The 235,568-nt window shown below is 39.9% G+C and overlaps 2 protein-coding genes across 8 annotated transcripts; one reads left to right on the top strand and one right to left on the bottom strand.

Moving 5' to 3' along the window:
- Positions 1 to 12,322: 12,322 nt before the first annotated feature.
- NDUFAF4 (NADH:ubiquinone oxidoreductase complex assembly factor 4) lies at positions 12,323 to 21,585 on the bottom strand. Its single transcript, XM_040983792.1, has 3 exons — positions 21,388 to 21,585; positions 20,588 to 20,691; positions 12,323 to 13,878 (listed from the first exon to the last, which is right to left on the bottom strand). The coding sequence occupies exons 1-3, from the start codon at positions 21,521 to 21,523 to the stop codon at positions 13,591 to 13,593; spliced, it is 528 nt and encodes a 175-aa protein (XP_040839726.1). The 5' UTR covers positions 21,524 to 21,585; the 3' UTR covers positions 12,323 to 13,590.
- A 24,194-nt stretch (positions 21,586 to 45,779) lies between these two features.
- KLHL32 (kelch like family member 32) lies at positions 45,780 to 231,532 on the top strand. 7 transcript variants are annotated; one of them, XM_040983793.1, is made up of 11 exons: positions 45,797 to 45,943; positions 83,177 to 83,261; positions 92,924 to 93,104; positions 134,202 to 134,309; positions 156,883 to 156,981; positions 177,173 to 177,388; positions 203,902 to 204,628; positions 218,842 to 218,900; positions 222,784 to 222,976; positions 224,601 to 224,695; positions 231,325 to 231,532. In XM_040983793.1, exons 2-11 carry the CDS (start codon positions 83,239 to 83,241, stop codon positions 231,484 to 231,486), a joined length of 1,863 nt encoding a protein of 620 aa, XP_040839727.1. In that variant the 5' UTR covers positions 45,797 to 45,943; positions 83,177 to 83,238; the 3' UTR covers positions 231,487 to 231,532. The 7 variants fall into 7 exon arrangements, with proteins under 7 accessions (XP_040839729.1, XP_040839731.1, XP_040839730.1 ...); XM_040983795.1 differs by lacking the exon at positions 231,325 to 231,532 and having other exon boundaries at positions 45,780 to 45,943; positions 222,784 to 222,980; positions 224,606 to 224,697; XM_040983794.1 differs by lacking the exon at positions 45,797 to 45,943 and having other exon boundaries at positions 83,128 to 83,261.
- Positions 231,533 to 235,568: the final 4,036 nt, after the last annotated feature.

A 235,568-nucleotide genomic window follows, 5' to 3' on the forward strand; every position in this document is an offset into this window, starting at 1 on the left:
CAGTTTTATAGGCGCTGGGGATTCTCCCCACCGCTCCCATACCCCTCCCCCCATGGTGGATTCCTCCACCTTGCTGCATAACCATAGTTCAAGTTCAGTTGAGATTCATTCCTTGCAAACACATGCCTAGCATAAAGTTCAGCGTCTTATTGTCCAGATAAGTTCAGTGGCCTCTTGGGGAGACCTTCTCTGGTCTGAAGGTAGGGCTAACAGAGTAAAGATCCGGTCATATAAAATCCCCAAGATTTCTTTATTTTTATTGGAAAGGCAGATTTAGAGAGAGAAGGATAGACATAGGGTAAGATCTTCCATCCACTGATTCACTCCCCAAGTGGGCACAATGGCCAGTGTTAAGTCGATTCTAAGCCAGGAGCCAGGAGCTTCCTCTGGGTCTCCCACATAGGTGCAGGGCCCCAAGGCTTTGGGTCATCCTCTACTGCTTTCCCAGGCCACAGGCATGGAGCTGGAAGGGATATGGAACAACTAGGATACAAATCAATGCCCATATAGGATCCTGGCATGTGAAAGGCAGGATTTTAGCCATTGAATCATTATTCCAGGCCTCCTGTAATATCCTTAGATATCCCTGCATCAAAAATTATCATTTTCCTTTTTTTACCTTTAGAATAACAGGTAAAATAATTCATATTTATCAAATCTATATTTTTCATTTTAATTTTATTTCTAATATTGCTTGCACAGTTGAGACGGATGCATGCACATGTGTGTTTCCAATTAGGATGGGAAGGGTCAAGGCAATGAGGCATGTAGTTGGGACAAACATTTCCATTTTTACTCCTGTTTTCCTAAGGGAAGAAAGGAAGAGAGCATTCCTTGCTGTTAAACTACATCAGAACATGAGGGTGGGGGACAGTCATTTGATGAAGACTTACAGATCCTAATATGGGAAAGAATATTCCTAAGTTGCTATTTCAATGTTCTTGATAGTTCTGAGATGTTGGCTTCATTGCCACCAGGGTTCAGAATATTTTTACAAAGTCTATTGGTCGATCAAGACCCCCTTAGGGCATCCCCATGCTCAGGAATATGTCTCAAAGCTTGGCTAGGAGAGGAATTCACCTGTTTTGCTTTTCATTCTCTGATGAGATACTCAGAGTCCTCTACTGGCCTGGTTGATCTGGTTGTCAGGTACCTTGTGTGCATCTGTGCATGCTGTCTACTACACAGGCATCAGCAACTGAGGAGCCCAGTCCTGACACATGTACTCTAAGATTGTACTACATATATTGTAATTTTCCCTGTGGCAAGTGTTTGAGTTCAGGTTCTAGCTGGGGAGCCTCTCAATGATTCTTATGTGCACCAGCCAGTGCAAGGTTAGGTTCAGTCCATCACCTACTTAACCAATGCACATACTAGTGGATGCAGCTGCCTAGTTAGTTCTGCCCCAACTTATATGAATTAATGGGTGCTAAAGCCTAGTCCAGTCCACCACAGGCTGGCTTCACTAACAGTTGCCACAACCACGTTGGGGCAACACCCAATACCCCCACTAATCCACCCTCCAGGCCTGGTTTTTGTGTGTGTTGATATGTGCTGCAGTCTAGCCCAGTCTGTCCCACATTTCATCTGACTCCCTTGCACTCCCATAGGTACTGTGGCTTAGCTCAGCCCAGCCATTCCCAGGTCAGGCCCACACATACACCAATGGGTGCTGCTGCATTAACCAGCCTGGTCTACCCCAAAACCCAGCTCTTATGTTCTACCCCAGAACCCAGAGCTTCTGCCCACTAGGGTAGTACCCACAGTTCCTCTACGAGGACTGCTCACAGCCCCAGATCTTGCATATACCAGGGTGTATTGTGGTCCATCCTGACATGACTCTCACCCAGTCCCTGCACTCGTCGGAGGTGCTATGGACTAGCCCAGCTGGTCAACACCCATTCTGTCTCTCCTGCATACCAGCAGGTACAGCAGCCTAATGCAGCCTGGCCAGCCCCTAGACTGGCCTACTCCTAGTCTCAGCTTACTGAATAAGTATGCTTACTGGTGAAAGCAGCTGCCAAGCAGGGGAGTTCCCAAAGTCCCCTACCAGGAGGTCTTGTGCATGTCAGTGGATGACATGGCCCACCCTGAGATGGCCCAGCCCAGTCTTGGCATTTGTCAGAGAGTGCTAAACCCTGGCTCTACCCAGCCTGCCCCCACTTCTAGCTTATGCTGTTCGGTTCTATAGCCTAGTCCAGCCAGGCCAGCCCCCAGTCTCATATTTCATGTGAACTGGCAGTGTTTGCAGCAACCCAAACTGGCACAGCCTGCATCTCATCCTGCCTTTCAAACTTGTTAGCAGGTGCAGCAGCATAGCCCAGCCTGACCCACCCCTTGGTCCTTATGTGAACTGGTGAGTGTTGTGATACAACTGGTCTGGCTCACACTCCATCCCAGCTCGGGCTCATGCCAGTATGTGCTGCAGATTGGCCCAACCTGGCCCACCCCCAAACCCAGCTCACATATCTGGCAATGAGTGCTATAGCCCACCCTGTATCTAACCTGCCCCTAGAACTGTCGGTCACTGGGGAGGTACTGTGGCCTAGCCTAACTGCTCCATATCCATTCTTGATCTGGTGGTGGGTGTTATAGCTTAGCCCAGCCTGGCCCATTCCAGACCTGGCTCTCATATGAACCAGCAGGTGCCACAGCCTATCCTGGCCTGTCCCACACCTACCCCAGGCTACACTCATGCCAACAGGTACTTCAGCCTTGCTCAACTTGGTCCTCCCACAGCCCTGGTTCTTGGTTCTTACTCTCACCAATAGGAGCTGCAACCTTACAGGGGAGTCCCCAAAGTCCCCCTACCAGGCCCATTCCCAGCCCAGGATGTTGCACATGCTGGTGAGTGCTTTAAAACAGCTTGGCACAGCCCACCCACAATTTCAGTGGCAGGTGTTGTGGTTTAGTCCAACCAGGCACAGCTCACACCCTGTGCTGGCTTTTGTGTATCCAAGGGGTACTGCAGCCAGCCCAATCCAGCATGTCTCCAAACCTGGTCCAGACAAATGCTGAGGAGTGCTGTAGCCTTACCTGGCATGGCCTGGCCCTGGTCCTGGTTCATGTTATTGTTGATTAACAAGGGAGTTCCCTAAGTTCCCCTACCAGTCCTGCTCCCAGCCCTTAATCTCAAAGGTGTTGGCATACGCTAAGGCTCTGCCTGACATAGTCTGCTTTCATTTGTGATCCTTGGATGTGCAGTTGCTACAGCCTGGCCCAGCCACACCTCCTCCTGGCTCAAGCTCAAGCTCCCACAAGTGTCAGATAAATTCTGTGGTTTAGCTTGGCTCATCCTTTCACCATCCCTAGCTATGGGTGCTGCACTCTCACAGAGATGAGCCTACAAGTCCCCTTCAGAATCTGCCCCTAGATCCAGTTCTCTAGTGGGTCCTGCATCCCAGCCTAATGTGGTCCACCCTCTGCTCTGACACTTGCATATAGATATTGTGACCTATTTTAGCTGGCATAACCCTCAACCCCAGCTTTTGCAAAAGCCAATGGCCAGTGGGCAATGTTTTCAGCCGAGCACAGGTTTCCCATATACGTATGTGCCTTTGCTTAACCCAGTCATATCCTCGGGTTTTCCCCCTCTAAACCACCTGGTCCCAGCTTCCTCATCCACCTGTGAGTGCAGTAGAAGACCAAATGGAAGTCCATGGAAGACCCCAGAAGACATCTATCCCCTGTCAAACAAGCCCTTAGCTGCTCTCACTCCAATATGTCCCAATACCCCCTTCCCCAGACCATCTGCAACACCCCTCTGGGAGCCAGGGGGAGCATGTACCAGGCCAATGCTCCTTGCCTTCCCCACATATTTTTAAAAGAAAGAAAAGAAAATAGAATAGGTAACTATACTAGCACAATAGTATTGTTAACACAAATTTGGCATTAACCAGGCTCGGAATGCCCAAATGCTTTTCTTACCTTTCGAGGATTCTTAGATGCAGTCACTACATATAGAAACTTTGCCAGCATCATCACAGATACAGGTGATATGATAGCCAAGGCCATTTTAATGAGAAAGTGAGCTTAGCCAAAAGAAATTGTATTCTGACGCTTCCTCCTTCTCAAAATAAAACCTTCCACCACAGTTTCTGTGTTCACCTCCTCTCCCCAACTACCATAACAACTGCTGTGCCAAAATTAACATACAAAATGCTGTTAAGAGAAGAGACAGCTTTTGACATCTGTGTTTAGGAGTCTCATTTAGAAAGCTGACCTTCCTTCCCTGTGCTTCTGAGATGCCTGCAGTATGAAGATCTGTTTAATCACTATTTGAAGGCCTTGATTAGCACCCTGTCACCAAGGATACCAACAGAACCATGAGTGTGCACCTCAAAGGGCAGCACTGAGTCATCAAAGATGAGGCAAAGAGCGGTCCTGATGAAGAAAGATATGCTCCAGCAATATAAGATAGTCTAGATCCCCTGAATCTTGGAAAGGATTCAGCCCGCCCCACAAAGCCAGAAGGAGAAACAGAAAATTTGGAAACAATGATCATACCCACCCACTTTTCCCTAACCCTTGATCCATCCCACTCTGGTCAATATGTTAACAACATCTTAAATTAAAAATGAATTAAAGGGCCCTGCGGCATGGCCTAGCGGCTAAAGTCCTCGCCTTGAACGCACCAGGATCCCATATGGTCGCCGGTTCTAATCCCAGCAGCTCCGCTTCCCTTCCAGCTCCCTGCTTGTGGCCTGGGAAAGCAGTTGAGGACGGCCCAAAGCCTTGGGACCCTGCACCCGCGTGGGATACCTGGAAGAAGTTCCTGGACCGGGCTTTGGATTGGCATAGCATCGGCCCTTGTGCTCACTTGGGGAGTGAATCATTGGACGGAAGATCTTCCTCTCTGTCTCTCCTCCTCTCTGTATATCTGACTTTCCAGTAAATAAATAAATCTTTCAAAAAATGAATTAAAATAAAGTAATCAAAGACATAATGCTTCTCACAAACTAGAGGTAGACACATGGAGTGAAGAGTGCAAGGCCCACCACTGACTTATATTTAGTAAAATTACTGGACATCTTCACATTTTCTGTCTCACCTCCACACCTTCACACAGGCTATCCCTCTCTATTCAACCTTCCTTCCTGGTGACTTGATCTCTGTCCCCCATAACCACTTCCTCTGTCCAGATTGACTCTGGCATATAACATCCCTTTGAGATTTCTGTCTCTGGATCTTTCAAAAAATATTTATTCTCATCTAGTAGAAAGGAAAATAGAAGGGGGAAGGAACGGAGAACAAGAGAGAGAGAGAGAGAGTTTCATATGTTGGTCTAATCCCCAGCAACAGCTGGATTTGGTGGGTCAGAAATCAATCCAGGAGAATTAAAATGGCAGGTTGGGGTAAGGACACATTTAAGCAGATGGAAAAATATTAGCCAATGTGAAGCCGAGAAGGCACATTCAGGGAAATAGGAGAGTACAGAACGATAGCAGAGGGGTACCCAGAGACTAACAGACACAGGAAAGCAATGAAAACAAGTGTGGTATTGCAGTGACTGATACGCAAGCAGAAAATAATGAGCAGGCATTTTCCCCAGTGGTTAATATCCTTGCATCCCACATCAGAGTCACTGGGTGCAGTTCCTGGCTCTGGCTCCTGACTCCTGCTCCTCATTAATGCAGACCCTGGAAAAATAGCCATGCTGGTCCATTTACCTGGGTTCCTGACAACCCCATGAAAAACTGGATTGTGTTCATGGCTCCTGTCCCAGGCCAACTCATGGCTATTGTGGGCATCTGGGAAGTGAATCAACAGAGGGGAGCTCTCTGTCTCTCTCCCTGTTTTTCTTTTTCTGCTTCTCAAATAAAAAATAATAATAACAAGATTGTTGAGGCCAGTGCAGTGGCTCAATAACCTAATCCTCCATCTGCTAGTGCTGGCATCCCATACAAACACCAGTTCTAGTTCTGTCTGCTCTACTTCTGACCCAGCTTCCTTCTTGTGGGCTGGGAAACGAGCAGAGGATTTCCTGAGTGTTTGGGCCCCTGCACCCACATAGGAAACTAGGAGAAAACTCCAAACTCCTGGCTTTAGATCAGCTCAGCTCCAGCTATTGCATGAACCAGCAGATAAAAGATCTCTTTCTCTTCCAGCTCATTATTTTCTAATGGTGAACAGGAACTCTAAGAAATTCTGCAGTATCTCCAGATCATCAGCAAAACATCCAGTGCTAATACCAGGGAGATGAAGCACCACATGGTGGATCAGGAAATAGAACTTTAATTCAGGTCTCTGTTTTGCTTAATTTTAGACACCATATCTGAACCTGCAAAATGAAAGACAAATACATATTTCAGTTGCTGGAAGTTTCAATTACCCTTAACAGAAGTGTTCAGGGTCCAATACAAAATGCACTAAGATCACATTATGTCCTCAAAAGATGATTGCACGAAGCTAAAATCTGACATGTGCTCAATTGTCATACCTCCCTGCAACAGTCACACACTTAAAAAAAAAAAAAAGGCAAGCAAAGGAAGGAAAACCCACATGAAGACAAAGGCAGAAGACCATCGAGGGAGGCCTCAGAAGAAGCCAACACTGCCAAACCTCAATCTCTCACTTGGATTTCCAACCTCCTCCCAGAACTGTTTTTGTTGTTGCTTGTGTTTTTTGTTGTTTTGTTTGCTTTCTCAAGCTGCAGCAGCTGTAGAAACAAAAAATTTTACATAAAGAAATAACTAGAAATAAATGCCAGGTGTAAAAGGGACCTTAGGTCTCTAATGAGATGTAATGCTCTGACACTTCCCCGGAGGTCATACCTTCCCCCTAAACACTCAGAAGAGCTCTTTGAGGAGAGCAGGCTCTACACAAAAGCCCCCTAGTGAGCAGTAAGCATCTCAGTGGAGTCTCAGTTCTAAACAGCTGCATCAATGCTCAGCAAGGAGAAAAAAAAAGCCAACATTTACCCACACAGGAAAATAAAAACTACACAAAAGCAAATGCTTACAATAGCCTCTCTAAAGAGATGAGTGTGTTCACAGGAAGTGAGCACCCTTCTGCTTGCAGTTAGCCAAATACACCATCCACACAAAGGGAATAGGTTGGCTGGGGACTTGAATTCTTCAGTGAGCTAATTACTTTTATATGGCTTTTCCCTTAAATGGCAGCTTTATTCTCCTTGGGATAACAACAAATTAAGGCAAATAATTTCTGTTCAAGAGAGCTGTCATCTCCCCTCCCACACCAAATCTACATTGCATTGTATTCTTTTTTTAGGATACCTATTAAATATTCCTTAGTAGTGAGTTAATTTTTATACTATCTTTGCCCCAATTAGTGAGCAAGGCCTATGGTTAACTTTTTATTCCAATTCTTATCTCAGTACCTAATTTAGAGCTCTGCACCCAATTAGTACTTTGTAACATGCAAAAACTAGAAATGAACTAAACTACCACTCAATAAATCTCTGAAGTGTTACTTTGCATTTAGTGTATAGCTATGTACTGATCTCCAATAGGATACTTGGCTGGGAAAGCTGACGTTCTCATTGAGAAAGTTTCAAGATTAAGCAGGCAAGGAACTTCTTACAATTTTTAAAAATATACATTTATTTACTTGAAAGTCCAAGTGAGAGAGGGGGCAGAGACAGAGAGATTTTCCATTCACCAGTTCACTTCCCAAATGGCTGCCATACCCAGTGCTGGGAGTCAGGAGCTTCCTCTGGGTTTCCCATGCGGGCACATGGGGCCAAGAACTTGGGCCATGCTCTGCTGCTTTCCAAAGCGTATCAGCAGGGCCTGGATCAGAGGTGGACCAGCCAGGACTAGAATCTGCATCCATATGGGATGCTAGTGCCATGAGGAGAGGGTTAGCTTGCTGCCCCATCACAATGGCCCCAAGCAACTTCTTATAACTTAACAAACTTGGATTTATTCTAGAATAACAGGGAGAGTTAAAATAAGGGAGTGGTATTTTCACATTTTGTTTTTTTAAAAAAGAGGTTTGAATCAGTAGAAATACAAAGTACTATAGACTCACTGTTGAGGCAGGAAGCAAGGTGTGGGAATTGAATCAGCAAACAGAGTAATCTCAGTTTTGCCATCTTTGTAATTAGCATTAAAACAAACAAAGCAAGCACAATAAGTCAAGGTATGAAGAAAGTAGAGAATTTTATTTCATTTAGAAATTTTTATTGCAGTATTAAAACAATATACTGAAATACACATAATGCTTCATTTTGAAATATAGTTGTACATTTGTATATACTATTTGTATATACATTTCCAGAACTTCTCCTAAACAGTAACCACAAGGTGAAAAACAGTAATTTTACAGTGAAATTCTGACAGATATCAAAGTAATCAACCTATCAAAGTTAACATTTTCAAAATGAGATGAATTAACACCAAGCATCTCCTGATGCAATGAACTTCAAAGGGCTAAGAGCCACACATTCTGACACTTCTCCCATGGAGCACTGTGAGCTGTGTTTCCAACCCTTGAACCAAGGCAGGCTCTTGACTGCCTCTCCATGAGCTCAAGCCTTAAGAAGCTGACAGCAGGACCTGGTGCAATAGCACAGTGATTAAAGTCCTCGCCTTGCACCAGGATCCCATATGGTCGCCGGTTCTAATCCCGGCAGCCCTGCTTCCCATCCAGCCCCCTGCTTGTGGCCTGGGAAAGCAGTTGAGAATGGCCCAAAGCCTTGGGACCCTGCACCTGTGTGGGAGACCTGGAAGAGCTCCTGGCTCCTGGCTTCGGATTGGCTCAGCTCCAGCCATTGCGGCTGCTTGGGAAGTGAACCATTGGATGGAAGATCTTCCTCTCTGTCTCTGCTCCTTTCTGTATGTCACCCTTTCCAATAAAAATAAATAAATCTAAAAAAAAAAAGAAGAAGAAGAAGAAGAAGCTGACAGCAGCTGCTTGCAGTGTTTGTGGGGCTCTGACCATCATGCTGCAGGAAATCTACACCACATGGACAGCTTGCCTACAGCTACTCTCATCCTCAACTGTGGCTGAATTCGGCCAACAAACAGAATCCAGCTGGTATACCATGAGGAGGGCATCCTTGATGTTCACTCTGAGCCTTCAGTTGACCCCAACCTTAACAACTACATGAGAAATCGCAAGAGAAAATTACCCAGTTGAGATTTAACAGTCTGCAGAATCATGGCAGACAATAATGAATTGTTGTGTTAAGCTATCAAGCTTTGACACAGCTTGTTCTGGAGCAAGAGGTAACTGAAGAGCACTTAGCACTGTAAAACTATAAATTCCATGAGACTTGAGACTTTGTCTCCCCTGCTGTAGCCCTAGCTTCCAGATAAGTATCTGGTACATGTATTAATGATGAATAATTAATAATATTAATATTACTAACCTGAGAAAATGATTTTAAAAGCCATTTCGTTTAAAAAGCCATGAATGCTTATATTTCTTCTGTTTAATAAATTGAGCAAGTTTTTAAAAATCATGTTACTAATCCTATATCTATATTCAGAAATGGGTCAGACATTGACCTACCTAGAAGTAAGTTTCTAACAAATTAAAACATGACGACCTAAATATTCCAAGGAACCATTAAAAGGGCTGTCTTGATGTTTCCAAATCTCTTAGATCTGACCTTTAAAACTCCTCTGTCTTGCCTTTTGCTATTCTTCTAGATGCACTAGCGACGGTTACAAAAGTAAAGAGATAACAGAGGAAGAGGAAAGGCAGGGACTCTTGCTTTTGGTGATGACATTTTGCATTTCTAGGATACAGGTAACCAGTCACTCCAGTTTTAGACCAGCACCAGAAACATGAAGGACACTATACAAATGACTGAATAAAGAACGAATAATAATAATGAACAGAGCAACTCAGAGCTGAACAAACTATGACCTTACAAAGGAGTTTCCTAAAATAATAATTTAAATAATAAATAGGGGCCCTTATGCATTTTCCTACGTGGATAATTGAAAAGAAATTGCTATATAGTCACCAACCCAAAGATACACAGAATTATAACATACATTGAAGTTAATTAAAAATAAAATTGTGCAGAAACACTGGTAACAAACATCATTGAAAAACTAAAGTCATAGGTAATTCTAAAATAAAAGTAGCGATTTTCGTTAGATAGGTCAATTAAATTACTGGATAACTTGTATTATGCTTTACTTGAAATGAAGGCAGACTTTAAAAAATGTTCTATCTCAGAGATCGAGAGCTCTCATCTCCCCCAAATGCCCCAAACTGATAAGTCTAGTTTGGGGCTGGTTTGGAGCTCAGAACTCAGTCCAAGTCTCCACATGCTTAGCAGAATTCAGTTACTCAAGCCATCACTTCTGCTCCCAGCATCCGTGCAGACAGGCATCTGGATACAGGAGCTGGAGCCAGAAACCAAACTCAGGTACTGTGCGCTGGGTGCCTAGCCACTAGGCTAAATGTGGCCTTGAAGGAAGACATCTGAAAAAAAAAATTTGGTTGTTACATAATGTCCATATTGGTAGTGGCAAAGTCAGAGTGGGCAGCAGGGACATGAATCATCTAGAGAATTAGTAGCCCAAATGCTCTGAATTTTAAGCTCCACATTTTTATAAAGACTTAGGACTTAGTAATTACTTCTGGTATTTCATCATTTCTCCTGAGAAATAATACAGCCCTATATAGTTCAGATATACTACTAGGTAGGTACTTTCTCTAACTGATTCATGAATTGGTCATTGGCAGGTCAAGCAAGAAACAGCAGGTATCAAGCAATGAGTGATGGCTATTTAAAGCCCATCTTAATAGTTCGTATTTGTCATTTTTGAATATTGTCAACTTGTATCCTACAAGATATCTTCGAGCACAATCAGACTACTTTACAAGTATGAGTAGAAAAGCTTCCTCAACACTGCCAATTATCTAGAGCTCCATTTTCCTTTTCTCAATATTATAGGTGTTTGAGGGTACTGAGCAAACTTAGAGCAGGGCAAAGTCCAAGTCTGGGCGACAAGAAAATCCCTTTGGAGAAATTATTACTGAGTGAACATGGCATGTTAAGGTGCTGACAACTTGGAGCTAATAGGATTAGATCCAGTTGCAATAATGTGTTTTGCGTTTAAGATGACCAAATCTCCTAGTTTGTTTAGGATATTCTAGTTTGTGCCTTTTGGCCCTTTTGTCTTTATGTAACTGGTGCCCCCTTCCACCCTTGTGTTTCATTTCAACTAATGAAATTACATGTAAGCACTAGCTACTTATGGTGAAACTGCCAGATCCACCCATTTTTCTGCAGAAGGCCTCTCCCAATTAGCTTGTTCTCTCAGTTCTTTGGATCCCAGTTCTTCTGATTAGTCTATAACTTTCCACCTTCCTCCTCCCTGATAATCCCTAATCTCACCTCCTAGACCTCTTCCACCTTCCATCAACTGGAAAGCTTCTTCTCCAACCTAGCCTTCTGTTTATCCTCCACTCCTACTACTTTCACAGCCAGTGCTAGCTTCAACTGCCTAGCTGAGAAACACAGTATTAACAGTTCTGGTTGCCAGTGGCCATTAAATATTTTTTAAACCCTTGAATACAGACTCCAACAACCTGGGAGTTTCCCTTCCTACAGACGTTTAAGGATTTAAACAAGTGAATCTCTGGGCACTCCTAGCCTCCACTTCCCTGCCAGCTGTTTCACTTCTCACAATCCTACAGAAAGGCAACAAAGGCCCTGAAAATAGTCTACCTGGCTTTAAATCAAAGATTCCACACTTCGAATATTATTTAACATTATTACTTAACATTAATAGGTAACATTATTTATCCTCCTATGTGTGCTGAACATAAGTAAGCAAGGAAATACACCGAGATCAGTGTAGCTAGTTGAAAACACTAGTCTTTATTACCTGGTTTACCCTTGAGGACAATTTCTGGATACATGTGTAAGCCCTGGATGAGGCTCCTGGCTTCAGATCAGCTTGTCTCTGGCACTTGCAGCCATTTGGGGAAATGAACCAATAGATAGAAGAGCTCTCTCATCTTTCCTTTTCCTCCTGTAAATTCTGCCTTTCAAATAAAAATAAATCATAACCCCCCCACCCCCTTTTGTATCAAATATATTCCAGGTATATGCACAAAATGAAACTCCATGATAAATTCCTCAGTATCCCTCACTTTTCCAAAGGAACAGCAATGCCTAGCTTCTCCTGGTGGCATAAATAACACCAATATTTCCACAGTTCACATATACTGTCCCTTTGGAGAAATGCTTTTGTTTGGCATAACAGAAAAACTCACTGGTAAGCTTCTGAAATCCTAAATTCTGGACTTGGCTATGTGATTAAACTACACAATCAGATCCTGCATCTCCATATGAGTGTATCCTGAACAACAGAAACACTTATATCACTTGGTCCTTTAGAGTCCTTTATTCTTTATCTTTACAGTAACCTTTAGATTTAAGTAGGGTAATATTACTTGCATTTTAATAGCAGAAATTCAGACTCAGAGGATTCACAATCTACTGGATTCCACAGACAGGTGAAAAACTTTGAAGTGCAACTCACACAGGGAAGTACTTAATACACGTATGTGTGTACTCTGAAGTGTGTAAATAGGTAAAGCAATTTTCCAGGTTGTTTTCAATTATCACATTTTATGCTTCCACCTGCTATTTTTATTCACTCAACTGTCATAAGATTATATTTGATCAACAAATTCTTTTAACATGGTTCCTTGGTTTAATTATTCCTTAAATTCTTCTTGTACTTCTGTGTTAAATAAAGAGGAAAATCAGTTTTTTAAACTTATTGCTTTGACTTGTCAAGGCAGAAAATCGCTAACATTTTATAAACGTTATTATTTTTTATAATTTCAGTTATTTCACACTTCAAATCAAAACACCTGGGTGCAGGTATTTAGCCTCATGGTTAAGATGCTCTCACCTCACTTGGGAGCAACTGAATTCTACCTCAGGGTCCTGCTCCTGACTCCAGCTTGCTGCCAGTGAAGATGCAGGGAGGCAGTGGTGATGGCTCAACAGCAGTGTGCATGTGGTTCTCAACCCCTGGCTCCAGCATGGTCAAGTGGACATTTGAGGAATGAGCCAGCAAAGGGAATCTCTCCCTTTCTCAAGTAAAAAAATTTCAAAAACCGTTGCTGTCTTCCTGTAGTAATAAAAACATATTTTGTTATTTTATCAGTCTCTTCTCTTTTACTGGAAAATACTGTTATTCTACCTGTCAAGTTTCCCTATCAAGAAAATGTTATTGTCAGGAAGGCTTACTTTCAATGTTCCATAATAAGATGGAATTAGTGACCCAAATTGGAAAGTGAAACTCCAAATGTTAAATGAGGGAGTCAAGACATTTCCCAAGAGGCCATATGACCAGTTTAAAAAGATGCACCTAAAATTAACTCTGACTTGTACTGTATAGATATGTAGATCAGACATGCCAACATACACTCAGAAAATACTCCTAAGTGAAAATAGATTCCAAAACAAAATACATTCCATAAGCAACACTGAGAGGTCAGCAGAGCTCAATAAACAGTATGCTTTCACAAGTCGGGAGCATTACACACCAGGCAACTTATATAATTTAATATGCTAAAAACAAGGAAACAAACAATATATGAGGATGGGAAGTACACAAAGGAAAAGCACTTTCACAGTTTTCTTCATTTTGATTGTATTGCTTTCTTGTCTTCAGGAGGAAAGATTTTTACTTCAAAAGTAACAAAATATTTGAGAAGAGAATTTACATCGTTCAGTTCTAAATGGTATTCCTGTGCTATTTTCTTAGCAGTCCAGGTCTCTGGATAAAGCTTATGATTATTGAGAAGTGTCAGTGCTTCTACAATGGAAATTTTGCCTTTAGGAATGTTCTTAATATCCATCATATCAAAGTGATGGCCTACTGGCAATCTGAATTCCTTTGGTTCTTGACGAGTTTCAGCATCTTTTACCTAGTATCAAAAAAACAGATAAAAAATTAAGGCTTTCACAATGAGAGAAAAGATTAGATAGCTACAATCGTGCTTCTCAAACTATTTACCTCCAAATACTCCATATACTTTACCAAAGTACATTTTTTCATTAAAATAAGCTAGTTTGATTATACTTTTGCTACACTGCCCTTTCATTTACTATGATCAAGAAAATCATACAGCTATAAGAAACAACTGAATGAATACCATTCCTTCCATTCACATTCATAAACAGGCTGGAGTCTCCCAAACCCAAAATTCTGAAATGCTCCAAAGTGCTAAACTTTACATGATGTCACATGAGGAAAACTGCCCGCCTGACCTCCTGGGACAGTTCTGTCAAAACAAACCAAAATGCATCCCTATGTTCATAGCAGCACAATCAGTAATTGCAAAAACATGGAAGCAACCGAAATACCCATCAACAGAAGATTGGATAAGAAAGCTTTGGTTCATCTACTCCATGGAATACTACTCAGCTATTAAAAAAAACAAAATGCAGTTCTTTGTGGCTAAATGGGCCCAACTGGAAACTATAATGCTAAGGGAAATGAGCGAATCCCAAAAGGTTAGATACCACATGTTTGCCTTGATTTAACTTGTAATTTTTGTTTGGTTGTTGGTTATTTTTTGAACCTGTCATTGACACTGTCTCAACCCAGATGTTTCGAAGAATGGAACTTGCATTATTTTTAACATATTGTTTACCCAATACTATGTCAATTAATTCCATAATGTTGTATATTGATACTGAGGTTTTGTTGGGGCTTTTAACTGACCGGATCTTTACTCTGTTAGCCCTATCTTCAGACTAGAGAAGGTCTCCCCAAGAGGCCACTGAACTTATCTGGACAATAAGACGCTGGACTTTATGCTAGATATGTGTTTGCAAGGAACGAATCTCAACTGAACTTGAACTGTGGTTATGCAACAAGGTGGAGAAATCCTCCATGGGGGAAGGGGTATGGGAGGGGTGGGGGGAATCCCCAGTGCCTATAAAACTGTATCACATAATACAATGTTAACAACAATAAAAAAAAAAAAAACAGGTGCAGTGATAATAATGTAAAATTACTTCAGGGAGGTAATCAATCACCTTCATACCTCTGTGATGCAACCACAACCTACAATACCAACTCAGTTCTTCACTTTTCAAAACTCAGTTCTCTCATTTTCCCACACCTAAGCATATCCTTCCATTCCAAACACTCCTTTATTCATACCTTCTAATTAAACACTAAAATTAACTTCTGATAATGAAAATATTATTTGACAAAATGCAATATCCTTTCTTAACTAAAAAATATCAAAAAGCTCTCAGGAGAGTCTGGCACAATAGCCTATTGGTTAAATCCTTGCTTTGCATCTGTAGGACCCCATATGGGTACCAGTTTGTATCCCACTGCTCCACTTCCCCTCCAGCTCCGTGTTTGTGGTCTGGGAAAGCAGCAGAGGACAGCCCAAAGTCCTGGGACCCTGCATCCATCTAGGAGACCTGGAAGAAGCTCCTGGATCCTGTCTCTTGGCTTTCGATTGGCTCAGCTCCAGCTACTTGGGGAGTGGGTGAGCAGATGGAAGACCTTTCTTTCTGTAAATCTGTCTTTTGCCTTTCCAATCAGAAAAAGTAAAATAAATCTTTTTTTTTTTTTTAAAAAAAAAAAAGCTCTCAGGAGAAAAATGCATCCAACAGGACGGAAGCATCTAATTGGAGACCACTATCTTTTTTTTTTTTAAATAATCAATGCTGAAAGATCAGACGCATGCTGGCTAAGGGAGAAAACAGGTAAGAATGATGTTGCTGTTACAGACAACATAATAAAAAAATTAAGCATAAATATTAAAAAAGGATAATTTCCTACAGGTAAGACAGTGCAGAAAAATAAGATATAATAATTTAGCGTGGAGGACAGTTGTCAAAGTCACAAACTTTTTCATATTCTACCTAAAAACAGTTAAAAAAAAAAAAACAGGGTGAAATAAAGATTCTACTTAGGATAATAATCTTCCCCCATCCTCAAAGACTCAACAATGAGAAGATTCTGATACTCAAGTCATACGGAAAGAATAAGTATGTGAAAAAAAATGTTGAAAAGAATGAGAGGTCATAAAAGGCATAAGACATGGTGTTGGCATTGTAGTTCAATGGGTTAAACCGACACTTGCAATGCTGGCATCCTATCTGATCAATGGTTCAAGTCCTGTTTCACCTTTGATTCAGCCCCCTGTTGATAAACCTAGGAAACCAGTATATAGTTCAAATGTTTGGGCCCCATTTATATTCATATAGTAGACTCAGACAGAGATATAGTCTCCTGGCTTCAGCCTGGCCTTTGTGGCTACATGGGGAATGAAACAGCAGGTGCAAGACCTCTCTCTGCTTTCATTACTCACTCTCTCTGTAACACTGCCTTCAAACAAGTAAACAAATTTTGAAAACAAAACAAGATATATCAAGACCCATTCTAAAGGTTTATTAATTAAATCAGCATGGCTTTAGAGAAAAAACAGAAAGAAAAAACAGTAGAATTGCTGAGTCCAAATACAAACCTGTGCAAGTATGTATAACATTAATGAGTGAAAAAATGTCTAGTTTACCAAATAAATTATATATAAAACTAGCCATTCATTTTTTTTCTATCATGTATCATCCTATTATATTCTTCCCATTTTTTTTATGTGACACAGTGTTATGGGCACTGGGATTCCCCCCACCTCTCTCCAAGGTGGATTTCTCCACCTTGCTGTGTTACCACAGTTCAAATTCAGTTGAGGTTCTTTCATTGGAAGTATTTACCAAGCATAAAGTCTAGCGTCTTATCCTAGTGGGTTCAACGATTTCTTGGTGAGACCATCTCAGGTCCAAAGGTAAAGCCAGCAAATTATCATCCCAATCAATTAAAAGCCCAAACATAACATCAACAGCCATTTACAACCTTATGGCATTAATTGACATGGTATTGATTAACAGTATGCTGATAGGAAAATGCTGATAGGAAAATCTTTACTACATCCTGTGACTTCTTCATTTAGCCATTTATTTTTAAAGACATTTTTATAGTCTCTTCTGGGACAGGCACTGTGTAAGCTAATCTCCTGCAATGCCAGCATCGCATCGGGCTGTGGTTGGGGTCTGCTGCTCCACTTCTGACTCAGCTCCCTGCTAATGGCTTAGGACGGCCTGGGAAAGCAGAGAAGGATGACTCAACGTCTTGAACTCCTGCACCCTTACGGAAGACCCCGAAGAAGTGCCTGACTCCCAACTTGAGACCAGTCCAGCTCTGGCCATTCCGGCCACTTGGGAAGTTAACCAGCAGAAGGAACATCCTTCTCCACTTTCCCTTCTCTCTTCCTCTGTAATTCCTACTCTCAAATAAAAAACAAAGAAGGTCTTTTCTACACTGCAAACACCATACTCAATGACAAATAAATATTTTAACACAAACTAGTTATAAAACGACTGAAAGAAAATAGACATTTCATGACGCTGCAGTGGATCCATACTTCCTGTAACATGAAGGACAAATAAGCTGACAGATTTTGACCAGCAACAAGCAAAAAGTCAGACAATAAATACATTATTTGTTATAAATAAGTATGCTATTGCCAATATACAGATATCACAAATCATTAACAAAACTATAGACTACTCAAAAGAAAACAAAAAGGATTAAGAAGTTTTATTTTACTTTCCTAAAGCAATTTTTGAGACTTTACCTAATGCTTCCCATGAATTTTTTTTTTAAAGATTTATTTTTATTATTTTTTCATTGGAAAGGCGGATATACAGAGAGGAGAGACAGAGAGGAAGATCTTCCGTCCGATGATTCACTCCGGGCCCGGCGCGGTGGCGCAAGTGGTTAAAGGTCCTCGCCTTGCACGCCCGGGTTCCCATGAAATTTTAATGAAAGTTTACATCTTCAAATGTATAATTTAGTATGACTTAAATGTGGCAGTATTACTCTACACCAGTTTAAAAACAAGGTGGATATCAATCCCTTTATCGTATTTTTTTTAAAGATTTATTTTTATTATGTTTTATTGGAAAGGCGGATATACAGAGAGGAGAGACAGAGAGGAAGATCTTCCATCAGATGATTCACTCCCCAAGTGAGCACAACGGTCAATGCTATGCCAATCCGAAGCCAGGAGCCTCTTCCGGGTCTCCCACGCGGGTGCAGGGTCCCAAAGCTTTGGGCCGTCCTCGACTGCTTTCCCGGGCCACAGGCAGGGAGCTGGAAGGGAAGTGGGGCCGCCGGGATAGAACTGGCGCTCATATGGGATCCCGGGCGTGCAAGGTGAGGACCTTTAACCACTTGCGCCACTGCACCGGGCCCCTTTTATCTTTTTAATATGAATATCTAGTACTGATTCTATACTCTCTTCTATAAGCAAATACAAATTTTATTTTTCTTTTATGAAAACTGCATTAACACCTGTCTGTGCAGTCAGCTGCCTATCCAGCAAAACGTACCAGAGAATTTTAAAATGGAAAAAAACAAAAACCTGGGCCCAGCGCGGTGGCGCAATGGTTAAGGTCCTCACCTTGCACGCCCAGGATCCCATATGGGCGCCGGTTCTAATCCCAGCAGCCCCGCTTCCCATCCAGCTCCCTGCCTGTGGCCCAGGGAAAGCAGTCAAGGATGGGCCAAAGCTTTGGGACCCTGCACCCACGTGGGAGATCCGGAAGAGGCTCCTGGCTTCGGATCAGCATAGCATCGGCCATTGCGCTCACTTGAGGAGTGAATCATCGGACGGAAGATCTTCCTCTCTGTCTCTCCTCTCTGTATATCCGCCTTTCCAATAAAAAAAATAATAAAAATAAATCTTTAAAAAAAAAAACCAATCTGTAAGTAGTTGTGAGTACTTTCTTGTCCTTTAAATTCTTCCTACATCTGCAACTACAAACTCACTCAGTTAGTTTTCAACGCTTCCTTCAGGTGTAAACGTCATTTCCAGGGGCCAGTGCGTTAGCCTGTTGTCTGCAGTGAGGACTGCAGGCCCCGCTGCTCTACTTGAGATCCAGCTTCCTGCTACTGTTCCTGGGGAAGCAGCAGAGGATGGCCAGAGGAAGTCGCCCAGACAGACCACTGAAGCCATGAATCAGGGAGTGAAATCAGTGTAGGAAGCTCTATCTGTAACTTTCAAATAAACAAAGTCTTAAAAAAAAAATTAGAGAAAAGCCATAAAATAGAATCGTTTTTAAAAAAAAGCCATTTTCCCTGAAACCATCCTTAATTCTCCAATATCAGATACATCCCTCTATTACAATGTACCATGCCTATACTTAGTCAGCAATTATGTACCCAGAAGTCTAGCTGCACAGTTGCTAATTAAGGCCTGTGTTCCTGTGTGAACAACTACATCTGTTTTATTTTGCACTAGAAAAAAAGCCCTGTAATCAGCACTTCGGATTCACACATGAGAGGGACATCAGGCTGATACTGCGCAGGCCAAACTGCTGACGGAAAGGCCAGCATCCCACATGAGTCCAGGTTCCAGTTGCCTCATTTCTGACCCTTCGCCCTGTTACATGCTGGGGAAAGCTGCAGAGCATGGCCCAACCACTCTGACTCTGTCACAAATATGGGAAACCCAGATGAAGCTTCAGGCTCCTGGCTTCAGCCTAGTGCAGCCCTTGACCACTGGGCTCATTTGGAGAGTACACTAGCGGACAAGCCACTTCCTGCCCTTTCCTCAAACTTTGCCTTTCAAATAAACACATAAATCTTTAACACACAAATATATTACAGGGGGCTTTGATAGGTTCCTGGAAGGCATGGTGTGGTAGCCTAGCGGCTGAAGTCCTCACCTTGCATAAAGCAGGACCCCATATGGGTGCTGGTTCGTTTCCTGCTGCTCCACTTCCCATTCAGCTCCCTGTTTGTGGACTGGGAGAGCAGCAGAGGAGCCCAAAGTCTTGGGACCCTGCACCCGAACCTCGAAGAAGCTCCTGTCTCCTGGCTTTGGATTGGCTCAACTCTGGCTATTGTGGTCACTTGGGGAGTGAAACCATGGATAGAAGATCTTTGTCTCTCCTCTCTGTAAATCTGACTTTCCAATAAATATAAATCTTTAAGGAAAAAAGAAAGGTTCCTGGAAAATATGAAGTACTTCTCAAATGTGGATTTTTCCCCCGACAAACTTTCTGAAGTTATCTCATATTGTCTGGATGGAATTATGTATTTATACATTATACAAATTTGGTATTATAGGGATTCCCCTCCCATTGTATTCTATAATCCTCTTCCTAATTTACATATCCCATGTGAATGCATCCTTAAAACAACAAAAAAACTTAACAAACCTCAAAACCAACACTGAAAAAGTTTCTGAAATTCGAATACACCTGAAGTTGTATTAGCTCGAGAAAATCAAGTTCCCCTTTTGTAATCCAATTAACTGGAAGTGCTTCATCAAATCCTACAAATTCTGCAATATCATGAAAACAATTCCCACAGAGGCATGCAAGTGATACCTCCACATGCGTTTTAAATAATCAGTGAAATCAAGGCGTGTATGCACTAATACTCTCACAGGTTTTTAACTATCCAGTCAATCAAAGGGGAGGTATCCCCAACACGGCTGTGCTTGCACTTAGTCCTACACTGTGCTCTCAACTGCACAGTTCTCTCCATTATTTCTCTGGAGCTCAAAAAGAAGCAGTTTATCAAATAAAAACGCACACTACCTGCACGGGAGTTACAGGATCTTTGGAATCAACATACACATCTTTTAGTAAGGCAAGCAGCTTGTCGTTTTTGCTAGCAATTTCTCCCTTAATTTCGGGATGATCTGTGGAAAAAGGACAGAATATTCAAAAAGTGAAAATTTCTTCAGGGCCCAAGCCAACAACACGAAACTGCCATTTGTCCTTCTTTTGAATAAACTATGTTGGGGCAGTTCGGAAACTTCTAAATCTAAGTGCAAATACCAGGTAAGCCTCAGTGGCCACCGGCGGGGGTCAGCTCGGATGGGTCAGCTCAGAGGGATTGAGTCAGAGGGGCCGGCGGGGGTCAGCTCGGAGGGGTCAGCTCGGAGGGGCGGGCGGGGGTCAGGCTCGGAGGGGTCAGCTCTGAGGGATCGGGTCAGAGGGGCCGGCGGGGGTCAGGCTCGGATGGGCGGGCGGGGGTCAGCTCGGAGAGGTCAGCTCGGACGGGCGGGCGGGGGTCAGGCTCGGAGGGGTCAGCTCTGAGGGATCGGGTCAGAGGGGCGGGCGGGGGTCAGCTCGGAGAGGTCAGCTCGGACGGGCGGGCGGGGGTCAGCTCTGAGAGATCGGGTCAGAGGGGCCGGCGGGGGTCAGCTCGGAGAGGTCTGCTCGGATGGCCCAGCATCCGCGACCCCGAGGACGTCCCAGGAGCCGGACCTCCCACCTCGGGCCGCGGCGGGGAGGATGGCGCCGATGTCCCGGCCTGACCCGCCTGGCCACGGCCCCCGAGCGTGGAAGCGCCCGGCCCACACGGGGACCCAACGTCCCCACGCGCCACTCACGTCTCAGCTGTTCTCCCAAGAGACTGTGGGTGGACGGGTGCCTGGGAGCCGGCGAAGGCTTCATCTTGCTGATTTCTCTTTCGGCTCGGTTCTCCAGGTTGAAGTTCCTGAATGCACGAAACACCTGCGCCCCCATCGCCTCAGGACATGATGCCCTCAGGTTCAGGACGCGCGTGGTGCAAACTCCGGCCGGGGCGACCTCTGGCCGCGCGGAGCGTGCGTACGTCCGGAGTCGATCGGGCCGGGAAAGCAGTGTGACCTGTGCGCAGTTCGCCCCCTGGTGGTGTGGAGGCCCTAAGCGCGTCTCGGGCTGGACGCTCTCAAAGGGGGCGTTGCTCCTGAGGATCCCGATAATCTCTGCCACTTTCTTGGCTTTTTGCTTGATGCTTTCCCAAGCCACTATATTCTTTTTCCATTAGATTTCACATCCCACTCTCATCATTCATTTGATCTAATATTATTGTTTTTGTATTTTCCTTGTCTTTCCCTTTATTTGTGTTACTAATTTATTTCTACATACTGTTAAGTGCCAAAGCTCCATTTCTCTCCAGTATTTTTCTTCTGGCTGTGTCATTCTGTGTACGTCTGGGATACCTCTGTGTAACTTAAAGAAAGTAGAGGGTTAGGGAAAATGAGTGTTAGATTCACTGTCTCTCTTTCTGTCTTACCTTCCTTCCTTCTTCCTTTCCTCTGCATTTATGTTCCAGTGGCACTACATTTATATAAGATTCTATGGAAATATTATGATTAGTCCATGTGAAAAGAAACCCACCAGGAAGCAAGTAGCACTGTTTCTGAAGTCATAATACTTCTCACAGACTATAGCAGCCAAATCTTTGCTTTGTATTCTCAGCAGTTTAATGAAATGAGGTAGGTTGGTTGTTTTTAACCAAGTTAAAGTGGAACAAGAATTGATGTGAAGGGCAGGCATCACGGCACAGCAGGTTAAGTCAGAGCATCCTATATCAGAGCCTACTACATGTCCCAGCTGTTCTACTTTCGATCCAGCTGCCTGCTAACATTCCTGGAACAACAGTGGGCCCCTGCTGCCCATGCACCATGTAAGAATCCCGGTACAATTCTTGGATAATTCATTCTCTCTGTCTCATTCACTTGCACATGCATGCTCTCACCTACCCTTCTATAACTCTGCTTTCAAATGGATGAACAAAAAAATGAATATTTATAAAAGAGAATTGAGTTAAAATAGTCAAAAAGAAGAAACAGACAAGTTTGTTTTAGGGGGACAAAAGCTGTAGTTATTAAAGATAGTGTTTAATCATAGCAAAAGTATTGCAAAGAACAGCACTTCCACCCTGGATCATCATGAAACATATTTTAAAAGACTGATTTATTTTTATTGAAAAGGCAGATTTAGGGCCCAGCGCAGTGGCGCAAGTGGTTAAAGGTCCTCGCCTTGCACGCCCAGGATCCCATATGGGCACCACTTCTAATCCCGGCAGCCCCGCTTCCCTTCCAGCTCCCTGCTTGTGGCCTGGGAAAGCAGTCGAGGACGGCCCAAAGCTTTGGGACCATGCACCCACGTGGGAGACCCGGAAGAGGCTCCTGGCTTTGGATCGGCATAGTATGGACCCGTTGCGCTCACTTGGGGAGTGAATCATCGGACGGAAGATCTTCCTCTCTGTCTCTCCTCTCTGTATATCCGCCTTTCCAATAAAAAATAAATAAATAAATAATAAAATTTAAAAGGCAGATTTAGAACGAGCAGAGGGACAGATCCTCCACTGGCTGTTCACCCTCCAGGTGGCTCCAACGGTCCAAGCTGAGCTGATCCAGGGCTGGTGCAGATCCCAAGGTTTTGGCCCATCTTCCACTGTTTTCCCAGGCCACAAACAGGGAGCTTAATGGGAAGCATAGCAACTGGGATACGAACCAAAGCCCACATGAGATCCCAATGCTAGAAAGTGGAGGATTAACCAGTTGAGCTATCAACCTGGGCCTGCCTGAAACATATTTTCTCCAGGCTGATGTTTGTGTACTTAAAGTCAATTTGCTCGGAAGAAGTTAATTAAGAACTCATCCTGAAGGTGGCAGGCTTCTCCAAGTTTTCTATCTTTGGGATTTTTGAAGTCTGTGATTCAATGCTTTTCAGTACTCTGGATGTTAGGAAATTTTTATTTGCTTCATTGTATCTATAAAGATCAGTAATTTTGGTAATGATTACACTTACTCTATGTTAAAATATTTTGAAAGTGAAATTGTTTATGGAAAATCTACCAAACTTGTGATAGCATGAGAAAATAATGTTAGAAGTTTTGGTATAGTGGGAATTATGACATGAAATAATTGTTTTTAAAATATTTTTATTGGAAAGGCAAATTTACCGAGAAAAGAGAAACAGAAAAACTTTTTATTCACTGATTCACTTCCTAAATGGCTGCAGTGGTCAGAACTGAGCCAATCCAAAGCCAGAATCTGGGGCTTTTTCCGCGTCTTCCATCTGGGAGTGCAGGGTCCCAAAGCTGTGGATCATTCTCCACTGTTTTCCCAGGCTACAAGCAAGGAGCTAAATGGGAAGTGAGCAGCCAGGACATGAACTCGTGCCTATATGGGATCCCAGTGGCACTTGAAGGTGAAGGATTAGCCACTTGAGCCATTGTACCAGGCCTGATGTGAAAGAATATCTTAGATTACCCTGTTCAGTTAGAATTTGGGCTTAAGTACTATGCAATGTGGACCAGCTGCTTTGCCGGGTCCTGTCCAGGGCTGCTGAAGAAGACATACTCCCCTGGAAAAGCACAATTAGCTGCCACTTAGGGACTCATCTCAGAAAAACCACCCAAACCATAGAGGCATAGGTCCAGCTCTTCTTGTCAAAACATAGAAATTCAGTTCACAGAAAGACTAAATTTCTGGGTGTCCCTGAGGCTGGTGGTCAGGGCTAAAATCAAAGGAAGATATAAGAAAATTGCTGCTCAGAATTAAGGTCTGTCTGAGAAGCATGATATAATTGCTGTGTGTGTCTAAATATCAACACACTAGAGTGTAAATTCCTTGAGTACATGAATTTTTGTCTGTTTTATTCAGTGTTGTATCCAACATGCTGACCAGTGCTAGTACACAGTCAGAATGTCAGATTAATCAAAGATCTTCTGAGCTGGAGTCTTGGCCCGAGATGAGTTCTCTCTGCCTAAACACCGACCCTAAAGCCAAATGGGAATCTCTGTGCAAGTTATTACATCTGGATGAAGCCCCATTCTTCATGTTGAAGCTGGGAATCATCACTGGGGCCAGTGCTATGGCACAGCAAGTTAAGCCTCTGCCTGCAATGTTGACATCCCATATGAGCACCTGCTGGAGTCCTGGCTGTTCCACTTCAGATTCAGATCCCTGCTAATGGCTAAGAAAGCAATAGAAGATGACCCAACTGTCTGGGCCTCTGCACTCACATGGGAAACCTGAAAAATAAGCTCTGGATTCCTGACATCAAAATGGCATGGCCCTAGATGCAAAATGGAAGACTTCTCTCTCTTTATTTCTCTCACTCTGTAGCTTTGCCTTTCAAATAAAACCAAAAATTTTTATAAAACTGGGATCATAAGTTTTATCTGAGGGATTTTATACAGAGCAAAAATATGCATCTCCAATACAGTGCTTACCATAAAATAAGGCAAATATTTGTATTATGTTCCACTGTCCAGAGGATCTGGGATAAATTTGAAAAAGACCATAGGTACTGTGAAACGTTGTGATACAGGTGAAGAAAATGAAAAAAGTATCTGAAATTAAAGGAAGATCCATGTATTTCAAGCATCTCATTGAAAGCCTGCTATTCTAAATTTGAGTCTTTCATTTTCTAGTTGGCATGCACTCTACGAACAGTAGCACTGTGAAGCTCGTCAAGGTTGAAATATGAGTGAGAATTATTAGCTCAGGGGCATAAAACGTCAATAACATTTGCCTGAGTTTGCCAGGAGAAATAGTCCCTACCCAATTTCCTCCTGCCTTCCCTTCAACTCTACCTTCTCAGTCTTTCTCTAGCCACACGATTACCATTGTTCTTTCCTGTGAACATATTTCAACAGCATGCTGTATTTTCCAAAGGACTAGCGACTAAATCCAAGTGACAGGTGACTCAGGGTAGTCCCAAGAGGTTTTGGAGACCAAAGCCCTACCAGCACAGCAGATTGGTAGAAGAAAGCCTAAGCTTAATTTTAATGTTTTGCATTCAGGCAGAGAGAATTTCTCCAAAGGCCTGGACTGCAGCTCAGGAGCCAGCAAATTCCAAGTGCTACTCAAATAACGTAGCAGGTGCCCAGGCTTGGCCAGCTGTGTAATAGTGCAGGATTGTACATTTGTGAAATCTAGAACAATGAGGGGTACTCAAACCAAAATTGTCTGGATGTTGTGCAAATCAAAATCACCTAGACTTTGTGCAAGTGCAGTATTCCTACTAAAAAACACTGGATCTCGTAGACTGGGGTTGTCAACTAGCAGTGCACCCAGAGCCTGTCCTGTGTGCTGTCATGACTTTTATCTCTGTATTAGTTTGTATGGTTACTAGGAAATAACCACAAAGGAATGACTTAAAACAATCTATTGTCTTACAATTGTGGAGGTCAGAAGTCCAAAATGGGTTGATGGAGATGAAATGAAGATGTCAGCCCCATGGTTTTTCTCCCATAATCTCTCAGGTTCCTCTTTACCTTTTTCACGCTCCTAACAACTTTGTGAGCTTCTCAGCTGACCACAATCACGTTACTGTCTTGTCGCATTTCTTTCCCTATGACTCTCCTGCCTTGTCTTCCTCTTGTAACGCTCTTACAGGTAGATTGGATTTATGTGGATACTTGTTCCATCTTGATATTCTTAAAGGCTTTTGAATCTGCAAAGTACCTTTTGTTGTATAAGGCCACCTGCTCACATCTTTAGGGACTGAAGGAATGGAAGTGGGCCAATGTTCTTTTTATTAAAGATTTACTTGTTTATTTATTTGAAAGGAAGAATGACCGGGAGACAGAGAGATAAAGAAAGTCAGATATTTTCCATCCAGTTGGTTCAATCCTCCAAATGCCAGCAGCAGCCAGGGCTAGGCCAGGCCAAAGCCTGCTGCCAGGAACTCCATCCAGGTCTCCCATGTGGGTGGAAGAGACTTAAGCATTTCGGTAATCATCTGCTGCATTCCTGTATCCATTAGCCAGAATCTGGGTTGGAAGTAGAGTAGCTGGGACTCAAATCAGCACTCTGATATAGAACATGAGTATCCTTAGAAGTGATTTAACTCACCATGCCACAAGCCTGTCACAAGGACCATTGTATATACATCACAGTGAAAACGATGGAGAGAATGCCCTGTGTTTTTCATTCAGCTACATGTTACTTATATTCCATTGAAATTACCTAATTATTGAAGGAATCTGACTTGGGTAGTACTACTTTTACTCTACGGGTTTGCTGGGCAGCCACCGTAAACCACTAGTAAATTTGCTACCCCTTCACCAGCTTTGTGCATTTTACAAACAGACAGTTCTTTGACTCCCAATCTCTCACTTCCTCTGGAGCATGTGTTTCTGCGAGAAGACTCAGTGAGCAAGAGTATGAATTGTCTTTGCATTTAAGGCAGCATGACTAATTTTGCTAATTATGGAATAGTAAAGACACCAGAAGTCTATCACCTTTCTTGCCTCACTCTTCTTCCCTTCTTATTATTTCCCTCTTAACATAGAATTTCATAAGTACCCACTCATTGCTTTCTAAATTTGCACTGGAAATGTCCTCCACTTCTCTGCCTATATTCATTTTTAGAAACTGGTCACTCCTTGGAAAGACAAGACGTATGTGGAAGGGTTTATCAGTCCCCTAGAATCTTAGACATGGAAGCACACCACTTTCTGAAAAGAAAGAGTAGGGGCAACAGCTACTGCAGACAGAGAAAGAGATAAAAGAGAGATGGGGAAGGAGAGAAGATAGAGGAGAGAAAGGAGAGAAGAGGAGAGGGGAAGAGAGGAAAGGAAAATAGTGGTTGGAAGAGGGGAGAAAAGGGAAGGGGAAGAGAGGGGAGGAGCTGGAGGCAGAATGGAGCATTCACATTTCTCTCCATGTAGCTTCTTTTGCAATTTGATTTTAAAATCTAGGTTTTTTTTAAAAAAATTATTTACTTTTATTTATTTGAAAGGCAGATAAGAATAGATAGATTGACATCTCTCCCCCTCCCCGACTGGTTCTCTCCCAAATGCTCAAAACAGCTTGAGCCCAGAAGTCACTCTGGGTCTCCCACATAAGAGGCAGAGACCCTACTGTATGAACCATCACCTGTTGCCTTCCAGAGAGTTCAATAGCAGGAAGGTCGAATTGGAAGATGAGTGGATACTTGTTCCCAGAATGTTCAACATGTGAGCACCTCAAGGGGAACTTAACCACTTTGCCAAACAGCATCTCACCCCATTCTAAAATGAACAACATTAAAGTAAATACTTAATAAAGAAAGTGTGTGTTTGTGGATATTGATAAATGTATTTGTTAGAAAACTAGAAATATTCAAAGCAAATGCACTTGTAAGCTCTTAAGTCAAAAACAAGAAAAAAATAACAAATACAAAAACACGAAAAAGACTGCAGATGAGATAAAAATTAAGTATTACACAGAAAGCAAGCAAAAGCGGCTGGTCCTTAGATGATAAAAAAAAAAATCCAATAAATCTGGGCCTGACGTGGCGGGTCAAGCGGCTAATCCTCCACCTCCAAGTGCCAGGATCCCATGTGGGCACTGGTTCATATCCCGGCTGCTCAACTCCCCATCCAGCTCTCTGCTTGTGATGTCGGAGAGCAGTACAGGATGGCCCAAAGACTTGGAACCCTGTAACAGAGTGGAGACCCAGAGGAGGCTCCTAGCTCCTGGCTTTGGAGCAGCTCAGCTCCAGCCATTGCAGCCACTTGCAGAGTAAAACAGCAGAGAGAAGATGTTTCTCTCAGTCTCTCCTTTTTGTAAATGCATTTCCAACGGTCAGCGTGGATTCACATATACCTTACTAGGTAGGACACAGAGATTAGAGACTCCTCACTGGGGAATGGAAAATTTCTCTGCACACCCCTCCTAAAATAGTTCTATACATCAACTGTTGACATATGCCTTGCTAGAGTTATAAGCCAGTTTAGACTATCCCAAAATCTGCCAGGTTCAGTAGAATTATGCTTCAATGCTATGGACTGCTAAATACTAAAATGAGGATAGACACAAGACAGCTGAATAGTACCCTATAGACATTTTAAGGTGTATAGAAGCTAGTTGTACATAAACTAAAATCAAAATGTCAATGAAGTAGTCACAGGATGTGGTTAAGAACTTGCATCTTATAATTTATTGGCTACTCAATACCATGACAATTAATTCCATAATGTTGTAAATTGTCGTTGATGTTAAGTAGGGCTTTTAATTGACCAGGATGATACTCTGCCAGCTCTACCTCCAGACCAGAGATGATCTCCCCAAGAAACCGTTGAATGTATCTGGACAATTAGATGCTGGACTCTTTGCTTGGTAGATGCTTGCAATGAAAGACTCTCAACTGAATTTGATCTTTAATACTGCACCAAGGTAGAGTAATCCACCATGGGGGGAGGGGAGGGTTGGGGAGAATCCCAGAGCCTATGAAACTGTGTCACATAATGCAATGTAATTAATAAAAAAAAAAATCAGCATTTCCAAAAAACCTCTTAAAAGTTCAATAATATCTGTAAGAATAAACACAGATATAAAATACCTTCTATATGATAAAAAATAATACAGAGAAACTTGTAAAAACTGAGAAGGCATTAAACAACAAAGACTAAAATGGAGAAGGGCCAAAACATTGAATGGAATGAAATGATCATGTTATGTAAGCCTGTCTCTTAGAAGAAAAAAGTGGCAAATCTTCCGGTTGGACTTGAAGAAGACTGGCCATGTTGTATGAAGATCTTTGACAGACTGTAAGGCCACCATTTGTCAAAGAACTCCAGCAGCTTTTAGAGGTGAGAGGAGCCCCGAGGTGGTGGCCAGCTAGAGCAAGTATTTCAACTCTATAACCACAAGGCAAGAAATTTTGTCAGCAACCACAGGAGCCTGTAAGATTATCTCGAACTGTAAATATTTACATAGCCCAGTCAATGCTATATAATCGATTCAATTTATTTTCTACACGTTTTCATTAAATTCAATATTCATCGCTGACAGTAAATGTAGCTGGTAAGGAATAGAGGGAAATTTCTTTACTTGATAAAGGATACATATCAGAAAATTGCAGCAAATATATTGAGTGGAGAAGTGTTAGCAACAGGCCAAATTAAGTCAGGGCTGTCTAATGTTGGACTTATTCAACATTTTAGAGGTCCTAGCTAATAAGGAAAAAAGAAAAGGAATGAACCGTCATAAATGTTATATTATTCCTTTGCAAAATTAATACCCCTGCCTTCCTAGCAAATATAAATCATTCAAAGGACTATTTTATCCAATAAATGAATTTAATGAAGTGTCTGAGTAGCCAACTATTATGTGCATCAGTTAGAAAATATAATGGCCAAAAATTGCCTTGATGATGGACACAAAACTATTATGCATCCAGGAAAAAAGCATCCAAAAGTGTACAACATCAAAGTAAGTGAACAGGAAAATTTATAAAATGATATCCACCTGCCTGCCTGTCTTCAGGTCTCACCCTTTCTGTCTGTGACTGTTTCTCTCTTTCCTTAATAGCCATGGTATATCAGGATTACTACAAGTTGTGGCACCAGAGCAATCTGCATGTACATTTTGATTCGTTTACTTCCTAATTGGATGATTTTGTGGTAAATTCAATCAAATTTCTGGTGCTCAGTTTGCTCATCTACATGGAAAGAACAATATATCTTACCTCATGGGGTTGTTATGAGGCAGCACCCATTTGAGAACGCAGGGCCCAGTGTGCAATGTTTAAAAAGTTATTAACTATTGCTATCTTACATGTCACAAATATTAATTTTACAACATATTTTAATAATACATTAGGTTGATTATTACTGTATAGCTTGAAATTTATTTTAAGGTATATGATTTCATTAATACCATATTGCAACATTTTTTAGTATTGTACCCATGTTACAGATATGTTTAAAAATGATATAGGATAAGGATACCTCCAACTGAACTGCTGAACTCAAAACCCAAACCATGAAGAGAAGTGCAGGTTCCATGATCTGACCATGGAGTGCATGGGTCAAAGCTGAGCCTCCCTTGAGGTTCAGACAGAGCAGTGGACAGCATATCCAAATGCACATGGAGGATATGGTAGACCATAGGAACCTGCAGATGATACCTAGTACCACAACAGAGGATGGAGGACAGAACAATCAATCATCCACCCCAGCCAAGTGTTGGCAATGGAAATCTGGGCAACCAGAGGCTCTAAGGTGAATTATGTCAGTTAGTAGATTCTGGAGATATTTCATCATACTTGGAATGGTGGGACTGGCAGCAATTCAGAACTGTTAAACTCTCAAAACCACTGGAGCAGGACCCTTGGAGCATGCCCCACGTCACGGACCTTGGGATGGATGGGAGGCTGTGTGGGATTTTTCCTTTTATCTCTCCTCTTACCCTAGATACAGAGACAGAATCGAAACAATGGTCTTATCCACTTTCTTGTAGTCCTTGACCCTTTGTACCCTAATCAATTATGTAAAGATTATTAAAATAAAATAATAATTAATTTTTTAAATGATACAGGATACTCTAGGAGGTATATGAATTGACCATGCCTTTTGACTTACTGGAGTGGTTTCCTGATTGCTGTTAGTCAACACCCTTGCAGGCAAAAGGGCCATTTTATCCTGATAATGTCCTCATTTGTGAGCTTCTGTCTCCATTTGTCTCTAGGAGACCACTCACAGGAAACTCTACATGCCAGAAGAGAATGGAGCAACATATTCCAGATTCTAACAGAAAAAAAAAAGTTGTTGGCCCAGAATAGCATACCCAGCAAAGCTTTCCTTTGTCTTTGAAAATGAAATAAAATTCTTCCACAGTAAAGAAAAGTTAAAAGATCATGCCTCTTCCAAAGCTGCCCTACAAATGATTGTTCTTTTCACAGAGAAAAGTAATAGCGCCCACCAAAACCAAAGGTAAATGTGAAGAATATCCCAGTAAAATAACAACAGAAGACCAAATCAATGAACAACCCACTGCTAAATGATAGGAAAAAAAAAAGATCAGCTATTGGTATTAACCCTGAATGTAATTGGCTTAAACTCATCAATCAAATGTCATAGACAGATTAAAAATGTGAAACCCATCTATTTGTTGCCTACAGGAGTCACATTTCACCAACAAAGATCAGCAGAAATTGTATCTTATGGATTTTGATGTTTTTAGCTTCATTTCTTTAAACACTTTTTTTTTCTCATTAAATTCTTTAATGATGCAGATCATACAGTTGCATCATTTTTTTCAGGAAGGTTCTTTGATTTCCTTTTTTCATTCCTTCAGTGATACATTAGTCATTCAGCAGCATGTTATTTAACTTTATGGCATTTTAAATTTCTTTTTCTTCCTGTTGTTGATTTTGTTTTGTGGCTTTTTGTTTAAGGGGATGTATAGTAACTGTGTAATGGAGACTATCATATCCAGTGGCATGCTGTTTTACTTCATGGCATTGTAAATTTCTCTTTTTCTTCCTGTTGTTGGTTTTGTTCAGTGGCTTTTCACTTGGGGGGTTTTATAGTGACTATGTAGTGGATACTGACATGTCCAGATGTGAGGATACGATTCAGTGTGCATCTCTACTTCTGGATCAAGGATGAAACTGTTGGGTGTGTCCTGATGCTGGATTCTCTGCCATTGTCCATGCCTGCAATGATGGACATATGATTGTCTATGAAGAACTATGTTGTTGTAATGATATGGGAGAATTCAGTGGGTGGAGAGAGGACCAGAGGAAGTGGTAGGGAAAATCCCAAGGCTTATGTAACTGTATCATAAAATGATAAAAATATGATAATAATAATTTTTTAAAAACAAGAAAAAATTAACAGATGCAATTATGTTGCACATTTCTCACACTGGTCATACACACAGGAGCTCCTACGCTTCCAACCACGTCTGAAATGATCAAGTCTTTCTACAGCTTTCAGCAGTATGATCTAGTAAAATAGTATATGAAGCTTCCATTTTTGTCAAGACAATTCATGCATCCCGCTAGCCACATCTTAATAAGTGGTTTTCATTTGCTTACTGTAACAAATTTTAGGTGTTTATGCAGGTAAGAATCTCATTACTTAGGGTCTTGCATTGTGGCTCAGTGGCTAAATCCTCATCTTGCATGCACCAGGATCCCATATGGACATCGGTTCATGTCCTTGGTGCTCTACTTCCTGTCCAGCTCCCTGCTTGTGGCCTGGGAAAGCAGTAGAGGATGTCCCAAAGCCTTGGGACCCTGCACCCATGTGGAAGATCTAGAAGGAGCTCCTATCTCTTGGTTTTGGATCAGCTCAGCTCCAGCTGTTGCGACCACCTGGAGAGTGAAATAGTGGATTGGTCAGGTTAATTACTTCTCCATACCTTCCTCTTTCCCACCTCTCGTAGTTCAAGAAAATACTTTAAATATATATATTTCCATTTCTTTTTAAAAAAAGATTCGTTAATTTTTATTGCCAAGTCAGATATATAGAGAGGAGGAGAGACAGAGAGGAATATCTTCCGTTCATTGATTCACTCCCCAAGAGGCTGCAATGACTGACCTGAGCCAATCTAGAGCCAGCAACCAGGAGTTATAAATCAGAGAACATCAACATTTTCTCATACAGGGATGTCCAAGGATAAATGTGGACATTTGGTCACACGTTTGCTGTCACCTATACAATGGCAAGTCAGAAAGCTTGGATTCATGCATCATCCTACGTTTCTGAGTAGTTTTGCCTACTAGACCTTCACCAAAACAGTAGAGATTGGAAAAAAAGAATCAAAGCTTGTCCCTTGCCCATCAGACTTAAACACATGGCATTAATCATCTGGGCTATGGTGATGGCTGTTTTGAATTATAGTATGTGAGAGCCTACAGATCATCTAGGATTATCAATCCATGTCTTCATGACAACTGCCCGTAATTCCTTGTCCTTACCTGCTCATTCCTCCCTCCTCTGTCCTATACCTTACTTAGCATCACATTCGGCTGCTGGCTCTAACATGCCTCTCGTTTACTTCCTGGATCAGGTCTGTTGTCAGGAAAATCAAAGCTTTTCTCTTGTGTTTTATTTCTGTTTGGAGGATGAATCTTGCTCTTCTGGTGAAAGTGATAAAACCTGAATGGACACCTCGGCGAAGAATGCAGAGATCTGATAAAGGAAGCTCTTCACGGCGATAGCGCTTGGTTCTCTGCAGCGGGAGATCATAAAGGTTAATAATGGGCAAGGTGTGACTGGTGTGTACTGTTCTTTGATTCCTGCAGAGAAACTGGTATCCCAGCCAGACCCAGAATTGCTTGAGGATGAGGATGTCAAAGAAATGCTATGTAGAGGAGAAAAACACACTTTGGCTGTTCCTAAAATTAGCTGGTCTTCTAGGGAATTTCACATGTGTGTCACCAAAGCTTATTTTTGGACCCTTTTTCAAGCTTTAATGGCCTACTTTTTATATTCAACAACTGTGTAGGTGGCTGGTTTTGATTTTGCTTTTGGACCACACTTTGCAGCTTAGCCCAGTTTATTTAGAAAGAGAAAACCCACAGCTCCCCCTCTTATCTGGGCTACTCTTTCTCTAAGGTGGACATATAGCCTTATTCCATATTGAGCAATCAGTCAGGAACAGATCCAGGAAGAATTGGGGTGACTTATCTAAGACCCCCACAGATAATTAGGTGAAGGTTCAGGGCTATCATCGTTATGTAATATTTTTCCATTCTGCACTTTCTTTCTGCATTTAATTATTTTCAATCCAGCACTTGACAGCCAACCAGAAAAGGAGACCAGCACATTTAGAGGAAAAAGTGTGTCTCTGTTGTGTAGAAGGGTTGTATTTTGGAGCCATTACAGCTAGAAATAAAATGCAACAGTAGCATCCTGCTGCAACAGCATAATTATTAACATGAAGGACAGTTTTGAAATGGAACATTGGGAGGTCTTTTCACTTTGCATTTTTCCATACTGTGATAGATAGAAAAGGAGAAGTAGCAGGGGAGGACCAGGAACTACGTGCCAAGAGTTCAGAGACAGAGAACACAGAGCCTGGTTCAAACATGAGCCAAATCGTCATTTATTGCAGCTCTGTTATAGCAAGTCGCTTTCCCTAGACCCACAATGGCAGCCTCTCACTTCGGGAGTCAACCTGACTCTTGCCTTCCTCAACACACCTTTCCCCTGTTCTCAGCACAGCATACTATGTTTCAGTTGTCTCTTGGGTGTGGCATCTGAGAAACTTCACACCTACAACCTCCCTTTTCATAACAGTCCTAGGGAAGGAGATATTGCAATTGAAGAAAAGGCAAATGGCAGTGGGCGGCGTGAGGCATGGGGGTGGGAACTGCAAGAGAAAGAGATTGAGAAAGAAAGAGAGAGAGAGAGAAAGAGAGAGAGAGAGAGAGAGAGAGAGAGAGAGAGAGAGAGAGAGACTGACTTACCCCAGAGCTTGAGTCATTCCAAAGGGCGTATCCAAATATGTGCTTAGAAGATGAAGTGAACATTGGCTAACCTTGAGAGAAAATGTAAATAATACTTTAGTTTAGTATCAGTATCCAGAGAATTCGTTTGAGCATTCTGACGGGTAACTTATTGTTTTTATATTTGCACTGACTTTTCAATCACATTGTAAGACCTGAGCAACAGTATCATTATCACTTGTCTTCCTATATCTACAGCACTTGAAATGGTGATTTTCAAACAGTGTATGCTTAAATAGCATTTATTGCTGATAATAAAATCCAAGTTTCCAATTTTTGCTTACTTTCAAGATCATTTGTATCTTAATTGAACTTACTGATTTTCTTCTTAGTATTTGCTGTATTTCTGCATATAATCCTTTAAGCCTTTTAGGAAAATCCTCCGCATTGATGGAAATATGATTTTAATCTGGCTTACCATGACATGATTAGATTTGGTGCACAGTTTGCTAATGAAATCAGAGAACCATAAAATTGGAAGGGAGACTCAAACTTTAATTCTCAAGCAGATAGTGTCCATTATCAATCATCTTGATTTTCCAGAAACTTTAGTTTTGCTAAGATAATAACTATTTATGCAATTTATATGGTTAGTTTTATGTGCATATGCATTGTTTAAGTGCTAACTGAATATGCAACATAATTATATTTAAATATCTTTTAAAACATATGACCAGTGCTTTGACATTCTGCATTAGTTGTCTAGGGATGTCATAAGAAAGTGCTGCAAATGAGCTTAAGCAGCGGATTTGATTGTCTCACCATTCTGGAGGAAAGATGTCTGAACCTAAGCAGTTCTGAAGCTGCCTCCTTCTGAGGCTGTGAGAGAGAATCTGGCCATTGCCTGCAGAGACTGCAGCAGAATACACTGATGGCTTATGAACTATCATCTTCTCACTGTATCCTTAAGCGATGGAGAGAGTAAGGGATCCTGGGGTCTCTTTGATAGGAACACAAACTCTATGCATAAAATCTATGCCCACGTCTTAAATACTTCCCAAAGATCCTATCTTCTAAAGCAGCCACTTTGTGACCAAGATTTCAACATGTGAATGGGAAGGAGACTGATATACAAGGATGCAGTCCATGGAAATGCCTCTCTCCTTGTTTCTGGAAGTTTCTGTGCAGCTCTGAAAAGTCTCTGATTTAGGGACTATAGCTGTTAGGCCAGCCCTTGTTCTCTAAGCCATGGCAGAGGGATGTGAACCCTTGCTTTACCTCAACTTTTTGTACTACATCTTTTAGCACCCAGAAACAAGCAGATAATGCAGGTACCACATCTACACTCCAGCACTTGAGTGTTTCTCGTACTCAGCCAGCAGAGGACAGCACTGTGCTCATCAATGACCAACAAACAAAGCCTTTGCCACAATACTGCTGCTCCCAGATGGAGAGATGACATCTAGTGTGCCAAGCTTCCAATAGCATGCTCCTCACAGTTATAGATGCTGTGCTGCTGCAATAGTGGACACCAAACATCCTCTTTATTTGTAGGCTTCTTTGCAGTGCTGTGAGTGAAAACCTGACTGAACGTCCCTGCCTCTGCCTCCACTAAATACCAAAAATTTAATCTTGTATGTAGGGATTATATATATATATATATATATACACATATATATGCATATACATATATTCATTCCCTAGTTACTCTTTGTGATGCTCTCTGTGGAGAAATGAGAGCACACAGGGGATCTGTGCTGTGTTTATAAAGGCGATTTCTACATTCTGAAGTGATAGCACTAAGTAATGCTGAAAATCACTGCTATGTAGCAACACAGCATTGCAGCTCTTGTTCCACCAGCCATCCTTCCCAGCACGGGCATTCCCAGACAGCCACTTCACGCCATGACAACAGCTTCACCAGAAGTCTTGTTCATGATGCACACCTCCCCGCTAGGCTGACATACTTGTCTTTCCAGACAGAGGCAGCATATTTACCTCAATCCCATTTTATGTTTACCATCAAACTGCATGCAGTTTCTTGGTTCTTCCTCCTTGATAGATGATCTTGATATTTCTTTGTGCATGTCAAAGTGATGGCACCCACCACCCGTCCTGGAGCCTGACCTGTTTTTGCTTCCTTGGTGATCTGAACCAGCTCAAATGCTTTAAACGTTTTTCTGTGGTTCTCACTGATATGAATTCTCTTGACTCATGATGATTTTCAATGAACTGTCTACCCTTTGAATTCTGTTACCCCGAAGTCTTTTTTTCCCCCTCTCTTAAAGGTTAAATATGGTCAGGGCTCCATCAATTTGGAAACAAGTGAGCAACCTTGTTGCTGTCTCCTCTGTTTTTTTTTTTTTTTTTTGTTTGTTTGTTTTGTTTTGTTTTGTTTTGCTTTTTTGCCTGGTATCTTTTCTCTCAAAGTTAAATATCTTGAAATGGTTGTTTACATGCTTTGTTTCATCTCTCTGCCTCCCATTCTGCTAAGGGTTGGCAAGTAGAACCTCTACCACTTCATTCAGCAGACTGCCAATCACCACACAAATTCCCCAGCTACGTAAGTCCAATATAAACTCTTCTGTTCATCTGATCTGGCCAGTGAAGCTACAATTGTTTCTATTGCTTGTATCCTTTTTATTGAATTGCCCTATGGCAATCAGCTATGGCTGGATTCTTTGTGGCTGCCACTCCTCCCTTTGCCCCTTGGATGCAGATTTCCTCCTGGCTTTGTCTGAGGCTCTTGTCTGTTCTCATTCAACATCTCTCCTAGTATAACATCATATTTCTGCTAGCTTCAGTTTTCATCCGTGTTTTAATAATTCCCAAATCTGTCACTCAGTTGCCTTCTAGATGCTCCTTCCCAGGTGTCCTGGAGGCCTTTCAGCTGTAACATCCTGATTTTGGGTTCCATTGTCTTCACCCAAAAACATTTTTTCCACTTGTAGTCACTGTTTTGGGGATAGTCATCACCATTTCTCCAGGTACTTAAGGCAAGAGACCTTATCACATTGTCAATTTATGATGGATTTATTGGGATGGAGCCCCAGCATTCCTTGAGAAGTATGCATACTTTGTAACTTTCAAATCAGATAAGAAATTAGTCTTGTTCAACTTGAGTGAAAAAGAAAAATACTCTGGAGAAAGTTTTTGGCTTCCTTGGGTTTCTTGTTGTTCTCCTTCCCCAAATCAGGGTAGTGAGTTCTGTTATCAGAAGACAGAGGAAGTCAGGGGAAACTTCTGGTAACAAAAAGCCAGAGAGAGAGAGGGAGAGAGAGAGAGGGAGAGAGAAGCTGATGTTCAAAGCAATCTTGGTAGTTCCTTCAGGAAAAGGACCATTTCTTTTGCTTCTAAGGATGTTTCAGAAGAATCAACAGAGCTCATTATAAAACCACCTTTAAGAAAACTTGGGAAGCTAGGGCTGCTAACAAGTTGAAGCAAGAGAAACATTTTTGTGTTGTTTTTGACAGGTTTGTGACTTAGTTTTATCTTCAGGAGAATGTGGCCATGTGAATGAATGAATGATTTTTAAATTTTTTAGTGTAGTGCTATGTAAAAATTCATACATTACTATTGTGGGACTAGAATTTTAAGTATCAGGTATATTAATATACCTTATACTGCTGTAAAATACAGTGAACTTTCTGTGAAAATTGATCCCACACAGATAGTTCTAGACTCTAGGATTTCGATGTATCATGAAGTATTCAGTTTCAATCCCTTGATCAGTGGCCTCAATACAAGAGAGAAAATTTTCAGAATAGTCCATGACATATATTTATATTCAGTGGCTTACTCATAACATTTAAAGAGAATTTACATCATAAACAAATCTTTCACTAATATTTAATTCTGACGCCTTCCGAAATATATTTTGAAGGAGTAATGGGGCAGGAGAGGAGATCATAAAAAGAAATATTGCACGAAAATTATAGGGATGGGCAGTTGGCCTAGTCATTAAGATACCAACACTGGAATAAGTTCTTGGGCTTTATGTTCACTTCCAGCTCCTTACTACAATTTCCTGCATTGCAGACCTTGTAAATAGCAGTACTGACTCAAGGAACTAGATCCCTGCCAACCATATGGGAGCTCTGCTTTGAACCCCTAGTTCCCTGCTTTCACCCGGCACAGTGGACAGTTCAGATAACTTGGTGGGTATTTCTGGAGTGAACCAGCAACTGGATTATTCTCTCTCTCTTTCCCTCCCTCTCTCCCTCCTACAAAAAAAAAACACTTTTTTTGGTTAAAAAAAAAAGAAAAAGGAAATAATCAAATTCTTCTAACAATAGCTCTGTTTATCTTAGCATCTGCTGGCCCTTTAAATAAAAATACTTCACCACTGCTTTTTGGAAACACTCCTTCCCCATTCCACATATACTGCCCTATCCTCCATCACTTCCCTTTCTCAGCACAACAATGGGCTTATCACTTGGATAGAACGGATTAGACTTAGCTGGGAATCTGGTGAGTACATAATTAGACTTTTCCTTACAAACCTTAAATTGTTTTTTTTATTTTTTAAATTATATTCTTGACAATCTTTACATAGTTAATTAGGGTAAAAATGTTCAAGGGCTATAGGGAAGTGGGTAAGACTATTATTTCCAAATCTTAAATTGTACGAGCCATCAGTGTCATTGAATAAGTATCTCGAAACTTAAGCTGTCAGAATCATACTGTTATGGGTAACCCTCATTTTTTCTTCCTTTTACTTTTACATAAAATCATCCTGTAACATAATTGATCTTAAATTTGATTCTTTCTTGAGAACAATGTATCTTTAACATCAGTGTATGAAGATATTAATTAATTAATTAATTTTCTTGAGAATCAGAGGGACTCTGATCTGTTCATCCATTTCCTTAAGTACCCAACATTACTGGGGCTGAATCTGGGAGTCGGGAACGCTATCCAGGTCTCCTATGATGGCAACAAGAAGTCAATCCTTTGGGCCATCACTGCTACATTCTACCTTCTGCAATGATAGGGAGAACTCAAGAGCCAGGGTGAATAATGAAACTCAGGCACTGAGATATGGGATAAAATGAGCTAACCAGGAGGCTGAACACCTGTTCCAGATCTTTGTTTTTAGGATGGTTTATTTAATATCCTCATGATTTGGTCCCCAAACAATGCATCTCTATTCTCTCTGTCTCTACTTCTGTTTCTTCCCTTAACCTTGGATATTACTAAGCCATCATGAGTATTTTTTTGCATGCATTTTTGCATTTTTATTTGAGATAAACTTAGGATAAATTCTTAAGGGCAAGTTGCTGAATCAAAAGTTGTTATCTGGACAATAAGACACTGAACTTTATGCTAGGCATGTGTTTGCAAGGAATGAATCTCAACTGAACTTGAACTATGGTTATGCAACAAGGTGGAGGAATCCACCATGGGGGGAGGGGTATGGGAGGGGTGGGGGGAATCCCCAGCGCCTATAAAACTGTACCACATAATACAATGTTAACAACAATAAAAAAAAAGTTGTGTGCATTAAATAATAATAATAATAAATATTAATATTAACAAGCTATCTTACAAAATGTTTGGACTTGGTCTGGCACAGTAGCTTAGTGGTTAAGGTCCTTGCCTTGCACACACTAGGATCCCATTCGGGCATTGGTTATAATCCTGGTGGCCCAGTTTCCCATCCAGTCCCCTGCTTGTGGCCTGGGAAAGCAGTCAAAGACGGCCCAAAGCCTTGGGACCCTGCACCCCTGTGGGAGACCCAGAAGAGGCTCCTGGTTCCTCGCTTCGGGTCAGCTCAGCTCCTGTTGTGGCGGCTGCCTGGGGAGTGAATCAAAGAATGGAAGATCTTCCTCTCTGTTTCTTCTCCTCTCCGAATAGCTCACTTTCTAATAAATCTTGAAAAAAAAAAAGCCCACAAAATGCTTGGACTTTTTTCTACTTTTGTTGTCATAAGTCCCTATTCATACATATTCTAACACCATACGTTGCAAAATTTTTACACCTTTGCCAGTCTGAAAATATCATATGGTAATTTATCTATAAGTTTGCCTTGTCCTAATGATTACTATGAAACTCCTCCATATTTATTTGTTCTGGCTTAGTAGGGTAATTAGAATATTTTTCCTTATGGGCAGATACTATTTCCTATTTAATATGATAAATCTTTACTAAGCTCCTATCATGTGTCTAGTTCATTACATTGAATTAGACTGGAAATAACAACATACCAGAGAATACAGCAGGAAAAAATTGCAAACATCAAGCATTTCTTGAAGATTTATTTACTTAGTTTATGTGAAATGCAGATTTATGGAGAGAAGGAAAGAGAGAGAGTTCTTCTATCTGCTGGTTCACTACTGATAGCTGAGTCAATCCGAAGCCAGGATCCAGGAGCTTCTTTCAGGTCTCTAACAGGGAAAAAAGGGTCCAAGGTCTCAAACCATCCTCCTCTGCTTTCCTGCTCTATAAGCAGGGAGCTGAATCAGAAGCACAGCAGTTAGCGCTCAAATCAGCCCCCATATTGGATGCCAGCACTGCAGGTTAAGGATTAGTTGGCTATGCCAGCACACCAGCCCTAACATCAAGTGTTTTCAAGAGAACAACTTTTGTTTGGCACAAGTGGTTTTGAGTAATACTGGCTCCTGATGAATACGACAACTTGGCTAACAATGTACCCATAGGTAATTGAATAAACTGAAGTGTTAGAGTTGCTTTCCACTTTAAAAACCAGAAAATAGCAGCTGAAATCAATTTTAATTTTGGCATAATTAATATTGATCTCTTCCCTCTGGAAGTACAGTAATTAGAAATATGGCTCAATGACTCCTGAATGTCACTACTGAACTGTGACTGAAAACCATGACACTGGCACTTAAAATGACACTTGCCTCTTCGCTTGCTATGGGAGGAGGCCGCTGTGACAGCTATTCACTACGGAGTTGAATAAGAAACTGTGACTTTGGCTTCTTTCATGATGTCATCTTAGATTAATATCTAATCTATCTGGAGACAATTTCAGCTCTGATTCTCACACGGCTGTTAAAATATAGATTGAGTAAAAGCTTATGATAGCATCAGCTGTACACTACACCCTTATATCTTGGTTCCTGGACAAGCTGATGATAGATGGGGGAAAAATATTGAAAAAGCTTATGGTACTCCCAAATGCTTCCCAAAGTGTACAAAGATACGTTTTTGCATGTAGGGGGAGAAATTCTATAATCGACCAGACTCTAAAATACTTCATAATTGAAGGAGAATTCTTCAGTGTAAAACTTTAGAGTCTCAATACTCCAGTGCAGACAGGGATCCTTTTTCCTTATTTCTCCAGCTCATCTGGCCTGGTCCCTTATTACCTTCAATTAATAGTGCTATTTTTCCAGCCACCCCGTCTCTACTTTGTTTTCTTAAATCTGCTGGAGCTGCTATGAAGAATGCTACCCAATTCCATCTGAAGAAAAAGCCGATGTTTCAGGTGAGGACACTGGAAGCTGAAACCTGAGTTTCCAGTATAAAGAGCAACAGATTGAGGGCAGCAGTATAAGGATTCACAGGTTGGGGTTCACCCTTCCAGTCATGATAAATTCCTAATCGCAGCATGGTGGCCTGGTCATTCTGCTAGAACTGCTTCTGTGCTCTCAGGATTTGCTCTCTTACTCCAGGCAGGTCCCTAGTCCGCTAGGGCTCCCATCAGGTCTCAGAGCTACTGGTATCCTTCTATTAAATCCCCAGTTACTTGAATTGGACACGGTAAGGCTTCTGTTGCCTTCCTCCAGAGAACATAGTTTTGCTTTTCCTTCTCAGCTCATCTCTCATAACATCATTGGATTGCAAAAGGGACACTGTCTAGTTTTGAAAACTGAACGTCCTACATGGGACCTGGTGCGGTAGCCTAGTGGCTAAAGTCCTCACCTTGCATGCACCAGGGTCCTATATGGGCGCCGATTCTAATCCATCCAGCTTGCTGCTGTGGCCTAGGAAAGCAGTCGAGGATGGCCCAAAGCCTCAGGACTCTGCACCTGCGTGGGAAACCCAGAAGTGGCTCTAGGCTCCTGGCTTTGGATAGACTCAGCTCCGGCAGTTGCAGCCACTGGGGAGTGAATCAACGGATGCAAGATTTTTCTCAATATATATCTGCCTTTCCAATAAAAAATTTTTTTCAAAGTCTTACATGGATTATACTGCCTAGCACATTGTAAGAGTGAAAAAAGGCAGTTTATAGGCAGCATTGCTTTAAGCTATCTTTTTAAGAGGGTGGAATACAACATATAATGCTACCTGTGAAGGGATAATGTCTAATCAATCTGTTCCTTTTCTAGTAATAGAATGAACTGGAAATACATTTGTATTGTTTTGGTGACTGCCTAACAAAATATTAGTTATTTTTAGATAAATAAAAGGCTTTTTTAAAAAGGATATCACTAGTTGGTACAGAAGGTGGGCACCTCTTAGGATGTCTGCATCCAATTTTAGGATGAGTGAGTTTTGGTCCTGAGTCCACTTGCCATCCATCTCCCTGATGAGGTACCTCCTGGGAGACAGTGATACGGCGTAAGTCCTTGGGGTCCTCCACCCCTGCGGGAGACCCGGGTTGAGCTTGGTGCCTCTGGCTTTGGCCTAGATCCATCCTGGCTGCTGTGCCCATTCAGAGAGTGAACTGGTGAATAAAAAATTTCTGGTTGTCTTTTTCTCCTGCCTTTCAAATAAAAAAATAAAGTAAGGACCCACTACTTTAAGAAAATTCAATACTCTCAGGAAAAATTGTCTTCCCTGAATTAAGCATTTAACACACAGTTTCTTATTTAGTTAATGACATCCATGTGTCAATAAGCAAGATTTATGGAGCCTCTACTAAGTGACAAACAATGTGGTAGGGGCAAGGGATGCAATGATGAATTCGAAGCATCCAGCAAGGCTGATGAGAAGGAATCCCTGGGCCCGGCGGCGTGCCCTAGTGGCTAAAATCCTCACCTTGAACGCTCCGGATCCCCTGTGGGCGCCAGTTCTAATCCCGGCAGCTCCACTTCCCATCCCAGCTCCCTGCTTGTGGCCTGGGAAAGCAGTCGAGGCCGGTCCAAAGCCTTGGGACCCTGCACCCGTGCAGGATACGCGAAGAAGTTCCTGGCTCCTGGCTTCGGATCGGCATAGCTCACTTGGGGAGTGAATCATCAGACGGAAGATCTTCCTGTCTCTCCTCTTTGTATATCTGACTTTCCAATACATAAACAAATCTTTAAAAAAAAAAAAAAAAGAAGGAGTCCCTTCCATATTCAGACTGTGAGCTGGTAGCAGGAAGAGGTCCAAACAGCCACATTCCTTGTTCTATTTAATCATATTTAACAGACAGCTTCTTGTTTACTCTAAATAAATAGGTCATCAAATCAACATAAATTTAAGATTCTAAGTGCAGCTACTTCGATGAAAAATATCACATGAACTTGAAAGAAGCATCTCATTGATTGGCTCCAGTCATTTTTTCGTATTTTAGATTCAAATTGTACTTTCATATTTGATTTTCTGTTATCAAGCCACACCCAATGAAAACGCACAGTTCAGGGAAATGTTCAGAAATGGACACTGCAGCTAACACTGGTAGTCTGTTGTTGGTCCCTCTGTTCTTTGGAGCTGTCTTGGGGATGCCTTGGATCTCAGCATCCTGAAGTGCAAAGATGGAGATCATGAGGAGGAAACACTGGAAGCCAGCCAGAAATGCCCCAAGAGCAGCAAGCAGATTGTAGGTCTAAAAGAGGAAAATGATTGCTGAACCACTGACTTGAGACTAATGGGAATGTTAAGGATACCTCAAAATAGAAGAGGGTACTGCTCATCTATTGTAGGTAAAAGGATACAAACCTGTGAGAGACAGGGCTTAATGTTCTGTGAAAAATCTGTCTTTGCAGTAGTTTAAACCCTTGGCTTCTACACAATACAGCTGATTCCAACAGCAAGTTATATTCTACTGATTCGGTTGGTATAACTCCACATGGGACCAATGTTTTTCAATTCAAAGATGAAATGCCTGTTACGAATATTGATTTGCTTAAGTATTTCACAACAGGCGTGAACCGCCAACTGTGCAAGAGCTTGCAGGAATCCTAGAATCTAACAGTGTTGCTCTGGGCCTGTTGTCTGTTTATGTGAAATGAACAGTAACCAAATATTGTTTATTTCTCAGGTTCAGGATTAGCATGTTGGTTCCCCTGTCGCTTCTTAAAATTACCGTGGATCCGTCTTCAACAGTACCATAAACTATAGAATCTTAAGACGGGTCAGTAGGAATAGCAGCGGCACCTTCAACTTTGTAAGTTAGAAGAATCAGGGTGCAGGAAGCAGACAGCCATTGAACCTTGGGAGATCCAAGTGTGGACACTGAGTCTATTTGCTAAGGCTGCTCTGCAGTCCCTGGAAAGGAGGCTGGGTGTGAGACCCCAGGGTCTCAAGCGTCGCAGCAGCGAGTGCAGCTGTGGCTGCAGGCTGCGCACGTGACCCAGCGGCCGGCAGCGCAGGTGCTGGGGAGGAAAGGGGGACTGCTCGGAGGAGCGGGACTTCCGGGGAGAGCGGGCGCGCGCGCGGGCCGCCGGCGGCGGGGGCGGGGTGGTGCGGGCAGGGGAGCGCGCGCGCCGACTCCCCGGGGAGCGGGAAAGGCGCGCTCGAGGCGCGAGGGGCGGAGCCGCCGGGTCGTCCGAACTTGACCCGAGACCAGGGTAGCTGTGTCTCCAGGTAGCAGCGGCCGCCCGGTGCCTCGCCAGCCCTCCGTGCCACCTACAGCGTGGGCGGACGCTTTCTATTTACTAGGTATCCCTGTGTCCGCCCGGGAGTCCGGGGGCGCGCAAGGGCGCGCGCTCTCCTTCTCTCTCCACTACTGCATCCCCGAACCGGCAGAGCGAAGCTACTGCAGTTTCTCTTAGCCTCAGCGTGGTGTGGGGCGAAGCAGAGCCATTGTGCATCAGGGAGAGCTCGGTGCTGGTGCTGACGCTTCGGGTGCATGATAACCCAGCAGGTCACTCACCCCAGCGGGTAAGCCAGTCTCTCATCGTAACTCGTCCGGGGTTGGTGCCTGCAGACCCAAGGGGATCTGGTACGCCAGGGGTGGGGAGCGAGACCCAGAGTTGAAATTCCAGGGGGTGGCAGCCTCTGGCAGCGTCCTCGAGCAGAAGCACTTACTTCCCTGGTTACTTCTGCTACAAACCCGAGTTGCTCCCGCTTCTTCACCTTATCCCCGGCCCTGGACGTACAGTGTTCCTTGGTTGCCAAGGAGACTGGCTTAAACATCAGGCTTGGGATGTCTATTGAAGACCTGTTTTCTTAAGAGATGCTGTTGTTTGCTTGATTTTTGCAATAAAATGTGCGCTGAGGGTCTTGGTAGTAATTTGACATTCATTAATGTATGCAGCTCTCATTAAACTTCAAGAAAAGATGTAATTGCTCCATATGGTTTTGGAAAGGATTGGTCAGGTGATTTTGTTCAATGGATTGTCTTGATTCATCACTTACTCTCATTTTGGTGATATCATGACAGCTGATTGTAATTTAAATCTCTTCTTCCTCTTGATTTCCAGTTCTAGTTAGGCATGACCGTCCTTAGGGTTAAAAGCAGAAAGCTGTGTGTGATTCCCCAAAGGAGAATGATGTGTTGTTAAGTGACCAGAATGGAAGTATCTATTTTTGCATTCCTAGCATAACAAGATAGCATCCATGACATAGATTTTTACTAACACTTCAGCATCTGTAGAATTATTATTTAAGTGCAGTTTTCTGCATCTGACTCTCCATATCTGAAAAGATTTGATGTTTTGTCAAGTCTCTCATAGACTTTTGAGAGATACGTCTACATCCATATGTTGATAGATAGATAATAACATATGTGCCATGGCTGATTGTTCCAGAACCTGAGAATTGTAAGGTTTTGTTTTTTCAAGGACCAGCTCCCTTCTTGGGACACTGATGAGGCTCTGGAAACAAGTCAAGGTTTCAGTCTCATGGGAGCACCTGATACCTGAATGTCAGCTTTCTTTTGAGACTTCAAGAGCCTTGTGGGTGAACTTATAAACCAGCACTCGAAGGCAGCAAGGCCAGTAATTACAATTTGCACCAATTTCATACCTTCACCACCGACAGAAATGACCCTGTAAAGAGCTATTAGTGTCCAACAATCCATTTTATTTTTCTTTGATATTTGGCCATCTTTGCTACCTGTTCTTAAATGAGCCAGGGACAGATATCAAATTATTGTCATTTAGTTTTTGTTTTCAAAAATACTTATTTATTTCTTTTTATTCAAAAGGAAGATTTACAGAGAGAAGGAGATACAGGGCAAAAGATCTTCCATCCCCTGCTTTACTCCCCAAGTGGCCACAACAACTGGAGCTAAGCTGATCTGAAGCCAGGAACCTGGAGCTTCGTCCTGGTCTTTCACATGGGTTCAAGGTCTCATTCTCTACTGCTTTCCCAAGCCATAGGCAAGGAGCTGGAAGGGGAGTGGAGCAGCTGGGACACAAACCAGTGTCCATATGGGATCCCAGTGAGTGCAAGCTGAGGATATTGTGCCGGACTCGTCATTTAGTTTTTTTTTTTTTTTAATTTATTTGTTTTTATTGGAAAGGCAGATATACGGAGAGGAAGAGAGACAGAGAGGAAGATCTTCCATCCAATGGTTCACTCCTCAAGTGGCTGCAAACGGCTGAAGCTGAGCCAATCCGAAACCAGGAGCCAGGAGCTTCCTCTGGATCTCCCACACAGGTGCAGGGTCCCAAGGCTTTGGACCATTCTCAACTGCTTTCCCAGGCCACAGGCAGGGAGCTGGATAGGAAGTGGGGCCACAGGGATTAGAACAGGCACCCATATGGGATCCCGGTGTGTGCAAGGCAAGGACTTTAACCACTACGCTATCGTGCTGGGCCCATCATTTAGCTTTTAAAGCTGTGTTATATGCCGTGCAATAATGTGAGGAAAGTCAATAATGCCTAAGCCAAGCATGAGATTTTCCCAACTTACAGAAGAGTGGGAGATAAATAATGATGACAACATTTTATAGTTCACCAACCACTTTTCATATGCTTCTTTTTAAATCCTTTTCACAGTCTGTGAGGTCTAGACATTACTTTCAGTTTATAGTTGAATGATTGAAGACTTAAACTTTGTGGGCAGACTTGGAGCCAGTGGATAGGGAAGCCCTTTCTGGGACCAAATCTTTTTTTCTCTCTCTCTTTCTGACATGTTTCAGGTATGTGCAGGCATGTAAGGGTTGGAGGAGACATGCGAGGGAGAGTGATGTGAAATACGGACTCTGTACTGGCAGAGTACTGTCACAGTTAAACTCCAAGCTCAGAGCGGCCCATGTTTGCCATTGTTTGCTGACTATGAAAGGCAGCAAACAATGTCTCAGCAGTTGGACTCCTATAACCTGTGTGGGACACCTGGAATGAGTTCTGGCTCCTAGCATTGGTCCCAGCACATTGCCAGCCACTTAGAGCATTTGAGGAGCGGACCACTAGATGAAAGTGCTTTCTTATCAGTAACTGTTTCTCTGCTTCTTAATTAAATTTTTTTGAGAAGGAAAAGAAAAGGGGTACCCAAAGGGACATTCAGTTTTAACATCTTGTCATAGAAAATGCCATTTGATCCTTTAAAGCATCAAGTAAGGCTCTCCCTTACTCATGTGTTCTACTAAAGCTGCTGAAATGTCAGTGGCTGTCAATAGACAAAGTGGTTGGAAAGGAATATTACTCATTTTTGGTATCTCCTCAGAGGATTCATAAAGGTGTACTTTAAGAAGAAAAAAAGAAAAAAAACGATTTGAACAGTTATTTGTAATTGTTCTCTTATTCTAACATAAGGATATTCCAGTTGTCCTTTCAGTGACTTATACTGCCCCTTAGGAAACGCCAAGCACATGTTCATCACTTTGCTGTTATAGCAAAGTCCTGCTGAGGGCTGTGGAGGCTGGTTCTGCTCTCAAAATTCAGAGCAAACAATGCTCGTGATGGTGTCACTTTTTAAGCATTTTTTATTTTTGATGATTTTTATATAGTTGATTAAGGTAATTAGGGTTAAGGGCTATAGGAAGGTGGGTTAGATCGCCATTTCCACATTCTCTTTTTTTTTTTTTCCTTCCTGTATCTGGGAGAAGCAAGGAGACAAGGAGAGAAGCCACACCCAACCTCCCAAAGGTGGTGTCACTTTTAAAGCTGCTTCTGACTCCAAATTACTTTTCATGTTGTCTTCATAATATCTCCATAAAGGGGTATCAATTTCATTTTGCAGATAAAGAATCCAAGAGTGTGCGATGTTGTACTGAACCAATGAGAAAATACTTTAAACCTCAGCTGCTTTCTCACTCATCCTTTCTTCTCTGCTTGTCACCTAATGGAGGTGCATGGTTGTGATGTTAAGACAGCTTTTTGTTAAGTGCTACAAGAGAAATATAAAAGATCACAGAAACACACAGAGAAAGAAATAAAAATACTCTCATGTGGATTGGGGTTAGTGCTAGACTGGGTCTGTTAGTGATGGCTGGGCCTGATTATATCAAATAAAGATCCTTTTACCAATTGGAAGATGAAAGTTCTGGCAGAGTTCATTGGACATGTGAGTTGGCAAGACAATGCTAATGGTTTCTAATATTGATGAGGTAACTCTGTGGTTGAAGGGAAGAAATATGATCTCCAAAATGGAGAAATTGGAACTGGGGCAGGAGGAGAGTTTGGAAGAGGACATAGGGGCGAGGGAGACCTGGGGAGGAGTTGTGGATATAGAACGAATCCGAAGAATGAGGTACTGATTCTTGTGAAGGATTGAAAATGGTGGCAGGGATGAGTCCACCGGTATGTACTCTAGGCAGAATTTAGAACACTGTGGTTAGTCATGAATTATTATAATATAGCTGTATTTTAAATTTTCAGTGGCTGGCACGTAACTTTATCTCATGATTTCAGTTTTCTGTGGGTAAAGTTTACATAGATGTTTTTTAAATTAACTGTAATGAATATATACACCACTTTTGTTAAAATGGGATAAGAGAGCCGGATGTTTGAGTAATTAAAATTGCTGGTTAATATTCCTACAGCCCATATCTTAATGTTTTGATTTGAGTCTCCAGTCATCTCTCAGTTCCAGTTTCCTACTAATGCATTGCCCCGGAAGGAGCGGGTGATGTCTCAAGCAGATAGGTCCCTGCTGCTTATGTGGGATATCTGGTCTGAGTCCCTGGTTCCTGGCTTCAGCTGTCTCAGTTCTAGATGTTGTAGGCCTTTGAGAAGTGAACCATGGAATCTTAAAGAGGTCTCATACTCTCTCTTATATAAATAAATGGGAAAAGAGATTCTGGCAAATTTGAAAGATGCAATCATTTCCTACCAGAAGAGTCAGAGATTTAGAAGGCATGAGGCTCTTGCCCCCTAAGATTTTTTTTTTAATGGGAGTTATATTTTTGATTAGTGTCAGATCACAACTGTGGGGCAGGTAGAGAGAAATGTGAACTATTTGATCACCATTTGAGTACCTGTAGTCAGAACCAGAGGGAGCCTTTGGTGATAGATAAATGTACTGTCTCCCAATCACTTCCATGTCAGATGAGGCAATTCCAGTTCCTTGGAATAGAATCCCATCTTAATTTTTGGGTCAATATCTTTGTTATTTGAGTAGAGATATTAAAGAAATGTGACAAGCAAGAAAGAGTTTTACTTGGATCAGATACTAGATCTGCAGCCAAAGGTTTGGAGAGTTATTAGAAGGATGGGCACACGATGAGATAAAACAGAAAATGTCAGAAATAGAGTCTATCACTAGGGACACATGACATAGCAGAAATTGACTGTAAGTTTGGAAGGATTTAATTGCAATCAAGAGCAGCATAAGCCTAAGTATGATGATATGCCCTCACAGACATATTAGACAAGTAATGGAAAATATTATGAAAAGGTGATATAAAGGGCCTGTCTTTCACATTAAGTAGGGATTTTGGTGACAGTGGAGCTAGACTTGACTCTGTCTCTGCTTCCTCTGGTTCTCATGATTTCAGGGTTTCTTCTAATTTGCAGAACTTTGGAAAACCTCCTGTACAATCTTGTTTGAAAGCAGTAGCTGGAACTGGTCTTGCTCACTGTGTTCCTGTCATGGCATTTCTAACCAGGCCCTCCATTCCTTGACCCTGCTTGCCAAGCTGTTTAGCTAAGAGGTGCACTTTCTTCCTTCTCATTTCACCTTCCTTTACCTTATTTCACATACACATTGCAATACATTAACGTGTTTAATTTTACTTGATTTAGACATATGATATTATAAATTTTGGTGAGATTTTTTAAAGGACTATACAAAAAAATAACAGTTTTGCAAACTTGGAGTGATTCGTTCTGCATATGGCAAAAGTGTTGAAGGCTGTAAATTTGCCTAAAACAGCTTTCTCCTTTGCAAGATTGAAATCACAGACCTGGTAAGCTGATTTTTAAAAGCAGAAGGAAAATCCTTGGCAGTTTTCATAGACTCTTGACAACCTTCCCTGTATGTTTATTTGAGGCATAATATATTTAACTTTCCATACCAAATGAGCCAGTTTCAGTTACTGAGGAGCAGGACTGCCTTTCCCACCTCTGACAGTTTAACTGGTCTAGTGTACAAGGGATTGATGGAACAAGTATCCTGCCCTGGTTGATTGCTTCAGTGGGAATATATTTGATGTTAACAGCATAGACAGTAAGTGCAGAGGAGGAGGCATTTTGCAATGGTTTATGACAAATGTTCTGGTACCTCTTTTGAAATCTTTGCTAAAAAACCTCATTATTTATGATTGTTAGTTCTACAGCTCAAAGTGCAGGGTAGCATGCTACGACCCGAAAAGCAGGAGCCTTGGTGATGGATGTCAGTACGATTTATATTGGATGTTTCTTAGTTCTAGGATTAATTGTCCAGTGACATGTTCTCTCTAGGACTCATTTTCCTCATCTATGAAATGAGAATTCTATTCCCTTATCAGAGGGTGTCTTCATCCATTTTCTGTAGCTACGGTTGATACCACAAACTGGACAATTCATAAGTAATAGTGGTTTATTTAGTTTACAGATCCACAGGCTACAAGGTCTAAGAACACAGTGCTGATGTCTGGTGAGGGCCTTTTTGCTGCATCAGAACACTGCAAAAGGCAGCATGTGGTGACATAAAGCAAGTTCACCAGCCTGGCTCTGTCCTAGAAGGCCACTAATGCAACCACAGGGGTCTCGCCTTCATGACCTGAAGCCCCATCTCTAAATCCCATCAGTGTGACTTGGGGGTTTAAATTTCCAACACATGGATTGCAAGACATACCCAAATCATTGTATAGGGCTATCCCATGATGATGAGATATTCATAGAGATACCGAGACAATTCATGGCATATAGTAAAAAGCTTAATGTTTATTCATTCCTTCCTTTGGCTCTCCTTTCCTCCCTTCCCTTGCCATCCTTGAAATGGTGGTGACATCGAATTTCATTTAATGGACTTGATAAAATATCTCATTCCAGGGTTTCATAGCCTCACAGAGGAGCTGGCACCTTCGTATTTTGGACATTTGAGAGGTGCTGAGTGCTGCTTGGGTGGGCTTGTTTCTGGGAGAGGGATGCATGCTTTCAGCTAGTGGTGTCTCTCCCTTTTGGATGCCACTGGCTCCTCGATTCTGTAGCTCATGCAGCTTCAGCCTGGCCACAGGGAAAAGGATGGAAGGCCATTTTCCTTCTGTCCAGGCAGATCTTCCCTTTAGGGGATCCATTGTGTGAAAAACACAGAGCTGCCCACTTCGTCCCTTGTGTGATTAATAATAGCATCACTGAATACCTGAAGATGTCAGATTTCTTTGCCTTACTACAAGGTCAATTGCTAGTTGCCTACATCCTTCAAGACAGCTAGGGGATTCCCTTCCTGATGAATCATGTGAATTTTATGAAAAGGTCAAAAGTTCACCAGGGTCAAAAGTAAAACTGCTGAAACTCTTTCAAGTCAGGTAAGATTATTCTCTTCCCAATGAGAGTAGTTTCCAGTAAAATCCTTCTTTTTTTCTCTGCACTTTTACCTTCCCCCTTTCCTTGATACTTCTCTGTAACCTGCCTTCAAAAGTGGCACAGTAATTTTTCTGCATCTTAAACCCCATCTGAGCTTCTGATGACACTGGAGTGTACAAAGTAAATGTGCCTTGACATTCTACAAAAATCACGCCTTCCCCTACCTCCCGGGCTTAGACAGGAGTGGGAACTGTGTGCAGCCCACCTCACTGGGCTTCTGTGGTAGGGATGAACAGAAGGTCATTGTGAATAAATTTTAGAAACTCTTACTCCTGGCTAAGTTCTACTTTCTGATTTAGTGAATTAAAAAATACCTTCTTAAACAAAGGACTATTTCTTGTGCTAAGCGAATGTATTTATTTAAGTGGTTTTAAGAAATATGTTGCAATGATCCAGTGCGATAGCGTAATGGTTAAAGTCCTTGCCTTGAATGCACCTGGATCCCATATGGCCACCGGTTCTAATCTCGGCGCTCCAGTTGCCATCCAGCTCCCTGCTTGTGACCTGGGAAAGCAGTCGAGGACGGCCCAAAGCCTTGGGACCCTGCACCCAAGTGGGAGACGTGGAAAGCCATTCCTGGCTCCTGGCTCCTGGCTCCTGGCTCCTGGCTCCTGACTCCTGGCTCCTGGCTTTGGGTCGACACAGCAAGTCCGTTGTGGCCCCGTGGGGAGTGAATCAACAGATGGAAGATCTTGCTCTCTGTCTCTCCTCCTCTCTGTACATCTGCCTTTCCAATAAAATAAATAAATCTTTAAAACAAAAAAGAAATATGTTGCAGCTGTATAATTCATGTGTTTTGGGTGGTTGTTCAATTTAAATACCTATGATAAGAAACACCAGTCAATTGTTAATGATAAATTTGCCATTGTTTGTCAGGGAACAATTAACAGAACATTCTTCATTCATTTCTTTATGACTCCAGAAAAGAAAATGATTTGTATAAGACTTATATAGTTGATAGTAAATGCAGGAGGTATAGACTCTAAGATGAAAATATGATAGCCAAGATGGTATCTTGCTAATCTGCCTCTAACTTAGAGATAAACAATGTTATGTAATCTTATTACTCAGGGAAAACCTTCTTTACATGTGATGATATTGTTTAATTTTCATTGACTTCCCAAGTGACATCTGTGGTTATTTTGAAAGTTAGGTTAATAATTGGAGTAGGTATCTGACTCAAAGAGGTTTATATCTGCAGTCTTGCTTCGACTTGCTTCTTCATCTACTCTGTCCTTGGGATAGGCAGTAGTGTGGATGTCATCAGATAACCCGGGGGGGCTCTGAGCAGATTCACTACTCTGTCTGAGCTTGATGGCCTTGAGCTGATAGGGCTGATTCGTTTCTTTGAGAATTCAAAGCCAGAAGAAACAGGACATCAAAATTTTGCTTTTTCTTCTACAAAAACATTAATTACCTGCAATCTGATTTAATTTGGACATAGCTTATCTTCTATAGCTTTAGCTCAAAGCTGTTTATCATTTCTTGGAGCTATTTAATATCACATATAACTGGTGCTCCTAATTGATTAAATGTTATTTGAAAAACTCATATACAGCCCTTAGGGTTTTCTATACCTCATTCAAATAGACTTTTTTTTTGGTTGAAATTTTCTTTTGTGAATCTCGGTGTCATCTATAGTGTTTTATGAAAAATTCCTCTTCTTTCAGAGTTGTCAACTTTTGGTTTCTGTAGGCTCTGCTAATGTTGATTATCAGACGACTGCAGCTGACTTCTTGGTGCAGCTTTGAAGCTTCCAAAGGGTAACTTCAGAGTTAATAATGCCTTTTCTTGTGCTTGTTTTGGCAGCACATATACTAAAATAATGTCTTCTATTAAAGTAGCTTGTACCTATACTTGCTTGGTCCCAGAGTAGTGGTGGAAGTCCCTCCATTACAGTTGGAGAATTTGAGGTCAAGGTATGTGTGATTGGGAAAGCAAAGTTAGGTGGAGTCAGATTCCTTAAGTCTCCAGTTTGCATGGAATCATGGAATAAAGTTCATTTCAGAATTCTGGTTTCAAGCTTCAGAATTTCTCTTGTATAAATCAGAATAATGTGAAGAATCTTGCTTTTTTCATAGTGTGCTCATGAGTTAGCAAGAACCAATCAAAAGTCTTTTGCTCCTGTTTTTGGTTGGTCATTCTAGGACCTAGCTCTGGACAATCCTGTGTTTTCCATCATTCTATAGATCAGTCCAATCTAGTCGTTTGCAAACCATTCTGTTCCTCAGACTGACCTGGAATTGTGTTTAAAGGTATAGATTTCTTGATCCTTTGTAAGTGCTGTATTAGAATCATCATTGTTGAGCCGTTCTTGTGTGAAAAACAAAAAAAAAAGAAAAACCCTTTCTTGGATTATTCTGATGATAGATCTAACTTGTGATTCACTGCATAGAGCATGATGACCTGTTCCACTATGCTTCCTAGGTCCTGGTCTTCAGGCACCTGCTGTGCCACCTAGATCTGAACCTCAGCTTTCCTGCATCCACACACAACAGAAACCAACAAGTTAAATCAGTTTGAGATCACTTGGCTCTTCAGATTCTCAGTGGACATGTAAAAAATATGGGCATTTTTTTGTTTGTTTTTACAAACTAGATGCCTTGTGTGGATAGAAATCATGATGTATGATTAACATCTTCACTGGTAGAACAGAGGCTTCCACTTAAATTTGTGTTCAGTTTTTCAAGTGGATTACTGCAGAAAGCATTCTTACAAATATTCTCATTATATTGTCTGCATAGTAGTTGGATTGATTTTAAAATGTACATTTCTTCATGAGATAAAATCACATGCTTTTAACTATATACCATTTTAGATTTAGAGCATTGTTAGTGATTTTATGGAATTATGTAAACCAGCTGAAGAATTCAATTTCTGCTGTGGATAAACTCTTACAAGTCATTGGTTAACAGATCAGTTGTGAACTACTACATAATAGTATAGGTATTTAGATGGGATTTATGAACAGAGGGGCCAGCGTTTGAAATTGTAGTTTGTTCCTAATTTTTTTTTTTTAATAATGAGCTCAAGTTACTTTGTGTAAATGTTAGGCATTTTGCAGTGATAGCTAATTTTTCAAATCCTGGTGCATAAATAAGAAGAAAAAGAAACTATCATTAGACATTTTTTGAAAGTATAAATGGATTATAGATATCTACAAACGTGATCTAGGTTGTGCTTTATTGCTTGTAATTTAAAGAACAGCCATTCTACATGGTTAAGATGCCGCTTGGGATGCTTACATGCTGAAGATGCCTAGGTTTGAGTCCTACCTCCACTTCTGATTCCAGTTTGCTGCTACTGTGCACTGGTGCATCAGTAGATGATGGTTTAAGTAATTGGATTCCTGCCATCCATGTGCGCGATCTGGATTGAGTTTCCAGATCACAGCTTTGTCGTAGCTGTTGCAGGCATGTGGAGAGTGAGCCCAGCAGATGGATCACTCTGCTGTCTGCACCTTTGTTTCTGTGTCTTTCCTCAAAGAAAAATTCACTATGAAACTGCATTTATTATCAGTTAATTTGGAGGCTGCAGCCTCATAAGGTGTTTAGCATTTGGCCATCCTGCCAAAACAATCCTTCTGGCCATCTGGCCAAATTATAGGCAGTGATTGTCCTGGGCACAGCTGCTGAATCTAATGTGTATTTCTAAGTGGATATTCTCGATAATGACCACATAGAGAAGTTCATTGGCCAAAGTGTGCCGAATAAATAAGAGAACGAAGCACACTCATACAAATTCAAGAGTGACAAAACAGAAACTCAGCATTTCACATCATGGAGTGACATTAGGTGTTACTTGAAAATCTAGCCATGAATAAAACCTTTTCTACCTTCATTTCTTCCCTGTAGCTTTCTCCTGAGGAGAAATAAATTCCATGAGAGATTAATGCCTTTCAAGATGTGTTTGAACGTGCTTCTTGAATTTAGCTCTGTCATGGGAGATGGATTTCATTAATCTATCCCATCATTTATTAGACATTTTCCCAGTTCATCTGGTTCCTTTAAGAAAATTACTCTAAGATAAGTGCCTGCTGTTTGATGTCACTGCACTTTTTACAGGTGAACTTGGACCAGAAACAAGGTAATTCTAGGCAAATTAAGTCTAATGTTGTCAGAAATACAATTAAGATGTTGTAACAAATTAACCTATTCAGCAACTATAGATAAAAAATTAAGAAGTACAATTTTAGTCAGGCATTTTAACATTTTGTCTTGCCATTTATTTCTCTAAGATAACCTCAGTTAATGAATTATTGGAAAAGAACTTACACTACAAGGAAGGTGGTTTTTTAAAAAAAGTCAAAACAATCATGTGAACTGACTTTGACACATAATTTAATAGCAAAGTTCCCCATACTTGTTTTTATTTTTTCTCCAAACTGCTTTATCTAGAGTTTCTTCGTTTTGAAGTATCAGGCCCCAAATCTCATGTTGGCTGTTGCTTCTCACATTTCACAGTAAAGCTGTTGGAAAGGCCACTGGCCTGACATTAGGAATACTCCCAGAAACTAACCCTTTCCAGTGCCCTCTTTTAATCATTTGTCACTTAAATTATGCCAGCAGATTCCCCAGTGCTCTGCTTTGCCTCTCAGCTTCTCTGCAGTGTAGCAGCCAGAATGACCCTTTTTAAGCCAGAGCGATGTTATTTCCTTACTCAAAATCCAATCAATTCACTGCAAGCGCCAGCACCCCTTGCACCTTCCATCATCCCCTTGCTTTCTGACTCCATCTCCTCGCCTTTTTCCTGCATCCTTTTTCCTTATCCATGCATTAGCCTCACTGGTTTTCTTTTCTGCCTTGGCACCTGTGCATTACACCCATGGTTCCTCCTCTCTAGATAGCTCCTCCTCCTGGTTACCTCCAGACTCCCTGCCTCACGTGATTCCAAGATTGACAGCTTAATTGGTTTCAGGAAACCATTTTCCTGCTTGACTTCTAAGTTCACATGAACTATCTCCATTTCTCAGGTTCTTTTAAGAAACATTGATTTCTAGACAGCCTTTACTATTGTTTTTGATTCCCAAACACAATAACCAAGAGAAACCCTTAAAACTTCTGCAGGTTGACAATTGAAAGTATTTCAGTAGTTTATCTGAATGTGGGTTTTTTTTTTTCATATCAGATATTCCTAAAATACCACAGTTCCAATTTTGCTTTACATTTACCAGGGTTTCTCTGGCTGCCTGTGTAGTGAAGGAAATCATAGGACAATTCCACAGTATAAAAAAAGCTCAGTATGTTGGCTTAGGCTTAGCAGCATCAAAAACAGTCTTCAGATCCATTTGGTTGTTCCTGCCAGAGAGTTCTCTGGGCTGGAGATTTTAGTATTGGTATCAAGTGCTATTAATGTTGTGTCTGACTTCTGTGATATTGTTCTGTTTCTTACGGCTCTGTCCCTCCTTGGTAGCCAATAATGTTAAATGCTGCCTTTATTCACCAGCCACCTACCTCCTCAGCCACTAAGCTTCTTTTCTTTCTTTTTTTTTAAAGATTTATTTATTTATTTTTATTACAAAGTCAGATATGCAGAGAGGAGGAGAGACAGAGAGGAAGATCTTCCATCCGATGATTCACTCCCCAAGTGATCTCAACGGCCAGTGCTGAGCCAATGCGAAGCCAGGAGCCCGGAACCTCTTCTAGGTCTCCCACATTGGTGCAGGGTCCCAAAGCTTTGGGCCGTCCTCGACTGCCTTTCCAGGCCACAAGCAGGGAGCTGGATGGGAAGTGGGGCTGCCAGGATAGAACCGTCGCCCATATGGGATCCCAGCGTGTTCAAGGCGAGGACTTTAGTCACTAGGGCACGCTGCTGGGCCCTAAGCTTCTTTTCTTTTTTCCAGCAGTAACAGCTGATACCATCACCAGATGCAATAGTTTTGGAACAAGCTAGGCCTACCGTTGAGTAGTGGGTCTTTGATCTATTAGTTGTTGTGTCTTGGGGACATTAGTCATTATTTCGTAAAGATTTATTCATTCGCCTGCATTTCAGAGTTATACATAGATATGAAGAAAGAGAGAAGTAAAGGTGGATAAAAAGAGAGCTCTTCCATCCTCTGATTTACTCTCCTAATGGCCATTATGTCCAGGCTGAGCCAAGCTGAAGCCAGAATCCCAGAGCTCTATTTGATGCTCCCACATTGGTGCTGGGGCCCATACACCCAAGCTTTTCCTTGTTTACATTCAGATTAGAAGCTGGACTGGACACAGAATAGCTGGAACTCAAACAAGAGCTTGTATGGAATGCTAGCATTGCAGGCAGTAGCCCAGCACTCTTTGCCACAATGCGAGAACAGGAACATCATTTGTTGCTTTCAATCCTAGTATCCTCCTTTCTACTATGAAGACAGTTACATCTACTCTACAGTGAAATCATGTGGTCACCACAATTATGTACAATGACTTCATTCTCTGTTGCCCAGCAGTAAGCTTTTGCTAGTTATCAGTAGGATTTTCCCAAGGTGAAGCAGAAGGCTCAGGGAGCTAATGGTTGTTCCCATTTCATTAGCAAAAGTTAGCCCTTTTTCCCATTATGAACACCCACTCCATCAATGCATGGAGATAATGGAAATATAGGCCATGCTTTTCATCACTGCTATCTCTATCTGCATTTTCAGGGACCCAATCTCGAATGCTAACCATCAGTGATGACTCTTGGACTACACCTGGTTGGCCTGTTGTGACTCCTGCTCTCATTTCAAGATAAAAATTAGGAAAGTGCTCTTTGTAGTTTGCATGCTGCTGTTGGTGGTTTTGCCGATAATACATTGCCAGTTTTCTCATTAATATTAGTCTATTCTGTCAAAAGTGCTGTCAGCACATAATTACTGAGCACCTGTGAAGTGTTGGGCACAGTGCCAGGCGCCAGTGATTCAATAGTGAGGAAAACAATCAGGTCCTCGTCATCTCAGAACTGCCACTGTAGTGGAGGAGATGGCCTTTGTTGAACCATTGCCCACAGAAGGGTAACGTAACAACAGAGATAATGCTGAAAAGGAGAGGTGCATGATGTTGTCCCATGGGGCATTCTGATCTGCTGTGGACTTGCTGAGGATGTCTTCCTTGTGAGGTGGGGTTGGGGGAGTGAAGGGATGCAAAGGGTTAACGAGGTGAAAGAGAGAAGAAAGGGAATGTGAATCAATGTAAGAGTGGCAGGAAGTTTTGTAATGGCCTTGGTGGGGCCTGAAATGCTCATGGTGGCTTCTGAATGGAAGAGAACACTAACCAGTAGAGGAATTTATACCTACTCTGAGGTATAATCAAGTGGACCAAATACAGTCAAGTGGAGTCCACTGCTCTGCTTCAGAGCAGACGCAATTGTAGCCACTTAGCCCCAGAAAGCAGGGATAGAAAAAGAGAGAATTTTACCGTGTAAGGGTAGGCATTTCAATGATTGATTATTAAGGCTTGATGGTGAACTGAGTATTGAGGGTGATAGAGAGAGAACCAGATGATTCCTTAAGCTTTGTGGGCAATGAGTTGAGGGGGTCATTTCTATAAAGTGTGTGGCTAGAAGTGTCATTCCATAAATTGCATGAATGGTGAGTTGCCTGGATGTTTATAATACTGCATGTTACTGTGGGTTTGGGACATTTGAGCTGTCTTTAAGATGTTTAAATAAAAACGTCAAGTAAGTTATTGTAGGCTGCAGGAGGGTAATTCATAGAACACTGTGGGACTCAGATGAAGTTTTTGATTGGGACTAATATGGCCTTGGGACAAAACTGGAAAATCAGGTTGACTCTCAAGGAACTATAGCAAGGATGAAGAGAGAGAGAGAGAGAGAGAGAGAGAGAATGAATTACAGCTGGAAAAGAGGACAGAGAACTACACAAGGCAGGCTCATGAATCAAATGAGAGTGTTCGGTAATGTGGAATGACACCAGTATCTAGTAGGTCCAGAACTCAAAATGATAATTGGGTTAAAAGACAATCAGGATAAAGCATGCCAGAGTGATTTGGCAACTAGAGGTACTATGCCCCAGCCTTCTTCTCTGTGCCACAACATCAATCCCAAATCCAGAAATCCCAGAGCCTATAGAATGACATCATGAAATGGCAGTCCATTGGGGCCTGCAGATAACATCTGGTACTATAGTGAAGGAAGTAGAGCAGAACAAATTGGTTAACTACTCCAGCCAAGTGTTGGTTACAAATATGTGGGTGAATAGAGACTATGGGATGGACTGTGTCAGTTAATGGACCTTGGAAGAATTTCTTCATCCTTGGAGTGACAGCATTTCAAAACTATTGAAACCACTTGAGTGAAACCATAGGAGCATGCTACACATCGGGGACCCTGGGATGACATCAGATGGCCGTTCCTCATCCTTGGGTATTGGGGCTGGTTGGGAAGCAGGGTGCAGATTTTTCTTTCATCTCCCTCCTTCCCCTAGATACAGGAAGAAGAAAGGGAAAATCTGAAAACAATGGTCTCACTCACTTTCCTCTAGTCCTTGGCCCTTCCCACCCTAATCAACTATGTAAACATAATCAAAAATAAATAAATAAATAATAGATTATGTAAAATGAACAATGAAAAGCAGAAGCAGCTTGAGTGCTGTGGTGTAACAAGTTAAGCCTCTACTTCGGATACCCACATCCCATATTGGAATTCTAGTTGAAGTTCTGTTTGTTCTGCTTCCAGTCCAGCTTCCTGTTAATGTGTTTTGGTAACAGCAAATGATGATCCAAGTACATAGGTTCTGTGCTACTCACATGGAAGACTTGGGTGGAGTTCTGGACTCCTGGTTTTGGCCTGACCCAGCACTGGCTCATGTGTAGAGTTAGGGAGTGAACTGGCAGATGGAAAACTCTTTCAAGTACATAAACATAAACAAACAGCAAAATGAAACCATGGAATGCATGATGAAAGATGAAGCATATGGGGCAAATGTTTGGCAGAATGCTTAAGATGGCATTTTGAACACCCACATCTTCTTTCAGAATTCCTAGGTTTCAATCTGAACTCAACTCCGATTTCAGCTTTCATCTAACAGGCACCCACTTGAGCAACCCAGATTGAATTCTTGACTTCTGGTTTAGGATTAGCTCATCCCTAACTGTATGGGAATTCCGGGAACAAACCAACAGATTTAAGATCACTTTCTGTCTGTCTTTTTTTTTTTTTTCTGTCTCCCTCTGTGACTCTGCTTTTCAAACAAAAATAAAAACAAAAGGCTTTTTTTTTTTTTACTCAAACATACTTTAGGATAAGAAGTGTGGTAGCAACCTGAGACAATTAACACTATACGATTACTTCAGAATTGATGTTGATTAGTCTTTTTAAGGTGTCACTTCTTCCTTAATACTTCAGTAAGTACATTTTCAAAGAGTTATTTGCAGGGTTGAAATTTAAAAAAAAAAAATAAACTTGCCTGGAAATATTTTTTAAAGACACATCTTCTAGAGTTAAAGTAATTAAATCATCCAAAACATCAACATTGTATATATTGATTAAGTTACATTTTGTTCTTTCAAAATGTTAGCTTTAGAGGCAATATCGTTTTATTTATTTATTTTTTAAAGATTTATTTTTTTTAATTTTTATTGGAAAGGCGGATATACAGAGAGGAGAGACAGAGAGGAAGATCTTCCGTCCGATGACTCACTCCTCAAGTGAGCACAACGGGCCGATACTATGCCGATCCGAAGCCAGGAGCCTCTTATGGGTCTCCCACGCGAGTGCAGGGTCCCAAAGCTTTGGGCCGTCCTCGACTGCTTTCCCAGGCCACAGGCAGGGAGCTGCATGGGAAGTAGAGCTGCCGGGATAGAACCAGCACCCATATGGGATCCCAGTCGTGCAAGGCGAGGACCCTAACCACTGCACTATCGCGCTGGGCCCAAAAGGCAATATCTTAAAAATAGTCTTCTCTATTAGAAAGAAGTAAAATGTGCATTTTTCGATTTTATGATGAAATATTGTGATTCTTGTGTTTTTACAAAGGCCCATATGTACTGAGAGGGAGGTATACCAGGAAAGGTGTTAGTGCAGTACCTAGCACACGACTTAGAAATCTGCATCCCATTATAGGTGTGCCCTGGCTCTGCTGTAGATTCTAGCTTCCTGCTTACGTGTGGCCTGGGAGGCAGCAGATGACGACTCGAGTCGGCACTTGGGTCCCTGCTACTCCCATAGATGATCTGGATTAAGTTCCTGGCTTCTGATTTCATCCTGACTCAGTCCCAGATGTTGTGGGATTTGGGAGAGTGAACCCATGGATGAGAGGTATCTCTTTCTCTGTAACTCCCACCCACTCTGTATGCATATCAAGTAAATAAAGAAAGGACTAAAACTTTGAAAAAAATTACATCATTTCTGACTTCATTCTTCACATGTTTCCTAAGTGACTTAGATTCATTTTAGCAAAGTTGGAATGCAGTTCTTAGGATTTATTCTATTATCAAAATGAGTTTTATATAAGCTAATCACCATAAAACAGTTCAGGAAAAGGCTGGATGTTCTAACCAAATTCGTGGAATCTTGGAGAGCCCCTCTTTTTAAAAAAAAAACACCAACAACATATAATCATGTATGTATTTTTTCCCTTGAAATGGATTTAGATGAATAGGGCTCATCCTTTTCCTTTCTTCTCCCTGTTTTTCTTCCCTATAGCCTCCTCTTGGTGTATCCCCAGGTTATTATAATGCCATAATCAATCATTTCACTATTACAGGCTTACTTTTTTCATATATAAATATATCATGACATTAGAAGTGTAGGAAAAGAAATAAAATAACATAGTAAAATAAATGTAGAAATATAATTTAAAATATCAGGATTTATGTTACTTTTCAAGACTAAAGATGCTGTATACATCTGTTGTTTCCCAGTATGCTAATCTCCCCAGTAGAATTTGTAGTTGTGTGTGTATGATTGTGTATCAGTTGTCATATAGCAAAGAGAACATATGATATTTGCCTTTTTGGGACTGGCTAATTTCACTAAGAATAATGGTTTACAACCGGGTCCGTTTTGTTGCAAATAACATGCCATGGAGTAAATGCACCCCATTTCCTATATCTATTTATCTGTTGATGGCATGTGGGTTGTTTCCATGTCTACTATTGTGGTTTGAGCTGTTGTAAATGTAGGGTTACAGATGCCTCTTTCAATAAGCAGATTTCATCTCATTTGAATATATTCCCAGAAGTGGGATGGGCAGGTCATATGGTAGATCTATCTTCAGTTTTCTGTGGAATTAAGAGTACTCCTCTTACAGCAACTGCTGAAAAGGTGGAAGTCTGAGAAAGAACCTTCTCAAACTTCTCTGGATCCACACAGGATTCTCTTTGGCACAAGAGTCATTTAACAATGTGTTACATTACTGTCTTTCTCTTGTTATTTGCCTTGTACTGCTCTGTGACACTTGACAAGAAGATCCCAAAGACAATTTGCAACATTTCCTACTGAAGTTGTAATTTTTATTTGTTGTGAATAGGTGACATGGGGATCTAGAGTGGTTATCACATCAGTTTGAGAATATATTAAATGGTTCAGGTCAGGCCTGGTGCAATAGCACAGTGGTTAAAGTCCTCTCCATGCACTCGCCAGGATCCCATATGATCGACGGTTCTAATTCCAGCAGTTCTGCTTTCCATCCAGCTCCCTTCCTGTGGCCTGGGAAAGCAGTCAAGGATGGCCCAAGTCCTTGGGACCCTGCACCCATGTGGGAGACCAGGAAGAGCTCCTGGCTCCTGGCTTCGCATTGGCTCAGCTCCAGTGGTTGCAGTCACTTGGGGAGTGAACCATTAGACAGAAGATCTTCCTCTCTGTCTCTCCTCTCTGTATATCTGTCTTTCCAATAAAAATAAATAAATCTTTAAAAAAATGGTTAGGTCCAATTCCAGTACAAAATGCATGTGTGTTGTGAATTTAGAAAGAGTGGCTCAGACTAATTTCAAATGATATCTATCAAATTTGTTTATAGATTCCAGGTTAGAGCCTTACTCTCAACTCTTCTGGGTACCATGGTCTGAAAGAGCTTTCTGACCAGGTTTCATTCAAGTGACCTTCCGCTTGCAGGCAAGATAGATTCTAACTACACCTGCTGTTTGTGAAGTCAGATTCCTTTGCGTTTTGTAGCCCAAGGTTAGCTGACACCACTCATCATGGTCAGCATATACGATGCTTGCTTCACTACTCTATCCTCACTGTGTTTTCCAGCCATTCCCACAGTATTGTACGAGCTGCATGCCCCAGCATGCATCATTGCCTCCCTTTCCTTACATAACCTCTTTTCCAAAGTTCCGCTCAATGACTATTTCCTCCATGAAACCATTCCTGATTGGTTCTACTATGCAATAATTTCCCTTATTTTAGAATTCCTCAACTACTCTGCTGCTTAACTGTTTAGAGTTGCCTTTGTTGTTCCCTGGTTAGTTCATACTTGCTTACTTTGAAAGTATACTGATGATGAAGTTATGCCATGAATTGTTAGAGCTGGAAAGGACTTGACCTTGAGGTAATCAGTCTTCCACCTCAGTCACTTGGTTGCCTGACTTGCTGCAAGTATCATGCGATATCTCTGTGTGCATGTATGGTGTAAATGTGTATGCTGCATGAAGAATGCTCCCCTCCTCTAGGATCCTTTTAGACTCTCTAAGAGAGAGTGAGTAAGGAGAAAGCTTAAACAGATTGAAAAGCCTTTTCAAAGGTCATTCTCATGCCGCCACTTCCCTTGCTGCTTCTGTCTCTAATCCTTTGCTGTCCCTATTGTCAATTTGATTTGGCTGAGAATCACCTGTTCATGCAAACTTACTTATGAGACATCCTGATTCATATCTAGGCAACCTGTTTTAACTAGCTCTCTTGCACACACACTGGGGCTTGGAGCTATAGCCTAATGGCTAAATCCTCACCTTGTATGTGCCAGAATCCCATACAGGCACCACTTCATCTCCTGGCTGCTCCACTTCCCCTCTAGTTGCCTGCTTGTGGCCTGGAAAAGCGGTAGAGGACAGCTGTACCTGCATGGGAGACCCAGAAAAGGCTCCTGGTTCCTGGCTTTGGATCAGCTCAGCTCCAGCTGTTGCAGCCACTTAGGAAGTAAGCCAGTAGATGGAAGATCTTTGTCTCTCCTTCTCTCTATAAATCTGCCTTCCCAATAAAAATAAGTAAATCTTTTTTTCAAAAAGCTAAACACCAAGTGCCAGAGATTTGAAGGAGGAATGATAGACAAAATGGGGAGAAAACAAAATGGTTCCCTAGGATCCCTCCACACGCATTCACACAAGATCCATGAGGTAGTATGGTTTTAACTTCTATTTCAAAGAAGAATGAAGAAAGCTTTATAATATTCTGCCAAGGAGAAATTCTCACCTACACACAAACTGGTGTCTTCTTTACCTGCTCCTCTTTTTTTCAAGATTAATCTGTCTTTCATTGGAAAGGCATATTTACTGAGAGGAGAGATAGAAAGATCTTCCCTCTATTGGTTCATTCCTCAAAGGGCTGCAATGACCAGAGCTGAGCTAATCTGAAGTCAGGAGCCAGGCGCTTTTTTAGCATCTCCCACACAGGTGCAGAGTTCCAAGGCTTCGGGCCAACCCCTACTGCTTTCCCAGGCCACAAACAGGGAAATGGATGGGAAGTGGAGTAGCCTGGACATGAACTGGTACCCATACGGGATCCCAGTGCTTGCAAGGCGAAGATTTAGCCTTTGAACCCTTACACTGAGCCACTCTTTACTGCTACTGATGACCCCCCACATGTTTAATAATTTCTCATTGACTGGAAAGAATTATCAATCAATTCACTTGGATTTCTTTACTTGCCATGGGAAAAAAAAAAGCAGAAACAAGCAGAAACCGACAGAAGAATACTGGGTGGTCCAGGAAGACAGTAGCAGGGCTGGGACTAGGACACAGGGTCCCTGAGACCTCTCCTTCGTTGGTTTCATGATCCCTTACCTTACCTCACACAATGAGGTTTTCTAAGCCTACAAGTCTACTTTTAGAATTCAAATACTTTGAGCTTCCTGCTTTCCCCCTTGCCATATGCACAGACACTTGCCCTAGCCATGTGGAAAATAGAAGAGTCCTATCTGTCAGGGGAGCGGGTGTGCAGATGCATTCTTTTTATGTTATTCCAAAGAAGTTGTTGAAGGTATGATTTATTTAGTCAGTTACTTCAGATCTTGATTCAAAAGTCATGCTCATGTTCAGAAACTTTTATTTTGTAGAAAACACTGAGAACTTTAATTCTTTCTTAGTCTGTGGTCTTGTTTTTCAGCATGTGTCTCAGATTTAATTAGCTTACTGAAAGCTAGTACAACTCCAGCATTCATTTTACTCCCAGCTGTATCCTTCCCTTGTAGCTCCTGTCCTTCAGGCTGTGGCTCATGGTTATATCAAAGATAGGAGCAGCTGGAATCAGGGGCCTGTGGTTATTAAGATACTAATTACCAATCATGTTGCCACCAGAGAATGTTAACTGCTGCATGAAGAACTGAAAATGTTTCTTATGAGGCAAGCATGCACTCATGGTGTCTGAGTAAAAAAAAAAATTATCTAGAATAGCCTAGGTGATAATAAAGTTTTCTTGTTTCTGATTTATCCTGATATTCTAAGAATGCTATGAGGATGATGAACTTCCTTGAGTTTCAATAACTGTCTTTACTAATTTATTTACAAAATAAGCTTATGTAATAGGATCTAAAGAAATGCCAAAATAAATTTTGGGGAAGCAAATTGGTTTTAGATTTATCAAGTTATTTAAAAAAATTCTTATATCAATATTCTTCTTCTCTGACTCCATCTGCCACAGTAATAGAACAGATGATGCTGGATTCTTATATTGTTTTATGCAGTTTAGCAACACATTAGTCTTTCAATAGCATGTTATTTAACTTCATGATGTGTTAAATTTCTAATTTTCTTCCTGTTATTCATTTTGTTTTGTGGCTTTTAAGAGGATTTACAGTAACTGTCTAATGGAGACTTTCATATCCAGTAGCATGTTATTTAACTTCATGGCGTGTTAAATTTCTCTTCTTTTTCCTGTTGTTGATTTTGTATTGTGGCTCTTCATTTAAGTGGATTATGGTAACTGTGTAATGGAAATTGTTATATCCAGATGTGAGGATACAATGCAGTATGCATCTCTACTTCCAGATCAAAGATGGACTCCCAATGAAACTGTTAACTATATCTTGTTAATAAGATGCTGGACTCTCTGCCATTGTCCATGCCCGCAATGAAGGACATATGACTGTGTATGAAGAACTATACTATAGTAGTAATATAGGGGAATTTGGTGGGGAAGAGGGTAGGGAACTTGGGGAGGTGGTAAAGGAAATCCCAGGGCCTATGGAACTGTATCATAAAATAATTAATAATGATAATAATAAAAGAAGTATAATAACTTTTTTTAAAAAGTACCTAAGGACTGGCGTGATGGTTCATTTGAGTAAGCCTCCACCTGTAAGTGCTGGCATCCTGTATAAACACCAGTTTGAGGTCCAGTTACCTGTTTGTGACCTGGAAAAGCAGTGGAGGATATCCCAAAGCCTTGGGACCCTATAGCCATGCAGGACACCTGGAGGGGTCTCTTGGCTTCAGATAAGCTCAGCACTGTTGTGGCCCTTTGTAGCAGTGAACCAGCATAAGGAAAATCTTTCTCTGTCACTCTTTCTCTCAGTAAATCTGCCTTTGCTAAATAAATAAATGAATGAATGAATGAAAAAATAAATCTTTGTTAAAAATGTACTCACAAATTTGTCATCCCATTTCATATCAATGCAAGTAGCGTGACAAAGTGGTAGTTTTATTCCTGTTTTAAAGGAAAAATATGTATTGGCTCAGAAAGACTGAATGATGTGCCCAAGTTACATGTATGATGTGAGGTTGGGTTAGAATGTAAGATTTGTTTATGGTTTCTCAACACTTTCAAAATCAATGAAATTGCAGAAAATTTTATAACATGCCCATGATATTCTAGGAAAGACATTAGAAAAGCTGCCTTTTTTGATGGAGTCTCCTGGATCCACTCTATATCAGTGAATGGTCACAGGAGGAAAAATATTTTCATGGACTTAATGGCAGGAATGGTCATCTCTATGAATTTACAGCTCTAAGAATATTACATGACTTTGACAATTCTCACTCTCATTGTGGATGATTAAATTGTATAATTTCTTTGCTGTTTTCAGATCATTCTGGTATTTCTATACTGATTTTATAGGTCACTTACCACAAACTGCTATCTTCCTCTGCTATCCCTTGCCATTGGCAGGGGTCTGGATTGGAAGTAGAGCATCTGGGACTTGAACCAGTGCTCATATGATGTGCCAGTACTGCATGTAGGGGATTAACATGCTAAGCCACTATGCCAGGAATCCTGAGAAAGAGAGAGAAACAAACTAATGCCTTTCCTCGTGGCTCTTATTCACTTACGGAATCATATTTCATGTTGACTTCACCCACTTGTGGGTCTTTTGTTTACTGACTAATCAGTGTCCCAGCCAGGCAGTGCTTGAGTGAATCATCACATATCTATCCAGTGGAGGAGAAGAGCAGAACATGTGGCCAGTTAACTTTGGAATCATGTGCTGCCCAAGGCTTTGTGTTTGTCTAAGCATGGTCCTGTCAATGTGGTAGATCTTCCATTCCTAGATGCTTGGCGCTGGTCTGTCTCTGTCCTTTGGCTGCTGATGTCACTCGCTACTGACCTCCAGCGAATCTTGAGAACAACAGTTGCATTTGAATGCTTCTGTTTCTGGCCAACCAATTCCTTGAATGCAGAACAACCTAGCAGAGTATGTTCTGAAAAAAACTAAATTTCTGCCAGTGGCATAAGCCATTCTAAATATTTTAATTTTATTTGGGGAAGTTTTTCCTTAGTGAGCTCATGTAACTTATCTGACTTCACTGTTATTTATGAGATTTTTTTTTAAGATTTATAATTATTTTTATTGGAAAGGCAGACCAGATTTACAGAGAGAAGGAGAGACAGAGAAAAAGATATCCCATCTGATGGTTCCCTTCCCAAATGGCCACATTGTCCGGAGCTGAGCCTCTTCAGAGCCAGGAGCTTCTTCTGAGTCTCCCATAGAGATTCAGGGTCCTGAGGCTTTGGGCCATTCTTTTCTGCTTTCCCAGGCCTTAAGTAAGGAGCTGGAAGGGAAGCAGAGTAGCTGGAACACGAACTGGCACCCATATGCAATACCAGTGCTTTCAGGGGGAGGATTAGCCAATTGAGCCATTTTGCTACCCGCCTCCCCCCCCCTTTTTTTTTGAAAAGATTTATTTATTTATCTGAAAGGCTGAATGGCAGAGAGGAGGGGGAAAGACAGAGATTTTTTTATCCACTGTTTCTCTTCCCAGAATGCTACAATAGGATGTGTCCAAGGATTTCAGCTATCTTCTATTTTTCCCAAGTGCATTAGTTGAGAACTGGGTCACATGCAGAGCAGCCAGAAGTTGAAAGCATGCTTCTATGGCATTCTGGTATCCCAGGTAGCAACTTAGCCACTGCATCACAACACTAGTTCTTTTATTGTTGCTCTTGTGATTTATTTATTTATTTATTTATTTATTTATTTATTTATTTTTAAGAAGATTTCTTTGTTTTTATTTGAAAGACAGATTTATTTTGTCCAGATCTCCATTGTGAGTGCAGAAGCCCAAGAACTTGGGACATATTCTGCTGCCCTTCAAGGCACATGAACAGGAGGCTAGATAGGAGTTGGATGTATCAAGAGTGTGAGAGAGAATAAGGTCATTTGTAGTTTTCAGTTAGGTTTTTGCCTTTCCTACTGACTCTCACTGTGTGTTTGCAGCTCTCCCTTTGCTAGCGCACTGAAAGAGCAGATTTGTTCATTTCCTGCTTTCCTAAAGGAGAATAAAGATAAAACAAAGAAAGGCTTAATTTCAATGAGGAGTAGCTGGTGAATGAAAAATCAATGTGAAAATCATGGGGACATGCATACTGTTGGTTTCAATATACCTATGAACTATGGGAGAATTTAATTCCCAACTGTCTTGGCAGTCTCATTATAAAAATGGAAGCTTGACTAGTTAGTTGATTTAAAGCACTTATAAATGTTACAGGAAGTTTAATAAAAGGACATTAGGCTGTGAAGTCCTGAGTAAATGGTAAGTGAAACATTAGCTTATTCACTCAGGTACACTGGCTAACCTTTAAGATTTTATACCAGATCGTACTCAAGGAAGGCAAATATCTAGCTGAAACCAATCAAGAAATATCTTCCATTCATTCCCATATTCAGCATAGAAAAGACTGCTACCCACACTGCACACTTTTAAGATCTCTGAGCTTTCTCTTGGTTTTGCTGCTGCCTGATTCACACATCACTCTTTGTTCACATAAACTCTTAAATTTAATTTCCCTAAACTATTTTAAGCATCAATAAGCCAGCAGCATCAATGCAATTCATTTCTTTATAGTAGGGCCAGAAAGGAATACTTCTCAGGGATTTTGTTTTTTGAAAAGCAAATTGTTTAATGAATATCATGAGCAGTGTCTGCCACTGTAGAGTGATAGGCTCACATCACAAAAGTTCCTGGTTGATTTTATACTTCTGTGATGGTTATTTGGAAGTATAAATGGGAAGATTTGGTAAGGTCAAACCATGAGAGGGGTCTTCAGAAAGTTCATGGAAAATGCATATTATGAAATACTTATTCAGGGATTTCAATTTTCTTTGGCCAAAATAAATTCACCTTTTAATTCCATTCTTTCACAATCTTGTTGAAGATCTCTGATGCAGTACATTTTTTGTTTTTTATTTTTATTCTGACTTGATGACAACTAGTATTTTCATGGATTTGATTCTCCTAGCATTTTTCCTAGTATTTTAACTGAACTCATTTAATCCTTATTAAGATTCTGTGTGGTAGGTAGTGTTGTTAAATTAACTTATAGGATGAGAAAACCAAGGGAGTGAAGGGTGCTTGTGTAAAGTCATATTGCTGGTGCTTTGAGATTTGATGCTAAATATTATTTTCAGGAAATTGTTGTAGCTAACATAGTGGAAATGGCTGAGCATAATTAAAGAGATTTTGCTCTCTGGAAAATCCCTGAGGTCTAGCCATTTTGTGTTAACACATGCAGATGGCACAATAGTTTCTGCCGAGGGGTGGAGGCTTTAGTAAGATTTTCCTGGGTGCTAATCCTCTTCTACTTATGCGTATGAGTTTAGCGACCTTTACAAATTACATTTTCTGGAAATTTGAAGTGTCCACGTAGGTGTGTTCTTTTGTGGGACAGTCCATTTTTGGTGTCATTGCGTACTATTATTTAAACCATAGGCTATACTTTGAATGTTTTCCTTCACAAAACAAGCCTGGTTGTTTTGCTTTCACTATTGGTATTTAGCAGTTTTATGCATAGGGTATAATAAACAGTAATAATATCTTGGTTAAAGAGTTCACTGTTAAAAAAACAATATTACAAAATGATAGATATTGTGCATTGGGAAAACATGCGTTGAAGAAGGTAAGGTTCTACTTCAGTCATTGTGAAATATCAAACATGATGGATATGACAGCCTTTTATGCTCTAGACCTCCTCCACACTATTCTCTCTGAGATTCATCCTCCCACTTATCGAGCTCACCCAAGCCTATTGATGGAGCCAGGAAAACAGACTCCACTCTCCTCCTCCTCTTCTGACTCATGCCAGAAAGTCATGGAGCAATTCAAAACATTTCTCAGATCACAAAACATGCAGAAGACTTTCTTGTTTCTGACTTGGAATATTCTTCAGTATTTGGCACTTGTGTAATTAGATTGGCTCCCCTTTTTCCAGGCTTTCCCTAACCGGGGGCTTCATCACATCACCACATTTGGGTCCTGGTGACCCCCATTGCAGTGCAAGTGTTTTCCTGTTTGTCTGTTCATTGGTTCTTCCTCCTGGAATGTACCTTCTTTGAGAATAGGAGGTTGTGTTTTAAGCTGTGTCTCTTCAAGGGAGTGGCATTGAATTAGTAGGAGTTAATGAATATTTTTGAATGGATGAATAGATGCATTTGAGCTGAGTCTCCATCACTCTGATTAGTCTTTTCTTGCCAGGCTCTCTGCTGTCCTTCAGGTCCATCCAAACATGTCATCCTTACTCATTCAGCCAAAGTCAGAATCTTTGGATCTGTTTTACTGCTGCCACCAAATTTTGCATAAAATTGACTGAGGCAATATTTGGTCATTCCATTTTTATCTTTTCAAAATTTAGTATTTTCCATTGGCTTCAGTTATAGCAGGGTTGCATGAAATATTGATGACATCTGTTATTTGATTTCCTAATATTTCCCAGGGGGTGAGAGTAATGATTTTACACTGCTGATAAACATTCATAGTGTAATTGACATTATACTTAAATAGTATAGGTTTTCTTTTTAAATTTCGGTTTTTATCACAGTTATTTCAGGGTATTACTTAGAACTAAGGAAAAGTATATAAATGTTTTTGCCATTTACAAAAATTTAAACATACTGACTTTAAAAATTTGCTGCTCAGATTAATATTCTGTGTTCCCTTTGATAATAGTAAAATTGTGACTTCAGAGTTTCAAGTGTTTGCGTAAGATAATGTAGTACTGTTTTAAAATTGAAGCTGCTTGTGGCCAGCATTATGGCATCGTGAGTTAAATCACTGCCTGAGATTCTAGCATCCCCTATAGGCTCCACTTCTTGTGCCAGGTGCTTCGCTTCAGATCCAGCTCCCTGCTGTTGGCCTGGGAAAAGCAGTGTAACACAGCCCAAGTGTTCAGATCATTGCATCCACTAGACTTGGAAGAAGCTCCTGGCTCCTAGCTTCAGCCTAACCCAGCACTGGCCATTGTAACCATCTGGGTTATGGATAATATCTCTGTCTCCCATCTTCTCTCTGTTTAAATTCAGACTAAATAAATTTTAAAATCTTTAAAAGATAAAATTGAGACCACTTAATCATAAGGCTGATATTAATTTTTAAATGAAGAGCAAGTTTAGATTTCTTTTTGGTCTTAACAAAAATTTCTTAGGATTATGTGCATTTTGGATAAGAGACTTAAAGTACTTTTTCAATGATAGAGGAAGGTGTTTGAGGAGGTGTCTGGAATTTGTGCATTTTTGGTAAAAAGGTCCTACCCTGTAACATGATCTGAATCATCTGTTTATTTAGAGAACCTATGATGTCAGAAGTTTGGGATTTCCTGTTGGCTTAGTCATATTCTCCATGTGTTAGCCTTCTGATTTCCTTCAATAATATAAGCCTAGCGTGCTGGCATTTTGAAAATTGAGTGGGTCATGAAAGCTTAGGGTTTCTACGTTAGGTCTATACATTTTCATTCCATTTGTTTTCCATATGCCACTCTTACCCTCTAATATGGCTGTATTCTCCTGTCTAAAAATAGTTTCATATTTTTCTGAGATTACCCAATCTGCCACAGATGGGGTTAGAATCTAGAAGTTAAGCATATATTCCCTTCATTTTTCTGTCGTCAATGATCTTGGCCAGTTTGGGCTGCTGTGACAAATAGACTGGGTGACCCAAACCACATGTGTTTGTTTTCTACAGTTCCAGAAGCCGGGAAGACCAAGAAAAAAGGGGTCAACAGACCTGAGGTCAAGTGAAGGTCTGCTTCCTCGTTAGCAGATGGGCTTATTCTCTTGTTCTCACAAGGTAGAGAGCAGAGAGGAAGCAAGTGCTCTCACACAGCTTGTATATAAGGTGACTGGTTCCAGCACGGGGGCTTCACCTGCTTGAATCAGCTCCCGAAGGTTCCATCTCCAAAACCAATCACTTTGGTTATTAGGATATTTACATATGAATCTTAGGAGAACACAAACATTCAGTTCATAGAATCAACCTCATATTTGTACTATCAGTTTTGGAATTTGCTAGCTATACATATGCTAATGCCATTGAGGTTTGTTTTATTTTTTTCTCCCCTATTATAAGATTGAAATTGACTTTGTTTGGTTTTAGTAAACTGGTTATTCTGCAACCTTCTCCTCTTCAGCTTCAAGTAATTTCATAGAATTTGTTTCTTTTGTTTTCATTGATCTGGTTGGTTTACTACTGGTGGCTTTAAATTATATTTCAATTATTTTTGTGGGATAATTTTGTCAAGATAAAATTGAAATATTTCATTCTAAATTAAAATCATGGTGTGTGTGTGTATGTGTGTGTTACAATGGGAGTAAACATTTGAATAAATAAGTGCTCATTCCTCCATCATTAACATGACTTTTGATAGCTTTCATTTCAATGTATCTTGTACCAATTAAAAAATTGAGGTTTAAAGAAATTAAGTAACTCCATGCAACCTGTACAAACAGTATTGGAATCAGATTGTAAACCTTGGTGATTTTCCTTCAGAATCTTCTGTTGTTACCAGAACACAGTACTGCATTTACAACTAGCACAGTTCTCATTTTATAGACGTATGATTCAGACGCCTATGTGTCTGTGAGTGTGTTTTACCATTCATTTGGAAGACCTTCTCCTTTATCATTCCAGCCAACATCAGTATTTCCTCTGGTAGGACAACATGATGCTTTTTCCTCTAGGAAAAAAAAAGGAGCCTATTTAATTCTTTTCTCTCTCTCTTTTTAAAGGTTTTTAAATATTTTTTGAGAGGCAGAGAGACTGAAAGATCCCACCTTATGGCTCACTGTTCAACTGTCTAAAATGACCAGGGATTGGCTGAGGCTGAAGCCAGAATAGGGAACTCAGTCTACCCATTTAATTTTACAATGCTTGGTTGTTGCAAGAATTAAATATATAGCACATGCTTCATATTTTCGTAGCCTTGATAAGCAGGCACTTGAGTTACCATGACTTGTTCCTCCTAATGCTTCTTGCAGATGTAAGAAACACATCAGGTTTTCAAGGGAAAAAGTAGTGGTATAGTAGTGTACAAATTGATTTAAGGGAAACCTCTAATTTCAGGAATTTTGAAATGAAAGTTTGTGCAACTCTCATTAGAAGCATATGGAAAATATCTTATAGTATATAAGTCTATGCTTAAGTATACAGTATATATAAGTATATAGTCTGTGGTGTATATATGTGTATAGTAGATAAATAGACTATACATAGGATCATTGGCATAATTACAAATGTGGATATTAGGCCTTTTTGTAGAGTATTCATTGTTTCAAGGCAAATACTGTTTTTAATCTTTTCATGTATCTCATTAAATCTTGTGAAGTGATTACTGGGAATATATTAAGCATTCAGTAAGTGTTGAATAAGTAGTTGATGTTTTACAATTCACTAGTAATATGATTTCTCTTTTAAAATATAATTTGGTTCAGATCAAGACTGTAGACTTGAAGATCTAAACCATTTATTTTCTAGGTGTTAGGAGTCAGTCATTACTTGGAGAAGAGCTATAGCTTATTATTTGTTTAAGAAGTCTTTGTACAGGGTTTTCTAAAGAAGTAAGATAGTTGTGTATGTATAATACGTTGATGCTTTTACCATATTTGAAATAATATGTTACTGATAATACAAATAATTTATCTACTGCCAAAAATACTAAGGATCCATATTGTGCCTCTCTAAAGTCACAGATGGATAACTTAGTTTTAAGTGGTATGAAAGCTATAAGAAATTCTTCAATAAAAATTTTTTCATGGCAACATTTTTGTAGAAGCACCTCAGGATATTATAATTGCAGGTTAGATTATTTTGACAAGACTGAGTAACTGATCCACACATTTTATGTTTCTATTCATAGAGGAGTGATGGAGCTAAAAATTCAATTAAAGCAGGAGCTGAGAAAAATGTGCTAATGTGACTAGAAGAACAGGCTTATTATATTTTCATTTGTTTCCCTTGGTCTTCAGTTGTATTCAAGTGTTTCTTGGGTATTTTAAATGTGCTCTTTCTTATACAAAGAAATGTGTGAAGTTTTGTGTAGTGCTTTTGTTTTTGAGTGGGTTAATTTCATAATACAAACTAAAGCATTGTGCTTCAATACATGCAAATAATCTCCTATCACTCTCTAATGTACTTCGTTCTAAAATAAAGTACATTGCTTTTACTGATTGGCGAGATTTAGTGAGAAACAGAGTCAAAACAGCAGGTGAGGTAGTAGAATGACCACCTTCATCATGCTATTTGGGAAACAAAATGAGCAAATCAGATGCAATGAGTAATTATACTGGGACAAGAGGCAACACCAAATTTATTGCTTTGGGTTAGAGTGAGGTGGGGGCAATTGATCCGATTTCTAATCTTGTAACTTCTGGTGAATTACTTCAGCTAAAGTTCCTTGTCAGTACAGGGAAATTTGTATCTCCCACGTTAGGTTATCATGAGAATTAAATTAGATCATTCATGTAAAGCACTGCTTAGTATAATAGCAGCCAAAGAAAGCACTTGACTCATGATAGTAGATGAGATGGTTATTATTTCAACTATTGTTGAAGTTTAACTTATAATAGCAGTTATTTAATAGAAAGACACCAAGGGTCTAAGGAGTATGTTCTGAATAATCAAGTCTTTCATATACTAAAGGGATTATAGGCTGTTTTTGAAAGAATAGGGCCATGTTGAACTTTTGGCTTTAGTTTCTCTTCAGGCTACATGTTGTACTTTTGATTAAGCAATGAACTTTTCATGTGACAGGTCAGCCTTGTCGATTTCATTTTATTTGGAGGAAGAACTTAGGTATTTTCATTCTCTGAAATGGAAACTTCCTCATTGATCTTCAGGAATGTGTATTCCCTGTAGGAAAGGGTGCCAGTATGATAACTTAAATGTTCACTGTTCAGACTAAAGCACATCTTATACTACTTATTAAGCACCACATGGATGACAACCTGATGTTAAAAAATACTAGTTTAGGCGATAATCAGAAACTCAGGAATTAAATATAAATTATTACTATGCATAATACATAAATAAAATGATGGCAAGTCTCAATTCATTTCATGCTTAAAACCAGCATTGCCTTTTAAGTCTCTATAATTTGATGTAGAAATTGAGATTTTAAAAAATCCTTTAATATATTGAAGAATTGTCTCACATACCTAGATTTATTTGGTTAAGAGCTATGCCTGTAATTCATCATTTTTAATCAGTAATTTTTTCCCCAAATGCAATACCTCTATATCACTGCCATTTTAATTCTGCCTGCCTAATGACTGGTCATACTTCCCTTTAATTACTAGTATAAATTGCTAAGAACAGCACAAGTAATACTTTAAAAACACATCATGCATTATTATGAGGAATGTGATTTTATAAAATTTTTAAATAATATAATCTCAACAACAAGCCAGTTTCCGCTTTTTTTTTTTAAGATATATTTATTTTTATTGGAAAGTCAGATATACAGAAAGGAGGAGAGACAGAGAGGAAGATCATCCGTCCTTTGATTCACTCCCCAAGCGGCCTGGAGCAGAGGCAATCTGAAGCATCCTCTACTGCTTTCCCAGACCACAAACAGGGAGCTGGATGGGAAGCAGGGCTGCCAGGATTAGAATCAGCACCCCATATGGGATTCTGGGCGTGCAAGGCGAGGACTTAATGATCACGCTATCGCGCCAGGCCCAGTTTCCTCTTAAAATACTCATTTTCATTTGCTTGAAAGGCAGAGCAGGAAAGAGACAGAGACAATGGAAGAGATTTGCCATTTACTGGTTCATTTCCCAAATGTCCCCAGCAATCAGGGCTAAGCCAAGCTCAGGACTGGATCTCCCTCCTGACTGGTAGGGATGGAAGCATCTGAGCAGTCATACTGTATCTAGGGATGCATTAGCAGGAAACTGGGAGCTTGGGCTTGAAGTAGCACTACAGTAGGAGCTGTAGACATCCCAAGCACTCAGACATAGGATATGGGCATTCCAACTACTGTGTCAAATATCAGTCCCCATGCATCTTTTATGTAATGATAGAACTGGAATGCATCCATGTGACTGAAGTATCTTAGCTCTGAATACTTTGTATGTGTTTACTGTCATATCTTAGATTAAGCTGCCAGATGCTTCATGTTTTCCATGTCCTCAAGACTTGTGACACTTCCCCCTTCCCTATCACTCTATTGTGCTTTATTTTTTTTTTTTTAACACTTACCTATTTTTATCAGAAAGATAGATTACTTATAGAAGGAGAGACCGAATTATCTTCCATCCACTGGTTCACTCCCCAAATGGCTGTAATTGTCAGAATTGTGCCAATCCAAAGCCAGGAGCTTCTTCAGTCTCCCATATGGGTGCAGGGTCCCAAAGCTTTGAGCCGTCCTCCACTGCTTTCCTAGGCCACAAGCAGGGAGCTGGATAGGAAGTGGAGCAGCCGGTACATGAACTGGAATCCATATAGGATCCCAGTGCTTTGTAAGATTAGGATTAGCTAATTGTGCTATTGCCCTGGGCCCACACAATATTTAACTTTTTTCCTCTAAAAACCATGTATCCTCAAGGTTCACTTCAAAAAAGCTTAAGTGGGGCCCGGCGCGGTGGCGCAAGTGGTTAAGTCCTCGCCTTGCACGCCCGGGATCCCATATGGGCACCGGTTCTAATCCCGGCAGCCCCGCTTCCCTTCCAGCTCCCTGCCTGTGGCCCGGGAAAGCAGTCGAGGACGGCCCAAAGCTTTGGGACCCTGCACTCGCGTGGGAGACCCAGAAGAGGCTCCTAGCTTCGGATCGGCATAGTATCGGCCGTTGCGGCTCACTTGGGGAGTGAATCATTGGACGGAAGATCTTCCTCTCTGTATCTCCTCTCTGTATATCCGCCTTTCCAATAAAAAATAATAAAAATAAATCTTTTAAAAAAAAAAGCTTAAGTGACACTCTGTAAACCTTGTGACATATTAATGAAAATAAAACTTATAATGGTTAAACACCATCAGTCCTTTGTAGCAGGCAGATTACATTTAAAATGAAATTTAGCAGTGACAGAAGTAATTTCACTAATGAGGATTTCTTAGAGCAAGGACAGTGAATAATTTGCAAGGTGCTGCAGTATTGATAAGAATTTGTGCTATTTCCTGGGGTGCATAGCTTCCTTTCTCTGGAAAACTGGGAGTGGTGATTCTGAGTCATAATGTGCTGTCAGAGGTGCTGAACACTCTTGAGACAATTGCTACTCTACACACTTCTGGTTTAGATAAGATTAGTACTTGAGTTGTGAGCTACATTAGTGCATAGTGAAACAAAAGTAAAAATCTGTCTACATGCCTACCACCAAGGCAAGCACCTCTGTGATTCATATTTGTGTGTTTGGTGAATGGGGTCGTATTGAGGTGTACCAGTCCATGAGTCAGCACAAGACACACATTGTGCAGTCCTGTGACAAATTGTTATTAGCTTTATTTTTAGAAAATGAATGCATTGAGATTCAAGAAAGATACATAACCTCACATGGACCTATATTAGCAAGTCGACTTGTGAAGTTTGTTGAAGTCACTAATGTGGGACAGAGATGACTGTAGATATAGAAAGTAAATATTATGTAGTGCACGTGAAATCATAAGTCACAGTAAGCATTTTTACTAGTGAATATTACTTAACTCATTGCAGCTCACCATCAATGTGGTGTCCATTTCATTAAACTTTATAGGATGTTATAGATTATAATTGTATTATTCATAGGACGAGTTAATTCACTGAGTTGATCTCCAAACTAAAAGTGTAGGTAGAAGAGAATTTATCTTATGATTTTTAATGAGCACATTTGAAATGCCTGAAAAGATCAGTTTAGATCCTTTAATTATGAATTGCTTTAACTTTTGGGATTATTGCTCTACATTTATCTAATAGTTGGGAATTTATTTTTTTAAACATTTACTTATTTTTTATTATTATAAAGTCCAATACACAGAGAGGAGACACAGAGAGGAAGATCTTCCATCTGATGATTCACTTCCCCAAGTGGCTGATGATTCACTCCCCAAGTAGCCGCAATGGCCAGAGCTGTGCTGATCTGAAGTCAGGAGCCAGGAGCCTCTTCCAAGTCCCCCACATGGGTGCAGGGTCCCAAGACTTTGGGCCATCCTCAACTGCTTTCCCGGGCCATATGCAGGAAGTTGGATGGGAAGTGGGGCCGCGGGATTAAAACTGGCCCCCATATGGGATCCTGGTGTATACAAGGCAAGGACTTTTGCTGCTAAGCTATGGTGCTGGGCCTGGGAAGTTTTCTGGTTTTGTTTTCATTTTTTTTTAACAGTATATTTTTTTGAAAGAATGTTTTTCACGTCCCTATAATAACAACTATCTAAGCTCAAGTATTCATGTCTATTAGTATTTGTTTTAGGATGTAAAAGCTTGGATTTTATTACTCAGATTCTGAAAAGAAATTGTAACAACAACAATTTGCTAAGTAAGTTTCTTAGCTAGTTAAACATCATGCCTTGAATTATTCATTCTGCCTGTGCTGCTCAGTCATGATGGATTAACTGACTTGTGGTAACTATTATGCAGATGCAAACACGTAATCTAGATGATGAAATTGACCTTTTTTGATCTGATTTTTGTTTAGAGCCCTTGCCTATACTCTTGAGGAACAAATCTTATTTTTTCTACTACTTTTTGAAGCCTTTACCTAGTAGAGGTATGATGCTTGTGATTATAAAATAAACTGAAAGTACAGCATTGTAAAAGTTAAAAAAGTTCAAAAAGGAAGAAAGGAAGAGGTAATGTGGGAGCGTTGCTGGGAGAGAAAATAGGGTTGAAAGAAGCACTATGCTCCTAAATCTGTAAATTGGAAATACATGAAGTTTGTCCACCTTATATAAATAAAAAAAAATTTATACCTGTAAAGTGAAAACAAACCAAGCAAAATGATGCTTACTTTTTGTTCTCAAAACTTAGACAGAAAAGACAATATATGCATCCCATTTTCAGTAGTTAAAAGGTAATAAGAAACACAAATATGATTGTATAAAATATTTTAAACAAACAGCCCTAAGTACAGTAACAGAATAATAAATCAAGTTAATGCATACTACATGAAGTATGGAAAATATAGTCTTATCAATTAAATATTTGTATACAATATAGCAAATACTGTGTTTTAGTCATTGCAAGTCCTACGTTCAAATACTTACAGGTTTAGTTATTTCATGAAGTATTTTACCCTGTTATCACATTTCAAAATAAAACAGAAATGAAAGAAGTCTGTTGTCCAGTGATTATCATTTTGCCACAGGAATGTATTAGACAGTGGGAACTAGGCCCTCTACTGAAAGTTATAAAGCAAAGTATGGACCAGGTCTCACACTACTAAAATTATTTATTTTCTGTTTAGAGTTACAGCAGTTATTACAAATGAAAGTGAGGGTAGGTAGTAAAGACTAAAAGAGTAAGTATGGAGGCAAGGAACATCTTATGCCTGACAATTCTAACCTAGTGGCTGTTTCAATTATGCTAATCCCAAAGTTCTGGTAAGAATCCATTTTTCATATCCTTTTCATTTTCATCCTCCCTAGTGTTGCCTTTTTTCCCCATTTAGTTTTCAGAATATGCTCCTTAAGTACAAAATAATCGTTCTGCAGACACTCGGCCAAGATTTACTTGATTTTAACTCAGTTTCACAAATCATGTTTGGAAGGAATGTAAAATCTCTATAAAAGACAAAACAAATGTATTATTTTTAAATTTTAGAAAATTTATTCATCTAATATGTTTGAAAGGAAGAGAGAGAGAGAGATAGGCAAACAGAAAAATCTTCCATTCACTACTTTTTTCCCTAAAGGCCCGCAACAGCCAAATGTGTGCCAGGTTGAAACCAGTAACACAGAACTCAACCGAGGGTCTCCATGTGGGTGGTAGAAACCCAACATTTGAGCCATCACCTGCTGCCTTCTATGGTGCGTGTCAGCAAGCAGCTGAGTCAAGATCACAGTTGGATTGGAATGTAGGCACTCTGATATAGGATGTAGGTGTTCCAAGTGGTGTCTTAACTTTTATACCAAACACCCACCTGCTTAACTTATATTTTCAATTGCTGTAGTTTCATTAAATCTTACTTAATTTTTCCCTTTGACTATCTAATTTTTCATTTGACTTCAATATCCAATTAACTCTTGTTGATTTTCCAAAGTATTTTCTTTGTTGGTCCCCACACCTCCATTAATGTGAAAAACCTCTAAAACCTGAAAAAACCAGGAGCATTGCTGTTGAAATGGTGTGTATCAGAATGTTGTGTGCTTGTGATAAAACTCTCCAGGCTGCCTCCTTGGGGCTTGTAAATCTTTAGTATCATGAAGATTCAGACATGGTTATTTTATGTTTGTCTCAATGTGCTTTTCTTCTTTGTCCTTTTGCTCAGCTGGAATGTGTGCTGACTCTGCCAACTTCTGAGACTGAGAACCAGAGGAAGCCAGCTGGAGAATGCCGTCTGAACGCTGCCTCAGGTGCGCCCTGAAGGACATACCCTTGCTTCGTGTAGTGAGCCTTGAGACAGTCCCCGTTAGCCTAGGACTAGGTACTTAAAAGGAATGAGCTTTTGTTAATTTTTACTGCTTGTCTGGTTGTTGGTCCAACCTAGATGTGTTTCATGATTCTTTGAATGACACTACTTTTTATCTGTATCTTTTTTGGATGTTAACCTGATTCAAACAAAAATCATACTGCTGAACAGGTAAATTATTAGAAAAAGAATCCCAAAACTACCTGAGGGGACTTCAAAAAGGCTGAAAAAAAATAGATTTAAAAGATACATTTATTTCGTTTGAGAATATTTTGAAAATCATGCCTAGTTTTTTAAAGAATGAGGATTTTCCAATAATTTTTGAGGAATCACAGACACACATATATATATATATGGACACATATATGTATCTGTACATTTTGAATTTTGTTCCTTTCGAAATAATCACCTTGGTGAGTCAACACTTATTTTCAAAATTCTCATAGCATTTTTCTTCTGATAATTCATTATTTTCATGGCTATTTATTTCCTAATGTAGAGAACACAGCTATGAAGCACAAAGTCTGTGCTCATAAACATGTTTTTGGAGAAAACAGATTTACAAACAAACATCATACCAGTAACAATGCAAATACGATTGTGAAAATCGCTTTAAGGATGAGTTCAGCATAGATAGAGTAGGGAGCATTCTTCTGAGGAACTGTTCCCTACTGTGCAAGCTGGAGGATGGGGAGACGGGGGGATGTTCTGGAGCAGGAAGGAGCTTGGCACAGTGCAAACATGGAGCTGCAGCCAATGAGGACAGGCATGGCATTCATGTGGATATTCTCACTGGAGGCAGACTTTTGTTATCTTCCAAGCAGGCAGAAGATCTCTGCAGCAAAGAATAAGGGAGGTGACATACTTAGAGAATACTTATTTTTTCATGTTCAGAACTGCACATGTCTAGCAAATAATGCTATCTGCTTCCTTTCATAACTCTGAAACTATTAGAGATGACCAGTTCAAAACTATACTCAAAAAGGGTGGCATTGTTACATCAGGTGTAATGCCTTTGCAATTTTGCTCTCAATGAAGGATGATTTTTGCCATCAGAGTACATTGTTCAATGCCTGACAACAGTTTTACTTGTTGCTGAGCGTAGCAGCACAACTGACAGCTAGAGGGTAGAGAACAAAAATCTTGCTAAACATCTTATTATACATATACATTTCAACCCTGCACTGCAGAAATAGTCTGGTCAAGAATGCCAATAATGCTGAGACGGAAGAACCCTGCTGTTGATGTGTCTAGTCAGTTTTGTCCATGGAGACCATATCCGTCGGCCATCAGCTCTGCTGAGTGGTTTGTTTGTTTTTGGTTTTTTGTTTTTTGCCTTTTGTTTTGTTTCTGACTACCAAGATCAGTATGTACTCTCAAAACTTTTTACCTTAAATCTGACATCCCTATTTTTTTTTTTTAATAATCTCACATTGCTTCATCATTTGTATTCTGCAGTATGGTTGTCTTCATAATGTCTTCCCCTCTCTGCTGAAAAGCAGAGCCCTCACTTCCCCACCTGTTCTACTTCCTACTATGTCATGCAGAGCTGTTGTGATATCACCATGCTTCGCTTCATCTTCCTGGTTCTGACAGGCTCTGCTCATCTCTGACTTCAGTGAGGCCTGTCTTCCACTGAGGGTTGGTTCTCTTGTAACCCTGTATTGTCATTTTTATCCACTCACATCTCACACGCTTTGGGGCAGGGAGACTGTTGTCACTCTGGAATATATAGCATTGCTAATAAACCTTTATTTTTTAATATGTGTTTATTTAATTGAAAGTCATAGTTACTGAGTACGGAGGAGGGGAGGAGGGAAGGAAGAAAAGTGGGAAGGAAGGAAGGAGGGAGAGAGAGAAACAGAGAGATAGAGGAGAGGGAGAGAGATCTTCGTATTTGCTGGTTCACATTCCAGATGACTACTGTATCCAGGCCAAAGTGTGGAGCTTCATCCAGACCCCCCATGTATATGGAAGGGGTCCAAGCACTTTAGTTGTCATCTGTTGCTTTTCTTTAGATGAAAGCTGGATTGGAAGTGGAACAACAAGGCCTGGAAGTTGTGCCCATGTGGGGTGCCAGTGTCACAGGTAGTGGCTCTGTCCACTATGCCTAGTGCTAAACCCTAGATCACTGTTTCTTACATTTGATTGTTCATTACAACAAAACCAATGAATGTGCTCTTGAAAGGCAGTGGTCTTCCTCTTCCTTTTCTCTTCCAACTGTGATAGGTCCACTTCCTGAGCCCTTTTACACCTGGGTTACAATCTTCCTGCCCATTACAAATCCTTCTCCACCTCCCATCATGTCAGCATGAAGGCTCTGTCCATTTTTATGTCCTTGGAGATCCCAGCCTGGTTATTTCCAAAGACCTCCCTCCACTCAGCTACCATGGTTATACCTTGGATTTTGTCATCCGCAGCAATTGCTCTGCTTCTGAAAATCATTAGTTGCTTTACCCTTATCACAGCTAGTTTGCCCACCCCCCACTCTCATCACATTTGGACATCATAGGAAGGGCCTCATCCGCTGCCCTGCTGCTTTTTATCAATCCATCTTTCTTTTCAACATCTCTCTTCCTAATCAGTTTAGATTCTGTCACTCCTACTAAATCCTTAATGTTTCTTACATTTTTGAAGTAGATGCCTAAGTAGACTTTAATTCAAGTGAATCCAACCATTCAGGTTTTTATGCCTGTGTTGCTCAGTAGAAACCTAATACACAAAAATCTTCAGATAAAACAAGACAAAAATGCCCAATTTTATTACCTGTTTCTGGTCCACTTTTTTCCCTGCTACTCAAGGGCCAGTGCTTTTCTACAGCTAAAACCTGCCCTGCCTCTGCGTAAGAATATTCTCTTATCTTCTCAGCAACCTTGGACTGTTGGCTGCCTCTTAAGTGTTCTTAAGACACAACCGTGGTTCTATAGCCCACTATATTCAGACAAGCCACAGATCTTATGTCTAATTAAGACTTCTGAGCACCAGAAATGTAAGTCAAGCTACATATTTGACATTTGCAATTGAGAGTTTTTTTAAAAAGATTTATTAGTTTGAAAGACAGAGCATCAGACAAAGAGAAAGAGGAGTGCTGTTCCGATTGACTCCCCCAAGTTCCTGAATAGTCAGGGCTGGACAAGTCAGTGTTCAAAGCCGGGAACTCCATCCAGCCCTTTGACATGTGTAGAGGGCCATCATTTGTTACCTCCAAAGCACATTCACAGGAAGTTGAATTAGAAGCATAGACTAGCTAGTACTCAAACCAGCACTCCAGAATGGGATATAGATGTCCCAAAGGACAGCATAACTTGCCGTGTCACAGCACCCTCCCCGTGGGTATCTTGAAGACAATTCAAACTCAACTTCCCCAAAACTAAATTCACCATCTTTCCCTTATGCATTTGCAATTCTCTGCTCCTTCTCTATTCTAGGAATATCAAGTTGTGCAAGCCAGAAACATGGGACTCTCCCATGGGATATCCTTCCCACCCACATCCACATCTAAGCCGTCACCAAGGCCCCTTAATTGTTCCAATCACCTCTTTGAAACTCTAATTCAAAGCCCAAGTCCATAATTCACCTGAAAAACAGCCACAGTTCAGTCTTTCTGATCTGGCCCACTCTCCCGACTGTTCATTGTCCTACAGCTTGAGTGATCTTTTCTGGGACCTAGCACTTCCTTTAGAGTGGACATGAATAGAAGTTCTGCACAAGTAGGCATCAGCCACTGCTGCACAGGACTTTCCTGCACCAAACTTCAACTTGTCCTCAGATCCAGTCATTAATGTCCCACCAAACCTGTTCCCTTTGCCACAGGATCATTTTGCTTTCCTACATGGGAAATCGCTCTCCTTTTTGCCTGTGTAACTTTTCAGTCCTCCAGTCTACAGCTCACATGTTACTTCTTCAGAGTGGCCAGATTTTTTATTGATGCATACCTGCCCACTAAATTGAATGTTTCGTGAGGGCTACTACCACATATATTTACCTCAATGCTGTATCCTAGATACTTAGTACAGCATTTGGCCCAGGCCCTGCTGGGTGAAAGAATGAGAGACAGGAGGAAACAAAACTATTCATCCATAAATATATTAATTTATTTTTACATGGTTTTATTTCTTAATCACTCCCTAAATATTATGTCTTTGCTTATTGTTATAATGTTATTACAATTAGTGTTAATGCTATAATTAATGATAAGTAGTAAGTACTTATGAAGTACAAAGGGTTCTATAAAAATAGAAGTTTGGTTATATGATCTTTGAATAGCCTGTCCATTTAAGTATGTAGACTAGTTGGAGTAATAATACAATTAATTGTTACAAAAATGTTTTTATTATGCAAGTGAGTTATTTAGGACAGTTACTTAATAGTTCTTCATCCGATTGAACTGAGATAATTATGTGCAGTTCTGTTATATGCAGAACTTTTTGTCCAGATGTCTTTCTTCTGTAAAGTAGAGTATTTAGGGAATGCAGATTTTATGCTACTTGACTATTTTTGGTAAGTAGGAGATACAATATTTATTAGTAGCTTAACATGAAAACTATTTGCATGGTTTTTTGTATATTTGGATACTGATTTGAATTTTTGAAGTGCGGATTCTTAAAACCATATAATTGTTTTGGGATTTTTATAGCTTAAAAGCTGACTGAATTTAGTTAAAATTTTCTATGAAGCTGTGAGTCTCTCGGATTTCTGTGATCAAAAATGTTAGCTATGAATTCAAAGCAGCAGTTTGCGGTCAGGCAGTGATTCAACATGAACAGTGTGTGTAGTGTTGCAAACATTGTGTTCTGCATTTGATTGATCAGATCTTGAGATCAGTTCCAAAATGAAGGTTAAAAACCCACAGTCATGAACAGTCCTGTCCCCTGAGGCCTCACTTATTTATTTCCCTGGCATTGGATGCCAACATATGGCCAATCAAATAGTTATTCCCCAGTATTACTAAAGAGCAAGCTGCAGCTTGGGAGGCCTAGGGCTCTCCTAGTTACAACAGGACCTCAGCTGAGACCTGTGATATATGGTATTGGTCTTCAATGGCATGCTGCCAACAGACCCTGTAGTCATCAGAAGGCTCAGGTGGAAAGGAGGAGTGGGATTCCACCTGCACACTTGTAGACTGTCCAATAGAATCATAATGAAAGGCACATATAATTTAAGATCTCAAGTAGCCACATTTAAATGGGTAGTAAGAAACATATACGGTAAATTATATGTTTCACCCAATGTACCTCGAATAGTAAACATATAATTAATATGCTTGTTTAATGAGATAGTGTGGATTTAGATAGATAGACATCCAGTGTTCATTTTGCAATCACAGCACCGCCCAACCAGACTAGCCATATATGAGTGCTAAGCAATCATACCTGTGATGGAGAATACACTGTGGATGGTACAGTTCTAAAGGAGACCTCAAGGAACAGAGCATTGGAGAAGTGAGGATACTCTTGGCCTTCCCCTGTGACTTCTGAGGTTTCCAGGGAAAACCTTTTCCAGTTTAGGATGACATTTAAATCTTTCTGTCCTAAAGAAATGGGGTTCCTGCTGCAGGTATTTTTCCTGGTAATTGAAGAAATTTTAGGATATGATTAGGATATGACCTTTTCTTCCTTTTGTTTTGTTTCTCAAATAATGGAGGAACATTGTGCTACATTGGGTTTTTTTTTTTTTTTGTTAACTTGTGTACATTGTAGATTGCAGGGAAGCTGGTTGTAAATGTTAGCTCCCCATCTTAAGTTATTTATGCTAATACTAGCTTTGACTCATCTCTTCCATGGTTTATAGTTGTCAACTTGATAGGTAAGGCCTTTTGCCCTCTGCCTGTGTTAGCCACGTTTGCCCCAACATTGAAAGATTGAGGTTCTCTGCATATTTACATTGGAGATTTCAGTGGGAAGTTACTTTCATAATACAATCATGACTTGTTGATTAGCAAGCTTTTATTTCTTGCCAAATGTTGGAGTGTTTGTTTCTGCTTTTAAGGATTCCTAACATATTGGTTCCAAAATATTTGGGATCTTGTTCCAAGTGTTGTTTTAAATATCTAGCACGTTATTTTCTTTAAGCTCGAATATTTCAAGCCCAGTTGAATGATCCTGTGGAATTGTGCGGCATCACTATTGTTTCAAAACTGAGCCTTTCATTCTTTGCTAAGTTTTAGTTTACAGCTGCTCTTTCCCTGGCAAGATTTCTTCACTCTCAGGAGATATCTGAAATGCAAATCCTGATTCAGTCTTAATAACAAGGAGGTGAATTGTGGCACTCTATTTGGAAAGTGAGTAAGGAAGCATTTTAAGAGAATTATTATAATATATTCTGTTATACTACAAATGAAATTTCAAAATATATTTATTTAGCCATTAAAGTGCACCAAGAGAGAAAAAAAGTTTAAAAGTTTCAAATTTTTTAAAATATCAATTTATTATTTGAAAGTTTGAGCTATAGAGTGACAAGGAGAGACGGAGGGAAAGATCTTCCATTTTCTGGTTCACTCCTCTTATGGCCACAATGATTGGGGCTGGGCCAGGCCGAAGACAGGAGCCCAGAGCTTTTTCAGGATCTCCAATGTGAGTGCAGCTGTCCAGGCAGTTGGGCTGTATTCCGTTGCTTTCCCGGACACATTAGGGAGCTGGATTGAGAGTACAGCAATTGGGATTAGAACTGGCACCTATATGGGATGACAGCATTATAGGCTACTCCTCAGAACTGGCCTCCATATTTTCTTTTCTTTTTCTGTTTTCTTTTTAAAGATTTATTTTACTTTTATCAAAAAGTCAGACTACAGAGAAAAGGAGAGTTAGAGAGAGAGGAAGATTTTCTATCTGTTGATTCACTCCCTAAGTGACCTCAACAACCAGAGCTTCACTGATCCAGAGCCCAGAGCTTGGAGCCTCTTGTGGGTCTTCCTCACAGGTCCAGGGTCCCAAGGCTTTGGGCCATCCCTGACTGCTTTCCCAGGTCACAAGCAGGAACTGGATGGGAATTGGAGCTGCTGGTACTAGAATTGGTACCCATATGGGATCCTGGTGTGTACAAGGCAAGGACTTTAACTGCTAGGTAATGGCACCGGGCCCAGGAAGTTTTGAAGAGTGAGCCAGAATATAAAACATTCTCTCTCTCAATCTCAATCTTTCTCTGTCACTCTGTCTCTCAAATAGATGAAATAAATAAATCACTTAAAAATGGAAACTCTATTTTCTAAGCTGAAGCTTTTGTTCACAGTTTGAGGAAAAATGTTTGTGAAATGTGATTTGCTATTTCATATTATTGTATTCATACGTATTATTCTAAAACACTGGTCTAAAGATTAAATATAAATAATTTTAAATATGACGATAATAGTCTTGTGCTTTCCCCCCTCAGCATGCATCTTTAAGGGTTTCTTTATAGATGCACATTTATTGTTTTATTTTCCATTTTTTATTTTTAAATAGGAAAGGAAGTTGCATTATAGTGCTCTTGGTGATGTTTTCAAAACACTCAATCTTGTACTTTCAATTTACTTATTTATTTAATGAGATAAAGATAATTGCCTCTTACAATTATTCTGAGGGGTATATTAATAATTATAAATCCTTAAGAATGGCTTATGGAATGTGGTAAGCAGTATATGTTCGTTAAATATGTTAAAATGCCATCCTTTGGAGCCAGCACCATGGTTTAGTGGTCTGACCCTCTGCCTGAAGCACCATGTGGGAGCCTGTTCAAGTCCCAGCCATTCCATTTGCTATCCAGCTTCCTGCTAATGGTCTGGGAAGAATCTAGAAGATGACTCAGGTCTGCTTTCATCCACTGCATGCACATGGGAGACTCAGAGGAAGTTCCTGGTGCCAAGCTCCTGACTCCCAGCTTTGAAGGGGTCCAACCCCAGCTGTTGTGACCATTTGAGGAGTAAACCAGTAGATGCAAGATTCTCTCTCCCTTTCTCTCTCCATACTTTCTTTTCTCTCTCTGTAACTGCCCTTCAAATAAAAAAAAATACTTAAAAAAATACCATTCTGTGGGGGCAAAGGATGTTCTAAACTTGTGCTTTACTGGGGTTATATTTCTATTACTATTTTGTCTCTTTAATGATGTTAGTTTCCATTTTGTACTTTGCATGGAAAAGTAAAACTATTTATGCCCCTGAATATGGTTTTCAATGACCAATTCCAAACAGCTGCTTATAGACAGAGCCACTAAATAAACATTAAATGGCAGAAACCATTTCAAAACTTGCTGCTGCGTTTCAGCTACAAACATCCTTCCCATCTTCCTATCAGAACTTCCTACATGATCATCTTCTGTCGAATTCTTTTCTTTCCATAACTCTGGCAATTCTGATCCTTCTCAACCAAAAATGTCTGCCAAAGCTTACCGACTACATTCTAGCATCTTGTGAGAAGGATTTGGTTAATTTTAAGGTGGTAACCTTAAAATGAGTTCTGAGTCGCTGGCCAACTGACACAACAGGTGGGAGAGAGTCCTGGCCGATGAGCTACTCGTGCAGACTAGGCTGTTGGTGAATCTTTTGCTCCAATGAGGAGCTCTTATGTACACAGAAGGAGGGCTTGGATGCAGGATTATTAGTAAGACACAGTGCTCAGTCATTCTGCAGGTATATACTCGGCTTTGAAAAGAGCCCACTGATCAGAAATGGGCTGAGAGTTCTTGTTTTCATCTGGCAGTGACTTGTCACTGGCTCATCTCATCCATCTTAGTTCCATACCAGCTCTGAAATCTCAAAGCACCAGGAGAATTTTTATTGCTCTAAGCTGGAATTGTCAATAGGTATCCATAAATTCACTCTGCATTTTGTGCTTACATCATTGCTTCTACACTATCTGACAAAGATCTGAAGCTTCACCTGAAAGTTTTGAAAGGATGAAAGGATAAATGTTTTAGTTTGGGATAAAATGAAGGACTTAAGGGATGTCACAATGAGTAAGTTTAGAAATCTCACAAAATATAAAGGAAAATAAATCTAAAAATGTCAAAATCTAGTGCAGTATTCACACATAAATATAGAAATATTTACTTTCACCTTAAAGTCTCTTATTCACAATGACTTTCTCTTGACCTCCTTGTGGTGCAAAATCTCCCATATTTGATAATAGCTACAGCTCTTTTCCCTGCTAACCAGTTTTCTTGTATTTATGAATGGAGTATTGTGCTGTAGGGAGACATGGTCACATACAAGGTTAGAGAAGGAATCAGAGACAAAGGTAGAAGGTCAGATTGGGAAGAGTGACACACCTGGACACATCCCGACACATGCACAGGAAGCTTTGCTGAGTAATGTACACAGTGCAGGGACGAGGGCCTGGGGACACACGCTGGGAAACACACTACTGTGGATCAATTCAAACACAGATGGAATCCCCCCCAGATATGAATGCAGCAAGAAGGGCTTGGTCAGGAGGGAGAAAAAGGCTCTGTGAGGGTGAGGAAAAGAGAGCAAAAGAATGGTTGGGAGAAAGTGGTGGTGGGGAGGCAGAACATGAATGCCATGCGCAGAGTGCACTGGCATCGAGGTTGCCTCAGTGGATGCGGGAGGGTGAAAAGGCATCTGGGCAGCTGGGCTGATGAAAGAGAGACTGACTTGGTCGCTGTCCTTTTCAGTATTCAAGAAATGTTGACGGGCCAGAGGCTTTGCCACTCTGAGTCTCACAACGACAAAGTCCTGGCGGCGCTGAATCGGCAAAGAAGTGACGGCATCCTCTGCGATGTCACGCTGGTCGCAGAGGAGCAAAAGTTCCACGCTCACAAGGCGGTCCTGGCCGCGTGCAGTGACTACTTTCGGGTAAGTGAAGGCGGTTTCTTTCTGTTATGATGTTGCTGAACCGAGGATGGTGATGTTTCCTGAGCTGTCACTCAACTGGTTACTCAGCAGATCTGGAGTTGGAATTCGTGATCCTATTAGCAGTATCCAGGGCTGTAGATGTTGGAGATTTGTGTTCTTTCTTGAGGGGAATGCGGTCTGGTGTCTTGTGGGAATCTTCCCTGGGCTGGACATCTGGATCCCTTTGCATTTGAGTCAAGGGCATTGGCGCTTTAACTACCACAACGAAGTGTAGCACCATAGTGTTTCAGAAGCAGCACACGTGTTTCTGAATACAGCATCAAAGGAAAAAATCAGCAAAATAATTTATTAAATTCTAGAAATTCCTTACTTGTGTTGAGTATTTGTTTTTAAATTCTGTGTAAGTTATGAACGTTTTGTAATGATGTTCTCCAGTGATAGAGATACAGTGGTTTTAGTGGACTCTTCCGGTTGACAAGTCTGCTTGAATTTCTTCAGCTTCTTCAATTTGTTTAGTAGAACTTGGGGATTTGATTTCCAGCAGATAATGATATGTGGTGCTATTATTGTTTCCTTTTAAGATGAAAGTGGACAATGTAGTTATAGTTGATCAGATATAAATTGTTTAGCATTTCCTGTGGCTCAAATGGCAGACAAAGGACTTCACATGCATGTGTCATTTGAAACAACCACCTGCTTTACAAATACATATGCATACTGCCTACATGATACATATATATCACTGCCTATATAAGGAAATTATGTCTCAGAGGTTAAATTAAATTAAAAAATTGTGCAGTTTCAATATAACAAATCTGGAATAGAAATTGACACTCAGCTCCTGTCTTGCACATGCTGTTCTAACTCTTTGTATAGACACAAGAATGATTATTAAACAAATTTTAACCTGATTATTAACCAGGATTTTAAAAGTATTAATTTTTGTATACATACTTTGTAATTATTGTGTCGTTTGTTTTTTGTGTTATTTTACTTAACAAAGGATCAGGTAGTGGTTTTGAAACATAACAATATGAAACTTTATACAAATGGCAAATATAAAAGACCAGCTGGAGCCCAGGGCAAGATGTTGGTTGGTTTAGATGTTTTCAATAATAATAATAAATAACAAATAATAAATAATAATAATAATAATAATAAATGTTTTCAAAAATAAATTAACTTTTGTTGTTTAAGAGAACATATCAGCTGTAGTAAGCAGTCTTAGAACACTTTCCAAAATTCCAAACCATAAAAGGAAGCCCTTTTAAAAAGTCATTTTAAATATGGTGAGACTGAGTAATGTAGACGTTAAAGGGGTAATTGCTTGAACATCTATTTCTAAAATTTCAAAAATTCCCACAGATTTGATTCTTACTCAAAGATGGGATTTTATTCTACAGAAATCTCTGAAGTGACCTTTTTGTTCCATTATTGTAATGGTACACTTTACACACCTTTGCACTGTCAGGTACTAGTGTTCCAGAAAGATTATATTAGTCAAAGGGACTCTGAAACAGCAAAGTCCTTTGGTTTGCATGCACATTATGTGAGTTTTGTCTCCTTTTAGGTCTTGGTAGACTTCTTAATGTTTGGCTTCTTTTGTGAAAAAAGAAGTTTTTGTTATTATCGTTATCATTATTATTATTGAAAGGCAAAAAAAAAAAAAAACAACCAGAGGAGACACAAAGAGAGAGAATCTTACATCCACTTGTCCACTCCCCAAATGGCTGTGGTATCTGGAGCTGGACCAGTCTGAAGCTGGAAACATGGTGCTTCTTCCAGATCTCCTCTCTGTCGTAGGTACATCATCAGAGAGCTGGATCAGAAATGGAGCAACCAGGATTCAAATTGACATTGTATGTGACACTGACGCTGCAGGCAGAAGCTTGACCTTATCCACCATGACACCAGCCCATAGTGTTTAATTTTTTTCACATAGATCTTGGCATGTTGAGTTTTGAATTGCATTCTGGGAAATGGTTTTGTTTTGTGCATGTGCATGGATGAGAGAGTGTGAGCAAATGCATTCACGCAGGTATAAGGCCATATTTCTTGTGACCCTTTAACAGGATTTTCTGCTTCTCTTAGTATGTTTCCTCTTTAATTGCTATGCTTAATATACTCTGGGACTGCCTTCTCACAATACCCGAATGATACAGACTATAAAGAAAATGTTCTCACTCATGCTCTGCAAGTGAGGAAACCAAAATATCACTTGGTTAAGTAAATTGTTGAAGCCTTTCCATGCATTAGATAGAAGAGCTGATGGACCTCAGCACAGTGGCCTAGTGCTAAAGTCCTCGCCTTGAATGTGCTCCAGGATCCCATATGGACACTGGTTCTAATCCCGGCAGCTCCATTTCCCATCCAGCTCCCTGCTTGTGGCCAGGGAAAGCAGTTGAGGACAGCCCAAAGCCTTGGGAACCTGCACCCACGTGGGAAACCTGGAAGAACTCCTGGCTCCTGACTTCAGATTGGTGCAGCTCTGGCCATTGTGGTCACTTGGGGAGTGAATCATTGGACAGAAGTTCTTCCTATCTGTCTCTCCTCCTCTCTATATATCTGACTTTGTAATAAAAATAAATAAAACTTGAAAAGAGAGAGAGAGAGAAAGAGCTGATGTTTTACATGTCTGTCTCCACGAGAACCACTTAAGCCACAATGTACTGTTAGATTTATACCCAGTTCCTTCCACCTCACAACCTGCTTGCAAGGCAAACATTCTATGACTTGTGCACTAATTGTTCCAGTCGAGAAATCAAAGCAAAGTGGAGATTGTTACACTTACCTTTTATCTGCACTGTGAGCAGAGAGCCCGAGCTGTGCAGAGCCTGCATCACTCAAAGTCATTTTTCTTGTACACGGTGTTTTTTGTCAGCTTTTGCTATGACACAAACTCCCTCAAAATTCAGGATCTGAATTGGTTTTTTTTGGCCAGCCAGCCCAGCAGATCTATGCTGGATTTGTTCTTGCCTCAGTGATTGGCCAGAGGCTTGGCTGGAGGCTTGATGGTCTAAGTTGACCTTGTTCACGTGTCTGGTGATTGGTAGGCTGTTGGCTGCAGGGACAGGGGAAACTAGGCCATGCATTTCTCACACACAGGCTAATGCAGGCTTCTTTACAGGCTCACAGAATTCTAAGAAGTGATAGTTGGTAAGCTTTAACGCACAGGTGCATTCTAGTGCCGCTTATGAATGCTGCCTTGGCCAAGCAAATCACATGGTCAAACCTGCAGTGGATGCAAGACATTTCTGGTGGGTATAGAAGCAGGAAAGGAAAGAATTTGTTGTCACTTTTGCGATATACTGCTGTCAGCAACTAGCAAGAATCTGAGATTTTATTCTGTTTACAAACTAATTAGTTAGCTTACCACAAGGATGCCAGTTGGAGACAAGAGATTCCTAGGTCAGAAACAAAGGACAGTTGGTTACTTGTGGCCACAGCAGCACCTGATTTCTGGCATATTTGAAGCTGTTTTCTGAATCCCAATTACTACAGGGTGATAGGAAAAGAGCCAAGTGAAGTTATTACATAAAGGGGATGTTGTATTACAGGAGAGAACCATTTTGCTTAGTGAACCAGAATTTTTTTTAAGATTTATTGATTTTTACTGGAAGGTCAGATATACACAGAAGAGGAGAGACAGACAGGAAAATCTTCTGTCCAATGATTCACTCCCCAAGTGACCACAATGGCCAGAGCTGCACCAATCTAAAGCGAGGAGCCAGGAATTCTTCCAGGTTTCCCTTGTGGGTACAGGTTCCCAAGGCTTTGTGCCATCCTCGACTGCTTTCCCAGGCCACAAGCAGGGAGCTGGATGGGAAACGGAGCTGCCGGGATTAGAACCAGTGTCCATATGGGATCCAGGTGTGTGCAAGGCAACGACTCCAGCCACTACGCTATGGCTCTTGGCCCCAAACCAGAATCTTTATAGTGGATGGTAAACATGTCTACCCTTTGCTTTGGAAGAAGACATTATGATACTGGACAGTAAGGACACCTACCTTTTCCTACAGAGAGAGATACCACATCTTTAAGCCTGTAAGCAAACATGCTGCTTGCTCTGGGGGCAGATACCAAACTGCTTTTCCAGGTTGTTTGCTGTGGAAATATCCTTGAGAAAGCAGTTCAGAACAAATAATAGTGTGTCACTAACAATCTATGCTGAAATGCATGAAACTCATGACTAATTATTTCCCAGCAGTCACTGGACTATTTTGTTTTCCTTGTCTCTTGAGTTCTACTCAGGAACACCTGGAAACAGTATTTTGTTCTAATAGTTGCTGTTTCTCACACTGCCTACAATGTTGCCTTATGCTTTATAAGTGCTCAGGAAGTGTTGAGTGAATGGAGAAGTGTTTTCTGATTGTCAGAACTCTATATATTTCAGTTTGTAAAATTCTAAGTATAGACATATGCAAATGGTTTGCAGGTTTTTTTCCCCCTAGTATGATCTGTTCACATTAGTTAGAGGTGTAAACCAGGTTTTTGTGCTTTGTTCTCTGACATGTGACAGATTTAAATGTTAAAATAATTGCTGTTCTGATTCAGGCAAATGGGGATTCAAGAGTGAGATGGCCTCGTCTTTGTTATAAACTGTCCCTTTACAATGATCTGAGAGTTAACATTTTGTTTAAATTATGAATAGTTAATGAGTGGTGGAGCATAAAATAGTATGACTTCCTGTGATCATTATATTAAAGTATAAAAACATATTCTTTAGCCAAGTAATAATTTAAAAAAAAGAAGGTGAAAAAATAGGCTTAATTGCAGCAATGTAGGCTCAATGTAGTGGTAGTTCAATGTTGTAGTGGAGACAGCCCAGGGACTGCCTTCAAGGCAGTGTAAAGTAGTGGTGGGAGGAAGAAACAAATGAACTTAGGAGTCTGATCTGAATTTACATCTTTCCATAGGGACTGTATCTATCTGCTCAATGCTATTTTGCATAATGCCTGCCAAACAGTAGGTGCTATTTTAGTCAATATCTGTTAAGTTATTCATCCTCTTCACTGTTTTCTCTAAGAGTTCTGGCAAAGCATCTTACATCTGTGAGCCTCTATTTTTTTTTTCAGCTGTTAATTGATGATCTTTAAGCACAGTTCACAGGATGAGCTATGTGGAGATATAAATGAGAAGTAGACTTGCGATAAGCCCTGTCTGTTTCACTCCTTGGGCTGATCTGGGTGGAACTGCTGGCCATGGTCTGTTTGACAGCAGAAGAGATTAGCTCATCTCTAGGCTTGGCTTGTTGCAGACTCACTCACCTTTTAATGTGTCAGAACATTTGGATTCATCCTTCTCCATCTTCTCATTTTCTGAATCCTTGCTGTTTGCTTACAATGTTACTGCAGCCACCTAGCTTGTCTCCTCTCCTGAGTGTTCCTTTCTCAAATTTGTGCAGATGAGTTCATGGACAGCCATCACTCCCTGCTGAGCTGCCACAGGGCTCACCACTGCCTGCCAGACTCCTGGAGGGACACAGTGCGGTCTCATCATGGTTTGTCCTCCCCTGCTTTATTCTCTCACCAGAGAGTGCCATTTTGCAGCAAATGCTGTTCCCCAAACACACTGTATTCTTCCGCAGGGCTTTTGCTTCTCAGCTTTGCACCTGTAACTTTCCTCTTGCCTCTTAGTCTTCCCTATCCATCTTCCAAGGCTTATCAAAGCCAACTGCAAGTGTGATGGTGCTTACAAAGTCTGATCTTAAAAAGCATCTTCTGTCACTTTTCCAAGTATTTGTGTACAAGGTTCCTCTTCGCTAACACCTTAAAACTTTCAGCTAGTTTCCCTCAAGGAATTCTTTTCTCCCCTTGGAAGTAACACTGATGATGAGGACGTGTAAGTTACAGTGCCTCAGTGTGGGCAGTCTGGACTATGGGTCACCCTGCAGAATCTGGAAACTGCTGTTTAACATTTGCTGTTTTTGGCTTAAATTTCCAGGCATGCCTACACTTTCTGGCCCAGGAAGTGGATGTCTTCACTGTCTAACACAGCTTCACATATGTGTTGGTAAAGTGATTCAAATATGACATTTTGAAAAGTTAAATATTTGAGTTTCTTTTTCCTGTAGAGCATAAGTGCCTGAGTACTTTTAAGATTTCAGTGAAGAGCATCCATCAATCCCATGAGTGGAAAAAAATCTGAGTTTCATGATTTTCATGGTCAACTTTTCTAGTCACAATATGATTAAATAGCATAAAAACTATTAAATAATAAATATTTAACACATAATCAAAACATTTTAAATTGTACTGCTTTCCAGACAGTGAATGAACTGGTAGAAGATAGAAGAAAAGAAGTAACTGAAATATAATATAAGAATTGAGAGTTTAAGACTGTTTTGTGCTCAAACTTTGTTTTTATTCCTTGTTTTGGACTCAAACCTTGTTTTCATTGCATGACCCTTTTTCATATTCTCGATCAATATCACCAGCGATTGCCATGAAGTGAGCATTTACTGTGCTCTCTGCATTAACTCTAACTGTCTTGGGTGTACCTTGCTGTTTTATCTTCTAAGAAATCTGTAAGATGGGTGTTATTATCAAATACATTTTAAAAACAAAGAAAAGGGAAACAATATTTAAGTTATTCACATGAAGGGCCAAGTAAAGTAAGGAGCTGCTGGGGGCCTGAGTGAGTGAGGACCAGTTAGCTGGAGAAGGAACGATGGGTTTGTTAAGGTACTTGGAGCAGGGAGAATGACAAGATGATCATCATCAGCAAAGTGATAATGGCCAAGAAGAGGAAAGACTTCTGACAGAGACTTAAGTCTCCTGGCATAGGTTTCTATGACAGAAGGAACAAGGAAGTTGTTGATGCTGACCACAGTCCTGGGGAAGGGAAAATGTTGGGAAAAGAGCAATCACAAATCATTATAAAAGGTGTTGTAACCTATGAAGGAGTGCTTAAGGAAGACTGTGTATGTGAAGATGTTGTTTGGAGTCCTCACGAAGTAACGGAACCAATCACTTTTTTGCTGTTTGGATGGTTCTGTCCCAGAGCACACCACAGTGCCTGGCACACCACAAATTCTCCATCATCAGCTGCCTGACCAGCATCTCCAGGGAGTGGTTTTCTGTTGGTGTCTGCCATGCTGTGCAGGTGAGCTCTCATCAATTCCCTCCTCAGAATTTGCCACTGAAGAACACTCACATATGTACTACCTATTTAATACATTGACTTGTTTTGCTGCATAACAAGTGCTCTGTACAGGCATAAAGATGATAGCATTGCTGACACCACAGCATAGAACTGGAACTGTTGCTGGGTCTGTGCTGTCTCCTCTGCATTTTACCTCTTTATAGATTTTTCATTATCATTTCTAATTCTCAGCAGTTGCATGTAGAGATACACAGTGTTTATTACATTAAGGATAAACAGCAGCATATTGGCAATTATATTTCTTCTATCTCCGAAGCCTGCATGTAACCTGCTGCTTTCATTCCTAGCCTGCTACTCAACCTCCCTCAATTCTGTGAACCCCTAATATGCTTCATTATTTTTTGCATAAAAATCAACAATAAAATTCAATGCACCTAAAGGCTATATGAATATCTAAGCAATTTTTCACAGTTTTTGCCTTTCACCCATATCAGATCTTTCGTCTGATCAAGATCTGAGAAATCACTGAATTTGGTGCCATACTTTTGATTCATTCATTCGGTCAGCAAGAATAGTGTGAAGTCTGATTAAAACCATCCCCTGAAATCAAATCATACCTGATGAGTGGGCATTTCATTTAGTGGTTAAGATGCCTACATTCCAGGTTGGATACCTGGGCTTGATTCCTGGCTCTGACTTGTAATTCTGTCTTTCTGCTAACATAGACCCTGTGATGCAGCAGTGGCAGCATAAGTAATTGGATTCTTGTCATCACTGTCGGAGACTTCTATTGCACTGCTAGACCCCAGCTTTGGCCTTGGCTGTTATAGGTGTTTAGAGATTGAAAGTGTGTAAAAGAGCTACCTATTTCCCTGTTTATCTCTCTCTGCCTCTAAAATAAAATTTTAAAAATTAGCAAGGACTAACTTATGCTTAATCTCCATTGCAAAAGAAATAAAGATATAAAAAAGAGCAAACCTTTTAATACATTTCATAATTTTGTTTGCCTCTTAAAATAATATTTATATATTTATTTTTCATTCTAAATAAATCAAAAACATTTAGTAAAACATAGTAAACATAATCGTTCAAATATAGGACAATCAATGTGTTCTTCAGTAGATAAGCTTAATTTTGGTTCATCCATAAAATGCAATATTATTCAGCGATAAAGAAAGAAATGAGCTCTCAAACCATGAAAAGACCCAGAGGAAACTTGAGTTTATAATACAAAGTGAAACAAGACATATTGAAATGCCTGTATTCTAGAGGCCCAATGGCATGGTTTAGCGGCTGGGGTCCTCTCCTTGGACATGCTGGGATTCCATATGGGCGCCGGTTCTTATCCTGGCAGCTCCACTTCCTGTCCAGCTCCCTGCTTGTGGCCTAGGAAAGCAGTCGAGGATGGCCCAAAGCCTTGGGACCCTGCATCCACATGGGAGACCGAAGAAGTTCCTGGTTCCTGGCTTCAGATCGGTGCAGCACCAACCCTTGCCGTCACTTGGGGAGTGAGATGGAGGATCTTCCTCTCTGTCTCTCCTCCTCTCTGTATATCTGACTTTGTAATAAAAACAAATAAATCATTTTTAAAAAATGCCTGTATTCTATATGATTCTAATGCTGATGTTCTGAAAGGAAAAATTATGGCTACCATAAAAAATATTGTCTTGGGATTGAGAGAGGGAAGGATAACTAGATGCAACACAGCAGATTTTTAGGGCACTGAGACTATTTCATATGATGCTTTCAGGAGGTTAAATGTTATTATACATTTGTCAGAACCCATAAAATGTACGCCACCAGGAACGAACTCAAATAAAAAATATGGACTTTGGTTAACAGTGGTGTGTAAAAGTTAGTTCATCAGTGTTGTCTTTCCATGGGTCGTGTTCTGTGTTGGAAGAGGGAAGGAGCTGTGTGGAACTCTTCATTCTTTCTGCTCAAATTTTAGGCTTACCTCAAAGTAGTCTAAAATTAAGTTTATCAAATAGGTAAACTTTTGTAATAAAGATATTGTAGATGCGTCTCAGCTCTCTCATGATTTAGTGTTTTTAGGGAAGGTGACTTATCAATGGAAGATTGATTTTTCTGTCTTTACAGCATTGAACGAACAATTAGAGTGTGAAAATGAAATGTATCCCTTTGGGGGAAGAGATCAGTTTTCATATAGTAAGTCATGGTTGTTCGAGTATTAGGTGGGGTGGCTGTCAGACTAGCAGGAGTGGGCAATGTTAGAGGGAGAGCCACAAACTGGGCATGACCTGGGCAATTCCCTCTTTTTTTTTTTAAAAGATTTATTTTTATTATTTTTTCATTGGAAAGGCGGATATACAGAGAGCAGAGACAGAGAGGAAGATCTTCCGTCCGATGATTCACTCCCCAAGTGAGCGCAACCGGCGGATGCTATGCCGATCCAAAGCCAGGAGCCTCTTCTGGGTCTCCCACGCAGGTGCAGGTTCCCAAAGCTTTGGGCCGTCCTCGACTGCTTTCCCAGGCCACAGGCAGGGAGCTGGAAGGGAAGCAGGGCTGCCGGGATTAGAACCGGCGCCCATATGGGATCCCAGGCGTGCTAGGCGAGGACTTAACCACTTGCGCCACTGTGCCGGGCCCCGGGCAATTCCCTCTTAAAGAGCGTTACATTTCATCCAGACAGCATGTTGAGCACTGGCATATGCAGGACACTGTGCTGATGCTGCTACGAAAGAGAAAAAAATAGGACACCATATCAGCCTGAAAAGAGGAGATAATAATCAATGGATAGATGATTGGTTTACCATAACGAGTTGGCTTATGTGCTTAAGAAGGCTGAGAAGTCCCCGGATCTATGGTTGACTGGAGACCCAGAAAGACTGATTATATATTTCTACTCCTAATCTGAAGGCCTGAGAATCCAGAAAACAATGAAAAAAGACAGTTCATTCTCTTGTAGCAGCGATTACTCCAGTGAGTTTTTTTATACACTTTCATTTTACTCTGACATCAACCAAGTGTGACAGCTATTCCAAGTTACCTAGAAAATAAAACAGACTGAAAGAATTTGGGAAATGTTCTAGAGTCTGGTGGTTATTAAATTATGTAAGAATAATACAAATCCAAGACAGGCAGTCTCAAAGCTCGTGTTTCGTCCTGTTTTTAGCATGGTTCTTGAGGCTCTGTCCCTCTTACTTCTGTGATTATGTGAGATTATCCTGCCATGACCTGTATCAGTTTACTCTGGGTTAAGAGTTAAGAGAACCCATCAACTCATTAAGCTGCTGGGTGGCTGATCCATTGGCATTGTTCTGCGGTGCTCCTGGTTACTTCTAATTATTTTACTTAAAAAGAACTAGAGAGGAGGTATAATTTTAAAATGAAGCAAGTATGGTTTATCATGTATCTGGTTCAAATATTTTCTGGCTATGTGTGTCTTTGGACAAGCGACTTAATATCTCTAAAATTATTTTTCCCCTCAATTGCAAAAGCAGGTATAAAGAGAAAGAGAAATGGGAAGGGAGGAAGAAAGAGCTCTCCCACCCACGAGCTCACTAAACCCCAGCAAAGATGAGCGCTTAGAACTCAATGTAGGTCTCTGGCAGGGATGGCAAGCATCCAACCACTTGAGCCATTGTCTACTGCCTGTCAGGTGTGGTTTAAGAGGAAGCTGACATCAGGAGGACAAGTGGGACTTAAATACAGGCACTCTGCTGTGAAAGGTGGGCCTCCTCTAACAAGTGGCTTAACCACCACACCAAACGCCTGCCCCGTGAACAACTTTGTTTAAGGCTACTCGTCAATGACTGTTTTCACCAAATTTATCTGTAATTTAGATTTTGATGTTTCTTTCTTTCTTTTTTTTTTTAAGTAATTATCCCAAGATTGTGCTTTTCTGGTGCAGATGTTTAATTTCCTGGGCCTACCCTAAGCTCTCCTACCTTTGAAGCTTGCTTCACTGTTGCTTCTTCGTGATTTACTAACCAAGATGTTGCTTCTGCTTTAACTTACAATCCAAGATATGCATGACTATAATCTTAAATGATTGTAAAATTGTGTATGGATTAACAACAATATGAGATGTTCCTTTGCATTATTTATTATGAAAAGGGGGATCTATGTGTTATTGCTGTCATGAATACTAATTTAATGGTTTGAATATAAATTATTTTCCACTTTGAATTCTGTTTGAGGGACATAAAATGAGACTTGTTGAGTAATAGAAAAGTAAGCAGCACTTTTTTCAGGCTCAAATCTACCGAAGCAGCATGTGAGGGACCACAACCTTAATTTTGGTGTCTTACAAACTGGATATGGAGGTTAGAGTTTTGGAGTCATTGCATTGTGTTCTCAAGAGTTTTGAGCCAGCAACCTAGTGGTGATATTAGTCGGAGGGCTTCACCCTGAGGCTCCCATCTCCCGCCTGCAGCCTGAAGAACAGTAAGCACTTGTACTCAGCTGTATGTAGAAGTAGGCCAGACACAAAACCAAACAGACTACTGGTTTTTCCCTAGACTTGAGAGAGTTGAAAGGACTGAGCATGCACTTTTGAATGAGGAGGAAACATGCAGCAAAATAGTTTTAGGATAACGCTGCCTAACTCACTGAAATTTCCCAGTAAGTAGAACGGGAGAGGCAGTGATGCTCGGTTCCGCTAGGGCTGGTGGAGCTGGACTGATGGATTAAAAGACGCAAGGTTTATCTGTTTGTCTCTGTTCCCCTGTCCCTTCATCCTCACTGAACCCTCCACCCTGGTCTTAACACATAGTAAGACTCAGTAAGTACTTTTTGAAACATTTATGAGCATCATTAAAATCATTATAAAATATTTCATAGATTGCAAATCATGTAAATTGCTCTTCATAGTTATTTCTGAATATGTTTCATCCCATTTCATCAAATAGAATTATTCTTTGTTTTTCCTTAATTTTCTGGTTGTTTCCATAAGGAAATATATATAAAAGTACTTCCTTAAAGAAAAAAATTACTTGCGAAGGTCATTGTATGTGTTACATTGTGTTTCAAACGTTGAAAATCAGACATCCAAAAGAACTCAAACCTAAGAAAAGAAATAGTAATTATTTTTCTGTCTCATGGAAGAACCTAAGGAACAAAAGGTACATTTCCCCCTCTATTTCCTATTAGCCTTTTTATTTTCATTTTTGACAAAGCAAGCATTAGTCAATTCTTTTTGGATAGAGAATTAGTAGTTTGGAGTACCAAGGCTGCTTATTCTTTATAGGATGTTTTCCAGTAAAACTTGGTGGAAATAGTGGCAGACATGTAGAAATATATCCTGGATCTTAATGCTTATAGCTGGTATATGCACCTGCTTGCTCCTAAGAAGATTCTACTTTGGTAGGTAAGTGAGATTCCCAGTGGTGGTTTATTTTATTATAGATGGGAATAGGAGGAGGGTCTGTGTTGGGACACAGCATATTTATCATATATGCCATGGTTTCATTGCTAGGTCATTTATCTTTGTCTAGCCCAGTCCACATTAAATCCCTTTTAGGCCAGCGCTTGAGATAATATAATAAAATTGCTGTTTTGTAGAACAGGAGACATGTTCTCTAAGTATATGAATTCTGCAAAAAGTGGCTGCTAAAAATAATGGGAATCATAGCTTCGCATTCAAAGCAAAGTCAGTTTCAAGAAGCTTTGTAATAAATCACCTGAAAGAAGTGCTGTATTATGTCCTAAATGGTTGGAACGTGGCAAGCTTTCTAATAGTGATGACAATTATTACTCATGATAAAATATGTGCATAATGGGACCAAATCTCTAGACTATAATAAAGAGAAATTTGTGACTTTTTCACACAATGAGTGAAAAAAAGCTACTCTAAAAGGAATACAATTATTAAAAATATAGAATTTCTTTGCCACAATCTTTGTTTTGTGTATATTTATTTTTTGAAAATTTATTTGAAAATGACAAAGAAGAGATAGAAGTGTCCCATCTGCCAGTTCACTCGCAAATGCCCACTACAGCCAAGGCTGGGCCAGGCTGAAGCCAGGAGCCAAATTCCATCTAGTTCTCTTCTGAGTGACAGGGACTCAGTGTTTGAGTCATCATCTGCCTCCTTCCAGGTGCATTAGCCAGAATCTGAATTAGAAGTGCAGGCGGAAGTGGATAGTTTATATTGCTTCAGAACAATACTTGCCCCCTACCACAATCTTTTAACTCATCTAAAACATCAACCCACGAAAGTGTGTAAAATAGGTATATAATCAGCTATATTTTATCTTGAGTTAAATGTCAGAGTCATCGCAGACTAATCTTCTAAATGTTAAGATAAATGTAAATTACTTGGCAGAAAAGGGTATCGATAGTGCCAAGATAGGCCAGAAAATGAGTGTATTTCTTACTAAGGGAAGAATTCCAGTTTTAAAGTCTCAACATGAAAGTAGAAGTAAATTTCCACTTACTAAATACGTTTGGTAGCCTCAGTACTAGGTATGTTAACGTTTATTTATTTAATCCACCAAGATCCTTTAGATGTGCAGATTATAGCAATCTTATAGCTGATCAAATTGAGCTTACTAAAATGCTAAGTGAATTGTTTCATGTCATCCACTTTTTGATGTCAGACACCAAGCCGTAATCTCAATCCATATGCTTCCAAAACCCCTAAATATTTCATTCTACCAAGCTATATGGAACTCAGACAACGTTTTATCAAAGGTTGAGAATTCTGGGAACACCCAGAAGACATCTGTCTCCCTAATCCAGTTAGGGACCTTCAGATGGAAAGACTTTCCCAAGTACACAGTTGGACCCAGTGTAGTTGCAAGCATCCTTGAAGGATGTTAAGGCAGTCAGAAGAGTCAGAAAGGATGTGTTGACAGGAGCAGTGGTGGCCATGATGTTATTACTGGCTTACAGGGGAGAGAATGCAAAACAAGAGACCTCCCAGCTTGAAACAGCAGATGTTGCTTAGGCCTCCAGTAGGAACCCAGTCAAGCTGTCACTGTGGGTTAATCCAGTGAAATTTATTTTGATATTTGATCTTGAATATTATAAGATAACAAGTTTATGTTGCTTTAGACTATGAAGTTGAGATATTATAACAGCAAAGAAACAAATATAAACATCTTAAAATGACTAGCTAAAATGAACTATGAATGTGAATTTTCAGGAGTGGGTTTGTTCACTTTTATTGTGGCAAATATAGTCTCATAGGTGCCAGCAGAAAATGTTGAGAAATAACAACCAAGTATAGGTCTCAAATTTGATGAGCAGGTAAGCTACATATAAGGCCTATTGTGTAAGGATTAGTTGGCTCCTTTACCTTAGCAAAATATTAGGTTTTGAGACATGAAGGTACTTACAAAGTTAATGAAAAAATAAAATTATTTTAGTGCAAAAAATGTTTGTGAAATCCATGAGCAGTTTTCTTTTTAAGATTTTTTTTAAAGATAGAATCACAGAGAGAAGACGAGACAGAGAAAAGATCCTCCATCTGCTGAGTGGCTGCCAGTGTCTGAAACTTAGTTGATCCTGAAGCCAGGAGTCAGGAGCTTCCTCTGGGTCTTTCATATGGGGTCAGAGGTGCAAGTATGTAGCCATGCTTTGCTACTTGTCCAGGTCTTAAGCAGGGAGCTGGATCAGAATTGGAACAGCTGGGACATGAACTGCCTCCCACAAAGGATGCCAGTGCTGCAGACAGAGGATAATTAGCCTGTAACACTCTCCTGTGATTCCAAGTGTTTGTTTTTGCTTTTTGGTTTCTAGTATACATTTCTTGTTTAAAACCTCTGGTATGTATGGGTTTAAAAAATGCTTGAAGCAGGGACCTGCAACGTGGCCTAGCAGTTAAAGTCCTCGCCTTGAACGCACCTGGGATCCCATATGGGTGCCAGTTCTAATCCTGGCAGCTCCACTTCCCATCCAGCTCCCTGCTTGTGGCCAGGGAAAGCAGTTGAGGACAGCCCAAAGCCTTGGGACCAAGATCTTCCTCTCTGTCTCTCCTCCTCTCTGTATATCTGACTTTGTAATAAAAATAAATAGATTTTTTTAAAATTAATTTTATTGCATTATATGACACAATGTTAAAGGTACTGGGAATCCCCCCACCCCTCCCTGAACCCTCTCCCCATGGTGGATTTCTCCACCTTGCTGCCTTACCACAGTTCAAATTCAGTTGAGATTCTTTCATTGCAAGCATCTACCAAGCATAGAGTCCAGCATCTTATTGTCCAGATAAGTTCAACGGTTTCTTGGGGAGACCATCCCTGGTCTGAAGGTAAAGCCGGCAAAGTATCATCTCGATCAATTAAAAACCCCAACATAACATCAACAACAATTTACAGCATTATGGCATTAATTGACGTGGTATTGATTAACCAATATGTTAATAGGAAAATACAGGTTCTTCATAGACATTTCAATTTTGGTTTATATTCAACCGGGTTCTACACACTTCATAATGGCTATAAATTACTATTCAGCTGTCTTGTGTCTATTTTCATTTTAGTATTTAACTGTTTATAGTGTGGAAGCATGGTTTTGCTGACAGGCTCTCAGAGATTGCAATAATGTTACAATATGCAGGTACTATTTTCCAGATTGATATCTTTTCATGTCAAATTAAGGCAAACATGTGGTATTTAACCTTTTGGGATTGATTCATTTTTCTTAGCATAATGGATTCTAGTTGGGCCGATTTGGCGACAAAAAACCGCGTTTCGTTTTTTTTAATGGCTGAGTAGTATTCCATGGAGTAGATGAACCATAGCTTTCTTATCCAGTCTTCTGTTGATGGGCATTTCGGTTGCTTCCAAGTCTTTACGATTATTGATTGTATATACTTTTTTTTTAAATGCTTGAAGCAAAATACACATTTTATGTTTAAAACCTTTTTTGTTTTTATCTGAAAGAAAGAGAGGGGGAAACAGAGAGAGACAAAGAGAGAGAGATTTTTTCATCTGTTTGTTAACTCCACCAAACAGTGGCAACAGCCAGGGCTGGCCTAGGCCTAAGCTGGAATCCAGGAACTCCTTGTAGATTTCCCACATGAGATTCAGGGATCCAAGTATTTGAGCGATGAGTTCTCAAACTAGCACTCCAATGTGGGATGCTAGTGTTGCCTGTGGGAGTTTAACTGGTTGTACCACAATGCCAGCCCCTGAACTTTCTGTGAGCTTGTTGTAGTGTCCTTGCATTATTATACAGAAAAATGTTTATCATTTTATGTCTATTGTTACATTTTTCATTTTATTATTATAAATGAAAATTTTATTATTATGATTATTATCTTACTTTTTCTTCCTTAGCACTGTATCTCCAAACAAGCCCTTAATATTTCAGCTTTGACTTAAGAAAAAAAATCAATAGGTTCCCAAATAATCCAAATGATGTTTGGTTAGTGATTTTTTTTTTTTGTAGCCTTCAACCTCAGCAATCCCATGGGATTTACTTGTGTTAGAAAAGGATTCTTCCTCCTTGTGGCCTTTGAAGAGGCAAAACATGATACGTATTCCCACAATACATTTTGCAATTTTTTGTGGGAATGATATTCCTGGTAGTTTATAAGGAAAAGATTCATAAAATTGTATGTTGTACATTCATGTCAATACCCAGTGTATTTCATTGAAATACACAGTGCAATATCAAACAAACACCCAGCTAGTACCAGAGAGTTTTCTTTTCTTTTCTTTTTTTTTATTAGTATCATTTTTCTGTCATTAGCTTTCCATATTATCTTGGGAAACTACCTTCATTTTTGTGTTTCGGTTCCTTTGCTAAAAGGAAGTAATGGTAACTACTTTTATCTCATTAAAAAAATACGTAATGAGATGGTATAGATGACAGTGTTAAGAACAGAATAAGAATAATCCCTCCCGTGTTGGGTAGTGTTTTCATTACTAATAACTCCCTGAAGTACCCCCTACTTCAGGTCTAAAAAGGAAAGGCCCAGTTAAGGCCTTCTGAGTCTTTATTGAAAAATAAAGTAGTGTTTAGGAGATAATCCAATTATTTTTTAATTTACTTATTTTTTTATTGGAAAGATAGATTTACAGAGAAAAGAGACAGGAAAATCTTATATCCACTGGTTCACTGCCCACGCAGCCTCAATGGCCAGAGCTGAGCCAATTCAAAGCCATGAGCCAGAATCCAGGAGCTTCTTCCTGGTCTCCCATGTGGGATCAGGTTCCCAAGGCTTTGGCTCATCCTTTGCTGCTGTCCAAGGCCACAGCAGGGAGCTAGAAGGAGAGTGGAGTAGCCAGGACATGAACGGGTGTGTATATATGTGGTATCCCAATGCATGCAAGGTGAGGATTTAGTCATTGAGCCATCGCGCCAGGCCCAGCCCAACTGTATCTTAAGAAGATCATCATTCTTCAATACAAATCCACAAATACCTTTCATTGGAGTCCATATTAATTTTCCAATGTTCTTAGAGCTGAAATATTTATCACCTACTGAAGTAAAGAAAGAAAAGCATACTACGGGAGTCAAGCCAATTTTGTAACTTGCTGTGACTGACTTAGGTTAATCATTTCCCTCCTTATTGCAAACCAAGTGTATCAAAATGAATGAAGTATTATTCCATAAGTCAGTAGCTATAACATTTAAGATCGTTAACATTGGCATAAGGTGCAGTGTTTTCTGAAGTTGAAGTGTGTCCACTCCTGATAATGCACATGAGCCCCAGAAATGCAGAAAGTGGCACCCCACTTCCCATCCAGCTCCCGGCTTGTCACCTGGGAAAGCAGTCGAGGAAGCCCAAAGCCTTGGGACCCAGTGCCCACATGGGAGACCTGAAAGAGGTTTCATGACCATTGTGGCTGCTTGGGGAGTAAATCATCAGACAGAAGATCTTTCTCTCTGTCTCTCCTCCTTTTTGTATATCTGACATTCCAATAAAACGTTTTTTAAAGAAAAGAAAATGCAAAAAAAAAGTAAAGCCACAACCTAAGCTAGCAGATATTATGAAACATTTTTATAGTCATAAATAAGGAATCAACTCTGATTAAAAATACATCTGAATTTTTGTTAATACTAATAAATTATATCTCAAAATTTCGTATTAGTCAAACACTAATGAAAATTTTTGTGTAACAATGTTAATATATAGCAAACTGAAATTCTAGATGAGCAGAATTTGATGGTACAGAAAATGGAATACAGCACTGAATAAAGTTACAAATAGCTATAAATGCATGTCCACTTAACAAAGCTTTGGAATATATTGGGAGTAATTGTAGGATCATACAAAGAAATCCAATTCTCAGAGTGGGATATTTTTAATATTCTTCTGTCAAATTGACAGATCATGTAGCTTCAAAACCAAATGTAGATAGAGACTATGGGTAGTACAGATGACTAGCAGTTTTAAAAAGTGTAGCTAACTGGATTGTTATGATTGTGTAATAAACAGGCCATAAAGATTTCTAAAGCTAGAAATGAGTAACAAAGTTAATAATCTAACCTCCCATTGCGCATTTGCAATTATTTATATATGACAGCAAGAGAAAAATACGTGTTGAAATGACAAAATAGTTAAAACCGAGCACTGATGGAAGCAAAGTCCCTAACATGGACATTAACTGTGTTTCAGCCATTGGATTTTTTGGCTTTCGGGACTCCACCCCTGGCAGCCTTTTCTCCAATTCCTTGGCTGCTGCTTCTCAAATTTCTTTGACGGTTTTTCTTCATCTCACCAACTTCCCAACATTGAAGTGGCCTCTGCTCAGTTTTCACATTTCTGTATCTGTCCTTGCTTCCATGCTGATCTCTTGCTGTCTCACAGCCTGTTATATGTAAAACAGGATGGATATGTTGAATAGAGTGAAAGAGATGGGCTGTAAGAAATTGGCATATAGAATTATGGAAGCATCCAAAAAGTGTAACTGGAAAGCCAGAGGTCTGGGAGAGCCAATGGGGTAGTTTTGTTCTGAAAGCCAGCAGAAGAGCCAATGTTTCAGCTGAAACCTAAGAGAAGGAGAAAGCCAATATCCCAGCAGGAAGCACTCAGGCAGAGGGAATCTTCTTACACAGACTTCTTTATTCTATTATGACCTTGAACTGACTGGATAAGGCCTGGCCACATCAGGGAAATCAATCCCCTTTATCGGTCTCTTCCACTAAAATGTTAACCTTGTCCATAAGTACTGCCACAGACACACTCAGGATATTTTTACTAAATAATAGTGTTTCCATGCTCAGTCAAGTTGGTACATGAAATCAGTCATCTGAGATTATGACTTTAAAATTTATAATTGCCCTAAAATCCAAAACTCATATGTCCCAAGGCCTGCTTATCTCAACTTAGATGCTAAAGAAACATAGAGAAATCTGTGCCCAAACTCAAATTCTCATTTTCTTCTACAAAAATGTTCTTTGCACAGCTTTCCTCATTTCAGTTCATGGGAGTTCGTGGAGCCCTCAGATCTGTATGTCATCTTTGACAACTTGGCTTCCACAGTGCCAGCAAGTCTAATGGCTTTATCATCAAAATATACGGACTACAATCACTTCTTGACCAGTGTGAACCCAAGCCACCATCATATTTTGACTGAAGGTTTGCACTATCCCCTTATTTTGGCTTTCTACTTCAGTTCTATATTGCTTTGAGTCCGTTTTAATACTGCAGCCTTAGTGATCTTGTTAAAAACATGAATCGAATTATATCATGTCTGCTCAAAGACTTATAATGGGGTCCTTTCTCTTCAAGCAGAAGGCAGGGTTGTTTGGCCTCCGTGATTCTAGATCCCCAGGCCTCCCCACAACCAACTCATCCTCTGTGCTTTCTGGTTCCCTCAGTCCTATGTGGCATGTTCTCTGCTCCTCCTCTGTCTGATTTGTTCTTGTCCAAGATCATGAACGGTTCCCCTGTCCTCTTCTGGTCATTGCCAACATAGCTCCTTCACAGGAAGTAGGACTTTTCATTGTTTTTGTGATGACTTGCTGTAAAATAAGACTAAAGTGATTTTTGTTAAAATGAAGTCATATTTAAAACATCTTTATTCATAGTGATCTCTGTCATAGTTGACATCAGAATGGAAAGCAAAAGAAGCACTGAGAGACTTGGGCGTTATCTCCATTGTTTCCATTCATAAGAGGATACAACATTGGTGTTGCTGAGACCAATAAATCCAGGAGAATGATTATTACACTCTTCCCTCAACAGAGAACTTCTTAGAGTCTTCATGCGTTTGTACTGCCAGACAGGAGATTTAGGTGCTGAATCAAAAAACAAAAACTGCAACCTAGCAGACTTTTGCTACTTTTTCAGGTCCATTTTCCCTAGTCTTTCATGGGCAATGTCATTTGAAGCCACTGAGGATTACAGGCCAAGGATAACTGGACACCATGCCACTTGCAAGCTTTGGAGTCCTTTGCTGATTAGCTCAGAATGTAATGTGGTAGCCTTGGGCTCTTGCCTTCAACCTAAGACTCTGGGAATCTGATTCAGAAAAGGAACCAGAAATGCTACAATAAAACTTTCTTGCTTTTTCCTAAGGCAAGAATGACTTAAAACACACACACAAACATACCGAAAATAGTTTCAGGAAGCTGTACAAATTGACAAACAGCATTCAGAACAAAAAAAAAAATATGCTCATTCTTTTTGCCAAGGTTGTAGCAGACTGTTGATTATGAATGGAAATTGGCATTATAAAACTTTTTTCAACTGATTAATCATTTAGTTAGTATCTACCAAGAGGTTTGAAAAAAAATAGCTTTTAAATTCAGCTAGGAAAAAGCACCATTAATGATGACTGACTTTCACTAAAGGGAAATTAAGCAGTCAATCTGACATTTTATGGACTGCCTGTTACACAATCCCACATCCAGTGAGCATTCAATAAACATTGATTGCCTGACTGACAATGACCAGCTGCATGCCTGCTGTTACAGAGATTGCACACATGGAATACCTGGGAAGGGGCTGATTTTGCAAATATTAAATGACAGGATCTTATAAGAACTGAGAGATGTGGTGGTTTGTGTTTTTAAACTAATATAGTTTCATCATTTTTTATTATTATTATTTTTAATTAATTACATTGCATTATGTGACACAGTTTCATAGGCTCTGGGATTCCCCCAACTCCTCCTCTTACCCTCCCCCCATGGTGGATTCCTCTACCTTGGTGCAGTATTACAGATCAAATTCAGTTGATATTCTTTCATTGCAAGCATCTACTAAGCATAGAGTCCAGCATCTTATTGTCCAGATAAATGCAATGGTTTCTTGGGGAGACCATCTCTGGTCTGAAGGCAGAGCTGGCAGAATATCATCCCGATCAATTAAAAGCCAAAACATAACATCAACAACAATTTACATTATGTAATTAATTGACATGGTATTGAGTAACAAATATGTTTAAAAATGCCAAGTTCTTAACCCATCCTGTGACTACTTCATTGACATTTCAAGTAGTTTCATCATTTTAATGATTCATTTATATGTGTGAGAGGGTGACAAAGAAGGACAGATGCGTGTGTGTATGAGAGAGAGAGAGGTTGATCTTGATCTTTCATTCACAGGATCACTCTAAATGCATGCATAGCTAGATTCAAGTCACATCTCCACTTCCAATCCAGCTTCTTGCCAATGTCACCCTGGGAAGAAGTAGGTGATGGCTCAAGTATGGGATCCCTGCTGCTTATGTAGGAGACCAAAACTGGGTTCTGCACTCCTGGCCTGACCCAGCCCTGATGCAATCTTGGTTCTTGTGGATGTGTAGTGAGTGATTCGGTGGATGAAAAATATTTTGTTCTCACTACCCCTTTCAAATAAAATGAGAATAAAATAATAAAAACAAAGCAAGTATGTAAATTAAAAATAGAATTCCTTTTATTAAGTCAACATGAAAGACTAGGCAACAATGAGAATGGTCATGGTATTTTATTTTTGATGATGCTTACATAGTTGATTAAGATGGGAAGATTCAAGGATTAGGGGAAAGTGACTGAGACCATTGTTTTCAAATTTTATTTTTCTTCTTCCTGTGTCTAGGAGAAGGGGGCATACAGAGGAAAGTGACACCCAGCCTCCCAACCACCCCAGTACCTGAGAATGGGGAATGACCATCTGCTATCATTCCATGGTCCCTTCTGTGGAGTATGCTCCAAAGGCTCTGCTTGAATGGTTTTGATAGTTCTGAAACGCTGTCATTCTCACCACTCCAAGGATGAGGAAATCCTTGAAGTTCCATTGGCTGACACAGTACACCTTAGAGTTTCCATTTGCCAGATATTTACTGTCAAAGCTTGGCTGGGGTGATTTTGTTCTGTCCTCCTTAACTGGTACCAGATTCCCCTGCAGGTCCCAATTGACTACCATACCCTCCACATGCATTTGGGTATCACCTGCTCAGTCAGACCACAGATCCCATGATTATCCCCATGGTTGGAATTCTGACTCCAGCAGTTCAGTTGGGGATTCCCAAAGGAAACCTCATGTGATGTGATTCCAGATCTGACTCGTGTGTGTTTGCCAGTATGAGAGGTCCAGCTTAGTTTGTCACCAAAATCAGCCTATCTGCACACTGATAGCTGCAATTGCTGGGTCAGGTCTGTCTCCGGCCTTGGCTCTTACATAAACTAATGGGTACTATTGCCCAGCCTAGCGCTGCCCACCACACACTTTGCCCTAACACACCAGCAGGAACTGTAACCAAATTGGAGCAACCCTGAATAACCCTCAACAAGCTTGTCCCCAGCTCTGGTTCCTTCTCTTGCTAGTATTTGCAGCAGACTGGTTCAGTCTGTCCTATATCCCATTCAGCTCTCATACATGTGAATGGGTGTTGAAGTCTAGCTCAACCCAACTGACCCTCTGTCCAGTCTACACTCATTCCAGCAGCTGCCACTGCCTGTCTAGCAAGCCCTGGCAGCTGGTTTTCGTGCTCACCAGTAGGAGTTGCATGAGAGGTGTTTACCATTTTGCTACTGAACCCACTCCCTGTCCTGGATCTTGTATTCTCCAGGTAGTTTTACAGCGTAGTTTAGCAGGATTTACCCCCAGTCTCAGCACTTGCCAGCTGATGCTGCAGCAAAGCCCAACCAACCTGCACTTACTCTGGCTCATGCATAAACGATTGGGTACAGTCAGTTAGCCCAGCACTGCTCTGCTCCTACCCTGTTCACATGCAGCCCAACAGGTGTTATTGGCCTTGTCCAGCCTGGTCTATCCCTGGTCCCAGCTCTTACTCTCATCAGTGGAAACAGTGACCCAGCAGGGGAGACCCTATAGTCCCTACACCAGGCTGGCACCCCTGACCAGGGATCGTATGTGCTGGTAGGTGCTGCTATTCAGTCTGGCATGGCCCACTTCACCTCAGCATTTACCAACGGGTGCTTGCCTGGCCCAGCCCAGTCTGCCTGCAGTTCTAGCTCATGCTAGTGGGTATTACAGCCTAGCCCAACACAGCCAGGTCCCAGTCCTGGACCTAATGTGAACTGGTTGGTGTTGAAGCCTGACCTGGCCCATCCTGCACCCTATCTTGGTTCTCAGATCTGTCAATGGGTGTTGTGAACTGGCCCAGCCTGGCTCGCCCCCAGACCTGACATGCACATATGCTTTTGGGTACCATAACCTGGCCTGGTCTAGGCTGCTCCCAGTCTTGGTTCTTATACTCACCTACAGGAACTGTGCCCTGACAGGAGTTCTCTAAGTTCCTCCATCAGGTCTCCTTCCCATGGCAGATCTTAAACACACTGGTGGGTCTTTGGCCAAGACTGATTTAGTTCACCTCCTATTCTGGCACAAACGGTGACCCTGACCAATGAGCCCACACCCATTCCAGTCCTTATTGTTGAGTGTTACAGCCCAGCCACATCTAGTGCATGCCCTGACACAGATCACATGTGGTTCAGAAGGAACCAAGACCTAGCCAAGCCTGTACTACATCCACCCTGGCTCTCACAAACACCAGTGGGTGCTGGAGTCAATCCAAGTTTGGTACACCCCAGACCCTGACCACACCCATGCCAAGGGACACTGCAGTCATGTCCAACTCAGACCACTACCCCCATTCCGGCTGTCACACACACACAGTCACCAGAGGGAACCACCATTCAGCTGGGACATCCCCTAAGCTGCCTAACTAGATCTGTTCCCAGCCACAGATCTTGCATGTGCCAGTGGTTGCTCTGATCCTGCTCAGCATAGCCTGTCCTCCATCCTGGCCTTTGCCATCACATGCTGAAACCTGACCTGGCCTGATCCTAGTCCCAACTCTTGCTGGTAGGTGCTGCAGCCTAGCCCTGCCCAATCTGCTCCCATCCCTGGCTCATGTAAACTGGTAGGTGCTATAGCCTAGCCCGGCATGACCCACACTCCAGCCTGTTTCCTCTACATGCCAGTGGGCTAAGATTGGCCTGGCCTGGCCTGGTCTATTCCCCTGTAGAACCAACCCACACACCTGCTGATAGGTGGAGCTACCTTGCCCGACCTGAGCAACATCCAGGCCTGAATCACAAGCTCACCTGAGAGAGCTATGGCCCACCAGCAGAGTTTCCCAAGTACTGCCACTAGGCTCTCCCCTACGCCCAGGTCTTACATATGCCTGCGGGTGCTAGGCCTCCCTCCGTTCTGGCCTTTGTATGAGCTGGTGGATGTCAAGGCCTGATCTGCTCCACACACCATTCTTGGATGAGCCTGTAGGTACTGTAGCTTGGACCAGCCCAATCTATTCCCAACCCCAGAACCCATGAGTGTCAGTCAGTCTTCTATTAGGGTGGTGTGATGCCCCAAATCTTTGCCTGCCAACAAGGTTCTAAGCTCTGGGCATGTGTGTGACCCAGGACCCTGCACCTCCACACACCCAGGCCCTCTCAAAGTTCCTCAGGCCCAGTCCACCAGCACACATAGCCAGCATGCTGTCCTAGATCTCTCCTCTTTCCTCCCCTCACTCCACCTGGGACCAAGGATGTGGGTAATTCCCCAGGCTCTCTCCACTTGCCTGGGCAGGAGCTTCCCACTCCCCACATACCCTGCCCCTTGCCAAGCAGAGGGCACACTTGTCCCCTATGCCCTCTGCAATCCCACACCTCCAGACCCCCCAGGACTGCAGCCCTCCCGCACAGGTGCAGAATGACAGTGCTCCACCCTCCCATGCAAGCAAGCACTGGTATTTTCTTTTTAAATAGAGAGCTTGGGGCCATTATCATATTTATTTTTTAAGTATTTGAATCAATGTCAGGAGGAAACTCATTAACATTTCCAGCTCAGATGATCATTACTTCCATTGCTGTGCTCGTTTGCTTCGTTCATTACAGTGAGTGAATGGAGAATGGTGACCTCTGATCTACATTTTATTCTTCTATTTAAACTCATTTACCTCTATTGGATATCAGTAGTGTCAAGGTAGAAAAATATTTGTAAACTACTAATAGTAGTTAGTGTTTTTTCTCATCACTCAAACTATCCCAGTCATTGTGTTAACCTCTTTATTTGAAGGATTTTGTGTGTATTGAAGGATTCTTTTCTGCCATATATTTTTAGTACTCTTAAAATTGTAATTTGCTTTTTTAATTTTGTTTTATGACACAGTTTAATAGGCACTGGGATTTCCTGTTCTCCTCCAAAAGTTCCACAACCTATCCCCACTGATTTCCCTTCTATTTTTACAATGGGTGTCTCTCATGAACATTCATTAGTCCATCATGCTGCCATTGAAGTGTCTCCTGACAATGCAGGCATGGACAATGTTGGAGAGTTCAGCATCCTACCATCAGGACATCTTCAGCCATTTCACTGGGAATCAATCCTTGTTCTGTATGTGTTGAGACATACTGCTCTGTCTCCACCTCTGAACATATCAGTTTCTGCTACATTTCCATTATGCATCCCCTTAAATACAGAGCCAGTGTACACATTATAATTTTCATGATAAATTTTGGTAATGTCACTCATTCTTATTGGATCTCTAAAAGCAGAACACATGTTTAAAGCATAATAAACCTGACGAAATTTTTAAGCCTGTAAAATTGAGTATTGAGTCAAAGCAGATGTTTAATAACAGAGAGACAGGAGAACTGATCATGTAAAGTTGATGAGTTGGTATAAATGATTATTGGGATCAGGAGATAAGCCATGATTCTGCTTATCATTAAAAAAAAAAGGAACTGATTCAGAATGAAGTGTCCACACTGTGGAATGACCCAGCTGCTTGTTGAATCAATTGCTATTAATTAGTCCATCTGATGATAGGTTTCTGGGCTAGCATTTCTGAATTCCTGATAGAGTTACTGTATTATTCTTATTTAAACTGACATGACTCTAGAGTGATGAGAGTTTCCATATCACATTTTTGTATCACTTTATAATCATAATTCATGCCTTAGATGCTTTCTGATCCTGCCATAGATCATGGAAATTCACTTTATTTGATATTTCAGTAGGAGGTAATGATGCAGTTCCAAGTTAGGCAAGAATCTCATCTTTCTGAGGTCAGCTGTAGTTGTGAGCAGCAGGGGAGAAGGTGCTTGCTTTTTTTTTCAGCTGAAGGATGCAGTAGTTTCCCAGGGAAGCATGAGGGTATGTGCTAAAGGACCTCAGAGAAGTGCAAGTTAATGGTCAGCTCCTCTCTTCCACCTTGCACCTATTACTTCATTTGATTGGTTCTAGTTTCCTTATGTTTAAAATGAGATAATAGTAGTATCCATATCCCAGGGTTGTAAAGATAAAAATTTAGTTCAAGGAAGATTCTGGCAGTAGGGCCTGGCTCCTGGTAAAGACCGGGTAAACAGAAATTGCTGTTTTTATTGACGTAGTTATCAAGCTACAGCTGTAGGGTTCCTCTAAAACAAGAAGTTTATTTTTCCCCAGTCATTAAACAGAGTTTATTCCAATCAAAAGACAATGAAAGTTAAAATGGATAATACATACAAGTGTATGTTTTCTATGAAGTATATTTATTTTATTAAATTTTGAGAAGCAGATTACATGTTTTATTGATATAAGAAATATCCATTTTATAATTAAGGTTGTCTCTTACTGTTCACAAGAGTTTGGTTCCAGGAACTTTGGGATTATCAACATCCACAGATATTCCTGTTTTCTTAGATAGAATGGTATAGCACTTGAATGAAACTTACACAATCCCATCATGTACTTTAAATCGTTTCCACACTTCCTTTATGTAATAGCTAAACAATGTAGATGCTGCGTAAGTAGTTGCTACACTGAATGATTTAGGGAATAATAACCAACATAAGCCTGTCCTTGTTTAATACACACACATTTTTAAAAAAGTGAATATTTTTGATTTACAGTTGATTTAGGGCTGACTATTTTTTTTTAAACCATGTCTCCTTGGAAATGTACTTACAGAGCACATAAAGTCTGTTCTGTTAATATCAGTAAAAGAAGCATTTTTAAATGTATTTTAAGTTGGGTGAATCGTTCATAGACTCTTTTCTTCCCCATTTTTTACAAGATGTAGAGACTTTGCAGTAATTTTAATGTCCAAATCATAGTACATAAAAAAAGTAAAACTTGAGGATTCAGGAAGAACTGAACACCTTTTATTGTTTGAGCTGGACTGGTCTGCCTTAGATTAGGAAGGCCCCAATGAAATGGTTGCTTAGCTACTAATGGAGTTAGATGAAACGATCTGTTAGCCAGGACTCTTGCTCTCCTCTGTGTGGATGCCTAATAATGGGAGAGTGACTCCAGTGTGTGTGGCCTGACATAGCTGTCAGAGTAAACTGAATCAAGAGAATGAATGAAGAGAGATACCAGAGCTGGCCTGGATGCCAATATTTATCATCTTATATGCCTTATTTTATGTTGGAACTTTTTTAAAGGTACTATGATAGAGAGTTAAAAATAAGAGGAACTGCTGAAATTTTAAGTTGAAACTTTAAGTGATTATTAACTTATATTGGATTTGAAGAAAGAATAACTGAGAAAATCCCATGCTCTTATTGTCAGTACCCTTCCAAAGAGTTTTCTATCAAAAAGGAGTGATAGCTTTGTGGGTGGTATTGTAAGTTCTAGAATAGAAACTGTGTTTTAGTTTTCATCTGCTGCTGTTGCCCACTGATTGTTTATTGCCAATGCCCTGGAATTTTGATTCTCAGAGCAATGTTTGCCTCTGTCCCTTCAAGTCTGGGCATCAGTCCTCCCTGGCTTGGATTTGGAATGAAGCCTTCTGTTCAGACTACACGATTTCTGATATTGGAGCATTAGTATTTTCTGACTCAGAGAATTCAGGTTAGATGCTCTTTCCCATAGGAGCTTAAAGAGCTGTTATAAGATATTTGAATAGCCGTTAAGCAGAAAAAAAGAGTGAACTTTTTGACCTTCTATTAGGACCAAGGGGAGAAAGTTATTAGAAAGGTAATTATAACTCAATATACTAAAGGGTTTACTAATACTTCTCCAGCAAGGACAACCTAACATACAAGGTATTTGGCAAATCATCACTTCAAATACTTAAATATGCAAGACGTATTACAAGGGGTGAAGGATTGACTCTAGTGGTGCCTCAGATGTTGACATATATGCTTATAGTTCACCTGCAGATCTCATTAAAATGTAGTTTCTTATCCAGTATGTTTAGAGTGAGATCCAAGGTTCTGCATTCTAGCAAATTCCTTGTGATGCCAACATTGCTAACTGAATAGCCCCAAAATGAGGGGCCAGTGACCTCCAAAGAACCACATAGTTTTAAGATTCCAGTATTCCAGCTTTGGTAAACCACATAAGAGCTCTTTATGTAAGTCTTTTTGTAAGAAGTCTTTCTGTGTTTCTCTTATTTTCCTCAAAGCAGTATTCCCTATTCTGCCGCCTCAACTGCTACCTATTTTCTTTTCTATAGGTTTTCAACATTTTTTAGCATTTGGCATCTGCTAAATGTTTCATTTCTACCAGCTTTTCTTGATTTGCACAGATTCTGTATCTCACCTGCTCAGTCGTTCCTGAGTGCAGACCCCAAATTCTGTCGTAGGAGTGATGTTAAATAAATCAGGAAATCCAGGTTTTTGTCTCCATCAGGAAGCCCTCAAAAGCTTTTGAATAATAGGTTTGGGCCAGTGGCTGCCCTGGGGACAGACAAAAGTGTTCTTTGCATGGGAAAAGTCCTTTTATTCAATAAAAGCTTATCAAATATATTTTATAAGGAGGAGTCTAAGTGTGATCCCTAAATGCATGGAAGAGGTAAGTAGCAAAAGAAAGGATCTCTTGCATGGTGAGTGGTAGTGTATTGAGATCTCATACTCAGAAGATACTATTATAGAGTAAATGGCAAGAGATAGAAGAATAAGCAAAACTCAAGGAAGACGAGAGAGTAGTGCAAGACTGAAGTCAAATGTGTGGATGCTGTTTTCCAGAAGGTGTGACAATTGTAAAAATAGTTGCCTTTTGTGGGTAGCCCAACCTTGGGTAGTGGCAGCATTTCTGGTTTTCACATTGGCTCCAACTGTAGCGAGGAAACAAAATAATTTGATTTGTGTTCTGTTCCTAGTCCATTCTTTTTCCTCCCCAAGGCTCAGATAACTGTAGCCTCATCCACAAGGAGGAGAATCCTAAAGACATATAGGATAAAGCATAAGGAGTCTGGTTTTGAAGGGATCTTCATACTGCGTAGTTAATTTAAGAAGCAGCTGTGCCAAGAAGAAAGCTGTGAAAGCTAGTGTCTTGAATACACAAATCACATATTATTTGAAAAGATGCTGAAAAATGAATACATAGCCTAATTGTTAGCATGCAAGGTGGATTTTTCTTCATTTATGTGGTTAACAAGAAGCTAAGAAATAAATTCCATTCACAATAGCTTCCAAATATCTAATATCTTTGAATAAATGTAACAAAAGAGCTCTACAAAAAAAATTACAAAATGCTGCTAAAGGAAATAATCAACGATCCCAGGAAGTGGATCCTCATAAACAGTATGAATCAATGTTGTTAAAATGCCTCTGGTGGGCCCTTAAACAACCTAGACATTCAGTGCACTCTCTATCAAACTAGCAATGAAATTCTTTACAGAATTTGTTGACACAATCCTAAAATTCATGTGAAATTACATATGATTCCTCCTCAGTGTAAACACAGGATATTGATTGCTAGAGCCTGGGAATGTTTAGAGATAAAAAACTAATTTCGATTTAAAAAGTAGGAGAATCTGGCTGTGGTTCCTAACGTCCCAAATAAACTAATATGAATGTTGATGATGGGGAAGGAAAGCTGGGATTATTAGAAACTCCGCATTACTACTTTACAATTTCAGTTATGCAAATTGTAAACTATTCTCAAATAAACTGTTTCAATGGAGGAAAAAAACCCCAGTCTTTTAGAAATAGTAAGTTATGCTGCCTGAGTTTTTTTTTTTTAATTCACTTCTTCTTTAATATTTTATGATACAGTTCCATAGGCCCTGGGTCTCCCTTTCCCCCTCCGTAAGCTCCTCCTCCCTCATTATTTCTACACTATATTTTTTTTACAAAGATTTATTTATTTTTATTGCAAAGTCAGATATACAGAGGAGGAGAGACAGAGAGGAAGATTTTCCATCCAATGGTTCACTCCCCAAGTGACCGCAAAGGTCGGAGTGGCACTGATCCGAAGCCAGGAGCCAGGAACTTTCTCCAGATCTCCCATGTGGGTGCAGGGTTCCGAGGCTTTGGGCCATCCTCCACTGCCTTCCCAGGCCAGAAGCAGGAAACTGGATGGGAAGAGGAGCTGCCAGGACTAGATCTTGTGCCCATATGGGATCCCGGCACATTTAATGCAAGGACTTTAGTCGCTAGGCCACCATGCTGGGCCCTAGTTCTTTGGGTTTTTTGAATATATTTTTTATTTTGATAATCTTACAGAGGATCCTCTTAGAGAGGATCAAGGGTTACAGGAAAGTGGGTAATACCATCATTTCCACACTAATATCATTTCTCTTTCTCTCTCTCTCTCTCTCTTTTTTTTCTTCTGTCTCTGGGGTAAAAGAAGAAACAAAGGGAGAAGCCCCACCCAGTCTACCACCCATTCCAGGTCCCCGATGTGAGGCATGCTTCAAGGGTCCTGCTCAAGCAGTTTTGACAGTTCAGCAGTTCTGTATTTCTGCCAATCTCACCACTCCAAGTATGATGAAATCTCTTCAGAATCTGCTGGCTGATGTAGGCTCTTCATAGTTGGGGTTCTGAGATCAGCAGTTCAGTTGGAGGGATCGCCAAAGAAATTTCATCTGAGATGATCTCAAACCTGATTCTTGTGTGAGTTTGCCAGAACAGGGTCTGGAACCATCCGTCGCACCAATCAGCTTATGCACATGCTGGTCCTTGTGATTGCTGCATCAGTTCTGTTTCCAGCCCTGTCTTTGACGTGAGCCAATGGGTGTTTTAGTCCAGCTCGATCCTACCCTCTTCATACTTGGTCCTCCCACAAACCAGTGGGAGCTGCAGCCCAGTTGGGGAGACTCCCATACCCCCACCAGGCCTGCCCTCTATCGTTGTTCCCATGCATGCCAGTATGTACCACAGGCTTGTTCAGTCTGTCCCGTATCCAATTTAGCTCTCATACATGTCAATGGGATCGAAGCTTAGTTCAACCCAACCAACCTACTATCCAGCCCACACACATACTGGCAGGTGCCCCTCTGTCCAGCCACCCCTGCCCCTGTCCTGGTTTTCTTGACCTAGCTCTGCTTCCAGCTTTTTATTTGTTTCCCCCTGGTAACAGGAAATCTTTTGATTTTGAGATTCTTTCTTCTGCCTCCTTCGTTCTGCTTTGAAGACTTCCCACTGTACTTTTAATTTGCTCCACTGTGTTCTTCATTTCTGATATATCAGCTTTCATTTAATTCATTTCCAGTGTGACATATTCCTTAAGCTTCTTGAAATCCTTCTTTATGAGCTTCTTGTTGATAAGAAACTTTATAACAAGTGTTTTTAATTCTGTATCCCCAATTTTCTGAATGTCTGCCTCAGTTAACTCTGAATTTGGCAAAGGTTTTTGCTTCTTTGCAGAGGAGTCTTCAGTAATGTTCATTTTGCCTTTGTTTCGTCTTTTGCTCTTGGCCATTGTACTTCTGGTTATCAGATTTTTCTCCTTGGGGCAGGTTTCTAAGCTGTGTCACCCACTGCTCTGACCAGCAGAGCCAGTAACATGGACAGGGAGAGAGTCTGGGAATGAAGCACCGACAGGAGACCAGTGATGGTGGAAGTCTCTGCAAAGTCTCACTTTATTGCTTCTTCACCTCTCCTCATATGCTCTTCCCCCCACGTCCTAATTTATCCAGGATATTGGATACAGATGAGTCCAATTAGTCTAGGTGTTTTTAGCCACAAGCCCAGTTCCTATTCCTGCCCATTCCAACAAGCGCTAATAAACTCCTTATCCCACAACACCCACATGTCTACAGTTTGATTTTACTTATTGCAGTTGGTACGTGGCACTTTGTTTGCAATCACTTGTGCCACTCTCTCCATCGAGTTCCAGGTCTGGGTTCTTATGTTAGATTTCCATCATGGTTTCGATAATCTCAGCTCCCAGCTAACCAGTCTCCACCTCGTGTGATACCGTACCAAGGATGCAATGTTGTCTATACAACTTTTTCCCCAGTTCTGGTTGGAGCAATTCGCAGGATTAGGGAGACACTGGGTATTCTATATAGCTAGGTTGTTGGTGCTGCTGATCTTGTTGGAACCTGTTGGACATTAGGTCTTAGGGCCACTTGGACGTATTTTGACCCATACAATGCCAAAGTCAGTATTATTTTTCTGTGGAACCAGTGCAGAGCTCAGTAAGTACTTTTTGAGCTCAGCGCATGCGCAGCTCACTGTTGTCCCTTCCGTCTTAAAACCTTTGCCTCACCATACAAAATGGCACCTGATATGCCACTATGGCAGTTCTTGATTTGCTGGCCATCAGGTCTGAGGGCTACCCTGACCTATTTTTGGTGGAACTTGTAGGATGCCACGTTGTTGCAGTTCGCTGAGTCGGAATGAGTTCACTCTCAGGTAAGTGCATGTGCAGTCCTATCTCTTAGCTTTTGCCTCTTTAAACAAAATGACACTTGATTCAGATCTAGGGAGTGGACTGGGCTGTGGAATTCACCCTGTTCCCATACTACCCCTCTGGAACCTGCAGCTCTGTCTCTGCTCCTAGTCACATCAAACAGACCAGCAGGACTAACATTTCTTTAGGTTCATCTCTTGAGCACCCAGTGAACATCCCTTCCCACCTTGTTGCTGATGGAGTTGCAGCTTCAGATGCTTTTCATATCACCACTTGCTGAATGCCACTGGTATTATCAGTCACTGCAACACCACACCATCATGTCTGCTGCTTTCCCGTGTCTGTCAGTCTCCAGGTGCCCCTCTGCTGCCGTTCTGTCTTTTCCTGTTTCCTGAAATGTGCCCTCTCTGCTTCACACTGCCTAATGTTTCTCTGTTTAAATGGTCCCTTACCCTATTCTGCCATTTTGATTGTCTCTACTGCCTGAGTTTTAATATATACTAATATGATCTTGCAGTTTTAGTTTGCTCTGTGATACTTTAGTCCTAGAGTGTTACCATACTGTTTTAGGAAAAAAAAAAATAAAATATCTCTTAATGTATGGGATAAAAATTTCCACTCACCAAACATCTCCACTCTTTCAGTCCATTAATCTCCCCAGATGGATTGGGTTCCTTCTGCTGTTGTGAGATAAAAGAGGTACTTAGTCTGGTTGTACTGTGTTAGGGCCCCCTTCTCTAACGGAAGGGAAAGGGGACATGAGGTTAGTCGAACAGTCTCTAAATTTCATGCCCAGCCTGTGTGTGAGAATTGACAAAAATACAATAAAGAACAATCAGTACTCACACTAAATTGAGCAAAAATATAATTTTGTTGATTCTGAAGTTAGTTCCAACCTCATGGCCATTGTAAACATTACTTATTGTGTAACACTGAACTTAGAGAAAATGTGAGTGACCCAGCCGGATCTGCAGCAACCATTGCAAGTTTCTCTGTTCAGTGGTTAGCTTTTATTTAACTCTCTGAAAAGGTAAGGTTTGATTGTGCTCCCGGATTCAGTGGAGTATTTGGATTCTTGATTAAAATGAAAATTCCTATCACATCTTGCCATGTCTAGTTTAATGTTAGAGCTGCACAAACTTTACCAGAAGTGTTTCAACAGCTTTCACTGCTCAGGAAAATCTGTTATCTGCCATCTTCATTCTTTTTGAGGCTGTGGCAGAATTGTTGCCAGTCTGGGCTATGGCACAGTGTACCAACCTAAATGTTACTATGGCTCATCTTGTGATTGAGTGACAACTACATGACCCAAGAAAACAAGTTCATGTACTTTGATTGAAAGATTCGATCTTGCCATTTTTTTGTGTGAAATAGAGTCAATATTGTACCATAAATTCACAATTTCCTCTGTGGTAAGCACTTAGAATGCATTATATTCTCTCAAACTGGGCTTTCGATTAGAAAGATTTGTAGTGGTGGCAAGGCATTATGAGCCAAGAGCGAGCTGTGACAACGGTAAGTCTCAACCTAGTCAAGCTTCTTCCAAAGACAGATAATGTAGACTAGGCAAGGGTCTGCAGTGATTCCATTTTTCTACACAGAACTTTATCCTGAGCTTGGCAGGATGTCCTGGCTTGACAGAGGACATTGCCATGGATTTTTTATATAAGATTCTTTTTTCGAATGGCTAACTTTGTACTCACTTCTATTTCTGAATCTTTTATGGTGGATTTCTTTCTCTTTAGCTTCATGATTTTATATTTCAGTGCCAAGCCACACTCTTCATTCAAAACCCCTTGCTTATGTGGAAGTAATTCTTTTTGTTTATAACACTTATATCAAACAACAGGATATTATTTGTACAAGAGTTGTTGAAGACCTTGTTGATTTATTCATTCATTCGCCAGTTTCATGAATCTGTGTTATACATGTAAAAAGGTTTAGGAGCGCTACAGTTAAGGAGTTTAGAGTTTACCTTGTCAAGTTTAATACTTAATACAGCACCACCTTCTTATCCCCTTATAGCACAAAAAGTAGGCTTTGTTCGTCCCTGTGGGCCTCAGCTGATCTTATGCTGTTTATCATGCTGGATAACATGGGTGGCTGGTGTCTCACTGTGCCAAATGAACAGGTTCTTCCTTACTCTGATGGTATCTAATGATGCTTTTCCTAATTAGGTATCTTGAAAATTTATTAAAGTGAGACATTGATTTTGATTTAATAGTTTCTTTTTTTATCTCTCTTGATTAAATATCTAATTTTTAAAAAGCTATCTTAAACATTAAACTTGTGCTAAATTTCAAACACAATAAGATGTCAAAATGGAAGTCCTGTGTTTTTCCAAGTTGTGCTGATTATTTTTCTGAAGCATTCATTCCATAAAGTAAGAGTTTAGGAATATTCAGCAGAGATGAAAATGTAAAGTGGGACTGTCATTAGGACAGAGTTTGAAAATTATTTCAGTAGGAAATGAGTAAAGGAGGTTGTGAGTTTTCATCTCAGTTGGAATCAAAGTGGGACCTTGGAGAGCAGGGTGGTCAACCTGGACTGTACCAACAATTTCTACCCACTGAGTTTCCATGGTATACCAGGTGTTACACCTGCTTTGTAATATTCTTGTGTCTAAACTTTAACACAATTTTGTAAGTTTATATCACCCCCATTTTACAGGGCAGATACTTGAAGTTCAGAGAAGTAACCAGATTTGTTAAAGGTCAAGTGTTCAGGATCAATTGCCCACCTGACCAGCAGGTTTTAGGGTCAGAATTGGAATCCTATGCCTTCCTAAATAATTCCAATTGTTAAAAATAGTTTCTAAAGTGCAGCTGTTTGCAATATGCAGTTGTTACATGTTCATTATTGTGATGCACATAATACCTATGTGAGTTAAAATTGAGAGTCTTAACCAGTCCCCTGTGCAATCATGAACAACAGAATGTTTCAGACAGTGATAGACTGCATGAGTGACAGTGGCATCATTAGATGATAAAACAACAGAAGCATTCAAGTGATTTCATAGCCACAGTATCATAACATATGTTTATAGTGATTCTGAATTCAACACAACTACAGTGCAAGTGATTTCATAGCCGCAGTATCATATGTTGATAGTGATTCTGATGTCAACACAACTACAGTGCAAGATGCATAAGGTTTAGTCCATGCAATTAAGGCATGACATGTTACTTGATAATAAGCAATAAGGTTGCTGCTTATGTACATACTATTCTATACTAAATCCCGCTTTTATTGTTATTTTAGCACTTGCCTCTTATATTTAAAAAGTTACTGTAACACAAAATGCTGTTACACTCTCAAGTGCATCATATGACTGTGTTTACTGCTCTCATGACTGCATCAAGAGGCAGCACCGAATGATTGACTCACACCCTCTAGGTTTGTTTAAATGTTTGCACAGTGATAAAACTGCCTAATGTCACTTCTCTGAACATGTTCCTTACCATTAAGTGACATGTGACTGTAATATAGCCTAGAAAAAAGTATTTAATTGCATTCATACAAAGCTATTACCAATTTGTTGGGGATATTTGGGTTGTTGTTTGATATTCAAACATGTAAAAATACAGCTATATATTCTTTATGGAGTTGTGTTCTTTCCCCATTTCTGCTAGGCCAGTCTTCAAGTTCAGGGGCTCACATGTTCTGATGGAGAATCTCTCGTTTATGACATCATTACCTTGGGTGCTTTTAACAGACCTAAGGAAAACAGATTTTGAAAACTCCCCTGACAGTTTGTTCTGTATTTTAACATTTGCTCTCAGAAAATTTTTCCATTTCTTTCAGCCAGATCATTGTTATGCAGTTTGAACCCTTTCTGTCTTACTTCATGTATGGGGTGGATATGAAGCAGCTGATCACCACACTGGCTACAATAGCAACTTGGAAGATCTACACAAATAAAGTTGGTATAAGGAATAGCAAAAAGTCATCCACCTGAACTACAAAAAGCAACATTGGGGCCCGGTACAATAACCTAGTGTGGGCTAACCGGCTATGCCTTGTGTGCGCCGGGATCCCATATGGGTACCGGTTCTAATCCTGTTGGTCCCATTTCCCATCCAGCTCCCTGCTGGTGGCCTGGGAAAGCGGTCGAGGATGGCCCAAAGCTTTGGAACCCTGCACGCATGTTGGAGACCCAGATGAAGTTCCAGGGTCCTGGCTTTGGGTCGGCACAGCTCTGGCCATTGCAGCCACCTGACAAGTGAATCATTGGATGGAAAATCTTCCTCTCTGTCTCTCCTCCTCTATATATCTTACTTTGTAATAAAAATAAACCCTTTAAAAAAGCAAACATTGGAAAGCCACAATTCCTTTCAGGTTCTTTTTGAAATGACTATGAGAAATCTAGCTGAAAATTCAGAATTATATAAATTTCAAGTTTTTTAATTAGATTTTTGCTGTTAAATTTGAAGTCTCATATACAAAAGCAGAATCAATTTAACATGATGATTTTTTTCTAAGCATTTTAAAAATCTAAAACGTAACTGAGTTTCTCTTCATGTATCAATCCTTTCAACCAAGAACAAATAAAAAAAATTTTTTTTCATTCCGTTCCTATGACAGAAAGTAAGCTTTTCTAAGAGCTTACCAAAAGTTATACATCATTATAAAGCCCTCCTATGGACTATCTGTAATATTCAAATCAGCTTATGCAGTGAGTGAACTTTTTAGACAATTTTCCGTTAAGTAAACTGACTCTATCATGCACCAACTATTGTGAGTGTTCAAGCCCAAAAGTGTTTGGTTAGATTTGCCTTCACTCACTATACTCCGCTGAGGATCCTGACTTTCTCCCATCCAAGTACTAACCAGGCCCGACCCTGCTTGGCTTCCGAGATCAGACGAGATCGGGGCGCATTCAGGGTGGTATGGCCGTAGACAGGATCTTGACTTTAAATTCAGAGCTTTCAGAGCCAGCATTGTGGAATAGTGGGTTAAGTTGCTACCTATGATTCTGGCATCCCGTATGGGTGGATGCTCTGGCTCAAATCCTGGCTGCTCTACTTCTAGTACACCTTCCAGGGAAAGCAATGTAATGTGGCCAAGTACTCGGGCCCTGCTCCTCACAAGGGAAAGCTGAGTGAAGTTCCTGAGTTTCACCTTCAACTGTCCCGCCCTCATCATTATGATCCTTTGAGGAGTGAACCAACAGACAGATCTCTTTCCCACTTTTGTGTAGTTATGCATTTCAAATGAATGAACAAATGAGTCTTTTTAAAAATTTATTTTATTTTTATTGGAAAGTCAGATATACAGAGAGGAGGAGAGACAGAGGAATATCTGTCCATTGATTCACTCCCCAAGTGGCCACAATGGCTGGAGCTGTACTGAACCAAAGCCAGAAACCTGGAACTTCTTCCTGGTCTCCCACGTGAGCACAGGGCCCCAAGGCTTTGAGTTGTCCTTGACTGCTTTCCCAGGCCACAAGCAGGGAGCTGGATGGAAAGCGGGGATGCCGGGATTAGAAGAAGCACCTATATGGGATCCTGGCATGTTCAAGGTAAGGACTTTAGCTGCTAGACTACCGCGCCTGGCCATCAAATGGATTAATGAATCTTTTAAAAATGTTACAGAGCTTTTTCCTTTACTTTATTGGTATATAATTGACCAATAAAATTCTTTTTAAATATTGCAAATATGAAAGTTGACATTTTAGTAAATTGTACATTGTGGGCCTGGTACAGTGGCCTAGCAACTAAAAGTCCTTGCCCTGAACACACCTGGATCCCATATGGGCACTAGGTCTAATCCTGGCAGTTTCACTTCCCATCCAGCTCCCTGCTTGTGGCCTGGGAAAGCCGTCGAGGACAGCTCAAAGCCTTGGGAACCTGCACCCACGTGGGAGACCTGGAAGAAGTTCCTGGCTCCTGGCTTTGGATCAGTGCCGCTCCGGCCTTTGCAGTCACTTGGGGAGTGAAACATCGGACAGAAGATCTTCCTCTCTGTCTCTCCTCTTTGTATATTTGACTTTGCAATAAAAATTTTTTTAAAAAAATCTTAAAAATTGTACATTGTAAAATAATCACTAGGTAAGGTAAATAGCATATCTATAACCTCCTGAATGACTTTTTCTTTTCTTTCCTTTTTAATTTACTTATTTTGGGAGTGAGAATAGTTAAAATACAATGTCAGCAAAAATTTAAGTATGAATGCATACTGTTAGCTATAGTCACATTGGTGTACCTCAGATCTTTGAAACTTACTCATTTTTATTCATTTTCTATTGTTTTCTATGAGACAGTTTTGCAGGTACAGGGATCCCCCACTACCATGTCCCTTTACTCCCTTCCATTCTCCCCGCTACTGTTCCCTCCCATACTATTGCAATAATTTAGTCTTCCAGCAATAGTCACAAGTCTAATATTCTGCTGTTTAAATGTATTATGCCATTGTAGGTATAAGCAATGGTGAAAAATGTAATATTCTATTGTCAAGGTTTCTTCAACAGTTTCATTGGAGTCTCCTTTTATTTTGGAGTGGAGATGCACACTAAAACATATCTTTATTTCCGTGTATGCTAGTCTCCATTACACAGTTTGAATATATGTGTGTACATTTTTATATATAGCTATTGGTCTTGTATTTTGCATGAAGGTTATCTTACATTAGAGAGAGGAATATGTGATAATTATGCTTTTGAGATTGGCTTATTTCACTAAGCATAGTCTCTAGTTGAAACTATTTTGTTGTAAATGGTAGAATTCTATTCTTTTTAATGGCTGACTAGTATTACTTGGAGTACATGTACCACAGTTTATTTATCCATTCCTCTTTCAGCAAGCATCTGGATTGGTTCCTATATCTTCATTATTGTGGCTTATACTGCTATAAACATAGGGCTGAAGGTCACTTTCTCACATGCACATTGCACTTCCTATGAATAGGTTCCCATGAGTGGCATAGCTGGGTCATTGGGTAGAGCAATTTTCAGTTGTCTGAGCACTCCCATACTGAATTCCCCACATCCATGCCAACAGGTCTAATTCATCTTGCATTACTGAAACTGCATGGTGTTTGAGCAACATGTTCCATTTCCCTCTTCCCCTAGTCTTGGCACATGAGTTGAACTACTTCAGATTTCATACATAAATGAGATTATCCAGGATCTGTCTTTCTGTTCAACATAAATCACATTGTTAAAGTGTTGGTGGCCACAGACCCAGGCATGACAAGGACACTGTTATCAAATAAGATCTTTCAGGAGTCTAGAGATCAATTCCTAGTAGAGCAAAACAGTCGGGTTTTGCTTGGATAAGGTTAATTCTTCCCTATGGAGAACAGGTTTTCAAATAATGCATATTTACTATATTGGATGTATTCCACACTTATTAAATTTATTAAAAGTGTGCAACTTAACATAATATTTGGTCCTATTTTTTAAAAAAAACATGTAAGTGGTCAAGTTTAAATATATTACAGTTTTCATTTGAAAACTGATCATTTATAAAAGAACAGGTTTTCAGTAAATTGACAGTTAGGAGAATTATTTTTGAAGCAAGCTGGTGTGCACTGAATGACTTCTCCAATAGCTCTTACATTGTAGCAGGTATGAAAATCACCTGCAGGTCCTATTACCACACTGATTGTTGGGCCTTTTCTTAGGATTTATTCTTAGGAATAAAGCCCTAAATATCCACACTCAAAACAGTTCCCAGTTGATGCCACACTTTGAGAATCAAAGGAGTAGAATGTGTGGTACAGGTAGATGAAAGGAACAGATGTGTCATTAAAAGAGGCAAAATAAAGTCGGAGGAATTCAAGAGAGAAAAACTCACTTTCCTTGACATGCTAGCCAGCATATTCAGGGTGTCTACAAATGACTTGGTTGCAGAGAACACGGGATGCGAGTGGGCCTACGCGGTCACCTGCAGTGAGGTTCCATATGTGAGGAATGCATTGTTGTGTGCATTGTTACCGTGACTGTTGGGACGTCAAAGTGACAGCTTTGTGGAAGCTTTGTAGAAGCATTTCAAGGATCAAGATCCATCTTTAACTTTCAAGCTTTTTCTTTTCTAAACTTCCCAGGATCTTTACTTCCTTCTTTGCTAAACCACATAATTTGGCCTCTCTTTTTTTCCTGACCTCAGGCCATGTTCAGCCTTTGCATGGTGGAGAGTGGAGCTGATGAAGTGAATTTGCATGGCGTGACCAGCCTTGGCTTGAAGCAAGCACTGGAGTTTGCATACACAGGACAGGTATGGTATCAAATGTGATGCGGAAGGCTTTCCACTCTAGTTACAACTTAACAGAGCAGAGTAACCTTGCAGAAGGAGGTTGAATTATCTTCTTGTTACTCATTTTGGTGTTTAAAAAATTTTTCACCTTCCACTTAATTTTTATACCTGAAGTAGTAAAAAGTTAAATAGAGCAATTTAATTCTAATATGTTCCAGTTCACATAGTATTTTAATCTGAAGTCAAGTGCTTTCTGGCACCTTTCGACAATATTCTAAAGAACTGTCGTAAAGAAGACTTTGCAGATAGCTTGAATTCTCAGCTACCATTTAAACTCATGATTCATTCCTGGCATTCTTGTCATAAAAATGAAAAGAAAGTTAAAACAAAAATTAAAGCTCCAAAAGCAGAGTCCTGTATATGGCACCCTGCCTGCCCACATACCTCAGGCTCTAAGACACTTACGTGAGAATGTAATGCATTGATATCCTAATTTGTTCATCACTAAATTTGTGACAAGAGTAACAGAGTTCTCTGAGGACATCTATCCATGTTTGAGAATTTATCAAATGACTCAATTCAGGCTCAGTAGTGTCCCTGCTAAGAAGACGAGAGGAGAAAAAGGAGGGGAAGGAAGCAGGAGAAGAGGAAGAAGAGAAGGTTAAGGAGAAGAAAGGAACAACTTCTCTCAAATGGCTCATGTCCTGGTGAACTGAAGAGGCTAATATGTTATTACATATCTTCACTGGAATGTGGTTTGTACAGGAAGCAGAACATAGAACAGTGGGGAAAGAAGTGAGGACCCCTGGACCACCAGTACAATATTTCTCAGAGAATTTGGTGAGTCTAAAAGGAGGTATGGGACTTGATCTCTTCACTAAATTTTTTTTAAATACATAATACTGTCTGCTCACTTTTATGAAATTAGTGTGAAAGACATGTGCCAAAGAATAGTTGAGGCAATTCTGGCAGCTTCAACAAAGTAGGAAAAAAGGGAAAAAATTGCCCATCAAGTAACAGGTACTATAGGGAAAATAAAAATGATGAACCACATATTCAGTGCTAGTCTAGCCAAATTTTATGCCTTGAAAAACTAATGAAGACAATTGTTTTTCACAGTTACCAGAATATATTGCTAATGAGGTAGGTTAATACTGTGTTTTATGCTTTCTGGATTATATTTGTAAAGAAACAACAACTCTAAATTGTATCTTGTGTATATTTATGTCTTTTACTCAAATTATGCTTGAACCTACATGTGCCTGTTTCTGGGGTTTGATAACTAATAACTCATCCTTCACTGATGAAAATGACATAATTACTTTTTTTTAAGTGGAGCTTATATAAATGAGGAGGTTTTTTCTTAGCTGCTTTCACAAGTAAATTGCTTAAGCTTAGAGCTATAAGGTATAAAGCATACTTAAATTGTTAGCAAACAAAAGGTTACAGACTGGGAAGGCAAAATAGACATAAAATATGTAAGTGGTGAAACACACATAAAAATTCCTGAAAGGCCTCCATATTGCTTGCTCTAGTCGTTTTGTGTTTTCCTTCAGAATGACCAAGTTTATACACACTCACACTCACACATACACATACACCACAGACTCTTCACAAAAGTATATGCAGAATGCATATTCTGAAAAAACTGTACACTAATTTTTAAAAATGTTGCTCAAAATATACTTAGCTTTTAACTTGATTTTCCATGGCCTTCTTGAAGACCATTTACATGTGTGTATTTACGCGTGTGTGTGTGTGTGTGTGCCTATAAGTGTGTGTACTCCCGGTGACATGAAGCAACTGTGAATTGTGAGCTAAAAATAGAAGAACAGGAGCTGACAGACTTTTCTGGGGACAAATACACTACCCTGGAAGAGGTAAGAAGTTTGCAGACAGACAACTATGTGTGAATGACCAGGAGTCAAATGCCTCGGTTACTCAGATTCCACTTCTATTAGAAAAACAGAAAAATGAGTAACAGCCTATAGGTAGTTAGTTTATGTACCTTTAAAAAGGAAAAATGAAACAAAAGGAAGGAAAAGGAAATTGAGGCTGAGAGGTGCAAGGGGGAGACCAAGGGTCAACCCTGTATTCGAATTTATTCTTTCTAGAGACCAGAGACCCATTCTGGCCTTTCGGATTTCTTTACAAGACACAGAGAAAGATATCTTCTATCTAGTGATTCTCTCTGATAGTAGCTGCCATGGCTGGAGTCTGGAACTGCACCTGTGTCTCCCACGTGGGTGGAAGGGGCTCAAGCACTTGCGACATCCTGCGATGCTTTCACGGGTACTTTCGCAGGAACTAGAATGGAAGCAAAGTGTATAGAATGCAAACTGGTGGCTATGGGATGCCCATGTCACAGACAGAGGCTTAACTTGCTGCACCGCAGTGTCAGTCCTCCAGACCCATTCTTGACTGCGCACACATAGAGCAGTATCAGCCTGCAGTGTACAGAAGCGACTCACCCACTCAGTGTGTAGCCGAGCGGCCAGAGCTGACACTTCATGAATCACCTTCTGAAAGTAGCCAGCTATGGCACTTGGAACTTGATGTGCATTGTTAGATCTCATCTTTAAAGCAGCTCTGAGAAATTGGGTGATCCCATTTTTAAGGCAACAAGCTCAGGAAGGAGCGGTGAATTGACTAAGATCATTTTCTCAGTACATGTTGACCCAATTAGTCAAAGTTGCCTTGTTTGAATGTCCTATGCCATTAGACAGAAGTCAAGCTATATTTATTATACATGGTTGGGGGTGGCAAGGAAATGTTTGGATATTTATAGGCTGAACTATTTGCATTGGCTCCCAACCTGGAAACTGTGTGTTTCCAACACTCAGTCTAGGAGCTTTTACGATTGTTCCACTTGCATTATCCATTTGATTATTCTTTGCTGCAGAGTGGAAGCTGATATGATCTTCCCCGGCCAACACCCAAGGAATTTTGTTTCAAAAGCATCAAAATGACTTCACAGTAAAAGTATTCCCATTGAGGCAGGGACATAGGCCATGGAGGGGAGACGAAGAGGGAAGAAATGAAATTTAATAGTTTGGCAATGTGAAAAGCTGCTTTTTGTTGCTATGGTATTAAAATTTGAATTAAACAAAGAGGGAAAATTTGAGATGTGAAGGAAAGCATAATTCCTCAAATCCTTCATTCCTGGTTATTGTTACAGACATTCACTGGCATGCAGTCTTTTAACCATGCCATGCATATAGATTTGTAAAATTTCAGGGCTGACATTGGATTTATCTACTTACTGCGATTTCTACTGACAGCTGATTATATGTTTAGTCAGCTGTAGTAAGTATAGTATAAAATTTAAAGATTTTAAGTGCCTGAAAATTGTTGCTGTCTTAGAGAGAAGTTTGAAGTACAGAGTGGGAGTGATGAATGAATACCGCTAAGTGTAACGATGGGTGCGTGTCCCTCCTACACAGAGCTCTAAAGTATAGCCTTCTTTAAAATTGGCCTGCAGATTTCATCCAGGAAACTTTAATGAATAAACAACCTTTTCCCTAATGGTGATACATGCTCTGAAAATGCATGCACTTTTCCTACCAATTTAACAATCCCAGAGCTACGCAAGCACACTCTGTCATAGTGTCATTAGAGACATGCCCCTCCTCCACGCACATCCTGTGCAGGACACTGCTTGAGATTTATCTCATCCCTTGTGGGTGTCCTTACCAAGTATAAACAGGTGACATGCTTACAACAGAACCAGACATGAAAGACAAAGGGGCCAGGCTTCTCCTCCAAAAGCACTGTTCTGGAAGCACGGTCAGAAGCAAATGGTGTGACATAAGCTATCACTGGGTAGATATGCCTTAAGGAGAAAATAGCAACAAAGTAAATCCAGCAAAACATGAAATTCTCTTATACTGGAGTACCCATTTTAACCTGAGATTCCTTATTCTCCAGCTGTGGCCAAGAAATGGTTTCATTTATCACATCAGATGAACAAAAGGAGAAAAGACTGGTGGATATGTTACTTGGGACTAGGAATCTCCTTTATTATTATTATTATTATTATTATTATTAATTACATTGTATTATGTGACACAGTTTCATAGGCTCTGGGATTCTCCCCAACCCTACCCTAACCCTCCCCTCCCCCCATGGTGGATTCCTCCATCTTGTTGCAGTATTACAAGTCAAATTCAGTTGAGAGTCTTTCATTGTAAGCATCTACCAAGCAAAGAGTCCAGCATCTAATTGTCCAGATACATTCAACGGTTTCTTGGGGAGATCATCTCCGGTCTGGAGGTAGAGCTGGCAGAGTATCATCCTGGTCAATAAAAGGTCCCAACTTAACATCAACAACAATTTACAACATTATGGTATCAATTGTCATGGTTTTGAACCAGTGTGTTACGAGATGCAAGCTCTCAACCTCATCCTGTGGCTACTTCATTGACATTTTGGTTTTGGTTTATATATAACCAGCTTCTATATACCTTAAAATGGCTATAGGGTATTATTCAGCTGTCTCGTGTCTAGGAATCCCCTTTAAACCTAGGGAAAAAGCCAGCTACCTAGGAGCAATCAGGTATTACCCAAAACAAAGCAAAGTGAACACACACAAAAGATGCAGCCATCCAGTGGGAAGCAGAGAACTTTTTGTTCTCTGTGAAAAGCCTTGCTTGGAAACGGGAAAGACTTTCATGCTCAAAGGCCTTAGGACTAAAATGGAAGCAAACTATGCAGAAGCACAATGGAATGTGTGTTTGATGCTTTGGCCATGATGATGTCAAGAAAGGAGGACTGTGCTTGTAAGCCAAGTACTGAGGTTAATACCTCAGTTCCATGGAGTAAGGGTTTTGATCTGTTCAGCTTCCTCTTTTTTCCTAGAGAATGATCCTCTATTCAGTCCCTTGGAGCCTAGTGGAAGATCCCAGGGACCTAGTGAAGGAAAAAAACTATGCACCAAATGATAGTAGTTTGTAGTTTGTAGTTTCTTTTAAAATCCTGTACTTCCAGGTAAACTCAGCTTGTCAGCCATGAACCAGCTAAGTCCCATCTGGGACTTTGTAGAAGAAAGATCCTTTGGTATCTGTGTTGTGTTGTTTTCCTTTCATTGCCAAATAATTCCAATTTTTGGCCTCTCATCAACACAGAAGAATTTAAAGGGAACCCCATCCTAGGAACACTTCTCTCGATAATTATTCAGTGACATTTTCCTAAGGAACATTATATAATATAAACATTATTGTAGATATTTTAATAAATTTTTTGGCCATCCAGAGAAGTTTGATATTAACTATCAATGCATAAAAAAATTCTAGCTATATGAACAATCAGGTAAAAATATTCACACAGTTAGGAAGGTGAAACAGGAAATAAAAAGAAAAGCTAAAACAGGAAGTCAAAACTGAAGGAACTCCTCTTCGTTAATGTACCTTATCCTACGTAGCAAAGGTTTTTCTTTCTCATTCTCATTTGCTTTCCTAATAAGTTCTTGTGGCTTTTTCTAAAGATAACCCTGATCAGGCATATGCAGTAGCATTGAATTTTGGTGGTCACGGAGACTATTTATTCTCTACAGAAAAATACTATCTGGAAACCTGAGCATCAGGCCAGACAGCAGAATGATGAGAGTCTTGTTTGGAACTGCTTTCTCATGGAGCATCGCTTCAGGAGTGAATGTGTCACTTTATATGGAAAAAGTTCCCATGAGAATTGCTTATAGACATAGCATGGCAGAGATAAATGGTTTGCACATGGAGCAGATCTGAGATAGATTTTCTTTTTTCTTTTTTTTTTTTTTGGAGATTCATTTGCTTTTTTTAAGTTTTTTTTTTAATTATTATTTATTTTTGTTGGAAAGTCAGATATACAGAGAGAAGAACAGACAGAAAGGAAGATCTTCTGTCCACTGATTCACTCCCCAAGTGGCGTGAAGGCTGGAGCTCAGCCATTCTGAAGCCAGGAGCCTGAGCCTGGAGCTTCCTCTGGTCTCCCATGCGGGTGGGTGCAGGGTTCCAAGGCTTTGAGCCACCCTCAACTGCTTTCCCAGGCAATAAGCAGGGAGCTGGATGTGAAGCAGGGCTGCCAAGATAAGAACTGGCGCCCATATGGAATCCCGGCTCTTTCAAGATGAGGACTTTAGCTACAAGGCTACCACACCAGGTTCATTTACTTTTATTGAAAAGTCAGATTCACAGAGAGCAGAGACAGAGGATGATCTTCTTGGTTCACTCCCCAAGTAGCTCCAAGAGCCAGAGCTGAGCTGAACTGAAGGCAAGAGCCAGCAACTTCTTCCAGGTCTCCCACACAGGCGCAGGGTCCCAAAGCTTTGGGCCCTTCTCAGCTGCTTTCCCAGGCCACAAGCAGGGAGCTGGGAGAGAAGTGGAGCGGTCAGGACACAAACTGGTGCTCATATGAGAATCCTAGTGCAGGTAAGGCAAGGACTTCAGCCATTAGGCTATCATGCCCAGCCGTAGGACAAATTTTTGTTAAATGCTTCTCTTGGAAGCAGTGTTAAAATATTTTAAATATTTTAGCTTCAGAATTCTTTCTTGACCTAACAATACTTACAGAAGTCTGGCAGGTGAATGCTCTCTGAGGGACCACCATGCATCACAGACCCTGGAGGGTACAGTCTAAAATTGAAATTCTAAGGAAGAATATTTTGAATTTTGTAAGAGATATTTGTTTTCTTCTCACCATAATTTTTGTCTGAGTTGGGCCAGTGTCCATCACAGGATTGTTGACACAGAAAAAGTGAGAAGAGTGAAACAAAGAAGAAAAAGTGAGTTCCATCAGTGACAGTTTCTTTTGTTTGTGTTTGAAACTTTTGAAACTCTGGTATTTTCCTTGGGGGAAATTTCTTTTTATCCCATGCATTTGGCAAGAATAACAATTTATCACCATTGCTCTGCTTCCATCTTTGACTTGAGCAGACATGAATTTTACCTATGGTGCCTCTGTGCCCAGTTAAATTGTTCTGGCTACCCAGCATGTCAAAATAATTAATCCTCTAGTGATCTGATGTTCATAAATTATGAGTAAAAGTTAGGATCTAATTGTTTACTGTGAGACAGTGTGAAGTGAGGTACTCAGAAGTCCAAGTTCTGACTGACTCCCAGTGCCATACCGCTGTCTGCTGCAGAACAACTCCGTAGGGTCCAAAGCCTGTCTCTCTTGATGAACTGTTGATGGAGACCAAATGCAGTCATGCGGAAGGGCTTCCTCCACATGGAGCAGGGTCAGTTCTAGCTCATCTCCATACCATGCCAGTTTATTCTCCCTTATTCAATCTGTGTGTGCTATTTGATCAGAATGAACTCAGAAGGGAAGTTATTCAAAAGCTGAAATTTTTCAAAACTTGTTCCTTCAGCACATTAGTGTAAAGGAATGCAACTGTGGCCACACTTCTGAGATTAGTTTTCTAATTTAGCAATAATGCTAATACTCCATTGTTTTTAAAAATGCATTCTTGTTCATCCACTATTATATAATAATTGGAAAATTGGGGGTTTTTTAATTGTCTTGTATCTACTCAGCAGAAACGTCTGTGCCTACCCTCTCAGCCACCCAACATTTGATACAATCGGAGAGTAGTAATGCTGCACACACATACGGCAAATACCATCACCATCAGAGCATGAGGTTTGTTACTCACATGGTGAGGCTATCTGGGGACAGCGGCATTTCAGGGAGGATATGAGTCCCTAAAGAAAGGGTTAGAATTTATTTAGGAAATAATTTTGAATACAGTCAACAGATCGAGAAAGAACCTAATTATAATAATTTCTGTTTAGAACTATTTCAAGATTGAATTTCCAGTTAATTACCATGGCAAAGGAGCAATCCAGATGCACACAATGGATAATACAATTTGAGATCGGGGAACTTTTTGCTGAAGCACTCAAGAGAAACACGTGCACACACATACAAAATTTCATTTGAATGGATGAGATGGCTCGGAAGAGGAAAGAATGTTGCCTGGTGTTGGCCTGTTTTGCAGTTGGTATATAGGTCTGGGGCTTACATGGTTTGGAGGCAGCATGGGCAAGCATGGAAGGGAGAAAGCTGGGATTCCAAAGCTGTCAGCATTCAAATGTCAGATATCCCAGATTGTGCCGCGTGAGTCTAGTTTCCTTTGAGTCATCAACACAGGTATCTTCTTTTGGGATGTTATTAAGTTCAGCCACATAATGAAAACAAAATGTATCTGAATAGCATGCCTGCAGCATTTATAATCTTTCTTGGCACAGATCTGTGCAGGGGAACCCACTGGCACAAGATGCGACAGCAGACAGGGATAGAACATGCTCATTGATAATACTGTGAGGGAGTCCAGATGTCTGTGATGATATCAGATGATAAGGATAAGTGTGCCCCCTTTGTTTTTAGCTGCATCTTTACTCTGTACATTTTTATTGAAATGGACTGGCACACTTTTTCATCTGCTCTTCTTCTAATTCTGTATTGCTTTTCATTTCACTGCCGTGATAGGAGCTAGAAAGGGAAATATTTTCTTGTTACTTTTGAAATGGTTTGTCATAAGTGGGGACGATAAACAACCCGCTCTTCTCTAACTGATGTCCTTGACAATAGAAAGAACTGAAGAAAAAAAAAATAGAAACGGCTGGTACACAGCAACTAGCAACTAATGCATTCCCAGCAGGACATTCCAGTATTTAGGCCACAGGGTAGTTTTGTGCATTAGTGACTGCCCTGTACATTGCATGGCATCTGACCTCCCCAGGCCACTACCTATTGATGGCATTGGTGCCCACACTTCTGAAACAGACAAAAATGTCTGCATAAATTTCCAAATTGCTGCCCTCAGAGGTGTCATTGACTCTGTTGAAAAACACTGCTAAACGAATTTAGATTTTATATTTAAATTAAGCAAAAAAAAATCAGAAAACTGAATATCTGAATTTCACACAAAGTGTATTAACATTTACTTTTAAGCAGTGTTCTATAAAGTATACTTTTGATGATATTGAAATCATCACAAAGTAAATTATTCAAGAACCCTACTTAATCTTTATAAGAAAATTACCACTGGAGCCCAGCACGATGGCTCAGTTGAATAATCCTCTCCCTTCAAATGCCAGAACCCCGTATGGGTGCTGGCTTGTGTCCTAGCTGCTCCACTTCCCATTCAGCTCCTTGCTTGTGGCTGGAGGAAGCAGCAGAGGATGGCCTATGGCTTTGGGACCCTGTACCCAGGTAGAAGACCCAGAAGAGTCTCCTAGCTCCTGGCTTTGGATCAGCTCGTCTCTGACTGTTGCAGCCATTTAGGGAGTGAACCAGCAGGTGGAAGATCTTTATCCATAAGAATAAATAAATCTTTCAGAAGAGAGAGTGAGAGAAAGAAAATTGCCATTAGATGTCAGAGCCCAGAGAAACCACAGTACACATTAGTGTTTTCATTATATGTATTTTTTAGTTGGGGTACTAAGACGCTTAGCACCACAACTTTGGCCTACTTTTTGGCGCTGTTCTTACTTTCTCGTTCGTCAGGTGTTTATTTTGCCAATATTTATATGCCTACATCAGTACGTCTCTTGAAATAGGTAAATAAAATGAATGCAGAGATTTGAGTTTTTTGACAGAAAGTTTCTGGAATTTCAGGGAGACTCTAATGTTAGTCGTGGTGTGAATACAAAGTGGAGTTACATTCCATCATTTCTCACTGTGAAAAAGAAATGCCTCAAATTTCCAAGTTGTCCCATAAATAGCCATGTATCTTGCAAGAGAAATGCAAATTCCATAAAAAATAAATTGCTCTTTTCACCTTTAAAAATCCAAATACTTACACTAACATAATGAAGAATATCAGTAAACAGTAATATAATCCAGGTTCTCACTTACATACACATTGCTATATATTTGTTCCTTCTAGACTTTGCTGAGATATCCATTTAACTCAAGATTCCGTGACTTTTTACTTTGATTTATTTTCTGTATTTCAATGAAATATAGTTCATTAATGCATAATATATAATATATGTATAATGTATAATATGGCCTCTTAGTAGCCCAGCTTTTATTATATTATTATATTTAAGTAAATTCTATTTCTGAAATTATTTTATTAACAATAGAAGCATTTTTATGGAAAGCACTTTCTGAACAAGTTTTACAACAGTTAATGTCAGACAATGAAATTTAGAAACTTGGTCCTTTAAAATAGAATTTTTGAGCCCTCTGCTGGACACATTCAGTATTTCTGTTAAGTGGTAGCATATGGGTGTTTCACAGTTCTAAATGCGCAATTTTTAAAAAAAGTTTATCTACAAAGATAAAGAAGTTACTGCGCCCTCTGCTTCACTCTTCAAATAATCACAGTGCTAGAACTGAGTTGATCCTGAAGCCAGGAGCCAGGAGCTTCCTCTGGGTCTCTCACTGCTGCTTTCCCAGGCCATAAGCAATGAGCTGAGTATTAAGTGGAGTAGCCCATAAGGAATGACCAGCATCACAGGAGGAGGCTTAGTCTGCTGTGCAATAATTAAAGGAGAAAACATGAGAGCAAAAAATGCATGATCTTGTGACTGAGATCAAGACCTGCCAAAGAGAACTTTCAAGACTTTCCTAATTGCGTGCAGTTAGGGGAAAGTGATAAGAAACTTGAAGTGTGACAATTTGAATGTAATGAATGTCCTGTATTTGTAGAGATTTTATATACTACATTTAAAAAATCCATTTATACTTTACTCTAAAATCCAGATTGATTAATTTAACAAATATTTAGTGAGAATTTACTATGTGTCGATGACTTAGTAAATATTAGAAAAGCATTAATGAAAAATACACATTGAATGCCTTCTCAGAATTACTCAAACCTTCAGTGAAATTACCCATCCAACATACCACTGCATTTCTAGGAAGTTATTTCGAAGAGTCTGAAGTATTTTCCTAGGGAGCGTAGTGACATATGAGGGTGTTCAGTGCTCCGAAAGACACACCAGTTCAGGTAGGAAAATGAATCACCGAGTTGTGCTACTCTGTAGAGTACCTGCCTACAAATAAGATATTAAGTTTGACACTGTACTTTGCAGAATCAGAAGGCAATCACTGGTTCATCAAATCAATATGACCATTGAATCAATACAACTCCTGAGAAGCTTATCTAAGCTGTTCATCACCATGTGCACATATATGCCAGGGTAGAAATATTTTGCTCAGCCCAAAAGGTGGAGATATTTTCTTGACGGGGAACCAAGCTGGATCTTAGCTTGACACAACATGGAAAAGATTGCTGTTTTTACCTTAAATCCATGATCTCAAATCTCAGCTGGATATTCACCCTCTCCAAGTAGTGTTAACCCATTACTCTAACAAATGTGCTTCATTTTCCTGAGGTGTGTCTCATTCCTTCCTCTGTTCTCCAATACTGCTACCCCCACCACTGTCCTACCTACAATATGCATAAAGAAACTGTTTTTTCCTCTTTGAGAAAATGCAAGGACCTTTGCATTTTTCCTCCATTCAATTCCTTAGCCGCTCTGTTTCTCTGAATTCATTCTGTGTATTCCCGATTTTTTGAGTGAAAGAGGTGTTCCTGAACTGCCATGTACTAATCACATCATTGAATGCCCCTGCCTTTTACGTGTTCAGACATCAGTCCTGTCATCCTCACCTCCATCTCTGCCTTCATCACTTTCTCTACTCCTGCGGCTTCCCACATCACATAAAGAATGTTCTAGGGATGAGGGTTTGTAGTAGCGGTTATTCTACAGCTTTGGATACCCTTGAGCCATATCGGAGTGCCCTGCATTTGTGTCCCAACTCCACTTCCGATCTTCCTGATGGTGTGCACTACCAGTAAGTGTTGGCTCAGGTGTTGGGATTGCTGCCTCCCAAATGGGAGACCTGGATTGAGATCAGGTTCCTGGCTTCAGTATGATCAAGTCTCAGCAGCTGTAGGTATTTAGGGAGTGAAGCAGTGGATGGAAGAAATATATCTGTCTCTCTATGTCTGTCTGTTTCTCTGCCTTTCAAATGAAATGAAACTAAATGCACAAAAATTAAAGCAACCTCTATGGCTAATCTTTAAATGTCCCTTCCTTGTTTCTCTCTCTCTCTTTTTCTTAAAGATATTTTTATTTTTGTTTTAAAGGCAGGTTTACAGAGAGGAGAATATGCAGAGAGAAAGATCTTCTGTCCACTCGGTCACTCCCCATGTGGCTGCAACAGCCATAACTGAGTCGATCTGAAGTCAGGAACTTCTGGGTCTTTCACACAGGTGCACGTTCCCAGGGCTTTGGGACATTTTTTACTGCTTTTCCAGGCCATAAACAGGGAGGTGGATGAGAAGTGGAGCAGCTGGGGCATGAACCAGTGCCCATATGGGATCCCAGCGCGTCAAGGCGAGGGTTTAGCAATTGAAACATTGCACCAGGCCCAGCTGTCATTTATTTCTCTTTTTCTCTTCTCAACAGAGCTTGGGGAAGAGTTACATAGATTTGCTCTTTCTTATTTTTACTCATCTATCACCCACTGTTTCCTCATCTAGTCGGGAGATTTTTATCTTCAACATTCCCCAGAAACTATGCTTGGCAATAACAAATATTGCCATATTCAATTAAATACTGGCAAAAATACTTTTTCAGCTTCCTTCAATGTAACCTTCATAGATGCTCACACATACTTTATGGGCTCATTTTGGGAGCCACTCCCAGTGCCTCCCACCCCATTTCATTTCTTTCTGGGTGCCTTTGCTCCTCTCCCCCCTCCACAGGTTCTGAATCCCTTGAGCTTCTGAGGCTTCTGGTTAGTCTAACCAGCTGTCTTGAGCAGTATGTTCTAGACTCACATCATCTAGTTCAAGTCTTACTCTGCTGGTTCCTAGCCCTCACCTACACTTAAGACCAGAAAGCAGCATATTCTTTCTGTTAGACGCCAGATAGTAGATAATTGACTCTTAGTGGACCAGCTAAAGTCACTGCTACAAATATTCAATGCTATGATGTAGCAAGAACATTACCAGAGACAAGTATGTAATAACTATATATGGCTATGTTGTAATATAAGTCTATTTAAGTTGAAATTAGAATTTCATATACTTCTTTTATTTTTATTTTGGATGATGATTACATGGTTGATCAGGGTGGGAAGGATCAGGGTTTTGGTAAAAGTTGATGAAATCATTGTTTTGGAATTTTCTGTTTCTTCTTGTCTCTGGAGGAAGGAGAGAGGTAAAGGGGAAGCCACATCCAGCTTCCCAAATATTCCAGTAACCAGGGATGGGAACATGCAGCTGATATCAACCCAGGGTCCCAATGTGGTGCATGTTCCAGGTGGTTTGGGTGGTTCTGAAATGCTGTCAGTTTTGTCAGTCCAAGGGTGAGGCAGAACAGTTAATGTCCATTGGCTGACATAGTTGACCTGAAGTCTCCATCAACCCAGATTTTTGCTGTCATCATTTGGCTAGGGTAGTTGTCCAACTTGTTCGGTTCTCCTTCCGCTGCTATGGTAACCAATGAGCTGCCATATTCTCCACGTGCATCAGGGTCTACATATACTGCTCCACCATGTTCACCTGTACATGGGCCCCAGGTCCTGGGCCAGGTGACTGGAGCCCCACAGGATCCCCTGTCCCCGAGGCTCATGAACCTGACACCCACCTTGGAGGTGGGCCCCAGGATACAGGTCAAGTGACTAGAGCCCCACCAAATCCCCCGCCCCTGGAACTCACAAACCCAGCACCCACTGACTCCAGGCTGGCATGGCTTGCCTCACTCCAGCATCCACCATCACATTGAGCAACCTGCCCTACAGCCTGCCCCAGTTCTAACTCCTGCTTGTAGGTGCTACAGTCTAGCCAAGTCCGGCTGCCTGAACACTGCCCAACCCCAGGTGGGAGAGCTAATGTACTTTCCATGTACATCAAAACATATTATTCGTTTTTAGAGATTTTTTGACTAAAAATGTCAAGAGCATTCTTAAGACTCAGTACCACCTCAGGTCCAGTATGGTAGCCTAGCGGCTAAAGTGCTCGCCTTATACATGCCAAGATTATTATCCTATATGGGTGCTGGTTCTAATCCCGGCAGCCCTGCTTCTCATCAGGCTTCCTGCTTGTGGCCTGGGAAACAGTTGAGGACAGCCCAAAGCCTTGGGATCCTGCACCCGCATGGGAGACCTGGAAGAGGTTCCATGCTCCTAGCTTTAGATCAGCACAGCTCTGGCCATTGTTATCACTTGGGGAGTGAATCATCGGATGGAAGATCTTCCTCTCTGGCTCTCCTCCTTTCTGTATATTTGACTTTTCAATAAAAATAAAATAAACATTTTTTAAAAAAGACTGTACCACCTCAAAATAAAATATTTAAATGAAAGTAAAAAAACATATGTGATTTATGTGAGGAAAACTGCAAGACTCTAAAAATTAAAAAAATAATAATCCTAAATACATGGAGAGAGATATTCATGGATAGGAAGACATGATATTGTCAAGCAGACAGTCCTTTCCAACTTTATCTGTAGATTCAGTGCAATTCCAGTCAAAATGAGTTATTAGTGCATAAAAACACATGGAAGAAATTGAAGTATATATCACCAAATGAAAGAAGAAAATGTGAGAGTGCTGTATCCCACTGTATTCCGACAATATGGCAGCCAGGAAATGGCAGTATTATGGAGACAACAGAAATGACCGTAGTTTTCTAAGACCGGGGGAGAGGAAGTGATGAACAGGCTGAGCAAAGGGGGTTGTTAGGCCAGTGAGGCTCTTCTCTCTGAAACTGTTAGGGCAGAGACATATCATGATACATTTTTCAACACCCATAAAATGTAACAAAGTCAGGAATGTATATTGATATAATTGACTAGCTTTGGGAAGATAATGATGTGGCAGTGTATGTTCATCACTTCTAACAATGTACCATTAAGTGGGAAATGTTGACATGGCGGAAGGTTACATATATGTGGGAGTAGGAGATTCATGTGATCTGTGTGCACTTCTGTTAAATTTTTCTGAGACTCTAAAACTGAGCTTAAAAATAGTAGGTTAATAATGTACAGTTACAGTTTTTAAGTGCAAGTGGAGAAAAGCAAAACAGTCCAAGTTTTATAGGCTATGCAAAAATCTATATTAGGAAAATTTTAGGGTGAGAATCATATCTTCCAAACTAGAGTTATATTTTGTGTCTGTTTGATGCCTTCCTCTGTTGGGGTCACTGGTTGGCATTGCAAATTTAACATTTACTCACAGTGGAACCTTGGTCTTCCCCCCAAACCAGCTTGCTGATAGCACTACAGTCAATCCAGACAGCCAGTACCTAGACACTGAGAAACAAGTACCAAGGGAAAAGTGTTTGTCTTATTTGTGACCATATTCACAGTTCCTAGAAAGGTGTTTGGAATAGCTGCAAATGTTAAGAAAAAAACTTTCTGATTGAATGGGTAAATTTTCTTGTGGTTGGTGGTGAATTTGCCTTTAAAATAAGAATAACTGAATTTTAAAAAAAGATGATGATGCTAAAAGAAAATGGATCCATGATTTTCTCAAGTCCCTCCATTGGCTCTATAGCCATACCTTTACCTTCATTGCTTATAAAGCAAAGGGTTCTACATGCAATTGGATATTGGTTGAGACTCATCTCCCAGCTTCCTTCAGGGAAATTAGGACTGTCAGCCAGGTGCTTTTATGGCACCCTGTCCATTTTCTTCTTTGTACTAATCCCTGTTCATAAACACTGGTATCAGTCATATTCTCTTTTTCAGGGAATTTCTGCCTTTTAACATTAGTATTTTAGAGTAACTAACTCCATTTTAAGAAACTAACCCCACTCTCAAGAAACCCCAGTTCATTAATAAAGGTGCTGTATTCATTATACTTGAAAAAGCATTGATTATAAAAGTAAATCTTAATAATTGATTTGACTTTTTTTGACCTGCAGTGACCTTCGTGTTTTATTACATTTTAATTGCTGGAACTACTTCTTTCTCTTAGCATTAGGAATTATAAAAATGTGTTCTGCTTTTAAAATAATTAGTCATACTTAAATATGTATAATTATCTTTACATAATAAAATAATATATTGTGTTAATTTAAACATAGTGAAGAAGACTGAGATAGAAATGACTGGCTGACAGGACTGTTGATCTCAGGACTTTACTATACCAGAATCGTAACAAGGGTCCAAAAAGAAAAGGGAGCTTAGTCCTGCAACCCTGTGAGGAATTGTTTTGCAGTTCTCTTCAATGAAATGAGCCATCCCCACCAAGTTCTCCAGCATCCTGTGCCTTGCAAAGAATCAGCAATAATTATATCACAGGTTGATAATTCTGTTTGACTCTTTCCCCATCTTTCCACTTGAGCACATAGCTCAAGGTTTTATTCCATCATGCCTGCAAATGTTCTGAAGTAGTAGTGATATGCATGCACCTTTTAAAGTTGGTCTTCAAAAATCTTTTTTAAAAAAAATTTGTTTCGCTTACATGAAAGCCAGAGTGACAGAAACAGAGAGAGAGTGAGTGAACTCTTTCATCTACCAAGTTTATTCTTGGCCAGGAACTCCATCCTGGTCTCCCACCAGGTGGCAGGTGCCAAGCACTAGAGCTTTTGTCTGCTTCTTCCCAGGATCCATTAGCAGGGAGCTGGACTGGACACAGAGTAGCTGGCACAGTGTCTCAGGCATCATCTTAACTAGTTCTGCCACAATATTTGCCTGTGTTACATAAGTAAACTTATTTGAAACTGATTCTGCCAGCAAGATCTACAACTGGAAACCAGACAGGATGATCTTGAGTTCAAGGATCACAGGGCAGCTGTGGCAGTTTGGAGTCCCAGGAGATTAATTCTAGCTGGAGGTTAGAGTGGGAGGTTTTGCTAAGCTTTGTACAGGGAATGGACTTGGAATTGACTTTTGAAGAATTAGCAGAATTTGGACACAGAAATTAAAGATCTGATGAGGTAGACATTCAAGTGGGGAAAATGGTACCGTTTGTGTGTGAATGGGGGGTTGGGGGGTGGGGCTTTGGGTTTTATCAAGGGAACCAGAGGGCTGCAGAATTGCAAGTAAGTTTGTAATAACAGATTGAAGCATGTGGTGAGTTTCCAAATAGAAGGACAAACTCTTTGAACTAGCTGATTTATACAGAATTCTTACAAATATTGCTCAGGTCAGATGCTTCCAGAGAAACACTTATTAACATTTGCCACACACTTAAATTATTTTTCCTTGCTTAAAAGCAAACAAGACGTCAGTTATCCAGTCACAGCACCTGAAATAGAAAATCCTTTTGCTTTGAACTTGTGCGCCACCTTGTGGATAAATGATCCACAGAGACTGAAACAAAGACCAGCGTGTCGGCAGTTTCCAGATGTTCCATCTATAAAAATTCTTTGAAGAGAGACTTACTCATAAAGCCTTGAGTCTCAAACATCTCACTGTTTCAGTTCACTTGGTGAGTTGCCAGCTCAAAAAATGTGAAAATTTGCCACTTCCCAATACTATGAAAAATAAAAACTCTAAAAGAGTAAAGAGAAATGTCTCAGTTTACATGTGTAAGTACATCAGACACATATAATTTGCAGTTAAATGCTTGCTTGAGTTAAAAAGTGCCTGTCTTCATGTGTACGTGTGTGTAGTAAAGACATTAATCATCGAATGTCCTTCAGTCTGTTCTGTCTACAAGCTCAGAAGACAGTAACTGAAAAAGCTCCTGAAGAACACGTAAGGAGGATGGATTTAGAAAACTGATGGTGCATTATTTTCTGAAAATAACAAATCACTTTTTCACAGGCAACAAAGAAGATCACACTGAGATTTGCCCGGTCTATTAAAGGCAGTCTACCAGGAGCTAATCAAAAGGCAAGGGAAATGTGGGAAGTGTGGGAAAACAGAGTAAGAAGACAGAATCAAGGGGGTAGATATCTACTAATGATGGAAGATGAGCTGAAAAAAAAAAAAGAACAGGGGTACAGTGAGGTCTCTGTGCTGCCCTGACCCACCTCTCAATTCCAGTTTCATCTTTGAAGACCCTTCTTAGGAGAGGCCTGGACACTTTCAGAGGAGGACCAGGCACTTTTGTCTGCCTCCACTCTTTCAAATTCACTTTCCTGTGTTCAGTCATAGGGATGCAAGTGTGGTGAGAGGCAGGGAGAAGATGTGTTGTGTGTGTGTGTGCGTGTTGAAGGATATAATAGACACCAGATTACCAGGAAACAAAGAAAATCAACCAAATGCATCTCTACTAAGGAATGAAAGTAGACTCCCATTGAAACTTGAAAATATACCTAGACAGCAAAACATCAGAATCTCTACTATTGCTTATACTAACAGTGTTGGAACCATTTCTCATCCATCTCTAATTTTAAGTGGTTTTTCTCTCATAACGTTCTTTGTTAATATGCCTAAGGGCTCGCTTTGCCTTTCTTAGAGAATGTCTCCTTCTTGTTTCAATTTGCAGTTTTTTGGTTTCAATCCAATTATTTTTGCTGTGAATCTTAGCTTTTCACATTTTGTATTCTTCTGTGTCTCTGTGTCTTTTTCAATAAATCCTTGTGATTTATTAACAGATCATACACTCATATGAGACATTTTGTGTGTAAGCACCTGAGGTTGCAAACGTCTTTCAGCACTGTTTTTGCTACATGTTATGGGCATTGATATTCTTGTTTTTATTGTCATTCTTGCTTTTTATTGTCATTTCTTCAGCGCTGTTTGGGTCATGCAGGAGCATCACTTTCTGCAATAAGGTTTTTGATTTTCATCACTTTAGTGATGCATTGGTTATTCTATAGCATGTTGTTTAGCTTCATGTTGATGTAATTTTTCTGGTTTTTTGCCCTGTTGTGGACCATTTTCTGGCTCTGAATTTGGGGATTGTATAATAGAAGTGTAGTGGAAACTGACATGTTCAGATGTGGAGACATAGTGCAATATGCCTCTCTGCATCCAGACCAAAGATGGACTTCCAGTGAAACTGTTGAAAATATCCTGACAATAGGATGTTGGACTCTCTGGCATTGTCCATGTCAACAATGTTGGGAAACACTTCAATACCAGAATGATGGACTAATGAAAGTTCATGAAGGACCATGCATTGCAATACTACAGGGGAAATCAGTAGTAAGGGGGACAAGAGTGGGAAACCCTAGAACCTATGGAACTGAATCGTAAAATTTTAAAAATAATAATAATGTGAAACAAATAAAATAATAAAAGTGTAAGACATTAAGCAATACCATACTGATTAAAACTGACTAATGAAAAAAAGAATTGCTTTTATTTGAAAAGCTGATTTACAGAAAGATCTTCCATCCACTGATTCACTCTACCACACAGATATAGAGTCCCAAGGCTTTGGACCATCTTCCACTGCTTTCCTAGGCCACAAACAGGGAGCTGGATGAGAAGTAAAACACCTGCAGGGGGAGGATTACCCAATAGAGTCATTATGCCAGGCCCCGGAGAGAATATTCTTCACAGATGACCCTAGGAACAAGAAAAATTCATGCCTCGCCTTTATCTATTTCCAATTGCATTAAAGCCTGTCTGCAAATCTGACACTGTGGCCACATAGTGAGTGAGTCCTAGACATTCCCAGGCCAGAGAGATTTATTACCTCAGGGTAAGTGCACCATGAGGGAATCTTGGGAACTGGATTAAGCTCCTAACGCCACCCTCTTGTAGCAGGAAGAGTTTGGGCAGTGTTTGGCCAGAGGGCTGGGGCAAAAGGAGTCTTCTGCAGTGTGGCTGCTGTGAAGGGTGCCGGAGCCAGGTCGGACCCAATGCCCAAAGACACCATTGCCACACGGTGAGCAAGTCCTAGGCTGTTGGGTGGCGTCAATTGGGCACCAGGTTCTGCCTTCTGGCTGCCCGGCTGGAAGCGCTAGGGTTTTTAGGGTATGTAATTGTTGCCTTGGAACATCCATGGATAAGCCCAGTGTGAGGGTAGGTGAGGGATGAATCCATGACTCCCCATGATGGGGTCAAGAAACTTGCTTGCAAGCATGGGGACAGAGACCTGGTGGTTTGGAGGGCAAAGTCCATAAGATCTATTTGGGCCAGACTGGTTCACCAGCTCACATGGGAATCCTGAAATGAGCTGTTAGCGTAGGGCATCACTGACTGCCATATACCAGTCCACACGAAAACTACGGCTGGGGGCCTGTCTGGCAGGGCTAGGTGCCAGTACCTGATTGAATGGTAAAAGAGGGGATGGGTCACACTTGGCAGGGTCAAGATAGTAACCAGCATGCAAGAGAACCAGATACCAGGGTAGAATCTGTGGGGGATGTGTGGGCCCAACCCTGTGGAAATACAAGTCCTGCAGGTTAACTCACAAGTTGGAGTGGTGATGGCTGAGCTAGGTGTGACCATGGCACCTGCCATCACTTACAGGTAAAGGAACTGTCAACAGTCTGGGCAGGTCAAGGCAGCAGTGCCCAAATGTGCAGGCTAAAATAGGATGTCCAGTGGGCCAGGCTTCAACTAGAAGGGGGCAGACTAGGCAGGGCCAAGTAAACCTTAACTCACAAGGAAGAACAGAAATCAGGATGCAACACGGGTCATGCCAATCTGGGCTGTTATACCGACTGGTCTGAGTGAGCCAGGGATACTTGGCCACAGCATTGAAGGCAAAGGCTGAGACAGGTGAGGGGCTAAGCCCAGTGGGTCAGAGTAATCTCTGGCACATGCATAATCTATGGCTGGCAATAGGCCCATTTGGAGAGCTGTGAGAATACACCCTTGCTGGGTTGGGGTTCCCACTGCTAAGTGCAGGGGCCAGAGTTGGGGATACGTTCTGGTCTGGATATGGCTGCAGCATCTTGTGGCACAAGTTTGACCTGGGGCTGGAAGCACCAAGCTGGGTTAGATACAGCACCATCTGATGCTCTGGAGAACTAGGGTAGATGTAGGATGGACTAGGCTATCTCTGCCCCTACTGAGCCTTGTGCAAGCTGTGTCTGGATATGGACGAGCCTTGGCTGGGCTGAAACATTCAACAGTAAGAACCAGAATGGGTTGAAAGCAAGTCAGGAAAAGCCACTGTTCCTGCTAGGACAGAAGGTGTACTAAGTAAGGCACGTCCATGGACCCACCAGTACACGCAAAGTCTGGCAATAGGAGAGGTTCTGATGGAGGAGCTTGGGAAACTCCTCTGTCAGAACACAGTCCCTGCAGGTGAGCACAAGAACCACGATGGGGTGCAGCCCAGTCCAGGCCAGGGAAAGATACCCACTGGCATACTTTTGATACAGGTTTGGTACAGACCAGGCTGAATCAGTTCACATCACCCACTGCAAATCCAAGCACCAGAACAGAGTGTGGTTCGGGCCAGATTCAGTCACAACACATACCAGTGCACATTATGGAAAACCAAGGTGAAGTGAGCTGTACCAGATGTGTCCACAACACCCAACCAGTACACGTGAGAACGAGGGAGGGAGGGGCAAAGCCAGCAGGGGCAATGTGTATTTCCCTGTCGGACAGTCACTGCCACTGCATACAATTTTCACTCAAGTCATCATGTCAATTTTTAAAAAGTTCTAGATTTGGGAGCATATCAGATTTTGCATTTTTGAACTGGGGTACTGTGGTAGTAAACACCAAGGCACTGAGCAGGTGAGGAGGCAGAGGCCTGAGGAGAAAGGAGCATGTGTAACTCAGAGCAGAAGAGGGTAGGGATGACGTCAGCGTTGCTTTCACTTCCTTGTGTATCAGAACTATGCTTGGGGCTTTGTGGAAAAATTAGTTACTTCACCTTGGACGTTGTGATTCAGAGGTCCCAGATACACGCAGGAGTTTGTAGCTTTCACAAGTTCCCAGTTGATGCAAGCAAATCCAGGCATCAGATTTGGTAGCTCCTGTTCCTAGGATATGGGTTAGGATGAATGGCTGGGCCCAAGCACTGGGGTGGCAAGTGAGGCCTCCTTGCACTTGTAGTCATGCATGTATAGTGAATTTTGTCAACACAGTTGTGTGTTTTTCTCCAGGCCTATTTAGCACTTCAGAGCAGGCACATAGTTGAGCAGCAAAAAATATATATCACCAATTTATGTCATTCCAGAGCTTTTGCTTTTTACTATGTTTATATTCGGAAAAAAATGTAACTTGTTGTTCATCTCTTATTTCAAATAGAAAAGATTGGAGAAATTGTAGAAAAAGAAACATGAAAGTTTGTGGCTGAAGTTTTCTGTTTTAGGCTTTAGGAATAAAATGAAATAGTATCAACCTCTGGTCTCCTATGACAAGCAGAAATGCTCAGCTGTTTTCGTGAAAGTACCTGTTAGTCCTGCTGTCTGTGTGATCTACTAAAGCACGAAGTTCTGAAAGACACTTCAGAAGACTAAGATACTTTAATATTATACAACAATATCACAAGCCAAAGTTTTAGAAGTTCATGTTGTTCTTTCTCTATTAAAAAATTATTAAGCACATAGCTTTATGCACAAAAGTGTTTATCAGCTTATATAGGAATGAAATAATTCAGTTATTGGAACAAAGATCACGTTTCATTCATCAGAAGAGAAAGAAAAGAAATGACTTCCTTAATGAGGAGAAGTAGGAACTCAGAACATGTAACACATCAATTTAAGCATAATATTATATATTCACCTATTAGTTTTATTATAACTGAAAGTTTTCTTTTCCCTTTAAAAAAAAAAAACAGATTTTGTTGGAGCCAGGCGTGATCCAGGATGTGTTGGCAGCTGGAAGTCATCTCCAACTTCTGGAACTTCTCAATTTGTGTTCTCACTATCTCATCCAGGTATGTGGCCTTGCATGCTGCTGCTATACTCTTCACAATCCTTTCTCCTGCAGAGATGAGCAATCGGTACCCATTGAAGCCCAATGTCAAGTAAAAGGTAGGGATGGGGGTGGCCTGTGGTGGTAGAATTTCTGGAACAAGCTCTGTGGCAGTGCTTGGGCCCTGTCACGGAAGTGTACATTTCCCTGCACACTCCTTGCCCATCAGAAAGGGTCCTGGTGTGAAGCCATGTTGTCTTGTTTGGGAAACAACCTCAAATGTAAGAGCAGTTGAGTTGCCATTGAGCCTTTCAGTACTGGTAGTTAATATATGATAAAGTCTAATTAATGATCCCTTGAGCTTCCCCAGCAGCAAACGCTGAAGAAGGAATGAGTATTCTGTCCTTCCCTCTGCCGATGTGCTGGCTGCTTAGGAAAAGCTCTGTGGGAGGGAGGAAAGAAGGCAAATCTCCCCAATGCCACGCCCCTGCTGTGTGTTCACAGATGGTGCATGCTCAGTCCTCGTAACAACCTTGCCTGTTTTTATAGATCTCAAAGCCATTCGAATTGCATCCCATTGCCCTGATGCAGAATTGTTTAGGAAGCACGCACCTTTGTGATTCTAAGGACCATTTTTCTTCTTGGATGAAACTCTCAGTGTAGTAGGTGGGAGAGAGCATATTAGGCAGACAATGTGGCTGCGAAGCTCTTTGATTTTACAGAGAGAAGAGCTAATTTTCTATTTTAGGACCCTCCAGTTGTTTTTTTTTTTTCCCCCTTCACTGGTCTGACCTTCGCTTGCATTTACTACGGCATTCTAGCAGTGAAAATTAATTTTAAAAATATACTCACACAATTTAATTCTGTCTATGTGTATACTCCATGGTTATTAGGGAGCAGAAAAATCTTATTTTCTTGTCCAATTACTTTATTTTCCTTCATAATCATTTGCTTGGATTCTAAATGTGCCTTCATCATTAGCTTCTGTTACCCATTAGGTATTCTACAGAGCTTTTTTTCAAATACAGCATCTTATTTCATCTTCCCAGTAACCCTGGAAAATAGAAACTGGTACTTCCCAGGGAGAATGCGAAGAATGCTAGCCCTATTCAACCAACGAGCAATTCAAATACAACATATGAAATTTTTATCCTTATCTTATCACGTTTAGTCTAACAGTAAATGTTTAGCTACTTTTATCTTGGTTTTCTTTCTCTTCCCCACAATATAGTTGGGTGGAATGGGAAAGCCATTTTTAATCATTTTCTGTCAGTAGCAAATGGGAATCACACAGAAAGGTTACAAGACTCCCCAAGTGTGTTTGACTTGTGAAATTGAAATTACATTTGTTTGACATTTCTACATCAAATATTGCAACTTGAGCTTTGCGCAACATAATAACCTACAGTTTTTCCATATCAGATAATAATCAGTGTACATGTTCGCATAGAAGGGAAACACTGGTCATTATCATGATGTGTATTATAAGGAGCATAGACACATATGAGTGAGTGTATATGTGTGTCTAGAGTTTTTCAGTAAGTGAGAATTCCAGATATACATCAGAAATTCATGGATATTTTCCTGTACTCCACTGGATGGATTAAATGAGATAATAAGTGGCTCACACACTTCAGTTTAACTCTTGATGTTCATTATTTTGCTGAAGTAAAAGATATATTTTCTGGACAGTTATTATTTAGGATTCTTGGATGATGATTGAAACTTCCAACATCGTTTCACAAATAATATTTTCCCTTTATGCACTTATTTGACTGCATTTTTCTTGTTTGGCTGTGATTTTTGCAGGATGTCAAACTTGTAGAACTTCGATCAAGCAGGAACCAAGACCTGTTCAGTGCTTTGTCCAATTAAACATTTTTGAAGTCACTCCCACTAAAATGTTCAGTTTTTTTTTTCATTCTTAAATATCCGTTGCGTTTTGGTTTTTTGCCCTATATATTAAGGATAAATCCCCACTATAGTGCCCTGTATGTCCCCCCAGGACAAGTCACGCATTTGATCTAATGGTCCAGATGCCCATTGTTACAGATGTGCATGCCACGTCAGAGTCTGGGTTCAGTGCCCACCTCCAGCTCCGGAGCCCGGTTTCCTGCTAGTGCCACTCAGAAGGCAGCAGCAAGGCTCAAACACTGGCGTTCCCTGATGCCCACGTGTCAGATCTAGCTGTACTTCTCCACTCCCAGCTGTGGCCAGGAGCAGCTGTGGGCCACTGACAGCAGTGGAGGAGTGAACTGGCAGACTGTTTTATCAGCCTCTCCCCTGTGTCTCTGCCTTACAATTAAGTAAAAATTGTAAGAGGCATGTCCAAGAGGGAAAAGAAAAATTGGTGTAAGTTTCTTGGTGTCTTGTTTGCCTTCAGTTTTTGCTTTGGCTGAAGATCCTCTGAGCACAAGGAAACGCCACTGATTTCTCCATGGGACAACTTGGGGCGTCTGGGGGGACTCCAGTCCCTTGCTTTCCCCCTGTAGGTCAGAGGCCCCCAACAGCAGGTAGAAGAGCCTTGTCTCTGAGTCAATGAGAACAGCGACTGAATTAGCCCATTAGGCTAATGAGCCAAAGCCCAGATGTAATCCAGATAAAATGGAAGTGCTTTTTGTCCTCTTCCCTGTCTTTTCTGAACCTACACCAGTTCATTAAAGAGCAATTATTGCTTTTAGAATGGACCCAGCGAAGCGTGTGAGCTACCTTGACTGTGTCAGAAAGTGGGTGTGTTTCATTAGTTTAAATTTCATAAGAGAAACCCTAGGAGATCACCTTGTGGAGGGAAAGCTTTCGGCTGTGGAAGTGTCCAGCACCTGTACAGTTGGCCGAGTTCTTTATTACAGTTTGTGAATCTGGTTTAATTTCTCAAACTTTGAATTTGTCCACCTCATCTCTTCCTCTAAAACAGAATGTGGAGAATCTAAACTTAATATGTGAGAGCATTTCATTCTTTTTATTGATGGCACTATTTACCCAATAGTTGTCTAGCAATTTGGACATTGTCTTTTTCACCATCATTATCTGCTCAGTCGCTGGCGTTGATCCACACTCTAATGAAAATGACATGCTTGTTCCTTTTCTCCATCTCTAACGTGCTTGCCTTTCTTTAGACTCTCACTTTTCTTGCTCATAGGTTCCAGTTAGTCCCTAACATCCTCCTAAGGGGCCTGTTGGTTTCCAGCCTTTCTCCTTTCCAAACACTAGCCCTGGAGCATTGTTACCTTTCTCAGGGAAGTGCACTAGTGTTTACTGAGGGCCTCTCCGTGCTGAGCAGACTCTAATTCCTATTCTGCCAAGTAGCTCATTAGGGCAGGTGGATATAATTTTCCTTCTATGGATGGAGAAATTTAAATTCCTAAGTAGGATGTTGAGATCTGGTTTAGAAAGCTCCACTTGAAGCCCCTTGGAATGCACGATTTTTACCTATGGAAATCCTTTTTCTGAGCTCCATGGCTGGCTGGTTCCTCTCCAGATTCATCACCAGGCACAGTGTCTTCCCTAGCCTTCTGTGATCAGAGCCTACGACAGATCTTGCATTTTGGGAGAAGTCAAGGGGATGAAGCTCCTTCAGGCAGAGGTTTTCCGTGCCCCTGAGATTGTTCCAAGCTCAGGAGTGGAAAAATATACAGGCACACATCCCTGGCTTCTGCTGAGGCTCCTAAGAGGTCATAAAATCAAGGATCGCCGATATTTGTTCCTGCTCCTTGTGTGTGTCCCCTTGAAAGTGATGCTTTAAGAGCCATGTGTGACTTGCTGAAGGTGTTCCCCTGTCCCCGCACCATGATTAGCTTTCAAATAAAAGAAGGAAATATTTCGTACCAACTGTGCCAAGTCACAGTTCCTATGAAGTTAGCAAGTGTTCTTCCTGTCACAAGGTCACATTCTCCATGATGATATACAACTTAAATGTATTAGTAGAAAATAACTACTATGTAGATTTCTTCAAATAAAACTTCCAAAGTAGTGAATGCTCAAACTCCCTTGAAAGGAATATACATGCAGTACCTACTTCTAGGCAGCAGGTGGCAGTGTGAATCCACCAGACTTCAGTAGTTAATTTAGAGCAAAACTCAGAAAAAATGAAAAGAAAAAAAAATTACTTATTTTGCTACATATTAGTCTTCTGACCTAATCAGCAAAAAAGTCATTATTCACACCACACTGGGCAATATACATTGTAATTTTTAACAAATAATAGGAAACTGTTAATGTGTTCACAGGAAATACAGTTTTGTCTTGAGCTGCTGTGGTCATTTATCACTGCACTTTGTGAAATCATTCATTTGTTCTAATTTGAATGTAAATGACTCTAAGGTTTTACAAATAAGGTGACAGACTCACATAAATGTAATTGCAGGGTTCATCTCCCTCTTTTTATATATCACTCATTAGGTTATGAATTAAATACATCGTATTAAACCAGGGGCATGTCCAATGATGATATTGTAATGGCAAATTACTCTGTGCTATTAGAGGTGTATTTTTTATTCATGGACATTAATTTGTCATTAAGCGGCATTAGTTTAGCACTTTTATGTGAAAGACGTGACCTGCAAGAGGAGACGTGCTGTGGGAATGAGAGCCAAGCAAGGCCAGGGCTATAGGTAGGCATCACTAGGGAAAAACGGTGAGGAGTTTGGATTTTTTTTTTCTGCTTTCACAAGCATAAAAGATAATTTCCTCCAGATCTAGGGTGCTGCTCTGTTTACACTGTGCACCTTTGGAACATCAAGCAAAGCCCAGAATTCTCACTGGGGAAGGAGGAGACAGCTTCCCACCCCAGCCCCCTGCTGCTGCTCCCCCTGTCCTCCCTGCTGACACACCAGGTGGGCTGCCGTGGGAATTGGTCCTTTTCGCTCTTCACTGAGCATACAGAGATTTAGACAAGAGCGAAGGGAGAGAACGCAAGTTGATTTTTTTTTCTTTTCATAAATGGTAATTTTACTATATTTTTACTTATTTATTTGCTGAACAAGTAGTTCCTTTGTATTCAGCTTTGGGAAGTACTGGACCCTGAAAGTACCTTCGCCAAGGCTGCAAGTGTCTGGGTGCTGCTGGGGCACCGTCCTGGGCCAGGACACAGCTCTGCAGGGCAGAGCCCCTCCTCTCCTCTGTCCTCCACACTTCCTCCACATAACAGGGCCTCAGTATGTGGGGAGCAGGCTAAAGGTGTTTCCATTCGTTTTCTCCGGTTTGTCGGCTGTTGAAATCTTAAGTTATGTTAGGAAAAATATAATAGCACCGTTCAATTCGTTTTAACCACAGAGTACATTTTTTTTTTTAAGTTGGCAATGCTTTTCATAGGGATTGAATTTGAGGGACTCGTATTTTTCAATATTCTAATAGATTGCTATGTTTAAAGTAATATTGTAATGACTTATCAGAGATTATCTCTTCTAAGCAATGTAGTATTGTTATTATGTTAATTATTAAATTAATGATATTGCCTAGAAACATAATATATAGTGAGTGTCCTGGGTGGGATAATTTATCTCCGAGGCCGAGAAGAAGTTACAACTCATGCTCATTTTTCTCCCACACTGAGCCTTTTCTTCTATGGTACAGAAAAGAAATGATTACACTAACAAGTATATCTAATGTTCTCTCAGTCAAATGCACTGACTGCCCTTCTACAGTCCACTCAAGCTGGAGCTCCTGTGTTCAGAGAAAGTTAAATATTTGCAAAATGTAAGTTGCAAGCAGTTTATTCTTTTTAATTGTTTTCAATCAGAGAAAGTGATCAGAAAGGGGGCAAATGTATCAGACTTGTTACATCAGTCAACTACTAATGATTTGTTAAAATCAAGGGTCTTTGCCAGATTTACCAAATGCCATTCATATTTGGATCTGAGAAGCTTCAGAGATAGTATCTATTTTAAGGTGCCTATTAATTTCTGTTATTGTGTTGGCTTTCACTCCTCCAGACCACACCAAAGGATGGAAGCCAGTAAATGACAGCCCAGAGGCATGCTGATCGGTTTAGGAAGTTACAGAGTGTTTAAATTGCTATGTGAATAATCTTGGGTTAACTGCGTCTCCCCTGAGTTTTTTTTTTTTTTTTTTTTTTTTACTGTTTTGCTTTAAAGTAAGATTTAATGCCCCCCCCCACCTTAAGCTTATATATTTATTTGAAAGGAAGAGATAGAGAGACCTTCAGTCTTCTGGTTTCTTCCCAAATACCTGTAATAGTCTGGAACGGTCAAGCCAAAGCCAGGAGCCGAGAATTCCATGCAGGTCTCCCACATTGGTGACAGGGACCCGAGAACTTGATCTGTCATCTGCCTCTGAGTGCTCATTAGCAGGAGGCTGGGTGGGAAGCGGAGATGGGGCTTAAGGCCAAAACACTGCTACAGAAGTGGGCTTCGCAAGTAGAAATCTCTGAGCTTTTAAAAAGAAAAGAGATATTATGTGGTATTTACTGATAATGGAAATTTCCATTCAGTAGCAAACTGTTGTTAGCTAGGCAATTTAAAAATCACTCTTCAGCATGGATATTTTTCCGCTCCCAAATAAAATGGTTTCAATATTTTATTAATGCTAGAGTTCAGAATCAATAAACAGCACAAACATCGATCTTACTTAACTCCATTATTAATACTTGGAAATTAGAGAGACTAAAATAATATCTATGTTTCATTTAAGATATTGTTTCTGTCACCCACCCTCCACCTGCTTCTACGCATAGAAAAATGTTTGCCTTGTCTCTTAGCCTAAATCCCCCATTAGCTCCTTATTCCTTCAGATACCGCCTGTGGTTTCAGTCTCTCTCTCTCTCTCAGTTTATAAATAGGCTCAATATGATGGATGAAATTATTCTTTCTGAGTCTGGCATTTGGGCACTGTTAATTATCTGCTGTCTTTAATGTTTGCATGTCATATGAGTGCTGAGTTCTAGCTGTTCTACTTCCAATCCAGCTTCCTGCCAGTACATTCTCCAAGGTGGCACGTGATGGTCCCATTTCTTGTATTGCTGCCACCCATGGTAGAGATATGGACAGAGTTCCTGGTTCCTAGCTTAGGCTTGGCTGCGCCCAAGCAGTTGTGGCCATTTGGGGAGTTAATCAGCAAATGGAAGATGCATTTTTTCTTGGTTCTCCCTCCCTCCCTCCCTCCCTCTCTCTCTGTAACTCTGTTTTTCAAATATGCAAACCAACAAATGAATGTTTTGGAAAGTAAGTTGTCCTTTTTTTCTTGATACAATAGTTCTTCCCTTCCTTCACTTCCCACCTGATTGTCTATCCACTCTTCAGTCCTGTTAAACCTCACCTTCTACCTTCATCCCAACAGCTATTCTAGCAACTATCACCAAAGTCATAATTGTTGAATGCATCAAGGCCTTTTGTTGTGACTCCTCTGCTACACTTTGGTGCTGGTATCTGCTTTCTTTCTTGTACTTTCCTTTCCTAAGACTCTACCCTAGTTCTTCTTCTTTGCAGTTTTCTTACAAGTCCTTCTTCCATGGGCTCCTGGACTTTCCCTTGGGTTCTCTCTGACCACAGGCAGGTGCTTCTCTTCTCACTACTGCTGCCCTCTATCTGCAGAAGGTTGCTTCTGCAATTCCCTCTTCTGAACTCCAGCTCTGCTCAGCCAGAATTTTCACTTGACATGTCATGACTGTTTCTAATTACCTTTACCCAATTCCACACAGCTTTTTCTGTTTTCCATCTTTCTCAGGGAAGCATCATCCTTTTAATCACGCAACCTAGAAGACTAAACATAATCTTACACTTTCCCCATGATTTCATGAATCCTACTAAATTTCATTGGGTTAGCCTCTTAAAGAGTTCTCCAACACTCCATCTTCTCTTTCAACTCATATTTATTGACATTATTTAGGTCTGAATTTCCTGCAGTAATTCAACTGTACTTCCGTTTATACTTTGAACATAATATTGTACAGTGTTGAACAGTTTCAATCCCTAAAATCCAAGCTAACGCCTTTTTCCTGATTGCAGCCCCATTTTTCAATCCTTCCCTTTCTCCTACGTGTCTTCCTGATACACCCTTTACTTACTGCACCCCAAGAACCACATGCTTCATCTTCTTCAAGCCAGCTGCCTAGTCGGAACTTGCACTGGGAAATACCATCCCAGGCACATGATCTCTCTGAGTGTGAATCAATTCAGAATTGCCTAGAATAGTCCGCCTCCTTGTGTCCCAGCTACACTGTCACCAAGAGCTTTCAGTTGTATCCCTGTCACTCTGTAAACGTCTCTCATCCTCTCTATTTTCATTGTCACTGCTTTAATTCATATCCTTGTTGCTTCCTTCTTTTATACTTCCTGCCAACTGATAAACCCACCTTCATTCTTGTCCTATTCCGGTAACTCTTCCAAAATTCTGTTTGATTGATTTTGAAAGATTTTTAATCCATGAAAAATTCTGTTTGATTGATTAAAAAAATAACAACTTGATCATGTCATACTCTTGCTTAATCATTCATTATTCAGTGGCTCACCACAGCCTCCAGGAAAAGGTTCATTCCTGTTAAATTGGTACACCATACCCATCTTTATTATGAAATTTCCTTTCTCTTTAGCCTGATCTTTCTTTAGCAATTTATTATCTCCATGCTATGTTATGGTTGCTATCTGCATGCATTTCCCTGTACCTAAACTTCATAGGAAGCTTCCACATCTCTGTATACTAGACACAGCTTTCAGGACTGCTGATAGGGCCACTGTGATGGTGTATGCAAAATATTCTACAACAGCAGGTGTGTTGCAACCAGAGCCAATATAATGGGCTGCTTTCACTTTTGTTGATGTGTTCAGTTGGCCTTAGTAAACTCTGAAAAAGCATTTTTGTGGTACGTGGCGATTTGGGCCAAAATTATTAGTTTTTATAATGGCTGTGTCTCTGTGCTCCCTCCTTCCAAGATTTCCAGCTTACTAGAGACTTTCCCAAAGAACAATATAAAATTATTCATGAGCCCTGGATATTATGCATGCCACTGATTATGAAAATGTACCAGTAACCTAATTGTAGGATTCCTCTGTTATACAGCACAAATATATTTAGTTAAGCCTTCCAAAACACCAAGAATTAGAGTCGGCTGAAATTTTTTCCCTTATATTTTTTGAATTGCCACTAATTTTTTGTTTTTATGCAACCAAATTGTATCATGTGCCAATTTATATTAGCATATGAAAATATAATTAAGTACAATTGTCCAAATTTATTTACCGTTATATACAAATATATGCACCCATTTCTTTCTCTTTTTATATAAATATGTATGGATATATATTTACACACATACACACATACATGTGTGCATATGTAAAAATATCTGAATTTATTTTTTTCATGAGTTATCTTGCCGGCATTGATAAATACTTTTCTCATTTTTCTTCCGTAATTATTGGATTTTATCCTATTAACTGTAACATAATGTTAAGAAAATTTTTAATATCTTTCCACAGATGATAAACAAGATAAGTTTTTTTCTCTAGAAAAAGGTTTTGTGTTGCCTTCATTTGTTGGGTTATTTTAACTCATACTAAAGGAACAGTCTCTCACCACAAATCTACACCAATAGTCTATGCTACTCCCTCAACTCCTGGGGCACAATGCTTTCCTGCAGCACTAGGTTGAGCAGAAACACAATACCTTGATATATAACTAAGTTGAAATTCAAATAGAAGAAAGGTGGAATCACAACTGGGTAGGTGCCTTGGATATAAATGGCTTGGCTCTGCAGTGGAATTTCTCAGGCTGTATACACATTTTTTTGTCTTAATTATGCATTCATTAAAAGCTTTTATACCAAAAAGAATAAAGTAAATATTTTTTGATCTCCATAGTGTGCTCCCAGACTGTAGATTTGCACAGCAGGATCTTGATAATCTGAATAAATTGTATTTCCCCAAGGAGTTTATCTTTCAAATAAGGTCATAAAGAAATTCAACTCCCCCACCCTTAGATTCCTCTGTGTGTCTTTTCTACTATGAGTAATATAGAGCTTGGGAGCCAGGGTACATTATAATAGCATGTACTGTCTTGTGATCCAGTAAAATACCTTAATCTGCACTCCTTGCATATCTCTGGGAAAGTGTTTGTAAGTACAAAGGAAATCAATGATTTTACATGACTATCATTTTGGCAGATTCTGTAGAAAAACAAGTTTGCATTAACATTCAATGTTGCTTTTTTTCTGGTCACCCAGTCATTGGACAAAATTTACAGAATATACAAAGCTATAGTTTAGGCACCATGAGCTATATTTTTTAAAGGGAAAAATGTGCCCACTTGGTTTGAATGCATCACATCCCAGAGCTCCTGGTCTCAGGCTCTGGCTGTGCTCTCAGATCCAGCTTCCCGTGCATGTATGACAATTGATAAGCAATAGGTGATGTTTCAAGCACTTTGATCCCTGTAACCTACATGGGAGATCCAGATTGAGTTCCAGGCTCCTGCACTCAACACTGGCTTAATTTTGACTGCTGTGCGCATTTGGGAAAATGAGCCAGCAAACAGATGCTCTCTCTCCCTTTCTCTCCCTCTCCCCTCCACCCTATCTCTCTTTCTTTTTCTTTCCGTCTCTTTTTGTATTTCTATCTCTTCTGTGTCTCTCTTCCTTTCAAAGATAGATAGATATAAAAGAAATAATATTTATGACCACTTTTGTTAGATGTATTATATGAAAGGAGCTTTACGTACATTTGAAGAATTCCTTATAATGGATCTAGAATTCAGTATCATTTCCTTAATTTTATACAAAGAAACTAGACTTGGATAGGTTACAACACTTATGAGGTCTTCCAGATAGGGTAGCTTCCAATTATATGTTTTTCCTACAACTCCATTACAAGAAAGGCCACCAACCCCTTACTCCCAAAAGGCAAGTAAAGAAGACCCAGTGAGGGAAATCAGGAAAGCCAAAATCATAGAACTGAATAAATATGCACAATTAGTAAGACTAACCATTTTTCATGAACAAAAAGGATAAGATGGTAGTATATGTGATGCTGAATGATAGCCTGAAAGAAACACACTTACAGTGGGGAAACGCTTGGCCAATAGCTTTTTCTGTCTTGCTGGGCTGCCACATGAATCCCTTGTGTACCTAACATTCTGGCATTGTGCTTTTATTTAATTATTGAAATATTACACTATCTAATAAATTATTTACACTTACAATATTTAAATATTTCTGGAGGAGCAGAATTATGCTTTGCTGCACACTAAGAAATAAAAGCTGAATTGTAAAGGTTTAGGGTTTTTGTGTGTGTGTGTGCTTAGCCATTCTCCATCAAACAGAACTTTCCAAATAGCCACTGTGTGAAGACAGACAGAAAGAGCCGAGGATGTGAAGTACTACCTGCACCTTTGTGCACAGCTGGGGACTCCAGGGTCAAGCTGATGATGCAAGTAGTGAGTGCTGTGAAAGTCAGAACTCAGAGCAGTCTTTCCTTTCAAGCCACGGGGGAGACCTGGGCAAGGAAACAGGAACTGGTGTGGGTTGTCCTGAGGAGGGGAAGAGGATTTCCATTAAAGAACTTCCCCTTTCTTACAAGTTTTTCAGTCTGTTGCATCAAACAGTCTTTACATGCTTCACAAATAATAACTGTTTGTAACAAGCATCTGCACATTTCCTTTATGGTCTAACTGGAAAATTCATTTGCACTTGATGCTGTTTATATACTTTTAGCAAATAGTGTAGATGTATATATACACACATGTGTACATATATGCATATATGTATATATTTCTGATGTGTATATATGTATATTTCTGATCATCTCTATGTACCCAGAGAAAGAAGATTCTTTTTAGAATTCTAGAAGAAAGAGGTGAGAAAATGCTCATGTAAAAGTCAGAAAGCACAAGATTCACTGTGCCTGCCAGGCCACAGGCATCTGCCCTGTAAGTAGCCCTTGTGCCATGTTTACCAGTTGTAGGGGGAAATAGCACCCAGTTTGCATGATGAAAGAATTCTTAAACGTCCAATACTTGAGAGTACTTTCTCAGATACTTGTGGGAGGTCTGTTCATTTCTCCCGATTATAAAGCCACTTACATACCAAGTTGTCATTTCTTTTTTTCCATGTTAAGTATGGATATCTCCCATAATTTGCTGTTTTTTTAATTGACTGATAATACAACAAGTGTTTCTCATCTAAAACAAAGATGTTATGATCGACATTGTGCAGGACACAAAAGCATGAGATACAATACTCACTTCTCATTTCATACAATGCTTTGACTTTGGATGGTGTGACCTACTGATTTTGTGAGTTGAATGAGAGTGATAACACATGCAGTAAAAACTGTACTTCACATTAGAATTCTGTTTTCTTTCCAGGCTAGGGAGAATGTGGTAGCATCCTATTTCTCAATGCTAGACAGTAGTGATGAACTGCAGCTCACAGCTAACCATCCAATCATGAGAGCAGAACAACCTATGCACTACATTGTTCTGTAAGGTTCAATATACTGCATGATTACAATATTTTCAGCGTGAGACTAGTTTAACAGGAGATAACCCCACTCAGTGAGCATCCATGGTTCACTGGGAGCATTTTGAATAATAGGATGATAAGCTGTATGCATAAGTAGTCATTGAGTATCTGACAGGTGAAACATCCTGGGAAGCAATAGATTTGGTCCATAAAAATGGTCCCCACACTTAACATGGCATAGGGACACTTGGTCCCTATCAATTGTTGTTACAGTGTTTTCATTTCACTATGATAATACTGCTAAATTTCTAGTTTTTGTGCAGAGTTGGTTTATCAGGATATCTAGAATAATTTTAGGGGCAATTTTTTTTTGCTTTCACAAGAGGATCACAAGGGAGATATTGAGGAGTCCTTGAAATGCAAGAGTTAGCATTTTCTGTGACAACTGCCAGTGTGCTGTATTCTACTATAGCCTGGCACACAAGTTGTCATGTCTCTTGGCTCTCATTACCTGTAAGGTTGATATTTGTTGATTGAGGTGCCATTTTGAAGAGAGGTTCTATAAGTGAATGGCATTAATAATTGAAAGCAAAAGACCATAATTATATTAGTGAAATATTGAACAGTAGTCATATATGCTAAGTTAATTTATGTATTCAAGAAATGGGGAGGAGAGGGATGTGCCTCCATCCTCTGACTTTTTGCTAAATGCCTGCAATGACTGGGGATGGGATCTGGGCCAGGTTGAAGATGGATTCCAAGAACTCAGTTCAGGTTTGTCATCATAAAGCTGGTTACTTCTGCCATCACTTTGGTCATTTTAAAGGGGGAATATTCAGGAAATGAAAATGGCACTATTTCAACTTTTAGAGAAGTTGATTATTATTTTCAGCCCAAGCTATAGATTTTCAAATTGATTGTATACATTGTTGATGTACATCCTTCTTTCAAACATAATGACATCCTAAGAAATGGACAAGGGAACAAGACAAACAGGTGTTACTAAGGCTGTATTTGCACAGGTATTGTTAGTAATATGGAAAAGCATTTCTATCGAGTTTTTGAGTATCATCAGTTTAACCAAGATTCATAGATGAAATACAGACTGTGTGGAATGGATACTGGAGGGTCTAAAGTAGATACAGTCATAGGATGACATTTTGTGCTTATATGATCGCTGTGCCAGGGTCTGGATTAAACTGTTTTGCTGATTGGGTGTGGAGTTCTTGAGAGGTCAAGGAGTCTTGGGTAGGGCCGTTGACTAAGACAGACAGCCTCAACTAAGACACATATCAGTGTGTTTCCCTTTATGTAGAGAACACACATCTCTTGGCTGTGACCTACATAAGCTACACTGTGGTTCATGTGTGGTGAATATGCAGACCCTAGCTAAGCTGTGTGTTTTTTCTTTTTGTATTTCAATGATATTTATTTGAAAGTCATAGAGAATTAAAGATTTATTTATTTGTTTGAGCATCAGAGAGTGTGTGTGTGTCAAGTCAAAAGAGATCTTCCATCTATTGGGTCACTCATCAAATGGTAAAATAGCCAAGGTAAAGCCATGCTGAAGCCAGGAGCCAGAAGCTTCTTCCAGATCTCCCACTTTTGTGCAGGGCACTAAGCTCTTGGTTCATCCTCTGCTGCTATCCCAGGCACATTATCATGGAGCTGGATTAGAAGTGGAGCAGCCAGTACTTGCACAGGTGTCCGTAAAGGATGCTGACTTAGGTGGTGGTTTATCCCAGTACACCAAAATGCCAGCCCCACATCACTCTGCCTTTCAAGTGAAGAAAATAAATCTTTAGATAGATAAATTATCAAATAAAGAAATTTGTGTGATTTGGGTTCATTTACTGTTAGCACACTGCTGGTATGTGCATACGTGAGTGACAATATGGAGCAACTAAGATGGCCAGTCACTTGGCCACAGTTGAGTCTTCAAGCGGACAGCGTTAGGACAGAGACTTACCATTTCCTCACTGTCTTCCCAGTTTGAGCAGACTGATAGAAGAGCCACACAATTAACCCTCAGCCCTTGAGCTGCCTTATCTCCTCCCTCTCTGATACTAACCATTGGATGGGTGCCTCGCCAATGTAATTACATCATAGCTCCAAATAAGGCAGTGTTTGCCACTTGCAGGCTTTTGTTTATCTAACACATTCAGTTTATCTGGTAAATAAGCTTTTTAAAGATATAAGTAGAGGAATAGGTCACAAAGACTGAGTTTGAGGAATGTATAGGTCTAAGAATTTTTAAACTTGAAAAACAGGCGTTTAATTCCATGTCAAGTGCAATATTCAGAACATCTCCTGTGGTTCTCTTTCTGTTATTTAACTTGATATTCTTACTATAAAAGTAAAGACCAGGGGAAAGAGAAGCCAAATAGCCACAAATCAAGGGGAAATAAATATTATTTAAAAATATTCCCCAAAGAGCCACAATGTATGCACATAATTCCAGATAGAAACTAGATTTCAAGAGAGAAGCAGTGTGACAGGAATGAAACCTTTTTAGGAAAAAAAAAGAGAAAGGTTTTCTTTTACTCAAGAGGATTTGTTGTTGCTGAGCTGTAATTTTCATTTGAAATCACTGTTTCTGCCTGAGAACTTGGTTTTTAAGTCACAGAAGGTGAAAGAACTAAGACAATCTCATAATTAGGTCAAACTATCATTTAAATGATATTTAAGATACATTAATCTAGATAACCAATTGATAAAGGAAATAATTCTCTCTTGAGCTGGATAAGAAAATTTAGGTGGATTGAAATATTTTTTTTCTCACAGAAAAATGATTATAAAGCACTTTTCTATTAGTGCTTTTAGCTGTAGTTATTAATATCAACTTTCCCTGTCAGGAAGCCAAATGACCAATAGCTTTGCTTCTATGTGTATGTATATGAAGGCCAGGAAGATGAAGGGAAGGTGACGAAGACCAGGGAGATATGAGAAATGACCGGAAGTAGATGAGGCTCAGAACTAGATGAACAGCTTGGAAAGACATAAGCTATTCTATTTTTCCTTAATTCTTAAGCAAACAAAATGCTAATAGACATTCATCCAGCAAAGTATTGAACATTGCTTTATGCCAGCTACCACAGAGATGTGCTGTTAAAAACCATTGGGAGGGCCCAGCGCGATTGCGCAGTGGTTAAAGTCCTCACCTTGCACACACCAGGATTCCATATGGGCATTGGTTTTAATCCCCGCGGTCCAGCTTCCCATCCAGCTCCCTGCTTGTGGCCTGGGAAAGCAGTCGAGGACGGCCCAAAGCCTTGGGACCCTGTACCCACGTGGGAGACCCAGAAGAGCTCCTGGCTCCTGGCTTCGGATTGGCTCAGCTCCAGCCATTGTGGCCGCTTGGGGAGTGAACCATTGGATAGAAGATCTTCTTCTCTGTCTCTCCTCCTATCTGTGTATCTGCCATTCCAATAAAAATAAATAAATCTTAAAAAAAATCATTGGGAAAATGAATACAAGCATTTAGGAGAAAGCTTGTGGAATATACTAACATGCGATTCATTTGTAACTCAGTTCTTTGTTTTTTGCTTTGGCTGGACTCTGTTTTCCTGACTTAATGATATACCTAATCACTTTCTTTTTAAACAAAGATTTATTTATTTTTATTGGAAAGTCAGATATACAGAGAGGAGAGAGACAGAAGGGATCTTCCATCCATTGATGCACTCCCCAGGCGGCCAATAATCGCGTTTTTTAATTGATCTCCTCATGTCAGTGATGAGTTAATGGCTCATGGATATTGGATGACAGAGATCAAAAGTTTCTTACCGTTCTCACTAACCCCTATCCAACCTACTGTATATTTTCCTGTGCTGCCCTGGGACAGTGTTTTTCATGCATTATCTCACTAACAATCCTGGAAGTTGGCTGAAATTTCCATTTTGTACGTGGGGAATACTGAAGGGCTCAGGGATTGACCCCAAGCTCTGACCAGCGGTTTCGGAGGTGAATTTGAGCTAAGGCTCCCTGACTCCACAAGCCCTGCATTTCTCTCCCAAGCTGGATTACAGCTAAGCTTGTGATGTGTTCTGCCTTGGATGCAATTACTGTTTCTCTTTCTTCAACATATAAAAGATTTCTTTTTTAAAGTCTGAAAATACATATACAAAAACATTAATAGTGATTATCTCTGCATGGTGAAATTATGAATGATTTTTGTTTTCTTTTTCTTACTTTGTGCGTCTTGGATTTCTTAAAATGAACAAGTATTGCTTTTTATAACCAGTAACATAATAGCACTCTTTCTAAAACAGTAATGATTTTTTCTATCCAGAGCCTTACAGGTGGGCCTTTAATGCAGTTTAATCATTGCTTCCCATTTCCCCCAACACGTTAATGGAAATCCTTAAAAGCAGCATTGTTGGAACTTACTTTGCTTACACACGGTCTCACCAATGGCTAAAATGCTGTGATTTTTGTTTTGTTAAAATTCCAAGAGCCTATCTGCTCAACTTAAGGCGTGTGTGCTGAGGCATCCTAATCTGAGGGAGGGTGGATTTTCTTTCACGTTGAGTCTTCAGTTTAACATTAGTTTAATCACTGATATGTGAACAAGACACAACATGGGGAAAGGAAACCATGACATATCCAAAAAGTATTGGAAATTTGGGAGATGATATTTTTAAGCAGAAGAGAGAATAAATGGAAAGACAGGCAAGGGAGCACCCTTACTTTCTAAGTCTTGAACTTGTGTCAGTTCTGCTCCTGTTTGCTGCTTTCCTTTAGTAAAGAACACTTATCTAGTCCACCTTCTCTGTTTTGGCTAATAGACTGGACATGCTTTGTTAGATTGCACCTGAGGGATGTATAAAATTGCATGTTTAAGAAATGAAAAGATTTCAAGACTGTAGTAGAAGACATTAAGCAATTTCTTTAGAATGAACACAGCAGGAAAAAAAAAGCACCACTTTCAAAATTCTCTGTTAAAATAAATTATTTGCTTCCCTGTAGTTTTGAGTTGAACTGCTTTTAAGTTATGCTTTTAATTGGAAGAATTCAGTATTTCCATATAAGGATATAAAGGTGATTGATAAATAATGTTGGACTGCTGCTACATAGTCCAGCTTTTTGGCAGCTGAACAAATTGGGAGAAAGATTTTCTTCTCTTAGTGCCACGCACCTTTTTTGCAAAGCCTGGATTTTGCAGCTTGGTAAGGGTCTTGTCTGTATACTGTGCTACTGGGCACTCCATGAACATGTATCTGGAAGAGGTGACATGCTCTGCCCCCACCAGATTTCTGAGGAACTTCAGACTACGTTATCTGAGATGCCAAAATTATATCCGGGGTACTGATGCTGTTGAGCTTCCATTGACACTTTTGCCAGAAATAACCCACTCATCTTCTGAATGCGAAGTCACACCTTTTGGTTGATTGGCAATGTGTAGTTCCTTAGATCTTTGAAAGGAAATGGTGTATAGTGATGATCTGTGAACTTCATTTTAAAGATAAGCATTTGTTCTCCTTTCAGTCATGTTGGCAGTTAGACCTATTAAGAGCCAGAATCTTGTCCTGATTCCTGAAGTCTTTTAGCATGACTCCTGTTAGGAATATGATTAATGTTATCATCTGCTGCCAGAGCATTCAAACTCTAGAGTTAAACAGCATCTGATACAACATTGATAGTCTGGAAATTTATATATATATATATATATATATATATAAGTTTATATATATATATAAACTTTTTAAATTAATTTATTTTTAAGTATTAGCTGATACATACTGTATGTATTTATGGAGTGCCATATAATGTTTTAATACATTTATGTTGTGTGTTGCTCAAATTAGATTAAACATTTATATGTTCTCAAATACTTATCATTTCTTTTTCTCTAAAAATCTATTTATTTTTATTGAAAAAGTAGATTTTACAGAGAGTAGGAAATTCAAAAGGAAAGATCCTCCCTCCACTGGTTCACTTCCCAAGTGGCTGCAGCAGCTGGAGCTGAGCCGATCTGAAAACGGAAGCCAGGAACTTTTCTCGAGTCTCACACATGGGTGCAGGATCTCAAGGCTTTAGGCAATCCTCAGCTGCTTTCTCAGACCCCAGGCAGGAAACTGGATGGGACATGGAGCTGCTGGGACAAAACTGACACCCATATGGGATTCAGGCACTTGAAATGGGAGAATTAACCAATTAACCAATTAACCACTGCACCAATCCCCAAATACTTCTTATGTCTGTGTGGGGAAAACATCAGAATCCTCTCTTCTAGTTGTTATTTTATAGCACAGCACAGTATATTTGTTTAAAAGTATAGTCAACATATTGTAAACCCTTTAATTGACTCCAGAACTTTTCTACTAACCACTACTTAATGCTACAGTTTCTTTATGTGTATTTTTTAATTTGGTATAGTGCCTGCCGAACAAATGAAATACAATGAGAGACATATGTAATTTAAACATTTCCAGTAGCTATATTTTGAAAATAAAAATTACTTTATAGTAATATATTTAACCCAGTATACCCAGATTTCACCACAACATTAATATAAAAATGATCCATCTATTTCCATGTTACATTTCTTAGTCCTTGTACTCAAGTACCGCATCTCTGATACATCTCAGTTGAGATTAACCGTGTTTCAGATCAGCTACTGTGTTAGGACAAACTCACTTAACTCTTCAAATATGGAAGCAGACCCAGTAGAATGAAGTGTTTCTTATGAGGAGTCTTTAACACTCCTAAGTAACTTAGAAAAGGAGGACAATATGTTGAAAGTATTTAAGTAGATCAACAGCTGTCTGATGGCTTTCTTCATTCCTTAAGTTATTGAAGCATATTGATCATATAGTGATAATTATCAACTAAAACTAAGGATAACCAAAACATAGCACATTCTAATTCTGGCTGAAAGATGCAAGATTGCTGCCAACGTGTGTGTGAGTGTGTGTGGGTAGTAGAGGGGTTGACGGTGGTGGCGTGAGCACCCTGCTATTCATCAGATTACAGTGACAAATCTCCCACAGGAGCCTCAGCCTTCTGAAAGCGTAACTGCCAAACCCTGGCTCTGAGTTTGAAACCTTGTAGGGCTAGGTGAAACCCCACCCCAAGCACTCCTTGAATCATTGCTACAGGACCCCCTTTAGAAGATGGGAAAGAATGTGAAAAAGGCTAAGGAAAAGAAACAAGGAACAAGTACAAATCATCCATCTTAGGCAGAACCAACAGGGAATCATTATGGACAGGAGGCTTTTCCATAAAATTCCTGTGACTTTATGTGTAAAATGCTTCAATCTCACTAGTTTTAGAATGGGTTGTTCTTTCTTAAAGAAACATTTGGCTTGAAGTTATGGGAAAAGAATAAATTCAGTCTATCTTTGCGTAGGCTTTGTCACCTAACCACAGATCCCAAATTTACCCATCCTTATACTATCATTAGTAGAAGAAAGGAGAGTTGTAATATGTAATAGGATACATTGCTTGTCTTCATAAGCAGATTGTTCCTAAACAGTTGCAAGATAACATTTCAGCTGCTGAAACTAGAAAGTACTCACAATCCTTTATTAAAATGCCTTTGATTCTGTGTGCATGTGTGTGTGTGTGTGTGTGTGTGTGTGTGTGTGTGTGTGTGTGTGTGTGTGTTTTCAGAGCAGTAAATTGAAGAAAAACAGGAATTCCAGAACATCAGTTCTCTTGTCTGCTTGGTATTTTCACGGTAACAATTATGTTTCTCCCACCCCTATCAATGTGAACTTTTTCGAGTCCATCTGCACTTCTTGCCTGAATTCACCTGCCACTAAGAGATTTTTCTTCATTTTTATCTCTTTTTGTCATCCAGGAATTAAATAGCTTTAATTACTTGGATCTGTACAGACTTGCCGACCTCTTTAACCTCACTTTGTTGGAGAAGGCAGTGATTGATTTCTTGGTGAAACATCTCTCAGAACTCCTGAAAAGCCGCCCGGAAGATGTTCTCATGTTCCCATACTGCCTGCTGCAGGAGGTGCTGAAGAGTGACCGTCTCACCTCCCTGAGCGAAGAGCAGATCTGGCAGGTAAGGGTGCTGGGCTCCGTCCTCAGTGCCAAGGAAGCACCTGATGATTGGCACACCACGGATGCCATTTTGTCTGCTTGGATCATTAGTAGGGATGTCCCTTGCAGAGCAGGAGTTTGAAGACTCAGCACACCGGGACGACAATTGAGATCCCTTAGATTCTCTCTGTGGTTTCCCATCAGCTCACATGGTCGCATCAGAGTCAAAGGGTATTTTTCTGCCCTGATAGAAGGTTCCTCTTAATCTGAATATGAAAGGAAATGGCAATAAAGTGATACTGATGGGTATTCAAGACCAGTGGAATCAAAATGAATTTTAGACTTTCTCTGTAAGCAATTCAGAAACATTTCTTTGTTACATTAGTCTGCCTGGACTTAGAATGAAATGAAACTCTTCTGGCAACAAAGTGGAAAAATTTCCCTCAATTCATTCTGTATTAGTTGCTATTTTCCTAAGCTCTGCCTTTTCACCTGACCTGGCATTCTTTTCACATTGTGTCTCTCCTTTGTCTAGGGGACAGGGACATGTTTTGTAGGTTAAAGTTGATTATTCAATTTAAATCCTCTTCCTGGTGACTACCCTTGAACAATCCACCTGTTCTCTGGCAAGTAGCAAGAGCCCATCTTCCTGCTTCCTCTAACACAGTCTGCCTTGGTCTCCAAAGCACTAGCTAGCCACATCATTAAATCTAGGAGTGTCATCACTTGGAGATTTCATAAGCATTCAAAGAAATAGTTACATAAAGAATGTAGGAGGTAGGTTGGGTCTTCTGTTAACTGATGTACAGTCCTGATATCTTATCAAATAATATCCAGAAAGCACTTTAATTCTGCCTCCAAAACACTGCCAAATGCATATGCCCATTTTCCAGTATCTGCCTCTACCAACTGATGCTTTTCCTGGTCCTTTCTGCTTTATTTATTCTCTTGTTTTACTTCTGACAGTAGCATTCCTCTTCATTTTGTTTCCTTCAATGAGGCTAAGAGCTACAGTGTTATAAAGGTTTTTCTGGGTCGCAGCCTCTTCACAAACCATTTGACTGATCCTCAGACAGACCTTGAGAATAACTGTTAGCACCCTTGTCTTCTAGATGAACATGAGGCCTCACGGCCTTGCTCTGAGCCAGTCCGTAAGTCCATGTCAGCCCACACTTGACCCTATCTGTCCACTATTCTACACTGTCCTGACTAAAACAAAAGAACAAGGAACAAAAATCATACTATTTTGCTACTTCTTGGGCATTTCTGCTAATATATTTTTTTTTTCAGGCAGATGATGAAATATTGGGGAAGGTGTGCTTTTTGTCTGCTGTAGACACAAATGGTCAGAATTTACATTCATCAATTCAAAATGAGAAGTAACCAAATTTTCTTCACTTTCCAAGGAACAAAGAAAGACTTGAAATGAATTCTGTGTTTAATTTTTTCCAATGGAATCCAGTTTGAGGCCAACCTTCCTGTGGCTTATGTCTCTTTCTGTGGCACAGTTGAAGGCACTGCCAGAGATCGACATGGTAATGTGCAGATGACTGAGTGTCAAGAAAATTCCATACTGTCCACTTAAGAGCTATAATTGCCTCTCTAAAGGTTACTAATATTATAATGTAGAAATTTAAAAACTGGTTTCTGCTGCAGGCAATTTTTTTTAATACCTGGTCCTCAAGAAAGAATTAAAAGACTCACATAAATATTATCAATTTAGGCATTAAGCAGGCAATAAGACACTGTTTTTGCTTTATCTTAGTAAATAAGTAATTCCTTCATACTCAACTCAATAGAGAAAAATCAAATCAGCCCAGCTATATTGCCTCAAGTATAGTTAAGTTCATCATTTTTGCTGAGGTTATACTAGTAATGCAATATACCATGGAAGAATCTAATATTCAGCCCAGGGTGAAGATTGGGTATGCCAGAGGATTAGTGTCAGGGTGCTTTATAGAAGTGAAACTTGATGGACAGGCTGGAGACAGATCTACAGAATCTCATTAAATTGCTGAATTGTTCATTACAGAAAGTCCTCACTGTAATAAAGTGCTCATTGACTTTGACAAATCCCCATCCCATGTCTTAAAGAAGAACAGCGAAGCAAGGGGTATTGGAGAGCTGAAAGGAAATTGCACAGAGTAGGACAGGTAATAGAAAAGCAGGAGAAGTTGTGCTATTTGATGATTATGCGCAACCAATCATTTATTTGAGAGCACAATAAATATACATATGTTTTTGCAGCTAGTTCTTTCCTTCTTCTATTGTATACTAAAAATGTTCTCTGGGATGGTTTACTCCTTCCTTTCTTCCTTTCTTTCTTGAAGGATCCAGCTTTGTTATTCAACACACTTCACATGACCTGACTCTAAAGACCTGTCATAAAACCTTCCATTTATCCTGGTTGAACAAATTCTTACTTTTCCATGCTTTCCCTTACCCAGATTCTTTCCTTGATAATTGTTCTATGGATCCATGGACTTGTGATATGCTCCAACATTGAGCCTCATTTCTATTCTTTTTTTTTTTCTATCTGACTTTTCCAAACTTTACATTTCTCCCCTTGCAGAGGACTCCCTAGGCCCTCATAGACAATTTCTTTCTCCATTTTATAGCCTGAAATTCCTTGATCTGTTGGTGGTCATGACTCTACACTTAGAGGCAGCAGAAAGATTTGTACTTGTTCGTGGACATTACCTGGCCAGGGACATAACATTCATGCATGACCCCCCCATGGTGATAAAAGCCCTCTAAAAGTGTTTTCTACTCAATTCAGTTAGCTCAACTTTAATTTCTAGCTTTACATATGAAAGATACCACATTGGTTGTTGAGTTGAAAGAAATAAGAGACTAAAAATCAGCTACCAGCTGAGGAAGAAACTTGAGACATGGAGTCATTGATATTTATGACCTAGCAAATTTCCACCAGTTTTACGCTTCTTTCAGGTTTTATCATTAACTTAGAACTTGATCTTAATAAGTTCTGATAAACATCTTATGTTAGAGTCAACATACATTTTCAGACTACTAAGCCAGGCCTCTTCTGTACAGGATTGGGGATTGGAGAAATGGGGAAATATTGGACAAATGGGACATAACTTTTCATTGTAAATTCTGAAGATTTGTTGTGCAGCATGAGTTGCAAGAGCTGTGTTAACTAATTTGACAATGCTGATCATTGCCCCACCTTGAATATATACAATCCTTATTTGTCAAAAAATAATAATAATAAACAATGCGACTCCTAGTAACAGCAAACCTAGTATTAACTATTAGAGTAATTCCATACCACTCCCACATATTGAGTCTGTTCTCATCTTCAGAGGAAGCTTTAGCTAACCTCAGTTCTCTTCTCAGTAAAATATGTTTCCTGCCTCTTTCTCGTCAGATTCTTTAAGTGACAGGGAGAGGACTGTGTTCCATGGGACCACAATGTATAGTAAAAGCCCTATTATAACCTAAGTTCTTGTGTATTGTCCCATGGGAGGAAGGTATGATTTTCTATCCATCAATATTGAGAGTCTACTCAAAAGTGAACAAAAAGCATGCTGGAGTGTAAGGCAGAAGATAGTTTTCTTAACCATATTTTCCTCTCACATGTCTTTCCCCAGGTAGAAGAGATTTTTATGGCTTTAAATCATTATTTCAGCTATATGTATTATTATTTTATGTTTGAATTATGAGGAACAAAAGTAAAATGGATAAAATGGGAACAAGTTTTGTACAGTGGTTAAGATGCCGCTTGGGATCCCCATAGCTCATTTGGAGCACCTAATAGGAATACTGATTCTTCCATGTCAACCCAACTTCCAGCTAATGTGTAATGTGGAAGACAGCAAATGAACACTTAAATAGCTGAGTCCTTGATGCCCAAAGGGGAGGACTGGATTGAGTATGGTCTCTGACCTTGACCTGGCCCAGCCCTAAATTTTGTGCACCTTTGAGAAAGGAACCAGTGTCACTGTGTCTGTCATCTCTCTCTACTTTGCTATCCCTCTCTTTGCCTTTCAAATAAGATAATAATTAGGAACAAGGTAGTTTGTGGAAATAAAAAAATGGGTATTTCTTGAGCACCTATTTTATGTTAGATATGGAGTTGGAAAATAGATTCTAGGATAAATAGCTTTACCCACTCTTCAATCATTAACCTGAAAATTTATCTCATCTTTGGTTTTGAATAAAAAGACATTTTGCTTTCGTCTAAATATCAATTTATTAACTATTCCTTAATTTTAATGAGTAAAGCTTACTGCTTTATAAGGACAATATTTTCTTCCTCTGTTAACCTTTGAATTTTATTAATATGTTTCTTTATTTATTAGCTTTAGAGTTAGGGGCTTCCTTTATTTTGAGCCTAACTTTTCCTGGGTTTCAGTAGATAATGAGAGAACGTAATTTACAGAAGCAACAATGAACAAAATCAGGCTTTAACAAAAAGAGGACTCTCTTTGATCCTACTGTATCCCATTTCCCTATGGCAGAGAGTGACCCTGCCATCTGGTTTGGGTCTGAGGGGGTAATCCTGTTTACATTTGTTTTTGATTTTACATTCCTAGAAGAAGAAGAAGCTGTGCCTGAAGTGTTTGCATTGTTCCCTGCCATGTTGTTCTCTTGCACTCTATGAATAATAAATAAAAACAATAATGCAGTTTCCATATTAAAATGTATTGAATGGATAATAAGACATCCTACTATTCCTACATAATGCCAAAGTTATTCTAGGAAAATTCATATACAAAATGAGTTTAGTCTTTTAAAGACTGAGTTTCTGTTGGAAATTTGCTTCAGTAAGTCAACCTATTAATAACATATTCACTTTATAGCTCTGAAGATATAAATCACATATTGTTCATAGAAGTCTACAATCTCAAATGCAGAAGTGTTTGAAAAACTCCTCCTGGGCTTTTATCTATAGCACAAAATCACCCACATTACAGTTTGATTTAATAAGTTTTCTCAGAAAGAAGTCCCAGAAGGCGAAGTCAAACAAAAAGCTACTATCTCTTTATAGTTGAAAAGTAGAGGACATTAGCAATGTACTCAGCTTTCATCTGTTTTCTCTTAGATGACAGATTGACCTAACTGAACCTCTGGCCAGGGTGAAGCAAGGACTTCAGGCAGTTCCATATGTCAAGCAATACTGCATGTTCCTCACCTGAATACCTCACTACAGATTTAAGAATCCTCCTGCTTTTATCATTGCTATTCTCTCCATTGATACAAATGGGGAAATTGAGGGTAAAGGAATACAAACCCACATCTTTTGCTTCTCAAGTTCAATTTTAGTCTATTTTATTCTAAGTTCATGATAGAAGAAACTCAAAATATTGAAAAATAGGACAAGAAGTACATCAGACTAAGACCGTGGCTTTAGAAGAAATCAAATGGTCATTCAGTATCTATTCTGTCCAACCATGTCTTGTCAAGTACCACCATTGCCTGCTGCAGGTTGGATGCTAGGCAGCCAGTAATGGAGGGCCCTGCTTTCAGGAGTCTTGCAGTGAAGCTCCTGCTTGCTTCTCAGTCCCACCATGCCTGATTGTTTCCAGTCGAACTGAACTACATCAAACAGAGCACTGATTTTTTTCTTTATTTTTAGCAACCTTTACATAATTAATTTTGGTAAAAAGGGTCAAGGACTACAGGAAAGTGGACTAAGACTATTATTTCCACATTGGTTTTTTCTTTTTATTCTGTATCTGGGATAAAGGGGGAGATAAAGGAAGAAGCCCCACCCAGTCTCCCACCCACCCCAGGTCCCTGATGTGGGGCATGGTCCAAGGGTCTTGCCCAAGTGGTTTTGATAGTTCAACAGTTATGAATTGCTGCCAGTCTCACCATTCCAAGCACGATGAGGTCGGTGAAGAATCCACTGATTGACATAGTCCATCTTAGAGTCTCCGTTTGCCCAGTTTTTCACTGCCAACATATAGCTGAGGTGGTTGATTGATTTGTTCCATCCTCTGTCTTTTCATGGTTAGGGTTTTGAGTCTGGCAGTTCAATTGGAGAGATCCCCAAAGAAACTTTGTCTGAGGTGTTCCCAGACCAGGTTCTTGTGTGTTACTTGCAAGTACAGGGCCCCATACAGTCCATCGCCCCAATCAGCTGGTGGTTGCAATTGCTGGGTCGGTTCTGTTTCCAGCCCTGTCTTCCACTGGAACCAATGGGTGCTGCAGTCCAACCTGATTCTGCCCAGCACATACTCGGCCCTCACATAAACCAGTGGGAGCTGCAGCTTAGTTGGAGCAATGACAAAAATATCAGTGTGGAAACAACATGAATCACAATGAAAATTAGAAGCAGAGAACATACAATAATCCCCACCAGGCCCACCCCCTACCCTGGTTCCTGTGCTTGCCAGTTTGTGCAGCAGAATAATCCAGTCTGTCCCACATCCCATTCAGCAGTATTTACGTTTTTAACAGACATTGGTAACTAGAAATGCAATAAAATACTTGTAGTCTGAGAACTCTTATACACACACACACACCAAACTATACTCCTTCTTGGTGTTTCCACCCTCCCTTACTTGTATTTTGTGTGAGTGCATTGTTAATTGTTTTTTTTTTCCTGATTGGTATTTGTTGAGCATCTTCCTGATATATTTTTAATTTTTTAAGCTTTCCATTTCTGAACCTAATCAATGTGAGGACTTAGCAGTTTTCTTCCTGAAACTTCTTAGCTTTCATCTAGCTCCATGGAGCCTTTTCAATAAATGTGATGAGGAGGTCTCCATTTCTTTCTTATAAGCTGTTGGTGAAGAGCAAAGGTTTCTTCACTTCCCTGGTATGCCCAGAGGAGGTTTTAGGTCTTCAGCTTGCCCAGTCAGACACTGAGAAATTCTGAGACTTCTGGGGTTGGTGCTAAAAGCTGCCAGCATGTGTGTTTAGCCATGCCCCCTGATCTGCATGCAGCTAATTCCTGCATGAGTATTCATCATTGAGTGGCAGAACTAGCGGCTTTGCTGGTGTTTGTCTGGGCTGGATGCCTTTGTGAGATGCATGACACATTCAATTCTGAGGAACTTGGTTCCAAGTACGCCTCAGTGCCAGAGCTGCACGTTGTCAAGTAGCAGTGAGGGGCTGTGATTATCAGAAATTGCAGGAGACCTAACTTGTATTCATGTGCTGCCGTTCCCGTGAGTTAATAGTTTTCTTTTTCTTTCTCGCTCTCTTTTTTTTTTTTTTTAAAGAAAGAGCATAACAGAACAACAAGGTGATTTATGAGATATGACATATATATGTTCTCTGCTTCTAATTTTCATTGTGATTCATGTTGTTTCCACACTGATATTTTTGTCATTGCTGCTATGAGAAGCAAAGAGATGACTGGAGAATATTACTTATGCATTGGTGGCCTGCAGTAATATTGCTGCTACCTGGGTTATCAGGGATTTAAAAATAAAACCAACTATAAGCTGTGTATGAGGTAGGAACCCTGAGGCTAGGCACAGAAGTCCATCAATAATAATAACAACAGTAATAATTCTTTACAAGCCTAGAGAGCTTGATATGTTAAAGCATTTTTTACACACATTATTTCATTTGATTCTCTCATCAGCCTTAGTAAGGATTATGAGGCAGGTACTATCCAAATTTTAATTCATGGAAAAACCAAAGCTCACAGAAGTTTGGTGACTGACTCGTTTCACAGTGTAGGCTTCCATGAAGATCTCATTTTGTTTTCTTGAAACACAGCAAATCTTAGAAAAAATAAGAATCTCAAAGTACATTATTCATGTCAAAAACCAGAGATTTTTATATATTACTCTATAGCAAATGATCCAGACGTAGAGTCTTTCTTAATAAATTACCAGTTTCATTTTCACCTGTTGTGTGACTTTGTGGGAAGTTGCAAAAATGAAGGTAATACAGGAAGTGCTGCTGAGGGTTTTTGATCATGGAATGGAAGATTGGAATCTAAATGGGTTAACGAGAAAGGCTACTGAAAAACTCTGACAGGGGAAGGAAACTGGCTTTCATCCTTTCAGATTTTATAAAAGTGAGGAGTAAAGCAGGAAAGGCTGATAAAGAGAAGAGTGGATCGCTTTAAATCTGATCTAGAGATTGGTATCAGCGTAAAAGAGAACCTGCAATATAGACTGAGGGGTATAAAGTCTACAGCCTGTGTCCCCATCTGGGATTAGAAACTGGGCGCAACAAATGACAGTGAGTAGTCATTACATCACTGTCTCATGCCCAATACGTTGAAAGGTTAGAAACATATCAAGAAGATATCTTGACATGTTTGACAAGTTAAAAGTTAGGAAATGGCTTAGAAATAGACATTCTTAGAAATTCTCCCTTTAAGACAAAAGGAGAAACTATTAATTTATTGACATTGATGAATGTTAATCTCTTTCTAAAACAAATGAATGTTTTGGCCTGCATCCTGCAATGTTCAGCGCACAGTCTTCTTGATAGTTGGCCACGTCAGACCACAGATTCCCTGTTCCTGGCGAGCTAAGGGGAAGTATCTAAACTTACTTGTGAGTGGAAGGTGTTTGGTCTTGCAGTTAATCTGCTAGTTCCAGACACCGATGTCCTGCACGGCAGCATCTGGGTTCCATCCACTGCTCCGGCTCCTGAATCCAGCTCCTGGCTAGTGCAGACTCAGGGAAGCAGTGGTGATGACTCAGGTAATTGGGTTCATGCCACCCAAGTGCAAGACCTGGAGTTTTGTCAATATTTTCTGATTTTTGCCCTGGCCCTGCCTTGTAGATTGCAGGCATTTGTGGAGTGAACCAGGAGATGGGATCTTGATGTCTGTCTCTCTCTCCTTCTCTGTCACACTGCCTTTAAATAAACAAACAAACAAATAAATAAATATTTTTAAAGACTTGTTGAGGAAATTGGAGTTTAAAGATAAGCTTTTTATTGATAAAGATAAAAACGGTATGGATGTCCCATCGTTTGATGTATGGTTATATTGTTTCATTGATTCATACCACATAAAAACAATATATTCTTTCCCATGTTAAAAAAAAATGGAGAAAATGCCAATAGGACTTTTGAGGTACTAGTAATGTTTTACTCTTTTTTCTTTTTTTTGTAACGTGTACTTCTCTGGTTTTTTTTTTTTTTTATTGGAAACGCAGATTTAGAGAGAGAGGGAAAAAGAAAAAAATCCTCTGTCTGCCAGTTCACTTCTCAAGTTGCCACAATGGCTGGGGCTGAGCTTATCCAAAGCCAGGAGTCAGGAGTTTCTTCTGGGTCTTTAACTCAGGTGCAGGGAACCAAGGCTTCGGGATATCCTCCATCACTTTCCCATGCTGCAAGTAGGGAGCCAGACAAGAAGTGTAGCAGCCAGGACAGAAACCAGCGCCCACTTGGGATCCTGGTAGATGCTCGGCAAGGATTTAGCCACTAGGCCATCATACTGGACCCATAAAATTTTAATTTGGGTATTGCTTATAGTGTGATCAGAAGACAAAAAGTTCATTCATCTGTATACTGATGCACAGTTTTTGGTGTGTATATGATGTTAAAAATGTCTTTTTAAAAAGAAAAAGCTCAGTGCAATGGCTCAATAGGCTAATTTTCCACCAAGTACTGGGATCCTGTATGGATTCCGGTTTGTGTCTCAGATACTGCACTTCCCTTCCAGCTCCCAGCTTGTGGCCTGAGAAAGCAATGGAGGATGGCCCAGTGCCTTGGGACCCACGTGAAGCTCCTGCCTACTGGCTCTGGATCAGCTAAGCTCTGGCCATTGCAGCCATTGGGGGAGTGAGCCAGTGGATGGAAGATCTTTCCACTTTCTCCTTCTTTCCATAAAACTACCTTTCCATTAAAAATAAATAAATCGTGTGCAATAAATTGTGAAAGTCATGTAGATTTTTCATAATATACATTTTCAAGAACATTTTGAAGATCCTCATATTTCTTATACTTCAGGAAGAGAAGCTTAAAAGAGCCTGGCTCACTAGAATCTAAATACACCTTACTACTCTGTGTTCTTGTTGTTGCGATGTGCCCACACACTGCCTCTCTGGGCCACACCAGGAAATCAGGTAATTAAAGCAGTGATGGATAGTATGTTAAAGTTTAAATGTTTTAGGAGAACCTATCTTATTAACACTTAAAACAAGTGAGCATAATATCATTAATTTTGATTAATTCATTTGCTCTTAATATTGCTTTTAATTTGTAATTCTATGTGAATTACAATGTAATTTGGCATTAATTATGCTAAATTGACTATAAGTCAGCCAATCACAATGAGAAATTACTCACAGCTGAAACTAAAGCTAAACCTCGCCATCCAGAAAGGACGACAGTTAAGAAGCAAATGCACTCTTTGGCTGAGAGAACGACTTTGGACCTGAGTGAATCCTTTCACTGCCCACTGCTGGGACCGTGTACTCCTTGGAGTGAAGCTCCATATAAGCCCAGTAGAGGGTAAAGAACAAAGTAAACAAAGGGATTGATTTGTCAGGTTTGCCAGGCCCCTGAAGAATCTCTTTGCTCTTCTCGTCTCATCTCATGCTTTCAGCAATGTAGAAGGACTGTGTAATGCTGTAGGATGATTCATTCTATACACCTCAAATTCTGGGCATTAGAATAGGTGCATATCCAAATTGGCCTGCTTTCCATCTTTATGCTCTGTAAAGAAGCCAGGGAATCCTATTTAAAATCTTCTGTGCAAGCAATGTCCTGAACCCAGTCCTGTTTGACCTAAACATAAACTGTCTTGTGGGCAGAAAAAACTCATGCTTTTAAAAGGCAAAGTGTGTGTGTGTGTGTGTGTGTTTGATAAAGGGGATCCAGTTCGTGTACCTGCTGCTGCACTTCCCATCCAGCTGTCTCTTGAGGCTTGGGAAAGCAAGATGGCCCAAAAACCTTGGGACCCTGCACTCGTGTGGGAGACCAGGAAGAAGCTCCTGGCTCCTGGCTTCAGATCCACTCAGCTCCGGCTGTTGCAACCACTTGGGAAGTGAACCAACGGACAGAAAATCTTCCTCTGTCTCTCTCTCCTTTCTATGAAATCTACCTTTCCTATTAAAATAAAAATCTTTTAAAAAAAATGCTTTCTGGAGGTGCCTGAGAGCCCACAGGAGGTAAAGCAACTTACTGAAGCACCCAGCTCCTTGTGAGAGCTTGGGAGAGCAAGCTGGGATGGAGTTGGAAAGAATGTGCATTTTGATCCTTTGCTGGTCTATCTTCATTTGAGCATTATTAGTGAGAAAACAAAGCAAAACAAAAATTTTGAGATGTTACAGGAAGGACAGATTTGACAAACTTCTGTTTGAACTGCTTACATGTGAACTTTGTATATTCTGGGTACATTCTTGGTATGTAATTGGCAATATGAAGACTAGCTAGGAGAAACAAATTTTGCTAAAGGCTTAAGGGAAAATTTAAGGCTGTTTTGTTTTGTCTTTTTTTCTGCTTTGTTATTTTTACTATCCCAAAACACTGTATAAAAAAATGGCAAAAGTTTTATGTCTGAAGGTATGCATAAAGTTTGTGGAAAAGTGTATTAAAAGATAAGTTCATTTTGATACAAGTATTTTTGAAACCCTCATGAATAGCTTTTTTATAATATGCAATTCCTATAAATTTTTGTAGGTTCCTTGTAAAAATTTTAAGTGAAAACATTTAAAACTGCTTTGGATCCTAACCCAGTAGCTATCCGGTTTTCTCCTGGCGACAGTAAAAATGCTGATAGATAGCACTATGAATAACTTAATCCTTCATGTTGAAATCCCGGGAGATCAAAGGCTCTGAAGTCTGCCCACACTCACAAATACAGGTTAGAGGCACATTTTTCTTTGCTGCTGAAAAGCTTCACGTTGTTTTTGCATTATTCACCTGAATCATCATATTGCCATAATAGAGCAGTTCCCACAATGCCAAAATTAGAGAAAAAAATAAAAGTTAGAAGCTGATTTCTGATTTCATTTGTCACTCTGTATTTTAGGAATCCTAATTTCTATGATTTCTTTATAAAGGTAGCTATGTAAATGTGTTTGCATTTTCTCCAAATTCTCGAGATAGTTCCGTTTACTCCAGATTGCCTATATGCCAAATTTGGCCTGCTGTATTGCACAGTTTTTATTCCATTTCTTCACATATTCTTGTTTAGTAAGAGCATCAGGTAGAAGGATGCCAGTTCCCTTCCCACTGCCCATGGTTCCCTGTGTAGCCTGATTCTCAACCAGAAACAACCCTGCTTGAAACACCTGAGGGATGAACACTTTGGCACTGTTAATATCCTCATTGCTCTTTAAAAGTAGTAGGCTTAGGTCAGAGGCAGTAATACTGAGATAAACAGAGCAGTGGGATTTAAAAAAAGAAAGGAAGAAAGAAACATTTGCAGGGCATTCCCACCCTCAATTTTATCATTTCATCATTTAGAATGCCAGCAGAATAAATGGGCCTGCTAATCAAACAGCACGGGGAGGTTAGGTCATTGGAAGCCTTTTTAGTCATTTTGTGCTTTTCAAGAGTGAATTTGTTAGAATTATGCTGAATACCCACTTAAAGCCTCAGCTGATAACCCTACCTGTGTTTTATAACTCTGCACTGTCAGAACTCATAATAAGTCAAACATTCTTTCAGTGGTGCTCATAAGGGAGGAAAAAAACCCCACAAATTTAAGAGTAATTTCAGATTGTAAATGAAAAGGAGAGGCACGACTGTTCATTTGCACCAATCATGCCTTCCTTTCATCTGCTCTGATTAGGCCTGGTGCGGTTTCATCAGACTCCTCCATCACCGAGCTGTCACTCCAGCCGTCTGTTGATTGAAAACAATCAAGGCTCTGATGGCACAATTATTCTGACCCTTTAACTAGAGGCTGCTGTGATAATGAAAGGTTGATTATGATAGTTTGTGCCTCTTTCAGTTTGCCAAGAAGGTTAATTTGGGCATCAGACGGATGTTTAATGGGCGCTTGCTGGCTACACTGAGGTAAATGAGAACGTGCAGTCTTGGATATTGCACGGATATAGTTTGGCTGTCAATCATTGTCATTTGGAGTTTGTGCCTCACACTCTGGAAATCACATTTTATTTTTTCCTTGGGATTTAATTTATTCTGTGCCCCGAGGAAGTTCTTTCACTCAGTGACCTTCACAGCAGCTTTCTCTGCCTTTTTTCCCCCCTCTTTTTTCCAGTGGAGCTCAAAGGCACAACACATCTAGAAGAGCATTTTTCTTTCATTTTCACTTAAAAATGGAAACTTTAAAAATCCATCCTTATCACTGCCTTCCAATAGAGCAAATGTTTCCGTTCTGATTGTGCAGCGGGGAAAGGGAAACGGCAGGGATAGCTTGGGCAGCTTGTTCCTGCAGCAGCTCACACAGCGGTTCTGCACTGGCTCTCACACCAACCCACAAACGTAGGAAATTCAAAGTAGGCCACACATGTGGAACTGGAGGCTTCAGTCTCCTTAAGCTCGCCTTTCTAGGTTTGCCTCTTAATACTTTGTTGGGTTCCTGTTTCCAAGCAGAGCATTCCCTCCTTCTTGCAGAGCCTGGAGGAAGGGTTGAGATGGAGAGATGGATCTGTAAGAAGTATTAACACTATTAAAAGTTGCAGATTTCAATTGATGTAAACCCAGCACCTAATCTTGTAGCCATGTGAAGTACAGGGTACAACTGAAGCAGACATATAATAATGTGTGTCTTTATAATGTGTAACTCATATCACAGTGAGCTGTGTATATCTTTTCTGCATGCCTTTTAAAAAGAAAAGCAGAAGAAAAAATAAAAGAAAGCCTGTATTCCTGTTTCCCAGTTATGCATAGTGGTCTCAGATATGAGGCTTCTGAGAGCTTAGATTTACTGTTAGACTGGGTTTTTTTGAATTGTACTCATCTTCCCCGACACCCCTCATTTCAGCAGCAATTTCTACTTAGCCTCAGACATTTTCCTCACATGTCAATTGTAAAACAATCAAAGATCTTAAAGTGACAGCATTGTAATAATTTTTTACCTATGACACTCTATTTTCACATTGTTTACCTCTTGCTGTCAAAAAAAAGGCTATTTGTTTTTGAACAGTAAAGGGAGCCATTAGATGATAATTCAGTCTCAAAGAGGTTCCAAAAATGAATTAATTCTTTGAATCCAGTTTCTGTTTAATGTTAATTATTCAAGCAACAGTACTCTTTAAAATGTAGATTTCAAAAGAAATGAGAATAGGATTGTGTGTGTGTGTGTGTCCACACACAGCGGTGGAGAACAATCGAGGAGGGAGCTTTCCAGATTCTTCACCAAACCAGATTACCAATCATTACTTTTGTTTAACTCTGGGAACAACATAGAGTAAACAGTCTTCAGAGATGTTTCCCAATATTTTGTGTTGTTTTCAAGTGACAAGATGTAATGTGCCAATCAAGTCCATCAATACTTTTTTTTTATATTTAGAAAAATAGTTTAAGGATACACTTTTAAATGTTTCTGTTTATAAAATAGGAACAAACCTCATGTAATATATATGTATATATATATATGTATATGTACTTGAAATCACAAGTTAATCCTCTATTAAATATAGAATTCAACAAGTTAGAAAAACCGCTGTCCTTCAAAGAGTATACACAAGAGTTGTATACAATAATAGAATGCAAAATGTCAATTTGGATCATATATATTACATTTCTTGTATGTGAGGTTTAATTTTATTTAAAGATTTATTTATTTCTACTGGAAAAACAGATATAGATAGGAGGGAGAGACAGAGAAAAAGATCTTCCATCCGATGGTTCACTCCCCAAGTGGCCACAAGGACTGGAGTTGTGCCGATCTGAAACCAGAAGCCCAGATCCTTTTCCGGGTTTCCCATGTGGGTGCAGGGTCCCAAGGCTCTGGGCCGTCCTCAACTGCTCTCTCAGGCCACAAGCAGGGGGCTGGATGCGAAGTAGGGCTGCTGAGATTAGAACCGGTGATCATATGGGATTCCGGCATGTTCAAGGTGAGGACTTTAGCCACTAGGCCACAGCGCTGGGCTGGAGGTTTAATTTTAATGTCATCTTTTAGTAGCTATGACAACGAGAAGTTTTACTTTGCAGATTCATTATGCTTGTAAATTAATGGGTTTCTCAAGCAAAGTTGGTTTCTTGAAGAAAGTATGCTTCATTATTTCAGACTGGTTGGGGTCTAAGCCTGACTGGATTCCAGCCTTCTCCAAAGGAGTATACTATCCCTCTTTCTAACTTTGGAAAACTTCTCTCCAGAGTGTAGGGTTTTTCTTGTGTCATCGCAAACTCTCCAGTACTTGTCCGTTTCCAAGCTCTCACAATGGCTCTTCCCAAGGAGATCTTGTCTCCCCAATGGTGATGTCCCTGTAGGAAACACTGGCAAGGGTCACACTTCACTGTATCGCCTGTGCTGGCAGTTCTCTGGCTTGCAGGACTCATCAGTAAACCTGACTTCTTTTTCGTCTTCAGCCATTCACCTTCACGTATCACCTTTGTCTTCCTCCTAACCATTTTTATTTTTACTTTCCATTTTCTTCCTTTCTTTATTTTTACTTTTTTCTTTTTCTTATTATTATCATTTTATGATACAGATGATACAGTTCCATAAGCCCTGGGATTTGTCCTACACCCTCCCCATACACGCACACTGAGTTCTCCCATATCATTACAAGAGCGTAGTGAGGACATGATGCAGTGTGCACATCTATTTCCAGATCAAGGATGGACTGCAAGTGAAACTGTTGGATGTGTCTTGACAATGGAATGCTGGACTCTGCCATTGTCCATGCCCACAATGATGCACTTAGAACTGTTGATGAGGAACTATCCTCCTAACCATTTAGGAACATCCCCCATCTGAGATTCCCTCGTGTGGACTCCATTTTCTCTTCCAGCTACTACAGATTGATATTTGGAGCTAAAACTCCTCTCTTGCAATAGCCACCACATCCCTACTCATTCCTTCTATTGTAATCTCTTTCAAGATTTCTGAGACTGTCAAGCCTCCAGGTGTCTCCCATAAGGGCTGTGCTCCACACGTGTCTGTCTTCCTCATATGCAGGCTGCAGATTGGACTCTCTTGGCTACTTTCTTGATCCAAAGTCTTTATTGGTTTGGTCTGCTGTTCTGATTCTTGCTCATTTTATTTCTGTTTTAAAGATTCATCTGAATTTACTTATTTGCTATGCTCATATTGTGTCTCGAACTCTTTTATATAATGACCTGGATATTATCCTAAATCTTTGAAATTTCTATTTGGATATTAAAAATTATGATACAGGTATTTTTCTTGCACCATGCTCAAACGTCCTGGTAGGTGGAAAGAAAGAATACCTTGTTTCATAGTAACCAATATGTGGTTAAGTGAACTTAAAGAGTAAAGAGTGAAATATGCTCTTTAAATATCAGTAACTGGACTGAAATTCACACAATGTAAGTGGTCAATGGGCAGAATCACCTATGTGAGTACACTTGGAAAGTAATCGGTGAGGAAGGTCCTGCCTTCCTCTCTCCAGCCCTGCCAGCTAGCATGACAGCTGCTCTAGGCTCTATCCTCTTGATAGTTGAGATTAGACTCTGATAATGTTTCATCCTATGCTTCAGTTAGCACATTTTATAGTCCAACCCTGTATTACATAGTTCTGAATTAATATTTAAAGTGATCTTTGAGAATTCTTTTTATTCTTTTTCATTTGGAGGCTGCCAACATTAAGCCCCTTAAATCCAGCTTAGGTCCTTCCTGGATATCTAAATTCATCATAATATCCCTTGTTTGAGGGATTTAGTGACCAAGGGCAGCTGTTTGTGCCAGTGCGGTCTGTTTAGTCCTACTATTAAAGGTTTAATTTCAGGTGGGAAAGTACATTTGCCAATGAATGTGCCATTGGTTGATTATTGTTGCATTAATTTATAAAGAGTATTCAAAGGTTTAATGCTCTCAGGATGCTCCAGGGCATGTTTACAAATTAAATAGTTTCTTAAAACCACAAAATTCATAAATGTGCCAGCAACATTTAAAACACCAGTGAAATGACAACATAGAAAGATGGCTGTTGCAGATGCCTAAAAATCTGTCTACCAGAGACTGAAACTTAAAATTTGCTGGGTTTTTTTTTTATCACTTCTAGTTACAAATTGTATGCATATGTTTTATACACCTACATCCTGATACCCGGGATGAAGTGTAAACCTTGAGTTTGTGGTGGTGATAGAGTTGAAAGTGAATGGCAATATATGAAAGTAAGCTGATTGGAATTCTCTTGTTCACACCAAACAAGTTTCTGCATAAAATGGACACTGAAGAATTTAAGGGATGGATGAATGAGAAAAACTGAAAGATGTATTATACTATTTTCCCAGGCAACAACACAACCAGAGGTGATCAACTGGGACAATCAAACTTCTTTTTAGGATAATAAACCTGGATAATTAGTTCATGTGTTGTTTTCCTCACCACTAAGTTAACTGAGTTCAGATTTGAGGCGACCCATATCGATGTGAAAGTAAAGAAAGTGAGTGTCACACTCGTCTCTGTTGCCAGTTGGCTACGGAACAGCTTTTTTCTATTAGTCAAGTTGATTTTTTCTCATTTTCTAGTGTTATTCCAATCATATAAGCTAATGTATCACTGACCAAAGGTAGAGTTTCCTTAACATACAATGAGACATGTTTATATTAACCTACCTTCAGTACCATCCTATTGCGCAGTCTATGCCATCAATACACATTTGTAAGCTCTGAAGCAGTCCCAGCCAACAGTGACCAAAGGGGATGCAGAGACCATTATTAGAACCCAGAAAGACAATTACGGGATGTTATTTCTATAATTGTATGTATTTTTTGCTCAAACATAAAGGGACAAACAACAGGTTTCATTTTCCCTGAGACCTCATTGACATGAATGATGTCAATTCCTTTTATTGTGCTGTAGGCCATTCTTGCCATCTAAAATATTATCCTACATTATTACCATCTAAAACTTTATGCACATAGTGTGTATAGTAATGACATATTTTAAAGCAGTCCAGAGGTAAAATTTATGTGACCAGTTTACTAAATATGATTATTTGCATTCATTTATAATATCTTATACTGGGATCCCAAATAAATAGTACTTTGAAATAGTCACCTATTTTGAAATGTCTGTTCTTGGGTCAAAATTGTTTCATTTTTATAAGGGATTATATCTATTGAGTTGGCTAATAGAGCATTCCTAGGGAGAAAGAAAACTGTGATGCAACCTCATTCTCTACATGGGCAGGCCTTTATGCATTATGCTTTCACTTGAGCACAGAAGTAGAAGTGTTACAAAATTATAGACAGTTGTTTCCTAAAAGAGACTTATAAAAACTTTATACTGTAGAAACCTATGGCTTGAATACTAGACACAACAGTTAGCATTTTTTTTCCTTTTTGTCTCTCCCATTTAGAGGAGTTTTGGAGGATTCTAATTTGAAATATTTTTGGTGATGTGTATCCTTGAGGTAAAAGAGATATCAATTCACTAGTATTAAACATGAGAAACTGGATGATTGTCCAATGTCAGCTATATACTCACCTAGCTTTTTATAACTGACTTCTTAAAACTAACTCAATTTGATAGCCACTTCTTTTTTATTTAATAATTTTATCTTTTATTTGTTTACACAGTTATAAAGGATGCATGTTCATAAGTACCTCTGATTAGGGGAGGGAAGGCCAAGGCATGAAGGAAGGTGGGTGGGACAAATTCTTCCAATTTTCCTTTTCTTCCCTTTTCTCCTGTATCTGGTTGGGAGGGAACAGTGAGAGAAAGTGGGAAGTGGCCGTTCCCAGCTGCCAAACTACATCAGTATTTGGTGATGGGGTATGTCCACTTGATGTCATCTTTGACACCCTGATGTAAGGTATTGCTTGAATGATCTTGATAGTTATGAGACATTGTTAGTTTCATTGCTCCAAAGTTGAGAAAGTCCTTCCAAAATCCTTTCACTGACAGAGTCCACCCCAGTGCATCCACTTACCCAGACACTTGCTGCCAAAACTCAGCCAGGAGAGTTGTCCAACCTGTTCTGTTTTGCATCTTCTGACATGGCACTGGACAGCCTTTGCAGGACTAAATGAGCCAGCCATCTTGTCCCCATATGTACCCGGTCATGCTGTCCACTTGACAGGTATCAGCAAACGAGGAGGCCCAGTCCCAGTACTTGAATTCCAAGGTTGTACCACAAATTGTATGATTTTTTGCTGTGGCTGGAGTTTTGAGTCCATTGGTCTGGTTGGGGAATCTCCCAAGATACCTCACCTGGGGCAACCCCGCACCTGATTCTGGTATGTGCTAGCCAGTACAGGTCCAATTCAGTTTGTCACCTACAGCAGCCTATGCATACACTAGTGATTATAATTTGTTTGGTTCTATCCTCAACCACATGTCCTGTGCTGTGTCCCAGCCCAACCCAGCCTACCACAGACCTGGCCCTTACATTTAACATTGGAAACTGTAGCCTTGTTGGGGTGACCCCCAGTAACCCCTGCTGGACCTGCTCCTGGTCCCAGTTTCTCTATGTGTCAGTTATGTTCAGCAGTTATGGTCCATGCCAGGATCTCGTATATTCCTATGTGCGTTGCAGCTTAGCTCAGTTCACCCACCCCATGACCCAGTTCATGCTTATGCCAATGGGTCTACCTTGTCCAGCTTGAACTGCTCCCAACCCTAACTCTCAGGTACTCAGAGCTGGAGCTGCAACCCAGCAGAGGAGTGCCCACAGTTTCCCTACCAGATCTACTTCCATTTCCAGAACTTGCATTTTCCAGGGCTGCTGAGGTCCAGTACAACACATCTTGCACACTGTCCTGACACTTGCCAGTGGATGCTGTGGCAAAGCCCGGCCAGTTTGTACTTGTCCTGGCTCTTGCATATACCAGCAGATGCAGTGGTCTGGCTTAGCCCAGCTCTCCCCCAAACCCAGCTGGAATGCAGAATAATGGTTTTTGCAGCCCTGCCTAGCCAGATTCACCCCCAGCTCTCACATTCACCAATAGGCGCAGTGGCCCAAAAGGAGAGCTCCCACAGACTACCTCCACCCTCCCCACCAAGTTTGCTCCCAGCCTGGAGTCTTGCATATGCCGGTGGGTGCTGCAGCCCAGTCTGGCATGGCCAATCTCACACTGGCATCCACCAATGGGTGCTACAGCCTGGCTTCATCTGGCCTTCCCACAGTCCTTACCCTAATGTGAACTGGTGACTATTATAGCCCAAGCCAGCCTGGCCTGTACTGCATCCTGACTCTTGTGCCTGCCAGCAAGTGTTGCAGACTGGCCCAGCTCAGCCCCAGACCTGACATATGCTGATGGGTACTGTGTGCTGATGAGTAGTGTAGCCTGGCTTGACCTGGCCTAGAATGCCAGTAGCCTCAGCTCTCTTGCTCACCAGCTGGGGCAGTTGCTTCACAGGGATGTTTCCTAACCTGGTCCACTTCTAGTCCTGACATTCACCAGTGGATACTGCAGCCTTTCCAGACCAGCCCACACCCATTCTGGCTCTCTTCTCTGGTGGGAGCTACATTGCAGTCCTGCCTGGCCTAATCCTAGACTTAGCTTTCATGTGGATCAGCAGGTGCTACAAAATAACCCACACCTACTCTGGCTCTTGAAATTGTCAGTGGCTGCTGGAGCCTAGCCCAGTCTCATACATCCCCAGAATCCATTTGAACTGTGATACTGTGACAAGGTAGAGGAATCCACCATGCAGAGGGGGTACGGGGAGGGGTTGGGGGAATCCCAGAGCCTATGAAATTGTGTCACATAATGCAATGTAATTAATAAAAAAATTTAAAAATATATAATTTTCAGAGCACAGAGTTTATGCTAATGTTAAAAATAGGGCCATATATCAATCTCCCAGCTTAATAAAAGTTTAAATGAGCAATAAAACAATATGTGTTATTATTGTGTTTGCTAAGCCAAATGTTCGTTTTTAAAGCTGCAGGGGTTTTGGGGTCTTGTCACATGTAAACCTAGGGCCTCAACAGATTTTGATTCCATTGAAATATATTTCTTAGAGGAAGAAAATATCATATGTATCTTATGTAACTCTGCAGTCAGCTATAATAGTTAATGTGCAACCTCCTTTGAAAAATCTGTTTTACAAGCAAACTGTTGACACAACTTTAATTATAGCACTCAAGTGAGCACTGTCATGATTTTTAATATTCCTCCATGGTAACATTTTCATTGTTCTAGTTGAAACTCTAGTGTTTGATGTTTTTGAGTTTATTGGAATCCCTGCCTTTATTTGGTCTTATAGAAAATATGACTATAAGATGTGTGCTTTCATTTCTTAATACAAGCTTTCTTCTCCATAGCAACCATCATTCAGATTTAAGTTACTATACAGACCTTACACAGCTCACATTAAGAAACTGAGCTTTTGTGTAGTGTAGCATAGAAAACGTTAGGAGCTGCTCACTAACATTGGTTAAATTTTCTATGTTTTTACTCTAAAGAAACGGTATGTTATATTTTTTAAATGTCTTGATAAACTTTTATGTGAATTAGAAATCAAGACATTATACGATACCCTCTAAACTATGTAACCTCAACTAATATGCAATAATCCCTGAATTTCCCATTAAGGACATGGAATAGAAGATAAAAAAGCATATCTGTTTTAAAAGGAAAAATTCTGCTGATACATTGTCACTCATTCTAGTAAAGTAAGCCTCCCTGACTTCCTCATCCTTGTTGACCAAACACTCTTCAATATGTCCAGCTTTTTGGTGGATGCTCAGGAATGTCAGTTGTTGATTTGCTCCTGTGCCCTTCCTTTGTTCCCTTCTGAATTTGCAAAACTGCAGAATTTATGCTGCCTTTCAGGCACCGAGGGGAGACTGGTGCCCTGGCTTATCTCAATGGAATGACAAGACTGGCAAGGATACAGACACTTATGCCTTCACAGCATGGGCATTTGCAAAAAAAAAAAAAAAAGAGGGCTTAGTTTGCACTTTCAGCAGAGCTGTCTACAACTACATTTTCAACAGGAAAATAATAATAGCTGCCCCTGATCAAAGTGGTAGAAAAGGTTATGAACAAAAATACCAGTCACTGCTTACTCAGCTGTAGCTGATGACTTCTATGATAAGAGCATCCTTTTCATTGAAAAATAATATTGGTGGACCAAGTCACTTTCAACAATGTCATAAAGTCTTCAACTTTTGCTGGTGTCATTTAAAGATAGTTGCTTACTCGTGTGATGAGAACCTGCTTTTGAAGGGATGTGTGCACATATTTTTGCAAGATCAAAAGACCTTTTTAAAAATGTGGATACCTGTGGCTTTTTAAAAAGAATTATTATTTTATTTATTTGCCTTAAACACAAAGCTACAGAGAAGGAAGGAGAGATCTTTTATCTGCTGGTTCACTTCTCAAATGACTGCAACAGCCAGGGTTGCACCAGACTGAAATCAGAAGCCAGGAACTTCTTCCAGTTGTCCTACAAGGGCCCAAGGACTCGGGCCATCTTCTGCTGTTTTCTCAGACACATTTTCAGGGAGCTGATTTGGAAGTGGAACAGTCAGGAATTGCACTAATGCACAGAAGGGATGCTCACATTGCAGATGGCAACTTTTCAAGCCAAACCATAAAGCCGGCTACTTATAAAGACATTTTGATGGAGATGTGCACTGATAAACATTCTTAGATTGGGGAAGAACTCATAAGTAATATGTTTTTTGGAAATTTGTGGGGGTAAAGTTTCTTGTTGTATTACTTTGGATCATATTGTAGAGTACACACATATATGATTATTCACAAGTAGACTTAGACATCAAAATGTATACTTTAAAAGGATCGGGAATTTTAGATTTCACACAACATCTTCCAAGTGTGGTTGACATGAATAATACAGGAATTTCAGTAAAATTCAAGGACTTGATAATATTAGGAATGTAACATTTGTTCATCCAATTAATATATTTCTGAAATAACTTTGAATAAAACTGGTATTTTAATTGAACCAGAACAACATTTGCAGAATTGAGGATTATATATTATCATATTTAGGCTTTATATATATATATACTTATATTTACACACACACACATATATATATTCTGCTTGAAGCAAACGGACTCTAAAGTTTTTCTTGTATAAACAACATAAGATTTATTTGAAGGTTTAAATGACTGTGATGTTCCATATGTTGCCAGGAATCTGACAGAGGTGCCAGCATCAAGCATATAAGGGAAGGAAACAAGAGCTTTTATATCTAAGCTTAGTTCACTGTATGCTGCAATGCAGAGCTTTGAGAGTTTAGGAAGGTTTTATTGGAAAGCCACAAAAATTAGATAATAAAATTTAAAAAAACTTTAGCCTGTGCCAAACAAATAAATATATAAAGAAATAAAGGTCTTGATGCTGTTTATTCAAAGGAAGTATGAGAAAGAGCCAAGAACTTGTTGTAAAGAGTTATTTATTCATTCAAAAAAGAGTATATAGCCAACTGTGTACCAAAAACTCTTCTTATCAAAGGTAGAAAATGAGATAAGTTGAAGTTATATTAAACTGCAGCAAATGTTTCTTTAGGAGGGAACAACTCTCCATTGGATCAGATTAACTGGCTCAGGTAGGATGCTTGGAAGATCACCTGTTGTTCTTGGAGATGGTGGTGTAGCTTGTTTCAAATCAAATAGAAAACAGCTTGCCTGATGGCATGTTCCCTAAACACCCATTGCTGTGTACCACCTTCCCAGCTGAATCCATAATTTATCTTCCACTCTTGCTGACTTTGTTTCCAAAAGGTGGGATATAATCTGTTAGCTTCTATCCGCATTTACTTTTGGAATAAATACCAGACTTTAGGGCGATGGGGAAATCAGATGGCCTAATAAATAAGACAGGGTTTTATCTTCCCATGAGTTACACTTTCTCGATGTAGTATCAAGATTTTTTTTAAGCCACTAGATTTCCTAATAATATCACTTAAGCTAAAACACGAAAACATGCCACACAGCTAGCTGTGGCCTTTAGGTTTCATGATGCCACAATGATGGATCAGGTTTTTCTGTGATTCATAAGCCTCTGAAATAGGTTTTAGGAATTCCTGCATCACTTTGCTCTTAATTCAACATGGCAGCAAAGAGCACTCCATTGACTCCATTGAGATTCACAGCATAGAATTCATTTGAAAGTGGCCCACTTTTTAAAAATTGTCTTTTCCTATTCTTTCATCATTTGGATATAAAAGAGTTATTCATGGCTTTAGTGAGTTTTTTCTTTATAATTTTATGAAAGTAAAAATAGAGCACAAAAATTTTATATATATTTATTATCGTAAGTGCAAAAATGCAGAATGTTTATATGAATCAGTTTTTATTAGAATTAGTCATTAATGTATAGATCCCAAAGGACTAGAGTCTCATAATATGCTATATTCCCCATGATATCAGATCACTTCCAATTTATACCTTAAAGATTTATTTATTTGAAAAGTAGTATTAAAAAGATAGAGGGAGAGACAGATGGAGAGAGAAATTAGTGTTTTGTCTGCTGATTGAATCCCTAATTGGCTACAATAACGGGTTGGGCTAGGCGGAAGCCAGCAGTCTGAAATTCTATCCATGTCTTCTATGTGGGTGGCAGGGGCACAAGCGCTTGGACTATCTTTGGGTGCCTTCCCAAGTTTTTTACCAGGACTTGAACTGGCACTTATATGGATTGACAGCAACACAGTAGATGGCTTAATACACTGTGCCACAATGCCACACTTCCTATACAAAATGTGTTCCATAAAATGTTAGCATACAATTCATCTGGGTTGTTTAGAAATATGAACGTCCAATCCCCACCACCACCTACTAAATCAGAATCTGTATTTTGACTGTAAACTCCAGGTAATTTGTGTACCTGTTACTTTTGAAGTTACTGGTAGGAAAGCTCCTTATAAATTATATTCACTTGTGATACAAAGGCAGGCTAAACTACAAGCATGAATGACTTGTATAGTCTGAATATATTTGTAAATTATAAAGATGTGAAAAGTATTTGACATCTGTGAGAATCATTGGGAAAGATTCTCTTAAAATTACCTGGGGAAATGCAAACTAATATGTGTGTACAAAATATCCTGTAATGCATAATATTTGAGGAACTTGAATATGGCAAGCAGGGTGCATGTAACATGGGATGATGGTAGACAGAAAACCAGCAAATATTATGGTGACTATCCCATTCATCCAGGACCTCCAAACAATTTAATGATTTTAAGTGATTATTTTAATCAAGATGAAAATCTTTCTCGTGTTTGGCAAAGGGTAATGGTTTGAGAGTGCCATGTTCTTTTATACCTGCCTGTCTACATATTTTTTTCCGTTAAAATGATATACATCATCTGAACAGGGAAGCCTAGAACCCCAATTCCATGGGTTAGAAGCAAGTAAAACAGAATAAGATAATTTAGTATTATATTTCATTATTTTGCCTTTTTCTGATAATTTCTTTACATAATTTCTTTACATCTGTATTATTTACATCTTGTTTAATGCAGGTACTGCTAAGGATAATTCATATCAAATATGCCCACTGGAATATGAGGAATCATGAATAAGCTTATGAAAAATGTTCATTATGTTTTAATTTCATTATCTATAGATTTTTTTCAAGTTTCTGTGGGTTAGATATAGCTCCTTACGTTGATGTACAGGAATGCTTGCCAAACTTAAATATTAAATCACATTACAGAACTTTGAGTTCTGCATGAATTAATTACTTCCTTGGCTTTTTGAAAGCATTATTTTTCTTTTGGCATGTATCATTTGATGTATCTGTTTTAGTTTGGGGAAATTTTCTTCATCTGTAGTTTTCTTCTTGAAAGAGATCTGGAAAGGGGAAATAGAGGTGAGGATTCCTTTGTCACCATGTCCACAATACAAAGGCAATCCCTTGATACTTGACTTTTGTGAAAATGGTTCTAACAAATTGCTGGTATGTCACTTGTGCAAATAACAGCTGTCTTCAAGGTTCAAACTAATGGAAAGAAAAAATAAGATTGACAGATTATGGGCTTTTTCCCCTTTTTCCCATTTCTTCTCTTGCTTGCAAATAGTCCTATCTAGCCAAGGTATGGGGAAGTCTTTTCCTACATCATTCTACTGGTGTCATATTGATTTTCTCTCAAGTACAGCCTGTGGTCTCAGATGATCACGTAGTTTCTTACACGATTCCTATTGATACAGCCCATTGACTCATGGGTTGGCATATATCACTTAGGCTGTGATGGCATTGCCTGGTGAGTAAGGTAGTCCAAACTTATTATGCATGAAATCTACAGAACAGATTGTTTCACCACAAATTTTGTATTCTTTAAAAAGCAATTATTGCCCCTAGTGATATGGGAAATCCACAGCAATGTGGCTTAACCCTTGTAACAATATCTTGAGTCATTTTGCTTCTCTGTTAACAGAGAAAAGGGTTCCTCCTCTGAATATCACAAAATCCCAGTGTTACACTGTCTCTTAAAAAAAAAAAAGCAAAGAAACCTGAAAGAATAGATGGTGGCCTGTTAAACAGCCACAGCTGCTGCTCTTTATTTCCTGCCTTGGTATGCTCCACTCATCCCACTTCCCTCTGTTTCAGCTAGCCGTGAGGTGGTTGGAACACAACTGCCATTACCAGTACCTGGATGAGCTCTTGCAGTACATCCGCTTTGGCCTAATGGATGTGGACACTCTTCATACCGTCGCCCTGTCCCACCCTCTTGTCCAGGCCAGTGAGACGGCCACAGCTCTCGTCAACGAGGCCCTGGAATACCACCAGAGCATCTACGCACAGCCCGTCTGGCAGACCCGCAGGACAAAACCACGATTCCAGTCAGACACGCTGTATATCATCGGCGGCAAAAAGCGTGAGGTCTGTAAAGTCAAGGAACTGCGCTACTTCAACCCCGTTGATCAGGAGAATGCCCTCATTGCCGCCATTGCCAACTGGAGTGAACTGGCGCCCATGCCGGTGGGAAGAAGTCACCATTGTGTGGCAGTCATGGGCGACTTTCTGTTCGTAGCAGGAGGGGAAGTTGAGCACGCCAGCGGCAGGACGTGTGCCGTGAGGACTGCCTGCCGCTTTGATCCCCGCAGTAATTCCTGGGCAGAGATAGCACCCATGAAAAACTGCCGGGAGCATTTTGTGCTGGGTGCTATGGATGAATACCTCTATGCGGTAGGGGGCCGAAATGAACTGCGCCAGGTTCTCCCTACGGTTGAGAGATACTGCCCTAAGAAGAATAAATGGACTTTTGTGCAGTCCTTTGACAGATCCCTGTCGTGTCATGCTGGATATGTGGCTGATGGTCTTCTTTGGATATCAGGTAGAGCATGCCTCCTTCCTACCTTGGTCTCAATAATAATAATAATAAAAAAGGTCAAATGCAAATTGCGGCATAAATTTAAAAGCTCTGATAGTGTGGCCACTTAAAATTGAACGATTAAGCGCAGGGTGCTATTTTAGCTAATTAACATTCATTTATTGAGCATCTACTCTATAGAGAACAATGTAATTGGAAACAATTGACCTTTCTGTGACTTCCTGAATAATGAGTGCTGAAAAAATTCAAGACGGAAGTTAATGATCCATCACACCTGTTTTTCTACCAAACCTTCTATTTGTTTACATCGTTAGTGCCTGATTGTTTGTGATTTATCTAGGGCCTCGAATTTTTCTTTCGCCTTCAACTGCCTATCTAGGAACCATTTCATCAAAGTCGGAAGAAGTAGAAGTCCAGTAAACCCCATTTTCTGGGTGTAACAATGGGTATATATGTCCAGGTCAATAGCTAAATGTGAACTGAGGGAAAGAATATTAGGCACTAAAGCAAAATTTGTGTATTATGTGTGAATGATAAATAATTCTTTCCATTCTAATTATTTATTCTTATTTATACTTCTATTCTGATTATTGGAGAGTACAATGTGAGCTATATTTTAGTTCTCTTTTTTGTCCTTTTTTAAAATTGATTTTGAAAAAAAAGTGTAGAGAGGCTGCTTGTATCAGTTTCATGTAATCACAGCATTGCAGCCTTGCTTCATCCACACTCACATACTCCCCCCATCTCTTATGGCTGTCCTTCTGCTTGCTCAGGAGTCTGTGAGGCCGAGATCATTCTTATCAGCACTTTTCCATCCTGTGTTTTCAGTGCTATCACTGAGATAGACCTGGAATCCTGTGTGTGAAGGGTGTTCCCCAGAGAGGAAAGTTACTTCTTCTCTTGATTGCAGGACACCTATGTTATAACTCACATCGAGCTTGCTGGATTTCTATGTGACTAAGGACAAAGAACAGAAAAATCAAATAACTTAAATATGGAGAGTAAGTTTGCTGTTTTCTTTTTTTGTTTTGTTTTGTTGACTGACTAATCACTTTTAAGGATACTTGCAAAGGTTTTCCTCAATAATATCTGTTTTGAAAAAATTCTTTCATTTAAGCTAATTCATGTGGCCTTGGCCGGTTCTTCCTTCTGCTATATTCCGTAAACAGTCACAGTCTCAGCCTCTCCACGTGAGGCTTCAGTTATTGGCAATTGGTTCATTTTCCTTGACCACATCTAACTCTTTGTTCGGATTTAAATGCTTAATAAACCAGTGGAAGAATTTAAGACGAACACCAAGGAGGGGACTACACGAAGTATGTATGACAATTACTGGTAGCATGTACCAAACAAATGCCTCATAGTATTATGTTAGTATATGAAGACATATATGGGTACTTTGAGTAATTCATAGGATGTAGATTTCAAAACTAAGCTTATTTTGGTGCCTATGATAATTGAAATGCATGCATAACTTTTACATAAATGCATTTTACATTGGCTTTTTGAAACACCTGCATATTCTGACAAAATTACTTTTCTCTAGTGAATTCTATTTTTCTTTAAAATTTATATTTTTTAGAAAATAACTACCAAGAATGTAGCCTCTTAGTGTTGCTGATGAAAATTCAAATGAGGCTGCAAGTAAGTCTTTGCTAATAGAAGGACCAGATCTGTATTTTCTTGGATAACAAAGCCATGATAAATTTATGAAATCAATGCAACTTCTGTTTTCTCCCAATTTGTGTTTCTTCCATTACTCATATGATTTCATATATTATTAATGCACGATATTCCTAAATTTTGCATTGTACTTCCTAAATTTTGTATGAATTTCTTATAAATATTTTAATAAATATACCCTATGTTTTTAGCTAGAAGATTAGCATTTTAAAATTGTTGGAATTTCCTTTACATATTCTTAAAGACATGGCTACTTAATATCTTTAGTGAAGCCCTAAGAATGCACAGAAGCTCTTCTTGGCTGAGCTTAGATCTGTCATCCCGGTTTCAAGCTGACTTCCTTTTCAACATAGATCTCTATGTTTCCTTTTGCACTTTATGAAATGTATCAAACTATTACAGATTTTACTGCTTTCTCACTTTGTTTTTCTCCTACTGTGAAAGGAAATGCATTTTCTTTGTTCTTCCTCTGCACTAATGTATGCTGCCTGTATTAACCATACTTAATGAAAACAATCACAATTTCCTCAGGTTTGATTCTCCCTACTGTGTACTTGAGATGAAAAACTTACTTTCCTGTGTACAGTACAATCCCTTTAATTGGAAAGAAGAGGAGATCGCCAGTGACATTTCCAATACCCTCAGTCATCTGCCTCTTTCCTCAGGCCCAGCTTATAATAAATCAATTGTGAATCTAACCATGAATAAGGGAGAATGTCTAGGTTTACTAAAGGGTCCCCTAAAAACAAGACAGGTGTATTTCACCTTGCTTATCACTGATTTAGGAGTGCTAGCCTGATTTATAAATTTATAAGAAATTTAAGGCAATTTCTTATCCATCACCAAGTAATCAAGTATTTCCTGTTTTTGATGGGGGATTGAGTCATTTGCATTCTTTTGGTGCTCTGCTAGCTTTGCTTGAGGTGGAGAGCGTATAGATTATAGTATGTGGATCTTAGGGGCCAGAACTGTTCTGTAAAACAAGAAATGAATGTGTCTTTGGAGGCTGCTCTGAGGTGCTCACTTCCTGCCCACTGCCACCTCTTTTGCTGTCCAACTTGAAACCGCTCTATAGGTTTCAAGCCCAGCAGCTGTCAGGAAATCAGAAAATGGAGCTATGTGGATATTTCAGTTAGCATTCAGTTAAAGATACATCTTAGGTTTCTCAGGCTGCTGTGGCAGTTGACATTGTGACCCAATTCTCTACATTCCATGCCACTTCAGAATTCACAGTAGCAACATAAAATAAGCACTAAATATCCTGAAGCTGCGTTTTAAAATATATGTTCTATATTGTAATCGATAGTGTGTGAAATACTAAAAAGATTGTTTTTAGTTTTTTTTTTGGTGGGGGTGGGTGGGAATTAATCCTGAGTTCATCTTGCAGAGCAGTATCAGTTCATTTATATAAAATGAAAACAAGATAATGAGAAACTAACCACAAAATTAGTGCTTTAAAGCTACAAAAATAAGACAAACACTATTGCATTTATTCAACAACAGTATTTTGTGCTCTCCTGATTGCCTTGGTAAATGCTGTAGCCTTACAAGGGGTCATGGATAAATAAGATTAATTCAACAAACACACTTCCTACCCTCTAGGAGCTGACACTCAGAGTTTCTCAGATATCGCATTAATGAAAGAACATTTTTGTTAAAGCCTCTTTAACTACCCAGAAGCTATGTTTGTTTTCATCTTGATTAAATTTATATGAAGACTGAATTGCCCCATTTAAAATAATCTTAATTTATTCACCCCTACTGAATGGATTTTGGCTTTTCTAATATTCACTAAAATTAGAACAATGTAAAGTTTCTTTAACAATTTTTTTAACTATCATGCTTTAGCTTTAGTGTATCTGATACCATTTTGCTTGCATCTCAAACATTGGGAACTAACAATATGCATGGCAAAGGCAATGTGGTGAACTAAGATTCCATACTATGCTGTCACACACACACACACCACACACAATCTTGTCAATCATTAGATGCTGAGCCAAGTTCTTGACCTCTACAAGTCCTTTTCTGTGCTACTACTGGAGCAATAGGCCTGAGTAAATTAAAAGGAAGAAACTGTGAAATGGTATGACAACATAGCATGTGATGGTGAGATAAAGAATTTTCCAGAAGTAGTACAGAGCAGGAACCATGTTGTAGAAAATGTGTAACGTTGCACTTCTAGCCTAATTTGGCTACAGGTCCAATGGCTACTTTCTTATTATGCATGAACTGCTCTCTGTCCTTACACTTAAACTTCACAGTCAAATGATTTCAGTAATTCTCTTGCCATGTGGATAATACACAGCATTGAACACACCTAGCATTTCATTTTATCTGTGTTTGATTTTAGAAGCTGAGTCTGTTGCAGGTATTTGGGAAGTTAGAGTGTTTGTCTATCTATTTGTCTCCCTACCTATAACTCTGACTCTGTCTCTCAGATATATAAATTAAAGACGATAATATTTAAAGCATTGTTGCTTTATGGTATAACCACCAGGTCTTCCCAAAAGTTACTTTATATATCATTTACTGCTGTCCCAACCTCACTCTCTCCCAACTGCAGTATTGATCTGAGAGTCTGGATATGGTTTTGCACTTCTTTCAAAACAGCTGAAAGTTTTAACAGAGAGAAAAGAGTCAGATCACCTAGATCTTCCAAAAATAAACAAAGGTTTCATGTTAATCAGACTTATCTGAATCCTTAATATGTGTTACTGTTCTCTCTCACCACTGCTCAGGGAATGAGGTTTAAAGAGGTAAGTGACTCAGACAGCTAATATGGACAAGGTCAGAATTTGAATTCTATGTCTCTGATTTTTCAAACTCTTGTTTTACCACTAACCACATGGATACCATTGTTTGTTACTACAGCAAAATCCTGAGAAGTATATGTTAAATAATATAAGTGCCTGCAATGATATATATTGGAAGTAAATTATTCACAAACTAATGCTACTTGGAAATTTGTTTAGAATCCATAATCCTGTGCTTTCTTTAGTTGTCTAACTTGACGGAGAATTGAGTTTCACAGTATCTTTCTTTCTGTGGTTCCACCACACAGTTTCTAAAACCTAAAAAGCAGCATGAATTGAAAATTTGCAATGAAACAATGATAATATGGAACTACTATAGAATATATTCCTGGAGAACAGAAAATTGAAATTCAGAAGAAATTATTCATGTAAATTATGTTATATGTAGTTAGTGTACAGATTATATTGTATACTATGTGTGCTTATATATTCTATATGTACAGTGCTTTTCAAATTTTATTATTATTATTATCATTTTATGATACAGTTTCATAGACCTAAGAATTTCCCTTACCCTGTCCCTAATCCCCTCCCCTTCTCAATGAGTTCCCCAAATTATTACTATAGTATAGTCCTTCATAAACGATCATATGTCCATCATGGACAAGGGCAGAGAGTCCAGCATCAAGATACAGCTAACAGTTTCATGGGAAACCCATCTTTGATCTGAAAGTAGAGATGCATACTGCATTGTATTCTCACATTTAGATATGATAGTATTTAGTAGCAGTTACTATATATCCCCTTAAATTAAATGCCAGAATACAAAACCAATAACAGGAAGAAAAAATAGAAATTTATAGCACCATGAAATTAAATAACATGCTATTGGATATGATAGTCTCCATGTCACAGTTATTATACATCCCCTTAAATGAAAAGCCACAAAACAAAGTCAACAATAGGAAGAAAAAAGAAATTAACAATGCCATGAAGTTAAATAACATGTTACTGAATGACTAATATGTCACTGAAGAAATGAAAAAGAAAATCCAGAACATTCTTGAAGAAAATGATGCTACTGTATGATCTATGAGTCATTGAAGAATTTAGTGAGAAGAAAGTGTTTTGAAGAGATGAAACTAAATTTAAAAATATCAAAATCTACGAGAAATAGTTTCTGTTGATCTTTGTTGGTGAAATATGTCTCCTGTAGACAACAAATAGATGGGTATTGTTTTTTAATCCAATCTACGAATCTATGACGTTTGAACTTATGTCATTTCCATTCAGGGTTAATACGAATGGGTAGTAATTTGGTTTTGTCATTTTAGCAATGGTTTATTCATTGATTTAGTCTTCTGTTGTTATTTTACTGGGATGTTCTTCACATTTGCCTTTGGTTTTGGTGGGTGCTATTCTTTTTCTCTGTGAAGAGAACATCTTGAAGTATCATTTGTAGGGCAGGCTTGGAAAAAGCAAATTCTTTTAACTTTTCTTTACAGTGGAAGAATTTCATTTCATTTTCAAAGACTAAGGAAAGCTTTACTGGACAGGTTATCCTAGGCTGACAATTTTTGCTTTTAGAATCTGGAATATGTCGCTCCACTCTCGTCTGGGCTAGAGTTTCCTATAAGAGATCAGCTGTGAATTCAATTGGCATTCCTGTATATGTCAATTGATCTTTTTCACATGCACATTTAAGGATCTTTTCCTTATGTTTGATTGAAAAGACCTTGATTAGCATGTGTCATGGTGAAGATGGTTTTTGGTCAACTCTGCTGGGAGTTCTGTGCCTCTCCTGGATGTTGTTTCCAAATTCTCTAGATTAGGTATTTTTTCCCTTATTATTTCATTAAATATATTTTTAATCCCAGTTTCTCTTTCTGCACCTTCTGGAACTCCCATATCTCTTATATTTGGCCTTTTAATACTGTCTTTCCATTGTTGAATTTTTGGCTGCTGATCCAGTTCTGCTTCCAGCTTTGTGTTTGTTTCCTCCTGGTGACAAGAAATATCTTCTAATTTTGAGATTCTTTCTTCTGTCTCCTTCATTCTATTTTGGAGACTCTTCATTGTACCTTTAATTTACTGCACTGTATTCTTCATTTCTAATATATCAGCTTTCATTTGATTCATTTCCAGTGTGACATATTCCTTAAATTCCTTGAACTCTTTCTTTATGTGCTTCTTGTTGTTGATAAGAAGCTTTATAACAAGTGTTTTGAATTCTGTATCCCCCATTTGCTCGATGTCTTCCTCAGTTAACTCTGAGATTGGCAAAGGGTTTTACTTCTTTGCAGGGGAGTCTTCAGTAGTATTCATTGTGCCTCTGTCTCTTCTTTTGCTCTTGGGCATTGTACTCTGATTAGCGGATTCTTCTCCTTGAGACAAGTTTCTGAGCTGTGTCACCCACAGGTCTGCAGTTTGATTTTCCTTATTTCAGTTGGTACATGGCTCTTTGTTTGTGATCTCTTTTGCCACTCCCTCCATCAAGTTCCAGTTCTGGGTTATTATGTTAGATTTCCACCAAGTTCTCCATAGCCCCAGCTCCTGGCTCACCACTCTCCACCTCCAGTAATACCATGCTGAGGTTTCACTGTTGTCTGTACAACCTTTCTCCCATATCTGGTTGAAGCAGGTGCCAAGATGAGGGAGACACCAGGTGTCCTATAGAGCTAGACTGTAGGTAGTGCTGATCTTTCCAGAACTTGTTGGCTATTTGGTCTTAGGATCACACAGACCTCTTTTGACCCATACAATGCCATGGTTGGTATTATTTTCTTGTGGGACTAGTACAATACACTGAGCTCAGTGAGTTTGCTCCCAGCTCAGCACATGCAGCTCACTGTTGTCCCCTATAGTCTTAAAGCCTTTGCCACACTGTACAAAATGGGTCCTGATGTGCCACTGCTAGAGTTCTTGATGTGCTGGGTGTCAGGTCTGAGGGCTGGCCAGACATATCTTGGGTGGAACCTGTAAGATGTCATGTTGTTGCAGTTCACTGAGCCAGAAATGAGTTCACTTCCAGCTTGCCCATGCACAGTCCCCTCCCATCATAGGCTTTGCCTGTTTAAACAAAATGATGCCTGATTCACATCTAGAGGGCAAACTGGGCTGTGAAATCCACCCTGTTCCCATACCACCTGTCTGGGACCTGCCACTCTCTCTCTGCATCTGGTCAAATCAAACAGACCAGCAAGAGGAACAGTTTTTTTTTTTTTTTCTGGGTTCACTTTCTGAGCTCCTGGTGAACATCCCTTCCCACATTGTTGCTTGGTGGTAGAGTTCCGGTTGTCTATGCAATTCAGTCACTGCAACACCACACCATTTTGTCCACTGCTTTCCCATGTCTGTCAATCTCCAGGTGCCCCTCTTCTGTCATTCTGTCCTCTCCTATTTCCTGGAATGTGCCCTCTCTGCTTCACACTGGGTAATGTTTCTCTGTCCATTTAAAAGTGCCCTTATCGTTTCCACCATCTTGAATCTCCTTCTGTATACAATGCTTACAGTGATCTGAACACCTTTAAAGTTGTGATATTGTGGTTTAATAATATCTATTCTAGAATTCTACCAAAAGTTTAGTTTTGCATTTATTGTAAATAACGCTTTGTCATTACTTTTCTCAAGGGCTAATAATCAGTTTAGCTCTATAAAATGAGTTCAAGCCTGATGTCAGTTGTGAAGTTGGAATCCTTATCAGATTGTCAGTTGGAGTTCTGATTTTTCCATGTTCCATCCAGATTTTTGTTGAATGCACTTGGAAAGGCAGCAGTGATGAATCAATCCTTGGGCCCTTCCCAATCACGGAAGATGAAGTTGCTTGCTCCTGATTGCAGCCTGACCTGAACTGGCTATTACAGCCATTCGAGGAGTGAACCAGTAGATGGAAGATCTCTCCCTGTCTCACTCTCTCCCTCCCTCTCTGTCTCTGCCTCTCTCTCTCTCACTTCACTCCCACTCTGTCTGTCTCTCTCTCTCTCTCTGTGAATGAATAAGTACACATTTTACAAAGGTAACTGTAAAGTTTCAGTCTTTTGAGTATTGCAGCAAATTTACAGAGAAGGGGCTTGAACATTTAAAGTAGGAAAAATCTCTTGGAGACTCACATAAAATGGCCAGTAATTCTAATACTTAGAATAATAAATTGTAAGAAACCTATTGCAGATAATAAAATTTGTTATCAATGCCATGTACCTTACACAGTTACTTACACCTTTTATTACCAAGCAAATGGCAGCTAAAATTGTCATAAAGTTCACTTTATGGTATGCCTTTATATATCATCTCCATTTTGTAAATGAGGAATCTGTGTCGGCCAATATTAAACAGCTCCCCAAATAGCACAGACATGAAAGAACCCAGAGTCTTTCCTATATTCCTCTCCTGGTGGGTAGTTGAGCCCTGCAGGCCTGTACCAGAGCTGCCGAGGAATTTCTATGGTTCTCCCTATCCTCAGTTTGGTGGATCCATCTTGGATTGGCATCCAGCCTACAAATAAATTGCTAATGTCCTTCTCCATCCTTGCCATGCACAGGGGTAGCTGCTTTTGGAATTATGGCCTTCTACTTTTTTTTTAATTAATGAGATTTTAAAAAGGCATATTTAATTTTATTTGAAAGGAAGATTTTACAGAGAGAGAAGCAGAAATACAGATAGGTCCTCCATCCGCAGGTTCACTTCTCAACTAGCCACAATGGCTAGAGCTGAATAAATCTGAAACTGGGAGCCAGGAGTTTCATCCAGGTCTTCCATGTGTGTGCAGGGGTCCAAGAACCTGAGCCAATCTCTGCTGATTCCCTAGGCTCTAAGTAGGGAGTTGGATGGGGAGAACAGCAGCCAGGACACAATTATGGATGGAGGATTAGCCGGCCGGCACTGACCCATAGCCTTCCACTTTTAGAGTCTAGTGTGAACTATGTTTTTTTTTTTTTTTTTTTAAAAAAGCCCCAGACTAGCCGACCCATCAGACTTTACCCACTGTGACCAAAGTATATGAGAGGAGATTTTCTAAACATCTTATTATACAGGCACTCTCAGCATTCTTTCACTGGCAGTTACGTTTGAGTACAATATGGGTTTGAGATGTCTGTGATCTCAGTATAGCAGAGAAAAATGTTACTTGTTTGGCAGTCACTTGTCATTTTCTCCCCAGTATGCATTCATCCATTTGTCACAATATTTTGTGGGGAGTTGTATGAGGACACTTGAGAAAAATGCTTTATTCTTGTCTTGATGATAGAAAGCATTTCTCATGGCTGGTAGCATGGTGGTAACTTCTCATTCCTTCTGGCAGTTTTTAAAGACTTATTTGACTTTGCAGGAACCTGCGGTATATCTGTAAGTCACAGTTCAAAAGTATGAGACGGTTTGCTCATTTTCAATTTTGGCTGAAAAATCTTAACTTTGACTCTGGCACTTCAAAGTTAGAGGAAACTTGGTCTTAAAAATGAATGCTGATAGGAGATGGCATTTTTAATGACAGATGTATCTATAGAAAGCTGTTAAGATGCAGATTATCCCCCCTGGGGTGGGGGAGGGAGATCAAAACTGCCAATCTATAAAATATACTCGATAGAGGAAGGCATGGAATCTATCTTTGCAAGTGCTTTGATTGCAGGGGACAGTATAGCAGCATGTGGCATCATAACCCAGAGCAGACAAATCAGCTTGATGACTTTCAAAGCCAAGAATACTGCTGCAGGCAAGGGTACTCCAGTCTAGGAGAAATTAAAACATATAGAGACTGTTATTAATTCCATATCTATTTTTGTATAGTCAAATCTGTATGCAAATCCTTAGCATCTCATTTCAGCAGATTAATCTAAAAGTGAAGAGTGTTATGTGAAGGGAATGTAATGATAAAGCTTTGCAAATGAGTAACATTGCTAAAGAAATGTGCGCTGCAAACTTGGATGCTTTTATAAAATTTGTTTTTTATACTGAGTAGAAATGGCTTTTATTTATATGCTTATTTGGAAATTATTTCAAACATGGAAAGCAATAGAACCAATTTCCAAGATTTTCCTTTGCAATCCTGTTTTGGCAAAAGTTACAGCATGGGTCTTGTTAGCCACCTCCTGTGGTTTAACATTCTAGGGATAATCAACCAAATAACTAACTAGGGGTTTTAATTTAACTCCCAAGTTGTAACCTAATATCTCATTTCTAAACATTGTTATGTGAGTAAAAAGTTGCATGAAAGAGTAAGAAATCTAATTACCAAGTGCAGATTAAGAAAAAAAAAAGTGTTACAGATGCATCTGTGGAAGTTAGTAAATAACAATTCTGAACATTAGTAATTCTGAAGAACGTGGAGATAAATTGTGTGCCCCTTGCTTGGGAGAGGGCATGTAATAGTTATACTCAAATCCATAGGTCATACATTAAATCTATAATGAACAGAGTCTGATGCAAATTTTTCAAATAGTGTTATAAAACAGTTTACTTCAGTACCTATTAATTCCATGCCATATTTCTAAAACAGGGAACAAAACTCTCGGTGTTTTCCAACAATGTGTGGGAACTTTATCCTCTGTTCCCTCTCAATTGGAGAAATGGTTATAGGTGAGCTGGATATTAGTCTGGTTATTATGGCTCAGATCAAAAGCACTGGCAATTATTTCAACTCTGAAGACCTGTGAGGTCTCAACAGATTTGATTATTCTTGTGTGGTTGTGCTGAGAAAGAATTATTGAACATTCCATTTTCAATCAGATAAGAAAGGGAAGGTTGGGAGCAAACATACCTCTGTATTTATTTTGACACACATCTTGACGCTACGTAGGCATTTCAGCTTCAACTTTCTTAAGTGTGTTTCCTTTGCCTTTGATTTCATTTTAGAAATGAGATATTCAAGGAGAAAGCCAGAGAAGACTTTCTTTGAGGTCAGAAAGCTCATTTCTCTCTGTTCTTTGTGGATTTCCTCTGCAGACAAAGCTTTCGTTGATCTTAAAAGTAGTGGTAAGCTTCAGACAGAATATAAAATAGCCCTCCAGTTAATAATAGCCATGGTCAATTACATGAAAGATAGAATCTCTTTACTGGGGTTGAGAGAGAGAGTCATGACTGGCCTGGACAGTTCCCTCCTCTTTATGTATCTATTAGTATTGATTGATTATTCCAGTTCTGTTGAGGATTAGGCACTAATCCTCAGAATTCTGGCTACTTGACTCCTGGCTGTGCAGTTGACAGTGGTGACCCAGTCAAAGCATTTGTCAAAGCAAAAAAGATGAAGAAAAATTTACCCAAGACCACTGCTGACAGGGGAGAGAAAAATTAGAATGTTATTTGAAACCTATTGAAATAATAGGTTTTTAAGGTAATATATATATATATATATCCCCTTTTTTTCTAAACACTGGGGCAAAGGAATGGGAAAGTACTGACGGACCTTTAAGGAGCAGTTGACCCGTGTATGCGTGGTGAAGGCTCAGTTATTCCTGAGGTGGCAGATTTTGGTTATATCTCTGTGGGTAAGCTGTCTGTATTTGTTAACTCATTACTCTCCAAGTTTGGCCCCTACCCTTCCATAGAAAGGTGGGTAGGATAGAGATAAGATGCCCCCTTCTTTGATGGTTACAAAATGAGGATTCCCAGTTCCCTAAGGAAGATATTCTTGGGTTGTGGAACTGACCAGAAGCTCTTAAGATGCCGTGTTTCTCAAAGAAACAGAAGAATTCACCAACATGTATTTCTGTAAAGTAAATTCTCTCAGGGAGGGCAGAGGCCTTGAGTCAAGAAGCAGCAGCTTATTTCCTTCTTCTTTTTAAAGATGTATTTATTTTTTCAATGAAAAGTCAGATTTACAGAGAGACATACAGAAAGATCTTCCATCTGCTGGTTCACTGCCTAAGTGGCCACAATAGCTAGAGTTGATCCAATCTGAAGCCAGTTGCCAGGAGCTTCTTCTGAGTCACCTATGCAGGTGCAGGGTCCCAAAACTTTGGGGTGTCCTTTACTGCTTTCCCAGGCCACAAGCAGGGAGCTGGATGGGAAGCAGAGCATCTGGGATATGAACTGGTGCCTATATGGGATCCTTGGCGTAGCAAGGGGAAGACTTTAGCTACTAGGCTATGGCACCAGGCCCCAAGAAGCAGCTTCTTTAAAATTTAGTCAAGGCGGGGGAATGTGAAAGCCATCCTGCGTAATTCTTGTAATTACGTACTTTTTAAAGTTCTGATAAGAGGCTTCTTTAGTCTCACTTAACTTTTGATATTTGCTATAAAAAATAATTACTGGGCCCAGCAGCGTGGCTTAGTGGCTAAAGTCCTCACCTTGAATGCGCCAGGATCCCATATGGGCGCCAGTTCTAATCCCGGCAGCTCCACTTCCCATCCAGTTCCCTGATTGTGGCCTGGGAAAGCAGTCGAGGAAGGCTCAAAGCTTTGGGACCCTGCACCTGCGTGGGATGCCCGGAAGAGGTTCCTGGATCCTGGCTTCAGATTGGCATAGCATCGGCTGTTGCGTTTACTTGGGGAGTGAATCATTGGATGGAAGATCTTCCTCTCTGTCTCTCCTCCTCTCTGTATATCTGACCTTCCAATAAATAAATAAATCTTTAAAAAAAGAATAATTACTACTTTTTATGATATTAAAATAAGAATATTGTTTATTTTACAGTATGTGTAAGGCAATATTTCTGAAGGTGGATTTTGTCTTTGTTCCCATATTACAGCTATCTTATTACCTAAAATTTAATATATATTGGTGTTATTTTTGCGCTGTGCTGCTGCATGTGTTGTTTTAAAGAGTTTCCATTTGGTGATACAAGTTAGGTAGAATTAATAATCTTTTAGGCATTATACAGCTTAGTGTATATACCACAAACTAGAAAGGAAGTATGAGAGAAGATAGAAACTTAACTGGAAGTGTGGTGATTTTTTTTTTCTTTAGGGGTCCTTCAATAAATAGAAGGTCTCAAGTCCATGCATTTTCCAAGAGAATTCAAAATTGCAACAGCAATTGTAGTGGAGAGCCCTAGATTTCTGCAGTCTAATAAGGAAGCCATTAAGCATGCAGGGTTTCTTGAGTCCTGGAAATACGGCTAATCTGGATTAAAATGCATTGGGTCAAACACCAACTGGATTTTGAATATTTAGTATGAATAAAACAATATATCTTAATTTTCTAATTGACCTCATTTTGAAGTAATATTTAGCCCTAGCATAGTTAGTAAGATTTGTCGATACATTTGAGTTCACTGTTTCTTTTTATCTTTAATGGGGCTACTAGAAAATTATAAATGTGTATGTGAATTACTTTTCTAGTTTTTGTTATAATCCATTGAACAACACTGGCTCTTGGTGCCTTTTAATAAATAATGACTTTTGTTAGATATGGCTGTTCTGCAAGAGATATCAAGTTATCACTATAGTTCTATATGGAGTTTAGATCTAAATATGCAGTATAGGTAAGGACAGTCATTTCCACGTAACTATATCCCTGGCTCATACAGAGTTTGTTTCCATGTGCTGTGTTCAGCCTTACTCCCTGCCTTTGTTTTGCCATTCATTCTGACCAGGCAGACCAGCTCAGCAGAATTGGGGCTATCTTGGGTTTGAATACTTTTTGTTCAGCAGGATTGCTTCTGAAATGTTTCTTGAAAATAAAACAGCTTCAACATTAAGCTTCTTAATTATATCACGGGTTTTAAAACAGGTTGTACAAACAGATCCTCAGAATGAGCTAATTTTCCTTTAATTGCATCTCATCCTTTTGTTGAATTATCCTATTTTTTATTCATGAGAATCTCTAACACATATCAATCTGTTACAGGTGGAGTGACTAACACAGCTCAGTATCAGAACAGGCTAATGGTATATGAGCCTAACCAGGTAGGAATCCTATAACAAAATCTCATTACCTGAAAATGAATTTTAAAAGGTTTCTGCAGTATTGTGCAGTATGTGGAATGTCAAGTGAACATACATGCACATGTGTGTCAGGCCTGTACAGAGAAAAGAAAGCATCTGGATAAACAGCCTTGTGATTCCTTCTATTTTTATAACCTTTCAGTTCCCAAAACTTTTTATGCTGTACAGCATGCTTCACTCTTTAGGTTTTGCATAATGTAGAAAAGATTTTGATTGTCCTGTTGCTATATTCTCTGCTATTCTCAGAAAGGAATGTGCTTATGGCACCATTGTTCTCAAATAAAATAAAATATGCCATTTAGCTTAATGAAGCTAAAATGTCCTGGAACATTTTGCCCTTCTCTAGGGTAAGTCTGAAGTAGATGAACCTGGAGAGTGACAATATATTTTTAACCTCACAGTCTGGGCTTGAATGGCAAACATTTTGGTGATGTCTTTTTTTTTTTTTTTGGACCATCTCTCATACATGCTTTTTGACTTTTATTTCTCTCAAGGAACTGTTTTCAATTCATTTTTTTCCTTCTACCAAGACATCTGTTATCTTGACCAATGTCTGTTGAATTTTACTATTTCTGTGAGTTTAGTAAAGTATTTGCACGACTATGATAATATTCCAAAAAGATTTGATCTGGGGCATCAAAATGTGAAACAACAGGTTGACTTTGGCAATCTGAGTTTGGATTGGCCACAAAATGTGTAGCTAGAGTGACCTCAGTGTATCTGGTATCTTTTTATTGTAATCATTACTTGATTCTGAATTTAACCAAGCAGTTTCTGTCTGAAAAGGTGTTTCCTGATGTCATTAGAAGGTGTGAATTTCATAGACCCAATGTTCATGGGTCAGCCATCTCCAGAGGAATCATTAATTGCAGTTGCTTGAATTTGGTGCACATGTGGTTAAAGAGGAAAAAGGTGTTAACATTTCTCAAATGATTTTTGCTTCATGTTTGTACACACATGCTCTTTTTAAAAATTCTGCTGGCATATTGTTTACATTGCGTACTGGCAAACATCACATCTGCTTGCATCTTGCTCAGAATCTCAATAACTCCATCATTCAGCCCTGGTGCTTATTTCTCTTCTATGCCTTTGTGGAGAGTCGATAATGCCTGCCATCTGCCACAGATCACACTGCTACCTGCCAACAGGCAGGGCTGGGGTGACCTCTGCTTCCCCACTACTGATTAGTATTCACACGCTAGCTTATTAGGAGTGACCTCACCAGGCCTCTCAGTTTCTTTGCCTTTGCAGCGGTTGGCGGCTCACCTGGCAGGCACTGTAGTGAAGGAAGCTAAAGATATACTCAGGGCATGCAAGCAGGCTTTGCCAACCAGATGGCATCCAGAATCTTGTGGCAGGGGAGTGGCCTGCTAATGCAAACACTGATTCCTAACACTCATGGCTTGCCTCACATACAGCACCTAAGAAAAGCATCATCAGTTTCAAGTTAAGTTCAGTCACTCATGTGTAGTGTATTAGAGATATTTCTCAACAAAATGTAAAAAAAGTCCTGGTGACTGTATTATTAAAGAAGATGTTTGATTGGGAGGAGATTTCTTTTGACATGTTCAAACAGAGGGAACAGGTGGCTGTAAGGCTTACAAACTGTGCACACCTATTTTTTTCAGGAGTATATCTTTAAAGGAGAAATTAAATATAAGGCAGTATATATGCTTATGGTGAATGGACAGATGTTTCTGCAAACATGTTTTTGTTACTTTTGGTTATTCTTTCCCTTACAGTTTTGTGAATGGGTGAAATCCTATGAATTCAAAATATTGTGTGATTGTTTTGGTTGAAATCCAAATTTTTCTTGGCAGAAAAGAAACTGGGTTCTTTCTGTGTGTTTAGTGTTCACGTCAAAAGAAAATAGATTTATTTGCCTATCTATTACTTTTCTAAAATTTATCATTAACTACTTGATTTTCATCCAATTTTGCAACATACATGGCATTTTTCAACAGCTTTATTTTAACAATAATTCAACATATGCTTCTCATTCTTAGTGGTGATATGGAATCTAATACTGAAGGTTTCACCATTTCTTGAAGTTCTCATATAGGTTTGTTGCTGAGCCAAATTCTTAACTCCTGCCACTGATCTCAAGAGGTTATTAAAGAAAGCACAAGAAAGCCTCTCTCACCCCCACCTTATCTAGGAGGCTCTGATACCTTATGATTATCGTCAAGATAAATTTTTAAATATGAGCATAGATGTTAATCAGCATTGCATCTCTAAAATGCCTCAGAGAAGCTAACTTCTGAAGAAACAGAGCTTCATTTAGCTTAGATTTGGAGGTACAAAGTCCAAGATCAGAAAACTTTATTGGCGTGACCTCTCATGCGGGCCTCCCAGCAGATGGTATCAGATCATAGCAGATCAATGCCATCTCCCAGCAGGAGTCAAATGCCCCCGTCCAGCAGGACAGTCAACGAGGGTCGCAACCAACCTAGGAGAGAATGGGGGAGAAGAGTCATAAGAAACGGACAGCAAGACAGTATGTCTGATCAAGCTGACCCAGCTTTTATTTTTTACACAGAGCTTTATAATCTGCAAAACAGGATCTATGGGTGCGGGGAAAGAGGAAACAAGCTCAGGGTATGGTTTCACAACTCTGTCTGGGTAGCTATTTCCCAGACCCCCTTATGCTCACAAGAGGATGTCAGCAGACAGGGCGTAAGTCAACATCCTGTCATGAGCACCAAGGGTGATCAGAGCAGGGTGAGTTGCTAAATGACTTGTAAACCACAGGGTATCTGAAAACTTGGTTTCTCTTGCACTTCGCTAGCTGGTGCTTTCTACTGACATTTCTCTATATTCAAAATGACTTCAATATGCCTAGATGATATGGCTCCCAACAGTCAAAGAGTGAGTGGGGCCAGACTTGCTCCTTTTAAAACAACTCTGTCTAGATCACAACCAAGTGGTTGAGAGAGAGAACCACCTCACACTCCTGGTGACCAAAGGATCTCCCACTAAGCTGTACATCTTTGGGGATCAACCACTTCTTGGGGAACAATTTCCCAATCATATGGGCTCTTGAGGAGATGCACCCACGCTGTATCCATCTCTATTGTCATTTATTAAATGACAGATATTTTCCTAATTGCCTTGTGTGAATTAGCTTATTTAATTTTTACTACAGGTTTATCAGGAAGGTGTAACTATCCTCATTTTACAGAGGAGGAGATAGGTACAGAGATGTTCAGTAGATTGCTCAGTGTCACACTTGAATCATAAACTCATGCATGAGTTATAAACTCAGGGCTGGCATTGTGACGTTCCAGGCTCCTGACTTCAGCCTTATCACCCAGACCGTTATAGTCATTTGGGAAGTTAGCTAATGGATGAAAAATCTCTCTCCCCCTCTCTCTGTATGTTTGTGTTTGTATGCATGTGTATGTTTCTGTAACTCTTAAATACATACATACATACATAAATCTTTTTAAAATGAACCATGCTTCTGAATCCAGATGTTATTTTTAATCATTATATGATTATACATAGTGTCCTTAGTTTTGTGCTTTCACTGCTAATTTGCATGAATAACTTTTTTTGATGTGGATAAGATAACCTTCATAAAAATTTCAGAGTTCCCCTTACAAAATGTATGGTGGCCTATGAGCTACAACTTGATAAGAAGAAATGCTATATGTAAGTAGAAAAACAGATTAGAAGCTGCGGTTGTTCTGTGCCTGTCCTTATGTTAGAATCTCATGCCTTTCAATGTGTGTAAACAACAAATGTGACTGATAAACATTAGGGTTGCTGTACTTACAACACCTGCTGTTGTTATCTTTTATGGAAATCTATTAACCAAAAGCACTTGATTTTCCTTTTTCAGAACAAGTGGATAAGCCGTAGCCCCATGCTACAGCGGAGGGTCTACCATTCCATGGCTGCTGTCCAAAGGAAGCTCTATGTTCTTGGAGGCAATGATCTGGACTACAATAATGACCGGATTCTTGTGCGCCATATAGATTCTTATAACATAGACACTGATCAGTGGACACGCTGTAATTTCAACCTGTTGACTGGCAAGTACCTTTGGTTAAGTAAACCAGACAAATCAGAGATTCAAGAGATTGCCAGACACATTTTCTTGTACACCTTTAATGCTTCTTTAAGTGTGCAGTGGTAGAACACTTTGTTTCTGTTAACCACAGAAGTGTGTCTTCTTTGTGTTATGAAACCAGACTCATTCAGGTGGCTTAGCATCTAGGTTCCCTGATGCCACTACCACCTCTAGGTTCTCTAATGGCTGTTAGCTTTGTGTATGTTTTTCCGTGACTAGGAGAGTCATGCCAAGTCCACTATCATTTTTATTTACATAAGAACTTTGAAACAAGTAAAGAGAACTAAGCGCTGAAGGAGTTATCACTTTTATAAAAGCAGTTTATTCACGGCTGGTCCCTGCATTTAGCCTTCTTTTATTTCTTGTGAATTCAGAGGCATCTTCATTATTTGTCATTGTCAGATATTATTTCTCACTGTTTTCTACAAACAAATCCATCAATTATTTTTGTGAGTTTAGTTGCCTCTCTGAACAAGCTCAAGTTGATCATAAGAAGTGATCCTAAAAGTGAAAGAAAGATAGCAGTAAGCAGCTTACCCATGATACTGCTTCACAGAATTGAAATTTCTTTTTTCTGTCCCTTGTCAGCTTGTGTTATTGACATTCCTTTCAGGGTTGCTCGGATAACTGGAAAGTCACAAACTCACAATGGTGGTTTGGATTAGTTCCTGAAGACATCATCGTATGCCAAATGGGCTCTCAGTTATTCACAGCTGCTGTAGGGAGTGCGAGAGTAGCAGCACAGGTTATGCAACTGGGGGCTTAGCTGCTTTGTGGTGTGCTTGGCTTTGACAAATGATTTTTGAGGCCCACCTCCATTAACTCTTAAGTTGTAGCCCTTGATCCCTGAATCTGTGATTCTTCCTGCTGGAAGAGTCAGCTTATTTATTACCCCAGTCAGTCCTGTGTCAGCCCATCAATAAACTGAGAATACTTCACTCTCTGATAGCCTCCAGGGAAGAATATGTGGTACTGAGATATTCTGCCTTCTTTTTGGATTGGGAAGACAAACCTTTCATCATTGTGGCGTGTCAGTATCTGGGGGATTTTCCAAGCTGGTCCCAGCTCAGGAACTTTAATACAATATTAAAACTTATGTGTATGTAAAGAAAGAGCAGTGTTATCCATTTTGCTACCATTTTTCTTTATTTTGATTATGGCTTTGTCTTATTGGCTACTTGGAGTTGCAGCTGTTATTTTAAAAATATATGCACTTTCCTTAATTGCATTTGTGGGTACAAGGGATATCTTTGTTTCTAAAATATATCATATTCCTCTAGTATAAATCAGTGGTATAGAAAATAGGACACAACTCTTAGTTCCATGTCACTTACCATTGCTGTGTTTTAATTTTATTATTACTAGCTTGGCTGGTTAGTAAGTACTTTGGCCTGGTTCTGATCTGACACAGACTTATTCTGAAACAACAGCTAGGTCTTCTTAGAACTGAGAGCTAGGATGTAGTTGCTACAAAAATCCGATGGAGTGTACAAACCAGCCACAGGAGGAAACTGTATTGCTCAGGGACAAAAGAATTAATGAAAACACATGAGAAATTGATTTGTTATTTCTTTTTATTCAATTAGGTCAGAATGAATCCGGAGTTGCTGTCCATAACGGGAGAATATATTTAGTTGGTGGATATTCAATTTGGACAAATGAGCCTCTGGCTTGTATCCAGGTGAGTGGTTGAAGTTGCTTTAAAGTTTGCTCCAGAGGGCCAGCAAAGTCATGTTTTACAGTGCTATTCATGAAGGAAGAGATATATACATACAGTGGCTCCTGATTTCATGTTGTGTATAGCTAGCTCAGCCACAGAACTTCATCCTGCATCCTAAAAATTAGTGACTGAGCATTCCTGGAAATAAAGCTGGGGAAGAAGCTTTGAAAATATATGGGATATATGTTGGAAATGTGGAAACTGGAATATCTGTCCCTTGATTTTAAACCAAAAACATCTAAAAAGCTTGGCAATAACCCATCCTCAGTCCCAGAAGCATTGTCAATGTCTCCTTTCTACGTCATTACCTTGTTTTCTGTGTCACAATATTTTTTCCTGCTTGCCACTGCAGAGGTGCTCTTCCTTCCTAACAGTGGCTGTGGGCATTTCTTTGAAACGTCTTCCTCTGCCCCAGAGAGTAGCTCTGGCACATGGATATGCAAGCAGCCCAGAATGAGCAATTTCCCAGTGTGGACTTTTATAACAGCAATAATTTTTGTTGATATGCATATTTAAGGCAGTATTCCTATTATTATTTTATAATTCTTACCATGATTTTTTTACGTGTTCTCTGATAAAATATTCACATCAGTCCTAACCTGTTACCCAGAAAAGTATATTCTTATAATTCACAGTCTTACCTCATTTTTGTAGGAAGATTTTTTACAACTGCTGCAATATTATAATAGTTGCAGAATCAAGCATTTTAGTTCTTGTAATCGAATCTCAAATGGTATATAAAAAAACTTTCCCACATTGTCTAAGTTTTAAAAATCACTGTTGTATAGTTGGGTTATTTTTAATTAAATCTGCCTTTATATTCATATTGTCTCTTGATTTGTTTTGCCAAAGGTTTGCCTGGAAACCTAAACATAGATGTATTATTCATACAGATCAGATAGAAGATCTGGCAAGAGTAGGGTTGATATGAGAATATAACATAATTAGCAAGCTTATTAGAATGGATATGAGGCTTGCCTTGAACCATTGGAAGAGGATGCATACATGGGACCTGTAAAAGAACCAAATGTATTCCACAGTTAGGGAAGGAAAACAATGCTAAATTTTAAAAATGAAGTGTTACAGATCTTTAACGCGATGCAATTAAGTTAGAACTTAACAAAAACCTAAATAAATTCCTATGCATGGGTACTCAGAAAAGTTTTTGGAAATGTGTATGAAAAACTATGCAGGGATTGCATGCCCTTTTTCATGAAATACCCTTACTTTTAATTAAACTTTTCCATGAGTATTTTGAAGTGCCCTTATCTATCTGTAAATAATAAAATGCATTGCTGCATAACTTACAATAAATTCAAAGAATAAAAATGAGAAAACTAATGCAGTAGAAATGGATAATACCTCAGAAAAAATACTAAACACACACAAAAAAGTAAGATTTTAAGGAAGTTAATGGAAAGCCACCTTGTTCTAGACAGTTTTTTTTGGATCACAACAAATGAGCAAATTGCTTCCTCTCGAAAAGCATTTCTTTCAGTCTTTATCCAACCATGTGTTTGGCAGTATTCTTAGTCTTTTAGTTTTTTTAATTGTTTACTTTTCAAATTTAGTAAAAAGAAAAAATTGAACTGGGTGGCAGGCAGTGCTCTAGAGTGCTGGAAATGTGTAAGTGGTGATGGTTGACTTTTCTTGACTGTGTGTGCAAGTCAGTGAAGTAAAGTTGCCAAACATGTGATTGTGTCCTGCTGAAAATGATCACAAGTGAAACCGCACATTTCTAAATATATTCATGTGATTTCACCCATTTTAATATCCAGTTGGTTCAAAAGTAGAAACAAGTCGAAATCCTAACATCATTAGAAAATACTCCATACAGACTAGAGATCTCTTTTTTATATCTCCTGTTTTAGAATAGTTATGTTAGCTTAGACACAGAAACGATTTTTTAAAATGCTGAAACTAGAAATCTTTACAGTCATATCCTTTGTTCTTTGCCCCCAATGAGTTTTTCTTAGACTGACCACTAAGCATATGCAGTAATTAGTTGCCAATGTCTGGTTGTTCCCAAACAAGGAACTATCTTTAAAAGATGAAGGGGAACAACTGGCTATCTTAACCCAGAAGATGTTTAAGAGTATTCTTAGAATTAAAGTAATTTCTTTTTAAAAAATTATTTATTTAAAAGAGTTATGCAGAGAGAGGGAAGATACACACATTGTGATCTTCCATCTGCTAGTTCACTTGCTGGGTGGTCACAATGATCAGGGCTGGGCCAGGTTGAATGCAAATGCCAGGCACTTCTTGATCTCTCACGGGGATGCTGGGGCCCAACCTCTTGCACCATCTTCCATTGTTTTTCAGGCTTATTAGCAGGAAGCTGGATAGGAAGTGGATCAGCCAGGGCTCAAACTGGTGCCCATACATGATGATGGTGTTTTAGGCAGTAGCTTACTTGTTACACCTCAGTGCTGGCCACCAAATTAAAGTGATTCCAAAAGGGATTCAGAAATGTGTAACCAATGCCTGTATCGGTGGAATATATTTTATCTGTGACAGTACACACTTTCCTTTTTAAAAAAAGTTCAACATTATGAGCACTTCTATATCCTTGTAGCCATTTTGATGAACAAAATCCTCTTTGCAAATGTCATGTTTTTCTTTTGGCTAGTATACTGGTCCTACAAAGCACAGCGAAATTCCATGTAAATTTTGTTTCTTTCAAAAATGTTTATTTGAAAGGTAGAGTTTCAAAGAAGGAGAGGCAGAAAGAAAAATCATCTATCTGCAGGTTCATTCCCCAAATGGCTGCACTGGCCAGAGTTTAGATGATCCAAAACCAGGAACCAGGAGGCAGGAGCTTCTTCCAGATCTTCCAAATAGGTTCAGGTGTCCAGTACTTAGTTCATCCTCTGCTGCTTTCACAAGTCATTAGCAGGGAGTTGAATCAGAAGTGGAACCGCCAAGACATGAACCAGGGCCCATATGAGATGCTTGTGCCATAGTTGGAGGCTTGGTGTATGACACCCTAACACCTGTCCTAGATTTTTAAAAGCCTTTACTAGTAATAGGTGATGTATTCATCTATATGAGCAAATAGTTTCTCACTTAAAGAAATGTTTGGGGGACTGGAGCTGTGGCATAGTGGGTAAAACCGCCACCTTGAGCACTAGCATCCCATATGTACAGTGAATCAAGATCCAACTGCTCTACTTCTGACTCAGCTCCCTGTCAATCTGCCTGGGAAAGCAGCAGATGATCCAAGTGATTATGCTCCTGCATCTGTATGGGAGACCTGGAAAAAGTCTTGCTTTCTGCTTTTGGACTGGCTCAGCTCTGGACGTTGTGGTCATCTGGGAGTGAACCAACAGAGGCAATATCTCTGTGTTTCCCTCTCTCTGTAGCGGCAACTTTGAAATAAATAAACTTTTTTAAGAAGAGATGTTTGGATTAGGTAGATAGTAGATAAGTAGTTAAGCAGATAACAGGCATCATGTATGTTTCATTTTATTCACAAATGATTAATAACTGTATTATCATTCTATTCTGAGTGCCGGCTCATATTTTATGAATGACTACAGATATATTTATTTGGTGCATTAACAGTAAACATCTTGCAAAATGTTCAAAACCAGATCTCTACTTTGCTGGAAAAAATATTTGATAGACAATCAAGATAATGGGAGAATGGAGTGACATTTGTTAGGGAGTGTTGGTTAGGCAATATAAATTGCCAAGTATGTCATTAGATTGATCATTACCAAGGAGGAGCTGGCATTTTGGCACATTAAGTTAAGCTGTATTTCTGGCATCCATATGAGCATTGGTTTGAGTCTTGGCTGTTGTACTTTAATCCCACTCCCTTCAGAGTCTTATGTAACTCAAGGCTCCTTGCTTCAGCCTGTTCCAGTACTTTTTGTGGCTAATTGGGGAATGAGCCAGAGGATGCAAGACTCTCTGTAACTCTGTCTTTTAAATAAGTAAGTCTTAGTACACAAGAGTGGTGGAGGAAATTGTGTAATACTAAAAATACCTAAGTTTAAATATTTATGTCATAAGATGAAAATATGTAATCTTTAAAATTAAGGTAAGGATCATTAATCCAAAATCAGCTGATTATTGAAAGTCACACTTAAATATTTGATTGTTACAGAAATATCTAGAAGACTAACATCATTTTTTGACTTAAAAAAAATACCGGCCAATAGTCTGTCATTCAGTTATACCCTCTGGACCCAGATCCAGGCTCGTTTTTCATTTGAGATGGAGCTCATTCGCTGTGTTGAAAGCATTATTTTATTTCCTGCTTCTGTAAAGCAGACTATTTGATCTATCACAAGGAAAACCCAGCCAAAACAATAGTGAAGATGCTCTTGAATTAATACTTGCTAAAAAAAATTGACATTTGCACTTGTTAGTAATAGACTGAGAATTTCTAGCCAAAAAAAATGAAGGTCCTCTTGTTTGTACAGTGGGTATGCAAGCAAATGTCTGGCACAGAAATTTGACTCTAATCTGGTGTGCTGTGGATGACAAGTAGCATATAAGGGAGCAGCTGCATAAGTGTGCAAGTGATTAGTCTGTGTTTCCAGATCACCTCTAGTGTTCTCTTCATTTACTATTATTTCCTTTTGGCTGGAGGATATGCTGCCAAGCTGGCACCAGCTTCTCCCAAATGCCTTCTTTCTGCCAGTTTACAGGGGAGTGTCTGGGAGAAAAAACTGCCAATGCTTCCTTTTCTCTTCTCAGATTAAATACATTACATCTGCTTAACATATGCAGTCTCTGTTGGCCCAAGGAACCAGACAAAAGCTCTTTGGAGGATTACCTCATTGGTATTTTGCTTCTTAAAAATGACACAGCTGAGGGGATGGCTATCATGATTGCACAAATTCATTGCTGTTTCTTGGCTGCATCCTGAAGCTCAAATACTGGTTCTGCACTTACTAGACATATTTCCTAGAGCAGGCCACTTCATTTTTTCTGCATCCGTTTCTTGTCAACTGAAGACAGTATGTAGCCTTAAATACTTGCAATAAATTTTTAATTATCTGGAATTTGCTCTGATGGAATATTACTCAAAAATCCCATTCAGAATTCCCTTGTTCTCATGGGGGTAGGATGATATTTGTCAAACTTTCCTTAAAGTTCCTTTAGGGCCATTAAATATATATATAAATAAATATTTGAAGATGAGTAAGATTCTCAGGATGATGTCTCAGTGGCTAAATCTTAGCCTTGAATATGCTGGGCTACTCCACTTCCCATCCAGCTCACTGCTTGTGGCCTGTGAAAACAACAGAGAATGGCCCAAAGCCTTGGGATCCTGCACGCTACATCAGGACCTGGAAGGGGCTCCTGGCTCCTCATTAGCTCAGCTCTGGCCCTTGTGGCCAATTGCGGAGTGAACCAGCAGACACAAGATCTTTCTCTCTGTATTTCTTTTTCTCTGTAAATCTGCCTTTCCAATAAAAAACAAATCTTTAAAAAAATTTTTAATTAAAAAATAGAGATTTACATTGCTTGTAAAAATGATACTGCTAATGGATATATAAATTAATGAAAGGGAACAGAGAAACTATTCACATGTAATGTGTAAGTGCATTGTAAATCAGCAGCGACAGAGTATGTTGTTCAGTAAATGGTTGTGACAACTAAATGTCCTTTTGGAAAAAAAAATAGAAGCTTTATCTCTTTTATTTCAAGACTTAATAATTTTCTCATTTAGTAACCTGGATCTTCAAATTTCAAGGATTCCTTTCATTTATAATTTAAAACTCAGGCGTCAGTCACAGAGGTGCTTGACAAAGGCAGGAGAGGGAACAAATTAAAGGACACCAAGAGGTCTGTGGTAGGACTACTGGGGATGCCTATTTGTAGAATACAGCCAAAAGGAAGGGGACCAAAGGTGGACAGCAGGAGAGCAATGCTGACAGCTTTTAGTTTATTTACAATGAAATCATGGATTCAAGAAAGTAAAGGTTTAACTGAGGCTGGAGGAAAGCTGAATACAGAGCTGAGGACTAAAAAGAACCCAATGGCTTTGACGAAAGTGACGAGAACGCCTTTCATGAAGATTTTCTAGTAATAAGAGCAAGCCAGATTCATTCAGCTGACAGCAGGCACAGACTAACAATGAAGCTGTGCCATAAAAGAGGAGATGAACTCCAGCTTGAAGGGGAAGTAAACTGGGAGACAATTTCCAGAACCAACTCAACTAATTTTGAACTTGTTGCTAAGCCATATTGCATGTGCCAGACACTACGATATGTCACCAATTTCACAACAGAGATATAAGTTCCTGTTTTCATTTTATAGATGAAGATTTGTGAGTCAATATTATGATACTAGTATCAGCTAGTCTGGGCACATTATTTAAGCAGACTGCTTTATTAGAAGAGGATAATGCTGCCTACCTTGTCACTGATTCTGAGGAACAATTGTAAATGTATGTGATACATAGTACCAAGTGTACAATTAGTAGAATTCAGTATTTCTCATGCCATTCTAGCACGGGAAAGCCCAAGATTTGGTGGTGATGGCATATGTGAACTTAAATCAGGCTCCTTTTCATGTATATGCAGCTTTGAGCAATGATTTTTGACATATAAGCTTCTTCTCTTCTTTTGTAGGTATTGGATGTAAGTAGAGAAGGCAAAGAAGAAGTATTCTATGGACCTACACTACCCTTTGCTTCTAATGGAATAGCAGCATGCTTCCTTCCAGCTCCGTATTTCACATGCCCTAACCTTCAAACTCTTCAAGTGCCTCATCACAGGATTGGCACCATTTGAAAAGCAAATGCACAGTTAATAACCATATGAACAAAACTTGAGGAATAACAAAGGCTTGACTTTTGGATACTGGGCATGAAAAGACTCAAGTGTTCAATGCTTCCTTGTCTTGTTTCATAGTCTTGTATTTAGATAAATATTAGCAAAAAATTAAATTTTCTAAAATACATTATAGAAAATTCCTGTCATCCTACTCAATGTATGTCAGCATACAATATGTATGACTTTCATTGTCATATAGTTTAATGCCAATTTAACAGTACATTGTTGTTCCATGAGTCTTTAAAGCATTCTTTGTACACTTTTTCTAATCAGTGCTGTCTAGGACATGACACTTGCCAGTAAGACAATTTATTTTACACAGTGACATTAATGATTTTAAATAGGAAACTTATATCCTTAGTTTCTTCACTACTTAAATCTGGACTTATAATTTTTTCTTTTTAAAATCTAACATTATGCAGCCTGCTCAGTAGACTCAGCATTATGACACCATAAATTTTTAAGTGCCATATTTTATTCAAGGTGTTACAAATAATAGAAATACAATGTAATAGTAGTTGGAACATTCAGATTTTTCACCTGGATTATTGTGACCTATGGTCAGATCCTTACATCAGTACTTCTATTTTCCCAACTTTTATGGAGAGTAATTACTGATTTCCATATCAATTCATATGAGAATTAGGCAGCTACTTTTTAAGTTCTTCACCTAAGAAAAAGTCAAATGATAAGGCAGCTTACTGTCTTAGCAACTTTGCAAATGATGTAGATTATTTTTAAAGTTTCAACATTACTAGATAGAACCTGGGAAACAAGCTGTGGGATTCTGAAAAAGCATCGGAGACACACTAATTAGGAAAAAGGGAGTTTATCAACAGCAAAGATGCCTAAACCTGCACAAACCCTTGACTCAAAAAACAACTATCTGAAATGTCTCAGCTAAAATAAGTCAATGAAAAGAACCTTTTATCACATAAAAAAAATTAGTTGTACTAATTATGGTACCATAAAAGTGCTTTGACATAAGTTTGAACCTAGAATTGGCAGTTCTAATAAAAGTTCTTCCGCATTTTTAAAGGTTATGTCAATCTTCAGTGCTTGTGGGAATATTCACCACCATCAATACATATTTTATACGGCACTTTTAATAATGCATAAGAGTTTCTTTTTTAGTCAAGATTTTTGGGTTGTTTTGTCTAGAACAAAAAAATTGAACAAGTTCATTATCATACTTGAACATATATTCAACAAGTGTTTTCTTTTTTGATAATCTTTAATTTTAATTAAAAGAATTGGCAGTTAAGAGATTCAGCAATCTTTCTCTAACAAGAAATTTTCATTTTATACATGTAGTCTGTTTAGTAAGCCTGTGGGTGAGAAATCTATCCTTTTACCATAAATTATAGAATTCACAAACTTCACACATTGTTGTAAGAAACTGAATGCTTTATTTTAAAAAACTATATGGATTCAGGCCACTCATATTAAAGGGAAAAAGGAAAGACTGGAGATCAAGCAGAAAAGCTAAAATTTAAAAATAGGGACAGCCTTGTGGTACAGCAATATGTAGTAAAGCTGACATTTGTGATGTCCACAGTCCATTCTGGAGTGTTAAGTGTGCAATCTGTTGACTCCACTTCCATTACAGCTTCATTGCTAATGTACAACCTGGGAGGCATAAGATAATAGCTCAAGTAATTGGAACCTTGACAGTATAGGTTTCTGACTTTGACCTGGCCCAGCCCTGGCTGTTGCAAGCATGTGGGGGATAAACCAGCAGATGGAAGAACTGCTTTTCTATTGTAAATAAAATGAAATAAAAAGTTAGCAAGAACACAAGTTTATAAAGATAAATGAGTATTTGGACAGGTCTGAATAGTGAAATTTGAACTTACATTTAAAAGTTTCTTTGAATGACATAAGCCACCTAAATTTAAAAAATGCCTTACAAAGTCAGGAAGAGGCATTAAAGCACTTTAGATTTTTAGAAAAGATTTATTTATTTTCATTTGAAAGGCAAATTGTTTACCGAGAGAAAAGGAGAGACAGAGAAGGTGTTCCATCTGCAGATTCATTCCCCAAATGGCTACAATGGCCAGAGTTGAGCTGCTCTGAACAGGAACCATGTGCTTCCTCCAGCTCTCCTGTGTGGGTTTAGGGTACCAAGGACTTGGGTCATCTTTCAGTTCTTCCCTAGGACATAGACAACTGGATAAATGGCGCAGTCAGGAGAGCTGGTGTCCATATGGGATGCTGGTGCCCCAGGTTACAGGGTTTGCCTGCTGTGCTACTGTGCTGGCCCAGCAAGCAATATTTTAAACTTATTAAACTTACTACTTGGTATACTGTTTTCTGCTACAGCAATTTTACCTTCTAATACCACTGAAATCTGTTTATATTCGTAGAGACTACATTTAATGAACAAAAAGGAAATAGTCTACAATAAACTTACCTGACTTGAAATTGGAAAGGCAGTTTAAGGCCATAGTTGATTAATTCTATGTAGATTTCTAACTTTTCACTTAAAATAGAATATATTATAAAACCTCTCTTCCATGACCTTTAGTATTCACTAGTATCACAGAACTGAATCCAGGACTATAAATTCTGAGTAGAATTCATACATTCTGTACAGCTACAGCTAAATAGCAGCATCAAAAATATGCTTTTTTCATGAAAATTTAAAAACTCAGGTCATTTAAAATTAGATCCTTTTTCTCAAAATTATAAATAAGAAAAAAATCCTGTGAAACTATGGCCATATAAGCTTACTTCTACTGAAACTACTCAAATATACATATTTTATTTCAGTGAACAATCTATAATAAATTTTTAACATTTACTTACTTCATTTTACTTGAAAGGCAGAAACATACAAACAGGGAACTTTAACCCAGTGATCTGGCTCCCCATATGCCTGCAACAGCCAGGGGTGCGTCAGGCTAACACAGGGACTCCTAGAATTCAATGCAGGTCCCCTGTCTGGTTGGGAGGGACCCCCATTCTATTGACACCAACTGCTGCCTGCCAGGATGCACGTTAGCAGGAGGGTAAATCAGAAGAGGAACTGCTGGGACTCCAACCAGGTGCTCTGATATAGGATGCAGGCCTGTCGTATTCTTTAATGATTTATATCCCACTTTTATTCAAAGGTAAAGGCCACATTTAAATTTGTATGGGAGAAAGCAGTTGATGGAATAGTTAGGCCCCTGCCACCCATAGCAGAGAACTGGACTGAGTTCCTTTATCCTGCCTTCAGCCTACCCAGTCCCAGCCCCAGGGATGGTGGGTATTTGGGGAGTAAACCAACAGAGAGGAAAGCTCTGTGTTTCAAATAAAAGAAACAATTAAAATGCCTGTGTTAATAACAAAATCACCAGTTAGGTTATGTTTAGGATACTGCTCATATTTTCTGTTTTCCTTACACCTCAACTTTTCCCCTTCAGGAAGTGCAATAGCAGGAAACCTAAATTGGAATTATTTTGTTGGAAATATAGAAGCAACAGAAATAAGGCAGAAAGTATTCCTTCAGGTAACATGGGTTATTATTTTGCTTTTCAAATCGTAAATGTTTTTAAAAATGAATCTTACTAATAATGAGCACAATGTCAAACCTGTTTTTTATTATATATACCTTTTATTTATCATAAGTTAATAACAAAATCATGAGACATACCTATAAATTGAGAATGTCCAGATTTAAAAAAAACTATGAATCACAGATAAATTGGGTGATTATCAAAACAAAAAAGCAGAAACCCCAATCACAGGTACTGACTTTGCTTACATTACTACTCAGATTATCACAAGCCAGAATATAAACCTCAAATCCTAACAAAGAATGAAAGAATATACTACAGTGCTAGCTGCCCAAACCAAATATTTTAATCTAACAAAGCACATCATTTATACTGGTATATTATACTTTTGCCTGACTACGCACTATTTTTAACTGTGAGATGGGTAATCATGACATCAGTTTTTGGAAAATTTAAGGTTTATGTGAAAAGTCTATCAGTTAAAAAGCAATGGTGTGGAAACTTTGGGTGAAGCTTTTAATGAGATCCTGATCTTTGAAA

Source organism: Ochotona curzoniae, unplaced genomic scaffold (assembly GCF_017591425.1).
Source record: "Ochotona curzoniae isolate NIBS_2020 unplaced genomic scaffold, NIBS_Ocur_1.0 contig_3819, whole genome shotgun sequence".
Classification (NCBI taxonomy): domain Eukaryota; kingdom Metazoa; phylum Chordata; class Mammalia; order Lagomorpha; family Ochotonidae; genus Ochotona; species Ochotona curzoniae.

Bases quoted from the DNA above. Each gene is read 5' to 3' on its own strand.
- KLHL32 (XM_040983793.1), top strand. From the start codon at position 83,239: ATGCCGTCTGAACGCTGCCTCAG. The intron at 177,389-203,901 runs GTAAGGGTGCTG...CCTCTGTTTCAG, and splicing joins GCGAAGAGCAGATCTGGCAG to CTAGCCGTGAGGTGGTTGGA. The intron at 218,901-222,783 runs GTAGGAATCCTA...TTCCTTTTTCAG, and splicing joins TGGTATATGAGCCTAACCAG to AACAAGTGGATAAGCCGTAG.
- NDUFAF4 (XM_040983792.1), bottom strand. From the start codon at position 21,523: ATGGGGGCGCAGGTGTTTCGTGCATTCAGGAACTTCAACCTGGAGAAC. The intron at 20,692-21,387 runs GTGAGTGGCGCG...CTTTTTCCACAG, and splicing joins CTTGGGAGAACAGCTGAGAC to ATCATCCCGAAATTAAGGGA. The intron at 13,879-20,587 runs GTAGTGTGCGTT...TTTTGATACTAG, and splicing joins ATCCTGTAACTCCCGTGCAG to GTAAAAGATGCTGAAACTCG.